Raw genomic sequence first — 288,358 nt, forward strand, 5'->3', positions numbered from 1 at the left:
AATTCCCCGACTCACTCTCTAGAGGACCAATGCTCACTTGAGTTATACCTTTCCTTTTTAAATACTTGTAAACTCTTACAATATGTTTTTATATTTCTAGCTAGCTTTCTCTCATACTCTAATTTCTCCATTTTTTTAGTCATTCTTTGTGGGTTTTTAAAATCTGTCCGATCTTCTGACCTACCATTAATCTTTGCAGAATTGCACACTTTTTCTTTCAATTTGTTACTATCTTTGACTTAAATAAAAACAGAAAGTGCTGGAAATACTCAGCAGGTCAGGCAGCATCTGTGGAGAGAGAAGCAGGGTTAATGTTTCAGGTTTGTGACCTTTCATCAGTTTGCAGTTCTACCTCTACCCTCTACGGCAATAATATCCTTCCTAAGGTAAGGGGACCAAAACAGCACACAGTACTCCAGGTGTAGTCTAACCAAGCTTCTATACAATTGAAGCAAGACTTCACTACTCCTGTGCTCAAATCCTCTTGTGATAAAGGCTAACATTCCATTAGCCTTCTTAATTGCTTGCTGCACCTGCATGTTAGCTTTCAGTGACTTATTGACAAGAACATCCAGATCCCTTTGCACATCTACACTTTCTAATCTCTTACCATTTAAGAAATACTCTCCACATCTGTTCCTCCTACCAAAGTGAATAACCTCACATCCTCTGGCACTACTCCTGTAGCCAGGGAGGATTGAAATATGATGGTCAGAGATTTCATAAATTCCTCCCTTGTGTCTTTTAACAACCTGGGATATATTTCATCCAGGCCTGGTGACTTACTTACTTTCAAAGACATCAAACCCTTTACCATTCTCTCTTACAATGTTTAACCCAAACAATATTTCACACTCTTCCTCCTTAACTACAACATCATAATCGGTCCCCACTTTTGTGAAGACAGCTGCAAAGTATTCATGAAGAACCTTACCCACATCCTCCGCCTCCACATATAGGTTACCTTTTTGGTCCCTAATAGGGACAAAATTCCCAACAGATGGGAGGAATAAGCCAACATTGGAGAGCAAACAGATGTGGCCCGAAGTCATGGAGGAGGTGAGCAGCAGGAGTGTGGTCACGCTGGATGCAGTGGTCAAAATGATTCAATGACCTCATCAGGGCAGGGGAGGTGAGTGGCCACCTTCAAGTGCAAACATCCTCACTGTTTCATCCTCGGTCTTTTCCTGCATAGCACTTCTCATACCAACACACTGTGCAGCTCCCCCCATTTCTGTCTCTCCAGGCACCTCCACACATCCCTATCTGAACAGCCAAGACTGACACTTACCCTCATCTTATTGGCATCTCACACCTACCCCTCACAGTCATGCCACACAAATGTTGTCATTCCAACCTCTCCACACAATCCACTTCTCACACTTATAACTCGTTGCTTATTCTCCTTTCAGACGTAAGCGTAGAACTCCAGAGACAGACAGAGAACTTGGGGAGGCCCTCCAGTGATAGCCACCCTGACGGCTCTGGAGGATGATGCATTGGAAATAATCCAAGTTGCGGAGTGTATGGCCATTGGAGATGGAAAGATGGGGATGTCCCAGATACTGCTGCATGGCACATAACAGTCACTCATGTTGATCTGCTGTCATCTGGAACTGAAAATGGGGTGAATTCTTCCAGGGCCTTGGAGGCAGGTTTGCAGATGGGAGGCTGAAAATGAGAAAAAAGTACATTGGGCCGGTGTGCCGACATGTTTCCGCTTCCGGCTGATTTATGCAGGGGCTGGTGGGCAAACGCGTTAGAAAACTCTGCAGCTGAAGCAGAAAGGCAATTAAACTCATTAAAGAGACAATTAAGAGAGATTTTCCTAGTGGAATACCTCTTTCCCAACAGCGGAACAGTACCAACCCGTCAGTTAGGAGAAGGTGAGAGCACAGCCGAAGGGACTGCCTCAATGAAACTGACAAGCTGTGAAAGCTTTGATCAGTTGCACTGAAGAGCTACAGACATGGCCAGGCTGAGAGGCTACCTTGCAAAGCATGCCTTCTGTCAGAAAATGTTATCATTGCTTGACAGGTGAGTATCAACTGCCTGGAAGGCACTTCACCCAACCAATACTTCACCCACCCTCAGCTGCACTTACCTGCTGCCAGCCTTCACCATGGCACGGGAGCAGCTAATGCAGTTACACTAATTGTCCAACAGGTTTGAGGTTCTTGCTGCCTGTAAGAATGACAACGGCGTCTGTAGGGTGGATGAGTTAACTGACCATGGCACCGTGGTGCAGGAAGCCATTCACGCGGGGGGAGTAAATAGGAATGTAGTGGTAGTAGGAGATCGTATAGTCAGGGAGATAGACACAGTTCTCTGCAGCTGAGTTCATGAGTCCTGATGGCTGTGTTGCTTGCCTGTTGTGAGGGTTCAGGACCTCTGCTTGAGGCTGGAGAGGAACTTGCAGTGGGAGGGGGAGGATTCAGGTGTCGTGGTCCACGTGGGTACCAACGACATCGATAGCATTAGCTGCTCCCGTGCCGAATAGGGACCAAAAAGGTAACCTATATGTGGAGGCGGAGGATGTGGGTAAGATTCTTAATGAATACTGTGCAGCTGTCTTCACAAAAGTGGGGACTGATTATGATGTTGTAGTTAAGGAGGAAGAGTGTGAAATATTGTTTGGGTTAAACATTGTAAGAGAGAATGGTAAAGGGTTTGATGTCTTTGACAGTAAATAAATCACCAGGCCTGGATGAAATATATCCCAGGTTGTTAAAAGACACAAGGGGGGAATTTATGAAATCTATGACCATCATATTTCAATCCTCCCTGGCTACAGAAGTAGTGCCAGAGGATGTGAGGTTATCGACTTTGGTAGGAGGAATAGCTGTGCAGAGTATTTCTTAAATGGTAAGAGATTAGAAAGTGTAGATGTGCAAAGGGATCTGGATGTTCTTGTCAATAAGTCAATGAAAGCTAACATGCAGGTGCAGCAAGCAATTAAGAAGGCTAATGGAATGTTAGCCTTTATTGCAAGAGGGTTTGAGCACAGGAGTAGTGAAGTCTTGCTTTAATTGTATCGAAGCTTGGTTAGACTGCACCTGGAGTACTGTGTGCAGTTTTGGTCCCCTTACCTTAGGAAGGATATTATTGCCATGGATGGAATGCAATGAAGGTTCACCAGACTTGTCCCCGGGATGACGGGACTGTCCTATGAAGAGAGGTTGTGGAAATTGGGCCTGCATTCTCTAGACTCTCATTGAAACCTACAAAATACTTTATGGGATAGAGAGGGTAGATGTATCTAAGATGTTTCCCCTGGCTGGGGAGTCTAGAACCAGGGGACACAATTTCAAAATAAGGGGGAAGCCACTTAAGACCGAGATGAGGAGAAATTTCTTTACTCAGAGGTTTGTGAATCTTTGGAATTCTCGACCCCAGAGGGCTGTAGAAGCTCAGTCATTGAGTTTGTTTAAAGCAGAGATTGACAGATTTCTAAATACCAATGACATCAAGGGATATGGGGATAATGTGGGAAAAAGGCATTGAAGTGGATGATCATCCATGATCTTATTGAATGGTGGGGCAGGCTCGATGGGTTGAATGGCCTACTCCTGCTCCTATGTTCCTATTGGAGGATTGCCAACGTTGTACCATTGATTAAAAAGGAAGAGATAATCTGAGTAACTATAGGCCAGTTAACTGCTTTGTGGGCAAATTATTGGAATCAATTCAAAGGGACAAAACAAACCTTCATTTAGAACGGCATAGATTAATCAAGGAAAGTCGGCATGGATTTGAGAAGGTCGTGTCTGACTAAACTGACTGAATTTTTTGAGGAGGTGACAAGAAGGGTTGATGAGGGCAGTGCGGTGGATATGATTCACAGGGATTTTAGTAAGGTTTTTGACAAGGTCCCACATAGGGGCTAGTCAAAAAAGTAATAGCCCTTGGGATCCAAGGGAGAGTGGCAAATTGGATCCAAAATTGGCTTAGTGGCAGGAAGTAAAAGGTAATGGTTGATGGGTGTTTTTGCGATTGAAAGGCTGTTAGCAGTGGAGTTCTGCAGGGCTCAGCACTCGGTATCTTACTTTTTGTAGCTTATATTAATGATTTAGATTCAAATGTAAGGGACATAATAAAGAAGTTTTCAGATGATACAAAATTGGCTTTGTGGTTGACAGTGAGGAGGAAAGCTTTTGACTGCAGGAAGATGTAGATGGTCTGGTCAGTTGGGCAGAAAAGTGGAAAATAGAATTCAATCTGGAGAAGTGTGAGGTAACGCATTTTGGGAGGTGCAACAAGGTAAAGGAATGCACAATAAATGGGAGGATACTGAGTAGTGTAGAGGAACAGAGGGACCTTGGAGTGTATACCCACAGATCCTTAAAAGTAGCAGGAGAGGTCGATAAGGTGGTTAAGAAGGCATGCAGCATTCTTTCCTTTGTTAGTCAAAACAGAATATAAGAGCAGGGAGGTTATGCTAGAACTGTATATAACACTAGTTAGAGCACAGCTTGAGTAATGCGTACAATTCTGGTCATCACATTACAGAAAAGATGTTATTATACTGGAGAGGGTAGAGAGGAGATTTATGAGGATGTTGCCAGGACTGGAAAATTTTAGTTATGAGGAAAGATTGGATAGGCTGGGTTTGTTTTCCTTAGAACAGAGCAGGCTGAGAGGTGTTTTAATTGAGGTGTATAAAATTATGAGGGGCCTAGATAGAGTAAATAGGGATGCCCTATTTACCTTGGCAGAGGGGTTGAAAACCAGGGGGCACAGATTTAAAGTAATTGGTAGAAAGATTAGAGGGAGATAAGGAAACATTTTTTCACCCAGAGAGTGGTTGTGATCTGGAACTCACTGCCTGAAAGGGTGGTAGAGGCAGAAACTTTCAACACATTTAAAAAGTATTTGGATGTCTTCTTGAAGAGCATGACGTACAGGGCCACGGACCTAGTGTAGGAAGTTGGGATTAGGCTGGGTAGCTCTTCATGGACAAGTACGGACACAATGGGCTGAATGGTCTCCTTCTGTGTCAAAACTTTTCGATGAATCTATGATCTCTGTGGTCTTTTATTGCCTGCAGCATCATGTCCGAGAAGCAGGTGGTGACCTTGTCACATTGGCACTCCATCAGCGAAGTTCCTGTTTGTGTGCTGACACTTGGAGAATGGATGAATTGTAAAAACTGCTGTGGTCCCTTTAAAAAGAAAACCTTTAACAATCAGGTGCTGATTGTCATCATGCCCGCCTGCTCAGTTTGGTTTGGAAACCCGGAAGCAGGAAGCCACAGCAAAGACCATTCCTAGATCTTTCGGGATCCTGGCCCACTGCCGGCCTGCTCTGCTGTGAGTGGGTCTACATGTTAAAATTCTGTTCCCAGTTATAGCATTCATTAGAAAAAGACTTAGAGACTTAAGGAGAATGGACTTTTGTCACTGGGAGTTTCATTGCAGGTGGTTCTGCAATACACACTCCCTCCATAGTGATCTGCATTTTTGGTAGACAGTCACACATGACTGCACAGATGTGGGTAGTGGATTTCACCATATTTGTCCCCAGGCATTACAGGATGCATGGTGCTTGTTCAAATGACTGTAACACAGATGCTTAGAGGTGAGACTTCAAATAGATTTGATCAATTAGTACTCCTGGACTGCATGTGACACGAGCATGTATTATGAATTCAGGTCCAGAGGACAGTGATCCTGCATATTTTTCCCTATTATGTGCTTCTGTTGAGTAAAGCTTTGCATTAGGAGTGCTAATTCATGAAATCTACTCTGTCACTTGTAAGCAGACTCCATGAGCATGGAGCATTCCAGTCGCTTGTGTCAGTGCAGATTGTTGAAATGTGCTTGTTGGTCCTAATTCGCAAAATGTGCGTGTGACTTTAGAAACCTATTTTTGTTCCGGGAACAAAGTGTGGCCTGTAAACATGGGTATACATGAGAATGTTTTAACCAGCTGAAAAGTCCCTGAGTACTTTGCAAGCTATGTCAGAGAAGGAGGACGAGAGTGAGAATGCACTCCTATTGCTTTCCATCATAAGGTTACAGATATTAAAAATTAAGCAAAGTTTGGGTACCCTGACTAATTTTCATATGTCCAGAAAAAGTTTTTTTCACATACTCCTACAACCTACCTGTCTGCGAGATGTCATTGACTCTCTTGGCAATGTTTAGTTTAAGAAGAGTGCTGCTGATCAGACTGCACCCCCTTAGCTCAAAAGAGAACAATCTGCTTTTGCAGCACCTCATGCAAAAAGACCTTCACAGCAAAATCCTGAAAAAAGCAGTCCAGCAGCTGTCACTATCCCTCCTAGCTTCTTCCTTGATCTGCTAGCAGAAAAACTTAAAATTTGGCAATATGTCACTTTGCTTTAACACAAAGCAGCATCCCTTTAAGATGTTGACTCATTTGATATACTACACTTACCTATCCAACTTGATTTCCATGCTTGAACCAAGCAGTGCAGGGAGTCTATGATAATTATTAAAGTGCCCTGACTTCTAGAGTTCAGGCTTGATCTGTTCTCTCTGCTACTTATATAATCATAGAGCACAGACATGAATAAGGTCAATGGCAATATATTGAGGCACATGTGGCCTCAAGGATCCTAGTAGAACATACCACTGGCATGCTGAAACAAAGGTTTAGATGCTTGGACAGATTAGGTGATATTCTGTATTGAAGGCCTGACAAGCTCTCAAAGATCATAATAGTGTGATGCACATTGCACAACCATGTATCCGAAACATCTTATTTTACTGTCTTCAGATCTTTGGGTTGCACTCTGCTGCTCTGACCCAGTGTGACCTGAGCAGTTGACTGACTGAGCGGTTCATCCATGTGATGCAATGCATTTGATGTCCCACCTAAGCAATGGCTGGCATACAGTAGCCAGGCCATCAAATGAACCACCTGTGTCTAACTTTTTGAGAGTTTTATATTCCTGATCAAGTATCGAGATTCTTAAAGCATCTGGAACTATTCAATATATCTGTCTCTTAATAGTAAATTACCAAGACTTTCATGATCTGCTACATTTTTGCTTCCTAGGCACATGCACCTTATGTCTTGGTAACCATTTCTTTATATGCTGAACAGATCTGTACGCTTCAGCTATTCAATCATAAGCACCAATATTATAGTTTATACTATTGACAGGATTGACATGAGAAATCACCACAAGCAACTTTCTGCTTGGTGAAGTCGTGAGTCAGCTGACCCATTCTTGTTCCAATTGTGGTGACTGGCTAATAATTCAAATGCCCATATAAAACTATTTATATCATCCCTTTCTTTAAAATTTGGCATCAAATTCGATTTAATAAATGGTGGGATCCATAGTCCATGGCCTAAAATTACAGAACTCAGAGCTGATGCACATTTCTCTGCCTGTTCAAGAGTACAACAGTGTTCTTTCTCCTTCTCCTTGGCCTCATGGTGGCACTGTTTCTCCTTCTTCTTGGCTTTGAATTCATGTTGTTCCCTCATTTCCTCCATCTGCATTGTTCTTCTTCCTGTCACTGTTGCTCTCATTCTTTCTCAGCCTTCAATTTCAATATTCCTAACTGGAATGGCCTTTCCTTGTATTTTATTCCTCCGCTAAGCAAACCAGCTCAATATTTTTGTCAGCTTCTTTACAGCTGGTCAACATTTTAAAACAACAACAACTTGTGTTAATACAACACTGGCCTTGAAAATGAACGAAGCCATTTATGCAGTTCTTGCACCAGTATCCCATGCTTCCACCTGCGGTAGCTTGCAGTACTGATCCTGCCCTTATAAATGGTGTTTTTTTCTGTAATGCAATTTTTGTGCAACACAAGAGTAACAATCCATGCAGGGGGAGGGTGAAAGCTATTCGTGCAACTATTAAATAACAAGAAATAACAGAAGATTGCAGTGCAAGTCTTGGGGAGCGGCAGGTGAGTCGTGATCCTTATGAAAAACTGAGATTACTGTTAGGTATCTGAATTGGTAGCTCATGTAAGATTTTATAACCCTTTTGAAGAAGGTCTTCTACAGGACAGGAAGGCAGAGACATCAAAACAAAGGAACCAGGTATTGCAAGGAGGCAGAAAAGAAGAGCAATAATTTTAAAGAGACTGACCTTCAGACATCCCTTGTTGAAATGCAGCATAGGAGAGAAAGACTGCTGGGTGCCCATGGGAAGAATCATCAAAAAACATCTCATGCCATGTAGAGGGAGGTGGCAGTGTCACCTCTCTCTCCCACACAACAGCAAAACAGTGCTGTAAAAGATTTAATGACCTTACAATCATAGGCAAAATAACAGACCAACCACTATTCCCTTTCTTCCTTGGGAACCAGCATACTGTTCACCCTCTAAGCTGTCCAAGTCATACTCCACATTGCACTGCGGTTTGGGGCTTCAAGATGATGGCCTCTTCATCAACAGAACTTATTGCACAACAGCTGCTTCCGTGAAACTACGAGCAAAGATACTCACCTACAGGAGACCTGACCATTATCAGGTAAATGCGCTAACATTTACAGATGTAACGCCATCAGTCATCACGAGATTAGATAACATGTGATCAAACCTCATGAATGCCTCCAATCAGGGTTGGCAACCATATGTGTCTGTTCGGTAAAATAATGTGGCTTTCAACAAGGGTTGAGCCTTTCACTGTTTGAAGCCAATATAAGTATAGCACAAGTTAATTACACAAAGATTTTCTTTGCACTTTTCCTCAAAAATGTGACTCAATCTCACTCTCAGAATAGCACACTCCACGGCAGCAGTGTGAATTTTCTGTTTTTCACAGAAACTATTCTTGTGATCCCTCTTACTGCGATTGACCACTGTAGTGCACAAATTATAACTAGTTTTATGGTGTGAGCTTATGCATACCAGGAACTACCTAAATGGATTTCACTAAGGCCCTCAATAGCCATCAGAGGGAGGGAACTTTGATTCGATCAGTCTGGTTGGATGCAACTTGGGTCCAGGAGGTGAAAAGATTGCATTCTAACTATTTTCCCTTAAACAAAACAATATAATGTACATATGTTGTGTAATATAGTAGCTCCCTCTGTTGTATGCTATGTGGAATGGCCAAAGAAAATAAGCATGCTTATGTAGATTCTGGAAGAATGAGTATTATGGGAGGTTTCATTTTCAATTATTCCAGATGTGACATTGTGGCATGTAATCTTCTAAATTGCCTGACCTTATTGTGAAGTGTTAAACTATTGTATTATCTGTATAACACTTATTTCAGGAGATGAGGCCTTTGTTTCAATGCTTTTTCTTCCACACAAAAATAATACAAACTCTATGCACCTCAGCACATGCCCCAATGAATCATAGATGTGGATGTATCAATGAGCAAAAAAAAGTACCTAAAAGCTGCCTTGTTACAGTGTACTTGACCTGAAGAATGAATATAAAGAACCGTCGTTGTCGTTGGCTGTCCTTTGATTTGAGGATGACGTCTACTCAAGGTCGCAAATTTCTGCCATGGGTTGGCATGTCACTGAACAGGCCGATTCTTGACCCACAGATATTTGGGCACATGGGGCAGGATGGCCCACAGGGTAGTGGGATCCAGAGTGCAGGATTTGCTTCCTTTTCTTTCCTTCTCTGCTGCCGCTCTACCTCATCATTTAGGTATCTCGGCTCAAAGCATGATTGATGGACAAGTTGTCGCCATTTTGAATGATTGATAGCAAGCTCCTCCCAGTCATCAACGTCAATGCTGTCGTGCTTCAAAGAGAGATTCAGAGTGTCTTTGAAGCATTTTGTTTGTCCTCCCCTGCAACACTGGCCATTTGAGAGTAAAGAAAACAGGACCTGGCAGGGGAGACAGTTTTCAGCCATCTGGACACAGTGTCCAGTCCACTGAAGTTGATTTTGCAGGAGGTTTGCCTGAATGCTTGTGGAGCTGGTTTCAAGAAGGACATTAGCATTTGTTCGACGGTCCTCCCATTGAATCCATTGATATTTGTATATGTATGACATCTGTCCTCAGGGATAGAATCAAAGAATTATGCAGCCCAGAAGGAGGCCAATTGGCCCACTGTACCTGTGCTAGCTCTTTGAAAGGGTTTTCCAATTAGTCCCACTCCCTGCTCTTTCCCCTCACCTCTGCAAATGTTTCCTTTATTAAGTATTTATTTGAGCAAAGATAGCGAGAGCAAAATACTCTGGATGTGAGACTGCTATCTGATCAGAATAGATACTCATACGTATATTTGATTTTTTGTGAATGAAGTCTAGTTTTGAAATTAAAAAGAACCAGGAATCCGCTTGCTAGCCATGATCATAAACTGCAATGCCCATTACAGGCAGAAATACACTCAGCACCGTTAAAGACAGTGCTGTAGGTGGTTTAAGATTTGTTCTGAAGTTGGAGCACAGCTATAACATTTTAATGAGTTTCTGCTACTTTCTTATGAAATTTGTCACAAATTGACAGCTTGATAAAATGCTCATGCAGCTTGTATTCTTTTGAAAATAGCACTTTACAAGTGCTAAAAACATTAAGCGTAGGCTAATTCTTCCCAATGTAACCAGTGAAAAAAAAAATATCAGTACTTGTTCTTATTTCACTTGATAATGTTTGAAAACAAACTCCTGAAGACTTACCTGACGTTGATCGGGATGAACTGATTCTGGTATAAATAGTAATTTGCAAAGTTTCCTCCATGTTGCTGCAGCTGGCATTATTTACTAAATACCAGACCAGGAAAATGAGTTGATACTTTTACATATCATGCAAATTAGACTCTTAATTCAGTGACTGGACAAAATCCTTGGAGTACATTGTCTGGGCACTGCATAAGAATATGTCTGTTGTTCACTTTAAAGACTCAAAATTTGTTTGTCTTCAAGTTCATGTATCCTTCCAATTTTGAAAGATATTCAAATTAATTGACAGTTCAGAATTAGCCAGAAACATCATTAGGAAAGTTTTGCACAGGAGTAAAATTTACCTGGCAAAGCTGCATCCCGATTAAGCCACCAGGAAGCATGCACTATTTAATCGTGGACCGACTAAGGCCGGTACATTCTTGAACCCACCAGTGATAGCTAGTGGCAGGGAGGATTCTGATTGTAGGAGGCTCAGGTAAGTTCACGTTTTTTGTTACTTTTTAGAAGTTCCCTTTGGCGTCACAAGAATACCTTGGGCCTTCCTTGTCCTGGGCCTCCCCATTTCCCGATCACGGACTTCCTTGATCCCGTCCCACTTCTATCCTACCTTGCCAGGGATGCAGGTCCCTGGTGGTGCCCTTATTCCTCACGAGTTTTGATTCTCACCTGTTGGTGGTGCTGTCATTGTTGCCAGCTTCAGGCAGGAGTCAGTATCAGAACATGCTAAAATCTCCTGGGCTTCAGCCTCCATGCCCCCAATTTTTGCCCCAAGTTGAAATCGGGTCTGGGGTGTTCACGTCCCTTTTAAAAGAGGCGATTGGTAATTTCTAATTAGCACATTTATTAATTTCAAATAGAATTCATAAAAAGTTGTAGGACAGACAGGGCTTGTGAGCACTATCAGAATCTTAGAATGGTGACAGTACAAAAGGAGACCAGGAGCCTGTCTTGTCTGTGGCAGCTCTCTGCAACAGCATCTCTGCTTGTCCCACTCCCCCGCCTTTCCCCAGAGCCCAGCATTTTTTTTAAAATTTAGGTGCTTATCTAATTCCCTTTTGAAAGCCATGATTGAATCTGCCTCCACTATACTCTCAGGCAGTGCATTCCGATCCTAACCACTTGCTGTATGAAAAGGTTTTTCCACATGTCACTGTTACTTCTTTTGCTAATCATCTTCAATCAGTGTCCACTGGTTCTCAACCCTTCTGCAAATGGGAATAGTTTCTCCCTATCTACTCTGCCGTCTCGACCCCCATGATTTTGAACACCTCTATCAAATCTCTTTTCAACCTTTGCTTCTCTAAGGGGAATAAACCCAGTTTCTCTAATCTATCCTTGAATCTGAAGTTCCTCATCCATGGAACCATTCTCAGAACCCTTTTCTGCACTCTCTCTAAAGCCTTCACATCCTTCCTAAAGTGTGTGCCCAGAATTGGACATAATGGGTGGGATTTCAATTCTAGGGTTGGGATCCCGATGTCATGCTCATTTCTGGGTTCTGACCCCGCACTGCGTTGGCAACAAGCACATGTTGTAATTTTAATATGGTAAGTAGCGAATTGGCCTAGAGTTGTGCTCACTGCCCAGTTAGTGACAGTGTACACAGGAAGGAGGCAGTATAGTGGGCCTGATTTAAAGGGCGAGTGGCAGCCTTTGCTGAGGTTGCCATTCGTCCTCACGATGCAAGGAGGGGCTCAGCAGAGGGCAGTGGGCAGCGAGAGCCCCCATGCCAGGGTAGCCCCCCATTTTTCTGACGCCTCACTCGAGGTGCTCCTTAAAATAATGAGATGACTGCTTATGCATTGACAGCTCATTGCACAGGAAACATTGTCATATATCCCTTAACCTGGATACCGTTGAGATCGTTTCATCCTGTCTGCAGTCGATTCCCATATCTCTGTCTGCAACATCCCTGTGGTTTGTGGCTCTGGCCAGATCAAGGGCCAGTCCCTCAAAATGCATCAGTGACATGATCTGCAGCAAACTACTGTCCAGGCATGCCCTTTCACTCTCCCTGACGTTCATCTCCTGTTTGTCCTGCAAGGTGAAGAAAGATACTGTTAGGACTATGCCTCTCTCCCTCACCACACATTGCTTTGAGGCAATGACTGTACAGAGAAATATCCTGTTCCCTGCCAGTGGCAACAGAAAGCCTGAAAGGCTCACCAAGATGGCATGATTGGAGGTGGCTCATTTGGTCAGCAGCAGAGGAGTGGTGAGGAGGAAGTGGGTGCAGTGCAGGAAACGTTTCAGTGACCTGCTTAGGTCTGGCAAGGTGAGTTCAAAGATCAACCCAGATGGCATGCCGCCTGCAAAAAAGAGAGGGGCATCCTGAGGGAGCTTAGCGGTCTCTTGACCATGGGAGAGATGTGTGCTCAGCAGCACTGATGACCTATAAGCATAGGTCAGGAACGTAGAGCTGTTGGACAGCAGGTTAGAGTATAGACTGCAACATCTTATGCGAATGAAAAGTAATGAGTGGTGAGGGAGAGAGGGAGAGAGGCATAGTCCTAACGGTATCTTTCTTCACCTTGCAGGACAAACGGGAGATGAACGTCAGGGAGGGTGAAAGGGCTCGCCTGGACAGTAGGTTGTACAGATCATGTCACTGAGGGCCTGCCACAGAGCGCAGAAGTCTGCACAACGTCAACAAGTTCCCAAGGAATCAGAGGAGGAAAATACATCGGAGCCTGCACCATCACATTTTTCTAGTGCACCCTCCGCCAGTGCAGACACTCACACCTCAGTGGGTCTTTGCACAGTTTTAGAAACGGTGGCACAGGTTGAAGCACACATCACGTCAAAGCTGAAGGATTTGGGGGAGGCAGAGGCGGCTGTGGGCAGTCCCCCTTGGAGGATGGAGGACATGCACAGCCCTGTTCAGCAGGGTAGAGATGCAGTGCCTCTGGAGTCATGAAACAGGTGGCTCTACCTGGAGAAACAGTGTGAGGTGTGTGCCCACATGTCGGAGTTATCTGAGGCTCTAGGGATTCATGCGATGAGAATGGAGGAGTCCATTCATCTCATGTGCTCAACAATGACTCAGTGCTTTGAATGCATTCAGAGAGTGGGCAACCTCTTGGAGAGCCATATGTGGCCTCACTCAGAATGGATGCAGGAACAGCACACTGACATGCACATAATGACTGGTCAGTGGAGCAAATGGTGCAAAGAAGCATGGCGTGGGTGCCTTCTGTGCTCCAGCTGATGGTTCTCTCCAGTGATCAAGGATGCCTTGAAAGTGATGAAGAGGCAACAGATGGTAATGAGGGGGCCACCCGTCACAGGCTCTGTCATCATCTGCTGCCTTCTTGGCCCCTCCAATGGACGAAGCATCTGTAGAGTTATGCCCTGTGACAGAGGCTGCTCCCATTGCCCCCACAGGCAACTCAGTCCCTGACAGGCACTAGCAAGCAGTCTGCCTCTACCTCATCCTCAGCCACCAAGGGAACAACTTATAGGAGTGGCTATCATCGGAGGCCACTGAGTCAGTTCTGTAACTTTGTGGGTCACCTGGGTGTATCTGCTGTAAGTAATAATGAACTGTCAAGTGATAAATTACGGGGCATGTTGTTGCACTAAGCCAGACTTGTGTATTTTGATTTCATCTTGGCAAGACGCAGGAGAATGGGAAATAAGGGTTGACAAAGCAATGGAGTGTGCTGGGGAAGAGGGTGTTAGGAGCAGACTCTGGAACCTTGCAGTGCTTGTGGTATTGGAAGGTTGCTGACTTTTGCTGCTAAGTGATGGCTGCTCTCACTCAGATGAAGGAGACTCATCTCTCCAAATGTCCTGCAGATTGAGGCTTGCGCAGATCAAACATCTCTGCATCAGAGTGGCCCTGGGATCCCTGCTATCCTGTTGAGCACTCGGCCTCATGAGCCTGCCATGGCAGCATTCCTGCAAAGCATGGGGACCGCTCCCCAGTTCTCCTTCAGCCTCCTCCTCGTCCTCATTTTCCTCCTCTTCCTCCTCTGAGGAGCTGTGTCGTTCTAGCGCTTCTCCCTCTTCAAGGTCCACACCTCTCTGGAGGGCCATGTAATGTAGAGCTGGGCAGACCACCACAATGTGTGAGACCCTTGCGGAAGTATACTGGAGGCTGTCACCTGACCGGTCAAGGCACATGAGTCTCATCATCAGGAGGCCAATGGCCTGCTCCATCCTGATCCTTGTGCTCAGGTGGTGGCATTGAATGCAGTGCCTCTCAGCCTCTGTGACCAGAGTCATCAGCCATCTCTTCAAGCAATAAGCCTTATCCATTGGTGGTCATCCATGGATTTCCGATTTCTCCATAAAGAGCTGTGGCATCTGCAATTGCTGGAGGATAATGGCATCTTGGCAGCTTCCAGGATAGTGTGCGAACACCCAAATAAAGCGCTTGCCGTGGTCACATGCCAGCTTAATGTTTAGGTTATGGAATCCCTTCCTATTGAGGAATCTCCCTGGCTGGTCAGTTGGTGCCTTATTGGCCACATTTGTACAATCAATGATCCCCTGCACTGAGGGCATCCAGCGAGGGAGGCAAATCCCACTTCCCATTGAGCTTGAGTGCTGATATTTACCTTGAATTCAGTGTAATCCCCTGCCCTCCTGAACAGAGCATCCATTACCGCCGTGATGCAATGATATGCTGCTGCCTACAAGATGCCACCAATTTCTGCTGCCGCTTCTTGGAAGGAGCCGGTTGCAAGAAAGTGCAAGACCACTGTGACCTTTAGAGCCACAAGAAAGCCATGGCAACGCTTCATGTGAAGCCTTGGATGACCCTCAACGAGGGCACACAAGTCAACAACCATCTGCCTGGGCAGGCACAGTGTTCTGAAGTGCTGAGACTCTGCCAGGTCCAGGCAGCTTCTCCTTTGGCGGTGGACCCTCTGTTGAGGGTATTGCCTTCATGCTCCTCGTTTCTCATCCTGGCACCCTTGTTGCTCAGGGGTCCTCCGTATGCTCTGCAGACGCTGCTCCTCATCTCTAGTCAATCCTATCTCGATGCATCTTAATCCCATTTCCTCTGATCTCCTTCCTTCCTTTCCATTGAATGTGGAGTCTTCCTGAACCTTCCTTTCACAAATCAATGAGATCCGTAAGCAGAAGGACCTGTCTAACACCACCAGCCCCCATCCCGAGCTGGCCCACAAAATGCCCTTGTCAAGAGTAAAGATATATGACAGATAATACTTCTCACTCAGCACAACTGCCTCTCGCAGCTGTCTCACTGTTCAAACTTGCTCCAACTGTGTCACTGCCTCCTCCTCCTTGTCATGGTCTAGACCCTGCATGCATCCCACACCTTAAAAAGAAAATTCAAAACTGACCCTTAACGAACTGACAAACTCAGGCAGGTTGCCTCTTCTGGCTCCAGTGGAGCCTTTTAAACTCAGAGCATGATGGTTTTGCATCAGGAAACTGGCAGGCTGACCCGAGGGGGTGCTGTTTAAGCAACCGCCTGCCCCGATCCCGCTCTGTCAAACAAATAAAAATCTCACCCAATACTCCAGTTGAGGCTGAACCAGTGTTTTATAAAGGTTGCACAACTTCTTTGCTTTTGTACTCCATACCTCTATTTATAAAGACCAGGATCCCGTATCCTTTTAAGCACTTTCTCAACCTGCCTATTCCAATTTTAAGATAATTAATTCAAAAATTTATACATTATACATGCGATTTAGTTGTATAAGTTATGCTGCATAGATGCATGCTGATTATAATTGTGACCCTGAATATTAAAAAAAAACAAAGGTTCAGAATTTTGTTTAGCTCTGCAGCTGATTTGCTGCCTAACATGAGATTGGGGTCATCAGGAGTTGCATTTGCTGATCCTGAAGGGTGTCACTGGAAACAAGCTAATCATAACAAGGATACACAGGGGATGCCAATGATAGCTGTGAAAAATAGGTTAATCATTTTTTATTGTGTACTGGGGAAGGTAGTGATTGCAGTATAAATGAGAGTTCACACATCTTTTGGTACCTATGGGGTTTGCATGAAAGCCTCATAATCTATAAGGTTCAGGACCAGTATAAATGCCTGGCACTATCGTTGTTGTTCTGCCCCTTTGCTGATGCCATTTATTTAACAAGGCAACAGTGGTAGGACACTGGGCAAGTCATCCAAATAATCCAAAGTTGCATTCTTTGAAATGTTATGTACTACAGTTACAAATGCTCACTTTTGTAGTATTAGTCCGATGGGAATGTATTGCAGTAATTATGATGCCTTATTCTAATGTGGTACAAGACAAAATACAGACTTCAACAAAAGTGATTTAGAGAATTGGGATTTGTGCACTTTTATGATCAAAATCAAATTTAAATAATTAAATCTCAATTTTTAAAATGTTAATGTGCATTCATTAACTACTTTTGTGAAGTTATGTGTCCCATTGAACCTGTCTTCTGCTTGATTTTAAGGATTTATAAAGTCGAATTTTAGATTATAACCTCTTACACTGTAAACTGGGAGTATATCTGACACTAAAAGAGGATTGAATTTCATGATGTGTGTGAGGACACTGTGTAGGCCAAGTTCTACGTGATTGACCCTGCTGAATTTCCCTGATTTGGTATTGGGGCAGAATAACAAATTGGCAGATGTGACAGGAACAAGCTCAGAGCTAATACCATCTTACTGTTGTTATGCCTTGCCCTATTCTCACTAGCAGAAAGGACAAAAGGTATGCTATTCAGGGGGAAAGGAGATGAATGTGTTTCTCTTATTTGATGCATACAAGGGTAGCAAATTATCTGATATTGCAGATAATTTGTATGCCAACCTGAAAGGAGATGGATGCAAAAAAACTGAGGTAGGTGAAGTCACAAGGAAATTTGCCCTGTGATTTTTGTCCTCAGTAACCTAATCATTGTGGCTCATGTAAAGTTTTGAAATTAGGTAAGTAATGGTATAAAACTTGTATATCACAGGCTCTCACAGCCCTGATCGGGTTGACACTCTCAGTTATTAAAAAATTGATTACTATTACAAAGATTCTATAACTAAGACCTTTGAGTATCAACTTCCTGCACCTGGTGTTTTCAATTTTAATATTCTCAATTTTAACTTCATTTTTGGAATATGAGAACATAGGAATCTAGGAGCAGGAGTACACCATTTAGCCCCTTGTGGCTGTGCCACCAGTCAGTGAGATCATAGCTGATCTGTGACCTAACTCCATTTATCCGCCTTTGCCCCATATTCTTTAAATCTTTAACAGAAATCTGTTAATCTTAGATTTAAAATTAACAGCTGATCCAGTATCTACTGCCATTTGCAGTTGAGAGTTCCAAAACTTTCTTCCTTCAGTTTAAATTATCAGAGATCTCTGTTTTGGCTTGACATTTTTAAAATTTTGAGAGATAATAATAAATAAACAGACTAAATTCTCTTCCTTCAGTTTAAATGGTCTGTTTCTCCTTTCATGTGCTAATACACAGCTGTCTCTCTGTTTCTTGTTAGAACAGACTGTTTGCGCCATAAGCCAGTTCAAAATTAAATTGTAACAAATGCATCTCTCAATGCTCAGTCCAAGTGGCTGTATCCAAGGTAACGATAATGCACCCTTTGAATTACAGTCTCTGAATGGCTGTATCCAATGGCAATCAAAATGCACCTTCTCGGTAACTCCCGAGGCTTGCTTGTTCTTAAAGCAGTACTGATCCTTTGCTGCCTTAAAGACACACCACATATTTCCCGAAAGAAAACTACAGGACCATAACAAAGTTAAAAATGAGGCTGTTATGAGCAACTGAAGACGAAAGTGCAGGACTGTGAGGTGTAGCGAAATGAGCAGAGGACCTGCCCTTGGGCAGATCACAACTACTAGTACATGGACCCCTAAGTCTCTTTGGACCTCCACTGCTTCTAGCTTTTCACCATCTAGAAAGTACTCTGATCTATCCCTTTTAGGTATAACGTGGATGACATCACACTTACTTATATTGAAATCTATTTGTTTCAGTTTTGTCCATTCACTTAATCTGTTAGTATCTCTTCAAAATATTATGTTTCTATTTACACTCCTTACAATGTCACCTATGTTTGTCTCATTGGCAAACTTGGCTCTCTATCCCGTCATCTAGGTTGTTAATAAATAGAGTAAATAGTTGAAGCCCCAACACTGATTCCTGTGGGACATCACTAGTCACATCCTGCCAATTAGAGAACCTGCCTATTATCCCTAATCTCTGTCTACTGTCATGGTCCTGTAGTTTTTTTCCCGGAATATGCGGTTTGCCTTTAAGGCTTACAAGGGATCAGTATTGCTTTAAGAGCTGGCAAGCCTTAGGAGTTACAGGAAGGTGCATTTTTGTTGCCTTAGAAACAGCCATTTGGAGACTGCGATTCAAAGGATGCATTCTTGATACCATGGAAACAGCCACTGGGAGTGAGCCTAATGTGATACATTTGTTACAATTCAGTTTGAACTGGCAGTTAGTAAGACAGTTTGAATACACAGTCAGAAGACACAAACAGCTGTGCTGACAGCACTGAAAAAGAACTCTCAACCATTTAAACTGAAGGAAATAGGATTGTTGTCTGTTTATTTATTATCTCTCGAAATTCTAAAAAGTCAATCAAGACAGAGATCTCTGGTAACTTAAATTGAAGAAAGGGAAGTTAGACTGTGACAATCTTTTATCCCTCAAAAACTCTAAAGTCAGAATTATTCTGTTGAAAGTGTTTGCAAGTCATTAATTGTTGAAATTCACTGGACTTTGAACAACGTTCTGCGGGGACTTCGAACAACGTTCTGCGGGGACTTCGAACAACGTTCTGCGGGGACTTCGAACAACGTTCTGCGGGGACTTCGAACAACGTTGGACTGTAAATTTGCAAGGACTCTAATTTTTCTATTTTTAAATGTTCATAGTGTTTAAGAATTTAGTTCTTCTAATTAAAGAGTTAATTTGTTGATTTAAAGACACCTGGTTTGGTTAGTCTCATTCGGGGGGGGTTAATAGATGGTACAATTTGGTGGGTCTTTGTTTAATTTGGAAAGTTTTAAATGATATGTCAGCCAATCTGTGGAACGACGGGATTGAAGCAACAGTGCGTTGGTCCCACCACAATCAGAATCGTATATTTTGACTGAGGACTTTGACAGGAGTGGTCGGTCATAACACTACTACCATCCAGCCAATCTCCTAACCAATAATTGTCCTCAATTCTATAAACTTCAACTTTAGCTAATAGTCTCTTATGAGGCTTATGAGGAACTTAATCAAATGTCTTCTGACAGTAAAATAAATAGCATCTATAGACATTCCCTTGTCTGCTACTTTACAAAAAATTCCATCAGTTTTGTTAGGCATGTCCTACCCTTTACAAGTTGATGCTGGCTGTCCCTGATCGACTGAAAATTTTAAAGGTGTTCAGTCATCCCAGGCTAGAATTTGGTCTGCGCTGTGCTTTTGGGTGTCATGATTGTGAGTTGCAACCTGCCCGCACCTGTTGAGGTGAGGGTGTGTAGCACGCAAATTTGGTGCAGCCACCTCATTTACCTGATTGTAGCATTGGGCCAAGCAGGTTCCCTGTTGATGGCTGCCTCAGTGCTCAGCAGGGAGCCAAGCAGCATGTGTGAATACTATTGCTGCAATTGCAAACAAGGAAAATGGAACACCAGGGCAGAGAGAAGGCTCCAGGGTCATGGATGCGGTGTTGGAGGCGTTGGTGGTTGAGGTGGACAGGAGGAGAGATACCATTGTTTTGTGGTGGGGGGCCAGGAGGCCCTCAAACACCAGCCTCAAAAGAGAATGGGACCAGGTGACCAAGGAGGTCAACTCCCTGCATCTGGACCCGAGGACCTGGCAACAGTGCTACAAGATGTCTATTGACCTCACGCAGGTGGTCATGGTCAGTGAATGCATCTTCATATGACATGTCCTAACCACTGTTCCACCAGCCTCTCTCGCTACTCAATGCACCACACCCCCATCGCACACCCATTAACACTCCCCGGTACTCAGGACTTATGCCTAACATTCAGATACTTCACTTCACCCTCACATACATTCCAATTATGCTAGCCTCACATCCAGCTCCTGCTGTTTCCACATACCTCCAACTATTCAGCTATGGCAGGCACAACACCCAAACACAATGCAACACCTTCACTGACATTCAACCCTCTCTTTTGCAGGACAAGGTGGCACACACTAGAAGGGATCAGAGTAGAACTGGCAGGGAACAAGAGCTCTTGCATCTCCTACATCCCATGGAGGAGATGGTTCTCTGCAGCATGGGGCCAGTAGCAACAGAGCCCGTGGCATCAGGCATTGCTGAGAACATTGTGGATGACGGTATGTTTTTACCTTATGCCTCTTCTCAACTTTCAGCTAATTCTTGTCCTGCTATCTGGCCTAATAAGTAAGGTGCAGATGGTGTGACCATGGACCTTTTGCTTCCCATATCACCCTCCATCACACCTTCACTTACCCCAATCTTCTTGCTCTGATTTTCTGTTTTCAGACACCAAAGAACAGCCACCTGCCCAGCCACAGCAGCCCCAGGAGGAATAGAGAGAGCAACACTACACTTCTGATTAAGAGGCCCCATCACTTGATCTGACACTCACAGCCACCAGCTCAGAAACCAGCACTGCACGTACCTAGAGTTAAGATCCGCATGTGGTGAGTCACTGGGCATGAGTGGGCTGCAGCCACACGAGAGGGAAAGGATGGTTCATTTGCCCACTCATCAGAGGGTGAGTTCTGCTGCAGAGGACTCAGATGAGGATCTCGATGGGACATCATATAGGAAAATGCTGATGGGTGAAGTGGGGCCAGTAGGGCAACATTAGTAGATTATTTAGCATTAGGATATGTTAACAGTCTTAGAAGAAAGATGGAAGCACTGTAGTTGTGGGAACCAGGGAATGATGGCATGCATGGCAATGGTCATGGGAAGATGTACAACCCAGAAGCCTAATTGCTTTCGCATCTGTGTAAACATGCTGTCCTTGAGATAGGAATATGAAAACTCCAAGCCTCAAGGATGGGGAAGAGACAACAGGGGAATGATTAGTGAGGCAATACAATCCAGTTTATTGATTAAGCTGCAGTTTTGGAATGTGTCGGGGTAGTTTGGACAAATGAGTAATGGTTATTGTATTGTATAAATTTGTACTAGACTCTGTTTCATTGAAAAGCCTCTGGATGTTTCACCAGACACTTCTCCCTTGCCCTGGTGCTTGAATAAACCTTTGTTTACTTTAATCCCATGGACTTCAGAGCAGTTATTTTCTCCACAACATGGGTATGCACATTAAGATGCTGGATGCAATGACTGACCTGCCAGACAGCCTCCTGCAAGGAGGACTCAGATTCCGACTTTGTAGAGGGCATCGTACTGAGCTTGCCCCCTCTACAGCCTTTACGCCATCTCCCTGTCATGCTGCAGAGCCAGAAGTACGACAATTACAGCCCATATACCTGTGGCAGAGTTTGTATGAACAGGTCACCAAATCCTCTGCCCTCCTGGTGAGAAGGAGCAACACTCCCTGCCAACTCCAGGAACTCATCACAACATCCCCAAAAACACTGCAGAGTGCTTCCAGAGACTTTGCAATAGCAGAAGTTATTCAAAATTACCTTTCCTGCAAGTTGGGTACCTGGCCCTTTAAGTAACATTGGTGCTGGACCTGTCTTGCAGCTGAACGTTTATTATTTGGTGAGTGAGAAGCAAATTCGTCCAATAGACCTTTGTGGCCCAAATTTGGAAGTTGGATGTCACATCAGCTGGTAGAGCCAAGTGATGTCATCATAGCACCTCTTCACAAGCTACTGACACACGCAGCGGATGCCTGTATGAGCGCCATTCTCAGCATGGGGCACCACACAGGCCATGCCAGAAACAGCGGGAGGCACAGCGTGCCCCCCAACAGGAGGATGTCTCCGGGGCATTATGAATCCAAAATTCACGTCCCCACCTTTAATTATAAACTATTTTTAAAAATTCATTCATGGGATGTGGGCGTCGCTGGCTGGGCCAGCATTTATTGCCCATTCTGAATTGCCTTGAACTGAGTGGCTTGCTAGGCCATTACAGAGGCTATTTTAAGAGTCAACCACATTGCTGTGAGTCTGGAGTCACATGTAGGCCAGACCAGGTAAGGATGGCAGATTTCCTTCCCTAAAGGACTATAATAATATCCAGACAACAAATGTTAGGCTAACTCATCTATAATTCCCTGGTTTCCCTCTGTCACCATTTTTAAATGGGAGCAAATAGTGTGAAATTTTCCAACCTAAAGGAACATTTCCTGAACCGAGAGAACTTTGGAAGATCATAGTTAGGACATTTCCAATGTTCTCACCTACTTCCTTTAAAACATTGGGATGAAAACCATCAAATCCTGGGTATTTGTCATTCTTTAGTGCTAATATTTTCTTCATTCCTGTTAATTTGTTTACGCTAATGGTGGTGAATCCACGTCCTGAATTTAATATTAGTTTCCTTGGGATGTCTGGTCTCTAACCTCTTCCTCTACTGAAACTCCAAATGCAAAGTAATTATTTGACATGTTTGTCATTTCCTTATTTTCATTTATAATATCACTATTATCAGCTTTTAAGGGGCCCACATTGCTTTTAACTATAAATAAAAACAATAAATGCTGGAAATACTCAACAGGTCTGGCAGCATCTGTGGAGAGAGAAGCAGAGTTAACATTTCAGGTCAGTGACCCTTCTTCAGAACTGGCAAATATTAGAAATGTAGAAGGTTATAAGCAAGTAAAGTGGGGGTGGGGCAAGAGATAATAAAGGAGAAGGTGTAGATAGGACAAGGTCACAGAATAGCTGACCAGAAGGTCATGGAGCAAAGGCAAACAATATGTTAATGGTGTGCTGAAAGACAAAGCATTAGTACAGATTGGGTGTTAACGGACTGAAATGTGAACAGCCGCAAGTACAAACATGAAAAAAAGTGGGTAAGCAAACTGAACAAACTAAGATGAAATAAAATAAAATAAACACAAAAAACCCCCCAAAAAATTAACCACCCTCTTTTTCCTAATATGTTATATAACATAATATATAGGGTGGAATTTTATGGACGGATTTGGTGGAGTGCAGGGTGATTTAATTAGGCGGGAGTATTTTTTTTCGGATTCCCAATGGTGGGCTATTTTTGAGAAATTAAGTTGGTGGCATGTTTGTGTCTTTCTGGGTTTCCCCCCGCATGGTGGCGGATTGCAGCTTTGCTTTCATTTACATGCAGGGGAGGGAGGAGCAGAGCATCAAGAGTGTTGAATGATTGCTATTGATGCTGAAGCTGGATGGGGGCGGCTGCGGGGGTGGTAGGTTGATGAGAGCATTACAATCAGAAGATAGTCGGCAATGGCCTAAGGGGAAGGATGAGTGCTGTCAATGTTGGGGAGCTGTGGGGCAAATTGAAGGTACTGACCTGCAGAGGTAATGGTCACAGTCAATGGGGGTAAATGGATTCTGTAGGGGCGGGGGGGAAGGTCAAGACATATGGTTGGGTACTCTACAACTTCATATGGAAAGGAACAGGACTTGGCAACAATAGGTCGATGTGAGAAGGTCCAAAGGTAAGAGTTGGCATGTTGATAGTAACGGGAGTAGGAATGGGGGGAGGAATGGCATGAATAAGTTGATGATTACACTGTGCACAATAATGGGGGAGGTTCAATGATAATGGAGGGAAAGGTGACAGTAACATTGGGTGGGTCAAGGGTGATGGGTTCAAGCTGGAAGTTTGCAGGAGGAGGTTGGAAGATGGGGAAACATGCCCTGAACTCCGCATGCACCATTTTCTCCAGTGATAATGCAAACCACGTGGACACTCAAGGATTGCAAGGAGAGTGGGAGGAGACAAACAATAGCAGGTGTGCCTTCTACCTGGCTGCAATTTTAAGGCAGATATAAGGGAGCTGTTTATTGCCTCAATATTTGTCTAGTACTGCAGGAAGAAGAGCAAAGGGAGCGACCAAGGCAGGTTTCTTTATAGATACAGCACTGAAACAGGCCCTTCAGCCCACTGAGTCTGTGCCGACCAACAACCACCCATTTATGCCAACCCTACAGTAACCCCATATTCCCTACCACCTACCTACACTAGGGGCAATTTACAACAGCCAATTTACCTATCACCTGCAAGTCTTTGGCTGTGGGAGGAAACCGGAGAACCCGGCGAAAACCCACGCAGTCACAGGGAGAACTTGCAAACTCCACACAGGCAGTACCCAGAATCGAACCCGGGTCCCTGGAACTGTGAGGCTGCAGTGCTAACCACTGCACCACTGTGCCGCCCTTTTGCCTCAGCTCATGATGCCTGAACTCCAGCAACAGACAGAACAAGAAGGTGGGTCTGCTGCGAGTGATAACATCCAGGAACAGCCTTATTGAAGATGGGCACTGACATGTCATCTCATCCTCAGAACAAGGACAAATTACCCACAAATGTCAGAGAGATAATGCCAGAGACCTAAGGATGTCACATGAAATGGTCACAGAAATTTGTAGGATCCTGTGGCATGACCTGTAACCGCTTAGGTTTGGTGGGAATCCCATGCCAGTTGCCCTCAAGGTGACAGCTGCACTCAGTTTTTTTGCTAGCGGGTCCTTCCAGCGATCCAAGGGTGACATAAGTGGCATCTCTCAGTCTGTGACCCACAGGTGCATCAAAGAGGTGACCAATGCCCTTTTTCGATGTGCCACTGATTTCATCTACTTACCTGTAGATGAAGACAGCCAGGCAGCAAGGTCTGCGGCCATCGGCACCATTGCTGGGTTCAGGAGAGTGCAAGGGGTGATCAACTCTGCACATGTGGCCATTAGAGTTCTCTGGGACCAGCTTGCTGTATTTCTGAATCGCAAAGGCTTCCACTCTTTGAACGTACAACTGGTTTGCAACCACCAGAGAAGGATCATACATGTTTGCGCACAATTCCCAGGGAGCTGTCACAACTCATACATTGTGAGGAACACACAGCTCCAGGAGTTTTTGAGGAACCAGCTGAAGTAGACGGCTGGATCCTGGGTGACAAGGGTGACCCCCTTTGTACATGGTTGATGACACCAGTGTGGCATCCTCAAAGCGCTGCTGAAGAGAGGTACAATGTTGCTTACACATCCACCAGAGACATCATCGAACACACCATTGACATGCTGAAAATGCGCTTCCGCTGCCTTGACTGGTCTGGATGGGCTCTTCTGTACATTCCACAGAGGGTGCCATGAATAATCATTGTCTGCTGTGCCTTGCACAACCTTGCAATTGGACGTGGCAACATTCTGCAGGCAGAGGAACAGGAGGAACAGCAGGCCTCCTCAGATGAGGATGACGATGAAGAAGGTGAGGAGGAAGACAACAATGCCAACGATGCCATCAATATGAGGGCCATAGAAAAACATCAGGGAGAACCTCATATTTGCATGTTAAAGCCAAAAATAAACCACTTCATCAAGGAACATTGGGAGGAGAAACATCAAAATTCTCAACATATATTCATATATGCCTGAGGTCTTATTCATTGCTGCAATCTTAAAGAAGCTTTGCCGTACTTTGAGGTGACTGGCAGATGAAATCTTTTATGGACTACGATGGATGCGAATACACACCACTGCAAGCAATGTTAAGTTGTGACCGTAGAACCATAAATGTAAGACATGTCAGTAGTGAAAAACGTGAATAATCATTAATCGACAAACAGCCACCATTGAAGACTGAAGGCTCAATTAGAGTCATAGATAGAGTCATAGAGTCATAGATTCATTTATGGCATCGAGTCCATGTCGGCTCTCCACAGAACTATGCTGTCAGTCCTACTTCCCGGCTCGATCCCCGTAGCCGTGCAAGTCTATTTCTCTCAAGTAGCCATTCAATTTCCTCTTGAAGTCATTGATCGTCTCCATTTCCACTGCCCTGTGGGCAGCAGGTTCCAGGTCATTACCACCCGTTGCATACAAAAGTGCTTCCTCATATTCCCCCTGCATCTTTTGTTCAGAACATTCAATCTGTGTCCCCTAGTCTTTGTATGATTTGTTATGGGAATAGTTTTTCCTTGTCTAACTTATCTAAGCCTGTCATAATCTTGTACACTTCTATTAAATCTCCCCTTAATCCCCTTTATTCTAAGGAGAACGCACCCAGCTTTTTCAACCTAACCTTGTAACTAAAATCCTCCATCCCTGGAACCATTCTGGTAAATCTCCTTTGCACCCTCTCAAGGACTGACATATCCTTCCTGAAGTGTGGTGACCAGAACTGGATGCAATACTCCAGTTGGGGCCTAACCAGAGCTTTATAGAGGTTCAGCTTAACTTCCTTGTACTCAATGATTCTATTTATGAATCCCAAGATCCCACTAACCACTCTCTCAATATGTCTTGCCACCTTCAAAGATTGGTGCACTTGCACCCCAAGTCCTTCTGTTCCTTCACACTCTTTAGAACTGTGCCATTAAGTATATATTGCCTCTCCCCATTCTTTCTGCCAAAATATATCACCTCACATTTGTCACTATTAAGTTCCATCTGCCACTTCTCTGCCCATTCTGCTAGCCTATCTATATCCTGTTGCAGGCAGTTCGTGTCATCCTCACTGTTTGCTGCATCTCCAAGTTTGGCGTCAACAGCAAATATTGAGATTCTAATCTGTATTCCAAGATCCAAGTCATTTATATATATACCAAAAAAGTAGTGGTCCCAGCACTGACCTTTGGGGAACACCACTGTCTACCATCTTCCAGACTAAAATGCAACCATTTACTACGATTCACTGTTTTCTGTCCATAAGCCAATTTTTTTAGATCCAATTTGCAATGAGAAATGGAAACTGGACATTTTCTGAGATGCTTTGCAAACATCAATGCGTTCCTGCCATAGGCCTCCAATGAACATTTTTGTTTTCATCTGAAACCAAGCAAATGATTTATGAGAGTGCATCAAATGTTAAAGTAAATAAAGATGTACTGAAACTTATTTAACAGCTGCACACTATTTACAGACCCGTACTGCCTTCGTGCTCAAAACAGTTTCTTTTTATGCTTTCTGCCACTACATTTCGATGCTACCCGACATTAGCAGCTGAGGTGGAGACAGTCTGCTCAGTGCACTGCCCCATTGCTGTAGATGACTGTGGCGGGCATCCTCTGGAGGAACGGGGCATTGATGGCTCCATCCTACTGGGGATCTGCAGCAATGGTGCTTGAGTATCCCCTATGTGTTCACCTGCTGGAGATAAGGGGGTCAATGTCAGGGGGAAGGACGAGATGCTGCTTACCCTATGGGTGTCCTGAGAGGAAGATCCCGGGACAGCTGGCACTTGCTCCTCCTCCATCTGGGTGCATGATGGCAACTGCCTGTCTCCATGAGGGGAAGGATCACCACGAGGGAGGTCCAGGTTCCTCGTCCCCCTCTCACTTAGACTCTGCTGCATGGAGCCCGTGGCAACAGTGCTGGAGTGCAGGTCAGATCACATATGGCTCAAGTGCTCAAGCAAACTCACCACGGAGCTCGCCCGGCTCTTGACTGAGGAAGCCATAAGCTCAAATGCCTGGGTCATGGCTTGCATGAACTCCTGCATGGCACACGCAAAGCTAAGCATGACCTCAGGCATCTCCAACATATTTTCCATATGGTTTTGCTGCACATCCAGCAGACTTCATGTAGCAACAAGCAGAGGATCATCATGAGCGTGGGGTTGAGCTTGTCCCCAGCAGTGCTCCGATTGTCAGTGGACCCGGCTGGCACATGCTCCCTCAGCTGATGGGACATGTCTGTGTCATGCACACCAGCTTGTGACCCAGATTCTAATCTTAAACCCCCTGCGACCATGTGGATATATCTGCGCTGGCAGAGATGGAAGTAGAGGCAGGTGATGGTGCACCCTCTGGGGCATTGTCTTCTTCTTCCTCCCCAGAGGAGTCGTCTTGGGCCTCACAGCATTCTGCGACTCGAGTGCGGGCACCTACAGTGAAGACACAAACAGAGGCATATTAAGCATCAGCTTAATTGAGTTCACACACTTTTCTTTGGTGTGTACATATGGATGCAAAACTAAAGGTGACAATTCATCCTTACGCTTTGAGAATCCTGCCTTGCCATCTGCCTTCCTCCTCTCTTGCTATTTGTGCAGCATCCTCTTCAGCCAGTGTCAAGACGCTAATGTCAGCGACACCTCCTCCTATCGTGGCTTGCTCGCTTGGTTGCGGGTGTGTTTGTCCTGCAGGAGACAGTACAGAATGAAAGATTTTTTTTCAGATGCATCACAACAATTGTAAACAAGCATTGATGTCACTCATTCAGTTTTTTGCATGACACGTCCAAGCACATCGACAATGCCAATCATCAACTTTGCACAAAATCATTTAGTGTATGGCACCACAGTTGCTCACACAATCCAATGCATGCCTTGTTTTCCCTCTGTCCTAAAGAGACGGAGCCAGGGTGAATAACAATGGAGCAGCTTCACCAAGACCATTTACTCTTGCCGATTGAGCAAGTCATTGATGCATTTGTGACACTCTACCCAGGGTTCGAGACCTCCTCTGCTATCTCCATCCGGGCAGCCTTGGTCAGAGTGGAGGGTCTTCTAAGTCTATCTGCAGGGAAAAGGACCTCCCCCCTTTCCCTAACGGCCTGGAGGAGAACCTAAGGGAGGCATCACTGAACCATGGAACAGGATTATGCCTGCTGGCGGACATATTATTTTGTGTTGCTGTAGAAATAAAGTAAATGATGTGAATTTTTGGTGCTGGATTACAAAAATTAAGGGAGGCAAAAGAATTTTGGATTTATTTCAAGCTTGCCTTCAGGCTTCTATGCAGGGAATTACATGACAGGAAGGCTTCTGATGCTTGAGGCCACAAGCACAGAATGCTTTCTAGCCGTGGCGATCCTGGTGCTTGGCCCAGTGACGGCGGGTTCCACCAATGATAGGCCATCCCGCCGCTGAATACCACGTGTCCCCTGTGCCCTTCACGGCATGGCTCATTTAAATATTAAATTGCATGGGAAACGGGAAAACTGGCAGAAGCGGAAGTTATGCCGTCGGGAACGCCACGGGACTCATGAAATCCCAGGCATAATATATATTATCTATAATTTTTGTTGATGTTATCTTTTCCAAGTTTCTGTTCATACTCCAGTTTTGTAGTTCTTACCCTTTGCTGTTCTTTATACCTCATTCATCAGGATCTATGTTATTTTTGTATTCTTCTATATTTTTTCTTTCAGTGTATTTTGTTCCTTACCTCTTTAGTCATAAATGGCTGTTTTTTGGCAAGTAGAGCTCTTGCTCTTTAGGGGTATAAATTAGTTCTGTATGACATTAACTTCTTGAACACCTCCCACGGATCTTCTGTCATTTTGCGTATTAAAAATTTTTCCCCATTTACTGTGAACAGTCTCTGTCTTGTCACATTGAAGTCAGTTTGACCTAAATCTAGAATCTTAATAGTTGTTTTGCATTTCTCCTTTCAAACACCACTTTGAACTCCATTATAATATGGTCACTATTAGATACATATTCACGCACTATTAGGCTGTTTGATAAATCTGGCTTGTTTCTCAAAATTAAATCTAATATTTTCTCCGCCCTTGTTGGTTCTAGGACATATTATTGCAGGAAACTGTCCTGAACACACTCAAGAAATTCATTACCTTTCTGACATGAGCTGATTTGTTTATCCCAATTAAATGGAAGTTGAAGTCCCCCATTAAAACCATTTTGCCTTTAGTACATGCTTGTCTAATCTCTGCATGAATATATTCTGCTACTTCACAGCTGGTACCATCGGGCCTATCCAAAATCCCCACTACAGCCTTAAATCCTTTTCTATTTCTTAATTCTACTCATAAGGTCACCACTGCATGCTTACCTCTCCTCATCTTTTATCATAGAATTGATTTCATCCTTAATCACTCTCTTTCCATCAGATTCCTTATCCTTCTTATAGACCTTATAACCTGGTATATTTATTTCCCAGTTCTGACCATCTCGCAATCATGTCTTAGTAATGACTACCATGTCATACGCTCCAAGTTGAATTTGTACCTAAGATGTATTCAGTTTTTTCCTTATACCTTATATGTGTTTGTATAATGAACACTTATTTGGGCTGTGTACCCTATCTCGTCCTTCTGCTCTAATTTTGTTTTTCTCACTCATTTCTTTTAGTTTGCCCTTTACCTGTAGTGCCTAACAGACAATTTCTGACCATTACTCTACTCTCATCCTTTTCATCAGTTTTACAATTATTATTTATTCTACCATTTCAATCTGAGACCGCCCCCCATGCCATTTACTAGTTGAAGGTCCTTATGACTACCCTATTTATCTTTTCCAATAGGACCCTGGTCCAAACACGGTTGAGGTGGAGGACATCCAAATGGAACAGTTCCTTGCTGTCCCAGTACTGGTGCCAGTGTCCCATGAAATGGAACCCCTCTTTCCCACACCACTCCTTCAGCCAACTGTTCACCTCCCTAATATGCTTATCCCTATGCCAATTTGTACATGGCTTAGGACTTACGATCAAGTGAGGAGGGGTCGAAGGGCTCTCCTCGTGTCTCTCTCCTTGTTTGACTACAACAGGTTTATTTCTTTTTTTAAAGTGGATGTACATAACAATTCAGTGAGTATTTAACTATTTACGTGATATGATCATAAAAGAACAAATCGGACAGGTTTTCTTGAGTTTAACCAAGAAAGAGGTTAGCTGTATTGTACTTAAACCGATCTAAGTAAAATAATAAACTACGCTCGAACTTTCACACACGCACACAGTCGAGGTTCACACACACACACACACACACACACACACACACACACACACACACACACACACACACACACACACACACACACACACACACACATTACAGAGTGGGGAAGGATAGATTGATTGGATTAGAGTCCGGAGCAAAAAAGGGGTATGCAGTCTGTGGAGTTTGGTGACTCAGCTGGCTTCCAGCTGAACTTGGTGGTCCTGAGGCTTCCGGCTTGCAGATGTGGACAGCTGGTTCGGTGGTTGTCCTGGAGAACTGTGATGCAGACGAGTTCCTTCATGGGGTCCCTGACCACAGCAGTGAAAGGCCTAGGTAGTTGCAGCCAGCAGGCAGGGTTCAAAGCCAGTAAGGTAGACTGGAGAGAGAGAGGAGGGACCCCCACTTGGGTCTCCCCTTGTTGGTTTAGCTGCATGTCTCTGTTGCTGCAGAGAAAACACCAGCTTAAACACACAGATGGTGGGCCTGTCACATGACTGTCACCCAGTGATTCAACAAGATGGCCCAGTGTGTATTCCCTCCTGCAACTTAATCAGTTCATGTCTGGGAATTCCCTTCTCTCAACCAGGGACCCATTGTTCAAGTGATTAGATTTGAATGGTTTGTCTCCACCAGTTTAATGTCCCAAGTGATGCCTTAATGTCTTGTTAATGGGAGCAGGATGGGTAATTCACTCAAAATTCCCCAAGTTATTGTTCTGGATGGGACTGGCCAAATAATTCGTCTCCACCTTGATGCATTGGAATGTAGGGTACATTGATGCAAATTGCAGTGGCCATCTTAACAGCTAGCAGTCACCTTTTATCTGTTCCTTTTTCCCTTTTAAAAAAAATTTAATTCAGGTTTCCAGCTGGTGAATTAAAAAAGTCATCACTTGGCATAGCACGTGTTCGTGACATGGATAATAATCCAGAGACTATGACGCTTGAGGTTCTGTTTTGTAATTTAGCTCCTTACTCCTGGTAATCTCTATACTGGACCTCTTGCCTACTTTTTTTCTATTTTGCTGGTCCCAACATGGACCACAACAACTGGATTCTCCCCCTCCCTCACCAATATCTTTTCATGCCAGTTTGAGATGTCCCTCACACTGGCACCTGGTAGGCAACATACCATGTGGGACTCTCGATCCTGCTTACAAAGGATGCTATCTATCCCCCTAATTATTGAATCCCCTACAACCACCACATTACAATACCCGTCTTTCTCCCTTTGAACAGCCTCCTGCTCCCAGGTGTCATGGTCCACATTCTGGCTGTCCTTCCAACAGTCTTTATTCCTATCCTCAAAGGTAGCAAGTGCATTGCACCTGTTGAATAGGATCAGTTTCTGCAGACCCTCATTTTCTACCTCACCTGAATTTCCCTTAGTCTGCACACTATCGGTCACACCAACCCTATTTTGAATCTGCACCTCTCTATGAAGTGTGACTGAGATCTGGAGCAAACTGTTCAGATACTCCTCCTCCTACATTATGTATCTGAGTGTATCCAACTCGCACTTCAGCTTAATGACTCTGAGACAGAGAGGTTTGAGGCAGAGACATGTACTGTAGGCATGTTTGCTCGGCATAGCCTTGCTGTTCACAAACTCCCACGTACTGCAGTCCAGACATACAACTTGCCCTACCATATCAGAGTCTATATTTATTTTTGATAAAAATATACCTATGATTCTTTTTAGCTTTAAGGCTATTTAATTGTTAGCTAACATCAAAACACAAATGTTAACCATTAAATTTGAAATAATTAACCACTAATCAATAAACTAAACCTCCAGCCCTCTTGACCCATTTTCCCATTAAATTGCTGACCATGCAACTTCCCTTCTTAGGTCCCATTTTAGCTGATATTATAAACAGTTCTCTCTCTCCTTCAAATGTGCTGTTATTACCCCACTCAAAAAAACATGTCCTTCCATCCTTGCAAGTTACCTCCCTATCTCCAACCTCCCTTTGTTCTCTAAAGACCTTGAACGTGTTGTCAACTCCCAAATGTGTGGCCATGTTTCCTGGAGCTCCATGTTTCTGCTCCCGTCACAGTACCAAAATGGTTTTTTATCAAAGTCAGAAATGACATCCTATGTGACTGGAACAAACGTAAACTATCCCTCCTCATCCTCCTCAAATTGTCTGGAGGCTTTGACACAGTTAATCACACCACCCTCCTCCAATGCCTCTCCACTGTCATCCAGCTGGGTGGGACTGCACTTGCCTGCCTCCATTTTTATCTATCTAATCGTAGCCAGAGAATCACTTGCAATGGCTTCAGTTCCCACTCCTGCACAGTTACCTCTGGTGCTGCCCAAGGATCTATCCTTGGCTCCCTCCTGTTTCTCATCTACATGCTGCCCCTTGGTGACACGATCTGAATACACAACGCTGGTTTCCAGATGTGTGCTGATGACATCCAGCTCTACCTCACCACCATCTCTATCTGTCCCTCAGTCCCCATCACAATCCATTCCATAGCCTCTCATTCCATCCCTCTTATTGACAACTGTCTGAGACTAAACCAGACTGTTTAAAACCTTGGTCACAAATTTGATCCCAAGGTGAGCTTCTGACCACATATCTGCATTGTCACTAAGCCGGCCTATTTCCAACTCCGTAACATGACCCAACTTGCCACTCCACCCCTCCCCGCCTCACCTCATTTGCTGCAGAAACCCTCATCCATACCTCTGTTACCTCTAGACTTGACTATTCGAACACACACCTGGCCAGCTCCCCACATTCTACCTTCTGTAAACTTAATGTCATCCAAAACTCTGCTGCCCGCTTCCTAACACACACCGAGTCTCGTTCACCTATCACCCTTGTGTTTGCTAACCTACGTTGGCTCCCAGTTAAGTAAAGCCTCAATTTTAAAATTCTTTTCAAATCCCTCCATGGTCTTGTCCCTCCCTATCTCTGTAATCTCCTCCAGACCCACAGCCCTCAGATATCTGTGCCCTTCTAATTCTGACCCCTTGGGCTTGATTTTCATCTGGGGTTGGGAACTCTTCATATGCAGATGCCCGAATTGGGCCGGAGGCCGATGGCACCGAGTTCTGCCGGGAGGTGGGAGCTGCCTGCTGAGCACGATTCACAAAGGCATGAAGGGGCCTGCCGCGGCCTTGCAGAATAGAGGGACAGAACTTTGGAGAGCCAGCAGCCTCATGGTGCAGAGAAGTGGCCCAACGGCCAACTAAAAGGTACTGTACTGTGCCAAAACTTTTTCATCAGTGGAAATATTGCTTGATGGCTCCCCGCATTGTTCTAGTACATAGCTATGCACTAATGTGCGTCGGACTGTTTGGGTTGGTGATCTGCGATTTGAAAGTTGCCTTCTGGCCCTCCCCAGCCCATTAACAAGCTCCTCAAGGAGCTTAACAGGCTGTTAATTGGAGGCAAACAGATTCCTGCCTCCCCCCCCTACCCCTGCCCTCACTTTGAAAATAGCAGAGTGTTTCAGATGCATCAGGACACTGACATGCCATCCGGGAGCATTATTTTCAAAGCGCGACCGCTCCAGTTCTTGCCCCCATAGGTGATTAAAAATGAGTGTCCCTGATTTTAATCACTCCACTACTGGTGGCTGTGCTTTTAGCTGCCTAGGCACTAAACTCTGGAATTCCCTCCCTAAACTTCTCCGCCTCTCTACCTCATATTTTACCTTTAAGATGTTTCCTAAAAGTTACCTCTTTGACCAGGCTTTTGGTCATCTGCCCTCCTAATACCGCCTTATGTGACTTGGTGTCATATTTTGTCTTATATTGCCCCTGTGAAGCATCTTGGGACTTTTTATTATGTTAAAGGTGCTATATAAATGTAATTTGTTGTTGTTGTAAATTGTTATCTGTAACTTACCCCTGCCGCTCCATGCTTTGCACTGACTGTGACATCACTTGTAGTATATTGTAATAGCTGAGCATTTTGTCATACTGCCATCTCTGCTTCCCTCTCTGTTGAGGAGGTGCAATCTCTGCTGCCCTCTCTGATCTTGGTGGTGTAAATAAAGTTAGTTCAATAATAGCTGCTTGCTATGAGTCCACACGTTAGAATCACTCAGTGCAATACACGGAAAGAAGACGATGAGATGGGATTGAATTCTTTTTTAGATTTCACTCAAGAAATTACAGTCTGAAGAACATTGTGACTTTTTTTGAAACTCCCAAAGTTGATTTTGAGGAAGTTTGGACGATTTGAAAGATTGCTCCTTGTGAGTGCACATTATGTTCAGGTACAACTCAGTGAGTCAGCGTGGTACGTAATTGAAAAAAATGGCACTGAAACATATTTTGGGACAATGGGGGAATTCAACCCTAACAAAGTGTACTAGTGTAATTATGAACCAAGGTTATACATTTGGCTGAAAGCTAATAAAATAGAAGATGAGGATAAAGTAAATGTTTTCCACACCACGATGGGGTCGGATGGTTTTGAGGTGACATCTGACCAATGTTGCCCGTGAGACCCCAGTACTATGGACTATTCTGAAATTAGTGAGATTCTGGACTCATATGGCATGACGAAGAATGAAATTGCATTGTGAGTTGCATTCTGTGAAAGGAAGCAGTTGCCAACTGAGACTATTTAAGATTATATTCTCGAATAAAAGAAACTCTCTTGTCATTTTGGGTATGGCGCAAACTTAGGAGCTAACCTTAGACACGCGTTTGTTGGAGGTCTAAAGAACAGTACAATCCAGGCCAAGCTTTTGAGTACAGGCAATAAACTGATGTGGAAGAAGGTCTGCAATGAGGCCACATCCAGGGAAATGGCAGGAAGAGACGGATGCAAATTGCAAGGAAGTTTTATTCTGAGCCAGCAGGGGAGATTCACCAGATTTCAGTGGGAACCAGGCCACGGCAGCCTAGTTCACAGACTCAGGGTCAGAAATTTGGGTGCTACTGTTGCCTTGGTAGCCAGCAACCATCTAAATGCCCCCATTTCCAGCCAAAGTGCTATGCCTATGGGAAAGTCAGTCATATCTAGATGGCATGCAGCAGTAGAGGAAACAGTAATGCTCCAGGTCATGGTAAAGCTCCAGGTCGCACCAATGCACCAGGTCGAGATCGTGGTAGACCTAAAGCTAGTTCAGGAGCCTGGAAGTCCTTGAATGTGCATATGATGAATATGGAAACAGAAGTTGATGTTATTAAGCAGGAAGATCCAGAGTTATACCTTGTCAGAGAGCAAGAAAAACAGCACATGGAAGATGAGAGTAAAAGGGCTGAAGATATAATTCCAGCACCCACAGTAAAAATGAAGGTCGAAGATTCACAAATTACTTTTATCACTGATACAGCTGCAGCAGTGTCTGTTATTTCGGAAGGAGAGTACAAGAAGTCCCCATGTCACATTCCCTTACATATAACTGATGTAAATGTGACTAGTTATTCCAATAACGGTATTCCATTATTAGGTAAAGTTATTGTTAGAGTGGAATATGATGATCCATCCTATTACTTGCCATTGGTAGTAGTAGGAGGGAACAAAGTCTCCCTGATGGGAAGGAATTGGCTTAAGAAAATACAGTTGTTCTGGGCTGAGTTATTTACAGGAGAGATCAGTAAGAGTACGTCTGACATTGATGAAGTGCTGAGAGCACAAAGTTCTCTTTGAGCATGGAGGACCAAATGATAAAATCAAAGTCAAGATAAAGGACAATGGACAGCCCACGTTTTACAAAGCTAGGCCAGTACCTTATGCGCAGTTAGAAGCAATAGAAGCAATGGATTAGAAAGAATGGGACAATTAAAAAAGTGAAGAGTAATGAGTGGGCCACACCCATTCTGGTCGATCAAAAAGCAGATGGGTGCACATGGATTTGTGGAAATTATAATCAAACTGTAAATAAGGTGAATGAAAATGATACTTACTCACTGGCTACTAGTGATGATTTGTTTTCTAATTTAGCAAATGGAAAGGTGTTCAGTAAGATAGATCTGTGAAATGCATATTTGCAATTAGAATTAACTGACAAGAGTAAGGAATTGCTCACCATTCATACACACAAAGGGTTGTACCAATACGAAAGGTTACCATTTGGGATATCTACTGCTCCCCCCAGTGTTCCAGTGTGTAATAGATCAGGTACAAAGTGGAAAGGAGTGTGCTGCTTCTTGGATGACATTTTAATTAGCAGCAAGATATGGAAAGAACACATTGCAAGGTTGAATGAATTCCTAGATTGACTTCAAGAGTATGGTATCAAAGCTAAAAAGCGTAAGTGTTGCTTCATTTTGTCAAGTGTAACATACCTGGGTCACCAAATAGATGGTGAAGGTATCCACCCAATGCAGGAGAAGGTTGAGGGGATTTTGAAAGCAAAAAGACCAGAGAACAAAGCAGAACCTAGAACATTCATAGGAATTGCTGTGCATTATACTAAGTTCATGTCTGACTTGGCTAAAACATTTGCTCCTTTGTATCAACTGCTCAAAGATGGAATAGGTTTGTGGAGTGTCAGAAAGCATTTGAAGAAGTGAACTAGTGATGTTTGACCCACTGTAATCCCAAGAAACAATTGGGTTTAGCATGTGATGCCTCACCATAAAGTTAGGTGTTATCTCACATAATGGAAGATGGCGTCGAGAAGCCTGTAGCAAATGCTTCATTACTTTAACAAAGTCAGAGCAAAATTACTCACAAGTTGACAAAGATGCATTAGGGATCATATATGGTGTTACAAAGTTCCATAAACACCTGTACCGTAGGAAGTTCACTTTTTTTACTGACCACCGAGCCCTTCCGATCATATTTGGTTTAAAGAAGGGAGTACCATCTCTAGCAGCAGCACGCTTCAGATGATTTTGATGGCCCATCAGTACAATATTAAATATTGTAAGTCAGCAGATCATGCAAATGCAGATGTTCTTTTGAGATTTCCCATGAAGACTGATACATTTTTAGCCAATGAGTTATGAATGGCTGGCCTGGAGACTAGAACCAGGGGACACAATTTCAAAATATGTGGGGAGCAAATTAGGACCGAAACGAGGAGAAAGTTCTTTACTCAGAGGGTTGTGAATCGTTGGAATTCTGTGGAAGTTCAGTCCTTGAGTATGTTTAAAGCAGAGATTCTAAATACCAATGACATAAAGGGATATGGGGTAGTGTGGCATTGAAGTGGGTGATCAGCCATGATCGTTTTGAATGTGGAGCAGGCTCGAAGGGCTGAATGGCCTCTATTCTCCTATATTCCTATGTCCTAAAGAGTGTGATGATGAGAAATTGCAGGAGTATTTCACACATAGAAACTATGGGGTTTAAGGGTCATTAGGTTTAGAGACAGATTGTTAGAGGAACTTTATCAAGAGCATACAGAGATATTTTGTATGAAAGCAGTAGCAAGAAGCTATTTTTGGTATCTAAAGGTAGATAGAGACATTGAAGAGTTGCTGAAAAGTTGTGAAGGGTGTCTCAGAATGAGAAATGATTCAACCAAGTTTCCTTTCATTCCATGGTCAAACACAAGAAAACCGTGGGAATGGGTACATGTTGATTTCTTTGAAGTGGAAAGGAAAGAGTATTTTGTTTTGGTCGATTGCTCTAGCAAGTGGATAAATGTTGAGTCTATGCCCAATATCAAAAGTGCCAAAGCTATTGAGCTTTTGAGAAGTTGTTTTGCAATTTATGGGTTGCCAGTAGTGTAGGTGTCAGATAATAGTCTGCAGCTAACATCAGAAGTGTTTGAAATATTTCTGAATAGGAATGGAGTCAAACACACTCTAATACCACTATATCACCCAGCATCGAATGGTGCAGAAAGAAGTGTATAAGTTGTGAAGAGGTCTTCGCAGAACTATTTGCTAGGTGACAAGCTAGGTAGTAATTTCCATGCTTCTCTTTGACACAGGCAAGACAATTTTCTGTTCTCTTACAGAATAACCCTATAGTCTAAAACAAGTTTTTCACCTTAAACACTAGGACAAAGTTTAGGTTGTTTAAGCCTGATATCAATAGCAAAGTAAGAGAAAAGCAAGATAGAGTGAAGATGAGTCATGAGGCATGAAACTTAAAGAGCTCAGTGAACTTTTTGAGTTTTTCCCTCTGTTTTTCTGGTGTCTGTTGCTCTGCTTCTCCGCTGTTGCCAGCTCTCACATGCTGTTTAAATTTGCTGCTCCATTCACTGTCTCAAGCTCTCAGAAACCACTACCAGTTTTAAAGGCAAAACAAAACATTTCTCACCCCCCTGCACTGAATTCCTACTCTCACCAAATTCTCAACATCCAGTATGTTTATGATCCTCTCAACCAGTGTTGTGATCTGTATTTACGCTCTGTGCTGCAGGTAACAAGGCCAGCTGGTGGGTATTGCTAGCAAGGCCAGCATTTATTGCCCATCCCTAATAGCCCTTGAGAAGGTAATAGTGAGCCTTTTTCTTGAAAGGCTGCAGTCCGTGTGGTGACAAACAGTGCTGTTTGTTAGGCAGTTCCAGGATTTTGACTCAGCTACAATGAAAGAGTGGAGCCCATTCAATTTATGAGATCATTTTCAGAATTCAAATGATCCCCTTCCCAGCTTTTTGATGGTAGTCTATTTCAATAAAGATACTAACACAAAAAAAAATCTTTTCTAATAACTCTAATTTTCTTACTAATCACAGTTGTTTCAATCAGTTGTGTAAATTGATGTATATAGGTACCTCAAAACATCTACTCAGAAGAAAGTCAGCATTGTGAGTTGCAAATTTCTGATGTCCACAGGAGTTGCTTTCTTTAATTTGCTTTCATTCAAAATCAAAACTTTTGACTAAGTTAAAAATTCAAGGTTCACAATTTATGTCCTCATAATCCATGAAACTATAAACCAATAATATTATTTCTAAATTATTAACAATTTATAATGTAGCGATTTCAAGTGGCATGAATTCATAGAGCACACACACTGTAAAACTGATAACAATCTCAAATCTCAAAAATGAATACTGCAGCTTAAAATAAATGTAGATTAAAGTTTATTTTTGCAGTTAAACTTCCATTCACTGAAACCCTACAGCCTCTCTGGGTGGTAAATAAGATCTTGTGGTGAGGGCCTAGTTCACAACTGTGCTAAATGCAATGTATTCTTTGAAGGATTTATGATGCATGTTGCCTAACCTGCTATTGTGGGAAGATCAGGGCCATTGCCAACACCTCGTTAATTGATTGCTAAATTCTTCTTGAAGTTAGTTGGATAGAAAGAATTAGTGCTTTCTACTCGGAAGAACCAATTTGAAAAACATGAACTTTAAATCTAGTTAGAGGCAATGTTATTTTCAAACAGAAAGAACTGTGATCAGAAGCAGTATAGCTGCTTTAAGTGGGATACAGATGATGATCCTGTTGTAATTTTACAGCCAAAACTTTGCTTTTACACATGACTCCTGCAGTCAGCCTCAACATATGTTTCAGCTGTAAAACCAGACCAGGCCTAATCAATCTGCAGCTGAATGAGCAGTGCATGAGACACTGTATAATATTGCCTTTGCAGCAAAAGTATACACTGACAGCATAATAAAGCATATATGTGGTAAACTTCTGCAGGGAGTTCACATACTGTAAATCACATAGTCAGGCAAGTAAATTGATATTGCCTGCTTCTACAATATATTGTACAAAAACACTGACTTGCATAAAGTTGGACACTTTAATAAGTAATGCCATTTAATATTATGGTTCTACCTGAACTATGCCCTCACCATTCATTCATTTTTTTTGGGTGAGCCTTTACCGTTGATACAATCAGAAGATTTGCAACAAGCTGTGTAATTTGTGAAATATGGCTTTGCTACCCAAATAAAGATAGGGTGCCTTGAACTTGTTAGAGACAATTTTGGTAAATCAAGTAAAAACACACTTAAGTTAATGAAGCTTCAGTATGGAAGTATTTGATTCATACCACAGATCATTAAAAGTTAAAATAATGGTAGAATTTTTCAGTACAGAAAAAATTTGTTTGGTCCATCACTTCTGTACAAAATCTTAGTTGGTACATTATATGGCTTAGCTCAGTTCTTCTGATTGTAAGGGAATGCATTTAACTAGGCCTTTTGAGGATTCTGTGCCTATTGGGAATATTATTTTCTTGCATACATAGTGACAGCAGGATAAATTTAATACAATTATCAGCTATGACATTGAGGGGTACCAGATGGAGAAAACTGAAAAAAAGGAGCATTTGGAACAGAGCAGATTCAGCACTATGCCTGTGAACTACCCAATGCCAAAACACTTGCACAAAAACAGATACTTAAAAATAACCAAATAGAAGTTTTGGATCAGCAAAGAAGCAATTGCTGAGTTGTGCCACCTGGTACAAGATGAACTGTAGATAAGATTGACAAGAAGTGTTGATGAAAATAAAGGTAACTAGCGTACTGAAATTTGGTGTCACTGGTGTCCTCTGGGCAGCTTTCGGAAACTTGAATGGAAAGGGCTGCTTCAAAATGAATTGTTGCATTTGGGACGTGTTGGATGCCTCTAGTTTTCGGGTCCAATTTTGGTGTTACGTGAGCAGTATGTGCCCAAATAGTGAGGTCTGAGTCGTTCCTGAAATTGGACCTTGGACCTCATATACATCTTTAAGGTGAATTGCCGGTGTAAATCTGAGTTCTTTTTGCCTTCAGTCTGGTTCAGTAAATATACCGAGTCGGATGTGTAGGTAAAATCAATTACTTTATTTGCGCATTTAGCCGGCTGACTTACTCTAATGCACCGACACTGACTCCACCCAGAGTCTGTCTGGTCCACTAGAGTAAGTGTTGTTCGTGATACAGATACTACTGTTTGTACATTAAGATTCATGCTACACCCCCTTGTTTAACCAATCAGTGCAGTACAATTTAAATTTCAACCAGGTGATAACGTGGAGTACATTTGTTACTGAGGTTAACAATACCCTCTATTCTCAATACATACTTGTTATGAACATAATATTGTTTTGCATCAGCAAGATAAAAGAAAACAGACAAGCAAGATAATTAGCAAAAGCAGAGGTATGAGAAACAACATTCTGGTTTCGCTTCCCACAATTGTCATGAGTCCTGTGATCCTGTTATCTTTATCAAGTTGCAGCCTGCAGTAACACCAAGCAGTAGTCGTATCATATACGAGGGGCCCTATATTCCTTATCATCACTCACACAGGGATGGACAGCATGTTTCACAGGAGTCCATTTGTTTCAAACCACAGGGAGTCACACAATCAGGCCATAAAAGAACCGATGTCCTTGCAATTACCAGTGTCGGCTAGTCTTTACAATCTCACCCTCTCTGCCTTTACTTTTAACTATTTCATTGTGGTTTTTGCCACTTAAAATCAAAGCTTAGCAAAGCTACTATTCCTAACTTGGCTATATTTCCCATTAAGCATAGTGCCATGCCTTTCTGCTCACTTCCACACCGGCACCTGTTGCTCCTCTACAGGCATGAGAAAAATGAATTCTGGGCTGTAAACAGAGGCCTAAAGGTAATTTCTGGACTTGGATTGGACTCAACAGGAACAAGATTTGTAGAGGGATTCTTCAAAAAGGCCCCTCATTAATATACTTACAAGGGCCATATATCCCTGTTTTAGGTGCCTGCCTGGCATGTCTATAAAATGGACCCCACAAATTTAGCAGTGGGACTAACGCCTGAGCCGATTGATCACAGGCTGTCCCACTGCTAAATTGGTATGCTTCATGCCTGTTTTATACCCATCTGGAGTGCTGTGTTCAGTTTTGGGCACTGCATCTCAGGAAGGATATATCGGTCTTGCAGGGGGTGCACTGCAGATTCACCAGAATGAAAGCGGCGCTTATAGGGTTAAAATGTGAGGATGGGTTGCATAAACTTATTTCCTTAGGCCGCACTTAGAATATTGTGTGCAATTCTGGTCGCCACACTACCAGAAGGACGTGGAGGCTTTGGAGAGGGTACAGAGGAGGTTTACCAGGATGTTGCCTGGTCTGGAGGGCATTAGCTATGAGGAGAGGTTGGAAAAACTCGAATTGTTTTCACTGGAACGACGGAGGTGGAGGGGCGACATGATAGAGGTTTACAAAGTTATGAGCGGCATGGACAGAGTGGATAGTCAGAAGCTTTTTCCCAGGGTGGTCGAGGTGTTTAAAATGTTCAAAGGATTTGATATGGATACGGTAGATATGGAGAAAGTACTTTGTCTGCTTGAGAAATCAAGAACAAGGGGATATAATCTTAAAATGAGAGCTCGGCTAATTGGGAGCTAAATCAAGAAGCACTTTCTCACAGAAAGGGGAATAGAAATTTCAGTACATTCACACTGGAGAGATTTGGATATTGAAGTTGAGAGAGCACCATGGTGATGTCAATAGCACAGGTGGGTCGGAGCGCCGGGGCAGGTGATTGAGGAGGAGGAGGAAGCACGGTTATCCACAGCTGCTGAGACCAAATTCAACCTTTTTTAAAAAAAAGTGTTATTAGCTGATACAGGTGTTTGCAATCAAAACATCACAATTCATGTTTATTGTACTGATGTATTTAAATTACTGTAAACATATGTTATATTAATTGCTCTCCCATGGCTTTGCTCATGGGTAGTCTGAGACCCAGACTGTGGTAGTGGTGATTAGCATGGTCCTATTCTGAGCCAGGGGACTGGAAATTAAGTGCAGTGGAACCAGGAAATGGAACACTGTGAGGGGGGCTGAGGAATGAACTGCCGCAAAAGCTGAAAGGGTGAAGGTCAGAAGGCAACTGAATTGAGCATAGTGGGAGGGGATAGGGTGAGTACAGTATTGTACAATGTGGCTGGACAGCGGAGGACAGTGTTAGTCCTGCAGGGTGGGGGCGGGCGGGGTGGGGGAATCTGAGTAAAAAAAATTGTTGTTGCTCCCTTCAAAAAATTATGGGTGGCACAGTGGCGCCGTGGTTAGCACCGCAGCCTCACAGCTCCAGCACCCCAGGTTCGGTTCTGGGTACTGCCTGTGTGGAGTTTGCAAGTTCTCCCTGTCACCGTGTGGGTTTTCGCCGGGTGCACCGGTTTCCTCCCACAGCCAAAGACTTGCAGGTTAATAGGTAAATTGGCCATTGTAAATTGCCCCTAGTGAAGGTAGGTGGTAGGAGAATTGAGGGAAGGTGGGGATGTGGTAGGGAATATGGGATTAATGTAGGATTAGTATAAATGGGTGGTTGATGGTCGGCACAGACTCGGTGGGCAGAAGGGCCTGTTTCAGTGCTGTATCTCTCTATGACTCTAAAAAATCTAATATGTCGATTCAAAGCATTTTTTTTATTAATAAACAGCAAGGTTGGTGATTCACAGTGTATGCCACAACTTCCAAGCCCTGAAATGGACAGGACCTGAAAATTGGCATGGGAATTGCAATGCACAATTAATCTGTGCCCGTTGCTTCCAATGCACGCCTGCTAATTTAAATGATGGTAGTGTGCAGCCAGCGTTAAGTGTGCGGTTGAGTGGCTGCATGCCTGAGAAGGGGGCACAAACCTGTGAGAAGCTAGCACCAGTTAAAGCCTGCATTACTTAAAGCCAGCCTGCACCACTTAAAGGGGAGGTGGATTGTGGCTGGAGCAGATGCTGCAAGTCATTCTCCAACTGATCCTGGGCAAGACAGAAGAATGCCACAATATGGCAGAGAGTGGACTGCAAGGTTTTCTGACGCTGCGTTGGAAGTCTTGGTGCAGGAGGTGGAGGGAAGGAGAGATATGATCTATCCACAATGAGCCAGTATACCCTCCAGACAAACTTTGCAAAGGTCAGTGAGACCAGATACTATGGTGGTCAATGCCAGGAGTTTAACCCCGAGATTAGAATGCAGTGCTGCAAGAAGCTCAATGACCTCACAAGAGTTATCAAAGTCAGTGAATGTATCTTCAAATGCCATATCCCACCAACTGCACTGCTAGCCTCACACACTGCTCAATGTACCACAACTTCATCACTCACCTACCAACAATCTCCATCAATCACGGCTCATACATAACGTTCCTAGCTTCACCTCACCCTCTCACACTTAGAAATGCTGCAAGCCTCACACCCACCTCCTGCAGCTTGCACACACTGACACCTATTCAACCAGCCAGCCCAGACTGCTACCACCCATGCCAAGATGGTGCTTTCCAAAGTTGGGCCTTCTAAGGCCAGAGCTGCTCAAGGTTATCCTCCAAGGCCATCTGCAGTCTCCCCTACTGAAGCTCAGCAGGCTTCCACGAACCATGCTGCAGCCACTGGTGTAGCATTGCATAGGAGCACTAGGACAGGCAAATGCACATGGATTTGCTGAAGTAATTCAAGCCAGAGCTGGAACTGTTTCCAGCTGGGGCGGAGATCACTTTGTATAAAAAGTAGATACTGTATGACATTCATCAGGACTAAAGTAATCTCCTGGACTAACCTTGATTGCTGAAGACTGGGTGGAGGCTGTGGGGTATCAGAGAAGAATTTTCCAGATTTTCCCCCAATTGCTCTCAGTTTTTGATGGTTTTTTTGCCTTGTTCTGGAGATTACACGGCTTTTAGGTGGGGAGTCAACAAAGCGTTGCAGTTGTTTAGGATTGGCTGGATGGACCAGCGGGTGTTTTTCTGTCCATCGTGGTTTGAATATTCATAAGAGATGCACCCAACCCACTGTGTCGCTGAAAAGCGAAAACCTAAACCCTTCACGAGCTGAAGATTGAGCTCAGTAAAATCATTTTATCCCTGCCGATAATTTGGCTGATGTTTTGAGAGATCGATTACCATTGCAAGTTCTCATCAGTGCTTTACTAAGCCTACAGCAGAAACCATACCTGATGTCAGCTGGTGTGAGATCAACTAGTCAGGATGCAACAGGAGAAGTTATAGGAAATCCTTTGAATGTCCCCAGACACAACCCCAAACTGCTGCTGGGACCTAAGTGAGGTGTATTGAGAATGTATTTGCCCGCTGTCTCTTGGTTAGAATTTGCAAGTTAATTACGTGCAGGGGTTGAAATTTCTAGGTTCATAATAATTCTTAAGCCGCATTCTGGAACTTGTAGCTCAAATTAAGACAAAGCTACAAAATACCTGTTGAAATACAAACACAGTTATAGTGCATAAGATGTGAAAATAGTGTGAAATACTTCCAAAAGTTTTGAAGACCATCGGTCTCTATTTGTAATGAAGACAAGCCATTGCTATACCTGTGAAAGTATGGTAATAGTGCAGTACTACACAAGTAAGCTGACATTAAACAATATTGTCTCTCTTCTATTGTTGGATTATACTTGCCTGTTGGTCCAGTTTCCTCTGAAACTTGGAACCTCACTGACCATAGAAGGTTGATCACCCAGTGTCTGTGGCCGACTTCATCCGTTCATACATGCTGAAATCTATCTAGCTCCAATCTACTGGCCTTGGTGGAGGAGTGGCCAGCTAGACTCATGTAGATATGTCCATTCATGTTGGGCTGGTAAGTGGCAAGTAACATTGGCACCATGAAAGTGCCAGGCAATGACCATCTCCAACAAGAGAGAATCCAACCATTTCCCCTTGACATTCAATGAAATTACCTTCACTAAATCATTAACTGTCAACATCCTGGGGTTACCATTGACCAGAAACTGAACTGGGCCAGTCATATAAATACTGTGGCTACAAGAGCAGGTCAGAGACTTGGAATTCTGTGCTGAGTAACCCACCTCCTGACTCCCCAAAGCCTGTCCACCAAGGCACAAGTCAGGAGTGTGATATAATATTCTCCACTCGCCTGGGTAAATGCGGCTCCAACAACACTCAAGAAGTTCGACACCATTCAGGACAAAGCAGTTCACTTGATCGGCACCCCATCCACCAACTTAAACATTCACTCCCTCCACCATCAGTGCACAGTGGCAGCAGTGTGTACCATATACAAGATGCACTGAAGCAACTCACCAAGGCTCCTTCGACAGCACCTTCCAAACCCTCGACCTCTACCACCGAGTTGGACAAGGGCAGCAGACGCACGGAAACACCACACCTGCAGGTTCCTGTCCAAGCCACACACCATCCTGACTTGGAACTATATCGCTGTTCCTTCACTGTTGTTGGGTCAAAATCCTGGAACTCCCTTCCTGACAGCACTCTCGGAGTACCCACATCAGATGGACTGCAGGGGTTGAAGAAGGCGGCTCACCGTCTCAAAGGTATTTAGGGATGGGCAACAAATGCTTGCCTTGCCAGTGACATCCATATCCCATGAAAGAATAAAAAAAAGGCTCAAACTGTTAGACAAGAGCTAGTATGGAGTGGTTTTCATTGCCTGATGGAGTTAAAGGAATTTGTCAGTGATTCTCCCCCATATTGGCCCTGTTTTATTGCTTCTCCCGAGAGGTTCCTGGCTAGAAACAAGTGACACAACAGAGGCGTTGTGCTGCTTACCGGGTGTGGCCCGCGCTGTCGGCTGCTTCCTGCACAGACCATGCAGCGTGAAGGCAGAAGAAAGGTGCACACAGATGCATCCCCTGCGTGTGCTGGAGCAGCGTGATCCGACCCTGTCCTGACATCCCACAGCTGAACCAGCTGATTGGAAATTTCCTTCTCAAAAGTCCAGCCCACGGATTCGTACATCACTCACCAAAGATCAAGTGCACAATTGCAAGATGGGACCAGTACCTGTGCAAATTAAAGGGCCATTCCACAGGTTGTGGGCGAGGTGGTTTTCAGTAACTTTTCCTTACACAGAATTGGTGGTAGTTCTGTGCTGGGATCTTGGAGATGTTTTATGTCACTTTAGGACAGTCGCCAAAGATAACAGACCCAGGTATTGGGGCAATTCTTTCATTGCCTCCTGGTCTGCAACAGCACCAGGGAAATGGGACAGAGAAGGCGGAGGACAAGCTCTATGTGGAGGGAGGGAGGAGGAGGAATGGGAGGATACAGGGAGGAAGCATCCTGGACTCTGTGTACCTGAACGGAATGCCACACAGTGGATTGAGGGGCTCTGCTTCCACTTCAAACAACTTCCCCATCCCAACATGAACCCAACAAACAATACCTTCACATCCTTTTCACACTTCCCATCACAACAACCCCTTGCCAAGAATCAGCTATAAAAGCCACCAACAATAATCTTCATAAAACATCTTTTTCCTGCAATACATTTAATTATACAAGCAACAACGAACTATTCATCCTTGCGAATTCCCTTAGTGCCTGTTCTGTAGGTGCCTTTGCCTGTCCTATTACTCCTATACAATGCTACCCCAGTGACTGCAGCATGGCTGGTGAATGGCTTCTACCTTTCAGTGGAGGAGACTGCAGATGGCCTTGCTGGATGCCCTTGAGCAGTTCTGGGCCTAGACTGCACTACTTCAGTATGGGCGGCAGATGTCTGGTCTGGCTGGCTGAGAGGCAACACCCCAAGTGCACTGGTGGAGTGACAGTAGTGGGAGCATAAATGCTGTCAACCTGAGAGAGAACAGCAGGTTTGTGCATCACGGAGCCACTGGTACTCCCATGGGGCTGCAGCTCAGCAATCCTAGTAACGCATTGGAAGACAAGTTGCTGGACTGCTGTGAGGGCCTGCATGCCCCAATGAGCACTGAGATTTTCCCCCATGATGGCTGCAGTCTGAGCCTGCATGTCAGCAGTCATGGATCTCATGACCTCTGTCTGACCTTTAACTGCAGCAGTGAGATGTCAGAAGTATTCTGCCTGTGCTGCAGTGGAAGCTGAGACAGCAGCCACCAAATGCTCCATCATGGGTCAGTCTGAAATTCTCTCTTAGAGTTGACCAGCATTTCCACAATGGAAAGGATGGGCTCCAAAGTCTGTGTGATGCCCTTTGCCATGTTGGAACCAGACTCCTCCATGTTCTAGACACAGTGACAGGAGGCTGTCTGGCAGGCCTGCCAATTTACCAAGCATCTTAGTGTGCTGCATCATCACCGTTTTCCTATATGCGCCTCATCAAAGTCCTCATCTAAGGCCCCTGAAACAGAACTTCTCTGAGACCTTGCCCTCCAGGGAGCTGGCACACGAGCTATCCTTTCCAACAGGCCTGGCTGCAGCCTACTGGTGCCTGGTGACTCAACATGTATTGCCCCCGATTCTATACTAGTTTTTAGGATTTGCAGGTTGTCAGTGTTATGATATCACTTTAACTGCTTGAGCATAGAATGCTTTCAGAGAATTCATAATTTTTGGCGCTATGCCTTCGGTACCAGCTCATATGTGCTCAGGATAGTACTTTCGGTTATCTCATAGCTTGATGAACTCTCATCGGACAATAAGGAAGAAACTTCATGGACTTGTCCTGTTAGTTTGCTTTACAATAGCAGGGTCCAGCCCTCTGCTGGCCACTTCAGCTGTTCTGCTAGCTTCTCAAATGAGATGAAAAATGCTTCCACATCCCCCTCCTCGAACTTTGGTATTAATTGGGAGAACTTTAAGAGCTCAGCACTTGGTCCTAAGTTAGCGCTGCTTTTCACTGGGTACATTGGGTCTTCCCCTATTCAGTTCGAGCTACCTTAACTCTCTTTCCTGCTTCTCCTTCTGGAAAGCTCTTTCATTCTCCCTTTCCTGGAACTCTATCTCCTCCTTCCATTCCTGAAATTCTAGCTCTAGTCTCCATTGTTCTATCTGTATCTTGACTAATGTTATTCTGTCTTTTTCAGATTCTATGCCTGTCTCCAGTTCTTCAGTGTAAATTTCAAAATGGTTGGCCACAAGTTTCAGGATTTCGGGTTTCCTAGCTTTGGACGGATATTTATCTCTAAATGCCTAGCTATACTCCTTAACTCTTAGAGTCATAGTGTTATACAGCACAGAAACAGGTCCTTCGGCCCATTGTGTCTGTGCCGGCCATCAAGCACCTAACTATTCTAATCCCATTTTCCAGCACTTGGCCCGTAACCTTGTATACTATGGTGTTTCAAGTGCTCATCTAAATACTTTTTAAATGTTGTGAGGGTTCCTGCCTCTACCACCTCTTCAGGCAGTGCGTTCCAGATTCCAACCACCCTCTGGGTGAAAAAACTTTTCCTCAAATCCCCTCGAAACCTCCTGCCCCTTACCTTAAATCTATGCCCCCTGGTTATTGACCCCTCCGCTAAGGGAAAAAGTTTCTTCCTATCTAACCTATCAATGCCTCTCATAATTTTGTATATCTCAATCATGTCCCCCCTCAGCCTTCTCTGCTCCAAGGAAAACAACTCTAGCCTTTTCAGTCTTTCTTCAAAGTTGAAATGCTCCATCCCAGGCAATATCTTGGTGAATCTCCTCTGCACCCTCTCCACTGCAATCACATCCTTCCTATAGTGTTGTGCTCAGTACTGTACACAGTACTCCAGCTGTGGCCTAACTAGCGTTTTATACAGCTCCATCATAACCTCCCTACTTTTATATTCTATGCCTTGGCTAATAAAGACAAGTATTCCATATGCCTTCCTAACCACCTTACCTACCTGTGCTGCTGCCTATAGACAAGTATACCAAAGTCCCTCTGACCCTCTGTACATCCTAGGGTCCTATCATCCATTGTATATTCCCTTGCCTTGTTAGTTCTCCCAAAATGTATCACCTCACACTTCTCAGGATTAAATTCCATTTGCCACTGTTCCGCCATTTTATCAGCCCATCTATATCATCAACGATAGGGCTTTTAAACTATCCCAAGTTATTTCACTCTGTTCTCGGACTGGCCTTGAATGTGCACATTTTAGTACTCTAGCACTGAAACAACAAGAAAATCTGTATTGAAGTTTTTAAATTATTGCTAGGGATCAATTTGGTTTCCCACTTCCAATTTCTCATTTGTCTTTGGGTTTGATCCCAGACATAGAGTCCCCAAATTTCTGTTACGATCAGGTGAGGAGGGGTCAAAGGGCTTCCCTCTTTTCCCTCTTCTTGTTCAACCACAACAGGTTTAATTCTTTTTTAAAGGGGATATACTTGCCAATTCAGTGAGTGTGTAACTATTTTCATGCTGTACTCATAAAAGAAGCAATTAGACAGGTTTTCTTGAGTTTAACAAAGAAAGAGATTAGCTTTATTGTACTTAAACTGATCTAAGTAAAATAATAAACTATGCTCCAACTTTCTCTCTCTCTCTCTCTCTCACACACACACATACAGGCAAACACTCACACACACTCGAGGTTCACACACAAATACAAATAGGTTACAGAGCAGGGAAGGATAGATTGGTCGAATTAGAGTCTAGTGAAATAAAAAGGGCTTTACAGTCAACAAGGTGGCTCAGTGTGTATTCCCTCTTGCAACTTAATCAGTCCATGTCTAAGAATTCCCTTCTCTCAACCAGGGTCCCATTGTTCAAGTGATTAAGTTTGAGTGGTTCTTCTCTGCCAGTTTAATGTCCAGGTGATGGCCTTACTGTCTTGCTAATCGGAACAGGATAGGTAGTTCACTCAGATTCCTCAGGTCATTGTTCTTGAGGGGACTGTGCTGATAATTCGTCTCCACCTCAATGCTTGGAATGTGGAGTATAGTGATGCAAATTCGGGTGGCCATCTTAGCTTCTAGTAGAGTCACCTTTGATCTGTTTTTTAAAATTTTATTCAGGTTTCCAGCCAGTGGAATAAAAAATCATTCAACATAGCACGCTTTTGTGACAAGCATCGAGATTTTAATTGCTAAAGCAGTGGTGTGCTTTCCGCTGCCTTGACCCTCAACTAGAAATTCCCTCCCTAAACCTTGCTGCCTCTCCACCTCTCTCTCTTTTAAGATGCTCCTGAAAACCTACCTCTTTGGTAAAGCTTATGGTGATCCTCCATAATATCTCCTTACGTAGCTCGGTGACAAATTTTGATTGATAAGACACTTGTGAAATGCATTGGGGCATTTTGCTGTATTAACGGCACTATATAAATGCACATTGTTGTTGTTGATGGACCAGCTGGTCTTTTCCTGCTCATTATTTTCATATGTTCATATGCAGCCAAATCTCCACTTTATAATGGTTTTCCAGAGGCATTGCTTTCGGTAGAACAATTGTAATGTGCTGTTATTGTCAAAAGTTTAGTTCTGGATTTATGCCATAATATTAGTAGGATAAGAACATGATACAACCCATTTGATCAGTTCCTTGCAAATTCTTGGATAAAAATGGCCTTCTGAGATTTCCTTTTGCATGAGTACCTTAGAGTGACATTGTGAAAATTTAGATTGATTTGAAAGATATATGAAACGTTGACAACTTAACCCCATCTATCAAAGAATTTTCAGACCATTTACAGATAGGTATAAGCACTGCTTATAAGACCTCCATTCTCCATTTGGGAAACAGACAATAAGTTTGATAAAACTATATTGCTTTCCTGAGAGCATTCAAGACAGTACATTGCAGATTAGATGGAATACTGTGACTGTGTCTGACTCTGTACCTGACATTTTTAATGAAGAAATCTGCATGGAACATATAAATGCTGGTTTGTCTTTGACTTACCTATTGATTATGACTGAATTAATGTATCTGTAAATGTGTAGACTGATTTCCCCTCCCGCAACCCCTGCACCTCTTAGTAGCTAATTGTATTCTGTACATTTCACATTAAAGTGCATACGATTGTGGTAATTGCTCATGGAAATCACATCTTTTTTGTAATTTTATAACTGTACTTTGCAAGCTGGTTACAGTTTCAAAGAAGTTGTGTTGTCACATGCATGACGGCAAGTGACAGCAACAATTCCCATTTGGTGATTTTGTTGAGCAGAGCCTAGACATCATTTTGCTGACTGTTTTTTGAATTTGTGATGGTATATTCATAGATTTTTCCCCATTTTACAAATAGCATTTGGAAGGATGTTACACCAAGCAGATTTTCAGTTACAATGACAAGGCTTACTTGTCAGCAATTTTAGCAACTGCTTGACTGTAAACAACAGATTGGAATTTACCTCATCGTCACTGAGTTCCAAAGAGGTCAACCATTTGTGCTCGCTTTCATTTACCCTTAGTAAAACTCATACTGGCGTCAAAAAATGTCCTGCCAGATCTTTCAAATAAACATTAATAGTTCTATATAATTCACATTGTGTCTGTAAGGACTTAAAAATCCAATTCTCCTCCATAGAACACAGCAGTTTCCTAAAGGATTTTTAAACAGTCAATCGTTCCTCTGTCAAAAGTTCAGTGACCAAGGGAACATTTAATTTCAGGCATATATTTCAAAATTATATTTAAAATGCTTTCAATTATTTTAAAAGTAAGTCTCATAGATTAAATTATCAAGGAATAAACCTCCTATGATTATGTTATAATGCTGATCTCATTCCAAAAGTTCTAATTTTATAAACGTACTATATGGAATAAAAAAGACATTAAAAACATCTTGAAATGTATTTTTGGTTCCTTGATAAGGTTACTTCAAACCCAACCCTCTTACCCCATTTACTCTGTATTACTACTTGGTCCTTAATGATATGGAAGGAAGAGTCTTTTTGAAAATCAGAAAGAGTAATAAATAAAGCAACTGAATCAGTGTTGATGTGTTGTAGATCAAAATCATTCCCTAGGTAAAGAATGCAGGTCTAAGCATAGTCACTGTATAAAGTTGTAGTTTTGGGCAGTGACTGTACACTCATGAGGATTACTGCAAAGAACTGCCAGACACATTTCACATGTGATCCTAACCAGTCTCAGTTAGTTATTGCCCAGTTTACACAATCTGAACTTAATCACATCTGTGGCAGCAGTTAAGCCAATTGAGCTTTTGCCATTTGGGTGGATGCTGGTGGAAAGTTTCCCTGCTATTCTATTAGAAATACATTGACCACTCTCTTCAGCTAATCTTTTGAGCTGTTACAGTATGCCTGAGTTTAGTCGTATTATATCATAGTTAGATAAGGATGTAGCTGAGCTGACAATGTTTAGAAAGTTTAATATGCATTTACTCTTCTGGAAAAAAACATGTTTCGAGAGAGTACCCAATTGTATAATTTAGTTTTATTCATTCATGGGATGTGGGCGTCGCAGGCCAGGCCAGCATTTATTGCCCATCCCTAATTGCCCTTGAACTGAGTGGCTTGCCAGGCCATTTTACTTACTGTTATGACCAGGTGAGGAAGGGGTCTCAGGCTCCCCACTTGACCTTCTCTGGTTTGGCCATAACAGGGTTTATCTTTAAAACACAGTGATTTTAGCTTACCACCTCTGTGAACCCTTGCTCACTGTTCCTTGAATATAATTACAAATGAACCAATCAGATAGGTTTTCTTGAGTTTAAACAAGAAAGATGTAAGCTTGTTAACCTTATCACTCTAATCCGGTTAAAATTACTAAAATATGCGATGCATTCACGCTCACATGCATACGAGAGGCACACACACACACTGATACAAAGGGGAAGAAATAATTTGGAGGTTGAAGTAAAGTTGATAATGAATGGAATGTAAGTACTGCATTGTAATATCCATAATTGAAGTCAAAGTCTTGGAGTCCTCTCTGGGGGCCATGTGCACAATTTCAGGCTTGCTTCTCTGGCTCCAGCAGGCCAAAGGGAGATTTCCATTGTCTTCTTGCTGGTCACCTGTAAAGTTCTGTAGTCTTTAGGGTAACAAGCTGCCACCGTGGTTTCCCTGGGACTTTGCTGGCGAGAGAGAGCCAGAGAGCGAGAGAGACTTTTCTCTTCCAGTTCAGCTGCTGTCTCTTTGCTTTCTGAGGCCCAATTCAAAAACCTCAGTCTTACCCCAGCAGGTAGGCCATGTGACCATCTCTTTGTTTGAAACAACAGTCCCTGGAGGGTTGTTGGAATTTCAGACATACTTGGTGGGTGGGTGGAGTTTGGCTCTTACAAAGTCAAACGGGTGTCGATGTCTTTTGATTACCCCTATTGGCAAAACCAATCTCGCTAACTGAATCAGGGTGCACCCTCATTGTTCCAGCTAGACTGGTACTTCACTTCTGTCCCTTAGCCAGCCTTTGTCTTCTCAAAATGTAAATGTGCTTGGCCATTTTTTAACTGTTCAGTTCTGTTTTTTTAAAGTTATTTGCTATGTCAAGTAAAAGTTTCAAGCAGTGTTCCATATGACAAAATTAATATTTCTATTTGGGGTTTATGATTTCCCTCACAATTAAAAATGGCACTTTGGATCACATGCTGCTATTTCCAAACTAAATGTGTTCCCTTTAAATATCAACTTCAAAACACAGCAACAAAAAACTACCATATATGTTTGTAAACAAATTACTTTGTTCACTTTTTTAATAGAAATCAATTGCATCATCATAACCAATGAATAACAGTAAAACTAATTTGCATGGCAATATCAATAACAATAGCTATCAACAGTTCATGAATATTCTTCTTCTTAGGCACTCCCTCGAGAACGAGGATGACTTTCTTTCACTCCAGGGTTGTGGGTCCTTAGGTTACCGAATAGTCCAATTCTGGATCTGCATACTCTGCCACGGGTGGGGCAGGTGGTGTTTGGTGAGGCGAGTGAATGGGATGCTTGAATTTCTGAACGCTGCTTCCGCTGTTTGCACTTGGTCGCTGCCTGGGCATTTTGATGTTGTTCGAACTGGCTGGCACCTTCGCTGATGCTTCCTCTTCATTTTGGGCGGTCTCGGGCAAGAGATTCCCACAAATCAGTGGAGATGTCACATTTTTTCAGGGAGGCTTTAAGACATCCTTGTAGCGTTTCCTCTGCCCTCCTGGTAGCCTCTTGCCGTGACGGAGTCAGCAGTAGGAAGCTTGTTTATGGAGTCTTGTGTCAGGCATGTGGATGATGTGGCCTGCCCAGCGTAACTCGCTAGCCATGCCCTGTGTCTTGAGACTGGGGATGTTGGCCTGAGAGAGGATACTGATACTGGAGCACCTGCCCTGCCAGTGAATTTGCAGGATTTTGCAGAGACACCGCTGGTGATATCTCTCCAGGGCTTTGAGATGTCTGCTGTACAGTGTCCATGTTTCCTACACATACAGGAGGACACGTAACACTGCAGCCCAGTAGACCATGAACTTGGTGCCAGGTTTGAGGTCTTTGTCATCAAACACTCTTCCTCAGATGATCAAAGGCTGCGCTGGCACAATGGAGGCTGAGTTTCATCGTTGATGTCTGCCCTTGCTGAGAGGAAGCTCCCAAGATATGAGAAGTGATCAACATTGTCCAGTGGTTCATCGTGGAATTTGATAGTCGGGGGGGGCAAAGTTGCACTGTGGGAGCAGGCTGGTAGAGGACCTTTGTCTTCTGAATGTTTAGCTTAAAGCTCATTCCTTCATACTCCTCCGTGAATGCATCGACGAGGGTTTGAAGCTCGGCCTCTGAGTGTGCGCATACTCAAGCATCGTCAGCATACTGCAGCTCGATGACAGAGGTTGGAGTGGCCTTGGTTCTGGACTGGAGGCGAAGTAGCTGAAATAGTTCACTGCTTGTCCTGTAGAGTAGATCTACTCCCGCAGGGAGTTTCAAGGAGATGAGGTGGAGTGTTGCGGTGAGGAAGATGGAAAAGAGCGTTGGTGTGATGACACTGCCTTGCTTGACCCCAATTTGCACTTGGATTGGGTCAGTGGCAGATTCATGAATATTAAACCTTGTAAACATGATGTTTATTTGAGCTGTGATGATTACTCAATCAGCTCTCAGTTTTCTTGTGTTTTGTTCATAAGCATAATGAACAAGAAAGGGCATTTTTGGAAAGAAAAAATATGTGCATGCTTACCATAATTGATATTTATCAGCAAGGCTAGTCAGAAACTTCCAGGGAAACATGAGGGGATCTCTACTGTTTTCTGAGGAGGCTTGCCAGATGGTTAGCTCATGTGCATAACCATTGGTGGATTGGTATAAAACCAGTGTGAACAGATGAACCAGCAGGAAACTTCTGTATAGCCTTTTAAATGCTGTTCAACATGTATTACTCAGCAGCACAATGCAGAACAAAATGTAAGGCAGGATTACTGCGTGGCTCTTCCATTTATCTCTCAAATTATTTCATGGCATATCTTATCAATATTTTTATTACACTTGAACAGAATATTTAAATGCCATCTGTGCCACGAGGGCAGCTGGGCATGGCACCAAGCTGGAGGAGAAGAATGAACAGCATTCCTTACTCAGACCACCAACTCTTTTGGAGGGTATTGAAGGCAGAACTAACAGATTGCAGGGTATGAGAAGTCACCCAGAATTATCACCCATGCCACCGGTGGGATGTGGCACAGACTGCCAACTCCCTTACCGCCACCCCCCCCCCCCCCCCCCCCCCCGGACTGCAGAACAGTGCTGCAAAAGAAGGACATGCTCAGAAGTACAGACATGGAATACACCATATGCCACTTTCTATTTTTTCTTGCACACCATGGGCACCAACACATGCTTCATCTTCTTAAAGCAACTCTTTCACAACTAATCCTTCATAGTGCTGTGTGCTGAAAAGTGCCTCCACCTCCCTAACTTATACAATGGCTACAAAGCTCCCCTAACACCCAACAACTGCTTTGCAAAACCTCAAAACCCCTTCATTCACTTTAACACCCTCACACCCCCACATCTGTTAATTCATCTCTCCCATGCCACTTGCTACACACTCCCTAACTATCAGCCTTGTCCTTACTTACTTATCTCTTTACAGGAGAAATTGGCACACAACATCCACCCAGACAGGCTACCCGAGGGGTCTTCACTAACTTTAAACCCTTTATGCCCTTTGAGAACAAGGCCATGTAGCTCGTGGGGAAACAAGCAGTTCTTGTGGGAGATAATGAGATCTGAGGCATCTTGTTGATGCCAGATTGCCAACTGAGCACTTGAGCTGTACACTGGCATCCCTGTGAAGCACCACATAACCATAACTTATTTCTCTGCCTCCTTAATCCTAAGAGGCTTATGGTCAGGCCCAGAGACAATTCATTAAGACAACATAAAGATCTCCTACCTATCTAGACCTGTGTACAACACCTTTGTTGGCAAAGAATTGAAAAGCTAAGGAGTATACAAGCCACCTGGAATGTCCAAGTGTCAACAACACCAACAATAACAACTTGTATTTATATAGAACCTTTAATGTAATAAAACATCCCAAGGCCTTCACAGGAATGTTACAAATCAAAATTAAACTTGGAGCCACATAAGGTGATATTAGGGCAAATGACCAAAAGCTTGGACAAAGAGGTAACTATTAAGGAGCATTTTAAAGGATGCAAGTGAGAGAGGCAGAGAGGTTTAGAGAGGGAATTCTAGAGCTTAGGGCCGAGGCTGCTGAAGGTGCAGCCACCAATGGCGGAGCACTTAAAATCAGTGATGCGCAAGTGGCCAGAATTAGAGGACAACACATATCTTGAAGAATTGTAGGGCTGAAGGAGATTACAGAGATAGGAAGGGGGGAGGCCATGGAGGGATTTGAATTTTAAAATTGAGATGTTGCTAAACCGGGAGCCAATATAGGTCAGCGGTGATGGGTGAATGGGTCTTGGTGCGAATAAGGACATGGGCAGCAGAATTTCGGATGATGTCAGGTTTACGGAGAGCAGAATGTTGGAGGCTGGCTAGGAATGCATTAGAATAGTCGAGTCGAGATGTAACAAAGGCACGGATGAGGGTTTTAGCAGCAGATGAGCTGAGGTAGAGGCGAAGCTGGGCAATATTACGGAGGTAGTAATTGGTGATTTTAGTGATAGGGTGGATATGTAGTTGAAAGTTCATCTCAGGGTCAAATATGACATCAAGATTGTGAACAGTCTGGTTCAGCCTCAGACAGTTGCCAGGAAGAGGGATAGAGTGGGTAGCTAGGGAATAGAGTTTGTAGTTGAATTGAAGACAATGGTTTCAGTTTTCCCAATATTTAATTGGATAACATTTCTGCTCATCCAGTACTGGTTGTCAGATAAGCAATCTGATAATTTAACGACAGCAGAGTGGGGGTGGTGAGGTAGAGCTGAGTGTCATCAGTGTACATGTGAAAACTAATGCTGTGCTTTCAGATTATGTTGCCGAGGAGCAGCATGAGGACAAGAAATAGGAGGGGACCAAGGATAGATCCTTGGGGGACACCAGAGGGAACAGGAAGGGAAGCCATAGTAAATGATACTGTGGCTACAATTAAATAGGTAAGAATGCAACCAACCGAGTGCAGTCCCATCCAGCTGGATGACAGTGGAGAGGCGTTGGATGAGGATGGTGTGGTCAACTGTGTCAAAAGCTGCAGACAGATCGAGAAGGATGAGGAGGGATAGTTTACCTTTGTCACAGTCACAGAGGATATCATTTGTGATTTTGATAGGAGCCTTTTCACTACTGTGGCAGGACAGGAAACCTGATTGGAGGGATTCAGACATGGAGATCCAGGAAGGATGGGCATGGATTTTGGAGGTGATAACATGTTCAAGGACTTTGGAGAGGAAAAGGAGGTTAGAAATTGTGTGGTAGTTTGCAAAGATGGTGGGATTAAGGTTTTTTTTTTAAGGAGTGGGGTGATGACAGCAGAATTGAAGGAGAGATAGATTGAAGCGAGAGAACTGTTAACAATATCAGCCAACATGGGGGTTTCAGGAGGGGAAGTTGGGTGGTCAGCAGTTTAGTGGAAATAGGTTCAAGTGAGCAGGGGATGGGTCTCATGACAAGATGAACTTGGAAAGAGCATGAGGGGAGATAGGAGAGAAACTAGAGAAAGATGCAAATTCAGGGCTCGGGTAGGAGATAGCGTTAGAGGTAGTTTGGTCGAGTGGGGAAGGGAGGGACACAGCAGAGGGGAGCTGATGGGATGGTCTCAATCTTAATGACATAGAAGTTCATGAGCTCCTCGCACTTATTGTTGGAGATGAGAATGGAGGAGACAGGGGAGGGAGATTTGAGAAGACTATTTGCAGTAGAGAAAAGAAGACGGGGGCTATCTTTGCATTCTAGGTGATCCTGGAATAGTGAACAGTTTTAGCAGATGACAGCAGGACCTGATAGCGTTTTATTGATCTAGCCAGATTTGGCGGTGAATGGCTAAACCAGTTGTCCGCCATATATTTTCAAGTCTATGCTCCTTGGACTTAAGGGAGAAAAGATGAGGGCTGTACCAGAGGGAACAGACAGAGCGAGAGATAGCTATAATTTTAGTGGTGGACCATGGCATCAAAGGTGAATGTGAGGGTACAGTTGAGCAAATTAGAAGCTGCAGATATGTTGTGATGAACAGAGGGGCAAAGGTTAGACAGTTTTGAAAGTGATTTTGAAAGTGCAGTTATAAGTGAATTGAGGGATAGCTTTTTCCAGAGATGGACACAGAAGGAATTAGGGCTGGGAAGGGTAAGGAGGATGTAGGTGGAGAGTGATACAAGGAAGTGATCAGAGATGGTCTTATCTGTGATTGATCTGAAGGGAGTGGCGGGGCCACGTGAGATGGCAAGGTCAAGAGGAGGTGCCATGAATATGAGTTGGGGAGTTTACATAGAAGGAGAGATTTAAGGAGGATAAGAGAGCAGATAAGATAAGATAAGCAAGCACGATGAGTTGAGATGGAGGATGAAATCACCAAGGATGAGAAGTTGTTCTTTGCAGAAGCTGAGGGATGAAAGCAGTGAAGATATCTCAGTATGAAATTTTTTATCATATTGTGTGGTAGAGAATGAGAATTTTGAGTGAGAAGTCAGAGGGATGGAACAAGGTGAGATGCTAAATGGAGGAGAAAGTACCAGAGGAGTCAGACAACAGGTCAAGGTATGATTTGGTGATATAGCCACACTTCCACTGTGATGGTCTTGATGGGGAATGTGTTGGAAGTATAGCCAGGTGGGGAGGCTTCATTTAGAGGAAAAGTGTCATCACCCTTCAGCCAGGATTCTGTCAAGGCCATGATGTTGATGCAATCATCCATAATAAGTTCATGAATTGCAAGGGCCTTGTTCACAAGTGAATGGAAATTCTGGAGGGAGATGTGGGGCTGAATTTTCCGGTCATAGAATATTTGCGGCCATCAGGACCATTTACGGGTCTGTATCCCAGCCATCAGAGTCGCGTGCCTTCTGGGTCAATTTTCCGGAAGATGCCCAGTTAGCAGGCCCACCTCCGGGTTTCCCATCCAATTAAGGATGGCAGGCAGCTTGAGGAGGAGGGAGGGCCAATCAGTGCACTGGCAGTCTTCAGAGCGGCTGGAGTCTCAGTGTGCTTAGAAAGCCTCAAAGGAGGCCAGAGTGAAATGGCTGCAAGAAAAGGCTAAGGTAACTGACAGCCGAGCACTGTCTGTGAAAGCAGTCTCTGGGAGCTGCACCCACAACGGCAAGCCTCTGCCTGCAGATGCCCTCAGGCTTGCCATTTGCACCATTAAGTGGTCAGATTGCATCTTATTTTCATGCCACTCTGACCTCTCACTGTACAGCCACTGCCTCTGGTTCTGACACAGCCTGGGGTCCGTGCGACACTAAAAAATTGCACTGCACTTGGAAATTTACTACTGATTGCCCAGTTAACAAGCTTAATTGGCTTCCCGCCACTGCTGGGCAGGTTGCCGTCACTGCTCAGAAGCTGCCTCCTGGAAAAGCAGGAGGAGGTGTGAACATATTGGAGAACTGGGACGACGCATTTTTCTCCGATTTTGCTCGCTCCCCCACCACCAAACCTGCCTCCAAGGACCTGGTAAAATTCCCCCCATGGAGAAGGGCAGTGAGAGCTGATCTGCTGGTACAGTCCACAGGGCCAGCAGTTGGAGGGGCGGGTTGGACAGGAAGGAGGTTGGCAAGATTAGCTCCCAGTGGGTGTGGTTGGAAGGGAAGTTTGGCGAGAGAGGAGGATTGGTCAATTGGGGTTGCTGCTCTTAATGAGGTAGCCTTGATGGGCCCTTCAGAGGATGTCAAGAGTGGCACACAGAGGGAAGCTGTAGGCTTACCTACGAGGGAGTCAAGGCTGGGATGGCAGAAGGAGAGTAGGAAGGTCGAGGATTACCGAAGAGTTGGGTTGGGATTTGGGGGAAGACAGTACCTGAGAGGGGGGAAATAAAAGGAGTCATGATGATAGGAGAGAGCAGAGGGGAGGGGTAAAGAGGAAAGAAGTGCTTTATTTCGAAGTCATCAGGGTAACAATAACCTGTGAGAGGTGACTGATAACAGAAAGGCTGAATTCTTCTAACATATGTGTCACTCAGAGTGGTCAATAGAATTGAGGAGGTTCATGGAAATTAAGGATATATAAGATAGTTCGCTTGACATAAAAATTCAGTCCTCAATTCAGTCTTCACTTGTTAGTTCTTAGTTTAGTTCTGGTTATTTTAGTAATTCTTGTAGTAGTCTTTTAGTAGAAGGTATAGGAATTGTTACCTAATGTATGTAGTAGTGTATCTTTGTAAAATCCGAATGAGCTTCGCCAAAAGAGAGGGAGAAAGGGGTTACAGAAGTTAAGATTGTATGGCTATGGCATCCAGATATCGACAATTGTTTATTAGCTATAAAATGTGGATTTCCTCCGAGATTCTCCGCCTCCACTGTCATAACCTTGGTCAGGTAGTAGCCGGCCAATTAAGGAACGGGATAGGTGAGGCCTATGGAATCAAGGGCCTGAGGTGGGGAAGGGAACGCCGGTGGCGCCTTTATCGCTCGTAACAGCAGGTTGTTGGAGCCATATCTAATGGGGCCACCAGGCCTGAATTCACTCCTGTCTGGATGGAAAAGAAAAGTTTCTGAGTGCCCTCTGTTTCGGCCGGTAACTTGGCTGCTGCCTGCACAGCCCCTGGATCTTGTCATCTGTCTCTGCTGCATACTAGGCAGGCTGCTGATCATAAGTCTGCACTGGCCATGGCTGAAGGAAGACCCTGGGTGATCCCATGGTTTATGAGATGCCACCCTGCAGGTTCCCCTCCAGGCTGTAAGGGCAAGGTGGGAGTTCCTCTTTCCCAGGGACGAGTTGAGGAGACCCTAAATAGCAAGCCTGGACAAAGATTGCGGAGGAGGTCAGCAGCCATGGGGCCAGCCCCAGGATGTGAATCCAGTCCACGAAGCAGGTCAATGACCTCATTCGGGTGACTAAGGTGAAAACTCCAAACACCTTGGACCCTTTGGGCATTGCATGCGGCTCAGCGAGAGAGAGTAGTTATTTTTAAGGGAGTGGCCACCCAGTCATGTTCATTGGGAAAGGGCATTAGGACATGATGCCTGTGGCTGGGATGCATCTCGTTGAAGGGCGCATGTCAGTCATTGCTAGACCATACACAATCCCTCGAGAGGGCTTGCATGCAGCAGACATATGAGTGGCCCACTGGACTATCACCCTCAGAGCTCTGGGGCTTTTCCCCACTGGGAGATTAACGTTGTTCATCATTGTGTCTGCAGCAGAAGACAGCCCACCATAGGAAGGAGCATGCCAAGACTGACACTGGAGTGCCTTATCTCCATGTTCTGATGGAGGAGGAGGCCATGGAACTGGCATGGCAACAAGGCAGCCGTGCCATAGCTGATGGTGAGGCAGGGGTGCCCACCCAAGAGAGAGAGTGAGCATCTCCTGGGGTACAAGGGTGTATCTGGTACCAAAGAGCAATGTTGCACATGATCACCACTGCATCAATGGAGCTGCACAGTTGTGGTAGTGAGACCCTAATCCTTCAATGTCTATGGTTTCTCATGCAGGTCAAGATGAATGACAAGAGAGAGAAGCTGAAGATTCTGGGTGACAGCTGGCCACCTGAGGTGTAGGAGAGAGCCTCAGAGGGTGCACCGTTGGATCATTCCCCCGCACCCTCCAACAGCACAGATACTCTCACGTCGGTGGGTAGTCACATGCGTTTAGATTCGGGCACACAACCTGGTGAGCACAGCGCAGATGCACCCGGGCAGCTGACAGAGGCTGAGAAAGCCCAGGCCACTGGCAGTCGGAAGTCTGTGGGAGGCCAGGCCCATGCAGAGCCCCGGCTGATGACGTGCCTCTGGTGTCGGCGGCAACACAGGAATTGCTGCAGCAAGAGGTGAGGCAACATCTGGCAGAGATGCCAGAGGCTCTGCATACACAAGTGAGGATGATGGAGGGGTCCATCCAGGCCTTGGGTGCTGCACTGTCTCTGACGGGTGAGCGTTTGGCTTCCTCCATGGAGAGATTGGTGACTCTCATGGAGAGCCACATCGAGCAGACCAATCAGTGGCTGCTGGAGATGTATGCACACCTGCATTCCCTCACTTTGTCCATGAGCTGCTTGCAGTGGTGGCAAAGCGAGAGGGGGACAAGGCACCTGGAGTCTCCACCAGGTCCATGTCTCTCTCAGGTCAGCAGGGAGGTACAAGAATGCCTTATAAGGGGGGAGGACCTGCTGCCTTCTGCATCTGGAGGTTCCTGTCAGGGTGCTCCGAGTGTGAACAGTAGCTCCAAAGCCCCTCTAACAGTGACGCCAGCACCTCCATCGTCCCTGACGACTAACGTGGCCCTTGCACCTTTGCAGGAGGTCCTAAGTTTGCTGGGACCCTCCAGGTCTCAGGCAGCCAGTGGACAACTGCCCAGGTCATCCCAAGCCAGGGGCCAACAAGGTCAGCAGCCTACCTCCACCTCAGCTGACAGAGCAGGGGGAGCACCACGTAGCAGCATTTGGAAAAGAGTAATGAAGAGCACCTAGATACACTTAGCAGATCACAGATGAAGATGCAGTTGCGAATAAAATAATGATGTTCACTTGCTATGCCCCCTTTCTGTTGTTGATGCCCTTTCGGAATTCATTTAAACCCTTCCTCCCAAGGGGCTGGAAGTGAGGGACCAAGCTCCGAGGGCTCAATACTTTGGTCTTGCCTCTGTGCGCAGTGCACTGGGTGCTGCAGTGCAGAAGGGAGGAGGTGACAACAGGGTTGCTGAAAGGTAAGGTTTTACTGTTGCAATTCCAGAAGGTGGAAAGGCTCAAGTGAAATGTGAATGTATAAGGTTGTCTCATGCCTCCCTTGTGCATATCTCATGGCGCCTTTCCTGCTGTGCCTGGGACCCATCATCTGGCAAGCCTGAAGGCAAGACTTTCTAATAGAAGCAGTAATTGGAAAAGGTGTAAATAATGGGCAGAACTTTCTAATTTTCTGGGATGTAAAATGGGCAGTGGAGGATTAGCTGCCTGACTTTAATGGAAAGGCAAATGGGTAGGGTTTACAATGGCCGGCAGACCTATTACCACTGTTATATTCCCTACTGAAGTTCAAAGTTCCAATCAACTTTTCTGCTGTAGAACTTTGTTTTGTGCAGATATAAAAAAAATCATGAGGCAAACCATAGCTCTCGATTAGACACGAAGAGCTTAGACTGCCTGGTAAACAATAACTTTCAGATGTTCTCACGAGATGGGAGGATGGCTTTTCTCCTTAAGGCACTGTTATGACAGAATGGTCGTAATCAGGACTTGTGCTGCAGGGAAGAGGCTTCTGTAATGTCAGGTTGATGCAAGTTATTTGCCATAGGCAGTTTATCTTTCTATAGGACTCATATACATTGGTGACTACACTTCAAATTCAGTAAACTAAATATACAATGTCTCTGTGTTTGAATTATTAATTAAAATTAGTTGGCTCACTTAAATAGATAGTTAACAATTTAAGAGAAATAAGCTAAACTGCAATCTTGTGTTTGTGTGAATTTAATGCCTTCAAATCCAGATTTTCTGATGGTTCATGACCCCAGACAGAAGTTTGGCAAAGGAGTACTGCTGCCTACATGGCTGCACTAGCTCTGTCTCCTCTGTATTTTCCAGGGGACAGCTTAATTATAACACTGAGGGTGGGTTCCAAATGTTGTAAATGCCTCTCATTGGCAGCATGCAGTTTGGGAAATAGTGTGTTCCAGCAGATTTTACTGACTGCACCAGCTTAAAGGGCTAGGCATACTGAAAATTAGCTTGGGAACAGATGCTAATGACTTTAAGTAGAAAAAGGTCTCCTAGTTCTGTTGGAAGGCAAAGAACCTTCATGTTTTCCTAAGCATGCAGTAGAGTGAAACAGTGGAAGGAGATCCTGCATGGGACTGAGTTGCAAAGGACCCGAAATGGATCCACTTGGCCCAGTTGATGAAGGTGACATACTCAGTTGTGTAAACTCCATGGGTTGAATTTTAACTCCCTGCTGAGGCCGGAATGGAGACGGATCAGGCCAAAAAATACCAGTGCCAGCCACATGTTGGTTTTGCGATGCTGTTCTTGGCACTGGCCATAGTCACCAGGGCAAGGGGAGACCAGGATTGTGATTCCCCATTAAGGTCAATTAAGGTACTTGGAGAGCTCATTAAGAACTTGTTAACAGGGGGAAGTGAGAGTTTCATGGGGGTGCATGGACTAGATGCACTGTCTGGGCAGATCAGATGAAAGGAGATGGGTACAGAGTGGGGAGTCAGTCATGGCTGCCTCAGGGAATTACTCCAGAGCCAAAAAAGTTTCAATGGCACAGAGGGGTTCTTGGTTATTGGAAGACTGGTGCCTTTGGCACTGAGCAAGTTGTGGAGAGAGTGGGGACTAAGCGCTCAGGCAGTGCAGGGAGGCGTCACCTTACTAGCATCGCGGGAGCAGAACAGCAGGAGGAAAGGCTGCCAAGGAAAACTGGGCAACCAGCTGAGCACAAGGAAGGTAGCAGCTGGCAATGAAGACACGACTCTCAGATTTTGGGCCCTGTGGTGATGAGGGAAAACACCATCCGCAGGAAGGGCGAAGACCTGGGCATCAGGAGGGCAGAGGAGAGGAACGAAGGGCTGGAAGGATAGGGAGGCCACACCCTCCATGTAGGATCTACTGCTGAAGAAGGAACTACCTGGAGAAGACCGAGACCCAGTCCCACAGGAGACTGCAACTCTCCAGGCAGATGGTCATGGACATCTGTGCCCTCATTGCTGAAGACCTCACACCTTGCAGCACCATACCTTGCCAGTAGCCGTCAAAGTTACTGTGCCCTTGAACGTCTTTGCTTTTGGTTCCTTCCAAGGATCAATTGTGGACATTAATGGCACCTCACAAATGGCTGCATACCACAGCATCTCACTGGTCACTGATGCCCTAAACGGCAGAGCTGCACAATACATTCATTTCACGACAGATGAGGTCTCGCGGGGGCAGTGGGCTTCGCCTCCATCACTGGATTTCCCCAGGTGCCAGGCATCATCAATTGCACCCATGGGGCCATCAAGGCACCCAGTGACTGACCAGTGAGATGATCAACAGGAAGGAATTCCACTCGTTCAACGTTCAGGTGGTCTGCGATCACAACAAGAGCTTCCTTCATGTGTGCACTCACTTTCCTGGCAGCTGCCCTGACTCCTTCATCCTCCGCTAGTCCAGGCTGACGCAGTTCTTCACTCCTCTCACCAAAGTGCGTGGATGGATCCTAGGGGACAGAAGACATGGCTACTCACCCCTCTACATGAGTCCCAGACAGAAGCACAGAACCAATGCAACCAAAGCCATCTGCTCACCGGGACCATCATTGAGCAGGCCATCGGGCTTCTCAAAATGCGATTCTGGTTCCTGGACTGATTGGGTGGCACCCTCCAATACACTGTTGCAAGGGTCTCGGTCATTGTGGTGGTCTGCTGTGTCCTCAATAATATGGCCCTCCAGAGAGATATGGACCTTGAGGACAGCGAGGCGCAGGAACCAGGTAGTTCATTGGGGGAGGAGGAGGAACAGGAGGTGATTGAGGAGGAGGAAGTAGAGGATACAGAACATCAAGGTGCTCCGGTTGTACAGGGATGTGGCTGGGCACGGAGCGGGACATGAAGGTCTCATCAGGATGCCATGAATGTCAGGGATGTTCTGATTCAGGAACGCTTCGACTGAGTCCCTCTGACCCAGAATGAAGGGCATCGGATGCAATGGATTCTGAGGTGACTGTGCTGACACATCCATTGAAGATGAAGGCTGGAACATCTAAACTCTTACTGCCAATGAAGCATGAACATCTGCCCGGAGACTTTGACCTCTCCTTGATCACACCCATGACCTCTTTCACCACCTCTTATCACTTTTTCAGTCATGCTGGCAATAAAAGGAATTTCAGACGTGTCCCTTGAATTCTGATTATTGATAAAATGATAACAAACGGAAACAGTGCACAAAGACAGTAAGAAGATACCCCAGAGACCCACTCAGTGCCTCCACACTTGGCCAATTCTATGCAGTGCTCCCCTTGTGGCCTTGGAGGAGCTGGAGGCAGCCTGCTCACAGTCTCTGCTTGTGGCTGAGATGCATGTGGCATTAGTCCTCGCTGTGGAGGTGCCCATTGGGAGGCTGTTCCACCTGCATCATTGCTAGGGCACTCTCTGCCACTTGGCCTTGCTGCACGGAGGTTCCCGCAGTCAGAGGAGCCAAGGAGGTCGAGGATGATGAAGGCGCCCCATGAGGGGTGGCACCCTCATCCTCCTCCATGACATCCTCAGCCCTTGCCTGCCACTCCAGATGGCTGGAGGGGGACACCAGCTGGGGTGCAACTGACATCCATTCCAAACATCTCTGCATCACCAGTGCCGCTGACTAGTTCAGGCTATACAGTGTGGCCTGCATCCTGTGCATATCAGTGCGCTGCTCCTACATCCACTCAGAGCAATGCTGCATATAGCTCTCCAGGAGGTTGGCCACTCTCTCTATGGAGGAGCTCATCCGCTCTATGCCCTGAGCCATGGTGGTGCACATGAGCTGGATGGACTCATGCACTGCCTCAAGGAACTCTGACATGTGGGAGCACTTCTCCTGCTGCTTTTCAATCTTGAGCCTCCTTTCTTATGACTCCTGAGTCCTTGCATCTGTGCCCAGCTGAGCAGGGCTGTGTCTCTCCTCCTTCCTCCCCTGGGAAACGGACCACAGCTGCGTCTGCCTCTGGCACCTCCTTCTGCACAGTTGTGCTATGCTCCTCACCCAATGCCACCCTATCTAAACGTGTACCAGAACTCACCACGGTGAGAGTATCTGCACTGGTGGACGGTGCGCTTGTCAGGTGTGACGGTGCTTTCTTGGTCTTCTGAGGTTCCTCTGGGGCAGCGGCAGGAGAGGGAGAGGGTGTCCTTGGGTGGATGCCTGCACCTATGGGAGGCACAAGAAGAGATCATGAGACCAAGCCTCTAAGAACAGAAGCCTCTGTAACGCTGAGACTACCCAATGCATCTCAGTGGTTAACTTGCTATTGGTCAGGGTGGTGTCCACTGCATCTCCTAATGAGCACTTCGCCCTGTGTAATCACCATCTGCATCACGGGCTCCCATTTCGCCAAGGCCGACTTCCTTCTCATCCAGAACCCTGGCTACCTCCATTGCTCTTTCCTCCATTGGCATTAGCCTTTGGTAGCAGAGAACCCCACCGCCCATCATCGCCCATTCCCAGTTATTATGAGCCCATTTCTCCTGCAAGGACAAAAGAGATCAAGATAAGGCAGTAGTGTCCTCTTTGTCCAATGGCATTTGCCCCTGTCCACTAGAAGATGCATGTCTCAGTGCTGACAGATCCTCAGCAGCGCTGTGGCTCTGAACCATTCTGAGGGGTGAGTAAGTGGCCTGGGCACACACCCCTTCCATGTTCAGGAGCAGTATGTACCCATCAGGTTCCTAAGGTGGTGTGTCTGCCCCGAGACCTGTACTGAGGGTGGGTTGGGGGGGGGGGGTGGGTAGCACTCAGCTTGCCAGAGCGTATGAGGTCATTGAGCCTCTTACAGCATTGGATCTATGTTCTCTATTAATGCTTCTGTCACTGACGGTGTCAGCTATTTCAACCCAGGCCTGTTCAATTTCTGTTGGTGGCTTCCTCCCGTCACCCTCCAGAATAGTTCCACAATTCAGAGATCATGGCTGACCTGCGACCTAACCCCATGTACTTGGCTTGCCCCATATCCCATGATATGTTTGCTCAACAAAAATCTATCAATCTCAGGCTTAAAATTAAAAATTGATCGAGCATCTACTGCCATTTGCAGGAGTCTTTCCTAATTTCACTCCTGAAAAATTTGTCTGTAACATTAAGGCTATGCTCCTTAATCCTGGACTCCCCAACTAGCAAAAATAGTTTCTATTTATCCTGCTTGTTCCCCTCAATATCTTGAAAACTTTGATCAAATTACCCCTTATCTTCTAAATTCCAGGGAATAAAACCCTAGTTTGAGTAATCTCTCCTAGTAATTTAACCTTTGGAGTCTGGGTATCATTCTGGCAAATCTACACGGCACTCCCTCCAAGGCCAATATATCCTTCCTGAGGTATGGTGCCCAGAACTGCTTGCAGTACTTCATCTGTGGTCTAACCAAGGCTTTGTATAGCTGTGGCATAACTTCTACCCTCTTGTATTCTGGTCCTCTTGATATAAAGGCCAGCATTCCATTAGCCTTTTTAATTATTTTCTGTACCTGTCCATGACATTTTAACGATCAATATACATGGACACCAAAGTCTCCTTGGAGCACCACTGTTTCTCACTTTTCACCATTTAGAAAGTACTCTGATCTATCTTTTTTAGGTCCAAAGTGAATGACATCACACTTACCGATATTGACATCCATTTGCTGCCTATCATTGTGTCATTGGCAAACTTGGATATTTGGCTTTCTATCCCATCATCTAAATTTGTTTTAATTCATTCAGGGATGTGGGCGTCACTGGCTAGGCCAGCATTTATTGCCCATCCCTAATTGCCCTTGAGAAGGTGGTGGTGAGCTGCCTTCTTGAACCGCTGCAATCCATGTGAGGTAGGTATACCCACTGTGCTGTTAGGAAGGGAGTTCCAGGATTTTGACCCAGCGACAGTGAAGGAATGGCGATACAGTTCCAAGTCAGGATGGTGTGTGACTTGGTGGTGTTCCCATGTATTTGCTGCCCTTGTCCTTCTAGTTGGTAGAGGTCATGGGTTTGGAAAGTGCTGTCTCAGGAGCCTTGGTGCATTGCTGCAGTGCATCTTGTAGATGGTACACACTGCTGCCACTGTGCGTCGGTGGTGGAGGGAGTGAACGTTTGTAGATGGGGTGCCAATCAAGTGGGCTGCTTTGTCCTGGATGGTGTCGAGCGTCTTGAGTGTTGTTGGAGCTGCACCCATCCAGGCAAGTGGAGAGTATTCCATCACACTCCTGACTTGTGCCTTGCAGATGGTGGACAGGCTTTGGGGAGTCAGGAGGTGAGTTACTTGCCTCAGGATTCCTAGCCTCTGACCTGCTCTTGTAGCCCCGGTATTTATATGGCTACTCCAATTCAGTTTCTGTTCAATGGTAGCCCCTAGGATGTTGATAGTGGGGGATTCAGTGATGGGAATGCCGTTGAATGTCAAGGGGAGTTGGTTAGATTCTCTCTTGTTGTAGATGGTCATTGCCTGGCACTTGTGTGGCGCGAATGTTACTTGCCACTTATCAGCCCAAGCCTGGATATTGTCCAGGTCTTGCTGCATTTCTACACGGACTGCTTCAGTGTCTGAGGAGTCACGAATGGTGCTGAACATTGTGTAATCATCAGCGAACATCCCCACTTCTGACCTTATGATTGAAGGAAGGTCATTGATGAAGCAGCTGAAGATGGTTGGGCCTAGGACACTAGCCTGAGGAACTCCTGCAGTGATGTCCTGGAGCTCAGATGATTGACCTCCAACAACCACGACCATCTTCCTTTGCGCTATGTATGACTCCAGCCAGCGGAGGGTTTTCCCCCTGATTCCCATTGACCTCAGTTTTGCTAGGGCTCCTAGATGCCATACTCGGTCAAATGCTGCCTTGATGCCAAGGGCAGTCACTCTCACCTCACCTCTTGAGTACAGCTCTTTTGTCCATGTTTGAACCAAGGCTGTAATGAGGTCAGTAGCTGAGTGGCCCTGGCGGAAACCAAACTGAGCATCACTGAGCAAGTTATTGCTAAGCAAGTGCTGCTTGATGGCACTGTTGATGACATCTTCCATCACTTTACTGATGATTGAGAGTAGGCTGATGGGGCGGTAATTGGCCGGGTTGAACTTGTCCTGCTTTTTGTGCACAGGACATACCTGGGCAATTTTCCACATTGCGGGGTAGATGTCAGTGTTGTAGCTGTACTGGAACAGCTTGGCTCGGGGCGTGGCAAGTTCTGGAGCACAAGTCTTCAGTAATATTGCCGGAATATTGTCAGGGCCCATAGCTTTTGCAGTATCCAGTGCCTTCCGTCGTTTCTTGATATCACGCGGAGTGAATCGAATTGGCTGAAGTCTGGCATCTGTGATGCTGGGGACTTCAGGAGGAGGCCGAGATGGATCATCAACTCGGCACTTCTAGTTGAAGATTGTTGCAAATGCTTCAGCCTTATCTTTCGCACTGATGTGCTGGGCTCCCCCATCATTGAGGATGGGGATATTTGTGGAGCCACCTCCTCCAGTTAGTTGTTTAATTGTCCACCACCATTCACAGCTGGATGTGGCTGGACTGCAGAGCTTAGATCTGATCCATTGGTTATGGGATCACTTAGCTCTGTCTATCGCATGCTGCTTACGCAGTTTGGCACGCAGATAGTCCTGTGTTGTAGCTTCACCAGGTTGACACCTCATTTTGAGGTATGCCTGGTGCTGCTCCTGGCATGACCTCCTGCATGCTTCATTGAACCAGGGTTGGTCTCCTGGCTTGATGGTAATGGTTGAGTGGGGGATATGCCGGGTAATGAGGTTACAGATTGTGGTTGAGTACAATTCTGCTGCTGCTGATGGCCCACAGCGCCTCATGGATGCCCAGTTTTGCATTGCTAGATCTGTTCGAAATCTATCCCATTTAGTACGGTGGTAGTGCCACAAAACACGATGGACGGTTTCCTCAATGTGAAGGTGGGACTTCGTCTCCACAAGGACTGTGCGGTGGTCACTCCTACCAATACAGTCATGGACAGAAGCATCTCCGGCAGGCAGATTGATGAGGACGAGGTCAAGTATGTTTTTCCCTCGTGTTGGTTCCCTCACCATCTGCCGCAGACCCAGTCTAACAGCTATGTCCTTTAGGACTCAGCCAGCTCGGTCAGTAGTGCTACCGAGCCACTCTTGGTGATGGACATTGAAGTTCCCCACCCAGAGTACATTTTGTGCCCTTGCCACCCTCAGTGCTTCCTCCAAGTGGTGTTCAACATGGAGGAGTACTGACTCATCAGCTGAGGGAGGGCGGTATGTGGTAATCAGCAGGAGGTTACCTTGCCCATGTTTGACCTGATCCCATGAGGTTTCATGGGGTCCGGAGTCGATGTTGAGGACTCCCAGGGCAACTCCCTCCCTACTGTATACCACTGTGCCACCACCTCTGCTGGGTCTGTCCTGCCGGTGGGACAGGACATACCCGGGGATGGTGATGGCAGTGTCTGGGACATTGTCTGTAAGGTATGATTCCGTGAGTATGACTATGTCAGCCTGTTGCTTGACTAGTCTGTGGGACAGCTCTCCCAACTTTGGCACAAGCCCCCAGATGTTAGTCAGGAGGACTTTGCAGGGTCGACAGGGCTTGGTTTGCCGTTGTCGTTTCCGGTGCCTAGGTCGATGCCGGGCGGTCTGTCCGGTTTCATTCCTTTTTATTGACTTCGTAGCGGTTAGGTACAACTGAGTGGCTTGCTAGGCCATTTCAGAGGGCATGTAAGAGTTAACCACATTATTGTGGGTCTGGAGTCACATGTAGGCCAGACCAGGTAAGGACAGCAGATTTCCTTCCCTCAAGGACATTAGTGAACCAGATGGGTTTTTACAACAATCGACAATGGTTTCATGGCCATCATTAGATTAGCTTTTTAATTCCAGATTTATTAATTAAATTCAAATTCCACCTTCTGCTGTGGTGGGATTCGAACCCATGTCCCCAGAGAAATACCCTGGGTCTCTGGGTTACTAGTCCAGTGATAATACCACTACGCCACTGCCTCCCCTTCATTAAATCCTTGATAAATACAGTGAATAATTGAAGCCCCAACACAGATTCCTATGTGACGCCACAAGTCACATCCTGGCAATATCACATGTACCATTAGGTCTTCCTTTCTGCAATTCATTAACAATGCAAAGAAAAAGCCCAGTACTCGTGGCATGACTGAAATGGGCTTACTTAATACTGTTACATCTCAAGATAGCATTTCATGTGCATCTTCCCACCAGCTCCCTCAAATTGCCTGGACAAGTGGCAGAAAGAAATTGGAGTAAGGCTGCACAGGCAGTGGCACAAGAGATGTAGCCAGCAGTAGATTCACCTTGGGACTTAACTGCTGTGAGATGAAGGCCACCTCAGTCCCAAGAGGTTTCTTTTGGAACACAGCAGCTCAGATACTCCTAATATTTGGGTCACAACAAGGAAGAGCACTAGATTAGGGTTAAGAGTTCAAATGTCACATGCCAAGACTAAGGAGGAACATGGTGGTATGAAGTAGGCACAGTAGGCGAAAAGTTGCAAATAAAATGATAGTGTATTGCTGTTTATTACATTTACATTGCGCATGCAAATATGGAGAGTAAAATTGATCTTCAGCGGAAGGTCTAAACAGGGGATAGCAAATCGGCAGCCCATTTTACCATGCCCAATTTTGAAATCAATGGAGAAGAAAATAAGGCACATTGTAAAATGGGCACACAATTCATTGTACATTTTGTGCTTTCGTCGCTGTTGCTTTTTCAGCAAGGTTTGGAAGTAGCCTTGATGGGGTGGCATGAAGTGTATGAGTTGAAGGGTCTGTAACTGATGACATATTTGTGCTGGAAAGGGAGCTACTGAATGTGCTGGTCAAAGTTAGGTCTTCCACATTCGAGTGGCAGGAATGCCTTTAGCAGGCAGTAACAAGCTCTCCTCTGGCTGATTTTCCTTGTGCCTCTTTGTTTTGAAATAAACAATGACTTTGAAAATAACTGGGTATGTAATAATATCAAAGATCTCCAGTCATACTTTCAATTACATTAAACTTTGAAAATGTAATTGTTACGCCCCAGTGAAAAGGGGGTCTAGAGTTTCCCCTCAGCCTTCACCTGATATTACCGTAACAGAGTTTAATTTTAAACACACCGTGTTTTTAACACCCTCTTGGTGAATCCTTGTTCACTGCTTTCCAATTGTAAGGCAAAGAAACCAGCCAAACAGGCTTTCTTAGGTTTAAAGAAGAAAAGTTGAACTTTATTAAACTTAAACTCTAATTTGGTTAATGCATACAGATACGCGACACGCCCACACTAGCATGCACACGCGATACACACATGCAGATAGAGACAGAAAAGAGCAGAAGAAATAAAATGGAAAAGTTTGAGGTAATATCTGAAGATGGTTTTGGTTACTGTTCTTAAAGCTCGCTGTAGAGTCCTTGATTGTCGGTAGGTTTTTCTTTTTGTTGGGACCCAGTATTCTTCTTAAACCTTGTTCAATGTAGGAGACTTTTCTCTCTTGAGGTTCACGTGTCTTCAGTGGATTTGGAGTTCCGTGAGAAAGAGATGAGAACAGACAGGAAAGGTCTTCTCAGTCCAGGAGCAAACACTCTTTCTCAGTTCAAGCACTCTGTGGCTAGTTAAAAAAAAACCTGGACCAGCCAGTTAGTCATGTGACCATCTGGTTTAACCGGTCCTGGCTTTTATGGATTGTATCACCTTAGCAGGCCCTGGAATGCGCTTCTTTACCCCTTCACTGTCTGGTGATCAAAATCCATTTGGATTAATTAGAGCAGGGAATAGTCCTTTGTCTCCACAAGCACTGTCTGTTAGTATACAAATATTTTTTTAACTAAGTGTCTGGCAACCCTTGTAACAGGCCTTCTCTTCTTCCCAGTTTAAAATCAATGTTCATATGACAAAATTAATATGCCTCATTCTTGGCAGCTGGGGGCCTGCATGAGAGTGATGTAATTAAAAGGTTAAGATCCTTTAATCAAAAAATTTAGTAATTCTCTATTCTAAATTAAAAGAATAAATAACATTGATTACTCTTATGAAGAGTAGCTAAGAAACAGTTATTTAAGTGCGAGAAGAGTAAGCCATAGCCTTCAAATTGGAGCTAGGCTGTTTGGCGTGATGTCAGAAAAGACATTTTCACATAAAGTGTCATAGACATCTGGAACTCTGTCCCCCAAAACAGCTCTTGAGGCTAGGTCAATTGAAACTTACAAAACTGAGGTTGATAGATTTTTGTTAGACAAATGTATTATGGGGTATAGAACTAAAGCAAGTAGATGGAGCTAAGGTATAGATCAAGCATGACCTAATTGAATGGCAGAACAGGCTTGAGGGACTAAATGGTGTACTCCTGTTCCTGTGCTCCCTTAATCACATAGTGTAACACTGCCCTCTAGCATACAAGAGTACCTCTGCCCTCCATCAACCGAGTGAATCACACCAGTGTAAAACTGCCATTCATCATGTTATATTCCAGAAAGCCAGTTGGTGAACAATATAACTGGAGCCAATTTTTGCATATTTTTATAAACATTTATTTACACAGTTACTGATTACTAGCAAGCACATTCTGATCCAATAACCACATTTGCAGTCTATATTTATTTATAGGGCACAAGTGAATTCCAGTTAATGGCCATCACCCGCCTACAATACAAACAATTAATAGATCCATTTCTCTCTCTTTAAATAAAAATTAGATTTGATATGTACAACAAAAATTTCAAAACAAATTAAATCAATAACCTCCATATTCTGTACAAAACTGCACATTGCAAGATGCCCCTCCTCTAGGACCCCTAACAATTTCTTTGTACATGCATTTATTTTTGTAAAACAATCAGACAGTTGATGACATGCAACCACCGACTTAATTTTAGAGATTTCCTTTCTTTCCAGCATTTGTTTCAAGCCAGCAAACTGTAACCTGTTCTCACTCACATTTTTGGTAGAGTGTACATTATCCCATAATTAACAATTATCTATATAACATTCAATGGGTATACTATCTTCAGTATGCCCACTGTACAGAATTTCACGTAAAATATTTGACAAATAGAATCCCATATCCACTGCTTCCACAAGAACCAGTGTTTCAGCAGCCGAAGTACTTTCAACAACCCTTTTGATTTTCTTAGCTTTCCAAGCTAAAGGACAAAATTCCCCATTTTTACCCATAAGAAATGGAATGAAACCAGCTGCACTACAATACCCATAAGTAAGATTATATGGGAGAATCTAGAATTAGGGGTCATCGTTTAAAAATAAGGGCTTGCCCATTTAAGACAGAGAGGAGGAGAAATTTCTTTCTCTCAGGGGGTCATGAGTCTTTGGAATTCCCTTCCTCAAAATGTGGTGGAAGCAGAATCTATGAATATTTTTTAAGGCAGAGGTAAATACATTCTTGATAAGCAAAGGGTGAAAGGTTATCAGGGGTTGGTGAGAATGTGGAGTAATCAGTCCAGGCATGAACTTATTGAATAGCGGAGCAGGCTCGAGGGACCGAGTGGCCTACTCCTGCTCCAAATTCGTATGTTTGTATGTATGTTCATGTGTAAAAATGACTAGTTTTATGTTCTTTCGGTCTCCTAAGGATGGGAACTTAAGCATGCATTTGTTCAGACTAATTTTTGGTAATGTTTTATTTGCACTTAAAACTTTCCTGACTTTAGGGTGTTTCATCATAGTCCTTCATTCTAACACAGCAAAACTAGCATCTGGTGCAGACTGAGTACCCAAACTGTTCAACTGACAAATCAAGCTTCACAATTTCTCTCTCTCTTCTTTAGATATAACATTATCTTTCTGCAATGACCTGGCACAATTATCTGGGATAGGAGTAACAACTGGGATAGGAGTAACACTCCCTAAATAGGATTGATGATTTAAAGTTATTCCAGACCTATGCTGCTTACTATCTAAACCAACAAATTAAAAAACCCACAAGCTTGACTCCCAATTTTAAATTCTACTGTAATCTTATTATAACATATTTCTCAAAATCTGCAGTACTGCCCCATATGAAATCATCAACATGCATCATGAAGATGGCTGAAAGTTTTCCTTTATGACACCAACATTGCGAGATATGCTTTTAGTTGAGCACAACTAATTTTCAACAAAACAGATCTCACCGAAAAGTACTACACCCTGGAAGCATCATTCAGGCCATGGACACACTTGTTTCATTTCCATAATTTTTCTTCCTAATCTGCTGTCTCTTTGGGCAGTTTCAGAAACACTTCTCACTGAAAAGCATCACCATGCAGAAACATGGCTTTTATGTCAATTGATTTACACTCTGATGAATATATGGTCAAAAGAACTAAAAAAGATTTTCTAAATTACATTTCCAGCTGTGGGATACTCCACTCCAACAATTGTATTGCCCAGTCACTCTTCAAAACACCTGCAACTAGCCTTGCTTTAGTCTCATAAGTCCCATCTGCAAGGACCTTTTCAGTACAAATGCACCTATGTGACAAAGCTGGTTGTCCCTTATCTGGCACTTCAGAATAAACTCCAAACTTTCTCCAACTATCTAATTCACTTTGTTTTGTCTTCCTTATCAGTTTTTCCCCAAGTTTATTGGCAGCCACCAAAACTTCATGATCATGAGTACGTCTGCTTTTATTTCTGTTCCAAGTCTGTTCCATGGCCTTTATTTCATTGGCTAATCTACTCAAGCTATGGTCTCTTCTCACACTTTTAAGTCTGACCAAACTACTACTGCGTGATCTCCCTCTAGCACTATCAGAGGCTCGTTCTCCGATATGTGATTATTTTCTGATGCATGGGTCACTTCCGAACCCACTATCAGTAATGCACTGCCCTTTCTTACTCTCCACTCTTTCACCCCATTCTGCCAGTCCGTGGACCTTACTTCTTGGGCATCATCCTGAACATTCAACAAATATTTAAACTTTGCCAGACTTATTCCTGCATGGCCCACAATTGTCACATCCCTCCATTCACTAGACCCCTCAGGAGTACCCACTCTGGGCAATTGGTCTTTGGATGCGATAGCTCTGTCCTGTGTGTCATGATCACGCACATTACCACTATCCAGCCCTTGATCTACTGCATTCTGTTCCTGATGACCTTCATTACAAAGCACATGAACATTTAACAAGTGTAACACTGCCCTCCATCACACGAGTGTAACACTGCCCTCCATCACACTCGTATAAGACTGCCCTTCATCACACAAGTGTTACACTGCCTCCATCACACTCATGTAACACTGCCCTTCAACACACAATTGTAACACTGCCCTCCATCACACTAGAGTAACATTGCCCTCCATCACACTAGAGTAACACTGCCCTCAATCACACTAGAGTAACACTGCTTTCCATCACACTAGAGTAACATTGCCCTCCATCACACTAGAGTAACACTGCCCTCAATCACACTAGAGTAACACTGCTTTCCATCACACTAGTGTAACAGTGCCCTCTGTCACACTAGTGCTATATTCCCCTCCATCAATGGGTTTACACAGTGAATGGGTAGGATCTGGAATGCACTGCCTGAGATTGTGGTGGAGGAGGATACAATCGGGGCTTCAAAAGGGAATTGGACAATTACCTGAAGAGAAAAAAATTGCAGGGCTACAGGGAAAGGGCAGGGGAGTGGCAGTAGCTGTGTTGCTCTTGCAGAGTGTCACACAGGCATGGCAGGCCAAATGACCTCCTTCTGTGCTGTAACCATTCTATGATTCTATGACACGATGGGCTGGATTTTATCGGCCCCCTGATGTCAGGGGACGTAGTGGGGGGGCCCGAAAAATACCTCCGGGAGAAGCCCGCCACAGGCCTCAATGCTGGGAAGGCCGCACCCCCTGTTGCCGGCGGCAAGGCCTCGTGGTGATCCCCCTACTGCTAAGGTAAAAAGAGAACTTTTATATTTCAATCTGTGTGTTAATGCTTTGCTTCATTACAGGTTACGTCTTGTTTTATAATAAAATGATAATTTTGTTGTTTATTAAAGAAACATGGTTGGTGTATTTTATTCTGGGATAAAAATAGGGCCTATTATTGACCATATTGATAACTGGGTAAACATTTAAATATATGTTGTGATCTGTGGAGAAGTGGAACTAGAAAAAACAGTTCACTCCTCCCGCCTCAGTCATAACATATAAATGGGGACTCTGTGTGGGATAACCCAAAGCCTATGACGTGCAATTGTACGTGGGGTAATGATTGAAAAGAGGAAAATTAAAAAACAAAACAGGTTTCTTGTGCAATCGAGTACAGTCTACAATACCAGAATGTCTTTGTCAGTTGCTATGACCTTTCTGGGGAAGAAGGATGCATCCCTGAGTGATTTGAGAAACTTAACCAAGGCTAGGCTAAAGGATTTGGCAGAATTGTTGGTGTTAGAGTTAAAACCAGGAGCTAAGAAAGCAGACATAATTGAAGTAATAGCACACAATTTGAAATTGGAAGAAGAAGGTGAACCAGAGGGTAGGCAGTTGAATTAGCTAAAATTCAGTTGCAGATGAGGCAGTTTAAACTTGACAAAGAAAAATAAAAAGAAATAGAATGAGAAAAACTTAAGCTTGAACAGGAAAGAGAATTGACAATAAAAAAAACTTGAACTACAATTTCAAAGAGAAAGAGAAGTAAGGGAATTTGTATTTAAAAAGATGGAACTAAGACAAAGTGGTGGTCTTGACTCCAGTGAAAGTTCCGGTGAGGAAAGATTTAACTTCAGCCCAGGACACAGTGGAGAGCTCTTTAAATTTGTACAAGCCCTCCTGAAGTTTGAGGAAAGGGACGTGGAGGCATTTTTCATTTCTTTTGAAAAGATAGCCTGACAGATAAAGTGGCTGAAGGAAAGCTGGACACTGCTTATGCCAAGCATGTTGATGGGCAGAGCTCATGAAGTTTATGTCATGCTTTCTGAGGAGGCTTCTGCAGATTATGAGATGGCAAAAAAGGCCATCTTGATGCTTATGAGTTGGTCCCTGAAACGTACAGGCAGAAAACTCGAAATCTCCGGAGACAGCCTGGGCAGACTTATATAGAATTTGAGAGGGTAAAGCAAATTAATTTTGTTCGTTGGATGTGGGTACTATAGTTGGCGGCCATGTATGAGAGCCTTAGGGAACTAATTCTCTTGGAAGAATTAAAAAATTCACTCCCTCCGTTAGTAAGAACTCACGTAGAGAACCAGAAGTTTTCAACAGCCAGAGAGGCAGCGGAAATCACTAATGAATACGAGCTTGTTTATAATCCCAAACCCTTTGTCTGTCTCCCCTACAGACCCGAGAAGGATAGAAGGTGGAAGGTTGAAAGGAAGGTAAGTAGCCAGGGACAAGAAGAGACAGCTGGGATCTCCTCCTCAGGCCAGAAGGGAAAGTGCTGAAGGTGGAAGTGAGGTCCGAAAGCCTAAGTATTACCATTGCCACAAGGTGGGACACCATCGTGCAGAATGCTGGAAGTTGCAGGGTAAACCCATGGGACTTATTGGGGTACACAAAGGTAATGCAGAGAAAGGGGCCCTGACCGAGAGTACAACAGATCAGGCTGTAGCTCTGATTGCATCTGTAAGGCCAAGTACAAAAACCACTGTGAATGCGGGGAACGGAACAAGATACTTGAGAGCTATAGGGAATTCTTGTCAAATGGAAAAGTAACTCCTTATCACTCAAGTGAGGCAGATAAACCTATAATTATACTTAGGGATACTGGAACCACCCAAACTCTTTTGCTGGGAAAAGGCATAACTTTTCCACTAGAGAGCACCCTGAATAGCAAGGTTTTAGTGAATAGTACTGGCGGGGAGTATATACATGTACCTTTGTATCGGGTGCACTTAGAGTGTGACTTAATGTCTGGAACGGTAACTATAGGGCTTGTCCATAGTTTGCCTGTAGATGAAGTTGATGTACTCCTGGGGAATGATTTTCTGATGATTTGACCAAAGTAATTTTTTTTGTGTTTTTTTGTAACAGAGCTCTAAAGAGAAAATCTCTTTATTTTTCAGTTAACCAGTGTGTGTGTGTGTTTGTGTGTGTGTGAGGGGCTCAGGTGAAGAGGGAACTTTCATATTTCAATCTGTGCGTTAATGCTTTGCTTCATTACTGGTTATGTCTTGTTTTATAATAAAATGATAATTTTGTTGTTTATTAAAGAAACATGGTTGGTGTATTTTATTCTGGGATAAAAATTGAGTCTGTGATTGACCTTATCGGTTAGTGTAAACATTTAAATATATGTTATGATCTGTGGAGAAGTGGAACTAGAAAAAACAGTTCACTCTTCCTGCCTCGGCCATTACATACTACCCAATATCACACTAGTGTAACACTGCCCTCCAACGCACTAGTGTTACATTGCCCTCCATTGTACTAGTGTAACACTGCCCACCATCGCACTCATGTAACACTGCCCTCCATCGCACTAGTGTTACACTGCCCTCCATTACACGAGTGTAACACTGCCCTCATTTGCACTAGTGTAGTATGGCTCTCCATCACATAGGGCCAGATTTTGTGGGGGTAGATGGTGGCGGGGGCGGGGTGGTGGTGGTGGAGTTGATGGCGAACTCTCAGCATTCACCATTATTACCCCCCTGAAACTGACTGCAACTTTGGGATGCTGGACCTGCGCAGATTAGCATGGAAATCATGAAGTTGTGGTCTGTCACTCAGTGCTCCGACACAGGCTGCACTGTGGACGCTAATATTCTGGTAACTATTGACTTATTAAAGAATATATATATATATATATATATATATGTATATGAGTCTGAGGGTTAAAGTAACAGGAGTTTATTTACACACGTCTTGCATTTAAGGCTTCCACAACAACTATTCCATGAGGTTCTGTACAGATTATATTACATCACTTCCTGTCTATTTACATATTCTACAGTAACAACCCTATATAACATTATACTATATCTCTCCTCAAGTCTCTGACTTCTCTTTTCAGATTGATAATTGCTATGGCATTTTAACAGGTTTGCCATAACGCAATCCTCCCGCCTAATGGAGCTGCCGGCCAATCAATGGGCCAGCAGTTCTTAGTCCCAGCAGCGCCACCGGGAGCAGTGCCCACTACTGGGACTACACCCAGCCATTGGAAAGAAGGTGTCAGGGAAGCCCTGGAAGGAAGGTAAGTTTTTGGTGCCTTGCCCGGGGTGATTGGTCGGGCCCCAGTGAGGCAAGGGTGGTCAACTGGGGGGATGGGGTGGCGTGTTGGAGTGGTTGGGGCAGCAGGGGCGGCCCTTCATTGGGCACATGGTGACTGATCATGAGGGCCATCCCAAGACCGTCAGAAAGCCACCTGCTTTTGATAGGTGGCTTCTCTCGGGCCTGAGCTACCTGACCAGCCACGGGTAAAATCCCCGTTAAGTGGCCACTTAAGGGCCTTGATTGGCCTGGGATGGGCAGGCTATTTCCCCCCGTCGCCCCGCGTAAAGTTGCAGTGGAGGCAGGAGCGGGTCGGGAAGGGCTCCCGGAGCCTCCCACTCCATTTTACGCCCCTCCCCACCCCGCACCACCTTCCCACTCTTTGGGAGCGCGGAAAGTTCCTGCCATTGTCTTAGAACAGGGTTCTAACAAACATTCAAGCAATATTCCCTGATTTTCGCACATACTTTATCTGTTTTCTGCGCATTCCTGATCTCATTCAGTTTCTGAGATGTAGCAGGTAAGGTTGTTGCTGTTGTCAAAGCAAAAAATTCTACTTTTTCAAGAACCAATATGTCTCTTTCTTCTGGTCTTGCTGCTGAAATACGTGATAAAGTGTCTGCTGTTTTCCTGGAAAGTATTCAGTTTTTGTGTCAAATCTCATCAGTTTTAACCTAAACCTCTGTACTCTTGGAGGTAATTTCGCAAGCTCCTTTGAGTTTAAGAGTAACTAGTGGTTTATGATCAGTTTCTGTTTTGAAATGAAGACCTTGGATGTAATCTGAAAATTTGTCACATGCCCAAGTTGCAGCTAAAGTTTCCTTTTCTATGACTGCGTATCCCTGTTCAGTTAATGAATGAGAAGCAAGGTCTGCGTCTCCCATCGTTCTAGACTTGAAACAAGACTGCTCCCAATCCTGTAGGTGATGCATCTGCAGCTATGATGGTGAATAACTCATAATGTTAATGCTAACGCTTCTGATTATATTAGCATTACCTTGATTTTCTCAAAGGATTCTTGTTGGGCTTCTTTTCAACACCAAACATTATCACTTCTCAACAACTATTGTAATGGCTCATTGATCATGGTTGAATTTGGTAGAAATTTCCCTACTTGATTTATCAATCCCATAAACCTCTGAAGCTCTTTTACATTTTTAGGCTCTTGGAAGTCCTTTATCGCCAGACCCATCTATTACATGTCCAAGAAATCTTACTATTGGCTGTGAAAAAAGAACTTTCTCATTCAATATGAGAGCTGCTTTTTCCAATCTCTGCAGTACTGCTTTCACTTTTGTATTGTGTTCCTTCTGATTGGCTCCATGAATTAAGACATCGTCCATATGGTAAATGAACCTATCTAATCCTTCCAGGATCCTTGACATCGTCCTTTGAAAGATCTCTGGTGTGGATGTAATTCCGAATGGCAACCTGTTAAAACAGGATCTTCCAAATGATGTTATGAATGTTGCTAAGAGCTTAGATTCCTCGTGTAAAGGTAATTGCCAAAATCTGCTGTCTGCGTCCAATTTGGTAAAAATTGAGCTCCTCCCTGGTATCTGGATGACTTAATTGCTTTTCGATCTACTCAGTGGTACCGTGCATTGCCAGCAAATGGGTTCAGTTCCACCCCATTATTCCTCAGACATTGAGTTCCTGATCTCAGCCACCCTGCTTGGAAAGTCTCTTCATTGGCTCCCTTAGGGGATGGTAGATTAGTGGTAATTTTATTGTACTAATAATCCAGAGGTCCATGCTAACGCGTTGGTGACACAAGATTAAATCCCACCATGGCAGCTGGTGGAATTTAAACTCAATTAATTAATAAATCTAGAATAAAAAGCCAACTACCCGTGTATGGTAAAAACCCATCTCATTCACTCATGTCCTTTAGGGAAGGAAATCTGCTGTCCTTACCCTGTCTGGCCGACATGTAATTCCAGAACCACAGCAATGTAGTTGGCTCTTAACAACCCTCTGAAATGGTCGAGGAAACCACTCAGTTGTATCAAACCGCTAGGGAAAAGTCGGAAAAGAATAACACCGGATGGACCACCCGGCATTGACATAGGCTCCGGAAATGACAAAGGCAAACCTAGCTCTGTCAACTCTGCAAAGTCCCCTTTACTAACATCTGGGTGCTTGTGGCAAAATTACAAGAGCTGTTCCACAAACTAGTCAAGCAACAGCCTGACATAGTTATACTCACAGAATCACACCTTACAGACAATGTCCCAGACCCCGTCATCACCACCCCTGGGTATGTCCTGTCCCACCGGCAGGACAGATCCACCATACGTGGTAGCACAGTGGTATACAGTCGGGAGGGAGTTGCACAGTGTTCAGTACCATTCGTGACTCCTCAGAAACTGTCCATGCCCACATGGAGCAAGACCTGGACAACATTCAGGCTTGGATTGATGAGTGGCAAGTTACATTTGCGCCACACAAGTGCCAGGCAATGACCATCTCAAGCAAAAGAGAATCTAACCATCTTCCTTTGATGTTCAATGGCATTACCATTGCTGAATCCTCCACTATCAACATCCTAGGGGTCACCATTGACCAGAAACATAACTGGAGCAGCCATATAACTACTGTGGCTACAAATGCAGGTCAAAGGCTAGGAATTCTGCAGCAAATGACTCACCTCCTGACTCCCCAAAGCTTGTCCACCATCTACAAGACACAAGTCAGGAGTGTGATGGAATACTCTCCACTTGCATGGATGAGTGCAGCTCCAAAACCATGCAAGAAGCTCACCACCATCCAGGACAAAGCAGCCCGCTTGATCAGCACCACATCCACCACCTTAAACATTCACTCCCTCCACCACCCATGCACAGTGTGTACCATCTACAAGATTCACTGCAGCAATTCACCAAGGCTCCTTCAGCAGCACCTTCCAAACTCGTGACTTCTACCACCTATAAAAACAAGGGCAGCAGAAACATGGGAACACAATCACCTGCAAGTTCCCCTCCAAGCCACACGCCATCCTGACTTGGAACTAGATCGCTGTTCCTTCATTGTTGTTGGGTCAAAATCCTGGAACTCCCTTCCTAACAGCACTGTGGGTGTACCTACCCCACATGGACTGCAGCGCTTCCAAAAGGCGGTTCACCACAACCTTCTCAAGGACAATGAGGGATGGGCAATAAATGCCGGCCATCCAATGATGCCCGCATCCCATGAAAAAAAATTCTGCCTTAGGAAGATGAAAAGACAATTGGCCACCACTCACTATCCAGCTGAAAGGTACATATGTGTGTAAAGTTCAATTGAGGACAAGATCAGGCTCAACTGTGATGCTGCCCACCCCACCAGTATTTAAATACCTTGCCAACATGAACTTTCTAGATTCGCGCATGAAGAATGGCCACTTGAATAAGGTACTGGCAAGCTGCTGGTGCCTCTGAAAACAGATTCCCAGACAGGAGAAAGTATAAGAAAGTTGTAACATTCCTTCCTTTCTAGACATAATATTGAAAATGTAGTCCTCAATATTAACCACACTCCCACCCCCCACGATGGGCAGGAGATGGTTGAAGGAGCGGTATGAATTTTAAAAGCTGGGTCTGTCTTCCCCATCCACCGCATATGTGTATGTTGCCATTTCTATGGCGGTGGCTTTTGATGGGAGACAGTGCAATTGCGAGCTTGATTTAATTTTAACTGCTGCCATGTAGTTTTCAGAAAATCTGGCAACAAAAGGGAGGCAGGGGCTGCTGGTTCAAGAAGCTAAGTGTATTTTACAACACTCCTTGTTGGCTAAGAGGGGAAGGATTGCTACCCCGGCCCTCAAGGAAGCCTTCAGTCGCCACTCTGATTGCAGCCTCTTCACTTCCCCTGTCGCAATCGCAGATTCCCCCACAACACCCGATGCCTGACTATGCCGCGATTGTGGCTGACCTCTCCCCATCTCCCACAACTTGCACTGATCTCTCACTCTCTCTTACTTAAAAGCACACATAGTGCATTTCAATATCTCACAAAAAATTCCACTTGGAAGTGAACACCTAATCACATTAAATATGTTTTTCAAAGTTCTTTGGGCAGTCATGCTGTGTCTGCACAACTCCAACCCTAAAAATAATAAATAAACACATAAAGAAATTTCCAAACAGTTCTGCAAAAAAAATCACAAGTTCATCCATAAATGGTCCCATCCATTTTCCAAAAGCTCCAATAGTTATTTTGCCAACACATATGTTCTGTCACAGCATATGTGATCTCATTGCTCCTTGGTGTCATTTATTTCCAGCCTCTGACATGCGTGACACCTATGTACATGAGTACTGTTTTTAATACCCTGTGTATGCACAATCTTAATATAAAGGTGGGTTCTGAGTGGGGTGTGGCAGTTGGGGGGAGAATTGCATTAGTGAAACTGGAAAGTACAGCCAGCAGGTCAGATTCTTACATTTCAGCTTGACTGAAGCGGTAAATTTTTCTTTCTGGGTTTTACATCTTCAAGCTGCATAGTGGACATGTAGTATAAGGATCTGAAAGGGTTAATCTTGAGAGAGTGTAAACAATACCTCCTACTATGATGATTTAAGAGATCACATGTGTGAGAGACTTGAAGACAGATGCAGCGTAGCTTTGGTGGAGTCACACAGACTAGTGTGAAGATGTATATAGTTCTAATATAATAAATACCAACGTTCTAACTACCTCAGACTGAAGTATCTCTATCAGCTAGACTAATTAAGGTGGCAGTGTACCAAACCAACTTACCATATGGTGATCAGCAGTGAGATTGAGACCAGCGGGGATTCTTACTAGGGTACAGCCAAAAGAAGAATTTGAAAGAAGTTAAAGAGACTGATATGAAAAAAGAGCAAAAAACTGCAGGACTGAAGAAAAAGCTGAATAAAAGCTCCAGAACTCCAGACACAGTGAGTCAGGGAATCAGCGGTAGAAATCTGATCCAGCAAGCACAGGCTGTGAGTTGGAGAACCAAGCAAAGTTTGGGGATCTGGTGAGCAACCCTGAAAGAAGGTAAAAAAAAATTTTCCAGGCAGGCAGCACTGGGAAAGTCTGTAGTGAGGGCCGTTCTGATGTCAGCGCCATTACACATTGATTCTCTACAGGAAGAGAATTAAAAGTATATAACAGTAGTGCTATAAAACAGAGTTTGAAATAAGGAAGGAAGTAATCTTTAGCCTAATGATGAGATTTTGAAAGCTGAAACAGCCACAGCGAGAATCAACGCAAAGCTGAAAAAGCATGGGAGACTTCCGATGCTGGAGGGAAGAACAGGGAAGTGAAAGCAAAACTAATTGAAGCAATGAAGCTTAAATTCTCAATTCCAGAAACATTTGGGCACATGGAAGGACCAAATCAAACCCAAATTGGTCACTCTGGCGAAAAAGTTCTCAGATACAGAATAGCTTCCAAATTGGACAGCCAGTCTGAAGCTGAACAAGTTAACACTTTATTATATTCTATTGGGGCTATAGCAGATGCTGTTATTGCAAAACAAGGTATTAATGAAACATCTGATAAATTCAAAGAAGATTAGTATTTTAAACTTAAATAAGGGCAACCAAGTGGGCATGAAAGCTGAATGAGCTGAAGTGAACTTGGTTACTAGGCTAGGAGATAGATCAATAGAGAAGCAGTGGCAGACATTTAAGGGGATATTTCAGAATACTCAGGGTAAGTATATCCCTACCATAAAAAAATTCTAAGGGGAGGATCCACCATTTGTGGTTAACCAAACAAGTTAAGGAAAGCATCAAACTTAAGGAAAAAGCATATAAATGCGCAAAGATGAGTGGCAGGTCAGATGATTGTCAGAATTTTTTTTTATTTGTTTGTGGGATGTGGGCGTTGCTGGCTAGGCCAGCATTTGTTTCCCATCCCTAATTGCCCTTGAACTGAGTGGCTTGCATGGCCATTTCAAAGGGCATTTTAAGAGTCAACCACATTGCTATGGGTCTGGAGGCACACATAGGCCAGACCAGGTAGGGACAGCAGGTTTCCTTCCCTAAAGGACGTTAGTGAACCAGATGGGTTTTTACAACAATCAACAATGGTTTCATGGCCACCATTAGACTAGCTTTTAATTCCAGATTTATTAATTGAATTCAAATTTCACCATATGCTGTGGTAGGATTTGAACCCATGTCCCCAGAGCATTAGCATGGGCTCTGGATTACTAGTCAATTGACATTACCACTACGCCACTGCCTCCCCTTAATGTATATAAATAACAAAGAACAGCAGAGAATGACTAAAAGGTTAATCAGGAGAAATAAATTAGAGTATGAGAGGAAGCTAGCTAGAAATGTAAAGACGGATAGCAAGAGTTTCTACAGGTATTTAAAAAGGGAAAGAATAAGTAAAGTGAGTGTTGGTCCCCTAGAGAGTGAGAATGGGGAGTTAATAGTAGATAATAAAGAAATGGCAGATGAAATTAACAAATATTTTGCGTAGTCTTCACTGTAGAGGAGACAAAAAACATTCCAGTAATAGCTGTAAATCAGGAGGTGGAAGGAAGAGAGGAACCTGGTGAAATTACAATCACCAGGGAAGCGGTACTGAGCAAACTGATGGAGCTGCAAGCTGACAGGTCCCTGGGTTCTGATGGGCTTCATCCTAGGGTCTCAAAAGAGGTGGCTAATGAGGTGGTAGATGCGTTGGTGTTAATTTTTCAAAATTCGCTAGATTCTGGAAAAGTTCCATCAGACTGAGTAGCAAATATAACCCCTCTATTCAAGAAGCGGGGAGGCAGAAAACAGGTAACTATAGGCCAGTTAGCTTGATGTCTGTTGTGGGGAAGGTGTTAGAATTGATCATTATGGAGGCTATAGCTGGGCACTTAGAAAAACTCAAGGTAATTGGGAATAGTCAGCATGGTTTTGTGAAAAGGAAATCATGTTTAACCAATTTATTGGAGTTCTTTGAAGGAGTAACATGTGCTGTGGAGATAGGGGAGCCCCTTGACATACTGTACTTGGATTTCCAGAAGGCATTTGTCAAGGTGCCACATAAAAGGTTATTGAACAAAGTAGGAGCTCATGGTGTAGGGGGTAACATTTTAGCATGGATAGAAGATTGGCTGGCTGGCAGAAAACAGAGAGTATGCATAAATGGGTAACGACTGCAGAATTCTGAGGTGCAGAGGGATCTAGGTGTTCTCGTGCATGAGTCACAAAAAGTTAGTATGCAGGTAATAATACAGCAAGTAATAAAGAAGGCTAATGCAATGCTATCCTTTATTATGAAAGGATTTGAAAATAAAAGTAAGGATGTTCTGCTTCATTTATACAGGGCATTGTTGAGACCACATCCGAATACTGTGTGCAGTTTTGGTCTCCTTATTTAAGAAAGGATGTAAATGTATTGGAGGTGGTTCAGAGGAGGCTTACTAGATTGACACCTGAATTGAAGAGGGTTGTCTTATGAGGAAAGGTTGGACAGTCTGGGCTTTTTTTTCACTGGAGTTTCGAAGAGTGAGGGGAGACTTGATTGAAGTTTATAACATCCTGAACGGTCTTGACAAGGTGGATGTGGAAAGGATGTTTCCATGTTTCCTCTTGTGGGTGAGTCCAGAACTAGGGGGCACTGTTTTAAAATTAGGGATCACCCTTCTAGAACAGAGATGAGAAGAAGTTTTTTCTCTCAGAGGGTTGTGTGACTTTGGAACTCTCTGCCTCAGAAGGTGGTGGAGGCGGGATCATTGAATATTTTTAAGGTGGAGGTAGATAGATTCTTGTTAGGCAAGGGAATCTAAGGTTATCGGGGGTAAATGGGAGTGTGGAAATCAAGACACAAACAGATCAGCCATGATCTTATTGAAAAGCGGAGCAGGCTAATGGCCTACTTCTGCTCCTGATTCATATGTTCACACGTATGTATGTATCCTACTCAACAGGATGTTAACTTTATTAATGAAATTGAGTCATACTCGCAGGTCACTGCATCACAACGGCTGGCAAGTTCAAATAAACTCTAACAAATTTGTCAGGCGGAGATGCAAGATGAAGAATGCATCTATGTCTGTCAAAATTGCAAGCAAGGTTGGCCATAGCAGAGGCCTAGTGGTAAGAGGATGAATATTTTCTTCGAACACATAGACACTTTACCATAGTGGATGATTTGCTGGTATATGGCAAGAGATTGGTGATTCCAGAGCCACTCGGTGTAGAGATCTTGGAGAAAATACATCAGGATCAAATGGGCATAACTAAATGTAGGGCAAGGGCTCAGGCGTCTGTGTGGTGGCCAAGAATATCAAAGGACATTGAAGACATGATTTCAAATTGTCATGTATGTGCAATTCACAGACAGGATCAGAGAGAACTTGTTATTTCAACCCAATTCCCAACCAGACCGTGGGAACGTTTGGTGATGGATTTGTTCATCTTTGATGGAAAATCCTATCTAATTGTAGTAGATTACTTTTCAAGATGGATTGAGGCTAAACATATGAACACAACAACAACTGAAGCAGTCATTCGAGTGTGACAAGAAATCTTCACAGCACATGGTATACCTGATCAGATAGTGTCCAATAATGAACAATAATTTGCAAATGATTACTTCAAAACTTTGTGGAAATCAGTGGATTTATGCATCTAACAAGTTCCCCTAGGTACCCACAATCTAATGGAGAAGTTGAGTGAGGAGTCAAAACTATGAAAGCACTGTTTGGGTTCCACCAGGGCGACTCAGCTCCTGACCTCATTACAGCCTTGTTTCAAACATGGACAGAAGAGCTGAACTCAAGAGGAGAGGTGAGAGTGACTGCCCTTGACATCAAGGCAGCATTTGACCGAGTATGGCATCAAGGAGCCCTAGCAAAACTGAGGTTAATGGGAATCAGGGGGAAAACCCTCCGCTGGCTGGAGTCATACATAGCGCAAAGGAAGATGGTTGTGGTTGTTGGAGATCAATCATCTGAGCTCCAGGACATCACTGCAGGAGTTCCTCAGGCTAGTGTCCTAGGCCCAACCATCTTCAGCTGCTTCATCAATAGCCTTCCTTCAATCATAAGGTCAGAAGTGGGGATGTTCGCTGATGATTGCACAATGTTCAGCACCATTCGTGACTCCTCAGATACTGAAGCAGTCTGTGTAGAAATGCAGCAAGACCTGGACAATATCCAGGCTTGGGCTGATAAGTGGCAAGTAACATTTGCGCCACACAAGTGCCAGGCAATGGCCATCTCCAACAAGAGAGAATCTAACCATCTCCCCTTGACATTCAACGGCATTACCATTGCTGAATCCCCCACTATCAACATCCTAGGGGCTACCATTGACCAGAAACTGAATTGGAGTAGCCATATAAATACCGTGGCTACAAGAGCAAGTCAGAGGCTAGGAATCCTGAGGCGAGTAACTCACCTCCTGACTCCCCAAAGCCTGTCCACCATCTACAAGGCACAAGTCAGGAGTGTGATGGAATACTCTCCACTTGCCTGGATGGGTGCAGCTCCAACAACACTCAAGAAGCTCGACACTATCCAGGACAAAGCAGCCCACTTGATTGGCACACCATCTACAAACATTCACTCCCTCCGCCACCGACGCACAGTGGCAGCAGTGTGTACAATCTTTAAGATGCACTGCAGAAATGCACCAAGGCTCCTTAGACAGCACCTTCCAAACCCGTGACCTCTACCAACTAGAAGGACAAGGGCAGCAAATGCATGGGACCACCACCACCTGCAACCTCCCTTCCAAGTCACACACCATCCTGACTAGGAACTATTCGCCGTTCCTTCACTGTCGCTGGGTCAAAATCCTGGAACTCCCTTCCTAATAGCACTGTGTGTATACCTACCCCAAATGGACTGCAGCGGTTCAAGAAGGCAGCTCACTACCATCTTCTCGAGGGCAATGAGGGATGGGCAATAAATGCTGGCGGGGCCAGTGATGCCCACATCTGCTCACTAAAGGCGGTGTGTTTAGAGGTGGCTGAAGAGGTGAGCAGCAGGAGCATTGTGCCCCGGTCTTAGATAAAGTACAGGAAGTGATTTAATGGCCTAGCCAGGCCAGGAAAAGTGAGTACATTTACTGATTCACATATATCCTGTGGTGAACAAATCCCGACCCTCAGTCTGTCTTTCCAAGCCTTCATCACATCACTTCTCACATCTACTTCAGTTTCAGTATCACCTTTATTCACTTTCCATGCACTTCCAGTTATCCCTTCCCCATTTACCTTTGCCACTTGCCCCCAATCCTTATGCAATGTGATGTATCTATCTGAAAGTCTCCCTCACTCAATGCACTGCATCCATCGGGTAAATACCTCACCTTCATGCACTCACACCTCTGGTTTTTTTGCCCCTCATAGGAGAAATGAGTACACAAAACACAAGGGAGAGGGACAGGACTGGAGGTGGCCCACCACAAATAGTCCATCTCACTGATTCAGAGGAGGAGACTATGGTGATAAACGACACATCTGCATCCTCCCAACCAGAATTTAAGAGACAAAGAGCTGATAGAATTAAAAATATCTCTGACAGACATGCAGATTTTAACAATGGCTGAACAATGAAAAGACTGAATATGTGAATATCAAGATTTTTTAAAAATCATTCATGGGATGTGGGCATCACTGGCTCGGCCAGCATTCATTGCCCATCCCTAATTGCCCTTGAGAAGGTGGTGATGAGCTGCCTTCTTGAACCGCTGCAGTCCATGTGAGGTAGGTATACCCGCAGTGCTGTTAGGAAGGGATTTTGACCCAGCGACAGTGAAGGAACGGCGATATAGTTCCAAGTCAGGATATTGAGTGACTTGGACAGGAACTTGCAGTGGTGATGTTCCCATGCATCTGCTGCTCTTGTCCTTCTAGTTGGTAGAGGTCGTGGGTTTGGAAGGTGCTGTCTAAGGAGCCTTGGTGCGTTGCTGCAGTACATCTTGTAGATGGTACACACTGCTGCCACTGTGCGTCAGTGGTGGAGGGAGTGAATGTTTGTGCATGGTGTGCCAATCAAGCGGGCTGCTTTGTTCTGGATGGTGTCGAGCTTCTTGAGTATTGTTGGAGCTGCACCCATCCAGGCAAATGGAGAGTATTCCATCACACTCCTCATTTGTGCCTTGTAGATGGTGGACAGGCTTTGGGGAGTCAGGAGGTGGGTCAGAAGATTGTGAATTTGCAAGAAATAGTTCATATCCCTTTCTTTTGTCTTCCAGGGCCTCGTGTGTACAGCAAGTGTTGCTGGACATGCATAAGGACGATTCCTCAGAGGACCCCATTCCTTCTGAGGGTGCGCCTTCACAGGACATATAGCCACGCACCAGCCCAGATATGTGCACTTCAGTAGGACCAGTTAGACAGTTAAATGGGTTTTTACCTGGTGGTCCACACCTCATAAGTGAGCATGAGCAGACACTGGCAGCAGGGACAGCTGTGGAGAGATTGTGTTGGTGAGCACAATCCTCTCCCAGCTATGCTCAGCTGGACGCAGATACTGAACTTTGGGGTCATTGCTAAGAAGGAGAATGCTGGACATGCATCAGTGGGAGATACCTTATCTGTGGCCTTACAACACGTCACTGATCTTCACCAAGCTGGTCTTTATCAGAATGGTAGGATTGATGTGATGCTGAATCAGGAAATGGATGATGATGAAAGGGAACATGGAGATGGGAACTCTTATCAAAGCTCCCACTTCTCACCCATTGCCTTTCCCATCAGTCAGTGCTCCACATGCTGCCCGATGGCTGAATCTGCCCCTGCACAGGCTCAGGTGGAGCAATCTTTGGCGAGGCCCACACGGATTCCAAAACCTAGATGTCATAGGCCAAAAGCATCTCAGCTGACTCGACAGGGAACTAAGCAATCTGGCTTTAGCTCTGCTGAAGCCACAAGGGATGTACTACATTGAAGCAGTCGGAAGTGTAAGTTAAAGAAATTGTAATTCACCAAGGGTATTGCATATGGGTGTTTGACAAAATATTGTGTTTTTAAGTTTCCGTTTTTATAATGCCACATAAAATGTATTGATTGGCAGCACTTCCATGTCTTGCCCTTTATTGCGTCCTGAGTGCCAACTTGTCCTGTCACTTGTTTCGTGATGAATGTCAACACATGACAAGAGCCATTGGGCGGATGTACAATGGGTGGCTGAGTGGTTGAGGACTGTATAGTGAAAGGGAGGGTGGTGAGTGGCGGTCTTGTTGCCGGTGATGGCTTTCTTTTGTTACCTGATCCAGTCGGAATAATTAAACTGAACCTTCTAGCTATGAAGGCATCACTAGCATCCTGGGCGAGACGCTCAGTACGTCTCTGGTAGTGGTCTGGAAGGAAAACAAATAGAGAGGAGTGGTGACCGTCACAGCCACTGGTAATGAGTGGACGCCAGGTCCAGCAGGACTAACAACAACAAGAACAACTTGTATTTCTTGGAGATTGCAATTGACTGCGATCATCTGATGCAACAATTTCACCCTGTGGAAGCACTGCACTTCCCAGAGGTCAAGGAAGTTGAAGCTCTGACCATATACCCTGTAAAGTGGGTTGTGTTGCCTGTCAGCTTGATCCCTTTGTTGGTCCCTTCACTCCTGTACAATGCCACAACCCCCCGCCCACTCAACTGTGCACCTCCTCCTATACACCTCCCCCTGTGAACCTGCTGGTCCCACCAACACATGTTGTCACTGCCGTGGATGGTGATTGTCTTCCTTGTCTGATGCGGTGTCAAAAACATCTGTAGCATCTCCTATCCTGTTTAGTTTAGTTTAGTTTTAGAGATACAGCACTGAAACAGGCCCTTCGGCCCACCGAGTCTGTGCCGACCATCAACCACCCATTTATACTAATCCTACACTAATCCCATATTCCTACCACATCCCCACCTGTCCCTATATTCCCCTACCACCTACCTATACTAGGGGCAATTTATAATGGCCAATTTACCTACCAACCTGCAAGTCTTTTGGCTTGTGGGAGGAAACCGGAGCACCCGGAGAAAACCCACTCAGACACAAGGAGAACTTGCAAACTCCGCACAGGCAGTACCCAGAATTGAACCCGGGTCGCTGGAGCTGTGAGGCTGCGGTGCTAACCACTGCGCCACTGTGCCGCCCCTTTGTTGCCCCTTTGCAAGGTTACTTACACACAGCCAAGCTCACTTCAGTTAAACATGGAAGGGGGCTTGTTGGAGCCGGGTTATGGTTCACACTTCAATTTTCTTGCATTTTTACTATCCACCTGACCCCAACCCACCTATTCTTGGATATGAAAATCCCCCCTTTCATGTTGGCGAGTATAGGTGACTGGTGCTAACTCAACAGTCAATCTCCATTACTCAGAATCCGATTCCCAGCCAACCCCATTCCTCAGGATCCGATTCCCAGCCAATCCCATACCTCAGGATCTAATTCCCAGCCAACCCCATTCCTCAAGATCCAATTCCCAGCCAACCCCATTCCTCAGGATCTAATCCCCAGCCAACCCTATTCCTCAGGATCCAATTCCCAGCCAACCCCATTCCTCAGGATCCGATTCCCAGCCAACCCCATTCCTCAAGATCCAATTCCCAGCCAACCCCATTCCTCAGGATCTAATCCCCAGCCAACCCTATTCCTCAGGATCCAAATCCCAGCCAACCCCATTCCTCAAGATCCAATTCCCAGCCAACCCCATTCCTCAGGATCTAATCCTCAGCCAACCCTATTCCTCAGGATCCAATTCCCAGCCAACCCCAATCCTCAGGATCTAATCCCCAGCCAACCCCATTCCTCAGGATCCAATTCCCAGCCAACCCCAATCCTCAGGATCCAATTCCCAGCCAACCCCATTCCTCAGGATCCGATTCCCAGCCAACCCCATGCCTCAGTCATTTACTGAGCCAACACTCACTCTGCAAGTGAACTTCAGGCCCCACACCCAAATCACAATAAAAAGTGATAAAAAATATTCCCCACCTGGCCTCACTCTTCAAACTCTACTACCGTTCGCAAATTCTTCATCGCCTGATCCTGTTCCTCAGGTCCTTCTCCCATCTGCACTATGAATTAATTAAAAAATATTCCCAGTAGCTCAAGAAAAACTGAAAAAAGTCTTCAGCCCTCTTCCACCTGCTACATGATTAATTGAATAATACTCACTACTTGCATTTCATTACTATATTTTTGGCACAATCATTTCATAGCTAATAATTTTAATTCAATCCTGTTCAGTTCAATCTCTAAGCCTTTTATTTAATTAATGCAGTTGGGAGAATCCATGCTTTATTTATTCAAGCCTTTCAATTAATATGTTTTTCACAATTCTCTGATTAAATAGCCATTACTTCCATTTATATATTTTCCTACATCACAACAGTGTACACTTCAAAAATACTTCATTGACTGTAAAGCACTTTGGGAAGTCCTGAAATTGTGAAAGGCACTATATAAATCCAAGGTCTTTCTTTTTTAATTAATAAGTTTACAGATGTGCACTGGTTTAAACACCCAATCCCATTACAATAAAATGACAACTGTTTTTATTTAATTATTAAAGGTTTAATCAGATTCATTCCAATAAAATGCCACTGCTTCCATTTAATTTACAAAATGTTAAGACAAGCCCATGCAATAAATGCCATTTACTCTTATTTATTGAAATTTTGAGCTGCACCTCATTTCCTCCAGATTCCCATCAGCAACATGACAGGAGATTCATTAGTTACAAACAAGCATGATTGATAGGCAGCTCCATAATGCTTTCTCTGAAAGGAAAGAGAATGAAGTTATAAGCACACACATGTGCACACTTGTTTGGAAAGGTAGGCTGTATGAGCCAACTTCCTTCATCTGCCCAAAACATTAGTGAATCATTGTATTTCTTTTTCTCACTGGAGATTGTGCACTGGTGCCCTCTGGTGGCAGGACTGGTTATGAATCATTGTCAATGTACAATTGGTTTGTACTGTTTCGATCCTTTGAAGACAGATTTCTTTTTAACCTTTAAAAAGTAAGCATTTTCTACAGTATGATGATATTACTAATTTATCTTATATATCACTGAATTGATCAGCAATTTAAAAAAATCAGTATAAACAATCTCAGTTGGTGTACAAACACAGCAAAACCTGACCAGGTAAACACTTATGATCCCTATGGAATCAGGGAAGTACTCCTGCTCCTCCTGGCTTCACAGAAACAGGATTATAAAGAAATACTTTTCAGCTTAAATCCCAACCTCTGCCCTGCTCATTGCTGGCTAATTTCTGGACAGTGCCTTTCAACAGGTGTTAGCCCCTGAATTTACATGCGATCTATCTGCTCAGGATGTCTAAAAGAAGGCCACCAGGAATTTAACCTTGGGATCAATGCCTGCGCAGGCTATCCTATTGCTAAATTTATCCATCTTGTACCCTGTTTTATGTCTGAAAAATGGGTGCAACACATATGAGTTCCTACATCATCAGTGGGATAATGCAGACATGAATGATAGTGATTTTTTTTTTAAAGCTGATAAAAAAGGTACAGCATAACAAACAATGCCATGATGTGAAGCTTCCATTGATTTCCTCCCCTACACTGTAAAGAACTACTGAGTCGGCCTGCCATCTTCCCCTCAGATCAGCAGATTGGGACAAAGGGCACAGGCTCACTGCTCGGTGTTGATGCACTGTTCCACAATACTGTGCTAAAGGTGATCTGAAGAGTTCATTTACTACATTTCAACCTACAGCCAGTAGGATCCGGTCGAAATGGATGACTCAACTTTAAATTAGAAAATTGCACAACACTGCTGATTGATGAATAAAGTACTGCTGGACTGATCTTTATGAGTCATTTCCTTAAGTGTTGTATCCTTTAAAGATAGACAGTTTTTCTGTATTTTATTCAATAGTATTATTCATCAAGGGTTGTAAGTTAGCAAAAATGATAACTGCATATAAACTGACAGTTGTTTCACTGAAGAGAACTATGCCAGCATCAGAATATTACAGCAAAAGAAGGATATGAAATAGCTGAAAGGTATAAAAAATAATCACCAAAAACAACAAACAATAGCATGAAGGTAGGATGTAAATGAAGGCTGAGAATGGATTACTTTTAAAGTTTAGTCACTGTTATGACATAGGCAAATACAGACAATTTGTATGCAGCAAAGTCCCAGAAACAACAAATGTCCAGTTTTTTTGGTGCTGTTCATTGAGGATGAACATTGGCCAGATTAACTTCCTGCTCTTCTTTTAATGATACTGCCATTGCCTGAAACTTGTGTGTTGGAAATGTTACTTGCCAATTATCAGCTAAGCCGGAATGGTGTCCAGGACTTGCTACATGTTAACATGGACTGCTTCAATATCTGAGGAGTTGCGAATGGTTTTGAACACTATGCAATCATGAATGAACATCCCCAATTCTGACCATATAACAAAGGGAAGGATATAGATGAAGCAGCTGAAGATGTTTGGACTGGGGACAGTACCCTGAGGATCTCCTTCAGCGATATCCTAGGGCTGAGATAATTGGCTTCCAACAACCACAATCATCTTTCTTTGCACAAGGTATGACTCCAACCAGTTGAGAGTTTTTTCCCCTGATTCCCATTGACTTCAGTTTTGCTTCTTGATTCCACACTCGGTCAAATGCTGCCTTGATGTCAAGGGCGGTCACTCTTACCTCACCTCTGGAATTCAGCTCTTTTGTCCATATTTGGGTCAAGGCTATAATGAAGTCAGGAGCTGAATGGCCCTGGTGGAACCCAGCCTGAGTATCAGTGAGCATGTTATTGTTTGTTATATAAATGCCGCTTTATAGCACTGTTGAAGATCCCCTCCATCACTTTGTTGATATTCAGAGTAGGCTGATGGGGCCGTAATTAGCTAGATTGGAATTTGTTCTACTTTTTGTGGACATGGCATACCTGGGCAATTTTTCACATTGTGGGGTAGATGGTAGATGCTGGTGTTGAGGCCCCATAACCTTTGCTGTATCCAATGCTTCCGCCTAAAGATGGTTGCAAATGCTTCAACCTTGTTTTTTGCATGCCTGTGCTGGGCTCTCCCATCATTGAGGATGGGGAGGTGTGTGGAACCTCCTCCTTTGGTTAGTTTTTATTAAAATTCTCTTTGCTGTCATGGAAGAAGGTAAAGTCAGACAGGAGAATATTGTGCAGTAAAAAACTCAGAAACTTATAAATGTGTAGCTGCATGGCTGATCAGAATTTCTGTACTAGGTGATCTGCATTAAATTAAGACAGCGTTAAGTGGTAATTAGCTTAACATGGTATTGAATATAACTTTGAACAGGGAGCAAAGGTTAATGAGTGAATAGTCATGGTGTTTCTGACAAAGGTGTCAATTGTAATTTCTGTACACACTACAAGGTGTGGATAGTTCTATGTAAGGGCATTACTTTTGCTTTTATTGAACCATTGGAAGCATCAGGAGAAGGCAAGAAAGCAACAGTGTCCTTCCAATTTCAGCAACAGGGAAACTGAACTATGCACACATGCCAATTGTCTGCTATGTACATGCACTGACATTGTTTGGGACTCTGATCACACTGTTGAGTTTGTATTCTGAAATCAGTGAAGAGCATGACCTCCTCCCCATTCCATTCCTCCTGTGTTTGGTGAAAGATGCACTGGGATAGTGTTCTATTCCTGTTCTTTATAAGTTTCCAGCACCATTGCCCTGATTGCTGCTTCTGTGTATGGGAACCAGGAACTCTTACAGGAATGGAAGTTCCCACATTCTGTATACAGCGGATGCAATCTGGGCCAATAGCATTGGGAACACACAAAGAGGAGGATTGGGCCCTGCTGAATGCAATACTCTCTTGTGCTTCTCTCCTCTTCTGGTTCTCCCTCTTTAAATCTTCTTTTTGCTTCTGTCTTTTCCTTCTTTCTTTTTGAGTGGGAAGTGGTGTGGTGGGACAATGCATTTGGAGTAGGGGCTGTGGGGAGAAGTTAGCCCTCAGTGACACTCTTCCCATCTCCTTTCCCAATCAATTTTGCTTTTCTCCACCCCCTCATTCCCAATGCATCGCCTGCTCAATCATCTTCCCACTCTTACAAGTTCCTCACACACATCACCACCCCTACCTCTTCCCTATTCAATGCTTATATCCTCCCATCCCCATTGCTCCATTGTCACTCACCTTACCATTCATCCTCTATTGTCTCCACTTCACTCCCACTTGTTCTCCCCTAAGGATGGGTGGTGAGAGGTCAGAGGTCCACTTACCTTGAGCCAATTTCTTTCCTCCTATTTCCCTCCTATCCTGCCTATCTGTTTCCCTGGAAGAGGCTTTGATTGCTTTCAAAAATTAAACTTGTGCTATTTTAAGTGACACATTAGGATAAGGAAATAACCAGCCTGTCTGTCTTTCTCTCTGCCTCTCTCTTTCTCAATATCTTTCTACTGCATAAGTGCTTAAAATTAGAATTTCTAGGGGAATTTTAATTCCTGGTCAGTCAGCTAGAGGTACAAAAGGACTCCTGCCTGGGAGGTGCTGCATTAACATGGAAGCAATGGACTGTCTGTCTGAAATGGGTGACTAAAGGCTGGGTTCTGCCCACCAAATATTGGATGGCCTAGAGGCTCCCTGGCGGGTACTCTGGAAGGTCGTCACGGAAATGGTTCTGGAGGATTTCACAAACATGGTAGTAGGTTAGCTAAGGCAGCAGTGGCCTAAGCTTTCTTTCCATATGTATATGTGTGTTTCGACAGGGGAGACAGTGGCCTAGTGGTGTGTCACTGGACTAGAAATCCAGAGCCCAGGCTAATGCTCTAGGGTATGGGTTCGTATCCCTCCAAGGCAGATGGTAAAATTTGAATTCAATTAATAAATCTGGACTTAAAAGCCAGTCTAATGGTGACCATGAAACCATTGTCGATTGTTGAAAAAACCCATCTGGTTCACTAATGTCCTTTAGGGAAGGAAACTTACCTGGTCTGGCCTACATGTGACTCCAGACCCACAGCAATGTGGTTGACTCTTAAATGGCCTAGCAAGCTACTCAGTTCAAGGGCAATTAAAGATGGGAAATAAATGCTGGCCTAGTCAGTGACACCTGCATCCCACAAAAAAAAATTTAAAAAACGACACCAAAAAAATGTCAAAAATCTAAATTTCCAGGTGGGGAACAGGCAGTCAAGCACTTGCCCTTCAGGACATTTTTTTCCAGCATCTGACCTCATGTGGCTTCTTCCAAATCCAAAAAAATGAACTTTTATGCACACCAATATTTTTCCCAATAATACCGACATAGCTGCACACCCATGGAAATTTCATTTTCACCTCTGTGGCAGACTGCCATGGGTTCAAGATCTACTCCTGAACTTGAGCATACATTCTAAACAAACACTTCAGTGTAGTACTGAGTCAGTTCAGAATTATCTGAGCTACTGTCTTTTGGATGAGATAATGGACTGGATTTTACACTTGGCTGATAACTGCCCACAGACCTTTGACTGGCTTGTCAGCAGAGATTTCCACTAATCTGATGTCTGTTTCAATGCAGCAGCCTCTACAGGGGATCTTTGGCATCAGTGGACAGGCAAGCAATAGCAAGGCTCTTCAACCTATCAGCTTGAAGGATCCTCACTAAGACACGCAGAGTCAAAACCAGGAAGTATAAATCAGGAAATATAAATTAGATTTAAATAATATAAAAAAAGAAAAATAAAGATTGGGAAATACAGATAGGATTTAGGCAGAAAGATAAAAGAGACAAACAGAAAAAGTTAAAATAATTTATTTTTTTAAAGTCATTCCGAGGGAATGAGACTCTACATTTGTAAAATAAATTTTTTCAGTACCATAGAGGTTTCTCAGAAGTAATTATCACCTATTACACCATTAAAAACCCGCTTACCATGAAATGCACCAGTCCTAACTTTGTCAGCCACCTTTAATGGGGAACTAGTGGACAAGTACCCCAAGTTCATGGCATGACAGTGATTTCAGTGCCACATCTGTCAACAAGGACCACAACAGTGTACCCTATCTGTCTTTCAGGTGGACATTAAAGATTCCATAGCATTGTTAGAAGAACAGGAGGAAAATTTGCCAGCCAGAATTTTTCATTGGAGGTCTCGTCCACTGGCCGCAAAGTCGGTGGCAAGCCCACCTCTGCCGGGCCTGGGGAGTCAGACCAGAATTTTTCGCTCCCCAGGCCTTTAATTGGCCTTGGGTGGGACTTCCATGTCCTTGAGGCAGAAAGTCTCGCCGAATGGAGCTGGCAGCCAATCAGCGGGCTGGCAGCTCTTATTCCCAGCAGCGCCACTGGGAGCAGTGGCCACTGCTAGGACTACACCCAGCCATCGCAAGCAAGATGAAGAACGGCCACAGAACTAAGGAAAGTTTTCAGGGCCTCGCCGGGGGCAATCATTTTGGCCCCGGCGAGGCAAGGGGGGTTGGATGGGGGGGGTTGCGGGTGGAGTGTTGTGTGTTGGGGGTGGTTGGGGCTTCAGGGGCAACCCTCCATGGGGCACAGGAAGGCACCCCACCAGCCCACAAGAAGGCCGCCTGGTTTAACCAGGCGGGGTTTTTGAGGCTTCTGCTGTCCGGCCACCAAGGGTAAAATACCCACAGCGGTGGGCGGTGGCCCTTAAGTGCCAGTAAATTGACCACTTAAAGGCCTTGATAGGCCTGGTGTGGGGGAGCCGTTTCTTGCCACCGCCGCCCTGCGTAAAATTGCAGTTGGGTTGGGAGGGGGTCAGGAATGGCCCCTCTGGCCTCCCACTCAATTTTACGCCCCTGCCATCAGCCCACTCATTTTGGCAGCATAAAATTCCAGCCTCCATTATCAGTTATCCTGGATAATATTCCTCTCTAAATCAACACCATCAGTACAGATACTAGTTATTTATCACATTGCTGTTTGTGGAACCTTGCAGCATGCAAATTGGCTGTCACTTTTGTCCCCATAATACAGTATCCACACTTCAGAATTAAGTTATTGCTTGTGACATGTTTACGGATATCCTTAGGACATGAAAGGCAATATATGAATGCAACTTCTCTCTTTTCTTTCCATATGAGGCCAACAACTTTCACAAAATTAAAGCTGAATTTCAGAATGTGAATCAAAACCGTTTTGAAATGAAAAATAATTAAAAGGAATTAATTTTATTTAACTCTGTCCCCTATATTTCAACATCTACCTCTCCTTTTCCTTTAAAACTCTTCCTAAAACTTGCTTCTTTGACCAAGCTTTTGGCCACTCCACCTAATCTCTCTTTCTCCGGGTCAGCATCCATTTTCCTTACCTTAGTAGATCATCTTGGGCTGTTTTCTATGTTAAGGAATTATAATTATGTTGTTGTTATTTAGTGACATTGAAGCAGTGTTCTTGATCATAGGTCGTTTTTCAGGTCTGGTTTTCAGTTCGACATTTTTTTGAATTGTCAGCTTTGCTGGGGCTATTTCAGATTCTTTGAAGCTGTCAGCTTTTCCAATTTGTTTAGCTGTCACATCTGAACATGTTGCAACTGTCGCTTCAGAGAAGTGCATGGTAACTGCATCTCCAGACATCAGCTCATATTGATGCAGAGAAAATCCCTGGCTGCCCTGGGAGAGAAGGTTCCAACAAGATGGAACATATTCTGTACTTGCAATGCTCTATAGGGGAGGTTTTATTGTAAACTTCCTCTGTTACTTTTTTTTTGTACTCGACCCAGCATTTCCTTTTTCCAGATTTCAGCCTGGGTCTTTTGATCTTTGTTTCTTCTGGTCATTTGGCAAACCACACACACATTCACAAATCTCGGAATAAGAGACGTGCTCCACAGAGTCATACAGAAAAATAAATAACGAGCCAAAGAAAGGGAGATTAGGAGAGATGACCAAAGCTGATTTCAGGTACTTCCCTTGGACATGGCTTCAAGAGTTGGGCCAATGTCTTTGTAATGATGTTACCTGGCGGTATGGACCATAAATTGTGTGCCTTCTATACAGACAATGTGAATGTGTTAATATGCTGTTTTCGGTATTGATACAGTGCACATCACCTGATGTTTTTCTAATATTTTGCAAATTGAAGTATGCATAATTAAAGGACTCAGTTTTAAAAAATGGTGGGGTTTTTTTTGTATAATTTCACTATTGTGAGAAGGCAGAATAATTGTTGTCAGTACAAATAAGTCCAGTGTAGATAGACTCCAGCACTATTTACACTATCCAGCTGCATTTGTTTTCGATCAGGGTGATCTGCTCATAATGTGGCACTAACTGTTGTCTGTCACTGTCCGTCACACTGATTTCATATTCCAAGGCAATCTTTTATTATATGTTTAAAGGCAGAATTACTGATATGGCAATGTCATTGTGTCTTCAATCATTTATTCCTCTGTCAATTCATTCTGCCTTCAGTTTCTTTTTAGCAATTAAATTTAAAATAACTTTTAAGGGCTTGTGCCCAGCAGCTCAATTAACTGCTTTAGTGCTGGCTTACTGCAGCCACCTTTGTAAGTGGCAGAGATCCAGTGGTGTTTTGGGGGCAGGCTGTTCCAGGACTTATCAGGCTGCAAGTCCAGGTTGAGGTAATAAATTATCCAATGAATCCACCATGTGTGTCTGATTGGCACCAGCATGTCAAAAGATTTGTTTCCAGCTGCTAAGCTTGGCCTGCTGCAAGGCCCCTGATTCTCAGCTTGTTTGAAGCAGTGGGAGTCTAAACTCTGCAGATCAAGGTAAATAACTCCACGGTAGTAATTTTTCTGCTTGTCAGCTGCACATTTGCAACAAAGTTGAATATACAGCTGTGGTGTGCAAATGAGGCTTGAGCTTGAAATTGTATTACTAGAACTGAAAGGAGCGCCTGGTAAACTGTACACACCAATTAAACTTTATTATTGCTTTATATAACCTTGAAAAGTAGGTGGCTGATGTGCGATTAACAGACACCTACCAAAGGTTTTAACTGTGCTTAACTATTACTAACATAGTGACAGAGTTTGGACAGAAAGAGGCGTAATCTATTTAGGTTAGTGAATGCAGCACGTTCCACACATGTAAAGAATTTCTGTAACCTTGCTGTAGCCTACAATTTTTTGTGAATTCTGTTAGGCATGGAAAAGGAACAAAACAATTGAGACAAAAAGAACCCATGGAGGTGAGGTAATATATGAAATAAAAACAGAAAATGCTATAAATGTAAATGTTGGCCAACGTCTGGACAAGAAAAGATAAGTTCGTATTTCAAGTGAAACACACAGATGAAAGATTCTGATCAAATGTTAATCAAGTTTGTCTCTATTGCAGATACTGAAGTGCTGCACATTTCCAGAATTTTTTTCATTTTATGTAAGTAAGAACACAATTTTTTATTGAAAGAGTTGCTCCTTAAAATCTGGATGCTTTTAGTTTGGAAACAGCATATATTATTCAGTGAACATTGTGTCTCCTTTGTATAGCTGTATAACAGTAACTGTCCGAATTGTATTGTGGTTCTCCTCCATTTTACACATCTTATGCAGCATTGAAATTGGATGTGAATGCACCAAACCTCGGATTTGATTATGGCTGTTTCACTTTGTCCAGAACAGTAGAACCAGAGGATATACACTTCCTGAAGGGCAAATTTAAAACTAATCTACTGAAACATTTTCAATGAGCAAATGGTAAATCTATGGAAAAGGTTTTCTAGGGCAATGTTAGTGTTGATTCATTCAAAGGCAAATTAGATATGTTGCTTCCAGAAAATAATATTTTAGGATACAATATATGAGTAATTTGAGTAATTATGGTAAGTGTAGCATGCTTGGAAAGAAAAAGTGACTTTGGACCTGCTGGAGGGTTTCCTTGCCTCATGCCTGGGTATATTGTAGAATAGATAAAGATTGATTATTATGATTAGTCAACAACTCCATTATCATTGTATCACATGACTACCAGGCTGGTAAAAGACAAAATAGTTGGACCTTGGTCTTGTCCAGCAATTCTTACATTCCTATGCCAGGAGAGGGGGAAGAAACACAAGTGTACTTAAGTATGAATAAAACAAAAACTTTTAGTTATAAAAATAGGAAGTACTGAAAATATAACTACCATATGTCTGTTCCATATACCCATCACCTCTCTTGACCCAACAACTACTATGGTGCTATCAATTTCGGAACTTGCCATGGTGCGATTTGAATTCCTGATCTCTAGGTTGCTAGTTCAGTACCATGAGCACCAGGCTATTGTAACCTGTAACCTGTAAATGAATCTGACCAGGTAGTTTAGCCAGTGCCTATTGGATTGATGATAGTACTTCAGAATGGACAGAAGAATATAGTGAATATTCTGCATATTATGAGTAATATATTGCTAGAGGTTAATTATTAAATGTTGACACACTAACCCACACAACATATATAAGGACACAAGTTTTGGTTCATAGGAAGCTTGGTCTGCTTATGGATATTATCTTACAGTTATGACTAAAGCACTAAGGAATTCCCACACTTTAATGCCTCCATCTGTTGAAAGGTCCTACCTGAAATGTTAATTTACCTCTCTCTTTCAGATAGCAACAGGAGGAGGCCATTCAGCCTCTTAAGCCTGTTGCGCCATGTAATTAGATCATGGCTGCTCTGTGCTTCAATTCTATTTATCCACCGTTGCACTGTATCCATTTAATTAACAGCAGTCTATCAATTTCAGACTTTTGAGGGGGAGCAATTCAGATTTCCACTACCCTTTGTGTGAAAAGGTGCTTCCTGATATCACTCACGCATGGCTTAACTCTAATTTTAAGATTGTGTGTCTCCTTGTTCTGGATTCCCCCACCAAAGAAACTAGCTTCTCTGTATGTACCCTATAGATTCCCTTCATCATTTTAAATGCCTCAATTAGACAACCCCTCAGCCTTTAAATTCAAGGAAATAGACACCAAGTTTATGCAACCCATCCTCATAATTTAACCCTATAGCCCTGGTATAATTCTGGTGGATCTGCACTGTACCCTCTCCAAGACAATATATATTTTCCGACCTGTTGTGCATTTCTAGCGTATTCTGTTTTGTCTTCTGATTTCTGACATTTGTGCTTGTTTATTTTTTCTAAGATTTTAGTTTCTTGTTAGTAGTAGAAGTACTTTCATATTTAAATGCCAAAAGAAGAGAAATAGTAGCATTTTATTCTGACAGTTCCATCGATGCATCATTTTTCATGGTTACTTCTATTTACATCAAATGAAAATTGTTATGTTTACGCCAGGTTGCTGGGTATATTATGCATATCTGATTTATCTCAGAGCAATGCAGATATCAAACTTTACAGCACTTTAAAATATATCAGCTCTACAGATCTCAGTACAATGTCTTCTTCAGAACAGTCTGTTTAGTAGAACATTTTAGCTCTGTCTCTTTTTAGTTTCAGTTTTAACTCTTCAGCTCCACTCATAGGCTTAAGCAATCAAGTACAGAAAACACAGATAAGTGGACGAGACTAATATAATCAAACCCAGATCAAACACTACAATAATCTATCTTTTAAAAGTAAGCCAACAGTTTAAGCTAAACGATTGACCCATTGGTAATCAATCTCAAAATCTTTGACGATCTATAAAGAAGGAATCTTGTTTGCTGAGTGGCTGAGAGGGCAGCTTCAGGGAGCAAAATCCCCGAGGTTTTGTTGGCAAGATGTGAATGACGGGCAAAGCCATTATTAGACAAGGGGAAGGAAACCGGCTAAAAGGACAGCCCAAGCACAGTGAAGAGAGGTGGCCGCATCAGTAATTACAATGTCCTTGATACCCTGGGTGGTTATGATCGGTAAGATAGGAAGAGTCAGCTACATCATTAAAAATATACAAGTTTGTCACAACTGCTTCACTTCAATGTGTTGAATGGCTTCAAGAGTTTACCATGATAGACCAAGCAGGGCCCTTTATACTGCCTAATCCTCACCTGAAATTGTTACTTCACTCACAGCAGTGCATGCTTGTGCCTCACAGAAATCCTCATGTGATATGTAATTGCGGATTTCCTGCATTATGGTCTGTCTGTTAACACCTGGATTGCCTGGATCTCATGGCAACCAGAAGGCATTTACACATTCTAGAATCTTTTCAAAGAAGACACTCCATGATGTAAGGAAAGATTGGCCACAGGTGGTGGTGGTGTCTCCCACCTCAAATCTCAGATCACTCACCTGTTATGAAGAAGGAACACTGGAATTGCTGGGGAGGCTAGCAATAGAAAAGGTTCAAAATAGAGAAGTCAGAGAGTAGGTGTCAGCAGCAGGTTTGTCATGACATTCTGTATCTCTTCCTTCTCATGCTATAGAACCAGTTCTGAAGAAGGGTCACTAACCTGAAACGTTAACTCTACTTCTCTCTCCACAGATGCTGCCAGACCTGCTGAGTATTTCCAGCATTTCTTGTTTGTATTTCAGATTTCCAGCATCCGCAGTATTTTGCTTTTATCCATGACTTTCCAGTCTCTCCTCATAGCTGAAATGCTCCAGCCCAGGCAACATCCTGGTGAATCTCCTCTGCACCCTCTCCTGTGCAATCATATCCTTCCTATAGTGTGGTGCCCAGAACTGTACACAATACTCCAGCTGTGGCCTAACTAGCATTTTATGCAGCTCCCTCATAACCTCCCTGGTCTTATATTCTATGCCTCGGCTAATAAAGGCAAGTATCCCATATGCCTTCCGAACCACCTTATCTACCTGTGCTGCCGCCTTCAGTGATCTATGGACAAGTACACCAAGGTCCCTCTGACCCTCTGTACTTCCTAGGGTCCTACCATCCATTGTATATTCCCTTACCTTGTTAGTCCTCCCAAAATGCATCACCTCACATTTCTCAGGATTAAATTCCATTTGCCACTGCTCCGCCCATCTTACCAGCCCATCTATATCATCCTGTAATCTAAGGCTTTCCTCCTCACTATTTACGACACCACCAATTTTAGTGTCATCTGCAAACTCACGTCTAAATTATTAATGTACACTACAAACAGCAAGGGTCCCATCACCGATCCCTGTGGTACATCACTGGTCACAGGCTTCCACTCACAAAAACAACTTTCGACCATCACCCTCTGCCTCCTGCCACTAAGCCAATTTTGGATACAATTTGCCAAATTGCCCTGGATTCCATGGGCCCTTACCTTCTTAACCAATCTCCCATGTGGGACCTTATCAAAAGCCTTACTGCAGTCCATGTAGACTATATCAGCTGCTTTACTCTCATCTACACATCTAATCACCTCCTCGAAAAATTCAGTCAAGTTTGTTAGGCATGATCTCCCCCTGACAAAGCCATGCTGACTATCCCTGATTAATCCCTACCTTTTATGAGTGGAGATTAATCCTGTCCCTCAAAATTTTTTCCAATTTTTTCCGACCACTGATGTTAAACTCACCGGCCTGTAATTACCTGGTTTATCCTTGCTACCCTTCTTGAATAATGGTACCACATTCACTGTCCTCCAGTCCTCTGGCATCTCTCCTGTGGCCAGAGAGGGTTTGAAAATTTGTATCAGAGCCCCTGCTATCTCCTCCTTTGCTTCACATAAAAGCCTGGGATACATCTCATCTGGGCCTGGGGAGTTATCCACTTTTAAGCCCACTAAAACAGCTAATACTTCCTCCCTTTCAATGCTAATTTGTTCGAGTATATCACAATCTCCCTCCCTGATCTGTACACCTACATCGTCCTTCTCCATAGTGAACACAGATGAAAAGTAATCATTTAAAACCTCACCTCCGGCTCCACACACAGATTGCCACTTAGGTCCCTAATGGGCCCTACTCTTTCCCTGGTTATCCTCTTGCCCTTAATATACTTATAAAACACCTTACGATTTTACTTTATTGTGCCCACCAGTGTTTTTTCATGTCCCCTCTTTGCTCTCCTAATTTTTTAAGTACCCCCCTACATTTTCTATACTCCTCTAGGGCCTCTGCTGTTTTGAGCCTCCTTTTTTTTCCTTATCCAATCCTCTATATCCCTTGACATCCAGGGTTCCCTGGACTTGTTGGTCCTACCGTTCACCTTTTCCAGAAATGTTCTAAGGACTTCACCTAAATAGAGTCAGCACTGTGTTACTGTGCCATATTGGAGACCTTAGAGGTGGGGGAGAGAGCAGGAATGCTGCCATCTGGAGAGAGTTGCGTAGGTTCCTACTCCGTGATTCCCAGGCCACTACCTCGGGGCCTCTGTTTAGCCAGCCCAGTGACCTGCTGGAGGACAGATCTTTGGTTATCGGAGACACTCTGCAAGCCCAAAGTAGCTCAAAGCCACCACGACAGCTGCCTGAGCTTTAATTGCAGTCGTCTGCTACTCCATGAAAGCTGCAATGACTGCATTGGAAGCCGTGACTGCAGTAATCAGACACGGCATGATGTTAGGCTCCACTGGTCACTGGCTGGAATTGACCAGCCTCTGTGAAGTCCTTTCCACCTGGCGTGAATGCTGCTTACTAGTGTCTATGTGTCCCACTGTGAGAATCCCTGTTCTAACTTAGCCTCTATCTTACATGTGGTGCTGGTTTCTGGGATTGTGCCTGTGACAATGGTAGCAAATGACGCAGTGCATTCTTTCTCACTCGTCTCCACCTTTTTCCTTCCGAGGGGCAAGATGCAATTTTCTCCTCTTCCAGTTCCTCTGGGGGTGGAACAAGATGGTTCTTGCTCCTGGGAGCCTGCAGTGATAAAGTTGGAAGTGTTAGGGTGCAGCGTGTATGGCCACTATAGGAGGATGTGAGTGGCGAGACCATATGGAGTTTGGGAGTGAGATACGTTTAGGGGATTAGGGATCAGGAATGGATCTGTAAGGAAGCTGGAGTGGTCACATACCTCTAGGCAATATATCCCCTGCTCTGCCTGTGGCCATGGCATCTCCCAAACCCCTCCCAATCAGGGCCAGCACTACCTCCTCAAAGGAAGTGATTTCATGCAGGTGTGGCTGTCCTCTCTCGGTCAGGTCCTGCTGCTGCCTGTTATGTGCTATCTAGTCCTGGAAGAGAAAGAGTGGTGATTGTGAATGAGTGTATTGGCAGGTGTGTTTCTGTGAGTGTGGGATGCCACATATTGGGCTGGATTTTATTCTCATCCCAAAGGCAGGTTTCATGATTGCGGTGGGGTGGCGGGGGGTGGGGTGGGGGGGCTGGTGGTGGCCGGTGACAGGAGGCTGGAGAATTGGGGCAGAATCACCCGCCATGGAACCCGATACCGGAAATCCCGGTTTTGATTCTCCCAGGGGCGGAATAGGCCGATGACGATCTTCCCGCCCAGAGGCGAAATAAGGGCCTCTTCCCGCCGCCGCTGGGATCTTACCAATGGTGGGGGGGCCTCCGCTGTGTAGGGATGACGCCTTGGAAAACGAGGCGCCCTCTCTGCGGGCTTGGGGAGTTCCTTCTTTTGTGGCCAATTTGTGGCCCACGGAGGACCCCCACCGGGATCAAATGTACCACCTGAGACCCCGTACCCCCTGGATTGAACACCCACCGCCCCACTCCGCCTCACCAGGGCCTTCCGGACTGGCCCCAGGGACCCCACCTCACCCATCTCTTCTCTGGGAATCCAGCGCTGGGCCTGGGTCTGAGGCCTCTGCAGTATAGGCACTGACCACCGCTCCTGGTGAAGCTGCTGATACTGCTGAGCTGTCGGCTGTGATTGGCTGACAGCTCTTGCAGGGCGAGATCCCCATCCCTTTTTAAGTCTTTAAAGGGACGGGGATCCCGCCTCTTTAAACTTTGACCCCAAAAGACTGGAGGATCGCTCAGGGGGTGTGCAAAAAATGCTGAAAGTGGCTGTCAAGCTCATTGTCACCCTAAATGTCTTCTAGACGGGAGCAGGCAACATTAGCAACATTTCACAGTTCGCTGTTCATTACCGCATCAGGAGATCACAGAAGGAGAGGGGTTTCATCATCTTTTTGGGCTGAGGAGGAAGAGAGAAAGCATCCAGGACCACATTGCTCCAGATAGGTTGTCTGTGAGCAGTTGCTCAGATTCCGGTTCCCCTGAGATCTCATCCTCTACATCACCCTTGCTCCACAATTCTCCATCTTTCAATTCTTCTGCTACAGACCATCACAGCATCCTCTTGGCTAAAATCCTGAAATAAAAGCCACCAATAAAAAACATTCTATAACAACTTTTTCCAATAGCACTTCCTAAGTTACATATAAATCTGAACTATTCACTCTTGTGCAGTAGTCTGAGTTTCCAAGCAGCAAGCATGGATCTCATGACCACAGTCTGAGCTTCTACTGCAGCATGGAGACATTGGGTGGCCTCTGCCTGTGCTGCAATGGAAGCTGAGATATTGGCCACCAGATGCTACATCATGTCTGGGTCTGCTAATGCTGTCACAATGGAAAGGGTGTACTCCATGCTCTCTGCAAAGCCCTGTGCCAAGTTGGAGCCAGACTCCTCCATGCTCCTTGATAGTAACAATGTCCTGTCTGGTAGGCCTGCCATTGCACCAAGCATCTCTGTGTGCATGACCATCAGCCCTCCTGTACACTGCCCCATTACAGTCGTCATTTGAGTCCTCTGCAGCAGAACAAGGAGAACTAGATAGGGGGAGAGGAGGGAAATAATAGGTTGATGTACAGAGCTTGAGTAGCCAGGAGATGTTGGGGTTGGAAGTTGAGGCAGGAGATATATGCCTTTCACTGAAGATCCTCTGGACTCAGATCTCTAAAGTGCTGCTTTTAAATAAATGATGTTTGGAGAGCATTACATAAATGTACAGGCAGCTCCAGGATGATCTGCAATGGCATCCCCACCACAGATACCCTAATCACAGTCTGTGTTGCTGGCACAGATGCTCAAAACTATTGTCACGGGCACCAACATTGAAAGAGCTGTATCATCTGGCTTCGACAGGCTTGATAACCAGTTGCAGGCAGCCATCTGTCAGGGCTCACTGATCTGTTTGGCAGATTTGGCCTTCATTCCAGCTGATCAATAGTCATGCAGAGCCAGACAAGCGGCTGCAAAGAATTCTCTCAAAGGAGGCTGGTGAGGATAGCAACACATTCCTGCACTCTCTCTTCAATTCCCTGAAATGTCTGGCATTTGTGGCAGTAAGAAGACAGACCAGGCTACCCCCACAACAGCATAAGTGTTGCAGCCAGCAGCAAGTCCATCTAAAGGCCTAGGTATTAAAAAATAAGTACCACCTTACTGCCAAAAAGCTGCTCGAAATTCCCAACAGGTGGCTATCACATATATTTCCACTATTCAGATAGAAGCATCATATTTAATCTTAAAAATTCACATTATATTCGTACCAAAGAAACATATTGATAAGAAACATTGGACACATTTCCACTTTGTAAAATGTTAATTATCAACACATTTTACACCTGTCCTATTTTCTTTTCCACCGACTTCAAATTCCACTCCCAACAGGTGCAAGATTGGGTATGGATCTGGTGTAATGGGTCACTGTCCCATTGTCCAACTTTACCAGTAACACCCACAATCAGGCAACAGATGAGAAAAAATCCGATTGGGAGTGTCAGCACATTGCTGCTTCATAGGCTGATCGCAACTGAACCTAATCCAAAATCTACATACAAACACATTCCAGCAAAGATCAATGGAAAGCGAACAGGGGCAGCAATGCTGGCTTTTTTTTTTCTCCTTCTCTTTCCCTAATGACAGTAAGACCAACTCGAACCCTATCACCCTCTACACGCTAACTCAGCATAGACATTTATAAATCATAGCTAAAAGGGAGCACCTTGATGAATGGAGGCTTTGGAACTACATTAAGGGAAGCTGTGGGTATGAAGGGTGTCTTGTATTTCATTTTATGAGTTTAACAATGATGGAAAATTCCTCTTTCAACAGATCCAGGCAATCCAGATTTTTCTGGATATGTTCAGGTTTGTCAATGTAGTTTGTAGTCAGAAAAGAAAGATTTACTCCCGAGATCTATTTTCCCAAAGTTCAGTATCTGGTTGGAGGAGAGACATCCAGTTATTTTGTAGTGCTCCTTGACTAATGACTAATGTTTTAAAGGATTTGGTTGTCAATTATAACCCGTTAGCTATACATCCAAAAAAGAACATTAACCAACAGACAACCGACTGTCAGAACAACCATGAAATGATGTGTGACATCTTTTTGTAAACAAGCTGATCAATTAGTAAACCTTTGCTTTGCAGTTGGATAGAGAAATGTTGTTTACTTTCAGTAGATAATTACTTAATTTTCCTCCATCAGAAAATGAAGTTGTCATTTTGACAAGTTAAATATATATGATCTAACTGTCAGATCACTGCATACATTGCTGCAGAATATTTTTGTTAAAGAATCCCACTGGTGTAGCTCAGCACTGAGCATACACTGCAGTCCTTTCTGCCCTAGTTATGGTCTCAGTTTAATATCAGACTGACTATCAGTTGGATTTAATAGCATTCAATGCATTCAGTGTAAACACTGTCAGGTTGATGACTCGAAAGGTACCCTGGCACAGAGTCCCAACACTCTGCAGGTAGCTTAAATGTGGCTTTGAATCCCAAATGGGCCGCAGTGGTCTCAAGAAGATATTTCCATTGCAGCAACTAGTGAGGTTGCCTGCCAATAACACGGTGTATCATCTGTACCTGAAATCACCTTGCTGGCATCCAACTATTGTACTATACTGGTCAGTGTGCTGTTAATATTAAATGAGGATAGCAGACTTTGGGTCAAAGTAACAGGACTTTATTTACAGCTGTCTTATCTCTAAGGCATCTACATTAACACTGAGCAACACGAGGTTCAGTCTCGGGTTCTCTGTTTTCACTGTCGACTGGGTGATCTATTGTTGGTTGCATCACCAGTTCATCAGCTCTCTCTGGTAGCTGATACTCTTGATTTTTCCCCATTTGTTTTTTTTTCTGTGATGTCAGTACCAAAGATCTTCTATTCCTCCTTATCCATCCCTGGTCTGTCTAGATTATGTAGGATCGAGGATATGGAGATTTCTCCATCACTTCTGCATATTGACCCTGACCTTTAATCCAAACCAGATCTCCAGGTCATGGATCTGTTTGACTTTTTGCTCTGTAGCGTCTATCATGATTCTCTATTTGGATTGACCTCTCTTTCTCTTCTCTCAGCCTCACCCTATCGCAGTCTTCTGCACCGATTCGTGACTGAGGGGTTCTTGGGAGTGTAGGTAGTGTTGTGTGTTGTTATTGCATTTAGTGTAATGGGGATGCTCTGGAGAAAGTCTCAGACTCAGGACAAGGTCAACTAAGAAATCTATTGTTTACATAAGACTATATACACTCGCACCAAGCCTACAAGCTAGCATCCTTCATGATGCTGTCTCTCCTTCTCTCCAGCCTAACCTCATGCGACTATGGCATCATTACTCTTACAATGGGAGGGGTTGCTCTCACTGTCTTCAGCATTAACCCTTTAGAATTAGAATTAGAATTAGAACATTACAGCGCAGTACAGGCCCTTCGGCCCTCGATGTTGCGCCGACCTGTGAAACCATCTGACCTATACTATTCCATTTTCATCCATATGTCTATCCAATGACCACTTAAATGCCCTTAAAGTTGGCGAGTCTACTACTGTTGCAGGCAGGGCGTTCCATGCCCCTACTACTCTCTGAGTAAAGAAACTACCTCTGACATCTGTCCTATATCTATCACCCCTCAACTTAAAGCTATGTCCCCTCGTGTTTGCCATCACCATCCGAGGAAAAAGACTCTCACTATCCACCCTATCCAACCCTCTGATTATCTTATATGTCTCTATTAAGTCACCTCTCCTCCTCCTTCTCTCCAACGAAAACAACCTCAAGTCCCTCAGCCTTTCCTCATAAGACCTTCCCTCCATACCAGGCAACATCCTAGTAAATCTCCTCTGCACCCTTTCCATAGCTTCCACATCCTTCCTATAATGCGGTGACCAGAACTGCACGCAATACTCCAGGTGCGGTCTCACCAGAGTTTTGTACAGCTGCAGCATGACCTCGTGGCTCCGAAACTCGATCCCCCTACTAATAAAAGCTAACACACCATATGCCTTCTTAACAGCCCTATTAACCTGGGTAGCAACCTTCAGGGATTTATGCACCTGGACACCAAGATCTCTCTGTTCATCTACACTACCAAGAATCTTCCCATTAGCCCAGTACTCTGCATTCCTGTTACTCCTTCCAAAGTGAATCACCTCGCACTTTTCCGCATTAAACTCCATTTGCCATCTCTCAGCCCAGCTCTGCAGCCTATCTATGTCCCTCTGTACCCTACAACGTCCTTCGGCACTATCCACAACTCCACCTACCTTAGTGTCATCCGCAAATTTACTAACCCACCCTTCTACACCCTCTTCCAGGTCATTTATAAAAATGACAAACAGCAGTGGCCCCAAAACAGATCCTTGCGGTACACCACTAGTAACTAAACTCCAGGATGAACATTTGCCATCAACCACCACCCTCTGTCTTCTTTCAGCTAGCCAATTTCTGATCCAAAGCTCTAAATCACCTTCAACCCCATACTTCCGTATTTTCTGCAATAGCCTACCATGGGGAACCTTATCAAACGCCTTACTGAAATCCATATACACCACATCCACTGCTTTACCCTCATCCACCTGTTTGGTCACCTTCTCGAAAAACTCAATAAGGTTTGTGAGGCACAACCTACCCGTCACAAAACCGTGCTGACTATCGCTAATGAACTTATTCTTTTCAAGATGATTATAAATCCTGTCTCTTATAACCTTTTCCAACATTTTACCCACAACCGAAGTAAGGCTCACAGGTCTATAATTACCAGGGCTGTCTCTACTCCCCTTCTTGAACAAGGGGACAACATTTGCTATCCTCCAGTCTTCCGGCACTATTCCTGTCGACAATGATGACATAAAGATCAAGGACAAAGGCTCTGCAATCTCCTCCCTAGCTTCCCAGAGAATCCTAGGATAAATCCCATCTGGCCCAGGGGACTTATCTATTTTCACACTTTCCAAAATTGATAACACCTCCTCCTTGTGAACCTCAATCCCATCTAGCCTAGTAGTCTGAATCTCAGTATTCTCCTCGACAACATTTTCTTTCTCTACTGTAAATACTGACGCAAAATATTCATTTAACACTTCCCCTACCTCCTCTGATTCCACACACAACTTCCCACTACTATCCTTGATTGGCCCTAATCTAACTCTAGTCATTCTTTTATTCCTGATATACCTATAGAAAGCCTTAGGGTTTTCCCTGATCCCATCCGCCAATGACTTCTCGTGTCCTCTCCTTCGTCTTATTAGCTCTCCCTTTAGACCCTTCCTGGCTAGCTTGTAACTCTCAAGCACCCTAACTGAGCCTTCACGTCTCATCCTAACATAAGCCTTCTTCTTCCTCTTGACAAGCGCTTCAACTTCTTTAGTAAACCACGGCTCCCTCGCTCGACAACTTCCTCCCTGCCTCACAGGTACATACTTATCAAGGACACGCAGTAGCTGCTCCTTGAATAAGCTCCACATTTCGATTGTTCCCATCCCCTGCAGTTTCCTTCCCCATCCTACGCATCCTAAATCTTGCCTAATCGCATCATAATTTCCTTTCCCCCAGCTATAATTTTTGCCCTGCGGTATATACCTGTCCCTGCCCATCGCTAAGGTAAACCTAACCGAATTGTGGTCACTATCACCAAAGTGCTCACCTACATCTAAATCTAACACCTGGCCGGGTTCATTACCCAGTACCAAATCCAATGTGGCATCGCCCCTGGTTGGCCTGTCTACATACTGTGTCAGAAAACCCTCCTGCACACACTGGACAAAAACTGACCCATCTAAAGTACTTGAACTATAGTATTTCCAGTCGATATTTGGAAAGTTAAAGTCCCCCATAACAACTACCCTGTTACTCTCGCCCCTGTCGAGAATCATCTTCGCTATCCTTTCCTCTACATCTCTGGAACTATTTGGAGGTCTATAAAAGACTCCCAACAGGGTGACCTCACCTCTCCTGTTTCTAACCTCTGCCCATACTACCTCAGTCGACGAGTCCTCAAATGTCCTTTCTGTCGCTGTAATACTCTCCTTGATTAACAATGCCACACCCCCCCCCTTTTACATCAGGGTTGTCCAACCTTTTCGTGTGGGGGGGGACCACATTACAATTTTTATCTTACAAGGGGGGCCAGTGAGACAATTTCGAAAGATAAAGGCATTAAAATTTATCTTACTATTAATCAAAACAACAACAAAGGTGCATTTTTGTGAAGAAGCTTTAAATGAGAACACCAATTTATTGGCTTACTTTCTGGTGACTATATTGGACACTGATTTAGTGAGATATCTGGCATTTTTTTCATTGCACAAATAGTCAATCTTTGCCTGCATACTTGTTGTAGCAATGCGGAGTATTCTGGATAGATGTCATTCTGTCAGAAGTGATCTTGATTACTCTCTCTCCCTCTCTCTCTGTCACCCTCTCAATCTCTGTCCCCCCCCCCCCTCTCTCTCTCTGCTCTCTCTCTCTGCCCTCTCTCTCTCTCTGGCCCCCTCTCTATGTGCTCCTCTCTGTCCCCCTTTCTCTCTCTCTGCCCCCTCTCTCTCGCTGTCCCCTTTCCCTCTCTCTCTCTGCCTCCCTCACTCTCTCTCTCTCTGTTCCCCCTCTCTCTCTATGTGCCCCTTTCGCCTCTCTCTCTCCCTGCCCCCTCTCTGTCCCCCTTTCTCTCTCTCTCTGCCCCCCTCTTGCTCTCTGTCCCCCTTTCCATATCTCTTTCTCTGCCCCCCCTCTCTCTCTCAGTCCTCTCTCTCTCTCTGTCCCCCTTTCCCCCCCTCTCTCTCTCTGGGCCCCTTTCTCCCTGTCCCCCTTTCTCTCTCTCTCTCTCTCTCTCTCTCTCTCTGACAGTTGCAGAGAGCAGAAACGCTCAGCAGATGGTTGATCAGTTCTTCTTAAATTGCAAGTCCGTTTCACAGCTGACAGATCCTGACATTGGGAACATCAGTTTCTGAACTTCAGACAGATTTGGGGTTTTCCGGCGGGCTGTTAAAAAACCTGAATCTGTCCGAAGTTCAGAAACTGCTGTTCCCGATGTCAGGATCTGTCAGCTGTGAAACTGACTTGCGATCTTTTTCAAAAGCCAGTCTGACAATCTGGAATTTCTCATCTCTATTCATGGACCACCGGCGAGGATGAGGAATGGCCCCGGGTACAGTTTACAGCTGCGGGCCTGATGGAAACCTTTGGCGGGCTGGATGCTGGCCCGCTGGCTGTATGTTGGACAACCCTGCTTTACATCCTTATACTAAAATCCCCCCAAGTCTTTATCCAACATTTTATCAAGCATATTTACATACTTGACTTGACTACTATCCTCTCTCCCCCACAAGTCTCTGACTTCATAGATTTAGTCTTTTAGGAGGTTTAACAACTCTCCCCGATCTGGTTGTATTCTGACTGGGATGATCAGTAGTATTCCTGGTAAGTATGGATCGCTGACTTGGTTGACCTTTGCTACGGATTGTGGCATTCTATTCGGTTTGGGTTTGTTCCTCTTCATTTGGATCTTCCAAATCAATGACTGGCTGTTGCTTTTGAGGAATAGGGATGATAGTTCTTCGACGTCATAGGTAATGTAGGGTAGTGTACCAAGATGTCTGGTGATGAAAGTATCTCTTTTATTCTCCTGAATGCTTGTTCCTAGTGGGAGTTCTAACACCACACTTGTTGTTTTCTGAGGCGTTGTCTTAGTGAGGTAGAAACTTTGCTAGTCAGTTTACCATTCCCAAGAATCTCTGGAGCTGCTGAACAGTAGTAGGAGTAGGAAATTCTGTAATGGCCCTTGTCTTCTGTGGATCTGCCATTATGCCTTCTCTTCTCATTATGAAATGAATTGAGGTCTTGGAAAATTTGCACCTCTTGTTCAGAGTAAGTCCTGTGTCTTGAAGTCTCTGTATAACCATTCAAACCCTTTGGTCATTTTCCTGTACTGACTGCCTGTGTGTCAGGATGTCATCCATGTGACAAATAACTCCTTCTAAGATATTAGACATAGACCTTTGGAAGATCTCTAGTGCAGAAGTTATTCCAAACAGTAACGTATTAAAACAAAATCTCCCGAAAGGCGTCATAAGTATAGTCAGTAATCCTGAGGTCTCACCTAGGGGTACCAGCCACAACCCACTATTGGCATCGAGTTTTGTAAACATGGCACTCTGAGAGAGTTTCACTAAGCTGTCATCAACTGTGCACATTGGGTGAATTTCACGCACTACTGGTTTGTTGAGCTGTGTTAAATCCACGCAAATACACAGAGTTCCATTTTGTTTTGGGACAGGAACCATGGCCAAACACCACTCTGTTGGTTGTGTTACAGGAGAGATAACGTCCATTCTTGTCATCTCTTCCAATTGGTCTTGATCTTGGTTTAATAATGGATGAGGTATCTTTCTGGATGTAAAGTTACACACTGGCCTGGCCCCTTCCTTGACTGATTCTATACTCCGTCTCGAGTCCTCCGAGCCCTGTAGACAGCTTCGGGTATTCTGCTCTCTGCGTGAAAGTCTTCTGCTTTGCAATCCTTGGTGAAGAAGTTTTGCTCTGGCACCATTTCCCACAATGTCCAGTCTTTTTACAATTGAAGCACTCAGCTTTCCTTGCTGGATGCTGCTCCCTTCTGTGAGTCTTTCTGGTTCCACAACATTGGCACAGTGTCCCGGTGTCATGTACCTTCTCACCTTTGTGTGTGCTCTTTTCCACAAAGTGTTTCTCAGACCTTGGTTTCACAAACTGTACCATCACTGGATTTCTTCTCATTCACAGCTTGTCTTCAGCCTGCAGAATGGCCCGATTTTGTTGCGAACTTCAGCCTGTCTTACAAACTGAACAGTCTTTTCAAGCATAAGGAATTCTTTCGACTGTAAAAGGTCTGACAAAGATTTATTAGCTATGCTGACAACTATTTGGTCTCTGATTAGTTCTGCCTTTAATTCACCATATTTGCATCCCTCTGCCAAGTGGTATAGATCATTAATAGAAGAATCTATGGATTCACTGATCTTCTGCACCCATTTATTAAATAGGCCCTTTCCAGGATTTTATTGCTGCGATGATTAAAATATTTATCAAAAGCTTGAAGGACATGTTTATATTTATCAGAAGCCTCTGTCAGGGAAATTCTCTATGCCAAATGAGAAATATTAATTCATCGGTTGGAAACTTACATTACATGGAGAAAATCCTACAGTTAGCTTTTTAAAAACTGGCAGCCAAGATGGCCTCCGCAATTTGCATCTGAAACACCTTTGCACATTCCAAGGCCCAACTGGAACCAAAAGTCAGAGAAGTCCTGGACCCAGAACAATGGCTTTCTCTAATTAATTGAATTACCTAGGATTGTTTCATTAGCACAGCAGTCAAGCCAATCCTTGACTTTTAAAGAGCAAACTCCTCTGAGTGTGAATACTGGCATCCTGGGACCCGTGGAGCCAATTCTAAACCTTGTATCTGATTAGAAGTTTCCAGAGAATACCCTGAGGCAATCATGTGACTGTCTCCCCAGGCTGTGTACAACTGGGAGTTTTGTTACACACAAAGAGACAAGCAGTAACTGAGTGTGCAGCAGCAGAGGAGGCTGTGTGCCTCCCTTTCTTTCTTTCTCTCTCTCTCTCTCTCTGTCTCCAGAAAACATCAAGTTTAAAAACCATCTGCAACTGTGGGCCCTCCAAGCCTACAGACTGCTACAGCCAGAGACCAGGGGAAGAGAGCCACCTATAATTCTGCCTCCAAGAAAACCCTGAGCAAAGTGGGACAGCCACAAAGTGCACTTTGACCAGCCAAGACTTCAAGAATATAACTCCAGTTGGAAGACCACCAAATCATCCAACCTCAGACTGTGTATTTAACTTTTATTTATTCTGGATTTTGATACAATCAAAAAAAACTACTTTCCACTTTCTAATCTATCTGCGTGTGTGTGATCCTCGTGTAAATGTGTAGCGTATTTTTTAAATTATTTTTAAATCGGGTTTAGCTTGTTGAGTATAATAAACTTACCTCTTTCTTGTTTAAACTCAAGAAAAGCTGTCTTCCAGCTGGATTGTATTCTTGAAGTCTTGGTTGGTCAAAGTGCACTTTGTGGCTAGCTCACTTTGCTCAGGGTCTCTGGCTGTAGCAGTCTGTAGGCTTGGACGGTCCACAGTTGCAGACGGTTTTCAAACTTGATGTTTTCTGGAGAGAGAGAGAGAGAGAGAGAGCGAGAAAGAAAGGGAGGCACACTGCTGCTGCACACGAAGGGCTGAATCTTCTGTTCCTGCCACCAACATTGGCGCGGATGAAGAGAACGGTGAATGTGTAGCATATTTTTTATTATTTTTAAATCTGATTTAGCCTGTCCAATTAGTTCTTTCACGATCACATTAAAGGTAAAAAGTAAAACACTCACTGAGGTGGTAAGCATAACCACTGTTTAAAAAGGAATAAACCCTGTTGCGGTTAAATAAGAGGAAGGGCAAGAGGGGCAACTGTGACCCCCTCCTCACCTGGCTGTAACACCTCGTTTATCCTTTGCCTCACAATTACATCGTCTGCAATTGCACCTACTGAATATAAAAGGGTGTTGACCTGTTCAACTTCTGAATTTGTATGGAGTTGAGAAACAATCCTAAATCTTAGGAACCTCTTCCTCCAAATAGACCAATTTTGAACCTGATTGAGTCCTTCCAGATCTTGAAAACTTTCTGGCATTCCGAATTTTGAATCCATATTGCTTTCTTCACTTTAGTAAGGCTTTCTAGATTGTTCCCTTTGTTTTAAAATCTTGCAGGCTTGAATGGAGGTTTTTGCGGGCTTTTGGGGATTTCCCACACTTTCCGACCTTTCCTGCGCTTTCTCTCTGCGGTCTGGCTGAGCAATGGCTGCCGACTTCACCCGACTCACGAGTCGTCTCTTCTCCCGAGATCGACTTCTCTACCTGTGGTTTTGACCCAGTGTGCCGTTAACCATTACTGGCCCCGTACAAACCTCTTACCCGATCCTCGATCGTCGCCCAGCGCTGAAGTACGGACCCGATCACTGGACTTGGATATACCGATGCAGACCTCCCCCACTTTTGTTGTGCGGTCTGAGAGGCTGCAGGGCTTTCTCACCGAGTGCTTGCGTCGTCTATGGCTTCGAAGCAGCTCCTGAGTTGTTGCAATCCCCCAACTAGATCTGCTGTTTTCCTGGCGCTTCTCCATGAGGTAGGGAGATCTTCAAATTTTCTTGGTAGGTTTAACTGGTGACACCATGTTGTGTGTTGTTGTTGCATTTAGTAGTGTAACAGGGACTTTCTGAAGAATGTCTCAGACTCAGGGTAAGGTCAAGCAAGAACTCTATTATTTACATAATACTATATACACTCTCACCAAGCCTACTAAGCTAGCATCCTTCATGCTGCTGTCTCTCCTTCTCTCCAGCCTAACCTCATGCGACTATAACATCATCACTCTTACAGAGGGATGGATTGCTCTCACTTTCTTCAGCATTAACCCCTTACATCCTTATACCACAGGTAGTTGTGTCCTCAATCTCCTACCCATTAGCACATCTTCAGAAGGCCCATGACCTACTTGATGTCGCTTCGAGTTGGCTTGTGGCAGATGTTATACCTCTCCTCAGTTCTTGGGTGTCATACAAGCATCAGTAGCCTTGTCTTCAGTGGGTAGCTCTTATTATCCAGTATCCATCTTTGAAGGCTTGTGCGGGTTCAGAACATGTCTGGCACCTGGGACTGCCTTACCATGCTTCCGGGGAACCATGCACAATCCTGAAGGAACCGTTTGCAGGGGTTGTAGACCAGTTGTGCATTGAGCAAGTGGAAGTCTTTCCAGTTGATGAAGACCACTGCCTGGTCCGTGGGAGTCTTGATGGCCGCATGCATGCAGTCGATGACCCCCTGCACCTGGATGAATCCAGCGATGGGCACAGACCCTATAGCCCTTTCAGCCTGACTGTCCAGGTTGGTAGAAAAGCACATATATTGGCTAGACATGGCATTGGGAACCATCTTGATACAGCGATGAGCCGCAGACTGGGAGATCGCACACATATTACCTGGAATAATCCTGAGGCACAGAAATTCAACGGCACAGTGAACTTCAGTTCAACTTCCAAAAAGCATTTGATAAACTGCCATGCAACAGACTTGTGAGCAAAGTTATAGCCCATGGAATAAAAGGGATAGTAGCAACATGGATACGAAATTGGCTGAATGACAGGAAACAGACAGTAGTGATTAATGGATGTTTTTCGGATTGGAAGAAGGTTCGTAGTGGAGTTCCCCAAGGGTTGGTATTAGGACCCTTGCTGTTCCTGATATATATTAATGACCTAGACCTTTCAAAATTTGCAGATAATACGAAACTTGGAAACATTGCAAACTGTGACGAGGATAGTGTAGAACGTCAAAAGAACATAGGTTGGTGGAATGGGTGGACAAGCGGCAGATGAAATTTAATGCAGAGAAATGTGAAGTGATTCATTTTGGTAGGAAGAATGCAGAGAGACAGTATAAAATAAAAGATGCAATTCTAAAGGGGCAGGAGCAGAGGGACCTGAGTGGCTATGTGCATAAATCATTGCAGGTGGCAGGACAGGTTGAGAGAGCGGTTAATAGAGTATACAGCATCCAAGGCTTCATTAATATTAAAAGGGACATAGAGTACAAAAGCAAGGAAGTTATGTTAAACATGTACAGAACACTGGTTTGGCCTCAACTGGAGTACTTTGTCCAGTTCTGGGCACTACACTGTAGCAAAGATATGAAGGCATTAGAGAGAGTGTAGAAAAGATTCCACCTCTTCTGCCACCTGCAATGATTTATGCACATATACACTCAGGTCCCTCTGCTCCTGCTCCTTTAGAATTGCATCTTTTATTTTGTACTGTCTCTCTGCATTCTTCCTACCAAAATGAATCACTTCACATTGGTAAAATAGGAGTTAATTGCCTGTTAATCAGGCTTAGTTACCTTCCCGCCATGTTTCAGCATGAGATCCTTGCCAGCCCAGCTACCCTTTGGAATATCTGGTTACAACATAACGATGCAGGCTTCCCTCCGGACGCCTTTCATTGTGATATTACTACTCTTCCCACCTCCCAGCCCGTCACCATTGGGCTGGTAAAATCCAGCCCAGTGATCCACAGACAGGTGGAAAGTGCATGCCTCACAAAACAAAGCTTGTGGCCACGAAATCCATTCACATAGCCCCGCTATCGCTCTACCGTGGGCAATTACCAGTGTGGCATATGCGGCGTTCTTCATTGATATGGGCACATGAAGTTGTATTCCCTGCATGTACCCAAACACATTGAATTGGTGCTATCCTGACATCACAGAGCTCAAGTGGCTGACGTGATGCCGATATACCACAATTGGACAATGCAGGGGTCCTGGCAATGCCTGTGTTGTCGACTCCTGAGAAAGAAGCATGAAGCAGCAAGATGGGCCCTACAGTTGTGTTATTTAAAGGGACATTCATCCTGATTGCAGGTAATAAAATTTATGAAACTTTTTCTATTGGAAAGTGTCTGAAAGTACTCTGGAGTGTTTTTGGAGGTGTTTTTGTCCATTGCCAGGGAGTCTTGCTGCATCCTCACAGGGATGGCAGAGGGATAGGTGACCTTTCCACACAAAGGCTGTGACAGGTATAGGGGCAGCAATGGCATTGCCTCAAGCTCTGCAGCATGACAGGGAGATGGAGCAGAGGCTGTGGAGAGGGCAAGCTCTGCATGAAGCCCTCTGCCAATTTGGAGCGGGACTCAGTTTGCAGAGTACCCAGATGAGGCCCTCAATGGGGCGGCATGCACTGAATGGGCATGTACAGCGAGTTGCTGAGTGCATTAGCTGTTCTGCCAGTGATGGGGCCTTGTCATCAATGGTGTGCTTTATCTATCATGCTTCCTCCCTGTGGCTGCTGTGGGTGCGCAAGTGAAAATTCTTGGGTGTCTGAAAGCAGGAACTCTGAAAGGGAATGTTCTTGTGAGGGAAGGGGGTTGTGGTGGGAAGCAAAAGGTCCATGATCACATCATCTGCAGCTTGCTTGTTATGTCTGATAGCAGGATGAGGGTGTGCTGGGAGAAGGGACATAAAGGAGAAGATGCTGCCATCCTCAGTGCTGTCAATGATGTCGGATGCTGTGGGTCCCATGATGTAGAGAACCATCTCCTCTGTGAGGCACAGGAGATGCAGGCACCCTTGCCCTTTGCCAGTTCTGCTGTGCTCCCTTCCATTGTGTGCCACCTTGTCCTGCAAGAGAGAGGAAAGAATGTCAATGATTGTGTAGCACTGTATAGCATTGATGTACCTGCCATAGCTGGAGGTTTGTGGAAGCAGTGAGAGGTGGGTGTGAGGCTGGCAGCATTGGTAGGTGCGTGAGGGTGAGGTGGATTATCTGGATGTTAGGTGAGAGTCCTGAGTGCCAGTGAGTGCTGCTGGGTGAGCGACGGGGATGTGGTGCATTGAGAGCACGAGAAGTTGTTGGTCTAGTGAGTAAGAGATATACATGTGAAGATGGATTCACTGACCATGACCAGCTGTGTGAGGTCATTAGACCTCCTATGGCACTGCTGCCAGCTCCTCAGGTCCAGACTCCAAGAGTTGACATTCCTGGCCGCCTGCTTCCACTCTCTTTAAAGGGTGGTCCTTGAGGCCCTCCTGGCCTGCCACAAGACCATGGTATCTCTCCTCTTGCCCACCTGCATCATTAATTCCTCCAAGCACTGCACTCATCAGTCTGGATCCTTCTGTGTGCCCTGGTGTTCAGTTTGTATGAATTTCCATTGCAGCAATCTTTTTTCCACCTTTCATTTTAGAGGCAGCCTGCCTTTAAGAAAAAAGCAGGTTGCCTGCACTACATGGAGTATAGTTAAGCTCCGGGCAGAGCCCCCCAACAGCGTTCAGAAGAGTAGACCAGTGCTGAAGGCACAGGAACTTGCACCATAATTGTTTGGATGAGGTGGTTAGATGAATATTATGTCTTACCCACCTTCATCTGAGTGGGTGCAGGCACGTTGCAAATTGTAGCCCCAGCGCCCAAAAATTGGGCAGATGAATTTCACACCCTGTATGTTTTATTCTTTTCAAAGAGTCCTCATAATAAAATAGATAAAAGGAGAAACACAATTGCTGGAAATCTGAAATAAAAACAAAAAGTGTTGGAAATGCAGATCTGGCCCCTCAGCATCTGAAAGAGCAAAGACAGTTTAATGTTTCTAGTGTGACCCTTCATCACAACTGTAAAACATTACTGAAAGTTTCCATAAAATATGTAGCAGATTAATATGATTCCACAGAGAAATGGTATTATTCCTCTATATATCGGGAGAACTGGAACTCGTAATGATCTGATTTTGTGCCTTCTGTTCCAATTCTTCTTACATGCAGCAGTAAAATCACAATTCACATGGCAAGATTATTTATTGATGAAATTATATTGACCTATCACAAACTGTATGGAAACATTCAATACTCTAGGAGTTAATGTAGAATTTGTAAGCCCAACTGTTACCCTCGGTGGATTACTGCCAAAATAAAATGGTGTTAAAATCTGTTGACACCTCGTAGTTACCTGGTATAGAATGAAAATCTTTTCTCTGCATTGCTCAAAGAGGTAACTGGGCAAGGTAAAGTTTAATAAGTGGACACAGTTTTGTCTACTTCCTGAGCCTGAGGGTTCCCTTGAACTATGTACAGTAGACCTTTAAGTAAAACAGTGCAGCTTTCAACATTGCCACAGGTAGTTCTCATTGGAAATTACACAGTGGGGTTTAGATTGACAGACATCACAGGTTAAAATTAAAAGCAATAACGAAAAACATCAAAACTAATTTTTTGACCTATTCTGTGTGATGCCAACAATTCAATCTAGAATTTGTATGGGTTTAATTACAGATTGTAACTATGGCAATAAAATGTTCTGATAGATATTCACAACATGAGATCTTTAAGGAACAAGTCACATTTCTTCAGGAACACTGTGAAAACACAGAAGATTAGGGATGTAAAGGACTGTGATCCAGTTGCCTGAGAGAGTGACCATTAATGCCTGATAATAGCCTGCAATCCCTGAGCAAGTTCAGCAGATCAGAAGCATTACAGTGCGAGTTCTTAAACTGCCATTGCTGGCTCGCGTTTGCCTTTGTCTTGTCTACTAATGGCTATAATGAATGTTCCACTGTGTTAAATGCTGCAATTGGGGACCTCAAGCTGGTGAAATCACTCATCTGCACCCTGCACTTTAATCAGCTCTCAGTCCCCTATTCCAGCACATATGCTGGGCTGTTCATTACAAGCATATTAACACATTGAAGTAAAGTTCTTCACTAGAACAATTTTGCTTTACAATCCTGAATTAGACTCATTTGCTCACAGTGTGATTTATATTTAGATTGAACAAAAGTAAACAAATGTCCCTTTAAATCATCTCCTGCCAATGGGCTGGATTTTACGGCGGGTGGACGGGAGCTGGCCACCGACATAAAAGTCGGTGGCGAATCCGCTTCCGTCCGGCTCGGGGATCCGACCTGCATTTTACGGGCCCCTGAGCTTTAATTGTTCTGAGGCAGGACTTCCACCCGCTTGAGGGAGGAAGTCCCGCCTCATTAAGCTGCCAGCCAATCATCGGGCCACCAGCTCTTGGTCCCAGCAGCGCCACCAGGGACGTGGAGCCAGGACTACAGGTAAGTTTGATTTCCCTCGCTGGTGTGATTGGTTGCATCCCGGTGAGTTAAAGGTGGTCGTGTGGGGGTAAGGGGTGCGTCTTGGACCCTGGGAGTGGTTGGGGAAGAGGGGGCGGCCCTCAATCGGGCACCTTGTGCCCGTTTGTCCGGGGGCCCCCCTCCCCCGTGCACTGACAACCCGCCAGGTTTTACTGGCAGCCTTTCATGTCTCTCGGATGCCCGTTTTCCATGGATAAAATCCCCGTGGAGGTGGGTGAAGGCACTTAAACGGCCGTTAAGTGGCCACTTAAGGGCCTTGATTGGCCTGGGGAGGGCAGTCCATTTCTCCCCCCCACTGGCCCACGTAAAGTGGGGCGGAGGCAAGAGCAGCTCGGGAAGGCCTCCCGGAGCCTCTCACTCAATTTTACGCCATCCCCCACCCCGCCACCATCTGGCTCGCTGGGGTGGCATAACATTCTGCCACTGTGTGCTGTGTGACCCTCTTACCTAGTAAGTTATTTTGTATTGACCAAAGTAACCTCAAGTTGAATATGTGCATCTGCAACTCTGCATACACAGTTTCTGCAAAACAGCATATTATTGCCAGCAAGAACAGGTAAACTCACTGTGAGCAGTGATGTGGCCATTCGTCAGGAAATGAATGGCAGTGCTTGGTGCTTTTTATGAAGTTAGAGACACAGTGCATTGTTTCAGTCAAGATACAGAATAACTCACCACTGTAGAGAGCAGGAGGGCATGCCAGGAGCAGCACCAGGCATACCTAAATGAAGTGTCAACCTGGTGAAGCTACAACACAGCACTACTTGCATACCAAATAACGGAAGCAGCATGCAATAGACAGGGCCAAGCGATCCCACAACCAACGGATTAGATCTAAGCTTAGCAGTCCTGCCACATCCAGTCATGAATGGTGGTGGACAATTAAACAACAGACAATACGAGGAGGCTCCACAAATATCCCCATCCTCAGCAATGAGGGAGCCCAGCAAATCAGTATGCAAAAGACAAGGCTGAAGCATTTGCATCCATCTTCAGCCAGACATGCTGAGTGGATGATCCATCTTGGCCTCCTCCTGAGGTCCTCAGCATCACAGATGCCAGTCTTCAGCAAATCTGATAAACTCCACATGATATCAAGAAATGGCTGAAGGCACTGGATACTGCAAAGGCTATGGGCCCTGACAACATTCCAGCAATAGTACTGAAGACTTGTGCTCCAGAACTAACCGCACCCCTAGCCAAGCTGTTCAAGTACAGCTACAACATTGGTATCTACCCAACAATGTGGAAAATTGCCCACGTCTGTCCTGTACACAAAAAGCAGGACAAATCCAACTCGGCCAATTACTGCCCTATAAGTCTACTCTTGATTATCAGCAAAGTGATGGAAGATGCCATCGACAATGCTATCAAGCAGCACTTGCTCAGCAATAACCTGCTCACTAACGCTCAGTTTAGGTTCCGCCAGGGCCACTCAGCTCCAGACCTTATTACAGCCTTGGTCCAAACATGGACAAAAGAGCTGAACTCCAGTGGTGAGATGAGAGTGACTGCCCTTGACATCAAGGCAGCATTTGACCAAGTATGGCATCAAGGAGCCCTGACAAAACTGGAGTCAATGGGAATCAGGGGGAAAACTCTCTGCTGGTAGGAGTCATACTTAGCACAAAGGAAGATGGTTGTGATTGTTCGAGGTCAATCATCTCAGTCCCAGGACACCACAGCATGTGTTCCTCAGGGTAGTGTCCTAGGCCCAACCATCTTCAGCTGCTTCATCAATGACCTTCCCTCCATCATAATGTCAGAAGTGGGGATGTTCGCTGATGATTGCAAAATGTTCAGCACCATTTGCGACTCCACAGATACTGAAGCAGCCCGTGTCCAGATGCAGCAAGACCTGCACAGTATTCAGGCTTGGGCTGATAAGTGGCAAGTAACAATCGTGCCACACCATCTCAAATAAGAGAGAATCTAACCATCTCCTCTTGACATTCAATGGCATTACGATTGCTGAATCCCCCTGGGGGTTACCATTGACCAGAATGGCAGCATTTGACCAGAACTGGACCAGCCACATAAATGCTGTGGCTACAAGAGCAGGTCAGAGGCTGGGAATTCTGTGGCGAGTAACTCACGTCCTATCTGCCCAGTGCCTGTCCACCATCTACAAGTCAAAAGCCAGGAGTATGATGGAATACTCTCCACTTACCTGGATGGGTGCAGCTCCAACAACACTCAAGAAGCTCAACATCATCCAGGACAAAGCAGTCCACTTGATTGGCACCCTATGCACAACCCTCAACATTTACTCCCTCCACCACCGACGCACAGTGGCAGCAGTGTGTACCATCTACAAGATGCACTGCAGCAACGCACCAAGGTTCCTTCGACAGCACCTTCCAAACCCGCGACTGCTACCCACTAGAAGGACAAGGGCAGCAGATGCATGGGAACATCACCACTTGCAAGTTTCCCTCCAAGCCACACACCATCCTGACTTGGAACTATATCGCCGTTCCTTCACTGTCGCTGGGTCAAAATCCTGGAACTCCCTTCCTAACAATACTGTTGTTGTACCTACAGCAGTTGAAGAAGGAGCTCAACACCACCTTCTCAAGGGCAATTAGGGATGGGCAATAAATGCTGGCCTAGCCAGCGACGCCCACATCCCATGAACGAATAAATAAATAAAAACTTGGGAAACAGTTAAATTAGATCAGGCTTATTATGTTTTCAAATAACACCATTTTCTTTAAATTGCTCACTCAAACTAAACTAAGAGCAAAACAGAGTAGCCCTGAAATTCTGCAGATGTGTTGAACTCCCACAAGAGTTACAGAAGGAGAGTAGTGGGCCCCATGGAATTTTAGGACCAATAAATTGATAAGTTGAAAATAATCAAAATGGACCACATTGTTAAAGTGTGTAAGTTCACAGCCTAGTGTGATAGTGAGAATCCTGAGACTTGAAAATCAGGAAAGGCCTCAGGTTCACTCCCTGCTCAGAGTTGGGTTTACCTGATCTCTGCTAGGTGTGGTAGAGGAGCCACTATTGACCCCAAGGTCTTAAGACTCGGAAAGCAAACATTCAGGTTTTTCTCCTGATTGCTACTTACTGCTGACAATTGTATGCACAGTATATGCATGTCACGTGATGTTAGGAATGGGTTTTGCTGTGATGTTTCTCCCCACAATTGAATAACCTGCCAACACTCATTACCTATGTTCACCCATGAAGAGTGATCATTTGGGTGAGCAGTCAGAAGATTATCAGCACTCAGGGAATTCTAGCCCAGATTCAGTTACTGCCTTTGGGTCGAGGGGAGCAAAATAAAGAAGGAAAGGGAGATACTGTTCATGTTTCTGTTTTAAGATTAGCTGAATGGAGATTGTATACATTGGGCTTTGGGCCTCATCAGCATTTTGTTAGTTACTGTGTTCAGGGCATCCCAATTTCAGGAAGGGTGGCTTCAACTAGGCAACCCCTATTTACATATCTCTTGGCATTTCTTCATGGACGAAGATTTTGGGAAGGTTGTGCTCATCTCCTGCTGGTGGCTGGTCAGGCCTATCCGTGACCGGCAGATTCTCCCACAGTGGGTACAAGTGGAGGTTAGTCGCTGCTGGGGACAATTGGAAGCATCCTTCTCCTCATTTTCACTTTCATGCTATTTCTTCACTCAATCTCAATCTGTAACCCTTCTGATGTAGCATCTCCTGGCATCACGATCTATGGCCTGCGCTTCCCACTGGCAATGGTCGATGTGGCACACAGAGAGTCACTTCTTCAGGGAGTCCTTGAAATGTTTGCACGGGGCCCTCTGTTCCTTTTACCCGTGGTCAGCTCTCCATACAACACGATCTTGGGCAGACGACTGTCATCCATCCGGGCAACGTGACCCACCCAACGCAGTTGGCTTTGCAGGAGAATGACCTCGATGCTGGTGATGTTGACTTCAATGTTTGTGATGCGGTCCTGCCAGCAGATCTTGAGGATGCTGCGGAGGCAGCACTGATGGAAGTGCTCTGGAAGGCATACATGACGACGGTATAGGACCCATGACTCGGCGCCATACAGAAGGGTGGTGAGGACTACGGCTTTGTACACTTTGAGTTTGGTCTGTGCTCTGAGGCTGTAGTTCCTCCCCTCTTGTTTGTAGAGTCTGCGGAATGTACTGTTTGCTTTTGGGAGCCTATTGTCCACTTCCTTCTCTATGGTGGCATCAAACGAGATGACGCTCCCCAAATAAGTAAATTGCTTGAGGGCACTCAGCTCGGTTCCCTCAATGACAATGCTTGGTGGTCTATATTCTTCTTGGAAAGTAACTAACACCTGTTTCACGTGTAGGCCTCTGGTGCTTTTATTAGCCAACATGGCAGGTTGTGCACTGTTGGTGTGGAATGTGCACACACGCAACATTCATCATTTGGACATTTCTGTGCATGGAACACGTTGTCTACAATTCCTTGGCTGCTGTCTTTCAAATGAGATATTAAATTTAAGTTCAGCCTGCCTGTCCAGGTGAATGTGACAGTTCCCAAGATGTTGTTTGAAGGAGAGCAAAGAGTTCTCTGAATCTGGGGCAACGTCAAACCTTCAACAAAAAACTGATCATTCACTTTCTTTTACCGTTTGTGGCATTGTGTTGTGCACAAATTAGTGGCCATATTTCCCTGTGAGCAGAATCACAGAATCACAGAATAATACAGTGCAGAAGAGGCCCTTTGGCCCATCGAGTCTGCACCGATGCATTAAAGACACCTGACCTGTCTACCTAATCCCATTTGCCAGCACTTGGCCCATAGCCTTGGAGCAAGCAACAATTAAATAAATTATCAATTTAACTATCTTAATGGTGTTGGTTGATGTTGGCCAGGTCATCTGGATAACTCCCCTGCTCTTCTTCAAATAGTGTCATAGGATGTTTTATATCCAATTGACAGGGCAGCCAGGATCCCAATTTAATGGGCAGGATTTTCCCGGCGAGCTTCAGGAACCAGACATCGGGTCAAATTGGGGTGAGAAGCCCAGCCCTGTGGGGAACAGTCACCCAGCTGTGGTTTTCCCCAAATGGTCAATTATTTGCCAGAAGGCAGGTTCACTGTCCAATTAAGGATGGTGGGTGGGCTTTCGAAGCTGGAAGGCCAATAGGACACGCTCCAGCACTGAAGAAGCAGCAAACTGCCTTTTCAGATAAGTAAAAGAGAAGGCTCCGCCATTTTGAGGGGCCACTCTCCAACTTTTAAAAGTTTTAAGTAAGAAATAGAATTAGCAGCCAGGCCATGCAAATTGTGCTGTAGCTGCAGCTGAAACCACGCAGGTGAGGAGAGCCTCAAAGCTTGCCTGGAAATCTGACCTCCTTGTCTGCCTGGAGGAGGTCACCTCCAAGGAGCTACACTTGTTATCCAACGCCTCTGGGTGCCTGGAGGCTGACTGGAAAATTTCAGACAATCAGCCTAAATAGACCTTTCAACAGCCTTAATTGGAAGCAGCCCTGCCACTTCCTCACACCTCCCCCCTCCATCTCACCTCTGGAAAAATGGCATGTGGGTGGGATAGTGCTGCAGAACAGGCATTACATGCCCGACAACCTCTGTGCTCACCCCCATCGGGGCCTAAAAAATCAGCGCAATGTCTCATCCAAAAAATGCCACTTCCAACAGTGCAGCGCTCCCTCAGTACTGCACTGGAGTGTTAGCCGAGCTTACATCCTCAAGTCCTGAGTGGGGTTTGAATCCATGACAGTCGGATTCCGGGGCAAAATTGCTACTACTGAGGATATACTGCTTCCATGCAAAGGGAAGCTCTCTCTACTCTATCTTAAGAACAGGTCTCAATCCCCATCCTCAGAAAAACACACATGATGGGCGGAAACATATTCAGGGCGCGGTGGCACCCTTTCAACTCAGTGGGGCGCCCACATTTAGCATCTGTGGAGAGAGGAGAGTTAACTTGTTCAAGTTCACAGACCTGAAAGTTAACTCTGCTTCTCTTTCTACAGATGCTGCCTGACCTGCTGAGTTACCCCAGCACTTTCCGCTTTGCTGCCACATACTTACCCTGCTGTGTCCCAGTGTCCTGTGAAGTTGCGATCCTCTTCTTCCACTCAAGTGTAACATTCCTTCTTGTAGGCGTGCCGCACCTAGGTGAATAATCTTAATTTTGCACATTTCAGGACATGAGACTTAAATAGATCATAAAAGGTATTACAGAGGTTTACAGAGAACACACTGACACAAATGGGAATGCATGGTGTTACAGCAATGTAAATACATCTTTCACCAAATGCTCCTCACCAACATGTGTGTCCTTTTCACTGTGGGAATGATGTGTGCCAGCATGTAGTGCCAATGTCACATCCCTTTGCACTGTTGGCCCTTCAGGAGAGCCAACGTATACAATAACATCATTGCCATGCCACCATTACTCACGAGCGTCTCCATGGACTCAGTGACATAGACATTGGCTCAGTCAGCTGCTGCCTCTGATGGTTTACACAGTGATGCTGCAGATGTAGACTGGTGCACAACAGGTGAGCGACAGATGTGTGGCTTGCAGAGCTCATGTCGGTTCCTATGGAGCAGACAGCCTTTGTCTGATAAGCCGCTTCCGTACATCCCTACCTCACTGCTATCCCTGCATGCAGAGCCTGGGTGCCATCTGCCCTCCCATGCGTCTTTCATGTTGTAGGTCCTCAGCGTCCTCATAGTCCGAGGAGGAATCCTGTCCACATCTCTCCTCATCATGCTAGGCGTGGCCGCTATTGGGTGCGTAGTTGTGCAGAGCAGCAAAGAAAGGAGCTGGCCTTTTCGGCCCGTAATACAGGGCATCATCCTATCCATACAGGCATTGGAGGCGCTTTTTCAGCATGCCGATCTCCTGCTCAATGGTAGCTCATGTAGCTCAGTGGCTGGTGGTGTATCTCTCCTCTACAGCAGTGGTGGAGTCTCTCACTGGTGTCGGGAGCCATGTCTGCAAAGGATAGCCCTTATCTCCAAGAAGCCACCCCTCCATCTGAGCCAGTTCAGTGAACAGCGGTGGCAGCCGAGACTGGCGCAAGACTCATGTGTCATGGCAGCTGCCTGAGAAGAGGTCACACATTGGCAGCAAACATCTGCGGTGATCACATACCAGCTTCACCTAGATTGTGAGGGCTTCTTTAATGTGACGTCTGCAGGTGGTAACCTGGCAGTAGTCCTGATGGCCACATGAGTGCAGTCTATGAACATTATAACCTATGGTTCTCCAGCAATGGTGCCAGAACCAGTGGCCTTCTGGGCCTGGCTATGAGAGCCTGTCCTGAAGCAGACATCCTCACTGGCCCTCCGGTGCAGGGCATTGGTGACCTCCCTGATGCAGTGGTGCAGTACTGATTGTGTGACCCCACAAAGGTCTCTGGTGGGCCCCTAAAAGGCTGCAGAGGTGTCAGGCTTGAGAACTGCTGCCACTACGAGGAACAAAGGCATGGGATATCCACCGGAGCCCATGGGCTGCAGGTCATCCTTGAGCAGGGCACAGAGACGTGTCACCACCCTCTCTACATGCGCAATCGTCTCTGACACTGGTGCTCTGACATCCAATGGCCTGTAGATGCACGGCAAACATAATGGCGAGCTCCCCTTGGGGGCTGCTGCTCACGACTGGGAGCCTCTATGTGGATCACACCCACCTGTTGATATTGCCTCTGGCGCATACGGATCCTCACGTGCAGAGGATCACACAATACAGGATGAGCCATACCTATTTCCATGTGATAAATAAAGTTGAACCCTTCATGTATTCGAAGGTTCCTAACAGGGCATGGATTGGTGTTGACGGGTACATCAGCTGCTTTCCTGGATCAACTATATGGCATGCCATGGCATTGCCCATCTTGGCCAACACTCAGAATGGCAAAGCATGACCACATCAAGATCCTACCAGCAGAATCAATTGCCCCCACCATCCATAAAACCTTAATGCTCCTGCTCTTTCTGGCACCTTCCCCACACACAGGGTGCCCAGTGTGCCATTGCTTCCTCACAAACACGAACAAACATAGAGCAGACATTGTTAACGGAGGGATGGTACTTGGTACCTCCCTTCCTGCCAGCAGAGCTTTTCCTCCAGTAATCCCAGACCTCCTCCCTTTAAGAATGCAGAGTGAGACCCCTGTGTATCCCCCACCCCCTTTAAGAATGCAGTGACCCCTGAAAAGAAACTTACCTTCTGCCTCTGTGGACCCACCAGCTTTTCCAATCGAGAATGGGACGGCACGTGATGGCCGCCCGTTCATCGGAAAATCAGGAAGTGTCAGTGGAGAGGTGGCGGCTGCATAATCAGCAAAGGTAAGTACCGTTTACCATATGCTAATTGTGGTGCCGCTGCCATGTGGCAGGGAGGCCGCACCGAGGTCCCCCTGCCGCTGGTAATTTGCAGTGGGCCCGTCTTGACATCGCGAGTCGAGGTAAGTCTCTCCGCAGAATTTTACTGGTCTCCTCGCCATGACCCGCAGCGTCGAGGGGCTGGTAAAATTCAGCCTTATTGCACCAGTTCACACATGAGCCATGTTGTGACTTTTGTACCTAGAATTGCTAATGTAATGACAAATTATATGTTGTGTTATAGCATGGATCCATGTGATCATCTAAACTCATTTTGCATTGACTCTCAACAAATAAAAGAGACTTTTATTCCGTTATTCTGGACAGGATTCAAACCTCAATTCCTGAGGTGAAAGAACAGTGTACGAACCTACTACACCACCAAGTCAGAATGGGGTAAATGTTAAATAGTATATTTTTCTATTTTGATGACGTGCTGCATCACTGTCTTGTGAGCAAAGTTATAGCAACATAGATATGAAATTGGCTGCATGACAGGAAACAGCGAGTTGTGGTTAATGGATGTTTTTCAGACTAGAGGAAGGTTTGTAGTGGAATTCCCCAAAGGTCAGTGTTAGGACTCTTGTTGTTCCTGATATATATTAATGATCTAGACCTTGGTGTACAGGGCACAATTTCAAAATCTGCAGATGATAAAAAACTTGGAAACATTGTGAACTGTGAGGAGGATAGTGTAGAATGTCAAAAGAACATAGACAGGTTGGTGGAATGGGTGGGCAAGTGGCAAATGAAATTTAATGCAGAGAAGTGTGAAGTGATTCATTTTGGTAGGAAGAACGTGGAGAGATAATATAAAATAAAAGTTGCAATTCTAAAGAGGATGTGGAAGCAGCGGGACCTGGGTATATATGTGCATAAATCATTGCAGATGGCAGGACAGGTTGAGAGCACGGTTAATAAAGCATACAGAATTCTAGGCTTCATTAACAGAGGCATAGCATCCAAAAGCAAGGAAGTTATGTTAAACTTGTATAGAACACTGGTTTGGCCTCAACTGGAGTATTCTGTCCAATTCTGGGCACCACACTTTAGGGAAGATGTGATGCCATTAGAGAGAGTGTGGAAAAGGTTCATGAGGATGGTTCCAGGGATGAGGAACTTCAGTTATGTTGATAGATTGGAGAAGTTGGTACTGTTTTCTTTGGAGAAGAGAAGATTGAGAGGAGATTTGATAGAGGTATTCAAAATCATGAGGGGTGTGGACAGAATGGTTAAGGAAATACTGTTCCCATTGGGGGAAGGATCGAGAACACGAGAGCACAGATTTAAAGTATTTGGCAGAAGAACGAATGGCGACATGAGGAAAAACTTTTTCACGCAGTGAGTCATTAGGATCTAGAATGCACTGCCTGAGTGTATGGTGCAGGCAGGTTCAATCGAGGCATTCAAGAGGGAATTGGATTGTTATTGGTAAAGGAAGAATGTGCAGGGCTACCGGGGAGAAGGTGGGGGAGTGGCACTAGGTAAATTGCTCTTTCGGACAGCCAGCGCAGACATGATGGGCTGAACGACCTCCTTCTGTGCTGTAACAATTCTGTTATTCTGTGATTCTATAAATTCATGGTTAATCACCCATATATTGTAAAAGATAAGAACCCAAATCAAAATACTGAGTTCACATCATTTTGGACATATGGCATTAGGAATTATTAGTGCTATTTTTTAATTATGGTGTGAATGAAATAAATATATTACTCATAGGTTCAATTACCTAAACTTGTGACGAATTTCTCAGTTGTAAGTTCTATTATTAAATGTGTGAGCTGTGGGCGAAGATCAGATCAGTTTGAGGCAGGCTCTGTAAGTAAGGCCTGCTCATGGAAATTGGGTTGAGTTTTCCAGGAGGTGCCCAGTCAGGGTGATTACAAGTGCCTGGATGTCATTACCTTGGTTGGCCAATAAGGGAGATGTGGCCCACATATTCTTCATTCCTCCCCCTACTCTCATCAGCAACCCCCCCTCCCACCCCCCGCCTAAATCCACCCCTGCTTTTTGTCAGTGCTTTGTTTAAATTTTCATCCTTCATAATAAACCTGAACTATCGGTATAACTTTGTATTTATCTTACATTTAAAGAAATGCAGTAAGAAAAAAGCTTCATGGTAGTTAAAAATCAATGTTTGTGTTTTTTTTGTTGACTAACTGTTGTGCACACATTTATGTATGGGAACATACTTTGAGTAGTAGCAAAAATGGAAGAATTCCTTTACTGTTGGGGTTGTCGCCATCTGCCACATCCAAAGACAGACTGACTGTGGGGCCAGAATTGGGAGTTAGGAAACAGCTTTTAAAAATTGTATTAAGGCAAATTATTTCAACTTATGTGTGGCCTCAACAATCATCTGGTATTATTTTAATGCAGTCTCTCTCTCTCAAGCAGGATTTCCAGGCCTTGTTGTCAGCTCTATGTTTAGAATTGTCTAATATTGACTGCAGTTTTATTTTTCTTTGTGTTTTTGGTACTCCAAGGAGATACTGTGCCTAGAATGAGAGTCAATGATATTTGAGGCTGCATTGTCAAATGGATGGGATGGGCTTTTTGGGCTTGATCTATTCTTATCGTCTGTTTATCTTTGCATTACTTTTTCTACACAGTTTCTCATGGCATTCACTGGTTCCCAGGTATTTATTTGGATTTGTCCTTTCTCAATTTGTATAGTTATACCTGGCTGCTGTTCTCCTTACTAGGGACATTGAAATTCATTTTAAAACCTCGGTGACTTTGCAGGTAATGTAATAGTTTGGATCAACCCAGATTTGATATTTTATTTTGAAACATACAACACAGAATAAAAACTTCTAAAAGAACAGGTACAAAATAAAAAGATAAAACATGGAAAATTAGACTTTTGCTGCTTGGTTTAGATTAAAAATAAAAATATGCACAGCCTGCTTAAAAATATCCCTGTCTAGCCAAAAATCAGATATTTAATCGCTTTTGTTATTTTCTTTCGATTGACCTATTTACTCACATATAGCATAGTGGGGAAAGTCTTTGCTCGAGTTGCTCTAAACAGGCTCCAGAAGCTGGCCGAGCGTGTCTACCCTGAGGCACAATGTGGCTTTCGTGCAGAGAGATCGACCGTTGACATGCTGTTCTCCCTTTGTCATATACAGGAGAAATGCCGTGAACAACAGATGCCCCTCTACATTGCTTTCATTGATCTCACCAAAGCCTTTGACCTCGTCAGCAGACGTGGTCTCTTCAGACTACTAGAAAAGATTGGATGCCCACCAAAGCTACTAAGTATCATCACCTCATTCCATGACAATATGAAAGGCATAATTCAACATGGTGGCTCCTCATCAGAGCCCTTTCCTGAGTGGCGTGAAACAGGGCTGTGATCTCGCACCCACACTTTTTGGGATTTTCTTCTCCCTGCTGCTTTCTCATGTGTTCAAGTCCTCTGAAGAAGGAATTTTCCTCCACACAAGATCAGGGGGCAGGTTGTTCAACCTTGCCCGTCTAAGAGTGAAGTCCAAAGTACAGAAAGTCCTCATCAGGGAACTCCTCTTTGCTGACGATGCTGCTTTAACATCTCACACTGAAGAGTGCCTGCAGAGTCTCATTGACAGGTTTGTGGCTGGCTGCAATGAATTTGGCCTAACCATCAGCCTCAAGAAAACGAACATCATGGGGCAGGACGTCAGAAATGCTCCATCCATCAATATTGGCGACCACGCTCTGGAAGTGGTTCAAGAGTTCATCTACCTAGGCTCAACTATCACCAGTAACCTGTCTCTAGATGCAGAAATCAACAAGCGCATGGGAAAGGCTTCCACTGCTATGTCCAGACTGGCCAAGAGAGTGTGGGAAAATGGCGCACTGACACGGAACACAAAAGTCCGAGTGTATCAGGCCTGTGTCCTCAGTACCTTGCTCTATGGCAGCGAGGCCTGGACAACGTATGTCAGCCAAGAGCGACGTCTCAATTCATTCTATCTTCGCTGCCTCCGGAGAATACTTGGCATCAGGTGGCAGGTACGTATCTCCAACCCAGAAGTCCTCGAGGCGACCAACATCCCCAGCTTATACACACTACTGAGTCAGTGGCGCTTGAGATGGCTTGGCCATGTGAGACGCATGGAAGATGGCAGGATCCCCAAAGACACATTGTACAGCGAGCTCGCCACTGGTATCATACCCACCGGCCGTCCATGTCTCCGCTTTAAAGACGTCTGCAAACGCGAAATGAAATCCTGTGACATTGATCACAAGTCGTGGGAGTCAGTTGCCAGCGTTCGCCAGAGCTGGCGGGCAGCCATAAAGACGGGGCTAAAGTGTGGCAAGTCGAAGAGACTTAGTAGTTGGCAGGAAAAAAGACAGAGGTGCAAGGGGAGAGCCAACTGTGTAACAGCCCCGACAAACAAATTTCTCTGCAGTACCTGTGGAAGAGCCTGTCACTCTGGAATTGGCCTTTATAGCCACTCCAGGCGCTGCTTCACAAACCACTGACCACCTCCAGGCGCTTACCCATTGTCTCTCGAGATAAGGAGGCCAAAGGAAAAAAAAAGGTCTTCAATAAATTTTCTCACAAAGAATAATATAGCACTAAATCTTTTTATCTCATTTCTAAATTTTCAATGGCATAGAAGATGGGGGAAGTTTTAGATGAATACTGGTACAAATGGCCACTGCACATCTTTACTCTATGAATGAAAGAGAAAGGGAAGCACGTCAAAGTTAATAAAAATAAAAACCATCTTAGAAATGTAATGGAAATAACCGCTTTGTTTGTAGGGATTTCCACCTTGCATAGTTTTGTCTTCCCAAATGTTCCATTATTTTTCAATGACTTAGAATGACTTACTGCATAAATGGGGTGGGATGAAGTTTAACTAGCTGCAACGATGAGATATTGCACATTATGCTATAACTGTGTTAAGCTGGCCTTCTGTTTTTAACATGATGAGGTTATTTACAGCAGTTGGTTTGAATCCATACGTTTGCCTACCAGTGACAAACGCAAGTGTGATCTTCAGGAGGCACAGATGATTCATGAGGTAAAGCTAAATGAGTTATATTTATTTGTGAGTTATTGCAGCCATGCTATAGGCAAATTTAATTTACTGCTGTGAAACCAGAACTTCACTATAAGCAAAAGAAATAGATTTTACTCCTGAAAATAAAAAAAGGGAACACTGTTGAAGAGGAAGTTTAAAAATGAAAGTACAAATACCTATCAGACTGAAAGAAAAAAAGAATAAAAAGGCAATGACAATGGGAGGAAAATAACAATCAAACATTTTTAAAACATGAAAATTTACATTGTGGTCAGTTGTAAACAATTATTTAGCCAATAGTTATATAATGGTGTTTCTGGACGCATTAATCCAAATTAAATTTGATTTTGAACAAAAAGTGCATTCTCTGGTTTACCTTGCTGAAACAGTTTTTTTTTTGAGAATTTCAACAAATGAGTGCAAATTGGACTCGTCATGATGATAAACAATCTGAAGACAAAAAGTTTTAATTAATTCCTGCTCTTAATCAAGAACCAAGAAGAAATGATACACTTGAGTTACAATTTTTACTATTGTTTTATAGTTTTGCTTTGACCACTAGCATAAACCTTCTCACCAAATTTGGCCACATTTAAAAGGAAAAATAAAATATTGTTCTAGCTCTCAGTTAAAAAATAAAATAAATTAAGTATGATCTTAAAACAGGTAAAATTGGAATGCACTGCCTGAAAGGGTGGTAGAAGCATATTCAATAGTAACTTTCAAAAGGGAATTGAATATATGCTCAATAAGGAAGAATTTTCAGGACTGGGTAGGAAGAGCGGAGGAGTCGGACTAATTGGATAACTCTTTCAAAGAGCTGGCACAGGTATGTTGGGCAGAATAGCCTCCCTCTGTGCTGTAAGCTTCTATGATATCAAATCTCTATATACATATATCAGTAGTAATCTGGTGTAATGTGTGTTGCTTAACTAAATCATATTTTGTAAAGAAAATAATTGGACTCCCATCCCAGCAGCCTAGTGATCATTTTTTTAATTAACATTGAATATTTTAATGAATAAACAATTTTTTTATTAACAATAAAAGCCTGCTGTTTAAATTACTTCACCTCGCCATCTTGTCAAGGTGCAGGATCCATAAGTGGATCTGCATTTTCCAAAATCCTGGTTATAGTAAGAATGGCACGACTGAGGGGCCAATTAACATCAGGGGAAAATCTGTGTCCGTATAATCAGATTGCATCTTGAAGATGTTTTAAAAAAATTTCATGTGGCATATTAATTGCCTCTTTGTTTATAGATGTTTGAAAAGATGCAGTTCTGTGATTATTATGATCAAGTTAGGGCTTAAAAACAATACATTTAATATGTCATTCTGCAGTTATTAGGAGTTATTTAATTACCAAATTCAAAATAAATTCCTGTTTTAGAAATGTTTGACTGAGAGGATGTTGTCTGCTTCTATTTCAAATCAGCAAGCAGCCTGAAAGTTAATAACCAGCCATTGATTAGTGCTAAAGATTTTGTACTGTACATAAATTTCCTTTTTTTTTTGACATTGAAAAATAAAGCAGTCATTGTTTCATATTTTATTTCAGATTTGATACCTTATGCACACAATTTGTATGGATTTTCAGAAAGTATTTATTTTTCTCCTATGAGCCAACATGCTTATTATCTACAAGTGTCACCACTAAGTGGCAATATTGAGAAGTCTTCTTCCTTTAAAGGGTAACCTGGGGCTGTAGATAAGGGTTTGTCTGCTGACTAGTTTGGAATAAAGAAGCGCAAGCTCAGTTAGGTATTTATTACTCAGTGTATCAGCAGCAACATATAATAAAGGAAGCTTTGTGTGCCTGCCATTTATGTGAGCAGCAAGATTTTAGTTCTGTAATGGTGACAAAGCAGTTGGATATTGTGCTGGTAAGAAATATAATTAAGTGTCTGGAGTCTAAAGAAGCACTAGGCGTTCACTCAGTAATTTGGATTTCTGTTAAATTGGCTCATTGTACCCACAGATATAAAACAGGGAAACACAAAATAACAAGTATGACAACCTTGCATCTAAAAGAACATACATTTTAGGCACACAGTATTTGAAGATGAAAATACATAAAAATTTGGCAACTTTATTGCAAAGTATTGCATTTATATATCATCCCTCAGTTGGCTTAATGTGCTTCATATAGAGTTAGTCACATTGAAATGCAGCAACTGTTGCTGTATAGGTGAACATGCCAATAACTCTGCACACAGGTATATCCCACAAACAGCAATGACATGAATGGCCAAGTAATTTGTTTTTGCTGTGCTGGGTGAAGGAGGAATGTTGGCCAAGATGCCATGAGAGTTCCGTGCCCCTCTTCAAATAGAGTCATGGGATCTTTCATTCCCACCTGAACAACACAACAGACAGATTATATGCTGTCTTGAGAATGTATTTGAAAAAGATTTGCACCTAAGTGTCTGTTATCTGCTGCCTTGAGGCTTCCTTTTGTCCTACTTGTTTTGTTTTTCTTTAGTTACTGCTTTTACTTTCTTTCTGTCCTTCTTTTGGACAACAGTTCATATTAAAACCATCTTCCCTCTCTAGTCAAGAGAACTAGTAATGAAATTTAGATCTCTGTACTTTCCAAATTGCTATGCTTTGCTTACTTCAGACTAGCAGGAGGTGCTCTTCTACTTCACAAATCAATGTGTCAATCATTTTCCTGCAATGTGGCTTTTCCAAAAATACACTGGGAAAGAAATGATCAAAGTAATTACACTAAACAGTTAAAAGACCAGTTCACAACTGAAGCATTGTTCAGTCTCAACCTTAAGTACTGGGCAATCAGACCACTTAACAGAATGAAAACCTTAATAACAGTTAGTGGTTTTCAAGACTAAGGGGCAAACCAAATTGGGTTAACTTGCCAAATCCCTAACTTTCGAACAACTGAGACACTCTCTGCTTGAATTGGACTTTACCCTAAATATATATTTAAAACACCCCTGTGTAGATGGCCAAAATGTGTCTCTGAACATTCATTCTACCATTTTATATTTCCCATCATAAATTTCCAGACCATTATGTTAATTGCCAGACAAGCTCAGGCTTGTCTGTTTTTCTTTTTTTGTAAGTGCAATTTTTTGAAAGTGCAGGAAAATTTGTAATCTTTTCTAGGGACTTAATTCTGATTCTTGTCATATAGAAAGTAGTGACCTTGTGGTAGGGACAAACCAATCTGTTCCCTACCAAACTTCTTCAGCAAAGTACACTTTCTTTTCTGCAAAGCAATATGATGTACAAGTTAAAATAGCTTTAAGTAAAATTGACACAGGAGTCTGTGCTCTACGGGCTGTTCCCAGGGATGCACCCCGAGATAAACATCAACTGCTGCTGAAGGACCATCAATTCGGTGAAAGACGCTCTTTGGTCTGCCCGAAACTTGCTGGTCTTCCAGCGAAAAGAGTTGTCCACGATCAAAAGTTGCAGACTGGCACATTCCAAGGTCCAGGACTATGTGCTGAGGGACGCACTAAAGCTCAGGGCAGTTGCAGCAAAAGCTCAATGGGGAAAGACCACTGTAAGGTCCCCCCCACCAAAGTGAACTGAGGGGCTGGACCCATGGGAAACCCCTTGGGCTGTATACACCAAATAAGGATTTGCTGTAAAATGTATATGGCATGTAAAATGGAATGGAAGGGTTGTGAGGCGACTCACTGCTGTATCGAAGAAACCTGATTTCCTTTGCTCTTTTTGGAATGTCAACTTGGTGCTGTTTTGAACGGTTTTGTAATGCATTTTTAACAGATTTTTATGAATAAAGTATATTTTTGGGGGGAAAAAAAGTAAAATAGCTTTTAATTGGGGTTTTTACATGGGTAGAATCTCTATGATTTTATTTCTCTTGGGGGAATTTTCCTCGATCTCCGCCTAGGTGCACTAGATCACTTGGGAACATCAAATATCAGAACTTTAGGCGCACACTTATAAAAGTATGCCCAATTTTCCTTTGCTATTTTAAATGTTCTGATATTTCACAAGGTCCAGTGTGCCTGGACACAGAATCAGAAGAATCTCCCCTCATATCTCCTAAGGTGCATAATAACTCCGAAGTTCCGAAGAAGGGTCACTGACCCGCAACGTTAACTCTGCTTCTCTTTCCACCGATGCTGCCAGACCTGCTGAGTATTTCCAGCAGTTCTTGTTTTTATTTTATATTAGTGCATAAAAACTTGCTGCAGTACCTGAAATCCAATGTGTTTCATTCCCCCAGTGCCAGCATCCTCACTTTGATGAGCATTAAAAATCTTTTACATCTTATTACACTAAGGAGCATGTCTGTGTTTTTTACAACTTACTTTTGAAATGTTGTTTTGCACCCCTGTCCTTTTTTGTTGAAGGTAGTGACTCATACCAGAGTGGGTTTCAGGTGGAACTAATTAGATGAGGCTTTTGGCAATTATAAAGACTGGGGCTCATTTAAATGCCATCAGTCCACTTCCCACTTCATAGGCGGAATTTTAAATGCCAAGGGGTGGGGTGGGGGGCGTTCAATTTTGGATGGGGGGATAAATCCCAAAAAATCCTAGTGTCAAGAACCTGACATGATTCCACTCACTTCCAGCTTTTACTGGGGCACATTCCGAGGTGCGTGGGAAACACCTGTGAAGCTGTTGGGTCAGTCATTTAAATATTTAAATATCCAATTAATTGAGCCTTTAACACAGGATTATGGCTGTAACAGCAAGCACACAGCTTTCCTCATCTGTGTGGAACTTGCCAGTGTCAACAAGGCAAGAGCAGTGTGGGTTGTCAATTTCCACTGAAACTGACAGGCTGGAAAGGCTTTAAACAGTAAAATTGCATAGCTGTTGCCTTGCCTATGTGAAAGGCTTGTGCTCATAGGAATTTTTCTGAGTGCCTGGATTCACTACTTTACAGGTGGCTTCCAACTTTTTACAAGTTATTTTACCTACCTTGGACTTTGTCCACTTTGATTTGCATTTCCCTGCTGTCAGCCTTCACTGCAGCATAAGAGCAGCTTATGCAGCTCTATGTTGGACCTCTGATGAGGAACAAGAGGAGCAGCCATGCCAACACCAGCAGGACTGGCAACAACAGCAACAGCACCATCAGCAGCGCTAGCAGCAGTAACACAAGAACAGCAACTGCCTTCTCCACAGCCATACACTGCTCCACAGGATACAGGGGACAGACATAAAGCTCCAGCTTGAAGGAGGTAATGGCCCCAGCACCGGGTATACAGGCAGGGAATCAGCTTCCTCAACATGATGGAGCAACAGTGCCTCAAGAGGTTCAGGTCTTCATGGCAGGTGGTTGCTGATATCTACAGCCTCCTGGAAGAAGACTTCATTCCGAGAGGACCCAGGTGGCCATGCATTGCCAATGGATGCCAAAGTCACCACAGCCCCCAATTTCTTTGCCTCTGGCTCCTGCCAGGGATCCGCTGGTGGCATCTGCAGGATTTCACAATCATTTGCTCACACATGTATCTCCCAGGTGACTGATGCCATCTTTGCCAAGACTGCCACTTATGACCACTTGGACACAGATGAGATCATTCAGACACAGAGGGCTTTTGTATTTTCTCTAGTGGTTGGATTCCAGGAGTCATATGCAGGAGTCATAGATGGCATATAACTGACTATTAAGGCACCCTCATATCATCCTGGAGTATTTATCAATCGGAAAGTTTGCACTCCATCAATATAAAAGCAAAATACTGCAGATGCTGGAAATCTGAAATAAAAACAGAAAATGCTGGAAACACTCAGCCGGTCTGGCAGTATTTGTAGAGAGAGAAACAGATCGACTTAATGTTCAGGTCATCAAAATTGAGAAAGGTTAGAAATGTAATAGGTTTTCAGCAAGTGAAAGAGAGGAGAGTGGGAAGAAGAACAAAAGGGAAGGTCTGTCATAGGGCGGAGAGCAGGACAGATTAAATGTCAGAAGGTTTCATAGTACAAAACCAAAGGGAGTGATAATGGGACAAGTAAAGAAACAAAAGATGTGTCTACATGAGGTGTGAATGGCAGGATAGCAGCCGTCCGAATGCAAAGTAAAGGGAATAAGAAAGAAGCAAGAGAAAAAAACGAACCAGCAAAAAAAAAACACAAAACAAAATGGGGGCAGTGGTTATTATCTAAAATTGTTGAACTTAGTGTTGAGTCCAGAAGTCTGTAAAATGCCCAGTCAAAAGATGAGGTGCTGTTCCTCGAGCTTGCATTGAGCTTCATTACAACACTGTAGCAAGCCATGGTCAGAATGGGAGCACGGCAGAGACTTGAAATGACAGACAACTGGAAGCTCAGGACCATGCAGGGACTGAATGGAGGTGTTCTGCAAAGTGGTCACCCAGTCTGTGTTTGGTTTCGCCAATGTAGAGGAGACTACATTGTGAGCAGTGAATACAGTATACTACATTAAAAGAAGTACAAGTAAATCGCTGTTTCACTTGAAAGGAGTGTTTGGGGCCTTGGATGGTGAGAATGGAGGAGGTAAAGGGCAGGTGTTGCATCTCCTGGGCTTGCATGGAAAGGTGCCGTAGGAAATGGAGGTGGTGTTGGCGGTGACTGAGGAGTGGGCCAGGGTGTTGTGGAGGGAACGGTCCCTTCAGAATGCTGAAAGGGGAGGGGAAGGTGTGTTTTGTGCTGGCATCATGCTGGACGTGGCAGAAATGGTGGAGGATGATCCGTTGAATATGGAGGCTGGTGGGATGGAAGGTGAGGACAGGGGAAACCTAATGTGGTTCTGGGTGGGAGGGGAAGGGGAAGAGCAAAAGTGCATGAAATAGAACGGACACAGTCCTGGGCCCTGTCAACCATGGTGGGGGGGAATCCTCGGTTGAGGAAAAAGGAAAACATATCGGAAGCACTAGTATGGAAGGTTGTATTGTCCGAACAGGTGCAACAGAAACAGAGAAACTGGGAGAATGGAATGGAGTCCTTACAGGAAGTGGGGTGTGAGGAAGTGTAGTCAAGGTAGCTGTGGGAGTCTGTGGGCTTATAATGAATATTGTTTGATAACCTATTTCCAGAAATGGATTCAGAGAAGTCAAGAAAGGGAAGGGACGGGTCAGAGATGGACCATGTGAAGGTGAGAGAAGGGTAGGAATTGGAAGCTAAGTCAATGTAATTTTCTAGTTCTGGACAAGAGGAGGAAATGGCACTGATAGTCATCAATGTACCAGAGAAAGAGGTAAGGGAGGGGACCTGAATAAGACTGGAACAAGGAATGTTAGACATATCCCACAAAAAGGCAGACATACCTAGGACCCATGCAGGTACCCATAGCAACACCTTTGGAGGAACTGAACGGAGTTAAAGGAGAAGTTGTTCAATGTGAGAACAAGTTCAGCTAGGTAGAGGAGGATGGTGGTGGATGAGGACTGGTTGGGCCTTCATTTAAGGAAGTAGCAGAGAGCTCTCAGACTGCCCTGGTGGGGGACCGAGCTGTAGAGAGATTGGACATCCATGGTAAAAAGGAGACAGTGAAGGCCAGGAAACTGGAAATTGTTAAAGTGATAGAGGGCATTGGAAGAGTCATGGATGTAGGTGGGAAGAGGCTGGGCAAGGGAATAAACAGAAGAATCAAGATAGGAAGAAATCAGTTCAATGGGGCAGGAATAGGCTGAAACAATGGGTCTGCCATGGCAGTCCTGTTTGTGGATTTTGGGAAGGAGGTAGAAGTGGGCTGTATGGGGTTGGAAAACTACGAGGTTAGAGGCTGTGGAAGGAAGATCTGCAGAGGAGATGAGGTCAATAACAGTCCTGTTGGATGCAATGGCTTGATGTTCTGTGGTGGGGTCACGGTCCAGGGGGAGGTAGGAGGAAGTGTGGGAAAGTTGGCGGTCAAGCTTTGCTAGGTAGAGGTCGATATCTAGACAACAACCACACTTGTCAGCAAGTTTGATGATGATGTTGGGTTGGATCTGAGAGAACAGAGCACAGCAAGTTCAGACCGAGATAGGTTAGAGTGATTGAAGGAGCAGAGAAATTGAGATAGCCAATATCATGCTGGCAGAGAGGGTAAGAGGCCAGAGGGAGGGGTCCAGATGGAAGGAGAATACTGGAGATGGGTAAAAGAGTCTGCTGAGTGGCGTGGGGGTGGGGGGAGAGGGAGGAAGATACTTGCCCAAAGAAGTGGGCATAGAGATGAAGACAATGGAAGAAGAGCTCAGCGTCATGCTGAGTTCGAAATTCTTTCAGGTGGGAGAGTAAGGGGATGAAGCAGGGGCCTTTGCTGAGGAGAGATCATTCAGAGTCAGGGAGGGGAAGGTCGGAGGATACCATGAATACAGGACAAGGGGTGAGATTCAAAGAAGAGATGGGTCAGAGGGATGGGAAGAGGAAGAAAGATCCAGTGGGGTGTTAGGACCTAAGAGTTGTTGAAGCTTGTGATCCTTCACACCTGAAAGGCAGATAAAAAAGAAGTTTTTTGTTTAAGCCCCAGATGAAGTGAAGGATGAATTGAAACTGTGGACCAAGACAGCTTTGAGAAATAGGGAGTTAGCACTGCTTAATGCAGAGGTGGACAGTGTGCATGTGGCAGTGCATGACGTCGAGAGTGGATCTTAGGATGCAGCGAGAACAGCGGTTTGCGGAATCCTGAATGTCCTAGAGATATGTATACTCTTGGGTGGATCAGAAACACGAAGGGTGGAATCTGAGTTGGAATTCATGTGTAATAAGTTGGAGCCGAGACAGTTGTTAAGGAAGGAGATGTGGCTGTGAAAGCGAGTTACCTGACCAAACACAAATAGGGAAAATAGAAAGCAATGAAGATGAACAAGGAATAAAGGTCAAAACGGAAATTCTGTCAGACAGAAGAGCAGCACTTTTTCAGGGTGGGCATTCCTGGAAGAGAAGTGGCAGTGAATTAAACACTAATACAAAAGCAAAATACTGCGATTGCTGGAAATCTGAAATAAAAACAGAAAATGCTGGAAATACTCAGCAGGTCTGGGAGCATCTGTGGAGAGAGAAACTGAGTAAACGGGCTGGATTTTACCAGCACTCTGGAGGCAGGCTGGGAGGCAAGGAGCCCGAAAAATGCCGAGGCAAGGGAGGTGGGTGGAGTGCCCGTTGTCTTCCCGCTGATATGCCATCTTGCCAGAGACGGGGAAGGTGGTAAATGGCCCTCCCGCCTAGAGGTCAATTGAGCCACTTAAGTGGCCAATTAAGGGCCTTTTCCCGTCACCAGTGGCTGGTGTGCCCTCCGCTACATGAGGAAACCACGAGGTAAATCCTGGCAGCCTCACAGCGGGCTGGGGGGGCGGGTGGCCCTCCTATTCGGGCACTAATTGGCCCAGGAGGGGCCCTCCTGGCAGTAATGACCCTCCCAGTGGCAAAGGCACCACCTGCCCTCAGCAACTGCACCACCCCGTCTCGCTGGGGCCTGACTGACTGACCTCGGCACCTTCCAGACCCCAGTTACCTGGTTGGGAGGATGCCATCCTTCCAGGTGCAGTCCCAGCAGAGGCCACGGCTCCTGGTGGTGCTGCTGAGACCACTGAGCTGCCAGCCTTCCGATTGTTTAATAGGGATGGTTGCCACGGCAGCAGCCAATTATTTGGCAGCCGCTGACAAGATATGGCACTGGGTCCCACAGACAGTCCAAGTGGGGTCAGCCCCCACCACTTTCAGGCCTGTTGGCAGGATCCCCGCCCTGAGAACAAAATTCAGCCCAACATTTCAGATCTCTCTCTTTTCATCAGGACTGAGAAAAGTTCGAAATCTGATCGGTTTTGAGCAAGCGAAAGGTGGGAGGACAAAAGGGAAGGTCTGTGATAAGGCGGCGGGCAGGAGAGATTAAATGACAAAAGGTTTAATGGTAAAAAGCCAAAGGGAATGGTCAAAGGACAAGTAAAGAAACAAAAGATGTGTCTAGATGAGGTGTGAATGGCAGGATAGCAACTGTCCGAACGCAAAGTAAAGGGAGAAAAGGTTGGACAGGCTAAGCTTGTATCTGCAGCAGTTTATAAAAGTAAGAGGTGCTTTAATTGAAAAAAATAAAATACTGAGGGGTCTTAACAGGGGGGATGTGGAAAGGATGTTTCCTCTTGTGGAAGAATCTAGAACTAGGGGTCACTGTTTAAAAATAAGGGGTTGCCCATTTAAGACAGAGATAAGGAGAAATTTTTTCTGAGGGTTGTGAGTTTTTGCAACTTTCTTCCTCAAAAGGCAGTGGAAGCAGAGTCTTTGAATATTTTTAAGGCAGAGGTAGATAAATTGCTGATAAGCAGGGGGGTGAAAGGCTATCAGGGGTAGGTGGGAATGTGGAGTTGAGATTACAATCAGATCAGCCATGATCTTGTTGAATGGCGGAGCAGGCTCGAGGGGCCGAGTGGCCTACTCCTGCTCCTAATTCGTAAGTTCGTATGTTCATATGAATTAAGAAAGAAACAATAATGATGGGGGGAATCCCTGGTTGAGGAAAACGGAACACATATCGCAAGTGTGAGTATGGAAAGTTGCATTGTCCAAACAGATGTCTTGGAGTTGGAGAAACTGGGCGATTGAAATGGAGTCCTTACAGGAAGTGGGGTGCAAGGAAATAAAGTCAATTTGCTGTGGGAGTCAGTGGGTTTATACTGAATATTAATTGATAGCATAGCCCCAGAAATGGAGACAGAGAAGTCAAGGAAGGGAAGGGAAGTGTTGGAGATGGATTGTGTGAAGGGGAGAGAAGGGTAGAAATTGAAGGCTAAGTCTATGAAATTTTCCAGTTCAGGACAAGAACAGGAAGCAGCACTGATCCAATCAATGTACTGGAAAAAAAAGGTGAAGGAGGGGGCACGTGTAAGACTGGAACAAGGAACGTTCTAGCAATATTCAGCTTTGTGACCACTGGAGGGTTATCATGTGTCTGTGCAAGATATCCTGGATGCTGCCACGATTCATTCATTCTGTGACAGTCCCATCTCCCAGAGGTGGTTCCTTGGAGACAAGGGTTATCCTCTGAGGACCTCACTGATGACTCCTATGAGGAACCCTACCACTGATACAGAGGAGAGGTACAACAAGAGCCACATAAGAACAAGAGCAATCATTGAGCAAGCCATTGGGTTGCTGAAGATGCGATTCAGTTGCCTGGACAGATCTGAGGGCACTCTTCAGTATGCATCAACAAGGGTTTCCAGAATTTTCTTTTATTCGTTTCGTGGGATGTGGGCATCGCTGGCTAGGCCAGCATTTATTGCTCGTCCCTAATTGCCCATGAGAAGGTGGTGGTGAGCTGCCTTCTTGAACCTCTGCAGTCCATGTGGGGTAGGTACACCTGCAGTGCTATTAGGGAGGGAGTTCCAGGATTTTGACCCAGCGACAGTGAAGGAACGGTGATATAGTTCAAGTCAGGATGGTGTGTGGCTTGGAGGGGAACTTGTAGGTGGTGGTGTTTCCATGCATCTGCTGCCTTTGTCCTTCTAGGTGGTAGAGGTCGCGGGTTTGGAAGGTGCTGCCTGAGTAGCCTTGGCGCGTTGCTGCAGTGCATCTTGTAAATGGTACACACTGCTGCCACTGTGCGTCGGTGGTGGAGGGAGTGAATGTTGAGAGTGTTGAATGTGGTGCCAATCAAGCCGGCTGCTTTGTCCTGGATAGTGTCGAGCTTCTTGTGTGTTATTGGAGCTGCACCCATCCAGGCAAGTGGAGAGTATTCCATCACATTCCTGACTTGTACCTTGTAGATGGTGGACAGGCTTTGGGGAGTCAGGAGGTGAGTTACTCGCTGCAGAATTCCTAGCCTCTGACCTGCTGTTGTCTCCACGGTATTTACATGGCTACTCCAGTTCAGTTTATGGTCATTGGTAACTCCCAGGATGTTGAATGTCAAGGGGAGATGGTTAGATTCTCTCTTGTTGGAGATGGTCATTGCCTGCCACTTCTGCGGAACAAATGTTACTTGCCACTTATCAGCCTAAGCCTGGGTGCTGTATAACTCCATGACAATGTTGTCCAGGTCATGCTGCATTTCTACACGGTCTGCTTCGGTATCTGAGGAGTTGCGAATGGTGCTGAACATTGTGTAATCATCAGCGAACATCCCCACTTCTGATCTTATGATGGAAGAAAGGCCATTGATGAAGCATCTGAAGATGGTTGGTCCTAGGACACTAGCCTGAGGAACTCCTGCTGTGATGTCCTGGAGCTAAGCTGATTGACCTCCAACAACTAAAACCATCTTCCTTTGCGCTAGGTATGACTCCAACCAGCGGAGCGTTTTGCCAGGGCTCCTTGATGCCATACTTGGTCAAATGCTGCCTTGATGTCAAGGGCAGTCACTCTCACCTCACCTCTTGAGTTCAGTTATAGAGTCATAGTGTCGTACATCATAGAAACAGGCCCTTCGGCCCACTGCGTCCATGCCGACAATAATGCCTATCTATACTAATCCCACCTGCCTGCATTAATTCCATATCTCTCTATGCCTTGCTCATTCAAGTACCTGTCCAGATGCCTCTTAAATGTCGCTACTGTTCCTGACTCCACCACCTTCTCAGGCAGCTCATTTCAGATACCCACTGTCCTTTGTGTTAAAAATTTACCCCTTTGATCCCTTTTAAACCTCTTGTGCAATTGAGAAGTCTTCCTCTTCCACTTTCTGTTACTCCTATATAGTGCTACCCCTGTAGTTTCAGCAGTGCTAGAGGCAGGCTGCTTATTCCCCTGCTCTGACAGATGAGATGCCAGTGGTGGATGTCCTCTGAGTTTCGGAGCATGTGAGGGAGAGCACTTGGCTGCTTTTCAGTGAGGCATTGAGCCACCAAGGTGAGGCTTTCCTCCATCCTATGTAAAGTGACAGACTGACTGTGCGGGCTATTGGTCAGGTCCAGCATGCACTCAGTTTCCTGCTGTGTCTGATTCTCCATGCAGGTAGCCACTCTTTCCACGGAGGTGGACATCAGCATAAATGCCTGAGATGTTCAAGACGAACTCCTCTAATCTCTCTTAGTTTGTGTGCACTGCCTCTGGAATTGCTGACAGAAGTACACACGTTTCTGGTCCCCAAGGCTCAGCATCTACATCCAGCTGAGCAGAGTCTGAAGTGCCTGCACTCCCTGACGGGTACTCTCCACTGCTGTCCCTGTCTCCAACATCTGGTCCTGCTCACATGTAATATGCACCTCACCATGTGACAACCCAGCTATCTCTAGTTGAGTCCTCACCGAGGTGTGTGATTCTGCATTGGTGGAGAGTGCGCATGAGTCATGTGACAATGCATCCTCAGAGTGCACAACCTCCTCTGAGGATTCCTCAGCCTCCTCCTGCTCCAGCTCCTGCATCACCCTTGAAGGACCTGTGGGAGATGAAAGACATGAATTAGAACTGGCATGTGGAAAGGTTCCAAAATCTACATTGTGCAGATCTTAACATTTCCGTTAGTGGTGACGGCAGTTGAACATGAATGGTTGTTATGAGCCAAGTGGCAGTGTGATATCTAATTCTGTCATCAGGTATTTTGGAGACCCCCATCTCTCCATCATCAGTGCTGATGGACTGTGCCAGCCTGCAAATCTCCAATGCATCCTCCTCCTCAGTGGTCAAAGTGCCTATGATTCGTGGACCACCCTGAGTTCTCTGTCTCTCCCTGGGGTTATGCACTCTCTTCTGCTGCAAGGAGAGAAAGCAGAGAGTCATGAGTGTAAGAAATGGATTGTGTTGAGATGATGGAGGACGCCTTGGAAAATGAGGCGCCTTCCCTGCGGGCCTGGGGTGGGGTCCCTCCTTTGTGGGCAATTTGTGGCCCATGGAAGACCCCCACCAGGAAAAGCTCTACCCCCCGTGACCCCCTCCCCTGGACTGCACGACCACCCCACCTCCTCCCCCCCTCCACCCACCACCCTTCCCGGGGACTTCCAGACTGGCTCTGACGACCATGCCTCACCTACCTCTGTTATGGGGTTCCACCACTGGGTCTGAATCCAAGGCCTCTGCAGTACTGGCAGTGGACACTGCTCTCGGTGGCACTGCCGATACTGCTGAGCTGCTATCCCTCTGTTGGCCAGCAGCTCACGGAGGTAGGATCCCCATCCCTTTTAAGTCTTTAAAGAGATGGGGATCCTGCCTCCTAAAACTTTGACCCAAAAAGACCGGAGGATCGCTCCAGGGGCGGGGTGGGGGGGGGGGGGGGGGGGGGTGGTGGGTGAAGCCCCACCTCCAACACAAAATCCAGCCCAGAGACTCCAAGGCCTGTCCACTGACTTGCAGATCCTGGAAGGGCTTCGGGAGAGAGAAGCAGGGATATTCAGGACAGGAAAGGCCTCAACTATCCTTGTGGGTCTGGAGGAACACTTGCCACCTGGTTTCATATCATGAGAAAGCTGTAGCTTTCCCCTCAGGTCCACATTAAAGTGCAATCAGGCCCTATTGACATAATAGGACACCTAACTGCATGGATTCCTCAGCCTCTCCCTGCTTTAGGAAGACCCCTCAGCCACCTGCAGAACCCTGCTGGTTAGGATCAAGATGATGGGATCCAGCTGACATAGGAAACATAGGAACTTTAGGAACAGGAGTCATCATGTAGCCCCTCTGGCATGCTCTGCCATTCAATTATACAGTAGAATCGTAGAACGGTTACAGCACAGAAGAAGGTCATTCAGCCCGTCGTGCCACTATCGGCTTTCTGCAAGAGCAACTCCACTCGTCTTACTCCCCCCGCTTTTCCCTGTGGCTCTGTAAATATTTTTACTTCAGATAATTACACAGTTCCCTTTTGAAAGCCACGATTGAATCTGTCTCCACCAAATTCTCAGGCTGATCATTCCAGATTCGAACCACTCATTGCGTAAAAAAAGTTATTCCTCACGTCTTCTGGTTCTCAACCCTTCGGCCAATGAGAACAGTATCTTCCTATCTACTCTGTCCTGACCCTCATGATTTTGAATACCTCTATCAAATCTCCTCTCAATCGTCTCTTCAAGGAGAACAGCCCCAGCTTCATCAATCTATGCATGTTCTTGCAAATCTTTTCTGTCCTCATTCCAATGCCTTCATATCCTTCCTAAAGTGCAGTGCCCAGAATTGGACACTTGAGGCCGAACCAGTGTTTTATAAAGGATCATCATAACTTCCATGCTTTTGTACTCCATGCCTTTTTTTTTTATAAAGCCCAGGATTCTGTATGCCTTATTAATTGCATTCTCAACCTGTCCTGCTACCTTCAATGATTTGTGCACATATACCCCTTTAGAATTGTATACTTTATTTTATATTGCCTCTCCTTGTTCTTCCTACCAAAATGAATCACTTCACACTTTTCTGCATTAAATTTTATCTGCCATGTGACTGTCCATTCCACTAGCTTGTCTATGTCCCCTTGAAATCTATTACAATCTTCCTCATAGTTCATAATACTTCCACGTTTTGTGTCATCTGCAAATTTTGAAATTGTGCCCTGCACACCCAAGTCTAGGTCATTAAGAGATCAAGAAAAGCGGTGGTCCTCATACCAAGCCCTGGGGAACCCCACTATATACCGTCCCAGTCCAAAAAACAACTGTTCCCCACTACTCTGTTTCTTGACACTCAGCCAACTTTGTATCCACTGTCTCTTTTAATCCATGGCTTTCAACTTTGCTGACAAGCTTGTTATATGGCACTTTATCAAATTCCTTTTGGAAGTACATGTACACACGTCATTGTCCTCATCAACCCTCTCTGTTACCTCATTTAAAAAACTCAATCAAATTAGTTAAACACGATTTGCCTTTAACAAATCTGTACTGGTTTTCCTTAATTAATGCAAATTTTTCTAAGTGGCTGTTAATTCTTTTGCCGGATTATCATTTCAAAACCTTTCCCACCACTGAGGTTAAACTGACTGCCCTGTAGTTGCTGGGATTATCCTTACACCATTTTTTGTACAAGGGTATAACAATTACAATTCTCCAGTCCTCTGGCCCCCTTACTTAACAAATATTTATCAATCATAGCCTTGAACATTTCAATTGACCCAGCAACCACAGTCATTTGGGGCAGAACTTTCCAGATTTCAACAACCCTTGTGTGAAAACTGCTTCCTCATTTCACTCCTAAATGACTTAGCTCTAATTTTAAAATTATTTCCTCTTGCTCTGGATTCCATCGCCAGTAGAAATAGCTTCTCTGCATCTACCTTGTTGAATCCCTTTATCATTTTTTACCTCAAATAGGTCACCCCTTTGGTGCATACTTGGCAGGGGAGGGGGAGGTTTTTTATTTATTTATTTGTTTATGGGGATGTGGGCATCGCTGGCCAGGCCAGCATTTATTCTCCATCCCTAATTGTCCATGAGAAGGTGGTGGTGAGATGTCTTCTTGACCTGCTGCAGTCCATGTGGGTAGGTGCACCCACAGTGCTGTTAGGAAGGGAGTTCCAGGATTTTGACCCAGCAACAGTGAAGCAAGGGTGAATAGTTCCAAGTCAGGATGGTGTGTGGCTTGTAGAGAACTTGCAGCTGGTGGTGTGCCCATGCATCTGCTGCCCTTGTCCTTCTCTGTGGTAGAAGTTGGGTTTGGAAGGTGCTGTCTAAGGAGCCTTGGTGCATTGCTGCAGTTAACCTTGTAGATGGTACACACTGCTGCCACTGTGCGTCGGTGGTGGAGGGAGTAAATGTTTGTGGACGGGGTGCCAATCAAGTGAGCTGCTTTGTCCTGGATGGTGTTGAGCTTCTTGAGTGTTGTTGGAGCTGCACCCATCCAGGCAAGTGAAGAGTATTCCATCACACTCCTGACTTGTGCCTTGTAGGTGGTGGACAGACTTTGGGGAGACAGGAGGTGAGTTACTCATTGTAGGATTCCCAGCCTCTGACCTGCTCTTGGAGCCACAGTATTTATATGGCTACTCCAGTTCAGTTTCTGGTCAATGGTAACCCCCAGGATATTGATAGTGGGGGATTCAGCAATCGTAATGCCATTGAATGTCAAGGGGTAATGGTTAGATTCTCTCTTGTTGGAGATGGTCATTGCCTGGCACTTGTGTGGCATGAATATTACTTGCCACTTATCAGCCCAAGCCTGGATATTGTCCAGGTCTTGCTGAATTTCTACATGGACTGCTTCAGTAGAGGAGTCGCAACTGGTGCTGAACATTGTGCAATCAGCGAACATTCCCATTTCTGATCTTATGATGCAAGGAAGGTCATTGATGAAGCATCTGAAGATAGTTGGGCCAAGGACACTATCCTGAGGAACTCCTGCAGTGATGTCCTGGAGCTCAGATGATTGACCTCCAACAACCACAACCATCTTCCTTTGTGTTAAGTATGAATCCAACCAGCGGAGGGTTTCCCCCCTGATTCCCATTGACTCAAGTTTTGCGAGGGCTCCTTGAAGCCATACTCTGTCAAATGATGTCAAGGGCAGTCACTCTCACCTCATCTCTTGAGTTTAGCTCTTTTCTCCATGTTTGAACCAAGGCTGTAATGAGGTCAGGAACTGAGTGGCCCTGGCAGAGCCCAAACTGAGCATCACTGAGCAGGTTATTGTAAAGCAAGTGCCGCTTGATAGCATTGTCGACGACATCTTCCATCACTTTACTGATGAGCGAGAGTAGACTGATGGGGCGGTAATTGGCCGGGTTGGATTTGTCCTGCTTTTTGTGTACAGGACATACCTGGGCAATTTTCCACATTGCCGGGTAGATGCCAGTGTTGTAGCTGTACTGGAATAGCTTGGCAGGAGCACGGCAAGTTCTGGAGCACAGGTCTTCAGTACTATTGCCGTAATGTCGTCAGGGCCCATAGCCTTTGCAGTATCCAGTGTCTTCAGCCATTTCTTGATATCATGCAGAGTGAATCGAATTGGCTGAAGACTGGCATCTGTGATGCTGGGGACATTAGGAGGAGGCCGAGATGGATCATGCACTTGGCACGTCTGGCTGAAAATTGTTGCAAATGCTTCAGCCTTATCTTTTACACCGATGTGCTGGGTTGCCCATCATTGAGGGCTATTTGTGGAGCCACCTCCTCCACTTAGCTTTTTAATTGTCCACTACCATTCACGACTGGATGTGGCAGGACTGCAGAGCTTAGATCTGATACATTGATTGTGGGATTGCTTAGCTCTGTCTATCGCACACTGCTCACGCTGTTTGGCATGCAAGTGGTCCTGGGTTTTAGCTTCACCAGGTTGACACCTCATTTTGAGGTATGCCTGGTTCTGCTCCTGGCATGCCCTCCTGCACTCTTCATTGAACCAAGGTTGATCCCCCTGCTTGATGGTAATGATAGAGTGGGGAATATGCTGGGCCATGAGCTTATAGATTGTGGTTGAGTACAATTCTGCTGCTGCTGATGGTCCACGGCACCTCATGGATGCCCAGTTTTACGTTGCCAGATCTGTTTGAAATCTTTCCCATTTAGCACAGTGATAGTGCCACACAACATGATGGAGGGTATCCTCAATGTGAAGACGGGACTTTGTCTCCACAAGGACTGTGCAGTAGTCACTCCTACCAATACTGACACGGACAGATTCATCTGCGGCAGGCAGATTGGTGAGGATGAGGTCAAGTATGTTGTTCTCTCTTGTTGGTTCCCTCACCACCTGCCGTAGACCCAGTCTAGCAGTTCTGTCCTTTAGGACTCGGCCAGCTCGGTCAGTGTTGGTGCTACCGAGCCACACTTGAAGATGGACATTGAAGTCCCCCACCCAGAATACATTCTGCGCCCTTGCCACCCTCAATTGGTGTTCAACATGAAGAAGCCCGGTGGGTAATCAGCAGCACGTTTCCTTGCCCATGTTTGACCCGATGACATGAGACTTCATGGAGTCTGGAGTCAATGTTGAGGACTCCCAGAGCAACTCCCTTCCGACTGTATACCACTGTGCCGCCATCTCTGCTGTGTCTGTCCTGCCAGTTGGCAGGACATACCTGTGGATGGTGATGGTGGTGTCTAGGCCATTGAGAATGACTATGCCAGGCTGTTGCTTGACTTGTCTGTGGGACAGCTCTCCCAACTTTGGCACTAGCCCCCAGATGTTAGTTAGGACGACTTTTCATGGTTGTCACGGTTGGGTTTGCCGTTGTTGTTAACGGTGCCTAGGTTGATGCTGGGTGGTCCATCCAGTTTCATTCCTTATCGACTTTGTGGTGGTGAGATACAACTGAGTGGCTTGCTAGGCCATTACAGAGGGCACTTAAGAGTCAACCGCATTGCTGTGGCTCTGGAGTCACATGTAGGCCAGACCAGGTAAGGACAGTGATTTCCTTCCCTAAAGGACATTAGTGAACCAGATGGATTTTTATAGCAATCGACGATGGTTTCATGGCCATCATTGGACTCACTTTTAGATGGAAAAGAGGACAAAACGTTGCTTAAAATCTGCTTGGATTGAAGCCAGAGGTGCTGTCAAAAATTAAAAACCTGTTGATAATTGCCCTTTACAAGAAGGCCAATAAAAAAATTTGTAGAGAAATTTATGGATTTTCCAGGCTATGACCCTACCTGGAGTCCCTTGAACTTGCCACTTCCACCAATCTAGTGACCTGGATGCCATATCCAGATTGCTTGGGATACAGGAGACAGGAGCACTGGGAATTCTGATGGGAGATGCCATGCCACCAGCCTTGCCTGTTTCCTGATGTCAGGCCATCAATGAGATTGGTGAAAGTTACACCCACATCTATCACTGCCCTTGGTGTTTTTAAGTCCCAATTGATTTCACGCTAGAACTGTTGCCTAAGAAATTTAGAAGCATATTCTAGGCTAATATTTCAGTGCACTACTGAAGTTGTGCTGCATTGTAAGCAGTACCGTCTTTATTAAAATTATTGCAGCACTAATTAAAGAGATGACACACCTTCTTGAACCAAAAACAAGATTAACTTTCCCTTCCCTCGGTCTGTTTATTGGATGATTTTCTTCAACTATACTCCCTCAGGAGTACATTCATTTTTATGGAGCCAAAGGCAACAAGCCATTCTAGGGCCAGTATTCCTCTGCTGGCAAGCACCTTGAGTACTGCATAAAGTCTTGCTGCTACAGAGCATGAACTTTCTGTCAGGCATAATTTAAATATGAGGAGGGCACATGTGGGGGCATATTACTGTAGGGCAAAGGTAGAAGAGGAAGTTTGGGTGCCTCCTTAAATGCACCACCACTGTTAGAATGGTGGGGATGTGGTAGGGAATATGGGATTAATGTAGGATTAGTATAAATGGGTGGTTGTTGGTCGGCACAGACTCAGTGGGCCGAAGGGCCTGTTTCAGTGCCGTATCGCTAAATAAATAAAATAAAGGAGCAGGCACAGTTAAAGCCTCATGGGAGAGTCAGACGGTTTTTCTTTTCTTGCAGGTATTGGCACAGGCTAATTAACAGAACAGTTCCGAAGAAGGGTCACTGACCTGAAACATTAACTCTGCTTCTCTCTCATCAGATGCTGCCAGACCTGTTGAGCATTTCCAGCATTTCTTGTTTTTATTTCAGATTTCCAGCATCCGCAGTATTTTGCTTTTATTAACAGAACAGGGGGTTGGTTAGCTCAGTTGGCTAAAGTGTGATGCAGAAAGGCACTAACATCATGGGTTCAATCCCCATATCAGCTGTAGTAGATCACAGAGGCCTGTCTCCTGACCTTATCCCACACTTGAGGAGTGGTGCCCCTCAAGCTATATGTTACCAACTGTCTCTCTTTAATGGAGAGAGATGTCTATGGTCCTCTGAGACTATGGCTACAGCAATTAACAGAACACCAGCTGATGAAGAACAGTAAGTTTTTGTTAATGTTCATATGCCAGAAGCTGTACATTGCACAGAAGTGGTCTTTTTGTTTATTTAAAGGTTCTCTTCCTTGTGAGTGCGAGATTATTCCAGGTGGTATGTTGCAGTTGTACAGTTAGGGAGAGGGGCGGGGGGAGGCGGGGTGGGTTCCAACTCTCTGCTAGAAAAACAGGTGTTTATGGCTCAGGAAAGGCCCAGGCAAATTACCTCAGCAGCTGTCATGGTGTGGTTATTCCCCCCATCTGACTCCAAATAAGCAATATCAAAAAAGCAGGGGATAGCACAGTACTGAACACAGCCCTCGTCACTAAGTGTAAAGTACTAACATCATTATACAACAAGTTACAGAACCAGCAAAATTATTTTTTATTCAAAAAATAAAAGAATTTTATTCATCTATAAAAAATAAATAACAGCTTGTCCCTTGAGACAGATTGCGCTTAAACAGCAGTTCTAGAAGCAGTAATGTTAAGGTTTTCTGGGAACAGTTTGTCCTTAAACTGTACATAGTACTATTAGAGGAAGTCTGAGTGCAAAGATCTCATGACATTCTTTTGCATGAATTGCTGCCCCCTCTTCAGATGCAGACACCAGAAAAGCCATAGACAAAGTTCATGTGCAGTGCAATTCAGGAGCAAAATTGGGAACGAAAGATGAGCAGCTATTCTTCCTCAGTATTACACACATTTTTAAGGTGCTATCTGGGAATAGGCAGAGGAATTCAGTCCTCCTGTAAGTATGTTTTATACTGTCCTCATTAAACATCGTAGGAAATTAGCTTGAGTCCTGTTTTGTACATTGTGATTTGAATGTCTGCATAATTGATAACATTTTGAAACCTTTCCAAGGTCACTGAGATGTTCAAGGTGGCCATAAATGTTTGACTGGGTCAGGCCTTCATCTTATGGGTCATGAAAACAAGTAGCCTCCACTTCAATGTGTTATGCTCAACGTACAGATAAGTGTGCTTCAGGGAATATAAAAACATAAGAAATAAGAGGTGGAGTAGGCCTTTTAGCCCCTTGAGCCTGCTCTGTCATTCAACAAGACCATTTCTGATCTCCTACCTTAACTCCACCTTCTCACACTATCCCCATATCCCTTAATTCTTTTAGTGCCCAGAAACCTCTGTCTTGAAATATACTCAACAACTGAGCCTCCACAGCTTTCTGAGGTAGAGAATTCCAAAGGTTCATAATCCTTTGAGTGAAGAAATTTCACCTCTTCTCAGTCCTAACTGGTTGACCTCTTATTCTGAGGCTGTGACCCTGTGTTCTAGGTTCCCCAGCCAGGAGAAATATTCTCTCAACATCTACCTTGTCAAGCTCCTTCAATTAGATCACCTCTCATTCTTCTAAACTCCAGGGAATATAGGCCTAGTCTACTCAATCTCTCCTCATAGGACATTCCCCTCATTCCAGGAACCAGTCTAGTGAGACTTTGTTGTACTTCCTATAGGGCAAATATGTCCTTCCTTATCTAAGGAAACCAAAACAGCATGCAGCACTCCAGGTGTGGCCTCACCAATACCCTGTATAATTGTAGTAAGACATCTTTACTCTTTTACACTGGTCCTTTTGTGACAAAAACTAACATTAGAGAATGTTAGAATGATTCCAGGGATGAGGAACTTCAGTTATAATGATAGATTGGAGAAGTTTGGACTGTTTTCCTCGGAGAAGAGAAGGCTGAGAGAAGATTTGATGGAGGTATTCAAAATCATGAGGAGTCTGGACAGTGCAGATAGGGAGAAACTGTTCCTATTGATGGAAGGATCGAGAACAAGAAGGCACGGGTTTAAAGTAATTGGTAAAAGAAGCAAAAGTGACATGAGGAAAAACTTTTTCACGCAGCGTGTGGTTAAGGTCTGGAATGCACTGTCTGAGAGTGTGGTGGAAGCAGGTTCAACTGAAACATTCAAAAGGGAATTAGACAGTTATTTGAAAAAGAAGGATGTGCAGGGTTCTGGGAGAAGGCAGGGGAATGGCACTAGGTGAAATGCTCATTAGGAGAGCCGGTGCAGACACGATGGGCTGAATGGCCTCCTTCTGCGCTGCAACAATCTGTGATTCTGTGAATATACCATTTGTCTTCCTAATTGCTTGCTGTACCTGCGTGTTAACTTTCTGTGATTCATGTACAAGAACAACCAGGTCATTCTGAATGCAAACATTTCCCAGTCTCTCACCAATCAAAAAGTATTCTTATTTTTCTACCCAAGTGGATAACTTCATACCTCACCACATTGTATTCCATCTGCCATGTTCTCGCCCACTCACCCAACCTGTCTATATCACTCTGCAACCTGTTTGCATCCTTCTGATCACTTTATTTCCCACTGAACTTTGTATTGTCAGCAAACTTGGATATGTTACACTCAGTCCCCTCATCTAAGTCATCAATATAGATGTAAATAGCTGAGGCACAAGTACTGATCTTTGTGGTATCCCACTAGTTACAGCCTGCCAGCCCAAAATTGTCGTGGTTATTCCTGCTCTCTGTTTTCTGTCCATTAACCAATCCTCAATCCACGTTCATATATTACCTCCAATCCCATGAATCCTAATTTTGTGTCATCATCTCTTGTGTGGCACCTTATCGCATGCTTTTTGAAAATCCAAATACACTACATTCACTGGTTCCTCCTTACCGACCCTGCTCGTTGCAACCTCCAAAATCTCTCAGTTTTGTCAAACAAGATATCCTTTTCATAAATCCATGTTGACTCTGCTTAATCATATTATGATTTTCCACGTGACCTGTTACACATCCCTAATAATAGATTCTAGCATTTTGTCTACTAGTGATGTAGACTAACTGGCCTATAGTTCCCCATTTACTTTCTTCCTCCTTTCTTAAGGACCAGGGCATGCTTGCTACCTTCCCAATCCTTGGGAACTGTTCTAGAATCTAAGGAATTCTGGAAGATCAAAACCAATGCATCCACTATCTCTGCAGCTACCTCTTTTAAAAGCTTATAATCCCAGTCATCAGGCCAGTGGATTTGTTGTCACTTAGTTCCACTAATCTCTCCAGTACTATTTCATATATTGATTTTGTTTAAGTTGTTCATCCTTTTTTTTATTCATTCATGGGATGTGGGCGTCGCTGGCCAGGCCAGCATTTATTGCCCATCCCTAATTGCCCATGAAAAGGTGGTGGTGAGATGCCTTCTTGAACCGCTGCAGTCCATGTGGGGTAGGTACACTCACAGTGCTGTTAGGAAGGGAGTTCCAGGATTTTAACCCAGCGACAGTGAAGGAATGGCAATATAGTTCCAAGTCAGGATAGTGTGTGACTTGGAGGGGAACTTGCAGGTGGTGGTGTTCCCATGTATTTGCTGCCCTTGTCCTTCTAGTTGGTAGAGGTCGCGGGTTTGGAAGGTGCTGTCTAAGGAGCTTTGGTGCGTTGCTCCAGTGCATCTTGCAGATGGTACACACTGCTGCCACTGTGCGTCAGTAGTGGAGGAAGTGAATGTTTGTAGATGGGGTGCCAATCAAGCGGGCTGCTTTGTCCGGATGGTGTCGAGCTTCTTGAGTGTTGTTGGAGCTGCACCCATCCAGGCAAGTGGAAAGTATTCCATCACACTCCTGACTTGTGCTTTGTAGATGGTGGACAGGCTTTGGGGAGCCAGGAGGTGAGTTACTCGCCGCAGGATTCCTAGCCTCTGACCTACTGTTGTAGCCATGGTATTTATATGGCTACTCCAGTTCAGTTTCTGGTCAATGGTAGCCCCTAGGATGTTGATAGTGGGGGATTCAGCGATGGTAATGCCATTGAATGTCAAGGTGAGATGGTTAGATTCTCTCTTGTTGGAGATGGTCATTGCCTGGCACTTGTGTGGCACAAATGTTACTTGCCACTTATCAGCCCAAGCCTGGATATTGTCCAGGTCTTGCTGCATTTCTACACAGACTTCTTCAGTATCTGAGGAGTCACGAATGGTGCTGAACATCGTGCAATCATCAGCGAACATCCTTGCTAGACCTTTGGGGCTGAATTTTCAATTGCAGGAGTGGGTGAGCAGGCGTATGGGCGCGCATTGAAAATTGTGCTCCCAGAGGCCATCACTGGATCCTGATGCCTCCGGACCGTGATGCAATTTTCAGAGAGGGCGGGAGAGGGGGAACCAGAAATTGCCGGCCATTTAACAATTTCTGGCCCATTTAGCTCCTTGAGGAACTTGTAATCGGGCTGGGCAGGGACAGGAGGCGATTTTCAAAGTGGGAATTGCCAAACCCAAACAGCCTGGTGCACATTAGTGCATAACTGTTGGGTTCAGTGCGAAAAGCTGCAAAGTTTTTTTTATGGCAAGTGTTATGTGCAAGATCAGGCATTTGCCTGCTATTTGGATGATTCTCTGTGCGATGAGTCTTCTGGCCCTCTGAATTCCTACCTCCTCTCTTGTTCAAGGCAGCGGCAGGCCCCGTCATGGCTGCCTTTGAGGCTCCTGTTGCAAAGGGCATCTCCTGCCTCCTCGCAGAGCTTGGTGTCACTAATCGGGTGCCGAGCTCTCTTCTGGCCCAATTAGGGATTTAGCATTTGAAGATTGCGTCATGTGAGTGATGCAGATGCAGCTCGGGATTTGGACCAGCAAAATTGTCCGGGCGTTGGGTTCCCAATTCCAATTTGAAAATCCAGGCCTTGGTTCCCCTTATCTAAGGATTTTTTTAAATGACTTAAACCTTGAAGAGAGATACGAAGGGTGAGATTTTTATTTGTTTGAGAGGGTGTGCTTGGGGAGGGCAGTCCTTAAAACTACCACTTGGGTCAGCGTGTTGATTTGCTGACACAAAACTGGTACACTCCAAGTGTTAAAGGTTGCGACAGGACCTGGATGGGGCAAGCCACCCAAACTGCTTAAGGAGGCAGTGACACAGCGGGGAGCGAGCTGGAATGGCAGGAAAGCCGCAAGAGGCACCATTTAATAAGGAAGGCTCAGAGAAGGCCCTCATGCCCTCATATAGAGGCAAACAGTTGTGCTCAGTGAGAAGAATTATATTTCATATCACTGCACTCTTGACAAGGGCAATTTGGAGGGGCCGGCTTTGGTGCGGAGGATGTGGGGAGGCGCAGACTGGTCCTTTTGCTTAAGGATCTCAGGGGCTCATGACAGGTGGGTGCAAGAAGTCTCCAAATTGCAATGGAAATGGGATCAAGCTGGTCCGTGCTTGGTCCGACTAGCGTTGAGGAGCAGCATCGGCAGGAGAAGAGGTGGATCTCTGGGCAATGGGGCTGCAGGGTTGAGGAACGACGACAGGAAGACAAAGGAGGCGACAACCTCAGCATAGTGTCCACCACCGAAGGAGAAGCTGCCTGGACATTGCAGAGACTCAGCATCGCAGAACGCTGTGCCTGTCCAGGCAGATGGTTGCTGGCCTGAGTGCCCTTGATGGGGATCATCCAAGGGTTTGCAGGAACCATTGCCATGGCCATCCCAAGAGTCACAGTGGCCTTGCACTTTTCTGCAACCGGCTCATTCCAGGGAGCGGCAGCAGACATTGGTGGCATCTCGCAGGCAGCAGTATATCATTGCATCACGGAGGTTCGAGAGGGCAGGGGATCAAATTGAATTCAAGGTGGATATCAGCACTCAAGCTTAAAGGGCAGTGGGATTTGCCTCCCTCGCTGGATGCCCTCAGGTGCAGGGCATAATCGATTGCACCCATGTGGCCATCGAGGCACCGACTGACCAGCAAGGGAGATTCCTCAAGAGGAAGGAAATCCACTCCCTAAATGTTAAGCTGCCATATGAACACAGCAAGCACTGCATGCAGGTGTGCGCATGCTTTCCTGGAAGCTGCCATTAGGCCTTTATCCTTCAGCAATCGTAGGTACTGCGGCTCCTCGTGAAGCCAATGGAGATGTATGGATGGCTGTTAGCGGATAAAGCTTAGGAGTGTACTGGAGGGTGCCACTCTTGTAGAGATGGCACTTAGCCCTTGTAGAAATGGCTGATGACTCTGGTGTGTCACCCTGTCACTGAGGCTGAGAGACACTGCATTTGAAGCCACCTGAGCACAAGAGTCACCATTGAGCAGGCCATTGGCTTCCTGATGATGAGGTTCAAATGCCGTGACTGGTCAGGTGGCACCGTCCAGTACTCTCCTGCAAGGGTCTCGGGCATTGTTGACCCCTGTAGAGAGGTGTGGACCTTGAGGAGGGATAAGCGCTGGAACGGCACAGCTCCTCAGAGAGGGAAGACAGGATGAGGAGACTGCAGAAGGAGAACTGGAGAGTGGTCCCCGTGCTTTGCAGGAATGCTGCTATGGCAGGCTCAAGAGGTCGAGCGGTCAACAGTATGGTAGGGATTCCAGGGCCACTCTGATGCAGAGTCTTTTGACCTGAACAAGACTCAATCTGCAGGTCATTTGGAGAGATGGGTCTCCTTCATCTGAGTGAGAACAACCATCACTTAGCAGCAAAAGTCAGCAACCTTCCAATGGCACAAGGCTCCAGAGTCTGCTCCTAACACCCTCTTCCCCAGCACACTCTATTGCTTTGCCAAGCCTTATTTCCCATTCTCCTGTGTTTCGCCAGGATGAGGTGGAAACACACAAGTCTGCCTCCGTGCAACAAATTTCCCAGTGCTTTATCGGTTAACAATTCACTGTTATTTACATCAGAAACACCCAAGTGACCTACAAAGTGATATTACTGATGCATTGGCCCCTGTTGATGTCCACTCCTACAAGTACCTCCCCCTGTGGCTGACGATGAGGTGGAGGCAGACTGCTCGCTAGTCCCTGGGACTGAGATGCCTGTGGCAATTGACCTCATCATGGAGGTGTTGGGGGTAACCTGCAAAGCTACTGCACCGGCAATGCTATGGGGGCAGCCTCTGTCACAGGGCATAACTCTACAGATGCTTCAGCCATCGGGGGGCCCTGAAGGCAGCTGATGATGATGGAGCCCGTGAGGGGAGGCCCCTTCATCACCATCAGTCACCTCCTCAACCCTTTCATGGCACCCTTGAGGGGCTCACCAGCTGGATGCAGCTGGCACCCACTTCATGATTCTTTGTGCCATTTGCACCACTGACTGGTCAATGCTGCTGATTTCAGCATGCATCCTGCATATGTCAGTGTGCAGTTCCTGTATCTACTCTGAGTGATGCCTCATATGGCTCTCCAAGAGGTTGACCACTCTCTCAATGGAGGAGCTCACACGCTCAAAGCACTGAGTCATTGTTGAGCAAATGAGATGAATGGAGTCCACCATTCTCATCCCATGACTCCCCAGAGCCTCAGGTAACTCTGACACGAGGGCACTCATCTTACGCTGATTCTCCAAGTAGAGCCACTTGTTTCGTGACTCCAGAGGCACTTCATCTCTACCCTGCTGAACAGGGCTGTGCTTGTCCTCCATCCTCCGAGGGGGACTGCCCACAGCCGACTCTGCCTCCCACAAATCCTCCAGCTCTGATGTGACATGTGCTTCACCCTGTGCCACGGTTTCTAAAACCGTGCAAAGACCCACCGAGGTGTGAGTGACTGCACTGGTGGAGGGTGCGCTAGACAAATGTGATGGTGCAGGCTCCAATGTGTCTTCCTCCTCTGACTCCTCGGGAACTTGTTGTCTTTGGTTTGACTCCTGCCTCTCTCTGCCGCAGGCCCGGTGGGAAACATAAGAGCAATGGTCATGAGAGATCGGGCTGGTCAACAGATGCCTCTGTTCCTTAAAATAATGAGATGACTGCTTATGCTTCGACAGCTCATTGCACAGGGAACATTGCTGCACAGTCCCTGAACCTGGAGATGCTGATATCTTTTCACCCTGTTCACGGCAGACTCTCATTTCTCTATCCCCAGCATCCTTGTGGCTTGAAACTCTGGCCACACCAAGGAACAACTCCTCAAAGTGCGTCAGCAACATGAGCTGGGCATCCCACAGTCCAGGTGTGCCCTCTCATTCTCCCTGGCGTTCAACTCCTTTTTGGTCTGCAAAGTGAAGAAAGATGCCTTTAGGACAATGCCTCTCTCCCTCACAACTTGCAACTTTTCATTCGCATGTGGTGCTGCAGTCTGCACTCCAGCACCAGGGTTCTGATCTATGCTTATGGGTCATCAAGGCTGCTGAGTACACATCTCTTCCATGGTCAGGAGACCTCTATGCACCCACAGGATCCACCTGTCGTTTACACTTTGGTGACTGCTGACCAGGATCTAATTTTTGGACTCACCTTTCCAGACCTGAGAAGATCATTGAAATGTTTCCTGAACTGCACCCAGTTCCTCCTCACCACTCCTCTGCTGCTGACCGCATGAGCCACCTTCAACCATGCCCTCTTGGTGAGCCTTGCAGGCTTTCTGTTGCCATTTGCAGGGAATAGGATTTTTCTGTGCTCAGTCACTGCCTGCATCAGCACTTCCAGTATCAGCACATCCAGTAAGGCGTCAGAAAAACGGGGAGCTGCCCTGGCACGGTCTATATGAAGATTAGAGTCCCCCATGATTACTGTATTACTCTTATTACATGCACCTCTGATTTCCTGATTTATACTCTGCCCTACACTACAACTACTTTTAGGGGCATATAAACAACTCTCACCAATGTTTTCTGCCCCTTGCTGTTTCCTAGCTTCACCCAAACCAATTCTACTTCTTGATTTTCTGAGCTAAGATCCTTTCTCCCTACTGTCTTTATCCTAATCTTTATTATCAGGGTTACTCCTCCTTTTCCATTTTGCCTATCTCTTCTAAAAGTTAAGTATTCTGGAATATTTAGTTACCAACCTTGGTCACTTTGCGACCATGTCTCCGTAATGAATTATAATATTGACCAAATTTGCCAAAATGGTGTCTTAGATGAATCTTAGGGCAGATGCAAACAGTGTGTAGCAGATTCCCATTTTGCCATTAACACTCCAACATGGGAGATGAGATGGTTTAGTGGATTGTCCTATGATGAGAAGTTGAGTAAATTGGGCCTAGACTCTCTGGAATTTAGAGGAATGAAAGGTGATCTCATTGAAACATGTAAGATTCAGAAGGGGCTGTACAGGGTAGACAGTGAGAGGTTGTTTCCTCTGGATAGAGAATCTAGAGAATGGGGGCACAGTTATAAGATAAGGGGTCAATCATTTAGGAATGAGATGAGGAGAAATTTCTTCACTCAAAAGGTTGTGAATCTTTGGAATTCTCTATTCCAAAGGTTTGTGGCTGCTCCAGTGTTGAGTCTATTTAAGGCTAAGATGGACAGATTTTTAGTCTCTCAGTAATTCAAAGGATAAGTGGAGTGAGCGGGAAAGTGGAGTTGAGGTGGAAGATCAGCTGTGATCGTATTTAATGGCAGAGCAGGCTCAAGGGGTTGTATGGTTTACTCCTGCTCCTATTTCTTCACTCTCATGTTCTTAGGTGCTTGGGATTGTGTGTGTGAGGTTTAATTGTGCCATTCAGATTTTAACTTGACTGTCCCCAATTTGATTACAGTTAAGAGACTTAAAGTTGAATGATTTAAAACACTGAAACCAGATGCAAACTGTTCCCGCCAGGCAGGAAACAGTGGCTAGCCCGCTGTCCATTTTATTTAGAGATACAGCACTGAAACAGGCCCTTCGGCCCACTGAGTCTGTGCCGACCATCAACCACCCATTTTATACTAATCCTACATTAATCCCATATTCTTACCACATCCCCACAATTCCCCTACCTATACTAGGGGCAATTTCTAATGGCCAATTTACCTATCAACCTGCAAGTCTTTGGCTGTGGAAGGAAGCTAGAGCACCTGGTGGAAACCCACACAGTCACAGGGAGAACTTGAAAACTCTGCACAGACAGTACCCAGAATCAAACCTGGGTCGCTGGAGCTGTGAGGCTGCGATGCTAACCACTGCACCACTGTGCTGCCCTGCTTTTCCACCCCACCTGCTTTTCCTTTATATTGACTTCAGTGGAAAGGAAGATGGGGCAGTGTCTAAAATGGACATCTTATCTGCAATCACCAGTCTCCCACCCACCGGTGAACAGTTAAAATAAAAAAACCCACGCTTTTAGATTTTGGATGATATTTCCCAGATGGAACACAAGACACAATGGGCTGGATTTTATGAAGGCGGCGGCTGTCACATTTAAAGGCACTCAGGCAGTTAACTGTCCAGTGCCGGGTCCCCACAACTTTAAGGGCCAGTCAGGCAGGTCCTGACAAGGGGTTGGGGGGGCTGTGTTGGTGAAGGTGGGGGGTGGGTGTTGCACTGGGCGGCCTTTGCCACAAAGGGCCCTCCATGGGTCACAGACTTCCCAGGCAGGAGCGCCCCCCCCCCCACCCCCACCCCTAGCCCACAGAGAGGTCGCCTGGTGTTACTAGGCAGTCTCTGCATGTGGCCGAAAATACCAGTGGTGGCGAGAAGAGGCTCTTTAGTGGCCATTAATTACCCCACACCACCCTGCCCATCCCTAGAGGGCTGATAAAATTCAACCTAATAGCTTGCATGTACTGATGTTATCCATAACTAAGCATCGAATTTGAAATTACCTGATATATAAGCAAAGTTGCTCATTTTGTCTTGTTTTCAGATCTGCTGGTACAACTTGAAGTTATCACCCTGAAGCTGGTCTGCAATTATTCATTTTTTATTCAGTGCTCATTATCAAAACTGCCACACTTTCGTAATGGGTAAAGATTAAGCTCTGCAAAAATTCACTATGCTGGGACACTTACCATCTCATCTGAGCTCTGCAAAACACAAGCACACCCTGGCACACACATTAGGGCCTCAAGTCTCTATCACGAGGGATAAAGTATTTGACAAACTAATGGGACTAAAGGCAGAGAAGTTGCAAGGACCTGATGGCCTGCATCCAAGGTTTTAAAGGAAGTGGCTGCAGAGATAGTGGAGGCATTGGTCGAAATATTCCAGAACTCGCAGGACATTTAGAAAAGCTTAATGCAATCAGAGTTAACATGGTTTTGTGAAAGGGAAATCATGTTTGACAAGTTTGCCAGAGCTCTTTGAGGATAGAACAAGCAGAGTTGATAAAGGGGAACGGATAGATGTAGTGTATTTGGATTTCCAGAAGGCATTCGATAAGGTGCCACATAAAAGATTATTGCACAAGATAGGAGCTCATGGTATTGGGGGTAATGTATTAACATGGATTGAGGATTGGTTAACTCACAGAAGACAGAAAGTCGAGATTAATGGGTCTTTTTCAGGTTGCAAAGACATAACTAGTGGAGTGCCACAAGGATCAATCCTCGGGCCTCAATTATTTACTATCTAAATTAATGACTTGGAGGAGGGGGCAGAGTGTAATATATCCAAATTTGCTGACGATACAAAAATAGGTGGGAGGGTATGTTGTGATGGAATCTGCAAGGGGATATAGATAGGTTGAGTGAGTGGGCAAAAACCTGGCAGATGGAGTTTAATGTAGGAAAGTATGAGGTCATGCACTTTGGTAGTAAGAATCAAAAGGCAGACTATTATTTAAATGGAGAGAGACTCCAAAAAACTGCAGCACAGAGGGATCTGGGTGTTCTTGTGCATGAAACACAAAAAGTTAGCATGCAGGTGCAGCAAGTAATTAAGAAGGCAAATGGAATTTTGGCCCTTATTGCTAGGGGTTGGAGTTTAAAAATAGGGAAGTCTTGTTACAACTGTACAGGGTGTTGGTGAGGCCGCACCTGGAGTACTGTGTACAGTTTTAGTCCCCGTATTTAAGAAAGGATAGACTGGCATTGGAGGCAGTTCAAAAGAGATTCACTAGGCTGATTCCTGGGATGAAGGGGTTGACTTATCAAGAACGGCTAAACAGGTTAGGCCTTTAGTCATTAGAGTTTAGAAGAATGAGGGGTGATCTTATTGAAACATTCAAGTTTCTGAGGGGGCTTGACAGGGTAGATATTGAGAAGACGTTTCCACTAGTCGGGGAATCTCGAACTAGGGGACATAGTTACAGAATAAGGGCACACTCATTTAAAACTGAGATGCGAAGGAATTTCTTCTCTGAGGGTAGTGAATGTCTAGAATTCTCTACCCCAGAGAGTGGTGGAGGCTAGATCACTGAAAGTATTTAAAGAGGAGGTAGATAGATTTTTGAAATATCGGGGAGTTGAGGGCTATGAGGAGCTGGCACGAAAGAGGAGTTGAGGTCTGGGGCAGATCAGCCCTGATCTTATTGAATGGCAGGGCAGGCTTGAGGGGCCGAATTGCCTATTCCTGTTCCTATTTCTTATGTTCTTATGTTAGCACTTATAAGGCACACACATCAGTCTCAGCCTTTGGGAAAAGTTAGCTACCTTCATATACACATATCTGTGAAAAGACACATCTTCTTTTAACTGTCACCATAAAATATTTGAGGAAACACTGATCTACTGCATCAGCATTTGGACTCGGGCTGCCTAATCATTACTAACTTAAGAAGACTATCCCGAGAGATTTGCAGTTATATAAGATATGTGCAGGATGTTTGCCACTCTGAAGGACCTATTTGTGTCCACTTAGGAACCTTTGCAAGCAACATCTGAACAATATATAGACTGTGCGGCAGGACATTTACTCTAATGAAGTTCACTCAATCCATTACGGCAATAAGAAGCTTTGTCTAACATGCAAGGTCAGAGTAAATATATTTCAGCAGCCTAAATCAATAAGTGTTGTTGATATAGGGAGTGTCTTGGATGCTAAGACACCAAAAGCTCACCTATATTACTTGCTGTATATGCCCCTTGGGGCATAGCATTCATAAGGTGTAAGTTCTCCATTTTACAAGGGGTGAAGATGGATGGTTTGCCAAATTACTGCAGGGGAATGTGCAATGGTTAATAGAATGTAGTCTAGAATTGTTACGCCAATGTGCTTTGTTGAATGATAATTATTTTGAATCCACCGACTGGAGATCTGAATTTGTATTTTTTTTAAAAAGACATTTTTAAAAGACCAGCTAAAAGGATAATTTTTCTGGCAGCTTAAGTTGGTTACCTAATTTGCAACACTGTATCCTACACTGCAATGCTTGTGAGGAGGGAGATTAAATGTCTGTGCATTTCCCAGCAAGAAACAAGACCCAGGAAGTTTAAAGGAACTACCTGTTCTTTCAACAAGCAGAGAAATGCTGCTGACTGCTATGTTTGAATCACTGAGTGACTGTCATGTGACACGTCCCTCCCATCAGTGGTTTTAAGCTGTTTTTTTCTCTGCAGCAGAGGAGAAGCAACTGGAGCTGACATGAGCAGACCCTAAGTGGGGGTCCCTTACTCTCTCTCTCTCTCTCTCCATTTCAGCTTGAAAGCTTTCAAATCCTGCTTGTTGACTGACCATCTTTGCATACTCCCGCTAGAATCAGAAACCCCATTGGAGGAAATCATCTGCATCGGTATCTCAAAGAGACTCACCAAACCAGTCATTTACCTTTTCAAACTAAAAGCCTCAGGACCACAGAAATAAGCTAGAAGCCATCGAACCACCAAACTCCACAAACTCTAGACCTTTTTAGGACCCTAACTCTACCTGTTTCCACTCTGTAACCTATTTTTGTGTATAAACCTCTAGTGTGTGTGTGAGTGTGAAAGCTGGCTGGTTGTTTATTATTTTATTAGTTCAGTTTAGGTACAATAAAGTTAACCACTTTCTTTTGTTAACTCAATAAATTCTATTCAATTGGTTCTTGTTATGATCATAGCAAGTAAGCAATCAAACACCTACTGAATTGGCCAGTATATCCACTTTAAAACAGAATTATAACCTGTTGGAGTTTAACAAGGAGAGGGAAAGAGGGAAGCCCTTTAATCCCTCCTCACTTGAAAGTAACAGAATGTAGAATAAAACAGAACATAATCCAATCATAACATTTTATACAAAATCTACATCTATTTTCCAGCATAAGCTGCCAGAAAAATTGCAAAAAATAAAATATTTAAATATTTAAAAACAGGAACAATTGTTGCCATGGGCAGTGATTACAGATTTGCTTCTGACATTCAAAAGGGAACTGGCTGCGTTCCTAAGTGTGCCTGATGTAAATACATACTGAAGGTGGATGTGTATTGGATAATATGCTTCCCAGTCACTGTGGTGGCTGGGACATTCTTTGATTGTCTTTGGGTTTTGGAGAGGAATTTGTAAAAGACTTTTCTTATATTGATCAAAGTTTTTTTTCTATTTGTTTGCCTCTTCCAGGTGATTCCGTGGCTGGTCTCTGTAGGTATGGGGGTGAGTCAGGGGAGGGGGATGATGATCGTGTACAGAAATTACTTAATGATACTTTAGTTTAAACTTAATGGACCAGTGGTCTTCACCTGTCCTAAAGTGTATATTCATACTTTGGTTCAAAAATTCCTCGGGGGCATGGCGCCAGAAATTGTGAGAATTGTGCCTGCTGTGACCTTTACTGCTCACCTTGCAAGATCAGGGAGGACACCTTATCTGCATAGAGGAGCATCACAGGTGCCTGCCTCTCCTGGGATGCTGCAAAATGTGCCTGCTATCCAGGCCATTGGGGTGCATTGGGTCAACACTACTGGAAGCATTCAGCTTCGCTCTCCAGCTTAAATCTTCAGATGTCCAAGCCAAGGTTGGTGGAGTTGTTGAATGCCTGGACCTACCAAGAGAACTAAGCATGCAACTTTCAATTGTTTAACTTGATACAACAACTTGTAAAACAGAGCAATAAAAGAACCTGTCAGGCTTTTGGAAGACATCTGGCTAGACGATATTAAAATTAAACAGCTAACTTTGGAAATTGTATCTGAAGTCTTGGTGGGAGGTGTTTGAAGGTGACCTGATGAAGGTTGAGGATGAGTATGATCAGCTTCAGCAGAAGTTTAAGACCACTTATTCAGATCTCCAGAAAAGAGTCCAAAAGAAAACCATCTGTGAGTAATCTACAGCAAGGGAGACTTACGAAACCCAAGCACCAGCTACAACCAAGCTAAATGTGAAGAAATCCTGGATCTCCTGAATAAAGGTGGAAAATGGGGAACATAAGGCTCATGCGAAAATTGACCAAACTAACAGTAATCCCAGCCATCCTGGAGAGGTAGTACTTTCACAAAAATAAGGGCAGGCACTGCACAATTGGGTAACTCCTGACCACAGGAATGCTGATGCTCTTTCCTGTGCATACCACCTCATGGCACAGGCCACTAGAGATGCTGGTTCAATATTGGGATGTGTAGCAAGGTGATTGAAGGCTCTTACATCAGCCACAAGAGGATTGACTAAGGACTACAGTTTGTAAAAGAAAGAAGCCTTCATGATGGTGGAATCCTGTAACAATATGTGATTGATGTCAAATGGATGTCAATGTTTACATTGAGCTATAAACAAAAATTAATTAATGATATATTTTCTCTTTGTATATCACTAAACTGCCTGATTTCTAGGCTTTACTGTGGAACTGAATTCTGACATTTTAATAGAGATCACATACCCAAAGAATAAGGAATGCTGCTGTAAGTTTTCATTTCTATTAGTTCCTATATCACATAGCTGAAAAGATTTTTATTCAACTACATGAGTTAATATATAATTATGGAATAAAAGTAATTTGCATTATTGATGAATAATTCACACTTAATCAGTGTGGGTAGTGTATATATTTGAGGGGGCATTATTCATTAGTAATGGACATGTCGAGTTTTCATTTTAAAAGGGAACTCCCCCATACTTTTAATCTGCATTACTCACAAAAAAAACTTGTCACTCCAGAGCACAGTTATATATTGTTCCCAATACAGTGTTATATAGTGCACATACCTTCACTCAAGTGTGATGGAAATTTTTATTGTCATCAATTTAGTTGACTGCATTATCAAATCATCACCAGTGCTGACTGTATGTGATGTAGTTATAAATACAATATCATCAAACAAAATTAGTAACTAGCTTCTTTGGCACTATTCTTAATTGTTCATTATGCTAAAAGCTGTGGCTTGACAATCAAATCAACGCAATGTGAACAATTTCAGCAGGCAGATTTGAAAACTGCTTTAGCTGTTGGTAATACTTCTTTCTTCACTTATTTTCAATCAATTTTCTCCCAACCCCTTTCCCTCTCAAAGGTGTTGAGTTTGTAAGAGCTGTGCTGGACAACTTTCAGTACTTCAGCAAAGTTGCTGATTTTCAGATGTGAGCCTGGACAGAGTACTGACAGGCTATTTAACTATAGGGATATCACAGCCAAGCATGAACCTGCCCTCCACCAACATCCGTGCACCTACCGTTCAGGAACCCTTCTCAATTTTCCTCCTTAATTCAGGAGGACAATTGTAGTGCTGCTATTGCTACCCTGGCTAGATCACCTAACTGCACACAGGCTGGAACCCAAATCTGTCTGGTTGGTATTCCTTGAAGGCTCTTGCTGAGCCATTGATTAGGGAATTATTTAATCATTAAGGGTGAGTATGAGTTGCAATCTAATGTTTCTCAGAGTATGTGAGGCTGTGCTACTGGTCATCCCGTTTAATTCTTCTACCTGGTGTCCAATTTTCCTCAAGTGCCTTGTGATCTTTTTATGTTTAAAAATTATGAGCCCCAAATTTAGTTGAATTCTTTGGTGGTACAATGGCATCTTCAGGCCTGCAAATTTGGTAGTAGATATTTCTGCAGGGTTTCTGCATCAAAATCAATGGGCAGAGTTTTAATTGCCAAGGGGAGGCAGGTTTGGGATCGGCAGAGGGTTAAATCCCTGAAAAGTGTTGTCATTCCACCCACTTCCTGGTTTAACCCGGGTGGATATGCAAGCTTGATGTGATCTGGTTGTCACAATATGGTATGCCACATGGGTGCCACTGCCATTTCAAAGACACGGAGGTCATAGCAAGTTGCTGGCAGGTGACTGGTTGCATATGTGAATCAAGTCTCCCTTGTTAATATCTCAGAGCAAGTGAGACCCATGACAGGTTAAGTCATATGCCAGACAAAGTAGCCTGCAAGTGTTGATGAAGACCCCATTTAGTAGAACTGTGATGTTGACGTTTAACAATGTTCAATATCTGTATCCTTGCTCTTTAAGGAGAAGTGGGCCCATAACAAGATGGAGATCGCCAGGATTGGTGGTCGAGTGCCCGACCTTAGGCCTTTAAGTCAACCCAAAGAGGAGGCACTGGAACTAGCCAGGAACCAAAGAGGACGCGCCATCTCAGACATGGAGCTCGGGTCCCTGTGCAAGAGAGTACTTATTGCCAATCAGCTAAAAAAGCAATAGTCATGGTGAATTAGCTATGGCATGCTGTCCTTAATGGGATATGTGTAGCCCAACCCACACATTTGTTGTTTGCATTGTATCTTGCTGGTTGCTGTTCGCAGCAGACCACAGACCCCGAGAAACTGATGAAAACCTCTGAGGACAGAGGTTGCACCATCCCATGACTCTCTGCACCTTCCACCAGCACAGATACTTTCACCTCGGTGGGAATCTGCACGGCTTTACAATCAGGGTCACGATCTGTGAAAGCACAACACACGCGCCCAAGCAGCTGGCCGAGGCTGAGGCAGCCGAGGCTTCTGACAGCCAGAGGACTGTGGGTGGCCAGGCCCACGCTGAGCCCCAGGCTGATGATGAGCCTCTGGTTTCAGCAGCTCAGGGCATGCTGGAGTTGCAGGGAGAGGTAAAGCAACATCTGGCACAGATGCCAGAGACCATGCACAGCCTTCAGCGGACGGAGGGGGGGTCCATCCATGCCATGACTGTTGCCATGTCCCAGGCATATGAGCACATGGCTTTATCAATGCAGAGGTTGGTAACCACATTTCACAGATGCACCATGACCTGCAAACCCTCACCTTGGCCATGAGGTCCACTCAGCAGTGGCAGGGCGAGAGAAGGGCCAGGAATGTGGAGAATGTTCCAGTGCCTAGTCCTTCTCTGGTGAGCATGGAGGCTCCAAGAAGCCTTGAGATGGAGGAGGAGAGGATGCGCTCCACATCTCAGGTCTCCCCTCAGGACCATTCGAGTGTGCACACTGGCTCCTCATACCCTCTGTCAATGAGCCAAACTCCAGCAGCCATGATGCCTCACTGCACTCCTGCACCAGTGCAGGAAGTCTTCAGGCAGCCAGGACGCTCCAGGCCTCAGACATCCAGAGGATGGCCACCGGTCATCCCAAGCCAAGGGTTATCATGATCAGCAATCTGCCTCCAGTCCAGCTGCTGTCGCAGGAGAGGTACGACACAAGAACACACGCAAATGTATAAAAAAGATACCTTGACACACATGGGTATTCATGGGTGAAACAGATATCTCATGTTTAAGGTAAATAAAAGTTCATTGGTGCAAATCCTTAGCCTTCATTGATAGATAACCGCATTCTACCATGGCGTGAGGGTGACCTCTGCAATCCCCTCAAACATCTTACAACATTAGCAAGGTGACCACTGACATCATTAACATGCCAATGAGCATGATAGTCTCATTACATGAATGATGTCACATGAGCACTGGCTGAATTGGATGTTGCCATTCATGCTGGAGGTCAAGATAGCACGGAGGCAGAAAACTTGACACTACATGCATGAGGGTGACTTTTGGTCAGAAGTATATTTATTGCAGGTCAGGGATTTCTAAATGCTCTGTTATAAGGCTCTGTCTTGCCTCCCTTGCACGCTGCTCAAGACGTCTGCCCTCCATCACTCTGCTAGGATCTTCCATGGCTGCTTGGCCTTATGTGCCCTCTGTGTCCTCTTCATCAGAGGAAGTTTCATATTCCCACATGTCTTCCTCTTGCAATGCCTCCACTCTCTGTAGTGCTTTGTTGTGTAGAATGCACCAGATCTCAACAATGCGCCCAATCTTCTGTGGGGTATACTGAAGGGCTCCACCAGATCTATTGAGGCAATGGAACCGCATCTTCAGCATGCCAATGGCTTGCTCGATGGTTGCTCTGGTGAAGCTGTGACAGGCATTGTAACGCTCTTCCGCATCATTGCTGGGGTTCCTTACAGGTGTCAGAGGCCATGTCCTCAATGGGTAGCCCTCATCTCTGAGAATCCACCCTTGAAGGCAAGCTGGAAGAGTGAAAAGATGTGGCACCTGGGACTGCTGAAGTACGAATAAGTCATAGCAGCTTCCTGGGAAGCAGGCACACACTTGTAGGAAGCGCTTTCTGTGCTCGCAAACATGTTTAATGGAATGAAAATCCTTCCTGTTGATGTAGGTGGCTGGTTGGTCCATGGGAGCCTTGATGGCCACATGCGTGCAGTCGATCACATCTCAGACCTGTGGGAATCCCGCAATGGCTCCAGATCCAAATGCCCTCTTAGGATCTGGCCTGTAGTGCACATATTCACTGGCTTTCCTGAAAAGAGCATTGGTCACTTCTTTGATGCAGCGGTGCACTGCAGATTGAGAGACCCCACACATGTCCCCGGTGGATCTCTGGAATGATCCATCGGCATAAATGTTTAGGGCCACACTGAGCATGCGCAGAGGTCTGTGATGTCATCTCTTCACCGGCAGTTGCACTCAGACATCTGCAGGTATGTCAGGCGAGCTCTGTATAGTCGCTGCTGTATCTGTGCTCTTCGTTGCATTCTCAGCTGCTGCTGCTCACGTCTGGGAGGCTCCTCTTGCATCACAGCTGCCTCTTGGGCCCGCCTCTGGCGGATTCGCCTCAGCACAGCACAGGGATCTAAGAAAACAGGGTGAATCATACCCATCTCTATCCTCCTTGGACCTTCGGCTTCCTTCAAAGATTAAGTTTACCTACCTGTGCCAAGAGATGTTGGAACTTTGGTTACAGGAAGCCTACATTAGCTCCATGGTATGGATTGATGTTGGACCCGCAACATTTCCAAACGTGCGAGCCGTCATGAGCAAACCTACAACATTTCAGTGCCCTGCACGGGCCTTCCAAAAGAAAACCATCTCTACACTTGCCGAATTCTTCCAAATACCCCCCTTCACAGATAAACCACTTGCAGAGTTCTTCCAAACCGCACTCACCCCCTTCCCCCGCTCCTGAAACAGACAATGCAGTTTCCAAGCTCTTCCAACCAACCACTTCCCCTAGATAACAGCAGTAAAGTAAATTACACAATTGAGTCGCCGAGGACTCTCGCCTCAGTGCTGTTAGCTTTTTAAAGACGAGAATCTGAAGGGACATGAGTGCCGCACGCCTAACACAAGATTGTGAATGCCTGGTAAGATTGCTATTAATTAGATTCAGATGTATGCGAAAGAGTGTTTAACATATGTAAATGCCAATGCCATTGCGGAAGTGCCGCCATGGCACTTCGCCGCCTCCGACAAAATCAGAACGCAGCATTACAGTGTCGAGTTCCTTGGCAGATGACTCCATGCAGATTCTTCACCCCCCCACCTACCTAAAAGACCCCCTTCTAGAGCAGCATAAAATTCAGCCCTATGATTCTAAAAGGGCCAGGTGGGCATGCATTGCCAGTTGCTGTTAAGTTCACTGCAGCCCTGAATTTCTTCACCTCCAGCTCTCTCCAGGTATCTGCTGGCAGCATCTCGAGGATCTCACAATCTGCTGCCCATAAGTACATCATCCAGGTCACTGATGCCTTGTATTCCAAGGCTGCCACTTAAGTGCACTTTGCCATGGATGAAGCCAGTCAAACACAGAGGGATGTTATGTTTACACCAGGTTGCTGGATATATTATGCATATCTGATTTATCTCAAAGCTATGCAGATATCACACTTGTATTAAATCACCAACTAGTTTATTTACAGCACTTACAAGATTACAATGTCTTCTTCAGAACAGTCTGTGTTTAGTAGAACCTTCTAGCTCTGTGTCTTTTAATTTCAGTTTCAACTCTTCAGCTCCACCCACAGTGAACAGAGATAAGTGGACAGACTAATACAATCAAACCCAGATCAATCAAACACTACATTTTTTTCTCCCTTTTGACTAAAGACATTATTTTTGAATTAAAGTATTCTAAACATCAAACATATATATATCAAGTTATTTCTTAGTGTTCAACTTGTCTGTTTTCTCGAAGTACAGAAATAGTCTTTGAGCTACGAAGATCTCTTAGGTCTGCGATTGGATTTAAGAATTTGAGGTTGTGGATCTGTTTGATCAGCTTGATGAGGTGGATGATCAAAATCACTCATAGGAAAAGGAACTGTATCCTCAAAAACCACTATCCTCAAAATATCCTAGTCTGCTCCCTATCAAATGTCTCGCATTCCTCTTGGTGTCATCCTACAGATAAGCATTGGTAACGAGCAAATGTTTAACCCGATGAAGCAAGTTTGTGGTCGTGATTTGGCCTTTTGATTCAAACCCAATCTCCAACTTTAAATTGTGGTTCAAAAACAAGAAATGCTGGAATCACTCAGCAGGTCTGGCAGCATCTGTGGAAAGAGAAGCAGAGTTAACGTTTCGGGTCAGTGACCCTTCTTCGGAACTGACAAATATTAGAAAAGTCACAGATTATAAACAAGTGAGGTGGGGGTTGGGCAAGAGATAACAAAGGAGAAGGTGCAGATTGGACCAGGCCACATAGCTGACCAAAAGGTCACGGAGAACAGGCAAACAATATGTTAATGGTGTGTTGAAAGACAAAGCATTAGTACAGATTAGGTGTGAATATACTGAATATTGAACAGCAGCAAGTGCAAACCTGAAGAAAAACAACCTGAAAAAAACAGTGGGTCAGCAAACTGAACAAACTAAGATGAAATGAAATAAATGCAAAAAAAGATTGTAAAAAATGTAAAAAGGAATGTAAAAAAAAAGGAAGAAAAAATAACTAAAAATGACTAAAAATGAAAGTAAAGTGGGGGGCTGTCATGCTCTGAAATTATTGAACTCAATGTTCAGTCCGGCAGGCTGTAGTGTGCCTAATCGGTAGATGAGATGCTGTTCCTCGAGCTTGCGTTGATGTTCACTGGAACACTGCAGCAATCCCAGGACAGAGATGTGAGCATGAGAGCAGGGGGGAGTGTTGAAATGGGAAGCAACCGGAAGCTCAGGGTCCTGCTTGCGGACTGAGCGGAGATGTTCCGCAAAGCGGTCACCCAGTCTGCGCTTGGTCTCCCCAATGTAGAGGAGACCACACTGTGAGCAGCGAATACAGTATACTACATTGAAAGAAGTACAAGTAAATCGCTGCTTCACCTGAAAGGAGTGTTTGGGGCCTGGGATAGTGAGGAGAGAGGAGGTAAATGGGCAGGTATTACACCTCCTGCGATTGCAAGGGAAGGTGCCCTGGGACGGGGACGAGGTGGTGGGGGTAATGGAGGAGTGGACCAGGGTGTCGCGGAGGGAACGATCCCTTCGGAATGCTGACAGGGGAAGGGAGGGGAAGATGCGACTGGTAGTGGCATCACGCTGGAGGTGGCGAAAATGGCGGAGGATGATCCTTTGGATATGGAGGCTGGTGGGATGAAAAGTGAGGACAAGGGGAACCCTGTCACGGTTCTGGGAGGGAGGGGAAGGGGTGAGGGTAGAGGTGCGGGGAATGGGTCGGACACGGTTGAGGGCCCTGTCAACCACAGTGGGGGGAAATCCTCGGTTGAGGGAAAAGGAGGTCATATCAGAAGCACCGTCATGGAAGGTAGCATCATCAGAGCAGATGCGTCGGAGACGGAGAAACTGGGAGAATGGAATGGAGTCCTTACAGGAGGTAGGGTGTGAAGAAGTGTAGTCGAGGTAGCTGTGGGAGTCAGTGGGCTTATAATGGATATTGGTAGACAACCTATCCCCAGAGATGGAGACAGAGAAGTCGAGGAAGGGAAGGGAAGTGTCAGAGATGGACCATGTAAAGGTGAGAGAAGGGTGGAAATTGGAAGCAAAGTTGATAAAGTTTTCTAGTTCGGGGCGGGAGCAGGAAACGGCACCGATACAGTCATCAATGTACCGGAAAAAGAGTTGGGGGAGGGGGCCTGAGTAGGACTGGAACAAAGAATGCTCGACATATCCCACAAAAAGACAGGCATAACTAGGACCCATGCGGGTACCCATCGCGACACCTTTTACTTGAAGGAAATGCATGGAGTTAAAGGAGAAGTTGTTCAATGTGAGAACTAGTTCAGCCAGGCGGAGGAGGGTGTTGGTGGATGGGGACTGGTTGGGCCTCTGTTCCAGGAAGAAGCGGAGAGCCCTCAAACCATCCTGGTGGGGGATGAAGGTGTAGAGCGATTGGACGTCCATAGTGAAGAGGAGGCGGTTGGGACCAGGAAACTGGAAATTGTCAAAATGACGTAGGGCGTCAGAAGAGTCACGGATGTAGGTGGGAAGAGACTGGACCAGCGGAGAAAAGATAGAGTCTAGATAGGAAGAAATAAGTTCAGTGGGGCAGGAGCAGGCTGACACAATGGGTCTGCCGGGACAGTCCCGTTTGTGGATTTTGGGAAGGAGGTAGAAGCGGGCTGTCCGGGGTTGCGGGACTATGAGGTTGGAAGCTGTAGAGGGAAGATCTCCAGAGGAGGTGAGGTCAGTGACAGTCCTTTGGACGGTGGCTTGATGTTCGGTGGTGGGGTTAACCCATCCCCTCCCTCCCAGAACCGTGACAGGGTTCCCCTTGTCCTCACTTTTCATCCCACCAGCCTCCATATCCAAAGGATCATCCTCCGCCATTTTCGCCACCTCCAGCGTGATGCCACTACCAGTCGCATCTTCCCCTCCCTTCCCCTGTCAGCATTCCGAAGGGATCGTTCCCTCCGCGACACCCTGGTCCACTCCTCCATTACCCCCACCACCTCGTCCCCGTCCCAGGGCACCTTCCCTTGCAATCGCAGGAGGTGTAATACCTGCCCATTTACCTCCTCTCTCCTCACTATCCCAGGCCCCAAACACTCCTTTCAGGTGAAGCAGCGATTTACTTGTACTTCTTTCAATGTAGTATACTGTATTCGCTGCTCACAGTGTGGTCTCCTCTACATTGGGGAGACCAAGCGCAGACTGGGTGACCGCTTTGCGGAACATCTCCGCTCAGTCCGCAAGCAGGACCCTGAGCTTCCGGTTGCTTCCCATTTCAACACTCCCCCCTGCTCTCATGCTCACATCTCTGTCCTGGGATTGCTGCAGTGTTCCAGTGAACATCAACGCAAGCTCGAGGAACAGCATCTCATTTACCGATTAGGCACACTACAGCCTGCCGGACTGAACATTGAGTTCAATAATTTCAGAGCATGACAGCCCCCCACTTTACTTTCATTTTTAGTCATTTTTAGTTATTTTTTCTTCCTTTTTTTTTACATTCCTTTTTACATTTTTTACAATCTTTTTTTGCATTTATTTCATTTCATCTTAGTTTGTTCAGTTTGCTGACCCACTGTTTTTTTCAGGTTGTTTTTCTTCAGGTTTGCACTTGCTGCTGTTCAATATTCAGTATATTCACACCTAATCTGTACTAATGCTTTGTCTTTCAACACACCATTAACATATTGTTTGCCTGTTCTCCGTGACCTTTTGGTCAGCTATGTGGCCTGGTCCAATCTGCACCTTCTCCTTTGTTATCTCTTGCCCAACCCCCACCTCACTTGTTTATAATCTGTGACTTTTCTAATATTTGTCAGTTCCGAAGAAGGGTCACTGACCCGAAACGTTAACTCTGCTTCTCTTTCCACAGATGCTGCCAGACCTGCTGAGTGATTCCAGCATTTCTTGTTTTTGTTTCAGATTTCCAGCATCCGCAGTATTTTGCTTTTATTTAAATTGTGGTTCCCTTGCGCCTGTACGTTTGTCAAAATATGTTTTGCTTTACCTCGTCATTTTGCGATTTCATCTGCTTTTGCTCTGATATTTTCGTTAACTGGTAATGGAGGCTTGAGAAGGATCAGTGGCATATGCAAGTTACGACCTATCATAAGTTCAGCTGGTATCTTTCCAGTCAGAGAGCGTGTAGGCTTTACTCCAGCTGCTGTTAGTCTATAACCTAGAAAGTCAATCTCGGGTGCCACAAATATGCATTTGTCCTTGTTTAGCAGCAAATTGTGTTTTACAAGTCGAGTGAGCGCTGCTGATAATCGTTGACCATGTTCAGCTTCCGTGGACAATGATGTCATCAAGTAGGTTGAGTGTCCCCTCAACATCCAACAAGACTGAAGAAACGATCTTCTGGAATGCGCTAGGTGCTGAACTTAGTCCATATGGCATTCGGCAGTACTGAAACACAGCTTCATGCGTAACAAAAGCTGTAAGATATCAGCTTTGTTCTGGTAGAGGTATCTGAAGATAACTCAGTAGCATATCAAGCTTTGTGAAGACTCTGGAGTCATGAAATGATGCTGACAGTTCTTGAATTGTAGCAAGTGGATACTTAGAGTACAGAAAAGATTCATGAGAATGGTTCCAGGGATGAGGAACTTTTGTTATGAAGATAGATTGGAGAAGTTAGGACTGTTTTCCTTGGAGAAGAGAAGGCTGAGAGGTCTTTTGATAGAGGTATTCAAAATCATGAGGGGTCTGGACAGAGTAGATAGAGAGAAACTGTTCCCACTCGTGAAAGGATCGAGAACGAGAGGGCACAGATTTACAGTATTTGGTAAGAGAAGCAAAAGTGACATGAGGAAAAACTTTTTCACGCAGCGAGTGGTTAATGTCTGAAATGCGCTACCTGAGAATGTGGTGGAGGGAGGTTCAATTGAAGCATTCAAAAGGGAATTAGACAGTTATATGAAAAGGAAGAGTGTGCAGGGTTATGGTTAGAAGGCAGAGGGAATGGAACTGAGGGAGTTGCTCTTTCAGAGAGCCGGTGCAGACACAATGGGCCAAATGGCCTTCTACTGCACTGTAATGATTCTGTGACTCTGTGATTCTGGTATGATAGCTTTGTTGACTGCCTTGAGGTTAACGCATAATCTAAGTTCGCCATTTTTTCGTTGTGCAATAACTAGATTTGATATCCACAGTGATGAGTCAATTCATTCAATGATACCGTCTGCTCCTAATCGTTTCAGCTCCTGTGACACTTCAGCATGGATTGCAAATGGCAACTGTTTAAAATTTTGTGAAACTGGTTGAATTGATGTGTCAATGCGAGCAGCATGACAGTACCCCTTCCTTGATCTCTCCAAATCCAGTAAATAAGGAAGGATACTGGCGTGTATAATCTGCATCATCAATCCCATTAATGTGTGCTCCGGTGGGATCTTCAAGTTTGATTCCAAGCCTTTCGAAAAGGTTGACTCCCATAAGGCTTCGACCTTTAGCTACATAGAAAATGAACCGGTCTAGGGTGATTTTTTTCTAGCATACCGGGGGTGTGATTGTTCTTGAAACTGGAATGATAATGTCGTCATAAGCTTGAAGAGTGTCTGTTGCAGGAGTGAGAGAGAATTGTGGAAAATACTGATGGTAGAGTTTGTCGCTCAAAATAGATACTTTTGCGCCAACATCGATAAGAAGTGACACTGAGATGCCTGCGACCTCAACTGAGCACTCCTTAAAGTGAGCTGGTGCTTTACTTTTTGTGATGGTAAATACATGTTGTACCTCACTCTCAGTAAGAGACTCTGCCATGTGTCGAACTGATGACGTCTTTTTCTTCAACAACCTGCACAACTTTGCCAAATGGTTCCACTTTAAACATGAGTTACACCTTTTCCCTCAAGCTGGACGTGGCATTGTGACTCGATGAGCAGTTCCACAATTTGGGCACAGTTTTGAAGGTAAGTGATCTTGATGGGGTACATTTTGATGAGGCTGCTGAGGTCTTCTTGTCTTTAACCCTTGCACTGAAGCTGGTTGTGCAAGCTGTGTCTGCATCCCTGAGTCTAAGGGTGCATATGTGTGTAACCTCTTTGAATCTAACATGGCAGATTCGATCTGAACTGCTCAAGTTATGGCTTTTTCCAAGGTCAAATCATCATCCTCCATGAAGAGATGTTCCCTAATTTGTGGAATTGAAGTCATTTCAATTAATTGGTCATGAATTAGTTTGTTGGTTAGTGTGCCAAATTTACATGTCGCTGCCAATTGCTGCAATGCTGCCACGTATTGTTTAATGGGCTCACCATGTCCCTGGGATCTCTGGCGGAATGCATATTGCTACATTATCACATTTTTCTTTGGCCCTAAGTATTTTTCGAGAGCACGTCAGTACACGCTGGCCTTCTGCTCCAAGACAATGTACTGGTATTGTTTTCTTACGGTTTGCTGCTTTATCTGGACTGTCCACCCCCGTAGCGAGCAAGTAGGTCTTGAACCCCGAAATCCATCACTCCCAGCACAAGGAAGGATTTCCCAGCACTGAAAGAAATGGTTCTGGAGCAGATAACCTAAAATTTTGTTGAATCATCCTCATCACCACGCTTTTGTTATGTTGATGCTGGGTTGCTGGATATATTATGTATATCTGATTTATTTCAGAGCAATGCAGATATCACATTTGTATTAAATCACCAACTAGCTTATTTACAGCACATTAAAGTATCTCAGCTCTTACAAGATCTCAATACAACATCTTCTTCAGATCAGTGTGTTTAGTGGAACCTTCCACTTATGTGTCTTTTAGTTTCAGTTTCAACTCTTCAGCTCCACCCATAGATGAACAGAGATAAGTGGACAGACTAATACAATCAAATCCAGATCAAGCACTGCAAAGGCTGTCGGCATTGATGCAGTGGCTGGATTCCCACAGGTGCAGGGAGTCACAAAATGCGGCAATCAAGATACCCTCAGATCAGTCTGGAGTCTTCATCAATTGCAGGGATCCCACTCCCGCAATGGTTCAGATAGTTTGTGATGACCAGAAGGTTATCATGCTTGTTAAGATATCCAGGGAGCTGCCATGATTCATTCATTATGCAACAGTCATATCTCCCGCAGGATTTCACTCCTCTACACAGCGTCTTGGGTGATAAGAGCCATCCTCTGAATACCTGGCTGTTGACTCCTGTAAGGGACCTTACTAGTGAAACAGAGAGATCCAACAGGAGTCACATGACCACAAGGGCAATACTAGAACAAGCCATTGGGTTGCTCAAGATGCACTTCTGGTGCCACTACAGATCAGGAGACGCCGTTCAATATGCCCCATTGATGGTCTTCAGAATGATTGTTGTCTGCTGTGCCCTTCACAACATCATGATGCAGAGAGGAGTGGAGCTGCAGGAAGATGAAGGAGCAGAACGATTGGCATCCTCCTGCTCCTCTGGTATTGTCTGTCCATTACTGTGATGAACAGAAAAGTAGATGCTGTAATTGAGGGTTCTTCTATGTTCAATTCATTGTTCTCAGGCCATTGGACAAATCTATTAGTTTGTTGACCAATTCAAGTTGTGATATTGGTTTAATGCCAGAGATACTGACGATGGCCTCATCCAGGCATTCTTTACTTAATCTGAGTGTGTGAGGGTATCTGCCAGTGCCATCAGAAACCCTGTGCCCCCCACCCCGCCCCCACCAAATACTATTAATTCCAACAGTGAACAATCCATCTGTCACATTCACACCCTTTCCTCATCATACAACCTGATCATACCATCCACCTAAAGACTACTGTCAGGGTGAATGGGGGATGCAACAAGAGACCAGGAGAATGAGGAGTACAAATAAAGGCTTTCATTCTTTGAACTAGACATTAACATAACATCATTAACATTGCTATGCACATTCAAGTGAATCTTCTTGTGCAACTATTAAGTCTTTCTCATCCGCTTCCTATTACTCCTACGTGGTACAACCTTTGTGACTTCAACAGAGCCGGATGCAGGCTGCTCGTTCCCCTGCTCTAACACATGATATGACCGTAGTGGATGTCTTCTGGGTTTTGGGGCCCGTGTGGGTCCTGCCAAAGACTGACGCACCTGCACCTGTGCAGGGACAGACTCAGTCAGCTGGGCAGGAGCGGCATGTGTGTCCATGTCTGCAGGGGGGATAAGGGATGAGAAGTGGGAGCTCCTTCAGCAAAGTCCTCACTACCATGTGCCCTTTCTCCATCTTCCCTCTCATGACCCACCTGCACTTCCCTGCTAGCCAAGAGCTAGAGAGCACTTGGCTGCATTTCAGTGAGGCGCTGAATGGCCAAGGTGAGGCTTTCCTCCATCCTGTTTAAAGTGGCAGACTGACTGTGTAGGCCATAGGTCTGGACCAGAATTCACTCAGTGGCCTGCTGTGTCTGATTCTCCATGCATGTATGCAGTCTTTCCATGGAGACGGGCATTAGCACAAATTCCTGAGACATCATGGACTCATGGTAGAGATGGACTCCTCTAATCTCTCTCCAAGTGTGCACACTGCCTCTGGAAATATTGACAGAACTACACACATTTCTTGTTGCCGCTCCACAAGTTAACTTTTGGTGAATGACCCGAGACTCAGCATCTTTGTCCAACTGAGCAGAGTTTGGAGTGCACCCTCTGACAGGGACTGTCCCTGTCTCCAGCACCTGCTGGTACTGGTACAAAATGGACTCTAAGTGGGGCCTTAATTGGACTAAATTGCTGCCCAGTTCAGTGGAGCAGGCAGCTGAGCCGGTTCCCAGTCCCACCCTGAAAAAGTCCCTCGGAAGTGGGAATGTATCAGCGAGCCGTCCCGACGTGGCTCCCACTATTTTCCTGGCCACCCAGCCTCCAACCCTGTCTCCCTGGGAATGGGAAAATCCAGCCCCTGGTCTGTGTTTCTGTCCAGCAGTAACAGGTGGATCAACTCTAACTATTGCCATTCCACTAGACCTGGGATCTGTGTCCCCTCTGATCAGTCAGTTAGCTGGTCTAAGAGCTGTCATCCTGAAAGCCCTGAGTGATAGCAGCCTGCATCCCAGCCCCAAGGTTCTGAAGGTCAGTAGTCAGTGTGTTTTCATGAAAGAGAAGGCAATAACTGGGCCCTGATGGAGGCTGTTGCAGATTCCATGTTGAGCTGCACCACACTCCATTGGTACCTAAGACAAAGAAAAAGTTTCTCCGTTGTGCCCATAAATGAGGCTGTACACTCTTGAGTTATGGCTGTCAGTTATTGCACATCCTTGAAGACTGGTCTCAGAGCCGGGACATAAGTGTGTCCCACGACTCTGAAGCCATGGATGGCATTCTCTTCTGTCTCCACTAGGAAAGTAGCAGATCCTTAATCACTCCCCACTCCATCATATTCTGTGAATCACCTGGTACCACATCCTCATCGACCCTAACTAATTCCACTCTACCCTCCAGTTTCTCAGGTGGGAGTGAAAAAACAAGTCATGCGTAGGTGAGATTGAGGAAAATTGAGAGGAGTTTGCTCCTGGGACTCCTTTGTGTTTGGCTTTCAACATCCAACAACAACAACAACTTATATTCATATAGCACCTTTAACATAATAAAATGTCCCAAAGCACTTTTCAGGAGCATTATAAAACAAAGTATGACACCGAAACACAGAAAGAGATATTGGGCTGAATTTTATCAGCACGCCGCACCCTGTGGTGGTGTGCTTTGAAGTCGGCGGCCTTCTGACACGGAAACACCGCCGCAGAGCCCCTGCGATACTACGCGCAGGGACTCATTTAAATGGATGAGGTGGAATGATCGCCCCCGATGACATAGGGGGGCGGTCGCCATGTCCCCGGCAACGGCGTCCGGCACCATCGCGCAGGCGCCAGCGCCATTTTTAAAGGGCTTCAAACCCTTACACGAAATTTCAATGTTTAAAGGGATCGGTTTGTTAACGAATTTAAATAAAGATCTGTTCACACCTGCAATCCCCTCTCCGACCTCCCCAATGAATAAGCAATTAGTTTTTTGCCCTATCACACCCAAAAAAGTGAGTTCTCACTCACGATCTTCCCCCCCCCGAACTTTATTCCCTTTGACCCTGAACCTCTTCCCACCATCCCCATAGACAATAGGAAATGTTTTTCCTGCTCTCCTCCCGCCCTGATAATTTCAGTCCTCCCCCCCACCATCCCTACCACTTCGGAGTTCCGAAGGCGAACGGGTTGCGGCCAGCAGCTGTAAAATCAGCGTGGGATGGCCACCGGGAGCAGGTAGGGCAATTTCCATTTGATTTAAATAAAGATTATTTAAATGAAGGCTCCGCAGTGGGGGGGCTGCACTGAGGCCTCGCCACTGCCAGTAATAGGCAGTGGGGCCTTCTCGGCATTGTGGGGGGCCGCTCCCGCGAGTATTTTATGGGCCTCCTCGCTACAATCCACAACATCGAGGGGCTGGTAAAATTCAATCCATTAGTTCAGATGATCAAAAACTTGGTCCGAAGAGGTAGGTTTTAAGGAATGTCTTACAGGTGGAAAGCGAGGTAGAGAGGCAGAGAGGTGCAGGGAGGGAATTCCAGAGCTTTTGGGGCCCAGGCAATTGAAGGCACGGCCACCAATGGTGGAGCAATTAAATCAGGGATACACAAAAGGCCAGAATTAAAGGTGCGCAGATATCTTGGAGGGTTGTGGGGCTGGAAGAGATTACAGAGATAGGGAGGGGTGAGGCCATGGAGGGATTTGAAAATAAGGACGAGAATTTTAAAATCAAGACTTTGCTTGAGAGGGAGCCAATGTCAGCCAGAGAACACAGGGGTAATAGGGGAACGAGACTTTGTGTGAGTTAAGACACGGGCAGCAGAGTTTTGGATGACCTCAAGTTTACAGAGAGTAGACTGTGGGAGACCAGCCTGGAGTATGTCGGAATGGTCAAGTCTAGAGGTAACGAAGGCATGAATGAGGATTTCAGCAGCAGATGAGCTGAGGCAGGGGCAAATCAGGTGATGTTACGGAGATGAAAATAGGCGGTCTTAGTGATGGTACGAATATGAGGTCGGAAGCTCATTCCAAGGTCAAATGTGACACCAAGGGCTGAATCTTATAAGCCGCCCGAGGTCAGGGGTCGTGGTGGGGAGCCACGGGCCCCGCCCCCTTTTACTGGCAGCAGTGAGGCCTCGGAGCAGTCCCCCCACCAGTCGGCGATGGAGCCTTCATTTAAATATTTAAATAAATGTTAAACAATGCATAAATACTTACTATGCCCTGACGGCCATCCCACGCTGATATTCTGGCCGATGGCTGGAACTCCCATGCCTTCGGATCTCCAAACAGAGATCCGAGGCGTGACATTGGTCGGGATGGGGGAGGAATGAATTTTTCAGGCCGCGAGGTGGGGAGCGGCAATAATGAATGCGATTATTTGAGACGATGATGGGAAAGGGTTGAAGGTCAAAGGAAAAAAGTTCCGGGGAGGGGATAGGTCTTGAACGAAAACTTTAATTTTTTGCGGGGATAGGACAAATAATAAACGGATTATTCATTGTGAGGGGGGGGTGGGAGAGGGGATTGGAAGTGTTAATAAAATTTTATTTCAATCTTTTGATAAACCTGTCCCTTTAAACAATGGCCCTGAAGGGCTTGAGGCCCTTTAAAAATGGCACCGATGTCTGCGTGGTAACCCCAGACGCCGTTGCCGGGGATGGTGCGCCGGCCCCCTCTACATCATCGGGGGTGGGCGGCCTGCCCCCTCCAGGCTAATGAGCCGCCACGCGAAATATTACGGCGGCTCTGCGGCGCACATTTCGTGCATCGTCGCAAACTTCTTGAAGCTTGCCGCCGGAAAAATTCAGCCCCAAGGTTGCGAACAGACTGGTTTAATCTCAGATTGTTGCCAGGGAGAGGGATGGAATCAGTAGCTGGGGAAAGGAGTTTGGAGCAGGAACTGAAAACAATGGCTTCAAGTCTTTCCAATATGCAATTGGAGGAAATTCCTGCTCCTCCAGTACTGGATGTTGGGTAAGCAGTCTGATAATTTAGCAACAGTGGATGCGTCGAGAGAAGTGGTGGTGAGGTAGAGCTGAGTGTCGTCAGTGTACATCTGAAAACTGATGCTGTGCTTTCGGATAATGTTGCCGAGAGGCAGCATGTAGATGAGAAATAGGAGGGGGGGGGGGGGCGGGGCAAGGATAGATCCTTGAGAGACACCAGAGGTAATGGGCCCATCATCATCCTCATTGTCATCACTATCATAGTGGAATGAATGTTCTTCCAATGCTCCCTTCCTCCTCTTTGTAATATTCTGCCCTCTGTGATGGAACTGGAGACAATCTCCAGCACAGAGACAGCCTGCCTGTTGTGGTTAAAGTCATTGCACATAAACTTTTATGCCACAGGGCTAATTTCAAGCCAAAATAAAAACAGAAAGTGCTGGAAATACTCAGCAGGTCTGGCAGTATCTGTGGAAATAAACAGAGTTAATGTTTCAGGCCTGTGATCTTTAATCAGAAGAGTTATAGCCAGGATGCTTTCATCTTGTGACAGTTGACTTTAACTGAACTCGTTGGAGGATGAATAGATTGATAGTTGTACGTGACCAAAGATATTCATTGCTATGCTCTGGCTATTGAAACCATTCCAAATTCCCCACGCTGGTGAGAAAAAATTATAAATCTTGTAGAATTTGGATTTTGAAAAATTAGGCTCTGTAACACCAATTGTTTGGGTGCTATGAGGCATCTTTTAAACTACCAGAATGGTGTCTTTATTGTGTGCCCACAGTTCCAATGCGAAATGCGCCAAACGCCATATTTATAAAAGGGTTTGCGCGAGCACACCTAGCGACTGCCAGCAGATGCAGAGCTGGCAGATCATGAAGTCAAACGGCAACACTGAATGGACACTGGCGCTACCATTTTAGAACTCCACACTTGCGCCAATGCCATCTCTTAACCCCGCACAGCGGAACATGTGTTAAACAGCAGCATTATTTAAAGGAATTATGAACTACTTGCAGTTTAGTTGCTGGATTATTTCCTCTGGCTGTTGCTGCAATTCTCCATGTTTTGGGTGCTTTTCCATATTATCAAATGTTTCAGTAGTCTACAGGGAGTGATCTGGCTAGTGTTAAAGTATTTTTTTGGTGACTTGAAGGCTTGTGTACAAACCAGTTGTTTTCAGAGCTCAGCGGCCTAGTAAATATTGGTATTGGTATTGAGCAAGACTGGGAGAATGAATAGAGGCCACAAAGAGTAGGACAAGCTGCGAGAAAATGGAGGAGGAGGAGCAGAAGAGCTCTCAGCAGAAAGCTCTATCTCCAGAAGGTCTTTAGGGTTAAGATTTGTTGAATAACTGATTGTTGGAGTGCTGTCACACCCTGGAAGCTCCTGTACACAGTGATATCTACAGCCATGATGGTAGCAGTCATGCCAGCAAGCTGAGATTGCATGACAGCAGTATGAGCTACCACTGCAGCAGTCAGATTTTGGGTGGATGCTGTTTGTGCTGCAATGAAAGCTGAGGCATCGGCCATCAGACACTGCATCATAGCTGGTTTCATAGGTGGGTTGATGGAGGTCACCATGTTGGAAAGGATGGGCTTCAAGCTCTGCACAAAGCCTTGTGCCAAGTTGGTGCTGGACTCTTCCTTGCTCCTTGACATTGAATGCAGACTTTCTGGCAAGCTAGCCAATGAACCATGCATTTCACAGTGCACACCCATATGCAGACCCATCAGCCTCTTTCTGTAGTCTGCCCATCTAAATCATCATCTGAGTCCTCTGATGCAGAAGTAGTGTGCGACCTCACCCTTGTCCTGGCTGTAGTGCCGCTATGTCTGTTGGCTCATCGCATGCAGATCTCGCCTTTATCCTATCCTTTAAATTACGAGGAGTTGTCAGTATCTGAGCTGGAGCTGCAACTGTGAAATTGAGTGACAGTGTGTCTTCAACTTTGCCTCCCAAATCTTTGCCCATCTTTCCCAGAGCTCCATGTTTGAATCCATCCAATTAACTTTCCACCCCACCACGGTACCAAAACAGCTCCTAACAAAGTCACAAATGACATGCTATGTGACTCTGACAAAGGTAAACTTTCCCTTCTCATCCTTCTCAACCTTTCTGCAGCCTTTGACATGGTTGACCACACCATCCTCCTTCAACACCTCTCCACTGTCGTCCAGCTGGATGGGACTGTACTCACATCGCAGCCTGCTAACCTACACTTCTGGCATCAAACACCACAAGACAATTAGTAGCTCAGCACCTCCTTTACTGACTGAAATATCCACTCCCCCACGAAGATGCACTGCAGCATCACTAAGGTTTCTTCAGCAGCATCTCCCAAATCTGTGACCTCTGTTACCTAGAAGGACAAGGGCAGCAAGTTCATGGGAACATTATCACTTTCAAGCTCCCCTCCAAGTCACATAACATCCTGACTTGAACATATGTCACCATTTATTCAATGTAGCTGGATCAAAATCCTGCAGCTTTCCATCTAACAGCACTGTGGCAGTACCTTCATCACACAGATAGCAGCAGTTCAAGAAGGCCCACCTCATGGGCAACTAGGGACAGGCAATAAATGTTGTCCTTTCCACCGATGCCCATATTCCAGGAATAAATATTAAAAGAAAGATGCCAGCCCAAGGGATGAGTTATGATCTATGAATAAAGGAGAAAAAAAACAGTGGAAAAAAAATTAAAACGGAAATAAGGGATTAAAACCATTAAAATTATAGTTTGAAAACTGAAAATGAATATTAGTGTTCATTTGTTAATCTATTTTCCTACTTCTCTTCCTTCGTCGTTGGGGAAGTGAGGTAGTGGTAGGTTATACCACCGGAATTTTCCTTTATTCTCTGTTACATCATCTGAATTTTCCTTAATTCTCTAGCATGACCCTACCCTCAGATGTCTTCAGACTAATCTTAGCACAGATCTATCCTGGGATCTGCTGGGTCTGTATGACTGAGTGTTGCATCAGTTGGTGCATTCATAAAATAAGCCATTGATGAAATCGCTGAAAAGGTTAGCTAGCCGACAAATGCCACCTGGCCTTATCGTCAGATTTTTAAAAATCCTTAGAACAGAACTCAGCAATTTCACTAAAGTAATAGCCTTGCTTCAATGGTTAAAGTGCTTCTTTCCTTGTCAGCAAATGGAAAGCAGAATGCCAGGATAATATTTTAATGAAACGGATATTCTACAAACTACTGCTTGCTGCAGCATTGAATGTGTGTCATGTAAAAGGTTTAAAATACTTAACATTTCATCATCAGTTAAAACTTTGTTTCTTTGCTTTAGATGTGTGGTGATAGTTCTAACTAACAATGTTATCATATTAATTGCAAGACGGACATGAGGAAGAACTTTTTCACCCAGAGGGTGGGGGGGTGTCTGGAATTCACTGCCAGGAACGGTGGTGGAGGCAGAAACCCTCAATTCTTTTAAAAGGTACCTGGACATGCACCTGAAGTGCTGTAACCGGCAAGGCTATGGACCAGGTGCTGGAAAGTGGGATTAGATTGGGGGGCTAGTTTTTTCGGATAACACGGACACAATGGGCTTCTGTGCTGTAATTTTTCTATGGTTCTATTTAGACTACTCACATCGGATTAAGGGAACCAAGTATGGAAAAGGTCTGTGAATTACTACTTTGGACATCTGCCACATTATTGATATTATATAGCACTTGTAGAATCGTTCTTCTGATATTTATTTCTACCTCTGGGGGTGGGACTGGTCCTGTCAGTGTCTAATATCCTTGTAATACCAGATTTTGATGCACTTTATATGTTTGCTGCAACATAAATGTCATACAAAAATACCAGGGTGCAGCCATCAAGCCAAAAGCAATTCTGATTTCACCAAATTTTAACTAAGGGGCTGGTCTGTCAGTGGAGCAACTTGTCGGTTCCAACCTGACAGCTGGAGCTCATACAACACTGTATAATTCAATGCACATCATTACAACATTGGAGCTGCCCAATGCCTATCAACTGATGTGAGTATGAACCTTTGGGTTGGCAGACTGCCAGTTGGTAAATTATACTTAGAATTATACTGGTTGCTCTAACTTCCTTTCAAATTTCAACCATCACTGTGCTTAGGCAGATACTTACACCAAGCACAGATGTGCAGTGGTGCTCTGAGTCTAAAGTGTTCAGTGTTTTAACTGCTGTTTTAACTCATACAGCATGACTGAGGCAGTACTATGCACCTCATGTGTGCTGATATATTTGTGTAACAGGGGAATTAGATGGAGTCGTGTGACACTGCCAAGTGAACCATCTATTGATCAAGTTGAGAACTCAGTTACTCTCAAATTATCTGGAGTGGGATTCAGCAGTGTTTGATTCTCTAGATAGACACCCAGGGCTTTTGCTCCCTTAAAGAACAAGGTAATATCTAAAAATTGGGAAAAGCACTGTATCCCCTTCACTCGTGGCTTCACAGATAATTCTCCCTTCGGGAAAACTGAACAGTCTGGCCCCGAGTCTGGACACTGTCACTAGTTGAAATTTGGTGATGGAGGTAGGTTCCTAACTGCTTTGTTACTCTCCCTTCCCTGCTTGGTCGAGTTCCTAACTATGTAGGTCATCAAAATATCTGAATGTGAATGTAAAACAGCAACAGCAAAGGTTATGATTTAAAGCTCTATAAGTTTACAAGTGTATTGGTTTACTGCACCAACAGGCTTGTTCAAGTGTTAACCACATATGTAAATCTGCAATTAGTATAAATAGCAGGCTAGCACTCCTATTTCTCATAGCCCACAAGGATACTTTTTAAGTATCCCTTGCTGCTGTTCCGGCAGGTTTAACCTTGCAGGGAAGCTGTCAATGTTCCCCGCTCAGACAAAAAATATTAGCTTTTCTATTCTTCCTGTCAAAGTGAATAATCTCACATTTCCCCACATTATAATTCATCTGCCAACTTCTTGCCCGCTCACTTAACCTGTTTATATCCCTTTGCAGGCTCACTGGGCAGAATCTTCTCCACTTCAAATTTTTCAGACTTTGGGACCATTTGAAGGACTCGACCCCGCTTGTGTCAGAGCTGTGCCCTGTGTGTAATCTTACAGGAAGCAGTCGATTAACAGGCCACCTCTGCATTTGTTGGCCAATTAAGAAAGTCGGGCGGGACACAGTTGCGGGAGGCCCAATGGGAGCACCCACAGCACCAGCCAACCAGCAGCTCTACCGGGAGAGGTAGGTGCTGCTGGTGCAGAGGGAGAGTGTGAGGACACCTTAAAATGGAGGCGATATCAAAAGGCTTCAGAAGGATTAATAAAAACGAAGGTCCAGAGCTGCAAGGGCCATCAGTGGAGGGGGGCCCCTTCACAAGAAAGCTTTTGGTTGCGTCTGTGCCCGTTTCAGCTTTACAGCTCCACAATAATGGAAGGAGCAGCAACCTCCAATGTCCCTCTGGCCTCCTGCTGTGAGGCCGCCTCCGATGCGCTGCCAGGCTCCTGACACAGTGTGGGGTCCATGTGCCTTCCATAACATTGCATTGCTGTGCACAATTAAGGGACAATTGCCCTTTTACATACCTTAGAATCATTGAATCAGAGAAAGTTTACAGCACAGAAAGAGGTCACTTGGCCCATCATGTCTGTGCTGGCCGAAAAAAAGACCCACCCAGCTAATCCCACTTTCCAGCATTTGGTCCATAGCCTTTCATGTTACAGCATTTCAGGTGCATATCCAGATACCTTTTCAATGAGATGAGGTTTTCATCCTCTACCACCCTTTCATGAAGTGAGTTTCAGACACCCACCACCCTCTGAGCGAAAACATTTTTCCTCATCGCCCCTCTAATCCTTCTTTAAATCTAAGCCCTGTAGTCACAGACACCTCTGCTAATGTAAATAGGCCCTTCTCATCCACTCTATCCAGGCCCCTCACATTTTTGTACTTTTCAATCAAATCTCTCCTCAGCCTCCTCTGTTCCAAGGAGAACAACCCCAGCCTATCCAATCTTTCCTGATAGCTGCAATTTTCCAGTCCTGACAACATCCTTGTAAATCTCCTTTGTACCCTCTCACAGAATCACAGAATCACAGAATAATACAGAGCAGAAGAGGCCCTTTGGCCCATTGAGTCTGCACCGATGCATTAAAGACACCTAACCTGTCTACTTAATCCCATTTGCCAGCACTTGGCCCATAGCCTTTTTTTAAAAAAAAACTACCCTCTCTAGTGCAATTGCCTCCTTTCTGTAATGAGGTGAACAGAACTGCACACAGTACTCAAGTGGTGGCCTAACAAATGTTTTATACAGTTCCAGCAGAACCTCCCGATTCTTATATTCTGTGCCTCGGCTAATAAAGGAAAGGATTCCATATGCCTTCTTCACCATCTTATCGACCTGTCCTGCTACCATCAGCGATCTGTGGACACACACTCCAAGGTCCCTCACATCCTCTACACCTCTCAGTATGCTCCCATTTATTGTGTATTCCTTTGCTTTGTTTGACCTCCCCAAATGCATCACCTCACACTTCTCTGGGTTAAATTCCATTTGCCATTTTTCTGCCCATTGGATCAGTCCATTGATATCCTCATGCAGTCTACAGCTATCCTCCTCGCTATCAAACATGCGGCCAATTTTTGTGTTGTCTGCAAACTTCTTGATCATTCCCCCTACCTTTGCATTCAAATCATTAATATATACCACAAAAAGCAGGGGACCTAGTACTGAACCCTGCAGAACCCCAATGGAAAGAGCCTTCCAGTCGCAAAAATGCATGCCAACAATTACCCTTTGTTTCCTACCATTGAGCCAATTTTGTATCCAGCTTTCTACATTCCCCCTGAATCCCATGGGCTTTATTTTTTTTAACCAGTCTGTCATGTAGGGCATTGTCAAAAGCCTTGCTAAAATCCATGTCGACCACATCAACTGCATCACCGTCATCAATCCTCCTTGTTACTTCCTCAAAAAATTCAATCAATATAGTCAGACACGTCCTTCCCTTAACAAATCCATGTTGACTATCCTTGATTAATCTGTGCCTTTCTAAGTGCCAGTTTATCCTGTCTCTCAGAATTGATTCCAATAATTTGCCCACTACCGAGGTTAGACGGACTGGTCTGTAATTATTTGGTCTATCCCTCGTTCTCTTTTTAAACAAAGGTACAACATTAGCAGACCTCCAATCCTCCAGAACCACACCTGTATCCAGTGAGGATTGGAAAATGATGGTCAGACCTTCTGCTATTTCCTCCCTGGCTTCTTTTAACAATCTGGGGTACATTTCATCCAGCCCTGGTGATTCATCCACTTTCAAGGATGCTAATCCCATTAATACTTCCTCTTTCCCTATGTATATCACATCCGATACTTCACACTCCTCTTTTTTAACTACAATGTCTGCAACGTCCCCCTCTTTTGTGAAGACAGATGCAAAGTATTCATTAAGAACCGTACCTACATCTTCCACCTCCACACATAGGTTATCTTTTGGTCTTTTATGGTCCCTACTCTTTCCTTAGTTATCCTCCTACTTTTAATGTATTGATAAAATGTCTTTGGGTTCTCCTTGATTTTATTTGCCAATATTCTTTCATGCTCTCTCTTTGCTTTCCTAATTTCCTTTTTGATTTCACCCCTCCATTTTCTATACTCCTCTCGGTTTCTGTAGAATTGAGTTCCTGGTGTCGGACATCAGCTTTCCTTTTCTGCCTTATCATACCTTGTAAGCTCCTTGACATCCAGGGGGCTCTAGATTTGGCCATCCCACCATTTTTCTTTGTGGCATCAAGTTTGCTCTGAACCCCCTGAATCTCCCCTTTGAATTCCTCTACCAAGAATACATGCTATGCTGAATGAGGATTTTAATTAATTGGTTGGAAATCTACATTAAACTTTTAAAAAAGAAAGCCGGAATCCTATGTTTAACTTTGAAAAAGCTGGCAGCTAAGATGGCCCCCATAATTTGCATTGAAATACCTCACATTCCAGGACATCGAAGTAGAGATGCATGTCTAAAAAGCTCCCATCCAGGACAATGGCTTGAACAGTTGTGTAAATTATCTAGGATCACCCTCGTTAGCAGGACATTCAAAACCATCTTGGAGCATTCACTAATGGAGACATACCTCGAGGGGGTAAACATTGACACACTACAACCTGAGACATATTTGGTTTTTCGACTTTGCATCTCATTAAAAACAAAAAGAATGAGAGAACCAGGTGACAGTCTCCCAGGCTTTGTGACCTTGGAGTTTTTTTGTTACACACAGCAGACAAGCTTTGACAGCTAACGAGTACAAGACCACGGTAGGGCTGTATCTCTCTCTATCCAGATAACATTGCAAGTTTTTTAAATCTGTCTGCGGAACATCCAATCTTTCATCGCTATAGACAGAGACCTCGGGGGAGAAAGCCACCTACATCACTGTTTCCAAGAAAACCCTGAACCAGATGGACCAGCTGCAAGTGCACCTCTACCAGCCAGAGACTTCAGAACCATGAATTCAGCCAAAAGGCAACTGGATTACCAAACCCTACAGACAGTATATTATTTTTATTTGTTTTGGACTCTAATCCAACCAAATTCCTCTTCATTATTCTGTAACCTATTTGTGTGTGTGTGTGATTCTCGTGTGTGTGTCTGTGTGTCTGTGTCTGAAAGTTGGAGCATGGTTTAATATTTTACTTACACCGGGTTTAGATTTTAAGTACAATAAACTAACCTCTTTCTTGTTTAAACTCAAGAAAACCTGTCTGATTGGTTCTTTTATGATCATAGCACATAAAAGGTTAAACACTCACTGAATTGGTAAACACATCCACTGTTTAAAAATGAATAAACCCTGTTGCGGTCAAACAAGGAGCGGGACAAGAGGGGAGGCTTTTGACTCCTCCTCACCTGATCGTAATATCTCCCACTGCTCTGACAGTGACTTACCTTCAAGTAGCTATTTCCAGTCCACTTTTGCTAAATCACTTCTCAGCTTAGTAGATTTGGCCTTACCCCAATTTAGAACTTTAACTCCTGTTCTCTGTCCTTTTCCATAATTATGTCAAAACCAAATGAATTATGATCTCAACCACCAAAATGCTCTCCCACTACCACTCCTTCCACCTGCCCAACTTCATTACCTAAAACCAAGTCCAGAACCATGCTCTCTCTTGTTGGACTTGCTACATTCTGGCCAAAAAGGTTCTCCTGAATGCACATTAAAATTTCTGTTCCCTCCATTCCTTTCACACTAAAACTATCCCAGTTAATATTGGGGGGTAGTTAAAATCCCCTACTGTTACTGCCCTATTGTTTTTGCACATCTCAGAGATTTGCCTACATATCTGCTCTTCTGTCTTCCTCTGACTGTTCAGGGGTCTTTAGGACACTCCCAATAGTGTGACTGGCTGGTTTTTGTTCCTAAACTCAATCCATATGGCTTCAATTGATGATCCTTCTAACATATCATCCCTCCTTATAGCTGTAATTGTTTCTCTAACCAAAATTGCTACTCCCCTCTCTTTTTATCCCCCTCTCCAAATCATTCAAAAACCCTATAACCACGAACGTTGAGCTGCCATTTCTGTCCATCTTTAAGCCATGTTTCTGTAATAGCTATGATATCACACTGCCATGTTTTTATCTGTGCCCTCAGCTCATCTGCTTGATTTGCTATATTCATTGCATTGAAGTATATGCCCTTGAGCACTGCCAAACTCTTCTATCCTTTGTTTCTTCTGCCTTCCAGACTCATTCAATAATTTTCTGCCTTCCATTGCCATTTTTGATTTTGCCCCATCTGACTCTACCCTCAGGTTCCCATCCCCCTGCCCAACAGTACTAGCAAACCTTCTGGCAAGGATATTGGACCTGGCCCTATTGAGGTGCAAACCGTCCAGCTTGTACAGGTCCCAGCTCCCCTAGAACTGGTCCCAACGCCCCAGGAATCTTATGCCCTCCCTCCTGCACCATCTCTCCAGTCACGCATTCATCGGCTCTAACTCCTATTTCTATGCTCACTAGCGCCTGGTACTGGAAGTAATCTGGAGATTACTACCTCTGAAGTCCTGCTTTTTAATGTCTTACCTAACTCCCTAAGATCTGATTTCAGGACCTCAACCCTCCTTCTACCTATGTCGTTGGTACTAATGTGAACTGTGACCTTTGGCTGTTCACCCTCCCCCTTAAGAATGTCTCACATGGAAAAAATGAAAGGCCATGGGACCTATGGAAATGTCACAAGGTGGATACAAAATTGGCTCAGTGGCAAGAATATATTAACAATTTAGACATAAATGTAAGGGGCATGATCAAGAAGTTTGCAGGTGACACAAAGATTGGCTGTGTGGTAGATAGCGAGGAGGATAGCTGTAGGCTGCAGGAAGTTATTGATGGACTGGTCAGGTGGGCAGAAAAGTGGCAAATGGAATTCAACCTGGAGAAGTGTGAGGTGATGCATTTGGGGAGGTCAAACAAGGCAAAGGAATACATGATTAATGGGAGAATACTGAGAGGTGTAGAGGAAGTGAGGGACCTTGCAGTGAATGTCCACCGATTCCTGAAGGACAGGTCGATAAGGTGGTTAAGATGGCGTATGGAATCCTTTCCTTTATTAGCCAAGGTATATAATATAAGAGCAGGGAGGTTATGCTGGAACTGTATAGATTATTGGTTAGGCTGCAACTTGAGTACTGTGTGCAGTTCTGGTCACTTCATTATAGAAAGGATGTAATTGCACTAGAGAGGATACAGAGGAGATTTATGAGGATGATGCTTGGACTGGAAAAATGCAGCTATGAGGAAAGATTGGATAGACTGGGGTTGTTCTCCTTGGAACAGAGGGGAGATTTGATTGAAATGTACAAAATTGTGAGGGGCCTGGATAGAGTGGATGTGAAGGGCCTATTTACCTTAGTAGAGAGGTCAGTGACTAGGAGGCTTAGATTTAAAGTGATTAGTAGAAAGATAGAGGGGAGATGAGGAAAACATTTTTCACCCAGAGGGTGGTGGGGTTCTGGAACTCACAGCCTGAAAGGGTAGTAGAGGTAGAAACCCTCAACTCATTTAAAAGGTGTCTGGTTATGCACCTCAAGTGCTGTAACCTGCAGGGCTGCGGGCCAAATGCTGGAAGGTGGGATTAGACTGGGTGTTCGTTTTTCGGCCGGTACAAACAAGATGGGCCAAGTGGCCTCTTTCTGTGCCATAAACGTTCTATGATTCTATGGTTTTATGTCCTGCATCCGCTCTGTGACATCCTTGACCCTGGCACCAGGAAGGCAACTTACCATCCTGGAGTCATGTTTATGGTTGCAGAAGCACCTGTCTGTTCCCCTAACTATCGAATCCCTGACCACTATTTCTCTTCCACTCTTCTTCCTTTCCGCCCGTGCAGCTGAGCCACCCATGGTGCCCTGAACTTGGATATTGCTGCACACTTTGATTGGCTACTGCCGCGGACATGTGGGTAACTGCTGCCACAGGGAGCCCACCTCCAGGTGGTAACACATCATCAAATAGATTTGATATGTCTTGGTCGTTTTTCCTGGCCCCTGCGCCTTCAAAGCTGCCTCTACAAGCCTGGGAAGATTCCGCCTTTTGTGTCCTCCTCACAGCTTACTTTCCCACCCAACGTTTTATCATCAGCAAACTTGGTTACGTTACATTCAGTGGCTTCCTCTAAGTCATTAATATAGATGGTAAATAGTTGAGGTCCAGCACTGATCCTTGTGGCACTTCACTGGTAACAGCCTGCCAACCAGAAAATGACACATTTATTCTTACTCTCTGTTATCTCTCTATTAACCAATCCTCTATTCATGCAATTATATTACCCCCAACCCCATCAGCCCTTATTTCATGCAACAACCTGTCATATGGCACATTATTGGATGTCTTTTGAAAATCCAAATATATTACTCTGCTTTATCTACCCTGCAAGTTTCATTCTCAAAAAATTCTAATAGATTTGTCAAATATGATTTCCCTTTCATAAAACCATGTTCACTCTGCCTAATCATATTATAATTTTCTAAATGCACTGTTACCACTTCCTTAATAATAGATTCCAGCATTTTCCTGTCAACTGATGTTCCTTATGTCATGCAGGCCCCCACCTGCCAAGAATGAGGCACACGTTGTTTCGCTACATGAACATTAAAACTTAAAATTGCTGCTGGGAAGAAAAGAGGGCCTATCACAAGGAATTGCCAGGCTCCTCACCGGAAAGACCTTTTTTGCATACTGGCAGACAGTGCTGGAACAAAGGACCCAGTCCCTGCTTCTCCAATACACAGAAGACCTGGTCAGGCCAGTTTAGTCACATGACTAACTGGCTGTCTGAATTTGAACTTGCTGAGAGAAAGAACTCAGAAAGCTCTTTTCTCCTGGACTAAGAACATCTCTCTCCTGTCTGCTCCCATCTCTTTCTCACAGAACTGAAGACCCATTGAAGACACACGAACCCTAAGACAGAAAAGTCTCCTACAGTGAACAAGGTTTAAGAAGAATACTGGGCCCCAACGAAAAGCAAGACTACCTACAATCAAGGACGACAGCGAGCTCAAAGCACAGTAAAAACCCCTCTTCAGAGATTGCCTCAAACTTTTAACTTTATTTTTCTTCTGCTCTTTTCTGTCCCTATTTGCACATGTGTATCACATATACATGCTAGCGTGGGGCATGGCATGTATCTGTAGGCATTAACCAAATTAGAGTTTAAGTTTTAATAAATTTTACTTTTCTTCATTAAACCTAAGAAAACCCGGTGTGCTCATTTCTTTGCCTTATAATTGGAAAGCGGTGAACAAGGATTCACCAAGGGGGAGCTCAAAATACAGTATGTTTAAAATTAAACCCTGTTACAATAAGACCAGGTGAAGATAGTAAAAGACCCCTTGTAACACTTGTTTCCTCTTTCCCGCCTTTCTTGAATAGCAGTGTTACATTTGCTACTCTCCAATGCACTGGGACCATTCCTGAATCAAGGGAATTTTGGAAGATCACAACCAGTGCATCCACTACCTCTTTTGGAATCCTAGAATGCAGACCATTAGGTCCAGGGCCTCTGTTGACTTTCAGTCGCATTAATATCTTCTGTACTTTTTCTTTACTAATATCAATTACTTTAAGTTCCTCACTCTCATTAGATTCTTGATTTTCCACTATTTCTGATTTTTTGTGTCTTCTACTGTAAAGATAGATAAAAAATATTTGTTTAACATCTCTGCCATTTCCTTATTCCCATTATAATTTCTCCTGTCTCAGCCTTTCAGGGATCTGTTTACTTTTGCTACTCTCTTCCTTTTTACATATTTCTGGCTATCTGATTCTCATTCTATTTTCTCCTTTTTTATCAATTTTTTGGTCATCTTTTTCTGGTATCGAAAACCCTACCAATCTTCAGGCTTGCTACTCTTCTTGGCAATATCATTAGCCTCTTCTTTTAATCTAATATTATCCTTAACCTCTTCAATTAGCCACAGAGGGATCTCTTTTCTCGAGGAGTTTTAATTTCTCAATGGAATGTAGATTCATTGAGAATTATGAAATATTTCTGTAAATGTTTGCTATTACTCATCTATCATCACACCTTTTCATCTAATTTCCTAATTGACCTGAGCCAACCTGTCCCTCATACATATATAATTGGCTTTATTTAAGTTCAATACTCTGGTTTCAGACTTAGGTTCATCGCTTGTAAACTCAGTGCAAAATTATACATATTATGATCACTCTTCCCCAGAGAATCCTTACTATGAGATTACTCGTTAACGCTATCACATTACACAAAACAAGATCTAACACAGCCTCTTCCCTGGTTGGTCTCAACATTTATTGTTCTAGGAAACTGTCTCGAGTGCATTCCATGAACTCATCCTCCAAACTATTTTTGCCAATTTGATTTGTCTACTCTATATGAAGATTAAAGTCCCCCACAATTATTGCATTGCTTTTGTTACAAGCTCCTCTTATTTCTTGAGTAATACTCTGTCTAACAGTATAGGTACTGTTAGGGAGCTTATACACTACCCCCACCAGTGTTTTCTGACCCTTGTTATTTCTTATCTCTGCCCATAATAATTCTACTTCCTGCTTTTCCAAGCTAAGATCCTTCCTCACAACTGTCCTTAAATCATCCTTTATTAGTGGAACTATACCCCGCTCCCTCCCTCCACCCCCCTACCTTTTTTCCATTTTGTCTGTCTTTTTGAAATGTCAAGTACCATTTTTCAAGGTTTTATTCCCCCATTTTTCAAGGTTTTATTTAAATTAATTGACATTAGATAAGAACAGCTTGGCTCAGGATACAGTTAATTCTGCAGCACAGGCTTCAGCAATACATCTGGGATGATGATGGTGCCTGTAGCCTTTGCTTTATCCAGCACATTTAGCCATTTCTTGATATCACGTGGAGTGAATTGAATTGGCTGAAGACTGACACCTGTTATGGTAAGGATCTCAGGAGGAGGCCAAGAAAGATCATCCATTCAACACTTCTGGCTGCAAGTGGTTGCAAACACTTTAGATTGCCTTTTGTACTCAAGTGCTGGGCTCTGCTAACATTGAGTATGGGGATGTTCCAGGACCTTCCTCTTCCCATTGGTTTTAAAATAAATGCAGGAGGTATTTTATTAATTCATTCATGGGATGTGGAGGGATACTAAAAGTGACTGCCACTTTAAATACTTCTTCCAATAGTGCTTGGAATTGAATCCCACGAGGGGTTGGATTTTGTGCCAGAGGCAGGGCTCCCGGCACCAGTACGAAAAGACGGGAGAAAGCCCACCTCTGCCTTTTCGTAATACCCCCCTCCCAAACCCTGGGGCGATCCTCCGTTGTTTTTTTGCCTAAGCGTCCATGCCGAGATCACAGTCCCTGTAAAGACAGGGATCCTGCCTCCAAGAGCTGCCGGGCAGTATCGCCAGCACCACCGGGAGCAGTGGCCACTGCTGGTAGTGCAGAGGCCTTGGATCCAAGCCCAGTGCTGGAACCCCAGACCCCAGGTAAGTGAGGCAGGGTCGCCGGGCCCAGGCCGGAAGGCCCTGTTGAGAGGGTGGGGGTGGTGGTGGTTGTGCAGTCCAGGGGGAAGGGGGCCCACAGGAGTAAAGTGGTCCCCAATGGGGGTCCTCCATTGGCCACAGATTGCCCACAGAGGAGGAACCCACCCCCAAGTTACAAGGTGCCTCCCTAAGTGGCAGAGGACCCCCTCCCCCCCACCACCGCTGGTAAGATCCCAGCGGTGGTGGGATGAGGCCCTCCATTGGCCATTAATAGGCCACTTAATGCCTTCAATTGGCCTCTGAGCGGGAAGGCTGTTGTCAGCCTATCCCGCTCCCGGGAAGATTGCTAGGCAATGTGGAGGTGATTGGTCTTCCGTCCCCCACCACACGTCACAATACTCTGTGCCCCCCTCGGGGTGGGGGAGCCCATAAAATCCCAGCCTAGGTTTCATTAAGTGGGTTCAGAGTTGAGTAAGCCTTCTGATTTTGCATGTTAAAATTGTATCGGAGTCATATGCCCTGCTATTTACATGGAGGTGAGGAGGGAGCAGGGGCACCTGTGTCAGGGAAACCCAGAAGTCCTGCAAAATGTAATGGCAAAGCCTCGTTATGATCTTTTTTATTTGGTTTCCCACCTGGCCGCTGGTCAGATTGAATGCGAACTGGCTGTTGAGTGGGAAAGCCTGCAATCCAAGGCAGCAGCTGGAGATTGCTGATTGTAGGGTTGGGGCAGAGGCTGGGGGTGGATGGTCGCCTATCAGGTTGAAGATAGAACTCATGACAAGTTTACTTGAGGGATTGGGGAGAAGCACTGCAGATCCTCTTGGCCTACTAGCAGTGCTGGAATAGCACAAACCTGCTGGATCTGGCCTCCCTTTAGTTGTCAGGGTTCCCGAGCCCCAGAATTTTATGAAAAAATGAGGAATGCAGCTTTATTTAAATATTAAAATCACTGACCCACCTCTCCAGAGCAGGTTACCTGGCTAACCCCAAACCAGAATAAACTAGAATTAGACACATTCGAAGAGGCTAACCCACTTCTTCAAATTTAACCCTCTCCCCTGACCATCATGGGAGATTAAAATTATCCCACAGAACATACATTTGTATGTAATCATAAGGCATCCACCTGCTTCTGATGAGTGCCTCAGATACCTGAAAGAAGTACATAGTTAAAGTAGCGGCAGGAGCGAAATTGGCAAGAACAGAGCAGTAAGTGCTCCCATTAGACTTCCAGTCGGCTGCAAGCCCGTTCTGCTGGGCAGTGCGAGTTATAAATCCCCCAAAGCGTTACCTGTGCAGAATATGGGAGACCGCTGTTCAAGCGTGCTGCATTTATTTATGATGATAACATTTGTGTTTATGTAACATGGAAACATCTTAAAGCACACAATAAATTGCTTTTAAAGATGAAAGACTGTTGTTATACTATCACGGCAAGATTTCACAGTCATTAAATAAAATCCTTCATACTATTCCTTTGTAAAAATAATAGTGTCCTGCATTTCCTCGGAGCTGCTCCCGATCGGCAGCCATTCATGGCCCTAACTGCACATGCAGGAAGAAACGGGATTTCTGTCACACTTCTGGTTTAGTTACAGCAACGAGTCGGAGCAACTCTGCGGAAATGAACCCCCCACTGTCTTATCTGAAAAGCCCAAAGAATTCTCTACCTAAAAGTTTTAAATCTGATGCTATTTACTGCTTTTACTCTTGACCTAGGGTTGCTCAGGTGTGAACCTTACTTATTCGAACTATTCCTGGTGGGACACAGAGTGGTTACCATCTATAAGAATGATAGTCATTACATCACTTTAACATTCCTTTAATTGAAAGCATAAATCCCGCTGAAGTCACTCTGCCTGCGATCTGCATCGTCTGACAGAAATGATCATGGGCTTAAAAAAATACCTCTTACAGATCCCCCGCACATCTTCCATCTCAACTTGCTGGGAGATTGCTAGAAAACTGCACCAATTTACTGCTCCCAACTGCCTGATAATGGACACTTTACTGTACACTTTTCCTTCATTATGGCAGAGGTCATGGCTGTCGAGAAGGGTTCTGCCACATTTGACGGATCGTCAGGTGCTGTCTAGATGAATGGCACTGACCACATGACCACTTAAAGCTATGCTTACCCTTTTCAACTCCCTTAAAGCTTTCAAAATGTCCTCTAGAAAAAAAGTCATTTCATTTTTTTTAAGCCCGCAGTGTAGAGAATAAAATTAATTGATTTAAAAAAATACACAAATAAATTCATTAGCGGGAATGAAGCACCATCTCTGGATTGCCACCATTTATTTTGTCAACCTTATTCATTCTTCAAAAGCATTCACAATTTTGAAGAAATTTGATGCATTTTATGCCAAAATAGCATGGTTAAAGTCTAAATTATTTTGAACCTGATGTCTCAACAAAATGTGCAAGTGCCCTGATTACCTAAGTGCAACAAACACATAAATAGTACATGCAATAATTGTACCATTTTCCAGATGAACACCGGTTTTCAATTTCCCACAGGCAACTTTGTAAAATGTTTTAAGGGGTGTATAGCCGAGATACTGTCTTCCTTCTTGAATTGGAATTCGGGCACAGTTGAGATGGAGCACCAGAATTTGGATCAGAACCTAGATTTCTGCTATTTTGACAAATTTTACTTAAATGGGTGGGGGTGGGTGGGTGATGCGTGGCTTGTTGGTAAAAATTTAACCTTGTTTGCTCTTTACCTCACTCTTTATTTACATCTTCTTTATTTTACTAAAAAATAACGAGCAGTGGGAAGATGTAATTTGGTGTTCCTAGTTCTGATGGAGGGTTTGCGACCGAAGCGTGAAACTGTCTTTTCTCTCTACAGATGCTGACAGACCTGCTGCATATTTCCAGCACTTTTTGTTCTTATTTAAGTCTATTTTATTATCTGAATATTAATTGAAATTTAATTTGTTCCCATTTTTCAGCAATGATTATAGATCATAATTATATCCCACTAGTTAATATTTTGGACAGGACGTGTATTGTCTATAGTTCACTTTCTACCTGTCAGCATTTTTCTTCTATTTTATTTTTAGCCAACATTATTATTGAGCTGAAAAGGATCAATTGCACTTGATTCTGATGGGCAATAATTATAAAGAAGGTGGCGTGTAAGAACTCTGATTCCATTCAATTTTGTCAGCATAGATTTAACCCTTCAAGGACAGCAATTGCAGTTTTTGGACTAGATATTTGGGAAATATTTCCATAAGGCTTTATTATTCTGAATATTATTTGTTCACATTCAGTATCTTATTTCTAGTTTTTAATCATACATTTATTTGAGGGTTTCGCAAAATACATTCGGTATTACCCTGAGGGTTAAACGTCCATTGCAGTAAGCTTGTGGACTGTGGCCCAGGGAGAGGGGCGAGCAATGAACTAAAATCTGAATGATACAATTGGCTGAAATGCGAACTCTCAGGATCTGAGTACTCTGGAACTTGAGCTCTGTCTTTGCTAAGTTGCTTAGAATTTCTATTATTCAAAAGACAAGAAGCACAGATGCTGCAGGGCAAGGATCTCTTTTCATACCTCCGGTGCTGGAGAAATATACAATTTTTCTAACCCAGAAATAATCAAATATTCACCTTCAATTACAAAACATTTCTGTTTCCTTTCATCCCTTCACTCTGTCCCTACCCGACCAAAAACACAGGCAAGCATGAGTGACTGTAATATAGTTTAGGATTTTAAGATGCTGTTAAAATTTAGTGTCCAGTGATGAAATGCCAATTTCAGTCGATACAAAAGGCAATTTAACATGATATGACTGGTGCTGATTCTTGTTGAGGTCTCGTTCCATAGCATGGATGTGGTAGCTCACCCACATAGAGATTATTTTTATGTGAATCTGGGCATTGGTGATCTGTAAGCTATTTGATTATGGATGGCATCACCATGGCATATTTACATGTGATCTCATGTGTGTGTGCACACACATATCTGACTGTGTTATCTGTTGTGGGGATGCTTCCTTTCCCCCTCCAGCTGACACTGCCCCCCCTCCCCCTCCCGTATCAATGCTATTTGGACAAAGAAGAGGAGCAATGGAATGATGACAAACTGGTCACAAAGCACCAGAAGAGTTCTATGCCTATCTGTTTATATCTGCATGACCTAGATCAACAAACAGAGGTGTAAATATGTATCACTTTGGCAGAGGATTTGTGAATGCAGGGCTCCCATTAGCAAAGGAAACTGGAATAGCAGAGTTAATGGCACAAATAAGATAATTGGATTCCTGAATAATCATAATGCTGGATGCAGTTAAGTCATGCTCTCAGTGGCACTGTGAAATAAGTTATGCTCGGGTGATCTATGACCCAACTGACCATGCATGCCAAGAAGCTATCAACCACATCTACAGGCATTTTGCACATACCTAGCGATGACATGGGGAACTGTCTCCAAAGATTTTGGGTCACCAGACAGTCTGAAGCAGGGCTGTGCCATCTGCTTCTGGGACACCTCCAGCTGCTATACAGAGTAATGCTGGCAGAGTCAGAAACAGCACTGGTCACCTCTTTGCAGGCATTCTGCAATCCCATAGAGTTAGGCCACCTTCTTCACAACTACCTCTTGTTGCACCACCTCTACTTCAGCAGCTGTAAAATAGTGGCTGTATTGTCACTTGCCTGGAGGCCGATGCCTGCACCTTAAGTTTCCTCTCACTTCATCTTTGCTTGCCACTTCTTCGCCCACTTCTATTTTCCACTGGTCAAAAGCTGCCAATGGGTTAAAATGCTTCTGAGTCTTAGGTTGTTTTCCTATTGCAACACTTTCATTTAATAGTCTGCATTGCTTTAAAATTCACCAATTTTGTGCTCTCATCATTCTCCCTATGGGGTCCATCCTGGTGTGTTTACTGCTCGAATTGGGCCACAAATGGAGCAGTAGCAACTGGAAAAACCAGCAGTATTCAATTTTGCCAGGTTTCTGCTGGTTTTAGGTTCCATTTTGTCTTCTGGTCACACCTGCAGCAGGTGTATTAAGCTCCTGTCAGAATAGACCTATTCAAAATGATGCGGGAGGTCTGCTGCCCCATTTCCAGGCCCATAGATGCGTTGGATGCTAAAAACCCCACCACACTCCGAGATACTTTGCAGGAAGGGTTCTCAGGTGAACCCATAGGCAGGCATGCTTTGCTCAGTTTTTCCAGTTCTTTCTATGGTCTGTCCTTCAAGGGATTCAAGTGGCTGCTGACAGAAAGGTACATTTTTTTCTTTTTAACTTTTCTTTTAACCTCAATATGGAGCCAGATAGCAAGGAAGTTCCTCCTGGTGCCACGGTACCATTGTAGGGCACTGCTGGCTGTGCTCGACTCCCCTTTCCCCGGGGCTTATCTGAGGTTTGCTGTTGGTGCTGTAACTGTCCTAAATTCATTTAGAGAAAACTGATGAGGCCCGAAAAGTGTGCACAGCTCACCAGAGTTAATCCGAGGAGGCCATGGCCTAATTTTGGACAAGTTTTGGGGCACTAACCATTTCTGGCCCAAAAACGGGCCTAAACAAATTTCTCCCCCAGAGGTTTAAAGCAGTGTGAACCTGTGAGTTGGCAGCTATGTTTACACTACTGAGAAAAAAGAAGTGATAACACTTTTTAAATTCCTATATTGGATTTATAAACAAATACTTCTCATCTATTTGTATTCAGAAGCATATCATAAATAGAATAATTGATAAACAAGAGCCATTTTATACATTACTCATGAGAGAGACCTGTGTAATTCAATCATGAAGTAAAAATCTATATCTTACTCCTCATCATCTATTATCCTATTACTCTAATGAAAATCATAGTTCTGTGATACAGTAAAATCAAAACATTAAAAAGTCTGTGATTAAAGATGAATCATTACCAGGAACTGCTTTTCTAACCCAAGAATGTTCCACTTCACAATATTATAAAGCAAAATAGACATTTTTGAATCAGTGCTTTGTATATGTTCTCTTTGCTGTTTCTTGTTGGTGCTAACATCAAATAGCCTCATACAGCTTGTGGAGTCAGCATTTACAGATTCATCTGGAAAATAAAACTTCAATTGCTGTATTTTCACCTCTAGTTTCTTCCTCTCCTTTCCTCTCCCCTGTCCAGAAGGAACTGGGACTTTTGCTGGGTTATGGTTCCATTGACACCAACTGCCCTCTGGTACCTTGATCAAATGGCCACCCAAGGGAGCGTTCAAAATAATTATGCAAATGCAAGGAGTCTTTGGAATAAAACTATGATAACAAAGGAAGTATGACATTGTGGAAATTGCAGAGACTACATATTTCTGAGAAGGTTCAAATAAGATTAAAATATATAATGGGCCAAAATTTATTGTAACTGGCAAATGAACAATATCTGTCATTCATTAGACTTGCCTTTGCCCATTTAATTTGCATGAAATATTGCATAGCAAGTTACTGTTAGAGTGCAATGGAAACAGTGCAGCAACCTCTACAGGACATCTAGGACCTATCTAAACAGAGCAAACAACTGTGGTTAGGGAAATAAAATCAGATTGAACAATTGTGAAATGAACAGTCTGTAGTGAATACCAAATCAGATACAGAAAGAAAAATAAAGGGAGAGAAAGATTCGATATATATATAGAGAGAAAAAAAGGGACAGAAAGAAAAAGCAAACAAAATTACATTTTGTTTTTAAATCACCAACAATTAAAAGCTGAAGAAAGAAGACACCACACTTGAAATTGTCAATTTTCAGTTCCAGAGAGCCTGTTAGCAGTTATCAAGAACTATAATGCCATTAAAAGACTACTTAGGTTGAACTGGGTAAGCCCTAACTTTCTGAATTTAATTCATATCTACCATGCATGTAAGGAACTTCATGCTGCTCAATGCATTTCAGAGGCAAATCAGACAGCGAGATACCGTTTTGACAAAGTTATCAGCAAAGCGGCACATCTCGGATAGCAACTTCTGGAGTTTCACATTTAACTATGCATATTTTCTCACCTGATGTTGCTCTGCTACTTGTGCATAGATAATTGTTTTAACCTCACTGTTGTTCTGATGGGAAAATCTGAGCTGATAATGGGCAAAGGTGGTCCAGTGGCACAAATACTCTTAAAACGTGGGGAAAAAAACCTGTGTTTATTCTTGCAACTAATAATTCTCATTTTAATAGCTATTTAAAGGTGCAGACAGACACTATCCAAAATACTGCATTCAATTTTGGGCACCAAATCTCAGGAAAGATATATTGACCTTGGCAGGGGATACAGTGTAGAATCACCAGAATAACATCAGGGCTTAAATGGTTAAATTGAGAACAGATTGCATAACCTTGGTTTGTATTCTCTTGAGTTTAGAAGGTTGAGCTAATCAAGGTATTAAAATGATTGAGGGATTCAGTAGATAGTGGGAAAAAACCTTTTCCTCTGGTGGGAGAATCCAGCACAAGGGGCATAATCTTAAAATTAGAGCAAGACTATTCAGGAATGAAATAGTCGTGGAAATCTGGCACTTAGCCCTCCAAAAGGCTATAAATTCTGGGTCATTTCAAATTTTCAAGACAGAGTTTGATAGATTTTTGTTGGGTATCAAGAGATATGGGGGAATTTTATGTGGTGGATTTGGTGGCGTGCAGGGTGATATAATTAGGAGGGAGGTGTTTTTTCAGACTCCCGACAGCAGAGAACGTTAGAGGAATTAAGTCGGCGCTAGGTTTGTGGTGATTCGGGGTTCCCCCAGCATGGTGGCGGATTGCAGCTTTGCATTCATTTAAATAAAATGAATACTCATTACACAATGCATAGTTACAATTTCGTAACTAAGTAACTAGATGAAGTGAATGGCGAGGATTATTCCTTTGCTACATGGTTCATAAATGTTTCAACGTGGTGTGCAACAGTCAAATTTGTGCAGTTGAGTCTCAGGACTATACTCTTCTCTCTTTCACTCAGCTGCTAAACTAATGGCAGCATTGCAGTGGATGCTTGCCTCCAGGCGAGCATTGCAATGGATGTTTGCCTCCAGGATAGGCATCAGCAAGGGTGAATCATCTTAGGGAATGGCGGCGACGGCATGGGCAGGGACTACATGGAGGAGCAGGGCAGAGTAGTTGGGGAGGGAAGGGTGGGATTGATTGGGTGCATTGAAGAGCAGGGCAGTGTAGAGTAGAGCATCCAGGTTGTTGAATGGTTGATGTTGATGGTGAAGATGCATTTTGGCAGCTGCAGGGGTGGTGGATTGATTAGATCAGTACTGTGTGAAAATATTTAGCATGAGTGCTGTCATCGTCAGGGAGCTGTGGGGCAAATTGAGGGTACTGGCTAGTGGAGGCAATGGTCACAGTCAATGGGGGCAAATGGATTCTGTAGGGGGGAAGGTCAAGAATAATCAATGGGTATTTGACAGCTTCATATGGAGGGGAACGGGACTCGGCAACAATGGTCAGTTCGATGTGAGGAAGTTCAAGGGTAAGAGTCGGCATGTCGATAGTAATGGGAGTAGGAATGGGGGGAGGAATGGCATGAATACATTGATGATTACACTGTGCATGGTAATAGGGGGAGGCTCAATGATAAAGGAGGGAAGGGTAACATTGGGTGGGTCAAGGGTGATGGGTTTAAGCTGGAAGGTTGCAGGAGGAGGTTGGAAGATGGGGAGACTTGCCTGAATTCCACACGCACCATTTTCTCCAATAATAATGAAAACCACGTGGACACTCAAGGATTGCAAGGAGAGTGGGAGGAGACAAATGACAGTGGATATGTCCTCTACCTGGCTGCAATTTGAAGGCAGATATAGGGGAGCTGTTCATTGCCTTGATATTTCAACTCACTAGCAACAGACGGCTGAATTGCCACACTCTGCTTATTTATTGTTCAGAAAAGCTGAAGTGACTTATGTCTCATGCACCACATTTATCTAGTACCACAGGAGGAAGAAATAAGAGAGACACTAAGGAGGGCTCTTGTCCCTCAACTCATGATGCCTGAGTGCCAGCAACAGGCAGAACAGGAAGGTGAGGATGCTCCGAAAGATAACATCCAGGAACAACCTTATCAAAGACGGGCACAGACATGTCATCGCATCCTCAGGACAAGGACAAATTACCTTCAAATGTCAAACTGGCAATGCCAGAGATGCCTAAGGATGTCACATGAAATTGCCTCAGAAATTTGTAGAATCCTGTGGCATAACCTGAAGCCTCTCGACTTCAGTGGGAATCCCATGCCAGTTTCCCTCAAGGTGACTGCTGCACTCAATTTTTCTCCAGCGGCACCTTCCAGGGATCTACAGGGACATATGTGGCATCTCTCAGTCTGCGATCCACAGATGCATCAAAGAGGTGACCAATGCCTTCTTTCGACATGCCAATGATTTCATCTACTTACCTGTAGACAAGGTCAGCCAGGCAGCAAGGTCTGTGGCCTTCAGTGCCATCGCTGGGTTCCCGAGAGTGCAAGGGGTGATCGACTGTACTCATGTGGCCATTACAGCTTTCTGTCTTTGTTAATTGCAAAGGCTTCCATTCTTTAAACTGTTATGACCAGGTGAGAAGGTCTAGGAGTTCCCTCTCAGCTTTGCCTGGTTTAAAAGTAATAGGGTTTAATTTTAAAACACCGTGTTTTTAGCTCCCCCTTAGTGAATCCTTGTACACTGCTCCAATTGTAAGGCAAAGAAATCAAACAGATTTCCTTAGGTTTAAACAAGAAAGGTAGAAGTTTATTAATCTTAAACTCTAATCAGGTTAACAACTACGAATATGTGACGTGACCACGCTAGCATGCATACGTGATAAACACACACGCAGCTAGAGACAGAAAAAATAGAAGGAATAAAGGGGAAAAGTTTGAGGCAATATCTGGCAGTTACACTCCTTTAAGTTCAATGTGGAATCTTTGGTTCCGTTAAGTCTTGTAATTCGTTGGGGCCCAGTTCACGCTTCAACTTGTTCCGATGTAGGAGCTTTTTCTCTCTTGAGGTTTACGTGTCTTCCATGGGTTTGGTGGCTTGGGAGAAGGCGAGGGAAAGAGACAGAAAGGTGAGAAACTTGCTTGTTTCAACTTCAGTTTCAAACAGTCTTCTGTTCCTTACTCTGTGGCACAATTCAAAAAACCCCAGGTTGCCCAGCAGGTTAGTTATGTGACTAGCTCCTTCGTTGGGAACTGTTGCTCCTGCAAGGTCTGTGGATTTCAAAGCTCTCGCTGGTGGTGGGGGAGGGGGGTGGGGGGATGGAGGGCGTGGCGGAGGACGGTGGTGTAGTGCTATCTCTTACCAACAAGATGTGGAACCATTGTCAGACCTATCTCTGTTAATTGAATCAGTGATCAATTCCTTTGTCTCTCCAAGCACTGTCTCTTAGTACGCAAATGTTCTTCCAGCCCAGTGTCTGGTGATCTTCAAACATTTCTTCACTCCAGCAACAGCTTAAAATCAATGTTCACATGACAAAATTATTGTCATTCTTGGCAGGTGGGAGTCTGCATGACAAAACATACAGCTGGTTTGCGACCACAAGAGAAGAATCATGCATGTTGGTGCATGTTTCCCAGAGACCTGTCATGCCTCCTACATTTTGAGGAACTCCCAGCTGCCAGCAGTTTTTGAGGAACCAGCCGAAGTGGATGGATGGTTCCTGGGTGACAAGGGTTATCTACTTTGTACATGGTTGATGACACCAATACATATCCCCAACGCGCTGCTGAAGAGATGTACAATGCTACACACGCATCCACCAGAGCCATCATTGAAGACAACATTGGCATGCTGAAAATGTGATTTAGTTGCCTTGACCAGTCGAGTGGGGCTCTTCAGTACGCGCCACAGAGAGTGTCACAAATAATCATTGTCTGCTGTGCCTTACACAACCTTGCAATTAGGTGTGGCAACATTCTGCAGGCAGAGGAGCAGGAGGAATACCGCCTCAGATTAGGATGACTATGAAGAGGCTGAGGAGGAGGACAAAAATGATAACGATGCCATCATCGATGTGAGGGCCATGGAGATATATGCAAAAGACATCAGGGAGAACCTCATTTATGCACGTTTCAATCAACAATAAGCCACATCATCAAGGAATGTTGGGAAGAGAAACGTAACAATTCCCCACAGAAATTCCCTTTAGCATGAGATCTTATTCATCTCTGCAATCTTAACAAAGCAGTGCTGCACTTTCATGTGATTGGCATTTGAAATCATCAATGGGCTACGATGAATGCGACTACAAACCACTGCAAGCAGTGTTAAGTTATGACTGTAGAAAACAAAAGTAAGACATGACAGTATTGGAAAAAGTTATTAATCATCAATAGGAAAGCAGCCATCATTGAAGAGTGAAGGCTCAAATTCCAATGAGATATGGACACTGAACATTTTCTGGGATGCTTTGCAAGCATCACTGCATTCCTGTCATAGGTCTCTGTTATGACCAGGTGAGAAAGGTATCTCAGGGTCTTTTACTGTCTTCACCTGGTCTTATTGTAACAGGGTTTAATTTTAAACACACTGTGTTTTGAGCTCCCCCTTGGTGAATCCTTGTTCACCACTTTCCAATTATAAGGCAAAGAAATGAGCATAAACAGGCTTTCTTAGGTTTAAAGAAGAAAAGTGAAATTTTATTAAAACTTAAACTTAACCTCTAATTCGGTTAATGCCTACGGATACACGTCGCGCCCCATGTTAGTGATAGGGACAGAAAAGAAGAAAAATAAAATGGAGAGGTTTGAGGCAATATCAGAAGAGTTTCTTGTTTACTGTGCTTCAAGCTCACTGTAGTCCTTTTGTAAGTAGTCTTGCTTTTCGTTGGGGCCCAGTGTTCTTCTTAAACCTTGTTCACTGTAGGAGACTTTTCTCTCTTGGGGTTCATATGTCTTCAATTGTTTCTGAAGCTGGTGAGAGCAAGATGAGAGCAGACAGGAGAGAGGTCTTTTTGGTCAAAAAACTAACAGTCTTCTGAGTTTAAAATTCTGTCGCCAGCTCAAATTCAAAAAACCAACAGTCATGTGATTAAACTGGTCTGACCACTTCTTCTGTGTATTGGGGAAGCACGGACTGGGTCCTTGTTCCAACACTATCTGCTAGCATGCAAATGTCTTTCCAGTCAGGGGCCTGGCAATTCCTTGTGATAGGCCCTCTTTTCTTCCCAGCCACAATTTTAAGTTTTAATGTCCATGCGGTGAAATAATGTGTGCCTCAGTCTTGGCAGGTGAGGGGGCTTGCCTGACAGTCTCCAAAAAACTTAGAGTCATAGAGTCATACAGCATAGAAACAGGCCCTTTGGCCCACCGCGTCCATGCTGACCATAATGCCTATCTATATTAATCCCACCTGCCTGCATTAATTCCATATCCCTCTATGCCTTGCTCATTCAAGCACCTGTCCAGATGCCTCTTAAATGTTGCTACTGTTCCAGAATCCACCACCTCCTCTGGCAGCTCATTCCAGATACCCAATATTCTTTGTGTAAAAAATTTATCCCTTTGATCCCCTTTAAACCTCCTCCCTCTCACCTTAAATCTATGCCCTCTAGTTATAGCCATGGGAAACAGACTCTGGCTATCTACCCTATCTGTGCCTCTCATAATTTTATATACCTCTATCATGTCCCCTTCTCAGCCTCCTTCGCTCCAGGGAAAACAGACCCAGCCTATCCAATCTCTCTTTAAAACTCAAGCCCTCCAAACCAGGCAACATCCTTGTGAATCTTTTCTGCACCCTCTCTAGCTTAACCACGTTTTTCCTGTATTGCGGCGACCAGAACTGCACACAGTACTTCAAATGAGGCCTAACCAACGTTATGTACAACTGTAACATGACGTCCCAATTCAACCTCTTTGTATTCATCTGTAACCAAGAAAAACATTACCAAATGTGGACCGAATTTTGCATGAAATAAAAATGTTTTAATACATCTTTGCAATCGTGATAATTTGTACATTACCCGTGTCATCATCATGCTCAAAACTGTTTCAATTTTCTTTTTCTGCCACTACGTCTAGGTGCTACTCCGACATTAGCAGCTGAGGTGGAGAGAGTCTGCTCAGTGCACTGCCCCGTTGCTGTGGATGGCTGTGGGGGGCATCCTCTGGAGGAACGAGGCTTGTTAGCTCCGTCCTACTGGGGGTCTGCGGCAATGGTGCTTGAGTATCCCCCATGTGCTGGCCTGCTGGAGGTAAGATGGTCAATGTCGGTGGGGGTGGATGAGATGCCGCTTACCCTGGGGGTGTCCTGAGAGGAAGGTCCCCGGAGCAGCTGGCACGTGCTCCTCCTCCTCTGTTTGCACAATGGCACCTGCCTACCTCCCTGAGGGGAAGGTGCACCTGGAGGGAGGTCCAGGTTCCTTTCCCCCTCTTGCTTAGACTCTGCTGCATGGAGCCCATGGCAGCAGTGGTGGAGTTCATGTCAGATCACATATGGCTCGAGTGCTCAACCAGACTCACCACAGAGCTCGTCAAACTCTTGACTGAAGAAGCCATGCGCTCAGGTGCCTGGGACATGGCTGATGTCATGGCTTCCATGGACTCCTGCATGACACACGCAAAGCCACACATGACCTCAGGCATCTCTGACATATTTTCCACATGGCTTTGCTGCACATCCTGCAGACTTCTTGTAGCAACAAACAGAGGATCATCATGAGCGTTGGGCTGAGCAGGGGCCTGGTTCCCAGCAGTCCTACGATTATCAGGGGACCCAGCTGGCATATGTTCCCTAAGCTGCTGGGATGTGTCTGTGCCATGCACACTAGCTTGTGACCCAGATTCTAATCTTAAACCTCCCTCGGACTGTGTGGATATATCTGCGCTGGCGGAGGTGGAAGAAGAGGCAGGTGATAATACACCCTCTGGGGAACTGCCTTCATCTTCCTCCCTAGAGGAGGATTCTTGGGCCATATGGCTTTCCGCTACTTGAGTGCGGGCAGTTGTAATAGAGACACAAACAGAGGCACTTTAAGCATATGCTTCACGTGAGTTCAAACAATTTCCCTCAGTTTCCATATAGCTGCAAGAGCAGAGATGAGACTTTATCCTTACGTATTGTGGCTCCTGCCTCGCCATCTCCGCTCACCCTGCCTCCCTCCTCTCTCGCGATCTCTGAAGCCTCCTCCTCAGCCGTGGTCATCAGCCTGATGTCAGGCCCCTCCTCCCATCTTAGCACACTCGTGCTGGTTGTGGCTTCGTTTATCCTGCAGCAGACAGTGCAGAATTAATGACTTGGCGAATGATGCATCACAACCATTGCATACATGCATCAACATCACTCATTCTGCATTGGCTTTCGCACAACACATCCAATCTCATAAACAATGCCAATCTTCCTCATTTAGTAAATGGCACCAAGGCTGTTCATGCATTCCACTGCATTTCCACATGTACCCTCTGCCTTAAAGGCAGAGTCATGGAAGAAACCAAAGGAGCAGCCTTGCCCACTTACCCTCACTGATCTGAGCAAGGCATTGATTTGCTTTCCGCACCATGTTCTACTGGTCACCACACAGTTCAAGACCTCTTCCGCTACTTCCATCCAGGCCACCTTGGTGAGGCGGGATGGTCTTCTGACTCCGTGTGCAGGGAAGAGGACCTCCCAACTTTTCCTGACGGCCTGGAGGACAACCTGCAGGGAGGCATCACTGAACCGTGGGGTGGGCACTGCCTGCTGGCTGCCATGTGATTCACTTTGGCTGTAGGGAAAATAAATGATATGAAGTTGGTGGTGACTTTCACAAAATAAGGGAGGCAAAAACATTTTGATTTAAGTAAAAGCTTCAATTTAAGTTATCTGAGGATATTTACATGAACTGAAGGCTGCTGATCCTTGAGGCTGCAGCACAGAATGTTTTATATCTGTGGCGATCATGGTGCTTGGGGCAGCGACAGCGAGTTCCAGCAATGAAAGGCCGCCCCAGCCGCATGATCCCACATGTTCCTTGTGCCCATCGCCGCAAGGCTAATTTACATGCAAAATCACGTGGAAAATGGGATTTGCGGTGGGAGTGGAAGTTACGACAATCTCTGGTCCTGCTGTCGAGAATGCTGCGACACTCATAAGATTCATGGAGTAAAGCCAGGTAAATGTAAATGGCATGAGCTAATTGAATAATGGAATGGGCTTGAGGGATTGATAGTCGACTCTTCTTGCTATGTTTGCATGGGGTGGGGGGATTAGGATGTGAATCTATAGGTACAAAGATTGCACCACAAGGATAGAAAGAATAAACTACCACAAGAACTGCAGCAATTCAAGAAAATAGCGCACTACCAACTTCTCAGGGCAAACAGAGATAGACAATAAATGTAGCCTTACCAGCGTCACCCATATCCCAAGGCAGGAGGCCAGGAGGCAGAGGGTTGTTGCGGGGCGGGGTGGCAGGGAGGAGAAGTGTGTGGCCACTTATGGTAAAGAGGATCTATTGATAAGAGAAGTAGACAAATTGGAATCAGGTGAGATGAGGTGGAATTGTTGTGGGTTAGTTAACTGATGAGGGGAAGAAACTAAGAATTGGAATTTTTTATAGGTCATCAATTTAAGAAAAATTATGGGTGATTTTCAACCTTCTTCATTGCTTGTAAACAGGCATCAGCAGATGAGTATGGTGCCATCTTGGCCACCCCCTGGGTGCCTAAAGCCCGCCTGATGCAATTCTTAGGTGGGCCGTATATAGGCGCACTGCATGCCTGTCTATTTTGGGCAGGATGCTGCTTAAATATGTAAATTATGGTCCTAAATAGGATCTGAATTGCAATCTTCAGATTGCACACCCTGTCCATTCCATCCATTTGTACCATGGGTGAGCAGCCAAACCAAAGATCCTCAAAAGGATTGTGACTCCAGAAAAGAAACAAAAAACTTTTAGCAAGAATTATTGTGGGGACAGGAAGACCCAAATAATTAAAGAACTTCCAAGGGGGTCTGGCAACATTGGACATTGGGCCTGTTATTGTGCAATAATCAAGTGATGCTAGTACAGGTTATGACAGGGCATGTGGAAATAATGACCACAATATGGTGCAGTAGAGAATCAGGTTTGAGGGGGAGACAGTGGCGTAGTGGCAATGTCACTGAGCTAGTAATCCAGAGGCCCAAGCTAATGCCCTGGGGACACAGGTTCAAATCCCACCATGGCAGCTGACGGAATTTAAATTTAATTAATAAAAATTTGGAATTGAAAGCTAGTCTCAGAAGTGGTTCCATGAAACTGTCATTGATTGTTGTAAAAAAACATCTGGTTCACTAACATCCTTTAGGGAAGGAAATCTGTCGTCCTTACCTGGTCTGGCCTACATGTGACTCCAGACTCACAGCAATGTGGTTTACTCTTAACAGCCCTCTGAAATGGCTTAGCATGCAAATGCTGGCCTTGCCAGCAACGCCCACATCCCATGAAAGAAAAAAAATGACAACAGTACCACACAGACCTTCAAATAGTATAAAGTATAGTATAGTAACCTACTATGCTTCAATTGTTTCTCATAAATCTTTTGTTGAATAATCTGATCAATTCCTTCAATGACTTAATTGATAAAGGCAGAATCTAGCTAAGATAGACCATGAGGTCCTAAGGTCAATTTTTGATTTATGCTGAGTTAGCACATCTTAGCTGGTTATTGACCTCAAACCCTAAGGAAGGAAAAAAAATGCAGATTTTTAGTTTCTGACCACTATCCAGTGACCCCTCTATTGCATAGTGCATGTGTGTGGACATCAAATGAGAGTTCGATTAAGCTTGTCTTTGGCACTCACTGTGAAATTTCTCACTGACCTCGGAAAACAATTGAGCAAAAAGCTCCAGGTTCTTGGCCTGACATTAGAACCACTATTACTCAACTCTGACTGGTTGCATTCCACAGGTGACATTTCACCAATCCCAGCAGCACCGAAATCCACTGAGCATTTGATCTTCTGTTACCACATTTACCTCCAAACCGCCACCACCAGAATGAGTTCAGTAAGGTAAATTGGACAGTACTGCTACCTCCAGAAACACTGACAACCATTAAAGGAGGTGGTCTTGCTGGTGCCTGTGGAAGCAGTGACACCCAGGTAGCAAAATAAACAGATCAGCTGTAAAAAGAAGTCATCTCTTCTGGCTGTCAGGGGGCTGAAACTCAGTTCTCCATGCAGTCCTGGAACATGCTTTTGTTTTCATTAGCCCAAACAGAATTTCCACAGCTAATGAGGAGGGTTTGGTAGCTAGAAAATATAGTTAAAGAGAGTCATTTTTGTCTGGGCCTGCATTCAGCACTGTGTAACTAGCACACACCCAAACCAAGAGACCTGAGTATCGATGGAAATTAGTCCCCAGGCCTCACCAGTATACTTGGAGCAAGCTGCCTGTACAGGAAGCTTGCATGAATGGAAACTTCAAAGTCAAGCTGCCTTTATTGTTGGCAGAGGCCCACTGGCAACTCCCATAAGGGTGGATTGGAGCAGACTGCAGGGGGTGGGGGAGGGGGAGGGAACCTGTTGTGTTTGTGACTCCTTTGCAGTTGGAGGAGTACTCTTGTCTCCAAGTTAAAGTTTTTAAAAAAATGTTAAAGTATGCATGTGACAATTCATGCATGGTTTACTGGAACACTGACATGAGAAGGTCTTACCGAACATGGTCTAGGTGTGCTGGTTTTGGATTTGATGGTGGCATATAATGATCTTTCACTGGAATTTATACCAATAATGGAAAGATTTGGAGACCAAATTCACAGCTTAACAACAGCTTTAGAATCTAACTACACTGGTACACATACATCTTATGTTTCAGAGTCAATTGGTGCAGACCAAAGATAAAGAGGTTAGTTTTAACTCTTATTTACAGAATATTAATGGAAAAGTAAATCAAGTGAGGTGTATAAAAGTTGGCTGATTTGCTGTCATCGTTCTTTGCCCAGTGATGAAAGTTAAAGTTATCACCAAACTTCATTATCAAAACAGAATTTACATGAGGCAGAAACTGGTATGAACCAAAGGGAAAATTCAGAAGGCTTTGTACAAGGCAACATGGAATCGAATCCATCCCAGATTTATTTTTGAATAGATGCAAACATCATTTGCACTTCAGCATAAGAGGTTACTGTGGAAAGAAAATAAGGACTAATGAAGACATTAATATATATTAGTCATTCACAAAAGAATAGAATCAATTATCATAATAAAAAAATAACCTTATTAGAATATATCCACCTTTTAATCTTTTGTAATTTTGTATTTATAGTTTTTATATCAGTTAATCACCCATATTTTATGTAACAATAAGATGCAATAGTTAATGAAAATGTAAAAACAACAATTTCTGTTACGAACTTGCAGTATTTAAAAGTTTTGTTACTGGATATTGTAATATCCAAGAAGTATATCTAAGAATTATAGTGTTTTTTTGGATCTATAAAATCATATTTTTCAGTCCATTTTTCACGAAACTCAATTTGACAGAGAGTTTGTGGATGCTGACTATTCACAAACATGGTAGTGAAGAAAAGGAGCCATCAACTGATATTTTGCTGAATTAACCATTCAGAACAAACCATGAACTAGAAATTAGTATTCCACTAAAATTTGCTGACCTGCAGCATTTATTCACAGGAATTCAAATTCCTGTTATTTATCCACAAATGGGACAAATCCTGTACTAAATTGCACTGCCATTGATTTTACTTCTTGCAAAGGGTTCTTGGCTCTTTTTTTGAACATGACAGCAAAGTAAGAGATGCTGTCAGCCGTCTCCCACTGTCCCCCTACGTCAGACTCAATTCCCTGAGAAAGGGTATTCCGTGTCCAGTAGCCTTCCACCATCAGACAGCAGATATGAGTGTGGAAAATTTATGTTTGATGTTGTAGTGTGAAGAATCTGAAGCTGACACAAGAAAGCTTTAGGTTTCCACAATTGATTCAGTTCTGTAAAGCTGACTTTTGGTTTGTCAGGATTTTAATCTGACCATCCAAATTCCATGAAAACATTGTCCTGAAGAACTTTACAGACAGAAATGCAAGGCACCAGGGGGCACAAGCACACAGTGCTTGACTCATACTATTAGCTTGAAAAGGAGGGAGGGGGAGGGTCAAATTCAGAGTCCATCATTGCCAGAAGTGATGAGCTGGTTGTCCATGTTTTGCCTCAGGTTCATTTTGGCTCAGCAATAACTAAGCTTGTATTATCCAGTATCAATATCATATTGCATTTATCTTCACATCCATTCACAATCCCCCATTTCCTTGAAAACATCACTTCTCCTTTAAGTTTAGTTGAGAGGGTACAGCAGACCAATGTTGCCTAGTCAGAACTCTTAGACGCCTCCCACACTCCCACAAAGTGCTGCTTGATAGTAATCAGACATAACGTTTGCTGGCATAGGACCAAAATAACCTTGGTGCATTTTCTTCTATTTTGCAACCTACCCATCACCATTGCCATGACGTACCTGCTAACTAGAAAGCTAGAAGAAGCTGCTGTATAGCTTCAAGAAAGCTAACACTGTCCTAGACGGATTCAAGAAAGCTGACAACCCCCCCAAACAGCAGACAGCTCAAGAACAGTCTCAATGTGTACAAACAAGTCATTAAATGGAGTTTCATACCTTAAGCAATGGGTATACACAATTCTCAATTTGTACTGGAGTAGAAAAACTAAGTACAGGAAAATGTGAAAGGCAGATCCAAATGTTGAAGGCATAAAATTGTGATGCATATCTGGAGATGATGGCACATGCTCCCCTGGAAAATATGGAAACTTACATTAAAAGTTATGCACCCTGGTTACTCATCAGCACTTTTTAAACTTCACAATTAATAGATATTTCATTTGTAAAAGGAAAAACAAATTGGCATTTGGATTTCAACAGATCATTACTTGCCTAAAAGTAACTCTGCTACCTCAGACCCCTAAAACCGTCTACCCCTTCCAGGCCAAGTTCACAGCGACACTGTTCTCAATTCAATTCCCCATCCTTTCATAAAGATATTAATTTCTCCAACACCCCAATTTATACTGGCACACTTCTCCCTCATTAATTCAACATTGTATTATTCACCCCCAACTCAGTTAAGCTGATATTCTTCCTTCACACTTCCCTCTTCAAGCAGGTATTCCTTCCCTACCACCCTTCACCCTCTTTCCCAGCATTCTCCTTCATCACATCCTCTCAGTTAATGCCAGCACTCTGCTTCATTTGTCATCCTGCTGCTCCTTCTAGCTTCTCCCCTCTTTTCCCCAAAGCACTGCTCCTAGCAGACTTTCTGGCCATTCAGGTGGAGTCCCTCTGGATTTAGACAGCCATGTGAGTGGGCAAGAACATGGCAGATGGAATATAAAGTGGAAAAATGTGACATTATTCACTTTGGTAGGAAAAGCAGAAATGCAGAATATTTCTTAGATGGTGAGAGTTGTTTAAGTGTTGATGTTCAAAGGTATCTGGGTGTCCTTGTTCATAAGTCACAGAAAGCTAACATGCAGGTGCAGCAATCAATTAGGAAAGAAAATGGTATGTTGGCCTTTATTGTAAGAGGATTTGAGTACAGTTTTGGTCTCCTTACCTAAGGAAGGATATACTTGTCATAGAGGGAGTGCAACTAAGGTTCACCAGACTTCTCCTGGAACGGTGGGATTGTCCTATGAGGAGAGATTGTAGAGACTGGTTTTATATTCTCTAAAGTTTAGAAGAATGAGAGGTGATCTCATTGAAGCATACAAAATTCTTACAGGGCTCGATAGGGTCGATGCAGGAAGGATGTTTCCCCTGGCTGGAGGGGGGTCTAGAACCAAAGGACACAGTCTCAGAATAAGAGGTGGGCCATTTAGGACTGAGCTGAGAGGAATTTCTTCACTCAGAGGGTGGTGAATCTTTAGAATTTGCTACCCCAGAGGGCTGTGGAGGCTCAGTCATTGAGTATATTCAAGACAGAGATCGATAGATTTCTAGATTTTAAAGGTATCAAGTGATTTGGGGATAGTTTGGGAAAATGGCGTTGAGGTAGAAGATCAGCCATGATCTTGTTGAATGGCGGAGCAGGGTCAAGGGGCCGAATGGCCTACTCCTGCTCCTATTTCTTAGGTTCTTATGTTCTTATGCCAGGTGTACGCTGAAGCAATCAAGTGGGTTTGAGGCCTTTGTTTTATGCTTATGGGATTTTTTTATGACAGATGGAATTTCACCCATGGTGTGGTACTGGTAATTTTGATTCTTGGCCTGTGCCATAAGATTTGCTAATATGATCGGAGCTGGGGTGTGAAAAGGAATGTTACAATTGGTTGTGGCAGCCCTGGGCTATGGAAAGGAAAGATCAGTGGTCATTCCAGCAGCTGATGGTATCTAGTGATTTTTGTTGGGTGAGGACAGGATTAGACTTGACTGTAACGGCCTCTTTTAAAATTGCTTTTCAACACTCACTGTCTAAGTATTAAGATACAATACTGGGGGGTGACCAGCAGATGTGGAACTGTTTCTGAATCGTAGTTAGTACCTTCGGGAAAGCAAGGGAGGAAATTGGAAAACAAAACACCGTATTGTGTGTCAGACCTATTTTTCCTTCATAAAATATTGAGCAATCCTAAAATTTAATAAAATGATTAAAGCAGTTACTTCCAAACACACACATAGCTCTGTAAATATGAGAGTTGTATAGAGAAAAAATGTTGCCTTTTTTAAACAAAATTGAACTGAGCTTTTGAAAATGCAAAAGTACAACAAAATACATGCATGCATTACAAGTAGCTTCAAAGCTCGTTGAAAATATTCAAAAGCCTACACTGTCTGTAGGCATCCACTGTAATGTAAATCGTTGAAAGCTTTTCTTGTCTGAGGGATCACTTTAGAAAAGGCATGGCATAGAGCAGGTTAAGAAAGTAAAGGCAAAAGCAACAAACAAGCAAGCGAAGATGATTATCAGAATTTAGTGACCTACAGTGATTCTTACTATAGCTTTATCACCGGGTAATAAAAAAGCACCCCAATTTGTGTCTCTGTCATCGTACAGTGCAGAAAAGACATGGGTCCATTAGGCCCTTCAGGAAAAAATTGAGATCCTCTCTTTCAAAATAACAACCTATAAGACATTCTCTCTGGCGTTCCTAGTAAATGACATTTTATTTCATGTGACCTATCCTCCATGGCATTTTTCAATTTGCTGTTGAAATGTTTCCCTCCTCACCATGCAAAAGAAAGCATGAATATATCTTTGTCAGGTACATACCTTTCTTTAGCCAGAGCGCTCTGTAACTTTTCCCATGTCCATTAGGCCTTGCAGCCTAATCTTATAGTACCAATAGCTCCCATGGTGAGATCATTAAGAGAATTATTTTCAGATCAAACAGCCAGCAGTGACAATGAGGTCCGATGTAAGGTGAATGCTTCAAAGGCTTCCTCCTCAAATTATGGCTCTACAGGCTATTCATCACCTCTCGATGGGGCTTGCCCCACTATTAGTTGGCTTTAGCTGCAGGCTAAGGTAGCACCACTAATTGGCCTTTGCAACAAAACTGACCTGTGGACAGGATAAAACTTGTGCTAAACTTTTTTTTAATAAAGATTGAAGGTCAAAGCAGGACTATTACAGCTACCAGCTATACCTAGTAAATGAATTTCTTCCTCTTCAGACAGTTCACATTATGAGACATCTGCATTGTTACCTGAGTAAAACAATTGCTCCTTCAAGTAGCTCAAAAAGGTCCACTCTTATACCTCAAGGACAAATGGGTCTATCATTTTCTTCATTTTCTCCAGTTCCTCACAGTACGAGTCTTTGATCTCTGGGAATAATGGCAGACAGAGCAATTTAACTGCTCCATACAGGTGCAAGGAGTTTATTTAGCAGGTTGTGCCTTTTTCCCCTAGCACATTAGCCGCATGCATACAAATAGATTTTTACTGATTAATGCAGGTGAAATGGCAAAAGAATCACAACAAAGACTTGGTCACACCTGCAGGAATTCGCATTTTAAAACACTACATAATTAAAGTTAAGGAGAATAGGTTGCCCCCTCTCTCAACACCCCTGCTGACAATGAAGCTCTAAAGCTGAAGTAGAACAAGATCATGTAAATGGACAAAGAATGCTTACCTGTGAACACATCTCAGCTGCTTCCCACATATAAAGGACAATTACAGTAGGCCTGCATTTGAAAGAAAACATTTGCCCCAGGTCCATTGCTAGATCCTGCCTTGCACAAACATAAAGTGTGGGGGAGGGGAGAGGGTCACAGTTAGCTATAAATCTGTATCTAGACAGGCAAAAAAAAAGGAATTGAGTTGGCTAATGCCATTCATAATTAAAAGTTTGTGAAGCTTTTAGTGATTACTATGCACATTTTTAAATGGCCATTTGTCTTCACTCTATTTTTACACTCATGGTGGGGTGGGGGGAGCGTTGCTGATCCAAATGAGAGAATTTTCCTCACCTCTGTGGTTGGCTGACTGGAGGTTGGGAATAAGGTGGGTAATATTACTTTCATCCCTCCCTTCCCATGGTAAAATACTGCAGCATTGTAAGGCACTCCAATTAGTGGATCCGCCAAGAATGGACTGAACTATGAGTGAGATACAAAGAAAAGCATGAATACTGGAAATCTGAAACTGATAAATGCTGGATTCATGCAGCTGGTCAGTCAGCACCTGAAAGCAGTTTTATACTTTGTGTATTTTCCCCCTTTTATTCGGTTCCTTCTTAATGCTGTTCATCTGTAATATCTTTCAATTCCGAGGCACGGTTTTACACCCAAAACATCAACTGTCTCGTGTTTTTCATAACCATATGTTGATTATCTCCAGTGTTTTCTGTTTTTGTTTCAGATTTCTCGCATCTGCAGTAATTTATTTTTTGTTTAAATTGTTGCTTTTTAGCTCGGATTCTGGGAGTCTGGAGTCTATGAATGAACTCCTACAAAATCTGGCTCCTTGCCCTGGCACACTTCAAAACCTAGTTTTTCTGTGGTCCTGTGAATCAGCTACCAGAATAAGTAAGCAGATTTAATATTGTAAACCCCTTGAAATGACTCCGATGCCAGTCTCCAGGAATCTAATCTAAACCAGTGTCAGCACAAAAATGGTTAGTGTGGAAAGGCAATTTAACATTTCAGATGTTCTGATAAAGGGTCACAGACATGAAACATTAACTCTGTTTCTCTCTACAGAGATGCTGCCAGACATGATGAGTATTTCTGGCATTTTTTGTTAATATCTCAGATGGGATCCTTCAAAACTAAGGGTCTCTATCTCTCTCCTTCCATTGCTAAAATGCTGATTTATGTTGCATCAAAGTGCCCCTTTCTGTCTTTCTCTCCTCTGCTTTTCACAAACCTTCATTAATTTGGAATTGTGCGGCTTGGTTCCTCTCTGGTACCAAAGCCACAAAACCAACCTTTGCAAAGCTCTGCTGACTTCCTTTCCCCCAGTGTATCAGCTTCATGGTCATTGTTCTTATGTTTAAATCCCACCAAGGTCTTGTCCTAATATTTTTGACATATCTTCTCCAACTTTGCAGTAAAATATTCATTATAGTTTAGCCGGTTTTTGGCCTCGCCCCTTGCTATCTCTGCAATCGCCTCCGGCCCCACAACCTCCCTAAATAGAGTCATAGAGAGATACAGCACTGAAACAGGCCCTTCGGCCCATCGAGTCTGTGCCGACCAACAACCACCCATTTACACTAATCCTACATTAATCCCATATTCCCTACCACATCCCCACCATTCTCCTACCACCTACCTACACGAGGAGCAATTTACAATGGTCAATTTACCTATCAACCTGCAAGTCTTTGGCTGTGGGAGGAAACTGGAGCACCCGGCAGAAACCCACACGGTCACAGGGAGAACTTGCAAACTCCGCACAGGCAGTACCCAGAACCAAACCCGGGTCGCTGGAGCTGTGAGGCTGCGGTGCTAACTACTGCACCACTGTGCCGTCCAATAGATATCTGCACTCATATAATTTTGGCATCTTGACCATCCCCAATTTTAATCGCTCCATCATTGGCGGCCACTCCTTCATTTGCCTATGCCCCAGGCTCTAGAATTTCCTCCCTAAACCTCTTGGCCTCTCTATCTCTCTTTTCCCCTTTAAGATGTTCCTTAAGGGCTACCTCTTTGACCAAGCTTTTGATCATCTGCACCTTATGTGGCTTGATGTAAAATTTTGATTTATAGCGTACTTGTGAAATGACTTCGGACATTTTATGTTAAAGGCGCTATATAAAACAAGTTGTTGCTGGATAAAGTGAAGTATAAGGGAACAAAGTTTGGGTTGTGATTTCCCATAGCTGATCTTCCCTGCTAGTGTATTGGCCACTAAACTGAATTTGGCAATCGTTAGGTCTCTAAGCCCATGCCTGAAACAGGTGTTAAGTCACTTGCAAATGCAAATCAGGGTCCTAAGGCTGGTTGTAGGATGCAAAATTTGGATAAAAATGGGCAGAGTTTGTGTCTTACAAGCTCCACTTAGTTGTACTGGGTCTTCAGCTTCCTAACCAGCAGGGCTTAAAGTTTCATTTCTGTAGAGATAGAAGGAGCAGGAATGTTCCACATGGCTCCACAAAAATATTGCAGGCTGCTGGCAGCCTGTGCTCCCCCTCCCCCCATCCTCTACCCCTTCGCTTCCCCTTCACTCCGCACAGGGGATCTATTATTTATGTTTACAGCCCAGAAAGAGACCAATTGGCCAATCATGTTTGTACTGGGTCTTTGCTATTGAAGTCCAGAAGTAATCCCACTACTCTGCTGTCTCCCATAGTCTTCTATCTTCCTCTACTTTAAATATTTAGCCACTTTTCCATTAAAACATGCAATAGTCCCTTCTTCAATCACTCTCTCTGTAAATACATTCTGTGATCAAACCAAACCTTTGCATAAAGAAACTTCTCCTAACCAGTGATAATTTAAAATTGATAACCCCTTATCACTAATTCGCCAATGAGACAAAATAATCTTTTTCCACTGTAACTGTGGCCTAACTAATTCTTTGTACAACTTTATCATTACTTCTTGTGCTGTATGCTCCTATTTATTAAATGCAAAATGTTGTTGGGCTTTTTTATGCATTTAGTTACCTATACTCATATTTACCTTAAATTACAAAAGTAACTACACTTGAAAAATAAATCATTGGCTGTGAAGTTTTGGATTTTTGTCCTCCCACTTCCCATCCATTTCTTGCTCGATATCTTCCTTTATCCAGCTCTATTCTAATTTCCAGCATTATTTGTCAAAACTGATACAAAATATTTATTTAATATCTTTTTTTTTACAACCTGGGGCTCTGTCCTTCACGCCCTCAATGGTCCTATCCACTCCTTAAGCATTTCTTTTACCCTTTACAAAAGCAAAATACTACAGCTGCTGGAAATAAGTGGCATCACGCTGGAGGTGGCAGAAATGATGGAGGATGGTGTACGACAGATATTGCCTGATCTGCTGAGTATTTACAGCATTTTCTGTTTTTGTTTCTTTTACTTTTTACATGCTTATAAAAGCCCATACCATTTCCTTTCATATTATGTGCTACCCTTTTTCAAATTCCCTTTTGGCCCTTCCAATCTCTCTTTTCACCTCTCCACTAAATTTTTCCTCAAGATTTTCTTTCGCAATGTTATCCATATACAAGCACAATCCAGCATAACTGAATGGATTATGTTTATGTTTTTTCCCCCTGAAATAATTGTTACTCATGCTGAGATGAGTAACTCAACAGAAAACAAGGATGATTGAGCCTGGGATCTTCCTGATCTTGCTCAGTTCCACAATGAGCAGCACATTTACCAAGTGAGCCATTTAGGCCTGTTGCAGTTGGTTATTTGTATGCTGGTAATCTGTCTCTATGGTGCTTTAAACTATTCTCCTCTCCGTGACTAAAAATTAAAGATCAGTACAATGTTAATGCAGATCCATTTCATAAGTAAGAAAATGTCCATATTTTATTAAACCGTATTTTAAACTGTAATTACAACAGAGTTTGATATCCTGTGAATGAAGTAATTATGACACACTCAATGTGATTTAATAATAAATGGACATCTTCTGTCAGGGACCTGTTCATACTTTATTAGTCCATAAATCAACATATTAAATTGCAATTACCTCTGTTTGTGGCTCCTACAAAATGCAATAATTATCGCATAAAATATGGAATAATAAACACAGAGCCATGCGTATAAATGCACTCTTATGCTGAATCAAATAAAATTGAGTACAGTTACCCTTACCTTACCAAACAAACAGTAGCTTCATGCAGCCAGCTTATGAACTGCTGTGATTAGCACCTGAAGGGTTAAGAAAACCTCCCATAAGCTGATACTGCTTGTTAAATATGGCTTAACCTAGAAGAGGTTTATTGCTCCTTTGATCTTTGGAAGTTAGGGGGAGAAAAGAAGAGTTTGCTTATGCATGTTCAGTAAAATTGACACCAGTACACATTTCAACTCTCCCCTTAGGATATAAACGTCAATCATTGCCTTGTTGTTTTGCTGTACTTTAGAAAAATAGATGGAAATGCCATTTATAGGAAACATTAGAGGCTAAGTGGATAATTTTAAAAGTTATATCCCTTTCTTTTGATTAGCTTAGACAAGCATTTTAACCATCAGAATTTGGTCACCCATTCCAGGCTACTTAGATGTTCAAATTTAAACAACTATAATCTTTTCAAAGTAGTGTAGATTTTGCACAGTTCAAAAAGGTGCAAAGATGCATGTCCAAATGTCATGGAATTTAATCTTCCTCATGAACAATTTGAAACAAGAACATTTTCTGGAGATGTTGTACTATGTGCATTGCAGTTTCCAGTCCCAGCTTAAACTGACAGTCCGATCTCATCCTTAAGTGTATATCTGTCAAGATACAATGTTTAAAAGAGCAATTTTACCTACTTAATTCTATGTAAGCCTATTTCTGCTCTATGTCTCATAACCAGGTTTTTTTTGCTACGTTTAGAGTCTTGTTGCTGTCCACATTCTCACTTATGCAAATAATAATTAGTTGATTGTTTACTAGTTCTTGCAGCAGCCCACAAATTATGGAAAAGCTATACACATTAAATATCATAGAAATGATTGCACTAGCGATCATCCAGTCTATTGTGCCTGTGTTGGTGACTATTATTGTTAACTACTTACCTATAGGCCATTGTTATGTGTTGTCATTTTGCCATGAACAGAATTCGGAAGAAGAGTTACTTCAAAAGGCTGTGATAAAAAGCATAGTGCATTCACTCAAGTTTAAGGAAATGGATCCGATGTAATAAATGGTCAAGATGTAAATGTTCTGTTGGTGTTGTTTCCTTGTAGACTAAATAATAAGCAATTTATTAGCTTGTCTCAGAAGTTGATACATATTTCACACCCATATTTGACCCTGAGATGAGCTTCCAACCGCATATTCTTGCCATCACTAAGACCGTCTATTACCACCTCGGTAACATCACCCGACTTTGTCCCTGCCCCTCTCGTCTCCTGCTGAAACCCTCATTCATGCCTTTATTACCTCTAGACTTGACTATTATAACGCACTCCTGGCTGGACTCCAACATTCAACCCTCCGTAAACTTAAAATCATCGAAAACACGCTGTCCATGTCCTAACTCGCACCAACTACCATTCACCTACCATCCCAGTGCCCGCGACCTGCATTGGCTCCTGGTCAAGCAACGTCTTGACTTTGAAATCCTCATCCTTGTTTTCAAATCCCTCTATGGCTTGGTCCCTCCCTATCTCTGTAATCTCCTCCTGCTCTACAAACCTCCGAGATATCTGCACTCATCGATTTATGGCTTCTTGAGCATCCCCAATTTTAATCGCTCCACCATTGGTGGCCATGTCTTCAGCTGCTTAGTCCCTAAGCTCTGAAATTGCATCCCTAAACCTCCCTGATTCTCTACCTTGCTTTCCTCCTTTAAGGAGGAGATTTACAAGAATGTTACGTGGACTGGAGAATTTTAGTTATGAGGAAAGATTAGGTAGGCTGGGGTTGTTTTCTTTGGAACAGAGGAGGCTGAGGGGAGACCCCTAATTGAAGTGCATAAAATTATGATCAGGAGGCATAGATTTAGGATAAGAGATGGGAGGTTTAGAGGGGTTTCAAGGGGAAGCTTTTACACCCAGAGATGGTGGGGATCTGGAACTCACTCCCTGAAAGGGTGGTAGAGGCAGAAACCCTCATAACATTTAAAAGGTACTTGGATATGCACTTGCCGTAACCTATATGGCTATGGACTAAGAGCTGGAAAGTGGGATTGGGCTGGATGTCTACTTGTCGGCTGGCATGGACTTGAAGGGCCAAATGGCCTCCTTCCATGCTGTAAATTTCTATGATTCTAAGAAACTCCTTAAAACATACCTCTTTGACCAAGCTTTTGGTCTTCTGACCTAATACCTCCTTATGTGGCTCGGTGCCATGTTCTGTTTTATACTGCTCCTATGAAGCACCTGGGATGTTTTATTATGTTAAAGGCGCTATATTAATTCTTGTTGTTGTTGGTGCTGCTGCTATTGTTTCTGCTTCTTCTTCGCTGGTCCTGGGTGCTTGGCAGGAATTTTGGCAGGCTTTCCTTTTGATTGTGAACAATAACAAATAAAATATAGAGATACAGACCTCAGCAGTCAGTCTGCTTTCTTAGGAAATGCTGAGAGGCAGTCAGGCAGCAAAGGCAGTGAGAACATTGGAATGTTAGAGAGTGCAGACAGAAAATATTTTGTTTATGACAAATTAAATGACCTGCTGATGTGGGGAGCTTAGAGTGTTTGTTATTTTGCATTATTATGCAAAGACAAGTTGTACTGATTGAACCATGTGAACTGTTGCTCTGTATGTTCACTCACTAAAATACAATTTGCATCAAGCCTTATCTCAGCAAGTGTTGCTCGGTTAATTTATGGAGAGATTGAAGAAGTACACATGCTGAAGACCATATCTTGTTCAGGTCATAAAGGGATTTTATTGTTACATCTCCCCCATAACTGCCTTCCCCCCCACCCCACCACACCCCACCCCGCTATCAAACTCACCCTGGGTTATTGCATAAATGTATATAAGACAGTCTGAGTCAACTGCCATAAAAATAAGATGGTGCCACTAAACTTGAGAAGGTATCTATGGCAGATCCAAATGTGTAACAGCCATGTTCTTTATGGTGAAATCGCACCTCACAGTATTCGCATACAAACGTGTCAATGATTTGAAATACCTTAAAATGTTAGCAGAAGAATATCATACAAATGCATTAAAACATTCATGAAAAATTCTTCTAGCTGCAATTTTAATCTTCAACGTATGTAAATTCTTACAGATTGGTCCCATGTTGAATTCCCCATATTGTTTTTAGCTGGGAACATGGGATATATTTTGGGTCAACCATGGAATCAAGACTCACCACACTGTCTCTCATTTTAACTAAAAACTGTGGAACTTCTTGCCGTCCTCATTCTGGGCTTCTCCCTACACTTCACAGGCATTTATACTCCAAATTTCTTCTCCTTCTTCTTCTCTTCTTTGGCTTCCTTGTCTCAAGAGACAATGGGTAAGCGCCTGGAGGTGGTCAGTGGTTTGTGGAGCAGCGCCTGGAGTGGCTATAAAGGCCAATTCTAGAGTGACAGATTCTTCCACAGGTGCTGCAGATAAAATTGGTTGTCAGGGCTGTTACGCAGTTGGCTCTCCCCTTGCGCTTCTGTCTTTTTTCCTGCTGACTGCTAAGTCTCTTCGACTCGCCACACTTTAGCCCTGCCTTTATGGCTGCCCGCCAACTCTGGCGATCACTGGCAACTGACTCCCATGACTTGTGATCAATGTCACAGGACTTCATGTCGCATTTGCAGACGTCTTTAAAGCGGAGACATGGATGGCCGGTGGGTCTGATACCTGTGGCGAGCTTGCTGTACAATGTGTCTTTGGGGATCCTGCCATCTTCCATGCGGTTCACATGGCCAAGCCATCTCAAGCGCCGTTGACTCAGTAGGGTGTATAAGCTGGGGATGTTGGCCGCCTTGAGGACTTCAGTGTTGGAGATACGGTCCTGCCACCTGACGCCAAGGATTCTCCGGAGGCAGCGAAGATGGAATGAATTGAGACGTCGCTCTTGGCTGACATACGTTGTCCAGGCCTCGCTGCCGTAGAGCAAGGTACTGAGGACACAGGCTTGATACACTCGGACGTTTGTGTTCCATGTCAGTGTGCCATTTTCCCACACTCTCTTGGCCAGTCTGGACATAGCAGTGGAAGCCTTTCCCATGCGTTTGTTGATTTCTGCATCAAGAGACAGGTTACTGGTGATAGTTGAGCCTAGGTAGGTGAACTCTTGAACCACTTCCAGAGCGTGGTCGCCGATATTGATGGATGGAGCATTTCTGACATCCTGTCCCATGATGTTCGTTTTCTTGAGGCTGATGGTTAGGCCAAATTTGTTGCAGGCAGCCGCAAACCTGTCGATGAGACTCTGCAGACTCTCTTCAGTGTGAGATGTTAATGCAGCATCGTCAGCAAAGAGGAGTTCCCTGATGAGGACTTTCCGTACTTTGGACTTCGCTCTTAGACGGGCAAGGTTGAACAACCTGCCACCTGATCTTGTGTGGAGGAATATCCCTTCTTCTGAATACTCGAACGCATGTGAGAGCAGCATCAAGAAGAAGATCCCAAACAGTGTCGGTGCGAGAACACAGCCCTGTTTCACGCCACTCAGGATAGGAAAGGAGTCTGAGGAGGCACCGCTATGCTGAATTGTGCCTTTCATATTGTCATGGAATGAGGTGATGATACTTAGTAGCTTTGGTGGACTTATCCGATCTTTTCTAGTAGTCTGAAGAGACCACGTCTGCTGACGAGGTCAAAGGCTTTGGTGGGATCAATGAAAGCAACGTAGAGGGGCATCTGTTGTTCGCAGCATTTCTCCTGTAGCTGATGAAGGGAGAACAGCATGTCAATGGTGGATCTCTCTGCTCAAAAGCCACACTGTGCCTCAGGGTAGACACGCTCGGCCTGCTTCTGGAGTCTGTTTAAAGCGACTGGAGCAAAGACTTTCCCCACTATGCTGAGCAGGGAGATTCCACGGTAGTTGTTGCAGTCACCGTTTTCGCAGTCTCTCATTCTAACTAAAAACTGTGGAACTTCTTGCCGTCCTCATTCTGGGCTTCTCCCTACACTTCACAAGCATTTATACTCCAAATTTAGTGTAACCTAAACACTATGAAAGTCCTTGACCACAATAATAGTTCTGCAGTGCAAATAGGACACAGGATATCCAAAGGAAATTATAGAATCATACAATCATAGAATTATACAGCACAGAAATAGGTCATTCAATCCATCATGCCTGTGCTGGCTTTTGGAAAGAGCTACCAATTAGTCCCACTCCCCTGCCCTTTCCCCATAGCCCTTCCAATTTTTACACTTCAAGTATTTATCTAATTCCCTTTTAAAAGTTGTTATTGAATCTGCTTCTGACACCTTTTCAGGCAATCCAGATTATAACAATTTGCTGTGCAAAAAATGTTTTCCACATGTCGCCTCTGGTTCTTTTGCCAAATATTGTAATGTCTGTTACTATCCTCACAGTTTACTTCATTTCTGAGTTTCATATCATCTGCAAACTTTGAAATTATGTCCTGTATACCCAGGTCCAGGCTATTCATCTATATCAAAATGACCAGTAGTCTCAGCAGTGATCCTTGGACAACACAACTGCAGACTTCCCTCCAGTCTAAAAAACACCCGTTTGCACTACTCTGCTTTCTGTTCCTTTGTCAATTTCATATCCATGCAGCCACTGCTCCTTTAATCCCATGGGCTTCCATTTTTGTCTTTTACGTGGACTTTAGCAAACACCTTTTGAAAGGCCATATACACAATATCAACCACATTACTGTCATCAACTCTCTCTGTTACTTCATTATAGAACTCAATCAAGTTAGTCAAATACAATATGCCTTTTAACAAATACAAATGCCTTTTTAACAAATAGGAATGTAACATTTGCAATTATCCAGTCCTCTGGCATCACTCCTGTATCGAAAGAGCTTTGGAAGATTTTGGCCAGAGCCTCCTCAGTTTTCACCCTTACCGCCCTCAGCAAGCAAGGCTGTATCCCTGCCGGACCGGGTGACTTTTATACTTTGAGTGCTGCCAACCTTTGTACTACCTCCTTTTTATCTAATTATTATCCTATCCAATTTCTCTACTACCTCTCCCTTTGCTGTGACATTGGCAGCAAACTCTTCTTTAATGAGGACAGATGCAAAGTACTCATTTAGTACCTCAGTCACACCCTCTGTCTCCACAAGACGATCTCCTTTTTGGTTCCTAATCGACCTTACCCTTCCTTTGACTACCCTTTTATTATTTATGTGTTGATAAAAGACTTTGGGGGTCCCTTTTATCTTTGTGCTAATCTATTTTCATTCATTCTCTTTGCCCCTCATTTCCTTTATCAATCCTCTGTACTTGTTGTGTTCAGGTTGATTCTCTAATGAATTATGAACTGACATTCATCATAAGCCTCCTTTTATTGGTTCACTTTCATTTCTATATCTTTAGTTATTCAATGAGCTACTGTTTTGGATGCCCTTCCTTTTCCCATCATGGAATGTGTCAAGTCATAGAGCCATAGAGTCATAGAGTCATACAGCACAGAAACAGGCCCTTCGGTCCATCGTGTCTGTGCCGGCCATCAAGCACCTACCTATTCTAATCCCATTTTCCAGCACTTGGCCCGCAGCCTTGTATGCTATGGCATTTCAAGTGCTCATCTAAATACTTCTTAAATGTTGTGATGGTTCCTGCTTCTACCACCTCTTCAGGCAGTGCGTTCCAGATTCCAACCACCCTCTGAGTGAAAAAATGTTTCCTCAAATCCCCTCTAAACCTCCTGCCCCTTACCTTAAATCTATGCCCCCTGGTTATTGACCCCTCCACTAAGGGAAAAAGTTTCTTCCTATCTAATCTTTCAATGCCTCCCATAATTTTGTATACCTCAATCATGTCCCCCCTCAGCCTTCTCTGCTCTAAGGAAAACAACCCTAGCCTTTTCAGTCTCTCTTCATAGCTGAAATGCTCCAGCTCAGGCAACATCCTGGTGAATCTCCTCTGCACCCTCTCCAGTGCAATTACATCCTTCCTATAGTGTGGTGCCCAGAACTGTACACAGTACTCCAGCTGTGGCCGAACTAGCGTTTTATACAGCTCTATCATTACCTCCCTGCGCTTATATTCTATGCCTCGGTTAATAAAGGCAAGTATCCCATATGCCTTCCTAACCAATATTAAAGCAAAATACTGCAGATGCTGGAAATCTGAAATAAAAACAAGAAATGTTGGAACCACTCAGCAGGTCTGGCAGCATCTGTGGAAAGAGAAGCAGAGTCAACGTTTCGGGTCAGTGACCCTTCTTCGGAACTGACAAATATTAGAAATGTCACAGGTTATAAGCAAGTGAGGTGGGGGTGGGGCAAGAGATAACAAAGAGGTAACATCTACACCTTCTCCTTTGTTATCTCTTGCCCCACCCCCACCTCACTTGCTTATAACCTGTGACATTTCTAATATTTGTCAGTTCCGAAGAAGGGTCACTGACTCAAAACATTAACTCTGCTTCTCTTTCCACAGATGCTGCCAGACCTGCCTTCCTAACTACCTTATCTACCTGTGCTGCTGCCTTCAGTGATCTATGGACAAGTACACCAAGGTCCCTCTGACCTTCTGTAATTCATAGGATCCTACCATCTATTGTATATTCCCTTGCCTTGTTAGTCCTCCCAAAATGCATCACCTCACACTTCTCAGGATTAAATTCCATTTGACACTGCTCCACCCATCTTACCTGCCCATCTATATCATCCTGTAATCCTCCTCACTATTTACGACACCACCAATTTTCGTGTCATCTGCGAACTTACTGATCATACCTCCTATATTCACGTCTAAATCATTAATGTACACTACAAACAGCAGGTGTCCCAGCACCGATCCCTACGGTACACCACTGGTCACAGGCTTCCACTTGCAGAAACAACCCTCGACCATCACCTTCTGCCTCCTGCCATTAAGCCAATTTTGGATCCAATTTGCCAAATTGCCCTGGATCCCTGGGCTCTTATCTTCTTAACAATCTCCCATGCGGGACCTTATCAAAAGCCTTACTGAAGTCCATGTAGACTACATCAATAGCTTCACCCTCATCTACACATCTAGTAGTCTAGAAAAATGTAATCAAGTTAGTTAGACATGATCTCCCCTGACAAAGCCATGCTGACTATCCCTGATTAATCCCTGCCTCTCCAAGTGGAGATTAATCCTGTCCCTCAGAATTTTTTCCAATAGTTTCCCAATCACTGATGTTAGACTCACCGGCCTGTAATTACCTGGTTTATCCTTGTTACCCTTCTTGAATAATGGTACCACATTTGCTGCCCTCCAGTCCTTTTGTACCTCTCCTGTGGCCAGAGAGGATTTGAAAATCTGTATCAGAGTCCCTGCTATCTCTTCCCTTCCCTCACATAACAGCCTGGGATACATCTGTACTCAACTCAAACCACCTTTTCTTTAAAGGGATCGCTTTGCTCATTTACTGTTATACTTGCCAATTTATGATTCCAATCCACCCTCTTTTCAACTCACTGAAATTAACCCTCCTTCAATTGAATATGTTCATATTTGATTTTCCTTGTCTATTTCCTTAACTACTCTAAACTTAATGGTATTGTGATCACTGTTTCCCAAATTCTTTCCCATAGAAACATGCTCCACCTTCCCCAGATCTAGATCCAACGTTGCTTCCTTCCTCCTGGGCCGAAAACATACTGATCAAGAAAGCTCTCTTGTACACATTTCAGGAATTCCTCTTCCTTTCTGCCCTTTACACTGTTGCTATCCCAGTGAGCATTAGGATAATTGAAGTCCCCAATTAGCAGTAAGGTTCTTCTTTTTTTCTGCAATTTGCCTGTACATTTGCTCCTCTGTCTCCTTCCCACTCTTTGGTGGCCTATACACACACAGCCAGTGACATAATCGCTCCTCTATTCTACAGAATTCTACAGAAATAAATTGTGTCTTTGAACCCTCAAGTACATCATCACTTTCTAGTACTGTAACAGTATTTTTGATCAGCATAGAGCCTCCCCCTTTCTTTGTTTCCTTCCTTAAATGGTGGGGCCTGGGAACACCAGGTTTCTGCTCAGATTCCTGCCAGTTGTAAGTTTGCATAGGGCATAGGTGTAGCTTCCTTTCACCTAAAACATAGCCCCTGACATCAGAGAGGGCTGAATCAGAGGAAGGGAATTTCCAAGTTGGGACGTTCCTCGGCCCTGGTCTCCCAACTACCAAGTGACCTGGATGCTAGGATGACCCTGCAGCATAGTTGTTCTAACTTAAATATAGGTCTGTGTTATATCTTGTGTGAAGACTGAATAGAGATAGATATTTGCGGTTGATTATTTCTGAAACTGGCCACTACTTTCCACCGTTAATATTGTGTAATCTGTAACATGATTCATACAGCCTCAGCAGTGCAATTGGGCCCAACTGCGAGTGCAAGTCTGGGTCATAGCCTCCTTATAAAATAGGACTGAATAGTGTTATGACCAACCGCTCCAGTCAAAGCCCTCAATCAAGATATACAATTCTGATTGTGGTGGGAGAAACACACTGTTAATTCAATCCCATCCCTCCACAGATCGTCTAACATATCATTTTAAACTTTCCAAATTAAAGAAAGACCCAGCCAAATTATATCATCTACTAAACCCCGAATGAGGCCAACCAAACCAGGTGTTTTTAAATCAACAAATTAACTATTTACTTAGAAAAACTAAATTCTTAAACACTGCTCAGATATAAACAACATTTAAAATAGAAAAAATTAGAACCCTTGCAGATTTACGCTCCTGCTGGATGTGGAACAGTCCAAGGTTGCTTTAAGTCATCACAGCCGTCCGATGGGAAAAAAAGGTTCTTCAACAGCAGAAGAGTCTGTAGTCTACTTCAGAAGTCAAAATTGTTGCTCCTTCTCCAGCGATGAATTTCAACAATTAACAACTTGCAAACACTTTTTTAATGAATCAATTTGGCTCTAGAATTTTTGAGGGATAAAAGATTGTCACAGCCTAACTTCCCTTCCTTCAGTTTATCAGAGACCTCTTTTGGCTTGACTTTTTAGAATTTTGAGAGAGAATAATAAATAAACAGACTAAATTCTCTTCCTTCAGTTTAAATGATCTGAGAGTTCTCCTTTCAGGTGCTAACACACAGCTGTCTGTCTGTTTCTCAGTTTGAACAGTTTGTCTCAACTAAAAAGCCAGTTCAAAAGATAATTGCAACATTGTATGTCTGGTCCTTGGTCTCTGAATGGCTGTTGCCGGGTAACCAGGATGCATTATTTAAAGCTGGTTGGTTCCCTCTCCGTATAGTTATATCCGATGGCAACCAAAATGCACTTTCTCTAATTTCTGAGGCATGCGGGTTCTTAAAGCAGTACGCTCCTTTTCCAGCCTTAAAGGCACACTGCATTCTTCCCGAAAAAAACCCGACAGGATCATAACACCTCTGCCCCTGACAGAATGAAACGCCATTGATGGAATATGTTTCATCACGATGTACAAAAAATACAAATTGAAAAAACGCTAAAAAAATTTTCCCCACATTTACATTTCTAAAATGTTAAGACTACAGCAACAAGTTCCACAAGAACATTTCGGCTTTACATTTTCAAAAGGTTGTTCTAATTAACCCATTGCAAATTTCCAAGCGTAGTCTTCCAATTGTTTTGTGTTTTCCTTCCACGTGTCCCTATTGTCCATCCCCTCAGCCAGGTGAACTGCACAGCTAGGATCACTGACCACCACTGGGTTCACGATTCTCTGAGAAGTTTCTCGAGTACCCCTGAACCTATTTGGCATCACTTGATACTGGAAAACCCTGTCCGGTGTAATAGAAGCTGATTTTTTCTTACCCTGGGGTGTCAAAGGAATTTGACAGTATCCTTTTATCTCTTTAAGACACATTGTATTGCCCACTCTGTCCATACAGTCCTTTAAATGAGAATTTGGGTAGGAGTCTGTCTTCTTTATTACAATGACTTTTCTAGAGTCTATGCAAATTTGAACTGGCCCACCAGATTTAGTCATCAAGACCGTTTGCGAATTCCAGCTGGCCTGACCAGGTTCAACTAAGCTGCCTTTCAGTATGCATTGTACCTCTGCTTCCACTTGGGCCTGTTTGTCAGGTAAAGGCCTGCTACCCGACTCGGACCCGACGACATGTGTCGGGTTTGGGTTGGGTCAGGCCCCTCTTCTGGATTTGACTTTCGGGCTCGGGTCAGGTCGGGCGAGTCCAGGTTGGGCCGGGTCGGGTCGGGCTGGACACACATGGTAAGTGCTCTGCTGGTAAGTATTGAAATTAAAAAAACTTACCTCAGCTGGGAGTCCAGGACGAAACTGAGTCTGCACAGTGAGCGAGTGGCGTCACTATGACGTCATCACGCATGCGCTGCAGCTTCCTGGAGGTTCCCAGTCAGAAGGTAAGTAATGGATGGGTCTGGGTCAGGTTGAGTCAGGGTTGGACTCGGGTCGGGTCGGACTGGGGGCGAAATCGGAGGGACTCGGGCCGGGTCGGGCTTGGGTGGGCTGTGGCATGGTCGTGTTCGGGTCGGGTTCTTTTTCCGACCTGAGCAGGCCTTTACTGTTAGAACCTCAGCGACAAGGATGTTGTTTTAAAGGAATGGTTCCCCCTATACCCAATCATGTGTGGCTAAGGTTGTACATCCTGGCTGATCCCTACAAACTTTTTGAAACGTTCTGAAAACCCTGATTCGGACTTCACGCTGTTTTGCCTCTAAGTGTAAAAGCCTATTGTCTAATTTCCCTAGCCATTCTGTATTTGCTAATTGGATAGTTGGAGGTTCAATCTGACAATTTCCTAGGCCTACTTCTGTCTCATCCTCACTGTCTTTTTCCTTCTCAACAGTCCCGATTGCCTGACATACCTGTACTGATTTATCCTCCTCCCTGCGGTAATATTGTTTGAGCATATTAATATGACACAACCGTTCTTCCGGCGATCAGGAGTGTCAATCAAGTAATTTACCTTACCCACTCTTCTGATCACTCTATATGGGCCACTGAACCGTGCTTTTAATGGTTCCCCCTGTGACGGTAACAACACTAATACTTCATCTCCTGATTTTATGGTAGGTTGTGGTTTTCCCACCATTTGACAGGTATGGCATGTCCTACAAAATTGTCTCACATCCTTTGTAAGACCTGGCCAGTAATAATGTTTGCTTATGTGTGATTTGGTCTTCCAAATTCCCCTATGTCCTGCAAAAGGAATGTCGTGTGCTAACCTTAATAATCCTTGTCGATATTTAGGTGATACCACTATCTGTTCAACAACTGTCCAGTCTTCGATGGCAGGTCTATGAGGCGGTCTCCATTTCCTCCTCAAAACCCCGTTTGCCATATAACAGACTTCCGGAACTCCTTTCGCCTCAGCTTCTGACAGAGCCGTCTGCGCTATTCTGTATATCTCTGGATCAACTTGCTGTGCTTCAATGATAGACGATCTGTTAAACATCTAATTTGGATTATCTAAATCCCCAAATAAGGTTACAGATGCTCGGCTATCTATTTGTGGTGCCCCTTTTACCTTCAACAATGGATCCTGTTTAGCCATTTTTTGGCTAACTACACACGCAGGAAATATTCCTGGAAGTTGTTCCTGTAATTGCTCCGTTTCCTTAGTTTCACTTGGTTCCTCTGTAACTATAGGAGAAATTGATACTTTTGATCCTGCCAAATCATTTCCTAGGAGTAGATCAATTCCCTTTACTGGTAAACTGTGGACAACACCAACAGTAACTATCCCAGATATTAAGTCACTCTCTAGGCATACTTCATACAAAGGCACAGGTATATACTCCCTGCTAATTCCATTAACTAAATCTTTAGCGTTCAAGGCGCTCTCTGGTGGAAACCTCATATCTTTCCCCAGAAAAAGAGTTTGGGTTGCTCCTGTGTCCCTGAGTATAATGATAGGTTTTTCCTGCCTCACTTACAGGATACAGAGTTACACTCCCGTTTGACAAAATTTCATTATAACTCTCAGGTATTTTATTCTTAACCTCTGCACTCCTTTTAGTTTTAGTATCTGGTTTCACATTCACAGCTGTCATGAAAGCTATAGCTTGGTCTACTATACTCTCAGTCATATCTTTTCCCCTGCACTAACTTTGTGTACTCCAACAAGTCCTATGGGTTTACCTCGCAATTTCCAGCACTCTGAACAACGATGACCCGTTTTGTTGCAATGATAACACTTTGGCTTTCAAACCTCACTTCTACCCTCAGCACCTTCCTTTCTGACCTGAGGAGGTGATCCTGGGACATTCCCAGCTGTTCCTTCTTGTTCCTGGCAACTTGCCTTCCTTTCACTCTCCCACTTTCTATCCTTCTCGGGTTTATGGGGGTGATGGATAAAATAGGTTGGCTTATTCACAAGCTCAAAATTATCAGCAATCTCTGCAGCTTGCCTTGCTTTCAAAACTTTCAGGTTATCTATATGAGTTCTCATTACTGAAGAAATTGAGTTTTTAAACTCTTCTAAGAGTATCAATTCTCTAAGGTTCTCATATATGGTTTCTATCTTTAATGCTCGTATCCTTTTCCAGCCTTAAAGGCACACCGCATTCCTCCCGAAAAAAAAACTACAGGATCAAAACAATAGGCCTAATTTTTAAAAAAAACTTATAGGTGCCTTGCTGGCACTGTTTTTCTTAACCCTCTTCTGGCACATACCCAAGATGGCAGCGATGAACAGCATTCAAAATAAGTGGCCCCACCCTGAACCCTGATGCCCCAGCTGGATCAAGAGTAGAGTTCATCAGCACCCAGCCCAATACTGCCAATGTAGTGGAGTTGAGGAATTTAGGCCCCATGATTTATTTCATCTTCTGTTCAGTTCATCTTCTACTGTCCTGTAGAATAGGCTTTGCCCTCCTCAAGTGTCTCATTAAAGAGTGATGTGGTCCCATGGGAGCTGTAAGTTCCATATGGAGGCAGTGTGGTGTGTTATATGAGGATGGGATAGAAAATACCTGAAGCTTTTATCGTTTTTCATTATGAAAGAAGACCTGGGGCTGTATTTTGTGCCCACGGTGGGGCTCCTGGCACTGGGTTGAATAGACGGGGGAATCCTGTCTCAGCCAGCTGGAGCACCCCAGCACGATTATACAGCACCAGGCCAATTAACAGCCCAGCACTGCGATCCTTGTCCCTTTAAAGACAGGGTCCCGCCTCCAAGAGCTGCTGGCCAATCACAGGGCCAGCAGCTCAGTAATATTGGCAGCACCACCGGGAGTGGTGGCCACTGCCAGTACTGCGGAGGCCTTGGACCCAGGTCCAGCGCTGGAGACCTGGACCTCAGGTAAGTGAGATGGGGTCGCTGGGACCTTCCGGAAGGCCCCGGTGATGGGGCGGTGGGGAGGGTGGGCATTGAGTACAGGAGGAGCGGGGTAAAGGGAGGTGTTTTGTTTACTGACAGTGGCCCTCCGTGGGCCAGAGATTGCCCACGGAGGGCCCACCCCAAGTCTGCAGGGAGGTCCTGTCATTTTACTGGGCAACCTCCCCATGTGCCACTGGCCAGAAGCAGTGGGAAGAGGCCCTTAAGTGGCTGTGAATAGGCCTCTTAAGGGTCTCAATTAACGTCTGGGCGGGAAGGTCGTTGTCGGCCTATCGCACGCCCGACAAAATTGCATTGTAGCCGGGAGGTGATGGGCCCTCCGTGCCCCGGCTCCCATTGACATTCTATGGCAGCAACCCCCCACCCCACCCGCCTCTGAAACTGTCTTGGGGCGGCCCATAAAATTCAGCTACTGGAAATGAAAATTGAGCAATTGTAACCGGTAAAAAAAGATACTACAAGGGCAGACAGTTTAAAAGGCTGGTTATATATGTGAAGGCATGTTACAGATTACACAATTTTGTTGATGATAGAAGTAGCTAATTTCAGAAATAACCCTCTGCACATAATCCATCGATACTCAGTTTGTACACTAAATGAAAGATGATGGACATGCAGCAAACATTCCATTTAAGTGGGGTGTCTTCTCTTGGTGCACCTTTGCTGATGACTGTGAAGGCCAATCCTTGAGAGGCAGATTCTGCCACAAATGCTACATGTGAAGCTGCCAAGTGGCACTGTGAGTTGTTGCCTTTGACGTGGCACCTGTTGCCAAGCTGCTATAGCAACTGATCATTGTGGTAGTGCACAGCAGTTCACAGGATTTGTCGCCATTTCCATCTTTTGTCAGCTAGTGACTCCCAGGTATGGTAGACGACATTTAGGGCCTTCATGTCACACTTGCATGCATCCTTGAAGTGGAGCTTTGGGCTCCATACAGAAGGTCCTTGGGCATGCGACCGTCTTCCATCCTGTGGATGTGTCTGATCCACTGAAGCCACCTTTGTTTGATTAGTGCCAACACACTTGGGAACTCTGCCTTTGAGAGGACTGCATTTGTGATTTTGTCCTGCTGGGATATACCCGTAATGCGTCGCAGACAGCAAAGATGGAAATTATCGAGCTTCTTTTCTTGGTAGCTGTCTATAAATGTAAGTCTTTCCTTTTATATAATAAAGAATTATATTTTCGGTAACATTTATGCAGCAGAAAGCAGTAACCTGTTTGCACTGCTATCATTGTTTTGAAGTTTGTGCAGTAACATTTTGACAACAATTTAACCAGATTCATCTCAAAAGGAACTTCACAAGAACTAAAACACTGTACCATACCAATTCTGCATTACCACAACTCATTTTCTTTAAATATGCATCGATGCACAGTGTACATTTTGGAAGGATATTTTTCATCCTCTCATGTTTGTATCAATTGCAAATGTATTCACCTAAATGGGTAAGTTTAGCAACATTCATTAGCTAGTGCAAGTGTTGTAAATCTGAAAATGTTGCTGAATAAAGTATTACATGGGCGACAACTGAGTGAGATGGGTCAGTGAAGTTGTGAGTGCAGTACAGCACTAATTACCATAAGTATCCTGACTAAATCAAAATTGCTGGAGGGGGAAAACAAAGTGTGAGTGCTAATGTGCTCAAATTGTGCAAGCATTTAATTGGACAGATTGGCTACTTAAGAGGAGTTCACAGCATATTGCTGGTGTAATGGGTTTGTGAAGAAGTTGCAGCAAGAAAACAAGAGTTCTTATTTAAAGGTAAGCAAATTGATTTTCTTCCCCAAGTTTTGGCCACTATGGAGATATTATTTAGTGCACCATTAGCACTGGACTTGACGGAGAAGGATCAGCAAAGGCAAGAAAGGTTAGATCACAGCTAGAATATGGGGGTAGGTTTTCCCCAATGAGTGCCCATTACTTAATAGGCATGGGCACCTGAGGTGAATTGTACCTGAAAAAGAAGCAGCTGTCCATCTTTCTCTTTACCTGGGCTTATGGTGATTCCAGGTGCAAGCCAGTTTCCTGGCTGGGTCAAGAAAACATGCAAGTGCAGTTGCAGGTCTGAGAGTCTGTAGCTGCCCTGAGTTCCTCCAACTGTTGTGGAGGGTATAAGATAAAGATTTCAGTACTTGCTTTAATATCTTTAGGACTCCCACAGACACTCCAGTTCATGCAGGAGGCTTAGGGTCACGCCACTGTGCCAATATTTATCAGGCACCCAATGGTCAGATCAATCAGAAGATAAATTGTGAGACTAGGAACACCCCCTCCCAAATCATTACTTTCTGACGTTTGCTCAGGACTCCTAGCTGCAGTTCAGTGGAGGTGGAGACCTGAGTTAATGGGTCAATGGTGGCTGTCTGGTGTTGCTATCCCTCCTTCGCTTGGCATACCTCGAGCTTCGGGAGGGAGCAAGATGGTGGACTGTGGCCATCTGATCCTTTAAGTATGTACCTTCTTTTTCAAGTCGTTGCAGCAAGGTTTCTTGCCCCATACGAATTAAATTAGATTTTCTCACTTAGGAATGCCCAAATCAACAGTAATTTGGTGAACAATCAGCTAGTTTTGCCTTCTTAGCCCTATTTCAGGTGTTTAATTGACTCCAGATTGCAGCTGACAACTGATTTATATGACTTTCTGCTGTTTCCTTTTCATTGGCTGGTTGACTTGACTTCCAACGGTTTTGCTCACAGACTGAAACCAACATTGTGGGTAAAACAGCAGGAGTAAATTCTTACAGAAACTTCTAGTAACCCACAGCTGTCCCACAATTAGCAAGTTGACTGCAATTTTCAGTTATATAATCTAATAATTATTAACTGAGACATTCAAAGTCCTTTATTTTGCCTTTGTTTATATTTTATGCAGTATGCTATGAGTAGATGGTAAAATCTGTGGAAATGGAGGACAGGTGAGTTTTGCAGTTTCTCAGACATTTGAGTGACGTTGCATTGCTGTGGCTGTCATCAGTTATGAGCTGAGTGTTTCCTCCATGGGCACAATAGGGAAATTATGCTCTACACTCACTCACCTGGCTCAGGTGAAATTGTTCTCTAGTTTCTGTGCAAACTAACATAAGCCCAAATGTAAAGTTTCACATGAATCGGTGCAATCAATGAACGTAATTGATTCGTAACTGCAACAGAGCCCATGGTCCCTAAGCATCTAGGGTGGTGTAGTACAAAAGGCGAAGAATAAAAAATTACCCCTTAGAGTGAGGCTAGTGCCTACAAGGTAAAAAGCACTTGCCTCTCTGTCCTGCAAACTTTTGCAATAATTAATTTAAACCACACTGTAGACAGTCTGAAGTACTTCTAGCATTTGCCTCTCTGCAGATGACTGATAGCGAGAAGCAGGATGCCCGCAAGAGTACCTTCAATTTTGCAGATGAAGGTCTTCAGGCCCTCAGCCTCACGAAGAAGTGGGGGCAAAGTGGGGGGTGGTGGGCTGATAGACTTATTGGAGCAGTGAGATGGTGTGCATGGCTGCAGGTGGCAGAGGCACTCAGTACTTCATCCATACTCGCTAGAGCAGTGGCACAAGAAGTTTAATGACCTGACAAGGTCATAGAAAGTAAGAAATGCAAATTTTCAATACTTTCTGCCATGCCCAATCTGTCAGACTCAGGCATAGCAACCCCAGCAGTGACCTGTCAGAGAGGCCACAATACATCCTGCCCATCCACCGTAGTTCAGAGCAGTAGCTCCAGCAAATGTACATAACACTTTTTTTCATATTTTTCTTCTGTGTCCTTCTAATCCATGAATGTGCACATGCCCAAGAAAGGGTCAAGAATGTTGAGGTGTCGCCGTCCTCTGCCTGTTGACCTACAAGAATAGAGGTGTTGGAGCTGCACGATTATGGCCATAGCAACAACTGTGCTGGGTGGGGAAAGTCTACAACCTGGTGAGCACCTACCCATTTGCTGTTTATCAATGCTTCCATACAGGAGAGTGGCACAGGACTTCTACCCTGAAACATTGCAAGGGCAATGATTCTAATCCTCTGGTTTTCTCCCTGCACTTCACAAAAGAATGCAGGCAGCTGTCTTGGAGAAAGTGGAGGGAGATCACTCAGAGGAGGTGGATGAGGGAGGGAATGTGGAGGGAAGGTGAAGTGGAGCAGTTCTAGGGGAGATGGGGATAGTGGTGGGGAGATGACCCTGGATTCACAATGTAGCTTGTGCCCAGTGAATTGCACGTGAGGGAGCTGTGGGATGACTTTAATAAATATATAATATGTAGTTAAGTTATAAAAACCCACATTTTTTTTGGATAGTACTTGGAGTCCTGTGAATATTACAGTAGTCCACACACCAAAGGAACAAGTAACACTACATGGTGGCAATGTTTGGGATATATTTTTTTGAAGATCACCAAATATTACATTGTGGCAATGTTTGATTTTTTTTTCCTGAAGAATACATTAAAAAAGAACAAGGAACAGCAGATTGCTTACCAAGAGTGCAGCTGGCAGGAGACCCCACAACAGTGCAGCGAGCTAGGACTGCAGACAGGACACCAGGAGGTGTTGAAACCCTGTGAGTACAGTAGGCAATTTGCCAGGGGATCGGAACTTTCAACTAATCCAGCAGTGAGTCAAAATATTTGAAAAGAAGTTAGTACAGCCATAACTGATTTAGCTTGTCAATTTGTTTTGCTTTGTGGGTGGGGCCTAAGCTGAAAAGAGCAGGAAGGGTTCGACAGCACCACTGGAGGTCCTGCACAAAGTAAAAGGCTGGCTGTGGCAACTGCCTGTACAGCAAGCTGGAGCTATCTACAGAAGAAAAACTGCTCAGTTTAAAAAAAAAAAAAATCAAACAAGCTGTGTAAACAAAGAGCTGCTCTCTGTTTAAAAAAAAATCGAGCTGTGTCAACAAAAAGCAGCTGCTGTCCTCTCACTCTTAAAAGGGGCAGGCCTGCAAAAATGCACTTGTCTAAAAAAGGAAACAGAAAGCTGTATCTGTGAGACAGGAAACCTGTACAAGTGTGCCTGTGAAAAAGAAAACCTGTAAAAAAGAAGCTTGTAGTGTGAAACAGCAGGACCATCCCAAAAATGGCTTTCAGGTATCTAATCATGGATTGGAAGGCATTGGACATAACGTCTGAATTTAAACTGTTTTGACAATGGTTGGAACTATGTTTCCTGGATCAAGAAGTGAGTGAACCAGAGAAACAAGCTATACAAATTAATGTTGCAATGGGAGCCTGCAATGGATCAACCCATTAGGATTGTCAGCTGAGGTTCAGAAGGACCCTAGCAAGCTATGGACATTCCTGGAGGAGCAACTCGAGGTGAAAGTCAATTTCCATGTATACAGCTTGAGCTTATGACCTACCGGCAAAGGCAAAATGAGTCCATCAACCAGTTTGTTGCAAGGTGCTGAGACAAAGCTCAAGAATGTGACTTCACGGGTACTGAATTGTCAGAATGGATTATAGAGCTAGTAATCATGCCTACCCTAATAGAGACCTTTCAAAAAGACCTGCTAGCAAAGAGGAAAGGGCACACCATAGATGGACAACTCAATGATGGAAGGAGATTTGAAGCCAGCATAGCTGGGCGCCAACAGTTACAAGTGTTGGGGGCAGCTACGACAATTGGTGGTAACCAAAGCTCAGAGGTCTGCTCTGTCTGTGGCAAAAGTGGCCTGGCTCATCCAATTCACAGTTGTCTGCCATACCAGGACTCTGCAAAGCTTGTGGCACGCAAGGACATTGGGCAAGGCAGTGCAGAAGGCTGAGCTCAGATACTGCACACAGGAATGGTGTTAGATCTCATGCAGAGAGAATATCTGTAAGACAGGATGCCAAATGTAATAAGATGTATGCCAACACATAACAAAAGCCCAAGCAGATACACCAGGTCAGCAGAGGGACAGATTTCCAGGAGGACACTGGTGAAGAATGCACTCGTGTACAATGAGCAAACATTTCACATAGTTAATTTGGATCAACATGTCAGTGCTATTATGCAACCTGAGCCATTTGTCACGATCAAGATTATATGTTCACAGAAGAGTGGCAAGCATAAGCTAAGAGTGAAAATTGACACTGGGGTAAGTGCAAATATTCTACCCATCCGTCTACTGAAGGACATGTACTTAAAGAAATGGGAATCTATGATATGACCCACCATGGCAAGGCTGACTGCCTACAATGGATCTCCAATAAAGTGCATTGGAATGACAACCTTGCAGTGCAGATAATGGAGTCGGATCTAGCCGGGTTCGGGACGGGTTGGGTCGAAACTCCGAGTCCAGCATTTGGGCTCGGCTCAGGTTATGTCGGGCTGGACACTGCTTCTGGGAAGTCATGGCATCAGGCTTACCCATGATTCCCCACAATTCCAGCTGCAGGAATAGCCTACTGCCGGAGCAGACGAAGGAGATTCCTGTCGGGTCGGAAGCAAAAAAAATTAAAGGGCTCAGGCTTGGGTCGGGTTCGGGTTGGGTTGGACCCGGGTCGGGTTTTAATTTTATACCCGAGCCAGGCTTTAGTGAAGATGAGCTCAGCTCAGGGAAGAGGTTTACGATAACAAGATTGGGATGTATGAGCAAACCTCCTCCATGTTTTAGGGAGTGTTAAACTTACTTACTTGTAAATAACATTTTGTTTTAATCATCGATAGTTAGTCCGAACCACAACATCATTTTATATTGTACATATGTTTTTATCTTTGGAAAAGGGGATGTTGGGGATGACCTTAAGAGGATCATCTTGAAAGGCTGTAAGTAAAGATCACCTGTGGAAGTGATTTCGTGTCAAACATAACCAGGGAACGTGGTGGAGGCAGGTTCAACTGAAGCATTCAAAAGGGAATTAGACACCTATATGAAAAAGAAGAATGTGCAGGGTTACGGGGAGAAGGCGGGGGCATGGAACTGAGGGAATTGCTCTTTTAGACAGCCAGTGTGGACATGATGGGCCAAATGGCCTCCTTATGCACTGTAACAATTCTGTGATTCTGTGGAGTCAGGGGGCGCATGCAAACTGACTGTGCCGTGGAGAAATAGCCCTGAAAGGAGGCTGCTTGTCAATGCAGACACACACGAGATCCCTGGAATGGGACCACATATAGGAGGTATCTGTGTGCCCCGCATTAATGGCAACATGTGAGAGCCATCTCTCTTCTTTGGCCTCCTTGTCTCGAGAGACAATGGGTAAGCGCCTGGAGGTGGTCAGTGGTTTGTGGAGCAGCGCCTGGAGTGGCTGTAAAGGCCAATTCTAAAGTGACAGACTCTTCCACAGGCGCTGCAGATAAAATTGTTTGTTGGGGCTGTTACTTCTGTCTTTTTTTCCTGCCAAATGCTCAGAGTCAGGATAAGGGATCGATCATTTCGGACTGAGATGAGAAGTTTCTTAACTCAGGGTTGTGAGTCTTTGCAATTCTCCACCTCAGAGGACTATAGATGCTAAGTCGATGAATATATTCAAGACTCCAATTGATTTATTTTTGGGCACAAGGGGCATCAAGGAAATGGGGCTAAAGCAGGTAAGTGGAGTTGATGTAGACATTTGGCCATAATCTTATTGAATGGTTGAGCAGGCTTGAGGGGCCATATGGTGTACTTCTGCCCCTGTTTCTTATGTTTCTTATTGTGGTGGTTTGCTGAACCCTGCACTACTATGCATTACCAGAAGATTTCAACCTCATTGTTTGAGGAGCTGGACAAGCATAAGATGCGGGACCTATTTGGCTGAGGCTGCAGATCCATCCGGCACTGGTGGGTTGGCTAGTCTGCTGTGAGTGGCTGATGCTTCCTCCTCAATCAGTGGCAGCACCACCCAGGATTCCAGCTTTAGCCAGGCTGCATCGGACTGCTCAGGAGCTCAATCTTGGGATGCAGGTAGCAGCATTCCTGCTCCATGAACAGATGGCTGTAAGAATTGATGAGACACAGGCCCATGGCTCATCAGACAGGCATCCTTCCAACACTCCTCAAGTAACTGCACTATCTGCGTCAGCTGGTACACAGTGCAGAGGTGGGGACAGCTGGTAGAAGAGCTCAGCTGGGCATGGGGGCCAATTGAGGTGTCTTGAGAGTAGGCAGAATTTAATGCCTGTGTCTCCTACCTCCACTTGTTCCTCCATACCATCAAATCAGGAGGTGGGTCTCATGGACAAGATGAGCTCAGAGCGCATAAGGGGTAATAGAAATCAAGTCTGGAGGAAATTACGGAGATAGGCAGGGTGAAGCCATGGAGGGTTTTGAAAGCAAGGATGAGGATTTTGAAATCAAGATGTTGCTTGACTGGAAGCCAATGTAGGATCAGTGAGCACAGGGGTGATAGGTGAATGGGGCATTGTGCGAGTTTTTTAAATTTAAAAAGTGCATCTTTTCGGTGAAGTCATATGCTACCAATTAAATACACAATCACAGCTCAGTAAAAAATGAACTGCAACTGCGTTTGACATCTTTACCCAAAGTTTCCTCCTGTGTTGTGCCTAGATACACATATAATGAGGGAACAAAAAAGTTAAACGACGTAAAAGATTGCAAAAATTTGTGCGTAAATGAGTTATACTTGTAACTATAATATACCCATGTATCTGCGACCTTTTTAGGTCCGTCCATTGAATCCTGTGCATGAATGAGTCAGATCTGGCTGGATCACATAAAACATCACGATCGGGTCCTGTTCTCATCTACTAAAACAGCTCACTATTCCAGGATCATCCTGCAATGCAAAGATAAATCCTGCCTTATTTTCTCTACTGCATACCATCTTCTGAAACCCCTCTCCCTTGTCCCCCTCCAACAATAAGTGCAAAGAGCTCATGGACTTCTTTGTCACTAGGATCAAAGAACAAAGAACAAAGATAATTACAGCACAGGAACAGGCCCTTCGGCCCTCCAAGCCTGCGCCGATCCAGATCCTCTCTCTAAACATGTCGCCTATTTTCTAAGGTTCTGTATCTCTTTTCTTCCTGCCCATTCATGTATCTGTCTAGATACATCTTAAAAGACTCCATCGTGCCCGCATCTACCACCTCCGCTGGCAATGCGTTCCAGGTGCCCACCACCCTCTGCGTAAAGAACTTTCCACGCATATCCCCCCTAAACTTTTCCCCTTTCACTTTGAACTCGTGTCCTCTAGTAATTGGAACCCCCACTCTGGGGAAAAAGCCTCTTGCTATCCACCCTGTCTATACCTCTCATGATTTTGTACACCTCAATCAGGTCCCCCCGCAACCTCCGTCTTTCTAATGAAAATAATCCTAATCTGCTCAACCTCTCTTCATAACTAGCGCCCTCCATACCAGGCAACATCCTGGTTAACCTCCTCTGCACCCTCTCCAAAGCATCCACATCCTTTTGATAATGTGGCGACCAGAACTGTACGCAGTATTCCAAATGTGGCCAAACCAAAGTCCTATACAACTGTAACATGACCTGCCAACTCTTGTACTCAATGCCCCGTCCGATGAAGGAAAGCATGCCGTATGCCTTCTTGACCACTCTATTTACCTGCGTTGCCACCTTCAGGGAACAGTGGACTTGAACACCCAAATCTCTCTGGACATCAATTTTCCCCAGGACTTTTCCATTTACTGTATAGTTCACTCTTGAATTGGATCTTCCAAAATGCATCACCTCACATTTGCCCTGATTGAACTCCATCTGCCATTTCTCTGCCCAACTCTCCAATCTATCTATATTCTGCTGTATTCTCTGACAGTCCCCTTCACTATCTGCTACTCCACCAATCTTAGTGTCGTCTGCAAACTTGCTAATCAGTCCACCTATACTTTCCTCCAAATCATTAATGTATATCACAAACAACAGTGGTCCCAGCACGGATCCCTGTGGAACACCACTGGTCACACGTCTCCATTTTGAGAAACTCCCTTCTACTGCTACTCTCTGTCTCCTGTTGCCCAGCCAGTTCTTTATCCATCTAGCTAGTACACCTTGGACCCCAAGCGCCTTCACTTTCTTCATCAGCCTACCATGGGGAACCTTATCAAACGCCTTACTGAAGTCCATGTATATGACATCGACAGCCCTTCCCTCATCAATCAACTTTGTCACTTCCTCAAAGAATTCTATTAAGTTGGTAAGACATGACCTTCCCTGCACAAAACCATGTTGCCTATCACTGATGAGCCCATTTTCTTCCAAATGGGAATAGATCCTATCCCTCAGTATCTTCTCCAGCAGCTTCCCTACCACTGACGTCAGGCTCACCGGTCTATAATTACCTGGATTATCCCTGCTACCCTTCTTAAACAAGGGGACAACATTAGCAATTCTCCAGTCCTCCGGGACCTCACCCGTGTTTAAGGATGCTGCAAAGATATCTGTTAAGGCCCCAGCTATTTCCTCTCTCGCTTCCCTCAGTAACCTGGGATAGATCCCATCCGGACCTGGGGACTTGTCCACCTTAATGCCCTTTAGAATACCCAACACTTCCTCCCTCCTTATGCCGACTTGACCTAGAGTAATCAAACATCTGTTCCTAACCTCAACATCCGTCATGTCCCTCTCCTCGGTGAATACCGATGCAAAGTACTCGTTTAGAATCTCACCCATTTTCTCTGAGTCCAAGCATAACATTCCTCCTTTGTCCTTTAGTGGGCCAATCCTTTCTCTAGTTACCCTCTTTCTCCTTATATATGAATAAAAGGCTTTGGGATTTTCCTTAACCCTGTTTGCTAAAGATATTTCATGACCCCTTTTAGCCCTCTTAATTCCTCGTTTCAGATTGGTCCTACATTCCCGATATTCTTTCAAAGCTTCGTCTTTCATCAGCCGCCTAGACCTTATGTATGCTTCCTTTTTCCTCTTAGCTAGTCTCACAATTTCACCTGTCATCCATGGTTCCCTAATCTTGCCATTTCTATCCCTCATTTTCACAGGAACATGTCTCTCCTGCGCGCTAATCAACCTCTCTTTAAAAGCCTCCCACATATCACATGTGGATTTACCTTCAAACAGCTGCTCCCAATCTACATTTCCCAGCTCCTGCCGAATTTTGGTATAGTTGGCCTTCCCCCAATTTAGCACTCTTCCTTTAGGACCACTCTCGTCTTTGTCCATGAGTATTTTAAAGCTTACGGAATTGTGATCACTATTCCCAAAGTAGTCCCCTACTGAAACTTCAACAACCTGGCCGGGCTCATTCCCCAACACCAGGTCCAGTATGGCCCCTTCCCGAGTTGGACTATTTACATACTGCTCTAGAAAACCCTCCTGGATGCTCCTTACAAATTCTGCTCCATCTGGACCTCTAACACTAAGCGAATCCCAGTCAATGTTGGGAAAATTAAAATCTCCTATCACCACCACCCTGTTGCTCCTACATCTTTCCATAATCTGTTTACATATTTGTACCTCTATCTCACGCTCGCTGTTGGGAGACCTGTAGTACAGCCCCAACATTGTTACCGCACCCTTCCTATTTCTGAGTTCTGTCCATATTACCTCACTGCTCGAGTCCTCCATAGTGCCCTCCTTCAGCACAGCTGTGATATCCTCTTTGACCAGTAATGCAACTCCTCCACCCCTTTTACCTCCCTCTCTATCCCGCCTGAAGCATCGATATCCTGGGATATTTAGTTGCCAATCATGCCCTTCCCTCAACCAAGTCTCAGTAATAGCAATAACATCATACTCCCAGGTACTAATCCAAGCCCTAAGTTCATCTGCCTTACCTACTACACTTCTTGCATTAAAACAAATGCACCTCAGACCACCAGTCCCTTTATATTCATCATCTGCTCCCTGCCTGCTCTTCCCCTTAGTCACACTGACTTCATTATCTAGTTCCTTACAGGCTTTTGTTACTACCTCCTTACTGTCAACTGACCTCAATTGGTTCCCATCCCCCTGCCACATTAGTTTAAACCCTCCCCAACAGCGTTAGCAAAAGCACCTCCAAGGACATTGGTTCCAGTCCGGCCCAGGTGTAGATCGATACCATCTGATCAGTTGCCTGTGCTGTGCCCCTCCTTTCCACCGGCCAAACTTCCTACAATGCTCCCCCAGCACTAGACTTGAACTCACATCTTTTTCAAGAATTCTGAAAATAATTTTTCAGAAAAAAAATATTATTGAGCACCCTTGAACAGAATTTGACGTGATTGATCAAGATACAACATTGATTCTATGATAGATATGAACATACGAATAAGGAGCAGGTAGGCCACTCGACCCTTTGAGCATGCTCCGCCATTCAATACGTTCATGGCTGAACTGATTACTCCATAGTTCCACCTACCCCCAATAACCCTGCACCTCCTTGCTTATCAAGAATCTATCTACCTCTGCCTTAAAAATATTCAAAGACTCTGCTTCCACTGCCTTTTGAGGAAGAGAGTTCCAAAGATTCATGACCCTCTGAGAGAAAATATTTCTTCTCATCTCTGTCTTAAAGGGGCAACCCCTTATTTTTAAACAGTGACCCCTAGTTTGAGATTCTCCCACAAGGGGAAACATTCTTTCCACATCCATCCTGTCAAGACCTTCAGGATCTTATGTTTCGATCAAGTCGCCTCTTACTCTTCTAAATTCCAGCGGATACAAGCCTAGCCTGTCCAATCTTTCCTCATAAGACAGCCCACCCATTCCAGGTATCAGTCTAGTAAACCTTCTCTGTACTGCCGCCAACGCATTTACATCCTTCCTTAAATAAGGAGACCAGTACTGTACACCGTACTCCAGATGTGGTCTCACCAATGCCCTGTATAGCTGAAGCATAACCTCCCTTCTTTTGTATTCAATTCCTCTCGCGATAAATGATAACATTTGATTAGCTTTCCTAATTATGTGCTGTACCTGTATACTAAACTTTTGCAATTCATGCACTAGGACACCCAGATCCTTCTGCATCTCAGAGCTCTGCAATGTCTCACCATTTAGATAATATGCTTTTTTATTTTTCCTACCAACGTGGACAATTTCACACCTCCCCACATTATACTCCATTTGCCAGATCTTTACCTACTCACTTAACCCATCTATATCCCTTTGTAGCTTCCTTATCTGCTCGTCACAAGTTACTTTCCTATCTATCAGCAAATTTAGCAACCATACCTTTGGTCCCTTCATCTAAGTCATTTATATAAATTGTAAAAGGCTGAGGCCCCAGCATTGAATCCTGTGGCACACCATTCGTTACATCTTGCCAACCAGAAAATTACCCATTTATGCCTCCTCTCTGTTTCCTGTTAGCTAGCCAATCTTCTATCCATGCCAATATGTTACCCCCTACACCATGAGCTTTTATTTTCTGCAATAACCTTTGATGTGGCACCTTATCAAATGCCTTCTGGAAATCTAAGTATAATACATCCACCAGTTTCCCTTTAACTCCCTCAAAGAACTCCAATAAATTGGTTATACATGATTTCCCTTTCACAAAATCATGTTGACTCTGCCTGATTACCTTGAATTTTTCTAAACGTCCTGCTATAACATCTTTAATAACAGCTTCTAACATTTGCTTGTGTGCCCAAATCTTAATAGTGAATGCAAATCCATCAACATGCGAGATTCTGCACTGGTGAAGGGTGTGGGGGTATGAGGTCCAGAGGACCTTCTGAGGTGCTGTCCTCTCCTCTGAGATAGCAAGCTCTCCCACAGTCTTGGAGGCTCTTCAAGTAGGCACTGTGTGACCTGCATGAGAGAACAGAGACATGTAAGGGTAAAGGGCCTCCCATCCCAACATAGCATATACCCTTATTTTACAGATCCCCGCATAGACCATATTGCCTGATGAGCAACAAGGATCGATTGCTGCAGATTTACCCTTGTGCCCCAAGACAATTTTACTGTCTTGGGAAGGTGCCCCTGTCTCTCCATCCACGATGCTCTGCCGTCCTGCGGTCCAGCCAACTCCATGGCCTCCTTCTCCATCGGGCTCAGGACATGGCAAATTGGCAACCCATTGCTGGTTTTGACCCCCTCTCTGCGATTATGTGCAATCGTTTCCTGCAGACAGAGGAATGGATGTTGTTGGTCCCCCAGCCATAACAATCCCAAGACATAGCTGGTGGTAGTCCAGCTGCCATTAATGCGGGGCACACAGATGCCTCCTACATGTGATCCCATTCCAGGGATCTTGTGAGGGTCTGCATTGACAAGCAGCCTCCTTTCAGGGCTATTTCTCCATGGCACAGTCAGTTTGCATGCACCCCCTGACTCCACAGAATCACAGAATTGTTACAGTGCACAGGGAGGCCATTGGGCCCATCGTGTCTGCACTGGCTGTCTAAAAGAGCAATTCCCTCAGTTCCATGCCCCCGCCTTCTCCCCGTAACCCTGCACATTCTTCCTTTTCATATAGGTGTCTAATTCCCTTTTGAATGCTTCAGTTGAACCTGCCTCCACCACATTCTCGGGCAGCGCATTCCAGACCTTAACCACTCACTGCGTGAAAAGGTTTTCCTCATAATCACTTTTTCTTCTCTTACCGGATACTTTAAATCTGTGCCCTCTTGTCTGCGATCCTTTCACGAGTGGGAACAGTTTCTCTCTATCTACTATGTCCAGACCTCATGATTTTGAATACCTCTGTCAAAGCAGCTCTCAGCCTTCTCTTCTCTAAGGAAAACAGTCCTAATTTATCCAATCTATCCCCATAACTGAAATTCCTCATCCCTGGAACCATTCTCGTGAATCTTTTGTGTATTTTCTCCAACGCCTTCACGTCTTTCCTAAAGTTTGGTGGCCAGAACTGGACACAATACTCCAGCTGAGGCCGAACTAGTGTGTTATACAAGTTCAACATAACTTCCTTACTCTTGTACTCTATGTGCCTATAAAGCCCAGGATACAGTATGCTTTATTAACTGCTCTCTTAACCTGTCCTGCCACTGCCAATGACTTATGCACATATACACTGAGGTCCCTCTGCTCCTGCAACCCCTTTAGAATTGTGCCCTTTATCCTATATTGTCTCTCCATGTTTTTCCTACCAAAATCAATCATTTCACATTTCTCTGCATTGAACTTCATCTGCCACCTGTCTGCCCATTCCACCAACTTGTCTCTGTCCTTTTGAAGTTCTACACTATCCTCCTCACAGTTCACAATGCTTCCAAGTTTCATATCATCTGCCCTGTACACCAAGGTCTAGGTCATTAATACGTATCAGGCAAAGCAAGGATCCCAACACTGATCCCTGGGGAACTCCACTACCAACCTTCTTCCAGTCCGAAAAACACCCATTAACCACTACTCTTTGTTTCCTGTCACTCAGCCAATTTCGTATCCATGTTGCTACCATCCCTTTTATTCCATGAGCTACAAATTTGCTCACAGTAAAAACAAAGTGCTGGAAAAACTCAGCAGGTCTGGCAGCATCTGCGGAGAGAAAAGCAGAGTTTACGTTTCAGGTCAGTGACCCTTCATCAGAACTGGCAGATATAAGAAATGTAAAAGATTTTAAGCAAGTAAAGTGGGGATGGGGCAAGAGATAACAAAAGAGAAGGTATTGACAGGACAAGGTCACAGAATGGCTGGGTTTGTTTTCCCTGGAGTGAATGAGGCTGAGAGGGACATATAGAGGTATATAAAATTATGAGAGGCATAGATAGGGTAGATAGCCAGAGTCTGTTTCCCCTGGTAGGGGTGACTAGAACTAGAGGGCATAGATTTAAGGTGAGAGGGAGGAGGTTTAAAGTGGATCAAAGGGGTAAATTTTTCACACAAAGTATAGTGGGTATCTGAAATAAGCTGCCTGAGAAAGTGGTGGAGACAGGAACAGTAGCGACATTTAAGAGGCATCTGGACAGGTACTTGAATGAGCAAGGCATAGAGGGATATGGAATTAATGCAGGCAGGTGGGATTAGTGTACATGGGCATTATGGTCAGCATGGACGCGGTGGGCCGAAGGGCCTGTTTCTATGCTGTACGACTCTATGACTCTGACAGATGTTAAGTTAACTGGCCTGTAGTTTCCTGCTTTCTGTCTCCCTCCCTTTTCGAATAAAGGAGTTACATTTGCTATTTTCCAATCTAACAGAACCTTCTCTGAATCTAGGGAATTTTGGAAAATTAAAACTAACACATCAACTATCTCACTAGTCACTTCTGTTAACACCCTAGGATATAGTTCATTAGGACACGGGGACTTGTCAGCTCGCAGCTCCAACAATTTGTTCAGTACCACTTCCCTGGTTGTTGTAATTTTCTTGATTTCCTCCCTCCCTTCCATTTCCTGACTTACAGCTAATACTGGGATGTTACTTGTATCCTCAATATTGAAGACCGATGCAAAATATCTGTTCAATTCATCTGCCATCTCCTTATTATCCATTATTAATTCCCCAGACTCACTTTTTATAGGACCAACGCTCACTTTGTTAACTCTTTTCTTTTTAAAATATCTATAGAAACTATTTCTTACTATCTGTCTTTATATTTCTAGCTAGCTTTCTCTCGTACTCTAATTTTACCTTCCTTATCAATCTTTTAGTCATTCCTTGCTTTTTTTAATATTCTGTCCAAACTTCTTACCTGCCTCCCATCTTTGCGCAATTATAAACTTTTTCTTTAAGTTTGATACTATCTTTAACTGTTTGAGTTAACCATGAATGGTGGGACCCATCTTGGAATTTTTCTTTCCCATTGAAATGTATCTATTCTGTGTATTCTGAAATATCCCCTTAAATGTCTGCCACTGCATCTTTATTGACCTATCCCTTAACCTGATTTGCCAGTTCACTTTTGCTAGCTCTGCTTTCATGCCCTCATAATTGCCCTTATTTATGTTTAAAATACTAGTCTTGGACCCACTCTTCTCTCCCTCAAACTGAATGTAAATGTAAAATTCAATCATATTAGCTGCTACCTAGGGGTGCCTTAACTATGAGATCATTAATTAATCCTATCTTGTTGCACAATACCAGGTCTAGTATAGCCTGCTCTCTGGTTGGCTCCAGAACGTATTGTTCCAAGAAATTATCCCAAAAACATTCTATGGACTCCTCATCTAGGCTACCTCTGCCCATCTAATTTATCCAGTCTATATGTAGGTTAAAATCCCCCATAATTATCACTGTACCTTTCTGACAAGCTGCCATTATTTCTTCCTTTATACCCCGTCCTACAGTGTTAATGTTAGGTGGCCTGTACACTACTCCCACATGTGACTTCTTGCCTTTGATTTCTCATCTCTACCCAAACTGCTTCTACATCCTGGTCTCCTGAACTTGGGTCATCCTGCTCTATTGCGCTAATACCATCAATAATCAACAGAGCTACCCCACCACCTTTTCCTAGCTTCCTGTCCTTCATAAATGCCATGTACCCTTCAATATTCAGGTCCCAATCTATGTCGTCCTGCAGCCATGTCTCTGTAATGGCAATCAGATCATACTACTTTATTTCTATTTGCGCTCTCAGTTCATCTGTTTTGTTTTGAATGCTACGTGCATTCAAATACAGCGCCTTCAGTTGTGTCCTTTTTATTATTTTTGTAACCTCTAGCCTTATCTGTTGATTTACTCTTAGATTTGTATGCTGTGTCCCTTCCTGTCACAGTCTGTTTATCATTTCCCAATTTAATACCTTTCTGCCTTGCCTTGTACTCCTTGATTTACCATATCTTCCCAAATTTGTTCCTTGCCCCCACTATTCAGTTTAAAGCCCTTTCTACTTCCCCAGTTATGCAGATCCCTGGAACACTGGCCCCAGCATGGTTCAGGTGTAGACCATCCCAACGGTACAGCCACCACTTTCCCCGGCACTGGTGCCAGTGCTCCACGAACCAGAACCCACTTCTACCACACCAGTCTTTGAGCCATGCATTAATTTCTCTAATCTTATTTTTCCTATGCCAATTTGCATGTGGCTCAGATATTAATCCAGAGATTATTACCTTTTGAGGTTCTGCTTTTTAATTTGGCACCTAGTTCCTCATCCTGACTATGCAGAACCTCTTTCCTTGTCCTGCCAAATCATTGGTACCTACAGGGACCACGACTGGAATCGCCCCCTCCCACTGTAAGTTCCTCCCCAGCCCTGAACAGATGTCCCGAACCCTGGCACTAGGCGGGCAACACAGCCGTCTGGACTCCCGCTCTTTGCTGCAGAGAACAGTGTCAATCCCCCTAACTATACTGTCCCCTACTACCACTACATTCCTTTTTTCTCCTTCCACTTGAATAGTTTTCTGTATAATGGTCAGGTTGCTCATCCATACTACAGCCCCCACTCTCATCCAAACAAGCTGAAAGAACCTCAAACCTGTTGAACAATTGCAAAGGCTGAGGCTCCTGCACTCCTACCCTCTGGGTCCCTTACCTGCCTCTGCTTCAGCCACACTCTCCTGTCCTTGACCATTGACCACATCAGAAGACTCTATCCTAAGGGGTGTACTTCCTGGTACAAAATGTCCAGGTAACTTTCCCCTCCCTCATGTGTTGCAGTGTCTGCAGCTTGGACTCCAGTTCAATGACTCTGAGCCGAAGCTCTTCGAGCCTCAAACACTTACTGCAGATCTGTTTGCCTTGGATCACACTGGCATCCAGGAGCTCCCATGTGCTGCAGCCATGACACATCACCTGTCCTGCCATCCTTAATGTGTTTTAATTAACTACTTACTTATTTTATTCAATTTTTTTATTTTCCTATTTTTAAATATAATTTATTAAGCTTGCCAGTAGTCAAGGCTGCCCCGGGATTGAACTACAATATAAATGTTGTACCAAGGGATGCATAAAGTATAGGGGCTGAATTTTACGGTCGGATGGGGGGGGTGGCGTAAGGTTGAGCGGGAGGCTCCGGGAGGTCTTCTCGTCCCACTCCCGTCTCCAGCCACGTCGGAGGGGTGCCATGGCAGTGGGGCACAGGGTTCTCAATTGAGGGCCAACCCTACCTCCCAACCTACCCCCGGGACCCAGGACGCACCCCCCCCCCCCCATCCCCCCCAAATGAACACCCTTGCCTCTCCGGGGCGTGCCCAATTCCCTCGGCGAGGCATCGACAACCTACCTTGGATCCTGGCTCCATGGCATCCTCCTCTGTCTGAGCCAGCAGCTCACTGAGGCGGGACCTCCTCCTTCAGGCGGGTGGAAGTCCCGACTCGGGACAATTAAAGCCCGGGGACCCGTAAAATGCGGGTCGGATCTCCGGGCGAGGCGGAATCGGGTTTGCCACTGACTTTCATGTTGGTGGGGAAGTCCCATCTGCCTATGGTAAAATCCAGCCCTAGGTTTCAAATCTGCATCGTATGCGTGGAAAATAATTGTTGCCTCCCTCAGCCACTCCTGCCGTGCTGTGTCTTGTAAAAGATTCTGCCTACTGCACCTGGCAACAGGCCAAAGCATCTTGAATTGACTTTATATGTGCCTGCAACCTCTTTAAACCCACTATTAGAGCAGCTAAGTGCAACTTTATTGAAAAGCAATCAACTATTGTCGTCTTGTCCCTCCAGCAACTATTCCTTTTGCTCCCTAAGCAGACCTGTCTCTTACCGCCTTTGATTCATCATTTGGTCCCTATTTTATCCAGACGATACAGTTGGTAGCTCACCTAAAGAAAAAGCTCATCCTTCCTGAGCAACAACTTGAGCGTGTAATCTAGGATTGATATTAACATAGGGGTGTGGGCTCAAGTTCAGTAGAGTTTAGATTAAATGAGTTCATGTAGAGGGTAGCAACTGGGTGGAATAGACTATTGGGGAGGCATTGGAGGTGTGTTGATAATTTCAAGAGGGGATAGGATGGATATTTAATGAGGGAAGTGATTGGTATGAGAGATGGAACAACGTATGATTTTTACGTTTAGAACAAGACTGATGGATTTTTAGTCTTTTCTGATCGTGTGCAATTCTAAACATTAGAAAAAAATTACATGGTTAATAAGTTAGTGAGACTACAACAACATATCTGTTGTACTGAGTAAATAGTACAAAATACAAAATCCATAATAAACTCAGTGTATTCGAGTTCAAAGCATCATATTGTGAAACTGATCAATTTTTTAAACGTTCACTTTTTGATATATAAGCTTTACCGGCAAGGCTAACATTTATTGCCCATCCCTAGTTGCCCTTGAGAAGGTGGCGGTATGTTGCCTTCTTGAATTGCTGCATTTCACATGGTGAAGGTGTTCCCACAGACTATTGGGTGGGGAGTTCCAGAATTTTACCCCGTGGCAATGAAGGGGTGGGTATATACGTCCAAGTTTGGATAGCATTTGACTTGGAGTGATATGATCCCATTCACCTGCTGCCTTTGGCCTCTATGTGGTGAAGGTCATTGATTTGGAAGGTGCTTTTGAAGAAGACTTGGTGAGTTGTTGCAGTGCATCTTGTAGATGATACAAATTGTAGCCACAGTGGAGGGAGTGGATATTTAAGGTGGATGGACTGCAGAATGGATGTGTGTGTCGCTAGTTAGGCCAGCATTTATTGCCCCTACCTAATTCACCTTGAGAAAGTGAGCTGCCTTCTTGAACCACTGCACTCCATGTGAGGTAGGTGCACCAACAGTGTTGTTAGGAAGGGAGTTCCAAGATTTTGACCCGGCGACAGTGAAGGAACGGCGATATATTTCCAAGTCAGGATGGTGTGTGGCTTGGAGGAGAACTTGCAGGTGGTGGCATTCCCATGCATCTGCTGTCCTTGTCTGTCTAGGTGGGAGAGGTCATGGGTTTGGAAGGTGCTACCTAAGCGGGGGCGGCACAGTGGCGCAGTGGTTAGCACCGCAGCCTCACAGCTCCAGCGACCCGGGTTCAATTCTGGATACTGCCTGTGTGGAGTTTGCAAGTTCTCCCTGTGTCTGCGTGGGTTTTCTCCGGATGCTCTGGTTTCCTCCCACAGCCAAAAGACTTGCAGGTTGGTAGGTAAATTGGCCATTATAAATTGCCCCTAGTATAGGTAGGTGGGAGGGGAATATACGGACGGATGTGGTAGGAATATGGGATTAGTGTAGGATTAGTATAAATGGGTGGTTAATGGTCGGCACAGACTCGGTGGGCTGAAGGGCCTGTTTCAGTGCTGTATCTCTAACTAACTAAGGAGCCTTGGTGCTTTGCTCCAGTGCATCTTGCAGATGGTACACACTTCTGCCACTGTGCGTCGGTGGTGGAGGGAGTGAATGTTTGTGGATGGTGTGCCAATCAAGCGAGCTGCTTTGTCCTGGATGGTGTCGAGCTTCTTGTGTGTTGTTGGAGCTGCACCCATCCAGGCAAGTGGAGAGTATTCCATCACACTCCTGACTTGTGCCTTGTCGATGGTGGACAGGCTTTGGGGAGTCAGGAGGTGAGTTACTCGCCGCAGGATTCCGAGCCTCTGACCTGCTCTTGTAGCCACAGTATTTATATGGCTACTCCAGTTCAGTTTTTGGTCAATGGTAACCTGCAGGATGTTGATAGTGGGGGATTCAGCGATGGTAATGCCATTGAATGTCAAGGGGAGATGGTTAGATTCTCTCTTGTTGGAGGTGGTCATTCCCTGGCACTTGTGTGGCACGAATGTTACTTGCCACTTATCAGCCCAAGCCTGCATATTGTCCAGATCTTGCTGTATCTCTACACAATTGCTTAAGTATCTGAGGAGTTGTGAATGGTGCTGAACATTGTGCAATCATCAGCGAACATCCCCACTTCTGACCTTATGATTGAAGGAAGGTCATTGATGAAGCAGCTAAAGATGTTTGGGCCTAGGACACTACCCTGAGGAACTTCTACAGTGATGTCCTGGAGCTGAGATGATTGACCTCCAACATCCACAACCATCTTCCTTTGCATTAGGTATGACTCCAACCAGTGGAGAGTTTCCTTCTGATTCCCATTGACTCCAGTTTTGCCAGGGTTTCTTGATGCCATACTTGGTCAAATGGTGCCTTGATATCAAGGGCAGTCACTCTCCCCTCACTTCTGGAGTTCAGCTCTATTGTCCATGGTTGAACCAAGGCTGTAATGAGGCCAGGAGCTGAGTGGCCCTGACAGAACCGAAACTGAGCGTCAATGAGCAGGTTATTGCTAAGTAAGTGCCGCTTGATAGCACTGTTGTCGACACCTTCCATCACTTTACTGATGATTGAGAGTAGACTGATGGGGCAGTAATTGGCTGGATTGGACTTGTCCTGCTTTTTGTGTACAGGACATACCTGGGCAATTTTCCACATTGCAGGGTAGATGCCAGTGTTGTAGCTGTACTGGAACAGCTTGGCTAGGGGCGTGGCAAGTTCTGGAGCACAGGTCTTCAGTACTATTGCCAGAATGGTGTCAGGGTCCATAGCATTTACAGTATCCAATGACATCAGTCATTTCTTGATATCACGCAGAGTGAATTGAATTGGCTGAAGACTGGCATCTGTGATGCTGGGGACTTCAAGAGGAGCCGAGATTGATCATCCATTCGGCACGTCTGGCTTAACATGGATGCAAATGCTACATCCTTATCTTTTGCACTGATGTGCTGGGCTCCTCCATCATTGAGGATGGGGATATTTGTGAAGCCACCTCCTCCAGTTAGTTCTTTAATTGCCTACCACCATTCCCCACTGGATGCGGCAGGACTGCAGAGCTTGGATATGATCTGTTCATTGTGGGATCGCTGCTGTTTATGCTGTTTGGCATGCAAATAGTCCTGGGTTTTAGCTTCACCAGGTTGACACCTCATTTTGAAGTATGGCTGGTGCTCCTGGCCTGTCCACCAGCACTCTTCATTGAACCATTGGGTTGGTTTGTCGTCTATGATGTCAAGCTGTTTGAGCATTGCTGCAGCTGCACCTATCCCTGCAAGTGGAGACTATTTAATAGCAATCCTGACTTGTGCCTCGCAGGTAGCGGAGAGGCTTTGGGGAGTCTAGAGGTGAGCTATATACCAGAGAATACCCAGGTTCCAAAGAACAGTACAGCACAGGAACAAGCCATTCGGCCCTCCAAGCCTGCACCGATCTTGATGCCTGTCTAAACTAAAACCGTCTAAACTAAAACCTTCTGCACTTCCGGGGACCATATCCCTCTATTCCCTTCCTATTCATGTATTTGTCAAGATGCCTCTTAAACGTCGCTATCGTACCTGCTTCCACCACCTCCCCCGGCAGCATGTTCCAGGCACTCACCACCCTCTGTGTAAAAAAACTTGCCTCGCACATCCCCTCTAAACTTTGCCCCTCGCACCTTAAACCTATGTCCCCTAGTAACTGACTCTTCCACCCTGGGAAAAAGCTTCTGACTATCCACTCTGTCCATGCCACTCACAACTTTTGTAAACCTCTATCATGTCGCCCCTCCACCTCTGTCGTTCCAGTGAAAACAATCCGAGTTTATCCAACCTCTCCTCATAGCTAATGCCCTCCAGACCAGGCAACATCCTGGTAAACCTCTTCTGTACCCTCTCCAAAGCCTCCACGTCCTTCTGGTAGTATGGCGACCAGAATTGCACGCAATATTCTAAGTGTGGCCTAACTAAAGTTCTGTGCAGCTGCAGCATGACTTGCCAATTTTTATACTCTATGCCCCGACCAATAAAGGCAAGCATGCCGTATGCCTTCTTGACTACCTTTATCCACCTGCGTTGCCACTTTCCGTGACCTGTGGACTTGTACGCCCAGATCTCTCTGCCTGTCAATACTCCTAAGGGTTCTGCCATTTACTGTATACTTCCCACCTGTATTAGATCTTCCAAAATACATTACCTCACATTTGTCCAGATTAAACTCCATCTGCCATTTCTCCGCCCAAGTCTCCAACCGATCTATATCCTGCTGTATCCCCTGACAATCCTCATCACTATCCGCAACTCCACCAACCTTTGTGTCGTCCGCAAACTTACTAATCAGACCAGCTACATTTTCCTCCAAATCATTTATATATAACTACAAACAGCAAAGGTCCCAGCACTGATCCCTGCAGAACACCACTAGTCACAGCCCTCCATTCAGAAAAGCACCCTTCCACTCCTACCCTCTGTCTTCTATGACAGAGCCAGTTCTGTATCCATCTTGCCAGCTCACCTCTGATCCCATGTGACTTCACCTTTTGTACCAGTCTGCCATGAGGGACCTTGTCAAAGGCTTTACTGAAGTCCAAAGACTTGCAGGTTGATAGGTTAATTGGCCATTATAAATTGCCCCTAGTATAGGTAGGTGGTAGGGAAATATAGGGACAGGTGGGGATGTGGTAGGAATATGGGATTAGTGTAGGATTAGTATAAATGGGTGGTTGATGGTCGGCACAGACTCGGTGGGCCGAAGGGCCTGTTTCAGTGCTGTATCTCTAAACTAAACTAAACTCCATATAAATAACATCCACTGCCCTTCCTTCATCAATCATCTTCGTCACTTCCTCAAAAAACTCGATCAAGTTAGTGAGACACGACCTCCCCTTCACAAAACCATGCTGCCTCATGCTAATAAGTCCATTTGTTTCCAAATGGGAGTAAATCCTGTCCGGAAGAATCCTCTCTCATAATTTCCCTACCACTGACGTAAAGCTCACCGGCCTATAATTTTCTGGATTATCCTTGCTACCCTTTTTAAACAAAGGAACAACATTGGCTATTCTCCAGTCCTCTGGGACCTCACCTGTAGCCAATGAGGATACAAAGATTTCTGTCAAGGCCCCAGTAGTTTCTTCCCTTGCCTCCCTCAGTATTCTGGGGTAGATCCCATCAGGCCCTGGGGACTTATCTACCTTAATGCTTTGCAAGACGCCCACCACCTCCTCCTTTTTGATAACGACATGACCCAGACTATCTTCACTCCCTTCCCTAGACTCATCATCCACCAAGTCCTTCTCTTTGGTGAATACTGATGCAACGTACTCATTTAGTACCTCGCCCATTTCCTCTGGCTCCATACATAGATTCCCTCCTCTGTCCTTGAGTGGGCCAACCCTTTCCCTGGTTATCCTATTGCTCTTTATATACATATAAAAAGCCTTGGGATTCTCCTTAATCCTGTTTGCCAATGACTTTTCATGACCCCTTTTAGCCCTCCTGACTCCTTGCTTAAGTTCCTTCCTACTGTTTTTATATTCCTCCAAGGGCTTTGTCTGTTCCCAGCCTTCTAGCCCTTATGAATGCTTCCTTTTTTCTTTTTGTCGAGGCTCACAATATCCCTCGTTATCCAAGGTTCCCGAAACTTGCCAAACTTATCTTTCTTCCTCACAGGAACATGCCGGTCCTGGATTCTAATCAACTGACGTTTGAAAGACTCCCGCATGTCAGATGTTGGTTTAACCTCAAACAGCCGCCCCCAATCTAAATTCTTCAGTTCCTGCCTAATATTGTTATAATTAGCCTTCCCTCAATTTAGCACCTTCACCCGAGGACTACTCTTCTCCTTATCCACAAGTACCTTAAAACTTGTAATAAATAGAAGAATCTTCCTTTGTGCTAGGTATACTCCAGCCACAAGAAAATGTTCTGGTTGCCTCAGTAGTCAAAGCATTTATGTGACTAGTCTAGATGGGTTTCTGGTCAATGGTGATCCCCAGGATGTTGATGGTGGGGAATTCGGCAATTGCAATACCATTGGGATGTCAAGAGGAGGTCGCTAAATTCTCTCTTGCTTGAGATGGTCATTGCTTGGCACTTATGTGGTATGAATGCTACTGATTACTTATTAGCCAAAGCTTGGATATTGTCGACCTCTTTCTGTATATGGGCATGGAATACTTCATTGTCTAATGAATTGCTAATGGAGCTGAACACAGTGCTATCATTAGCTCTATTTCTGAACTTGTGATGGAGGGAAAGTCATTGATGAAATAGTTGAGCCTATATCACAGCCCTGACAAACTCCTGCAATGATGTTCTGGAGTGGAGATGATTGGCCTGTAATAAATAGAAGAATCTTCCTTTGTGCTAGGTATACTCCAGCCACAAGAAAATGTTCTACCTGATCGCTGTTGACTTCAGGTTTACTAGGATATTACGACCTCAGTGAGACTGTTAACATGCAAAATATGAGATACAAACCTCCACAGACCAATTTCAAGAATTATACAAGATTTCATATTTTAAGACTTTTACGATCATAAACTAAAACAAATCCCAATAAACTGAATAGCACTTTGTAAGTAGCTGATTCCCTGAATTACCAAGAAAGGTATTTTCTTTACTTATTAAAAAAAAAACTGCAACTTCACACCAAACTTACACATTGCACAGTCCTTTTTGATGATGAAATCCTTTTGTGGTAAAAATTTCCATACTCCTCCCAGTTGCAATGGGTTGGAACTCCCAGACTATATCAAAAATCAAGGTTCTCTTTGCTCACTTCTCCGAGCACTTCCAACCTGGTCGTCTGTAAATAAAGTGTTTCCTGCTGATCTGGCAGGTCTTTTACTTCTCCACAAGCTTCGACTCTCAAACGGTGCAAGTCTACCCAGTCTTTTAAATTAATAGGCTTTCGAGAACAGGTGTCTCCTCTGTCTCGCTTGAGCTTCCACTTTTGGTTCCTTCTCTGTGAGGCTGCAACTGCTGAGTCCCCTTCCTCTGGTTTGCCTTGAGGCCACAACCATTGATTTCTTCTCCTACAGCTTGTTTGTCTTCTGAAAATCTGTTAAAGTTATCTGAACTCAGAAGTTAATAGCTTACTGTTCTGCTCCAAAATGCAGAATCCAGAAGTTTAGTTTCACAAAGCCATTTGGGCCTGTCCATTATTCTCAGGTGCTTAAAAACTGTCTGGTACATTTACGTTTACATTTTCTGAATTACTGACTCCTTGTTTTACAACTGGAAAGTCTGGGAGGGCAAAACCCATTGTTCTTTAGGTATTAGCCCTGTAGTCTCTGTTTTCAGAAGAAAGTCTTTGATCTGTGCTCTCTGTTGTCCTGGTAACCTTTCGCAGAGTGGCGGTGAGGTCACCTGAAATTCAAACTCCATCTTGAACTTTTAAAACTCATAATCAGAATACAAGGTCCAGCATTCATAACCCAGCGTTTTCTCCTTGGTGCCACATTTGGTTGAATGCTGTTTTAATGTCAAGGGAAGTCACTCTCAGCTCACCTTTAGAGTTCAGCTCTTTTGTCCATGTTTGGACCAAACCTGTAATGTGTTCTGGAGCCAAGAGGTTCGATGAAACCCAAACTGAACATCATGAGCAGATTTTGGTGAACAAGTGCTGCTTGATAGCACTGATGATGACTCAACTGACCACTGAGGACATCATTGATAAACCTGATCCTGTCCTTCTCTAACATTCATACACATGAATTTTTAGCCAGGATCTACTGGACAGGGATCAAGAGCAGATTTTTCTTCTGCTTAGCCCAGTGGTTTTGAAGCTAATTGTAGAATTGTTGCCTGGATAAATTCCACTCTTTGCAGACTGTAGTGTTCAATGGTTTGATTGATCTGGGTTTGGATTGTATTAGTCTGTCCACTGAGCAGTGTTCACTGCTTGATTTTGTAAACTTTGGGTGGAGCTTAAGAGTTTATGAAACTGAAACTAAAGAGACAGGCTGGAAGATTCTAGTAAAAACAGAGAAATCTTGTAAGTGCTAAGATATTTTAAAGTATTGTAAATAAACTAGTTGTTGTTTTAGAAGTAGTGTCATATCTGCATTGCTATGAGATAAATCAAATGTATAAAATATCCAGAAGCTGCATCACTCCAAGCAGAAGGGCCGCCCGCGCATCAACGCTCGCAGAATTTCTTATCCACAGCTGTTACATAAGTTTCTAAATTCACTTGAAAAAGCCCTTCAAAACACTCCTACAGGGGATGCAGAGACCAAGTGTGGGCCCACATCAGAGACGCCATCTATGACTCAGCTATGACCACCTACGGCAAACGCGTGAAGCAGAATGTAGACTGGTTTCAATCTCACTTTGAAGAGCTGGAACCTGTCATAGCCACTAACTGCATTGCAATGTTGAACTACAAGAAAGCCCCCAGCGAGTTAACATCCGTAGCATTTAAAGCAGCCAGAAGCGCTGCACAAAGAACAGCCAGGCGCTGCGCAAATGACTACTGGCAACACCTATGCAATCATATTCAGCTGGCCTCCGACACTGGAAACATCAGAGGAATGTATGACGGCATTAAGAGAGCTTTTGTGCCAACCATCAAGAAGATTGCCCCCCCCCCCCCCCCCCAAAATCTAAATCAGGGGACACAATCACTGATCAACGTAAACAAATGGACTGCTGGGTGGAGCACTACCTAGAACTGTACTCCAGGGAAAATGTTGTCACTGAGCCCGCCCTCAATGCAGCTCAGTCTCTGCCAGTCATGGATGAGCTGGATGTTAAGCCAACAAAACTGGAACTCACTGATGCTATTGATTCTCTAGCCAGCGGAAAAGCCCCTGGGAAGGACGGCATTACCCCTGAAATAATCAAGAGTGCCAAACCTGCTATACTTTCAGCACTCTACGAACTGCTTTGCCTGTGCTGGGACGGGGGAGCAGCACCACAGAACATGCGCGATGCCAATATCATCGCCCTTTTTCAGAACAAGGGTGACCTTGGTGACTGCAACAACTAGCTTAGAATCTCCCTGCTCAGCATAGTGGGGAAAGTCTTCGCTCGAGTCACTTTAAACAGGCTCCAGAAGCTGGCTGAGCGTGTCTACCCTGAGGCACAGTGTGGCTTTCCAGCAGAGAGATCCACCATTGACATGCTGTTCTCCCTTCGCCAGCTACAGGAGAAATGCCATGAACAACAGATGCCCCTCTATGTTGCTTTCATTAATCTCACCAAAGCCTTTGACCTCGTCAGCAGACATGGTCTCTTCAGACTACTAGAAAAGATCGGATGTCCACCAAAGCTACTAAGTATCATCACCTCATTCCATGACAATATGAAAGGCACAATTCAACATAGCGGCGCCTCATCAGACCCCTTTCCTATCCTGAGTGGCATGAAACAGGGCTGTGTTCTCACACCTACACTGTTTGTTTGGGATCATCTTCTCCCTGCTGCTCTCACATGTGTTCAAGTCTTCAGAAGAAGGAATTTTCCTCCACACAAGATCAAGTGGCAGGTTGTTCAACCTTGCCCGTCTAAGAGCGAAGACCAAAGTACAGAAAGTCCTCATCAGGGAACTCCTCTTTGCTGACAATGCTGCATTAACATCTCACGCTGAAGAGTGTCTGCAGAGACTCATTGACAGGATTGTGGCTGCCTGCAACGAATTTGGCCTAATCATCAGCCTCAAGAAAACCAACATCATGGGGCAGGATGTCAGAAATGCTCCATCCATCAATACTGGCGACCACGCTCTGGAAGTGGTTCAAGAGTTCACCTACCTAGGCTCAACTATCACCAGTAACCTGTCTCTTGATGCAGAAATCAACAAGCGCATGGGAAAGGCTTCCACAGCTATGTCCAGACTGGCCAAGAGTGTGGAGAAAATGGCGCACTGACTCGGAACACAAAAGTCTGAGTGTATCAAGCCTGTGTCCTCAGTACCTTGCACTACGGCAGCGAGGGCTGGACAACGTATGTCAGCCAAGAGCGACGTCTCAATTCATTCCATCTTCGCTGCCTCCGGAGAATCTGTGGCAGGACCGTATCTCCAACACAGAAGTCCTCGAGGTGGCCAACATCCCCAGCATATACACCCTACTGAGCCAGCAGCGCTTGTGATGGCTTGGCCATGTGAGCCATATGGAAGATGGCAGGATCCTCACGGACACATTGTACAGCGACCTCGTCACTGGTATCAGACCCACCGGCCGTCCATGTCTCCGCTTTAAAGACGTCTGCAAATGTGACATGAAGTCCTGTGACATTGATCACAAGTCGTGGGAGTCAGTTGCCAGTGGTTGCCAGAGCTGGCGGGCAGCCGTAAAGGCAGAGCTAATGTGTGGCAAGTCAAAGAGACTTAGCAGTTGGTAGGAAAAAAGACAGAAGCGCAAGGAGAGAGCCAACTGTGTAACAGCCCCGACAACTAATTTTTTCTGCAGCACCTGCGGAAGAGTCTGTCACTCTAGAATTGGCCTTTATAGCCACTCCAGGTGCTGCTTCACAAAAAAACTGACCACCTCCAGGCGCTTACCCATTGTCTCTCGAGACAAGGAGGCCAAAGAAGAGGAAGAAGAAAATATCCAGAAAATGCATAACAAAAAGTGGCTACAAGGACAGTCGTGCAAAATTAAATTTTACCAGCTCCAGAACCATTTCTTTCATCTCCGGGAAATCCTCCCTTGCGCTGGCAGTGATAGATTTCGGGGTTCAAGACCTATTTGCTCACTACGGGAATAGACAGTCTGGATATAGCAGCAATCCGCACGAAAATTATATTTGTACATTGTCTCGGAACAGAAGGCCAGCGTGTATTTGAGCAGCTCACAGAAGATGCGTCTACATTTGATAGGGTGATAAGTACCCATGAAAAATACTTCGGGCCAAAGAAAAGTGTGATGATCGAATGATATACATTCCACCAGAGATCCCAGGGACATAGTGATCCCATTAAACAATATGTGGCAGCATTTCAGCAATTAGCAGCTGCATGTAAATTTGGCACACTGTCAGGCAAACCCCACCTGCCAAGACTGAGGCACACATTATTTTGCCACATGAACTTTAAAATGTTAAAAATTGCAATCTCTGACTGGAAAGACATTTGCATAGTACCAGACAATGTGGAAATAAAGGGAGCTACTCCCTGTTCCTCCAATGCACACAAGTGGTCAGACCAGTTTTAGTCCCATGACTGGCTGTTGCAGAGTTTTTGAACTCCCAACAAGGAATTTGGGCTGAGACACAGCTGTGTGCTCATGGAGTAAAGATCTCTCCTGGAACTAAAGCAAGAATTACAGCCTCTCCTGTCTGTCTATCTTCTCCTCCCACAGAACTGAATCTTGTGAAAACACGTGAAACTCAGAGAAGGGTTTGCCACGTGAACAAAGTTTTTAAGAAGATTACTGAACCCCAATGAATCGCAAGACCATATCTTCAATCAAGGACTATAGCGAGCTCCAGAAACGGTAACAAGATATTGCCCCAAACTGTCTTACTTATCTTTTCTTCTGTCTTTTCTATTCCTCTCCATGTTTATATCGTGTGTGAGCGCGTCGTATATCCGTAGGTGTGAACCGTATTAGAGTTTAAGGTTTTAATAAATGTACTCTTTCTGCTTTAAACCAAAGAAAGCCTGTGTGTGCTCAGTTCTTTGCCTTATAATTGGAAACTGTGAGCAAGGCTTCACAAAAAGGGGAGCTCAAAACACAGTGTGTTTAAAATTAAACCCAGTTACAATAAGACCCAGGTAAAGACAGCCAAAGACCCCTAGACCTATTGATCACCTGGTCGTAACACTAAGCAATGAACTAATTTGTGACCAATCAATTGAGAACTTCAATTTCGCGATTTAGGGAACATCTCCTCAGAGAGGATGATGACTTAACCTTGGACAAAGCCAGGACCTTGGCAGTCCAAATGAATCTGCCATGTTAGATTCAAAGAGGTTACTCACACATCCTTGGCATCCGGTGGCAGGACCGTATCTCCAACACCGAAGTCCTCGAGGCGGCCAACATCCCCAGCTTATACACACTACTGAGCCAGCGGCGCTTGAGATGCATGGAAGATGTCAGGATCCCCAAGGACACATTGTACAGCGAGCTCGCCACAGGTATCAGACCCACCTGTCTCCGCTTTAAAGACGTCTGCAAACGCGACATGAAGTCCTGTGACGTTGATCACAAGTTGTGGGAGTCAATTGCCAGTGATCGCCAGAGCTGGTGGGCAGCCATAAAGGCGGGGCTAAAGTGGGGCGAGTCGAAGCGACTTGGCAGTTGTTAGGAAAAAAGACAGAAGCGCAAGGGGAGAGCCAACTGTGTAACAGCCCTGACAAGCAATTTTTTCTGCAGCACCTGTGGAAGAGTCTGTCACTCTAGAATTGGCCTTTATAGCCACTCCAGGCGCTGCTTCACAAACCACTGACCACCTCCAGGCACTTACTCATTGTCTCTCGAGACAAGGAGGCCAAAGAGAGACTCACACATGCACCCTTAGTCTCAGGGTTGCAGACACAGCTTGCCCAACCAGCTTCAGTGCAAGGGTTACAGACAAGAAGACCTCAGTAACCTCATCAAAATATGTCCCATCAAGGTCAGTTACCTTCAAAACTGTGTCCAAATTGTGGAAATGCTCCTTGAGTCATAACACCATGTCCACCTCGAGGAAAAAAGTGTAATCATTTTGCTAAGATGTTCAGGTCATCGAAGAAAAATATTTCATCGGTTCAACATGTGGGGGAGTCTCTTCCTGAGAGAGGTACAACATGTATTTACCATCACAAAGTATAGCACAAGGTCACTAAGGAGTGCTCAGTTGAGATCGCAGGCATCTCAGTGTCACTTCTTATCGATGTTGGTGCAAAAGTATCTATTTTGAGTGATAAACTCTACCATCGGTATTTTTCGTAATTCTCTCTCACTGCTGCAACAGACACTCTTCAAGCTTATGATTCTATCATGCCAGTTTCAGCGACAATCACAGTTCCAGTACGCTACAAAAACGTCACCTTGGGTTCACTTTTTCTATGTAGCTAAAGGCTTATGGGGGTAAATCTTTTTGAAAGGCTTGGATTCAAACTGGCTGACCCCACCGGAGCACACATTAATAGGATTGATGATGCAAATTATACACGCCAGTATCCTTCCTTATTTACTGGAGTTGGGGAGATCAGGGGGTACTGTCATGCTCGTCGCATTGACCCATCAATTTGACCAGTTTCAGAAAATTTGAGACAGATGCCATTTGCAATCCATGCCAAGTGTCAAAGGAACTGAAACAACTAGAAGCTGACTGTATCATTTGAGCAAATAGACTTATTGCCGTGGATATCAAATCTAGTCATTGCACGACAAAGAAAATTGTGAACTTGGACTATGCGTTGACTTAAAGGCAGTCAATAAAGCTATCAGACCAGAACAAGCAACCATTTCCTACAATCCAAGAACTGTCGGCATCATTTCATGACTCCTCAGTCTTCAGAAAGCTTGATATGCTACGGAGCTATCTTCCGATACCTTTTGGAAGAACAAAGCCGATTATCTTACAGCTTTTGCTACTCATGAAGGTGTGTTTCAGGACTTTTTTGCTATTCGTTTGGGGATGTGGGTGTCGCTGGCTACGCCAGCATTTATTGCCCATCCCTAATTGCCCTTGAGAAAGTGGTGGTGAGCTGCCTTCTTGAACCGCTGCAGTCCATGTGGTGTAGGTACACCCACAGTGCTGTTAGGACGGGAGTTCCAGGATTTTGACCCAGCGACAGTGAAGGAACAGCGATATAGTTCCAAGTTAGGACAGTGTGTGGCTTGGAGAGGAACTTGCAGATGGTGGTGTTCCCATGCATCTGCTGCCCTTGTCCTTCTAGATGGTAGAGGTCGCGGGTTTGGAAGGCGCTGTCTAAGGATCCTTGGTGCGTTGCTCCAGTGCATCTTGTAGATGGTACACACTGTTGCCACTGTGCGTCATTGGTGGAGGGAGTGAATGTTGAAGGTGGTGGATGGGGTGCCAATCAAGTGGGCTGCTTTGTCCTGGATGGTGTCGAGTTTCTTGAGTATTGTTGGAGCGGCACCCATCCAGGCAAGTGGAGAGTATTCCATCACACTCCTGACTTGTGCCTTGTGGATGGTGGACAGTCCTTGGGGAGTCAGAAGGTGAGTTATTCGTCACAGAATTCTCAGCTTCTGACCTGCTCTTGTAGCCAAAGCGTTTGTGGCTGGTCCAGTTTAGTTTCTGGTGAATGGTAACCCCCAGGATGTTAGTTGGAGATTCAGCAATCGTAATGCCATTGAATGTCAAAGGGAGATGGTCATTGCCTGGCACTTGTGTGGCGCGAAGGTTACTTGCCACTTAAAGTTACTTGCCAAGCCTGGATATTATCCTGAGTACCTGAGGAGTTGCAAATGGTGCTGTACATTGTGCAAACATCCCCACTTCTGACCTTATGATGGAGGGAAGGTCGTTGATGAAGCAGCTGAAGATGGTTGGGCCTCGGACACTACCCTGAGGGACTCCTGCAGTGATGCACTGGAGCTGAGATGATTGACCTCCAACAACCACAATCACCTTCCTTTTGTGCTAGGTATGACTCTAACCAGCTGGAGAGTTTTGCTCCTGATTCCCATTGACTCCAGTTTTGCTGGGTGTCGTTGATGCCATATTCTGTCAAATGCTGCCTTGATGTCAAGGGCACCTCACCTCTGGAGTTGAGCTCTTTTGTTCATGTTTGGACCAAGGCTGTAAAGAGGTCAGGAGCTGAGTGGCCCTGGTGGAACCCAAATTGAGTGTCAGTGAGCAGGTTATTGCTACGTAAGTGCCACTTGATAGCATTGTCGATGACCCCTTCCATCACTTTTTACTGATGATCACGAGTAGACTGAAAGGGCGGTAATTGGCCATGTTGGATTGTTCTGATTTTCGTGCACAGGACATACCTGGGCAACTTTCCACATTGCCAGGTAGATGCCAGTGTTGTAGCTGTACTGGAACAGCTTGACTAGGGGTGCAGCTAGTTCTGGAGCACAAGTATTATTGCCGGAATGTTGTTAGGGTCGTTGTTCGAATGTTGTTAGCCTTTACAGTATCCAATGCCTTCAGTTGTTTCTTGATATTATGTGGAGTGAATCAGATTGGCTGAAGTCTGGCATCTGTGATGCTTGGACCTCAGGAGGAGACCGAGATGGATCATCCACTCGGCATTTCTGGCTGAAGATGGATACAAATGTTTCAGCCTTGTCTTTCGTACTGATGTGCTGGGCTCCCCCATTGGCTTGTCTGTCCAGTTTCATTCCTTTTCTTATACTTTGTAGCGGATTGATACAACTGAATGGCTTGCTAGGCAATTTCAGAGGGCATTTAAGTGTCAACCACGACTCCAGACCCGGTAAGAATGGCAGATTTCCTTCCCTAAAGTGCATTCGTGAACCAGATGGGTTTTTCCAACAATCGACAATGGTTTCATGCTCACCACTAGACTAGCTTTTTTTAAAATTCCAGATTTATTAATTGAATTCAAATTCCACTATCTACTGTGGTGGGATTCGAACCCATGACCCCAGAGTATTAGCCTGGGGCTCTGTGTTACTAGTCCAGTGACATTACCACTATGCCACTGCCTCCCCTTTGCAGAATACCCTATGGACTAAGTTCATCACCAAGCACATTCCAGAAGATTGTTTCTTCAGTCTTGTCAGATGTTGAGGGAGTGCTCAACCTACTTGATAACATCGTTGGCCACGGAAGGGACAAAGCTGAAGATGATCAATGATTATCAGCAATGCTCACTTGACTTGCAAAACACAATTTGATGCTCAACAAACTGCCGAATATACAACACAGACTAGGGATAAACCTAGGACCATTCTGGTCTGGATGGCCTAGTTACATCATGCGCAGTGAATTTACAAGTTCACAATTATGGATGAGAAAAGTAATTTGGCCCAGTTTAATTCATCCATCCACAGAGATGCTAACATCCAGCCATTAGCATCCAATTGTTTCTGAAATAATTTCAGTTTTTGCATCCATTACTCTCTACTCTCCCTGAACATTTTCTCCACTTTTCCCACCTGATCTTTTGCAAGCGGCACCAGCAGTTTGTTTAATGAAAGACAAACTTTGCTTTATCTGTCTTGATGTCCTGTCCATTGTATTGTTCAATCATCACCCAATCACAGCCCACTCTAACTAGTTTTTACTGCAAAACACATTTAAGTCTTTATACCAATTATAGCAAATACAAAATATCTCATATTTCAAATTGCTAAATAAAATATTGCAATTTAAGCCAAGCTTGAGTGCCCCCGCCCCCAG

This window comes from Heterodontus francisci, chromosome 2 (assembly GCF_036365525.1).
Source record: "Heterodontus francisci isolate sHetFra1 chromosome 2, sHetFra1.hap1, whole genome shotgun sequence".
Taxonomy (NCBI): domain Eukaryota; kingdom Metazoa; phylum Chordata; class Chondrichthyes; order Heterodontiformes; family Heterodontidae; genus Heterodontus; species Heterodontus francisci.